At 46.0% G+C, this 288358-nt stretch overlaps 6 protein-coding genes and 1 non-coding gene across 19 annotated transcripts; 3 read left to right on the top strand and 4 right to left on the bottom strand.

Annotated features, from left to right (window-relative positions):
• Positions 1-9830: 9830 nt before the first annotated feature.
• Positions 9831-23107, top strand: LOC118081524 (uncharacterized). The gene is made up of 12 exons (XM_035108018.2): positions 9831-9895; positions 10480-10596; positions 11556-11791; positions 12310-12489; positions 12627-12712; positions 14068-14171; positions 16292-16359; positions 17744-17890; positions 19490-19580; positions 20221-20345; positions 21717-21864; positions 23056-23107. The coding sequence occupies exons 1-12, from the start codon at positions 9831-9833 to the stop codon at positions 23105-23107; spliced, it is 1419 nt and encodes a 472-aa protein (XP_034963909.2).
• A 53243-nt stretch (positions 23108-76350) lies between these two features.
• On the bottom strand, positions 76351-124466 carry CBX5 (chromobox 5). Of its 4 annotated transcripts, none has more exons than XM_035100099.2 (5): positions 124373-124466; positions 97692-97869; positions 94707-94890; positions 86975-87072; positions 76351-81079 (listed from the first exon to the last, which is right to left on the bottom strand). In XM_035100099.2, exons 2-5 carry the CDS (start codon positions 97826-97828, stop codon positions 80929-80931), a joined length of 570 nt encoding a protein of 189 aa, XP_034955990.1. In that variant the 5' UTR covers positions 97829-97869; positions 124373-124466; the 3' UTR covers positions 76351-80928. The 4 variants fall into 4 exon arrangements, with proteins under 4 accessions (XP_034955990.1, XP_034955963.1, XP_034955973.1 ...); XM_035100072.2 differs by lacking the exon at positions 124373-124466 and adding an exon at positions 123958-124075; XM_035100082.2 differs by lacking the exon at positions 124373-124466 and adding an exon at positions 99935-104267.
• A 228-nt stretch (positions 124467-124694) lies between these two features.
• On the top strand, positions 124695-134817 carry HNRNPA1 (heterogeneous nuclear ribonucleoprotein A1). Of its 3 annotated transcripts, XR_004691577.2 has the most exons (13): positions 124695-124828; positions 124920-124958; positions 126166-126282; positions 126618-126764; positions 127547-127757; positions 127860-127952; positions 128033-128125; positions 128723-128812; positions 129138-129248; positions 129999-130127; positions 130453-130515; positions 133914-133997; positions 134664-134817. XR_004691577.2 is itself a non-coding variant. In XM_035100049.2 (12 exons), exons 1-11 carry the CDS (start codon positions 124814-124816, stop codon positions 130506-130508), a joined length of 1101 nt encoding a protein of 366 aa, XP_034955940.1. In that variant the 5' UTR covers positions 124695-124813; the 3' UTR covers positions 130509-130515; positions 130749-131072. The 3 variants fall into 3 exon arrangements, 2 of the variants coding, with proteins under 2 accessions (XP_034955940.1, XP_034955950.1); XM_035100049.2 differs by lacking the exons at positions 133914-133997; positions 134664-134817 and adding an exon at positions 130749-131072; XM_035100059.2 differs by lacking the exons at positions 124920-124958; positions 133914-133997; positions 134664-134817 and adding an exon at positions 130749-131072 and having other exon boundaries at positions 124715-124828.
• Positions 134818-134965: 148 nt separating this feature from the next.
• Positions 134966-167299, bottom strand: NFE2 (nuclear factor, erythroid 2). Its single transcript, XM_035100036.2, has 4 exons — positions 167022-167299; positions 147171-147253; positions 145070-145282; positions 134966-138765 (listed from the first exon to the last, which is right to left on the bottom strand). Exons 2-4 carry the CDS (start codon positions 147219-147221, stop codon positions 137764-137766), a joined length of 1266 nt encoding a protein of 421 aa, XP_034955927.1. The 5' UTR covers positions 147222-147253; positions 167022-167299; the 3' UTR covers positions 134966-137763.
• Positions 146924-146995, bottom strand: TRNAE-UUC (transfer RNA glutamic acid (anticodon UUC)). Its single transcript has one exon. It is a non-coding gene; the product is annotated as a tRNA-Glu (tRNA).
• Positions 167300-176442: 9143 nt separating the features above from the next.
• LOC118077474 (protein mono-ADP-ribosyltransferase TIPARP-like) lies at positions 176443-199466 on the bottom strand. Of its 8 annotated transcripts, XM_060272075.1 has the most exons (11): positions 199409-199466; positions 198095-198206; positions 196326-196392; positions 193221-193365; positions 191399-191526; positions 189591-189719; positions 187105-187523; positions 183748-183919; positions 181483-181670; positions 180589-180843; positions 176443-178178 (listed from the first exon to the last, which is right to left on the bottom strand). In XM_060272075.1, the coding sequence occupies exons 7-11, from the start codon at positions 187437-187439 to the stop codon at positions 177749-177751; spliced, it is 1380 nt and encodes a 459-aa protein (XP_060128058.1). In that variant the 5' UTR covers positions 187440-187523; positions 189591-189719; positions 191399-191526; positions 193221-193365; positions 196326-196392; positions 198095-198206; positions 199409-199466; the 3' UTR covers positions 176443-177748. The 8 variants fall into 8 exon arrangements, with proteins under 8 accessions (XP_060128058.1, XP_060128060.1, XP_060128056.1 ...); XM_060272077.1 differs by lacking the exons at positions 198095-198206; positions 199409-199466 and adding an exon at positions 197933-198015; XM_060272073.1 differs by lacking the exons at positions 198095-198206; positions 199409-199466 and adding an exon at positions 197777-198015.
• A 358-nt stretch (positions 199467-199824) lies between these two features.
• Positions 199825-217701, top strand: COPZ1 (COPI coat complex subunit zeta 1). Its single transcript, XM_035100004.2, has 9 exons — positions 199825-199914; positions 208010-208078; positions 210256-210337; positions 211748-211839; positions 212446-212501; positions 214484-214561; positions 215808-215859; positions 216394-216432; positions 217547-217701. The coding sequence occupies exons 1-9, from the start codon at positions 199846-199848 to the stop codon at positions 217592-217594; spliced, it is 585 nt and encodes a 194-aa protein (XP_034955895.1). The 5' UTR covers positions 199825-199845; the 3' UTR covers positions 217595-217701.
• Positions 217702-288358: the final 70657 nt, after the last annotated feature.

Below are 288358 nucleotides of genomic sequence, written 5' to 3' on the forward strand. Positions count from 1 at the left end.
TTAATGTTTTCCAAACACCCAAACATTCACAACTGGAACATGCAATTCAAAACTCAAACCCGACAACTCTGCATCAAAGCTAGCAGTTGCCTTTACCACACCTAGTGAAAACAAATGGCACCTGGAACTCAAGTGTGGACTTGAAGAATGGCAGGGACTGAGATAAAGCCTGTCTAACAATAGTCTTTTGTTTTACAAGCTTCCTTAATTTAAGAGATCACAGAACCTTTAGGGCTTTAAAGTTCCACAGAATGGCCACAATGCTATTGGAAAGCAGCTATTACAGAAACTGATCTCCCCCCCCCCCTCTCTCTCCCCACTGTCACCATCTTCAAATCCAGGGCATTTTACAAATACCGGTATATTTAATCTCTGGAGAATCCATCTACTGCTGCAGATCTTTACTTTTGCTCTTTGAAGGCAATAGGCTGCTTGTCCTTTAGCCTTTCTGGGCTAGATATGGACCTCTGGGGACCTAGCGGAGTTCCTTTTACATTCCTATGATGTATTGTTTGTTATGGCCCCTGCAGATATGTGTGCTCCATTTAAAAAAATTTAAACCTCACGGAGGCAAGGAGGCTATTTCAGGCATAAAAAGAACGGTTGTGGTCAAAGGCTTGGGGAACGGGAGTGGGAAACATATATGAGGGCCGTGGAAAGGAACCTCGGGAAGGGGCTTAACTCTGCTCCCTGCTAATAGATCACACTTCCAGGTAGGAGCGAAAGCCGCAGTAACCCAGCACCATGTGAATGTCCACATAAATCTGAGCACGGAGGTGGGGAGCTTAGCAGGCACAGTTCAAGAGGCTCAGACTGAGCAGTGACAGATGCTAGGCTCTGGCCTCTGCTTCCCAAGCAAGCCCACCCATGTTCCAGACTAGGGATCAGTGGGGCAGGTGGGCTGTGGGTTTATGAGTCTCCAGCTGCTGCAATATAAATCCCTTTGGCTCTTGCTCCCTTCAGGGTGGGGGGTCCCCATCCTGAAATGCCTATGCACGAGTGGGGGGCAGCAGCTGTTCAAAGCTCTCCCAACCTCAAGAAATCAAACTTCACACCAGCAACGCACACACACACACCCCAAAAAATAATCCAGAAGATGGCATCGGGAAGAAGGATGTGTGCATGTCGGAGAGATAAGTGAGGATGACAGACTAGGGCATTAGGAAAACTATGGAGAAATGAAAGTGGTACCCATCCCAGTTTTGCCATTGTAAGAGGTAATCTCAGGGACCCAGGTGGCGCTGTGGTTAAACCACTGAGCCTAGGGCTTGCTGATCAGAAGGTTGGCGGTTCGAATCCCTGTGACGGGGTGAGCTCCCGTTGCTTGGTCCCAGCTCCTGCCAACCTAGCAGTTCGAAAGCACGTCAAAATGCAAGTAGATAAATAGCAACCGCTACAGCGGGAAGGTAACCGGCGTTCCCATGTGCTGCTCTGGTTTGCCAGAAGCGGCTTTGTCATGCTGGCCACATGACCTGGAAGCTATACGCCGGCTCCCTCGGCCAATAATGCGAGATGAGTGCGCAACGCCAGAGTCAGTCACGACTGGACCTAATGGTCAGGGGTCCCTTTACCTTTACCTTTAAGAGGTAATCTCATTTGTTTGACAGGAAGGTCCATGCAGTTTTGTTCTTTAAAATAAAATGGAAGCGGAAAAAGTGATGAAGGTCACGCTAAATGGGGCTGCCAACTTTTTTTAAAAAAAAAAACTTCACCGCCCTGCTTTTAATAGTCTGCCGTACTACTATTAATATGTTGACATCTGTGCAACAGGCAGGAGTTCAACCGGTGCATCTTTCCTGAATGCTGCATTTCCACGCCAGAGAAAGATTTCCGTGCGTGGAAGCAAATGCACTAACAGGGACTGACTTACGTGAGTCAGGACTTGCTCCTGGAGCATGAGATGAGTGTTTGAGCATATTCAGAGTAAGTTGCATTAATATTTGATTGTTAGAGTTCAACTGCTCTCCCTCTTTAGTAAGGTTGCCAGCTTTTCTGTTTAATCGAGGCTCTCTTGGGCCTCTAATGTATGCTGGCCAGATGCAAAAGAGGGCAGGGACCCCAGCCTGCACCTTTTCCTAACAGTGCTGGAATTTCAGCAGCTGCGGCTGGTGTGAGATGAACGCCATCCGCTGAAATCCAATCCCCTATACAACAATTCAGGGACCCAGGTGGTGCTGTGGGCTAAACCACAGAGCCTAGGGCTTGCTGATCAGAAGGTCGGTGGTTCGAATCCCTGTGATGGGGTGAGCTCCCGTTGCTTGGTCCCAGCTCCTGCCAACCTAGCAGTTCGAAAGCACGTCAAAATGCAAGTAGATAAATAGGAACCGCTACAGTGGGAAGGTAAACGGCGTTTCCATGTGCTGCTCTGGTTTGCCAGAAGCAGCTTTGTCATGCTGGCCACATGACCTGGAAGCTATACGCCGGCTCCCTCGGCCAATAATGCGAGATGAGCGCGCAACCCCAGAGTTGGTCACGACTGGACCTAATGGTCAGGGGTCCCTTTACCTTTATACAGCAATTCAAGGAGTCACGACGAGAAGAAGAACTGTCCTCTTTGCTTTCTTGTGCATTCAAGAAGCCGGATGCTGTGTGCCAGCCTTAGGCATTCACACAGACTATTGGTGAGGCCTGCTGAACCCCACACTTTGTCCTGAGCACACAGCCTCCAACGCAGGACAGCCAGTGTCACCCACCTCCCTCCCGCTGAGCACCGCAGGGAATCTCCTTAGCAGTGGGCAAACACTGGGAAGCTTTTTCCGCCTGTACGGATCTTCTTATCGAGGGCTCCCTGGAACGCAGTTTGATAACCACCATCTTAAGACTGTCTCGCTGCAGAAGTGGCCCTGCTGCCAATCCCGGCCCTCCTCCCTCCTTCTGCCACCCAGGAAAATTGTCTTTAAATTACTCTCCACATGGCAGCTCCTTAACCCTGCGGCTACACAGCAAAGGAAGCCGGGAATTACCTCCCTCATAAATCCAGCCGCCTCTGCCTGCTGAAATATTCCCTCCGCCGCCTCCACCCACTTCCTGCTGCATCTGCTCCATATTAATTAGCGCAATTAGCGGTGCTCTGGGCTCCCCAAACGAACCTGCTAGGCAGCTAGAGGGTAGCAATGCTATGTTACTGCTGTTGCCTCCACGGATGGTGCTGGGTGAGAGGGAGAGGAGGAGGGAAGGGTGCAGTGTGTTTTTGAAGTAACTGGTTAGGCTCCTCAATGAGGCGCCACAGGATTCGGGGGGCTTTGTGTGAGCACCAGAACCTGTGAAGATGCAACACTGCCAGGCAGAAATATCAGACAGAGACAGACAGACAGACAGGCAGACAGACAGACGTGAGGATCCCTCATAGACATGTGACAAGCAAGGGCCTGTTTTGCCTTCTCTGTGGAAATCCAGGCTAGCTCCATCCACCACAAGTTTGGCTGCCAATTGTCTGTGGGCCAGTATCATACCCTCCAATATTTCTCCGATGAAAATAGGGACATCCTATTCCATCATCATCAATTTTATTTTTTATCCCCCGCCCACCTGACCAGGTGCCTCAGCCACTCCTGGTACCTTCCAACATATAAAAACATAATAAAACATTAAACATTATAAACTTCCCTATACAGGGCTGCTTTTAGATGCCTTCTCTAGAGTCATAAACTGTAAGGAAGGTGCTGTTTAAGGGACTTGGGTCCCAAGCCATTTAAGGCTTTTGTTGTCGTTTAGTCGTTTAGTCGTGTCCGACTCTTCATGACCCCATGGACCATAGCACGCCAGGCACTCCTGTCTTCCACTGCCTCCCGCAGTTTGGTCAGACTCATGTTCGTAGTTTCGAGAACACTGTCCAACCATCTCGTCCTCTGTCGTCCCCTTCTCCTAGTGCCCTCAATCTTTCCCAACATCAGGGTCTTTTGCAGGGAGTCTTCTCTTCTCATGAGGTGGCCAAAGTATTGGAGCCTCAGCTTCACGGTCTGTCCTTCCAGTGAGCACTCAGGGCTGATTTAAGGCTTTATATGCCACTATTGCTTATTTAACTTATATGCAGAATTCATCATGCGAAAGGCTGGACTAGATGAATCCCAAGCCGGAATTAAGATTGCCGGAAGAAATATCAACAACCTCAGATATGCAGATGACACAACCTTGATGGCAGAAAGCGAGGAGGAATTAAAGAACCTTTTAATGAGGGTGAAAGAGGAGAGCGCAAATTATGGTCTGAAGCTCAACATCAAAAAAACCAAGATCATGGCCACTGGTCCCATCACCTCCTGGCAAATAGAAGGGGAAGAAATGGAGGCAGTGAGAGATTTTACCTTCTTGGGCTCCTTGATCACTGCAGATGGTGACAGCAGTCACGAAATTAAAAGACGCCTGCTTCTTGGGAGAAAAGCAATGACAAACCTAGACAGCATCATAAAAAGCAGAGACATCACCTTGCCGACAAAGGTCCGTATAGTTAAAGCTATGGTTTTCCCAGTAGTGATGTATGGAAGTGAGAGCTGGACCATAAAGAAGGCTGATCGCCGAAGAATTGATGCTTTTGAATTATGGTGCTGGAGGAGACTCTTGAGAGTCCCATGGACTGCTAGAAGATCAAACCTATCCATTCTTAAGGAAATCAGCCCTGAGTGCTCCCTGGAAGGACAGATCGTGAAGCTGAGGCTCCAATACTTTGGCCACCTCATGAGAAGAGAAGAATCCTTGGAAAAGACCCTGATGTTGGGAAAGATTGAGGGCACTAGGAGAAGGGGATGTCAGAGGACAAGATGGTTGGACAGTGTTCTCGAAGCTACCAACATGAGTTTGACCAAACTGCGGGAGGCAGTGGAAGACAGGAGTGCCTGGCGTGCTATGGTCCATGGGGTCACGAAGAGTCGGACACGACTAAACGACTAAACAACATGCCACTATTACGAACACCTTGCATTGGGCCTAGTAATTCAATGGCGACCAGCGTGACGTTTTCAAGACCTGTGGCAGCACATGGCCCTATCAGGCTGCCTCACTTACCAGCCGCACTCTACCTGCCGAGTCTGGAGTGGACCATCTTCAAGGGCAGCCCCACTTACCATCCATTACAGTAGTCCAGCACCTTGCTAGGCAAGACTCTACAAAGGCTGGGCCTACCGTGAGGCAGAGTGAAGCAGCTGCCTCTGGGTCAGGGAATGGCAGAGAGGTGTTGAGAAGGCATAGGAACCTGCCTGCCCCATGCCGAGTCAGACTACAGGCCTATCTGTCTCAGTATTGTCTACACTGACTGGCAGCAGCCATCCAGGTTTTTAAACAGAAGTGCCTCCCAGCCCAACCTGGAGATGCTGGGGGTTGAACTTGGGGTGCTCTGCATGCAAGGCAAATGCTCTACCAGTTGGATAGCAGGCTGCCTTCAGGTGCAGGGCCAGACACTGTCCCCTTTGTCAGTATTGAAGTCAGATTGAACTGCCAGTCAAGGCAGCTTCTCTACATGAAACTGCATGGGAAAGGGCATCCTAGTCTTAGCCTTAGGCGGTAGCATCTCTTGGGCCTGCCCTGCTCCTCCTTCACCATCACCTCTCTCTTTTTCTCTCTCACACATCAGCACCATTAACTATTTCACCTCAAGAAAATGTCTCGGGTGGAGCACAGCTGCCACCTTTAATGTGCATGATTGTCCCCCAAATAATCCTGAGAACTGCAGTTTGTGAAGAGTGTTGGGTATTGCCACTCAGGGGTAAACTACAGTTCCCAGGATTCCTTGAGGAAAGTCATGTCTGTTAAATGTATGGCATGTACACACAGCCCACCATCTCCCAAATGTCTTCTTCTTCTTTGGCGATCACTCGTAGCCGAGTAAGATTGTCTTTCATAAACACGATTTTAACAATGGGTCCGTAAGTGACTGTGGAGGCCAATTCTGGATCCACACGTCCTTCCACAGTGGGGACATTGGTTTCCAGGCGGGAGTTAATCACGGTGTGGATTTGCCAAGCATGCCTTCCTCTTAGCACGTTTCTCCCTTGCGTCCTGAGATCAAGTTTCTTCAAAGCCCATGACACCCTTGGTAAAGGCTGTTCTCCAACTGGAGCGCTCGCAGGCCAGGGTTTCCCAGTTTATACTACATTTTTTAAAGATTTGCCTTGAGACAGTCCTTAAACCTCTTTTATTGACCACCAGCATTACGCTTTCCATTTTTAAGTTGCTTTGGAAGACGATTATCAGGCATCTGACCAGTCCAACGAAGTTGATGTTGAAGAGTCATTGCTTCAACACTGGTGATCTTTGCTTCTTCCAGTACACTTTGCTTCTTCCAGTACCTGTCTTCTCAAGTGATGTGAAAATTTTTTCGGAGACACAGCTGATGGAATCTTTTGAGGAGTTGGAGATGGCGTTTATAAGTGGTCCATGTTTCACAAGCATATAGTAAGGTAAGCACAGGCTGCACCACAACAGCCACTTTATCTGGAACTGTCTTCCTTTGTTCACACTTGACAACAATGTTGTGGTGGAGATGTAGGGGATTGAAGTTTGTATGCAAACCACATGCTCTGCCACTGAGCTACTGCCTTTCCCTGCTATTTGTGTTCATCTCCTCCGCATGCTTGCCCCAAATTCCCCCCCCCCCTGGTAATCCTACTCAGATACAACAACCACAAATTCCCATTCAGGAATTTCTGGGGATTCCAGTCAGTTCTTTCCTATTAGCCTGTTACATTCATTCATGCCCCCGGCAATTTCCCTGAACTCTGGCACAGACATACCACAAACACACACACACAAACCATGTACTCAGGAAACTGACTTCTTTTAAAGAGCAATCTGCTAGCAAGAAAATGCCTCCCACTTTTGCTGAAGCATGCTTTCCTGTGCCCCAGGCAATGAGCACTAATGAACTCAGCGCTGAATGCGGAATTAACTAATGCATTGTCTCTCCAAATATCTAACCAGTGACCTCAAACCACAAAGCTTGGAAAGGAAAAGGAGCGCATTGCAAATTGTGGAAGAGGTAGCGGTGCAATGACAGAGGAGGGAGGAGAGAGAAGCTGAAAAGCTTCTGCCCTGCAGTCCCAATGGCTGCTTTAAATTAAGGCACTAGTCCATCTAGCACAGTATCGTCTACTCTGACAGGCAGCAGTTCTCCAAAGCCTCTCAGGGAGGGATCCTTCCCCAAATGGCGCCCGGCCTTGGCTCTCCTTCTTCTTGCTTTTGCTGCTTATTTGCCAGCCCTCTCCAAGTGAGCAAGCCATGAGAAGAGCGAGGAGGAGAAGGAAGGGGTGGGAGGAGGAGGTGGAGGATCCCTGCATGCTTTGTTCCCTGGCTGGCAGGTGGTTGTAGATCGGACCCAGAGAGAGAGAGGCAAGTGGGGGGGGGAGTGAGTATCACCAACGGTAAGGAGGAATCGCAGGGTTGGAGGCCAACTCACCCAAACCCTCTCTGTTTTGCCTGCTGCAAAACTAAGAGCGCAATCACCTTTCAACAATGCAGGCTACGTCTTACCACGAGGAAACTTCTCTGGGTGTTTAGCCGAATTCTGCTTCAGTGCTGGTTCTAGTCCTGCCATCCAACCAACAGATTTGCAGTCTGCTCCATCTTCCGCACTGAACTGACATCCTTTTAGGCGCTTGGAAGACCATTAGCACATCTTCCCCTATTATGTCCCCCACCAAGAGGCAGGCAGGCATGTTCTACGTAATCCACTGAGAGCAACTTGACGGACACACCCACACCAAGGAGCTGTACAGTGGTGCCTCGCTTAACGAATGCCCTGCTTAACGAAATTTCCGCTTAACGAAAGGATTTTTCGAGCAGAGGTTGCCTCGCTAGACGAATTCGTTTTATGAAAAATTCGTCTGGCGAATCGTGGTTTCCCATAGGAATGCATTGAAATTCAATCAATGCGTTCCTATGGGCAAAAAAATTTTCAATGCATTCCTATGGGATTCGCTAGACGAATTTTTCGTTATAAGAAAAGACCCGTGGAACGAATTAAATTCGTCTACCGAGGCACCACTGTACAGAAGACCCTCCTTGCTGGCAACAGGCCTTTTTAATGCAATTCTGCGCTGCTTTGGTCATGGGCAAAGGGATAATTTGCTGTGTGTGTGTGTGTGTGTGTGTGTGTGTGTGTGTGTGTGTGTTTTAAACTTGTCCTACCTTAGGCTTGCCCTATAATGAAGAGGCCTGTGGTGTGACAGGCAAAACTTCTCCCGATGTTCACCATAGCAAGCACCTGCTATAAGCATAAGCTGAGCACTGGGGTGACAAACAGGGCAGTTGTGCACATGGGCTCAAGATGACCTGCTAGAATGGCCTATTGTGAACTGAGCAACCGCAGCATAGGCTAAAGCATCACAATCCAGTTGCCCACCTCTCTGAAGCATTGTGAGACTAGTCAGTCAAGGTTGAGCCACTAAAATCTGTGCCACCTTTCCCCTAGATTGGGTATGATGGGGAAGCTTTGGCCCTCCAGATGCTGCTGAACTACAACGCCCAAACACAAGTGAGTGAGAAGATTAAAGATTTTATTCTAAACAGCGAGCAATATATATATATATTACCAAGCAACACTTCAACCTGCCACTGGGAAGCCCTCAAGAAGTGGTGAAGTGACTCCCCCAGGTAGTCTCAGTTTTTGCACAGCCCCACGGCCGACAGTCTGTGCACGAGGTTCTCAGCTCTCTGCCCCAAAACCATCTGATTTATAGATTATTGACAGCTAGCCTGTATGGCTTGCCCAACTGCCTACGTGCAGGTCATTCATAAGTCACCCTCTTCCCAGTGCTTCTACAATAAGAAGGTCAGAAAGTACCCATCACTATCGCTTTTTCCTTCTACCAGATTATATATTAAAGGCTGCGCTCAGCCATCAAAGAACTTGTTAGAGGTAGCCATCTCTTGTTAGAGACAGAGAGGGGAAGTAAACAGAGGCAGGAAGAGATGACCATGCTAGATCAACTAAATCCTCGAAATTACAATTATCTTCCAGAAAGATTGCCCGTACACCATCATCCCATTCCCTGGCCATTGACCATACAGGCTGGAGCTGATGTCGAGTTGGAGGGCCAGAGTTTCCTCACTCATGTCCTACATGCAAAATTAGAATCCCTCTCTCTGTTAGCCAATTCCCAGATCCCTCTTTGTCCCAGCGCACTCCAACCATTCTCACCTCCTCCCTCCGCCTCCTTTTCATCTCCCCTTAAACAAAATAAGGGAGTGGCAAGCGAGAATCCCAGCCAGGCGGCTATGAAACAGGGCAAGTGGAAAGGCAACCGAGGCTGGATCTAGACCAGGCATCCCCAAACTGCGGCCCTCCAGATGTTTTGGCCTACAACTCCCATGATCCCTAGCTAACAGGACCAGTGGTCAGGGATGGTGGGAATTGTAGTCCAAAACATCTGGAGGGCCGAAGTTTGGGGATGCCTGATCTAGACACATCAAATAAATGTTTCCATTAAATGCGTTGCAAACTTTGCATAAGAAATCAGGTTAGCAAAAACGGAACTACACACTGCCATCTGGTGTCACAGCATTAGAATGCATAAACAACGCATATAAAGCGCTTTTTCTTTGCCAATGTAGCTGAGTCCAGAGTCTAGCACAGTGATGGCTACAATTCCCATCACCCCTGACCACTGGTCCTGTTAGCTAGGGATGATGGGAGTTGTAGTCCCAAAACAGCTGGAGGGACAAGTTTGGCCATCACTGGTCTAGCAGCACAAAGAGCCATTATGAGGTCACGGGGGTTCCACAATGCCATCAGCAGGCAGAAGTGCCCAGGCAGGCAGGTAAACAGGCAAGGAGAGGATCCTGGGCCATGTGCACCTGTATCCATGAATAGCCCCCATGCCTATGGCGCCGGGGGGCAGGGGATGAAGGTCGCAGAGCCCAAAGGTCTTGTGTCTCAGCTCCTAGGGAGCTGGTTACGAGCCATCCGGTAAGTTATAATGCCAGAAACTCAGAGTCAGCCTCTGAAACTGACAGATTTAGGGCAGGCAAGAAAGGTAACTTCTCTTTTTTCCCACTCATTGTGCTATTAACTTATGGAACTCAGTGCTACAAGATGTGTTGGCGGCAGCTGGTGGCTACCATCTGCAATGGCTTCAAAAGGGAGGTTGGAGATATTCATGGAAGATAGGGCTTTGCCATAAGAGCATAAGGAAAGCCTGCTGGTTTAGGCCAAGGGGCCATGTCGTCCAGCATCCCATTCTCACTGTGGCCAACTGGTAAGCCTGCAAGCAGATAGCCAGGACGTCTGAGCCACCATCTTCAGGTGCAATGTGCCTTCAACCACCAGTTACTGCTCTAATTACAGGACTCTTGAAAGCGTCTGGCTGGCGACCGTGGGTTACATATAGACCTTTGGTCCAAACTTGCAGGGCTCTATTTATATTCCTATGCTGTCACCTCAAAACTTGCTCTCTGTCATCTAGCTTCCCTCATTCATGAATTGCTCCTCCCACATGTCTCCTTATCCCTGTCTCTGATGACCAGAGCTAACCAAGTGCTTATGCCCCACAGAGAGACCATTGCAATCCTGTTGCAGTTTGCAGAACATCAGACTCAATGGTTACTTCAAACGGCTGCCAGTTATCATGTCCTGAAGTCCCTGTTCCCATGTCTGGAATCCTTTGCAAGGTCAGAGCTTCTGCAAGGAAGAAAATGGGGGGGGGGGAGAGAGAGAAAAGGAGATGGGGAATCGCAGCTGTGATTGTATGGATGGTGTTCATATGGCAGGACACAAAGAGGAGACACTGGGCAAATCCTAAGGCACTTTTGATACAGTTCCAAGAATTTCAGCTTAATTCTTTTAAAATAGGTGACTAGTCCTTGATGAGGCAGGGAGAAAATTTAGAATGTGTTTCAGCAAAAAAAAAAAAAAACACAAATGCATGAGGGCACAAAGTAAGGAGTTTAGTATAAAGAAACTCAACGTCATGGCAGTTTCTTAGGTTCCTATCAAGGTACATGACAATTCAAAGTACAGAAAATAAATATACAGCCGTACCTTGGATCTCGAACGCCTTGGCTCATGAACAAATCAGCTCCTGAACAATCAAAACTCAGAAGTGAGCGTTCCGGTTTTCAAACAATTTTCAGAAGCCGAACATCCGGCACAGCCTACACAGTTTCCGATTGGCTGCAGGAGCTTCCTGCAGCCAATCAGAAGCCGTGCTTTCATTTCCGGATGTTTAGGAAGTCGAATGGACTTCCAGAACGGATTCCGTTTGACTTCCAAGGTACGACTGTATGAGGAATTTTCAAACCTTACTGACTGAAATTTGGTTGCACATCTTCTGATTTATATTTTCCTTTATATATATATATTTTAAAAATCCCCTCTTGTGGGTGCAGTTTGATTTGTGAGCTTTAGAGGCAGAATAAAGTTGTCAGGCACCTCCCACACAACATTACCATTGGAGAAAATATTTAAATGTCACAACATTTCAGTCTGGAGAATGGGCTAGTCAATTTTCAAATTTGCATGATGTTTCAGTTCTTCATTTTGTACTACAGCTAAGTCCATCCTAAGGACCAGCAGAAATAAAGTCTTAAAAAAATCTGATATGTTCTACTTTTCCTTTCCTGGTCTCAAGAAGCCAACACGCAAGTTCTGCTGAGCTCACGGCAAGCCCCAGCAAGAACCAAGAAGAGATAGCAGGCAATAGCCAGAAAGATCCCACTAAGAACCACCGGGACGAAGATGGCACAGCATTTCCTTCCCGCTCCGCAAGAGAGAACACATCGCTGCCCTCTCAGTCAATCTACACCTTATTTGACAAAGATGGGCGGCTGGATGTCTTCCGCATGCGCAAGCTGGTCTACGAGAGAGGTAGCCACGCAATCTACACTGCGGAGATGCCGGTGGGGGCAGGGAGGGGGAAGCCTGTTTCTGGCGGTCAGCCCCAAACCACATTTTCTTCAAACACAATGGCGAATTTTGGGAGGTCATTTGTGCACAGCACTGGGGTGGGAGGACCACATAGAGAATGTGGTGAAAGCTGAACTAAATTCAGCTTCCCGGGTGTTTGATTAGTACTAAAGCCCTGGATTTTTGTGTGGGAAGTGGAGAAGAAAGCAGTTTTGAGCTGAAAAGCAGTAGTGGGGATGAATGCTTAACCCTTTCCCCCTCAGCCACTTTTTTCTGTGCTGCCCGCAAAGCTGCCTCCTCTCCCTTCTCAGGTTTAAACACATGCTTGCAGGATTAACCCCAACTCAGATTCCACCCCACCAGTACTGCAGTGCTATCCTTCAGGCATCTCAACTGGATGGGGACCCGTTTAAAACTGTGGTTTGGTGTTACTACACTGGGGAGGGGATCAATGTAGGGTAATGTGTGTCTGTTCTTAGGCACACATCCCAGCGAGAGAAAGATCACCTGGAAGTTTCTCTTTGGGGTGTACCCGGAGAAATCCACAACTGAAGAGAGGAAGGAGTTGGACCAGCAAATGTCCTCTCAGTATCGGTGGATGAAGCGCTCGTGGAAACAGCGCTTCCCCTGGGCTGCCGTAATGAGGGTTCATTCCGACTGTAAGTACAATCAATGCCTGCTGGCTTTGTATCCTGCTACATCCCTCCCACTGGGTGGAGCAACAGGACTCCGCCTCTTAAAGGGACCACGACGCCTGGTAAATGATGTGTTGTTTACTATTCACTTACTCCTATAGTGGAGCTTTCTTTGGCGATCCTGAGACATGACGAACAATGGAGGGAAGCTGAAACAGCCAGTCCTCCTACAGATATCTTTGATGAGGTGAGAAATGAAATAGAAATTGACTTTCTTGAAGTGGACATTAATTAATGATGTTCAGGCGGGTAGGGTAATGAGCTGGTGAGCAAGGCGTAATTAAACTCAAAGCTTGGCAAAGCTTGGTCCTAAAATCTGTTTTCAGTGCATGACACAACCCTGGGAAGTATGTTTCTTTTTCAGACTACAATTTCTATCATCCCTAGCTAGCAAGACCAGTGATGATGGGAATTGTAGTCCAAAAACAGCTGGAGGCCCAAGTTTGTGAAACACTGAGTTAGAGGCTTCCACATCAGAGGACATTTCTTCCAAGTGGTGTTGAGGCCCATTGTCCCTCCCTCCCTCCATTTCTTTAATGAAATTGTAATGACTTGGAAATCTCTGCCTTTTAACTCTCAACAAAGGGTGGTGTAAAATAAACCACTCCCTGCACATTCAAAGTCAGCAGATCAGAGAAAAGACTTACTCCAAATCTTCTCCCAGACATTGTAATTCTTATACATCTTTGTGGAGAAAAACATTTAAACGCCTGCCTGCAGTTTGAAATGGTGCAGCCCAGCAACGGGGGCTAGATGTGGTGTTCCCCATGCATGCTTTTAACTCTTAGGACCAAACCAGATGACAAGACAGTGTAAGATCCACAGAGTGGATGTCCTGCAGGATTGGTTTTTGTTAGCTAAAAGCAGCTGTAGGGAGAGGTGAACCACTTCAGAGCCATGACACTGGCTGGGGGATGAGTGGAGTTGTCTGTGTTTTTGTCCCTTTACACCAGGCATCCCCAAAACTTCGGCCCTCCAGGTGTTTTGGACTACAATTCCCATCATCCCTGACCACTGGTCCTCTTAGCTAGGGATCATGAGAGTTGTAGGCCAAAACATCTGGAGGGCCGCAGTTTGGGAATGCCTGCTTTACACTCTGTATGTTTCCCACATCTGAAAAATGGTGCCGTGTGGAGGGTGGCAGTTAGATCAGGAAAGCAACAGCAGAAGGAGGAATTAAGCCTCACCTTACCCCAGAGTTCGAGCCCCACCCTGCATGGCTGCTTTTCATTTTCAAGGAAATGGATCTTGACTCTTGAGAAGGGATTTGATGGAAGGAAGAGAGCCATGTCAGAGATCTCCTGATGTCTTATCCTCCTATTTTACAATGGCCATAGGGGCTCCAGCTTGAGAGGGGTTTCAGAAGCACCTACTGGCCACAGAATCCTGGACCAGGCGTAATCCAGCACACAATTACTCTGTTCCCAGACATGGGGTGGAGCTGAGAGAACTCACAAAATATGCTTCCAAGCATCAGTGTGCTAACTAGCCCTTCCTTAACGTCTCCCACTCTAACGTCAATGCAATTCTGTCTTTCGCCAGCATAGCCTGCCCTCCCCGCACATTAACGAGCAACAGTTCCAAAAGGCGGTGCAAGAGATTGATGCCGACGTGCCCCAGACGGACAGACACCGGACATTCTTCCAGTGAGAAGTTGGCCCTCCCCAGCCAAGCCGAAACAAAAAGTTGGGAACTTCCAGCAAATTTTGAAAATTCAGATTCTGAAAATTCAAAGGGGGATTTCCTGAATGATGTACAGGCCTGTGTAAACTATGACCACCGCCTTCCCCCACAAGCTGGAATCAGCTCACCAGGTCCTGTCTTCACACATGCACACATACATTTTTGCAAACCCAGGCAGGCAAGAATCAAACCCCTGGAGGGTTGCCACCCATACCTGGCAGTTTTCATTTAGTTTGGTAGGCACTGTGCAGATCTGAAGTCAAATATTGTAATATCCCAAACAGATTATACCCAAACATGGACAAATCTGCCCTCTCCTTCGGGAAGAAGTGCACAGAACATTTCTTCCTCGGAATATTTGGCGTGTAACCACAGAGGAATTTGACATATAGGACTTCTCCAAAACTCAGATCACATTACGAAGCTTTCAGCATTCATCAAAAGCTGGAATGTGCCTTGCTCCCCACATCTGGGGGGAGGGGGAACCCCACACCTCAAAATGAAAACTTTAGGCCCAGGAAACATTTGATACAGGAGACGGGTGATCATATCTCCTTTTCATTATTCGTTTTAGCTAAAAAGCAGTTCTGATTTTGCTCAGAGAGCAATAGCGCTGGTGGAAGGAGTGTTTGAACCGTCCCACTCCTGTGATGTTTTGCTGATCTAAATCTACCATGACGCTGCTGTTAGTGCCAGTGGGTGGGTGGGATTTAGATCAGGAAAGGAGGGCAGGGCAAAGGGTTTAGCATCGCTCCTCCAGGCAAACTAGAATCCCCTCACACACAGAGAGAGAACTGTTTCGAAGGGTGTTTATTATTATAATAATTATAATTTTAAGTTGAAAAATCCAATCAGAAATTGTCACTCCTGTTTTGGACCTGAGATAATCAGGTTTCAGGTTATCCCCATGCAGAACCTGCTACACCTACATGTACGCAAATTGCCCTGTACAAGCAGACTTGCCAATAATAATAATAATAATAATAATAATAATAATAATAATAATAATTTATTTATACCCTGCCCATCTGGCTGGGGTTCCCCAGCCACTCTGGGAGGCTTCCAACAAAATATTAAAATACAATGGTCTGTTAAACATTTAAAGCTTCCCTAAAGTTTTGTAGTACCTACTGTTAGATTCCTCCCTGCTTCCCATTATCACACACCCAGCCCTTTCCAGTTACATTCTTCTCCTGCCCTCTCTGCTCCTGAATATCTTATTTTGTCATTCCTGCAGAGCTTTGAGGCATCAATTGGGCAATACTCTCTACGCTCCAAACCTCTATCATTTATATACAGGTTTTAACGTAGCCTCCCCCAAAGAATGCTGGGGATTGTTGTTTGGTTAGTGTTGAGAATTCTCCCTTGGAAATCCCTAATTCTCACTGCTACTGTCCACCAAGCCTCCTTGAAGAGCAGGAATACCGTAGTCGTTGACAGTGTAGATACATTCAGTAGTGCAGCAGCAGAGCCAAAAATAATGCCAATATACAGTGGTACCTCTACTTACGAATTTAATGCGTTCCGAATGCACATTCGTAAGTCGAAAAAAATTGCAAGTCGAATCCCATAGGAATGCATTGGGACAAAAAATTTGTAAGTAGGAGCAACCCTATATAAAAATTCGTAAGTAGAAAAAAATCCTATCTAAACCGCATCCAAGATGGCGGGCGGAGCTCCGTTCGTAAGTAGAAACATTCGTAAGTAAGAGTTATTCGTAAGGAGAGGTACCACTGTATTTCACCTCTGGTTTCAGACGGTTTAGTCAGAACCAAGTATACACTTCCAGAATTAACACCAAATACATTACTTCCGGTCAATGAGCCAACTCAACCTCTAGAGCAGGCATAGGCAAACTTGGCCCTCCAGGGCTCTGACTGGGAACATGTGAAGGAATAGCGGGGTATGACTTTCCCTTGCCAGTGAATAATCCCAGCTAAAGGATTTAAGGAACTGGCCACTCAAAGCTGTCCCAGATGCTTTCACCTCTCTTTTTAGAACTAATTTGGGGTACACTTATGATCAGGGCCGCCCCCATAATACCTAGCGTATGGATTTTTTTTCTCTCTCTCTCTCTCCCCAGACGTGAAGGACTAGTGAATCTGCTTTACCTCCGGGAAATTCTCGTCACGTACGTGGCCTTCCACCAAGGTGAGGAAACTGCTATACTCTACCCACTTCCAGGAATCTCAGTTGATGGCATCCGATGTCTGCCTGCCAGCTTCCCTGCTCCATTCACCTCCACCTCTCTATCCATTCCTGACACTTTACAGGCCTGCCATTCATCATTTATATGGTGCTTTTAATTTGCCATGTCCTTTTCAACCCAAACTGTTTCTCAAAGAGGCGTAGGGCTTTTCTCAAGGCAGTTCAGGGGCGGAACAGACCTTCCCCCTCAGGAGGTCTCTGCTAAACATCCCGCAGCCAGCAATGTAGACCGTGCTAGATATGGTGCGTACGTTTTTGCACAATAAGGAATGGGCAAAACTCTGTATGCATCACACTCATGTGTCTAAGCCCACATGTGTGTCCACAGCTCATGTGTATTCATACACACGCTGCCAGGGTTCTTTTTGGGGTGGGGAGCCAGGGCTATTAAAATGGTGCTTTAAATGTATGCCATGGATGTGACCTTAGCATCCTCACATAGTACAGAATCCCATCATAAAAATATAAAACTGCAGACCCAAGGATGACATCCAGACCAATCTTGCCAATCCTATACTTCTGTCATAGATCTAGCGTACCAGAGTCTGTGAATTGTAGAAATCAATAAAGGGTAGTATTTAGACAATATTTGGAATATGAAGGGAGAATACAATAAATTCCTGAGCTAGGCTTATGCGAACCAGCTTGGCTGGGCTAGCTAAGTGCAGAGCCATGAAAAAATTATAGGGAGCCAGGGACAAAACCATGAACAGCCCTTGGCAATGTAAATATAATAATAATAATAATAATAATAATAATAATAATAATAATAATAATAATAAATTTCCCCAGCCACTCTGGGCGGCTTCCAACCGAATATTAAAAACAGTACAGCATCAAACATTAAAAACTTCCCTAAACAGGGCCGCCTTCAGTTGTCTTCTAAAAGTAAAATAATTGCTTATTGTCTTGACATTTGCTGGGAGGGCGTTCCACAGGGCGGGTGCCACTACCGACAAAAAGATAGCCTCCCCCCCTGCTCTGAAGAGTGGACAGCAAAAGGAGATCTGGGAGGTAGCGAAGGTGGCAGGAGCATGTTGTCACAGGAAAAAGTGTCCTTTTTGAAATCTAAAGGTGCAGGAGGAAGTAGACGGGATTCCAGCTACACAAGTATATCTCTCCCCCCGCCCCCGCCCCCGGTGAACAGTAGAGGAACATGCTCTTCTGGATTCATGATTCTATAATATTTTGAGCTGTTGCCACTCCCTTTATTGTATGACACTTTGCACATGCCATGTTTCCCCCCTGCATGGCTGCAAGGTGGGTTGGCAATTCCGGATGCCAACAGCACTTCTGCCCAGCTGCTGGTTTCTTTCCTCCTCTGCAGACATCGGATATTGCCAGGGCATGAATGACTTTGCCAGCCGCTTTCTGGAGACCCTGGAAAATGAAACTGAAGCCTTCTGGTGCTTTGTGGGCTACATGAGACGTTCAGCGTGGAGTTTCACCACCATGGGTGTTCGCCGCAAGACACGTGAGAGAGTGGGGAGGGAGAGGGGAAAGCACACCTCCTCACAGCACCCGATGCAAACATACATTATCCTCTCTGGGTTTAAGCACTAGGGAGGAATGGACTGTTCTGAAAATTTTCAGGGAACGTGGATTCTGGAAAGCGCCAACTGAATGCTGCCTGCGATGTCGCTCCCCAAATTCCCACAGTCCTTTTGCAACTGCCCCCTTTAAATGCTTTAGAATTAACATATGAATTGGTAAACATACATGTGGCATAGGGGAAGAGGCACAACCATTGCTCACCCCGTGTTCAATTTGCTAGAATGCAGATCCGCCATGCAAATTGCAAAATTAGGAAGAAAGCTCACTCACACAGTGTGTGAAGAGCTGGGGCCGCCCTGGATATTTTAACTGTCTTCAGCCAGGGAGAAAGAAATATGGGAGTGGGCAGTTAACTAAGCAGAACAAAGCAGTGGAAAGGGACATTGGGAGAGAGGAGGCAGTGGTGTAGCGTGGGTTGCTGGCATCGCGGGGAAGGCAAGCTGATGCCAACAATGGAGCAACCCCCCACCAGAGCCAAGCAGGACCATGCTGCACTGCCTGCCTGCACGCAAAGGGCAAGCCTGGCCAGCTGACGTGGCCCTTGGTGGATGAATCACCCTGATGCCTGCGGAGAGGAGAGCTGGGCTAGGCCATGCTGAGGTTGCCCCTTCCCTGCCTCCCTCCATTGCGAGCAACTGCCCCTCTCTCACACACACCCCAACGCTATGCCACTGAGAGGACCTATAAGGTCTCCTGGCTTCTTCTTGCTGGACCATGTGTATTAGGTTAGGCATAGGCAAACTCAACCCCAGTGGCAGAGCTTCATGCTCCGGCACCAGGGGGGCGGAGAGCAGGCGGGGGCATGGCTGGTGCACGCCCCGGGTGCAGGATGCGGCACCTGCAGGGGCGTGGCACGCATGGGCTGGGGGGCAGCCGCGATGGCACCCCACCGGGATCGTGCTGCCGGGGGCGGTGCGCTCCCCCCCGCACCCCTCTTCCTCCACCAGTGCTCGCCCTCCAGATGTTTTGGGACTACAACTCCCATGATCCCTAGCTAACAGGACCAGTGGTCAAGAGTGATGGGAATTGTAGTCTCCAAACTTCTAGAGGGCCAAGTTTGCCTATCCCTGTATTAGGTCTTAGATTGAAGGAGAGAGGGTATTGATAGGCAGAGCTGTGCGCAATTTTTTTTAAAAAAAGAATATCCAGTGCTAAGAAAAGCTACCGGTAAATTCTGCAACCTGAATAAGGCCAATTGGCATACATTTGCTAAAGAATCTACTTTGTTCAGCTTTTGCAAGTCATGGGGAAGGAAAAGAAGCTCCACTCCCCACCCCAGCAAAGTCCACCGGCCTTGGACATTTTACCAGGCATTGCTCATGCTGTGCATGTAATGTTTCCTCCAGGTGAGAACACCCCTTTTGACATGTTGGCAACCTTCACAAATCAGGATCTTTGTCACCACCTGTCCCAGTTTTGTCCCTCTCCAGAGAGCAGTTTGTTGAGGGCAAAGATGGCATGGGGAGATGGGGTTGGCTGAGTGCATGATTTGAGGCATTCTTCCCTCCTGCCTGCACAGAAATCTGCGAGGAGCTTCTGAAACACGTGGACCCAGAACTGTATGACCACATCGAGAGCGTGTCCAGTGACAAGCTGCTCTTTTGCCTCAGGTAAAAAAAAAACAACCTCCTCCCTACAAACCCTGGACAAGGAGGAGGGAGCAAACTGCAGAGATCCCCACAGAAGGGATGGCTCTCAGCCAGCATGCAGAGGTGACCAAATTCTGCAACAAGAGCTTGATTTTGTGACCTGCATAAATCATACAAATTAAGCCCATCCTGAATAATTGATTATGCAGACACAAGCTTTGCATAATCAGCATCTATGTCTCTAAGAGAGATATGGAAACTAGCACCCATGCAAAGACCTCTTAAAAATACACAGCTTTATCTCTCTGTGTGTTTCTTTCCTTATCTACAACACTAGGCCTTCCACTCTAGCTGTCAACTTGTCCAATATGTGTTTCTTAATTTCTAGCTCTGATTACTGGGGCTGGTGGAAAAAAAATACACATTGTGCATGCTCAGAGACATCACACATTAAGCGGGACGTAGTATTCCAAGGGTGCTAGTGCTGAAATCCCGGGAGAGCGGTCTTGCGTCAGATTTGACCCAGGCCAAGGAAGGACCTAGAAATGGACTAGAGGGGTCTGTAAAGAAGTGGGCTTTTGTCAGTGTAAGGTGAAAGGCTGAGACCGTCAGCTTTCCTTATCCATCACCTCTTGCAACCCTCTATGCGCCTCTATGTCAGGTGGCTGCTGCTACTTTTCCAGAAGGACTTGGACCACTCTGATGCTGTGAGGGTCCTAGAGATCAGCGCCTTGGAATCGGAGAGGATGAATTTTGGAGCCTGGATCTGGCTGACTCGTAGGGGAGGTGAGCCCTGTGCTCTTGGGAAGCAGGTCCCTGGAGGCACAGCAGTAGCATAAACTGCAATTCCTCCACCTGGGGACAAGAATGTTGCACTTCATTCTGCCATGTGAGCATTCTGCTGCCTCTTTTCACTGTGCATTTATACCAGGCCAGAAATGTCTTAGGGAGAAGGAATTTGGAAAAGGTGTTTCTGGGATCTTCTTCTTCTTCTTTGGCGATCACTCATTGCCGAGTAAGATTGTCTTCCATAAACACAGTTTTAACAATGAGTCCATAAGTGACCGTGGAGGCCAATTCTGGATCCACACATTCTTCCACAGTAGGGATATTGGTTTCCGGGAAGGAGTTGATCACAGTGTGGATTTGCCAAGCATGCCTTCCTCTTAGCCAGGCATCCCCAAACTTCGGCCCTCCAGATTTTTGGACTACAATTCCCATCATCCCTGACCACTGGTCCTCTTAGGTAGGGATCATGGGAATTGTAGGTCAAAACATCTGGAGGGCCGCAGTTTGGGGGTGCCGGATCTAGGCCAACCTATGCAGTTGTCCCACACAGGGATCAAACCTGTAACCTTGGTGTTATTAGCTTCACACTTTAACCAGCTGAGCTATCAAGCTTCTACCATAGGTTTGCTCAGTAATGTGTGTGGCTAAGACAGGCATCCCCAAACTGCGGCCCTCCAGATGTTTTGGCCTACAACTCCCATGATCCCTAGCTAACAGGACCAGTAGTCGGGGAAGATGGGAATTGTAGTCCAAAACATCTGGAGGGCTGAAGTTTGGGGATGCCTGCTCTTAGCACATTTCTCTATTACAACTCTATTAAACTCTATTACAAAGCAGGGAAGCAGGTTTCAGCATACAATTAAAGGGCAGCAGGTGGTCATTTAATTAATGTTTATTTATTTTTGCAAGCCACCGACTCAGACTCACTATAAAAAAAGAAGTGCTGATCTACAGTTTTTATTACTACAAATATCACCATTTTGGCACCATTGAGATTTTCTTGCCTCAGATTGTCTTGGCAAGTGAAATACATCCTCCAGGACAATTTCAGTGGCAACATTAGAAAATGATCAAAATGGGAGTCAACTTCTAAGAGGGAGTCAAATTATAAGGTGCTATGAAATTTGAATCTGTGTGAATCTTTGCTTGTGAATCTAATGGGAGAGCAGCGAGTTGCTGGTTTCCTCAGAGGGGGCTTTATCAAGGAAAAGCCCCTTTATGCAACCTTGCTCCACAACTCATCCCCATCCCCAGGAACTCCCATCACTGAATCCCCCTGGTGCCTCACTCCCAAACAACTCCCTGAATTGGCTTAGGCCCACAATCCAAAATAAGTCTTGGATACAATACAGTATTCTCTGTCAGTAGGTGAGGAGCCCCTGCCAGGCCCTTTCACATCTGTAGATCGGCAGGAAATCACGTTTGAAGTGCTGCTTTGCATTGCTGTCCTGATCAAGAACAGGAGGAAGCTGCTACAGTACCAGGACATCAGTGACTTTTACCTGTTTGCACAGAGGTAAGCAACACAGCTACCTATAAAGCGGAGCTTTAAAGTTCTGGAGATGCATTTTGTACTAGTTAAGGGCAGCGGAGGCTGGTGAGGTATCATTGGTTGGGTAGAAGTCAGGGAGACAGACACTAGGTGGGGCCAGAGCCAGGAAACTAATTCTGCTTATCTCCAGCTGAAGCAAAGAAAAAGCAGGCAGTGCTCCTCTATCCCATTCTTTCCTGGGTCTTCTCCTCACCTGCATACCTGCCAAGTTCTGGCCTGAGAAATAAGGGACTGGACCGGAAGTAGCAAGCCGGAAGTAGCGCTGCCGCCATTTTGGAACTGGGCGGAGCATGCTCAGAAGCGGCTTTTTATGCTGCTCTGCCCTGTTCCAAAATGGCCACCGCACCAGAAGTTGCGCTGCAGCCATTTTGGAACTGGGCAAAGCAGCATCAAAAGTCGCTTCTGAGCATGCTCCGCCCAGTTCCAAAATGGCCGCCATGCCAGAATAAACCGGGGGGAAACAAAAAAATCCGTTTTTTCGGCTGGGGGCAGCTGGAAAAATGGGGGTTTCCCGGGGAATACAGCAGACTTGGCAGCTATGCTCACCTGCTGGGCAGGTCTCCTCACTTGGAGACTATGGAGACACAGTAGGGGCAGACAACACGACAATAGAAGATACTGGTCTTTTATGCCACTTCAGCTGGAGATGTGAAGGGCAATGTCAGATGTCCGAGGAAAGAGATGACAACTTTGATACTGTCTACACCAGGGCTTGTCAACCTGGTCCCTACCGCCCACTAGTAGGCGTTTCAGGATTCTAGGTGGGTGGTAGGGGGTTCTACGGCAGAAGTTGAATCCTCCTTCCATCGAGCACTGGTGGGTGGTAAGGAAAATTTACCATCAAAAAAGATGCATTAGTAGGTGGCAGGTATAAAAAGGTTGACTACCCCTGGTCTACACGGATGCTTCTCTGCTGCTGGATCTGCCTGGCCTTTAAGTGTAAGGACTTGGCTGGATCAGATCACAGGTGCATCTAGGCTAGCAACAGGGTCCAGCCAATGCTTCATTGCCAAATAACTTACTGCTTAGCTAGCTGGCCCAGCACTCCTATGCTTCCCAAAGAGGAGTCTAAGTGTGGTTCCCAGCAAGAGGTGTGATAGGAGTTTGCTATCAAATGTGGGTAGCTGGGCTGATGATTTTGCTACTCCTGCACAGGTTGCAGGGGAGACTTCAGCTGAACACACTGCATGGGGAAGAGCGGCGATAATGAGTGACCTCTTGAGAGCAGGGATCTAAAGAGGACTACTAAGAACACCACCACCACCCCACCCTCCATGGACTTGAGTGGCCCCTGCAGGAAGAAATGAGATCGCCATCTCTTTGGAAACCAATCTCCAATGAAGCTATAAGCAATATCAACCTAGAATTTTGGCACAGCCTCTTAATAAGCAAACATAGAAACTAGGACACTTTCTCCACCTCAAACCTAAATATCCTACAATATTAGTTTCTGCCCATTTCAAACGAGATGTGGCTCCCACTCAAGGGATGCTGTGAGTTTCAGTTCTGTTTAAAGTTGTTGGGCTTTCTAACAAAAGGCACATTTGCAGTACAGACTTAAAACTGATTTAACAGTCATTGCAGCTCCTCAGGACACACGGAACTACAGCTCTCTGTCTGTAGGAATCTCTCAGCACCTTCACCAAAATTACAGCTCCCAGGGTTCTTAGGGAGAAAGCCAGGACAGTTAAAACGGCAATAAAACCAATATACAGGTTTGTAGTGTAGATTTGCCCTAAAACCTATCGGCACATTCGCAAAACAAATGGCAATTACCAGTGTTCATTACCAATGGAAAGCACCCAGGGCTAACCATTTTGCATGACGAACCAAGGAAAATGAGGAACGGTTTGGAGAGCAAAATTGTGCCTTGAACCCAGAGAGATGAAAGACACACTGATATTTCTGCAAAATGTCTGTTTCGAGGCTGCGGGGAGGGTACTCAGGGACCGTACAGATGCTTAGAATTCTAAAGTAAATACCGAAAACTTTTCATAGATAGGGAGGGAAACGTTCCCCTCTTCCTCTTCCCTCGCTTTTCCCCATGATCCATCATAAACTCCATAATCTAGTAGGTAGTTTTACTGCTCTGCCCCTTGGCAGTTGCTGGGCTTGAAAGCACCATATTCGCTTGGTTTCCTTAAACCAGGGGTGAGAAACTTTTGGCCCTCCAGATGTTGCTGAACTACAACTCCTATCAATCCCAGCAAGCATGGGCAAATGGCCAGCAATGGTGGGAGTTGTGGTTCAGCAACATCTGGAGGACCAAAGGTTTTCTACCCCTGCCTTAAACCATTATAACCCCTGAACTGGAGAGGGATGCAGAGAAAAACCCAACGTAAATTGTTTTAAAAGATTTGGGGCACACGGTCTGTGGGGGGAGACACGAGAACCGGAATGTTTCAGAGTTCATTTTACAGTGAACAGGAAGAGAAATATATCAGCAAAAGCAATGGCTTTTTCAGAAAGAAATGTTTCCCCCCCATTCATTTCTGGCCTAAACAAACAGCTCAGTTATCTGTTATTCTGTGCCTGCACTTTACCGCTGTGGGTCAGGGAATCTGCTGGCTGAATGTCTTTCCCATATTAAAAAGCAAAACATCCATGCACATAGAACAGTCCTGTTAGAGAAGACCCCTCCCCCCAAATACACTCACACTGGAAGGTCATTCAAGCCTGCAATCCCCAACCTGTAGTCTCAAGTGGTTTATTGTCCATAAATAGCTTTATCATGTGATCCTGCTGTTTGTCTAGCCTGGACATGAGCCCCAGCGATGGGGGAGGGGATCTGTAGTCCATTCTCACCTTTGGCCAGATTTCATAATGGGCGTATAACAGTGCACAATGCGATAGAAGAATACACACAGAGAGACAACGTGGTGTTTGTTTGTTTTTTAGAATGCTTTGGAAGCAAATTCATTCCGTACAAAGAGACTTATATGCAAGCGAAACCAGGCAACAGAAAGGGAAAGCTGGGAGATGGTTGAAAGTCTGTTCAGAACAGGCTGCGGGAGAAAGGAAATAGCAAGAACTGAGAAAGAAACACTGCATAAGCGTTGTGGGGCAACATGGTGCCAACCTGGTGCAATGACAGCAACACTCAGGCCCGTCGTACCCATAGAGGCTAGTGGCGCAGGGCGCCAAGTTTGGAGGGCGGCAGGCGAGAGTCTGGGGAACAATGAACGAGCGCGCTGAGTGAGCGAGGGTGCGTGCGCCGCTCCCGCTGAGCATCGGCTCTGTTTTTTCCCTTTTAGCCTGCAGGCACCGAATTCTGTGGGGCGCCAGAAGGCTAAAAGGGAAAAAACCGAGCCGACACTTGGCGGGAGCAGCACAACACGCCCTCGCTCACTCAGTGCAGGCCCACTCACTCAGTGTGCTGCCTGCCATGGCCACCACGGCACAAAGCGGCCAGTTGATCCCGCCGGAGGAGCCGCCCTCCAGCCACTGCCCGCCTCCTCCAGCCCTAAAAAAGGTCGACAACTCTGGGAGGGGGGGGGGCGGAGGGATCTTTGCATTCCGGTGCTGGATATGCTTAAGACGGCCCTGGCAACACCCTCCAGAAGTATCTAGGCCAGTGATGGCAAACCTATGACACGCGTGTCAGACGTGACACGCAGAGCACCCACTGTTAGCACATGCCCCATCGGCCCATTCACGTTGTTGTTGTTGTCCCCCCCATTTGTTCTCCCGCTCCTTCTACAGCTTGTCTCAGCTACAGCTTGCCTCCACTGTTAAAACCCAGATCCTTTTGTTGTTGTTGTTGCTGCTGGTAGCCAGAGATCCCCCCCCAAAAAAAGCGCAGCAGCTTTGGAGCATCTCCCCCAAAAAAGCAAAGCAACTTTTGCACCCCCCCAAAAAAACCTCCAAAACTTTGGTCAGCAGCTCCCCCCAAAAAGCTCAACAACTCTGGGCACTTTGTGATAAATAAGGGGTTTTTGGTTTTGTTTGGTTAAATAATTAGTTTTGGGTTTATTAAATACAGTTATATATTACAATTATACATTTTTGTTATTTAAACTATAAATATTGCGAAATTATGGTTTTTTCCCTCGAAGTGACACACCACCCGAGTTATGCTCGGTTTTTTGGCAAATTTTGACACACTAAGCTCAAAAGGTTGCCCATCACTGATCTAGGCAATGCTGCATGGACAGCCACCCTGATTTCCCCAGCAGCACCGCAATGACATCAACTGCTCCTACCCCAGCCACAGTAGCAACGGCACCATTGCATTTAATTTCCTGTAACATTTGGAGCCGCACACAAAGAGAAACTCCTCGCTGATGTTACAGCGCCGTGCGATTTATTCCAGCTCCAGAGATCCCGGCTTCTCTCGAGATCCAGGGGCTGTCCTGGTTACAGGGCAGGAGAGGGAAGCAGTGGGCCCCCACCCCTCCCGTCCCTCCCTTCCACGCCAAGGCAGCATTAGTTACTGAGTGCACAGCAGAGGCAGGGGGGAAATAACAAACGGCTTCATGCCACCCGCTTCCCCCTTTAATGCTGCTTTATTACAGCAGCGAGTTCAGGCGCAGGTGACGGCGCCATAAACCGCGGCTCGGGTGCTGGCAGAGAAGCCATTTATTAAAGAGAGTGAAGGCAAAGAAAACATTAAGAAGGGCAAGGAGATTACGGGCAGAGAACTTTCTCACAAGGATGCAACATGCCGTAATAAGCTGGCCGAGACTCCTTCCTGTAGAGCCTGGCATTGAGGACCACCCCACCCACCCCCATCATAGACCATCTGGTCACTTTCGCTGCCCCTCCACTGACTGCTTGAAGCCCCAGACACGTCAAGAAGCCACCTTCTTTCCCCTTTGTGCTGTCACAGGCACCAAGATCACTCAGAGAGGTGACTCTCTTGACAGCACACCCGCCGTTCCGGAGGCTGCTTGTCATAGGAATAGAAACAGCCCTGCTAAATCAGGTCGTGTGATCTGGGGTTGCCCCCAGACTCAGGATGTTGCAGATGGATTCAAGGGCATATCAGATTTTTAAGTTTGCACATTTACAGTGGGTTAAAGTACTCTGTCATGGGACCCAGGTGGCACTGTGGGTTAAACCACTGAGCCTAGGGCTTGCTGATCAGAAGGTCGGCGGTTTGAATCCCTGTGACGGGGTGAGCTCCCGTTGCTCGGTCCCAGCTCCTGCCAACCTAGCAGTTCGAAAGCACGTCAAAATGCAAGTAGATAAATAGGAACCGCTACAGCAGGAAGGTAAACGACGTTTCCATGTGCTGCTCTGGTTTGCCAGAAGCGGCTTTGTCATGCTGGCCACAGGACCTGGAAGCTATACGCCGGCTCCCTTGGCCAATAATGCGAGATGAGCGCGCAACCCCAGAGTCGGTCACGACTGGACCTAATGGTCAGGGGTCCCTTTACCTTTTAAAGTACTCTGTCGGCCTAGCACAAGAGTATACACAGTTTGGAAATGAATGGCCAAATACATCAGAAAGTGTGGGATGCTTGCGCAATTAACAGGGAGCTGTATAGACACCCTGCTAGCAAATCAGGACAAATGCCCATTGGCATGCAACTGCCCCATAAACAAATGAGAACTTATTTATTATTATTATTATTATTATTATTATTATTATTATTATTATTCCCTGCCCATCTGGCTGGGTTTCCCCAGCCACTCTGGGAGGCTCCCAACAAAACACTAAAAACAGAATAAAACTTCAAACATTAAAAACCTCCCTAAACAGGGCTGCCTGTTTATAGGGCTGCCAGATATAGCCTAACTACCAGCCACGCAAGCTGTGTACAAGCACATCAGGAAGAATGCTGAACAGGCCCTCCGTAGGCACCCTGATCAAGACGGGCCAACTAGGTGCCCTGGGGAGCTCAAAAAGTCTGAGCCTGAATATTCTCTAGAAGAATGGTGCAACTTACCTCTTTGGGATGACAGTCAAAAACCAAGGCGAAGTTAATGTAGAGTGATTGTAATGTTAACTGGGTATTTCCCACTTCTTCTTTTTTACTGCAATTTGCTTTATGTTTATGTTTTAACTTTTTACACACCAGCATAGGAAGACCACTGCTAAGCTCAGTATTGCCTACCCAGGCCTGGCAGGGCCAGCTCAAAACATTTTGATGCCCAAGGCAAGGAACAACATGGCAGCCCTCTCTCCCTGACCAGCTCATTCTACATGCAGAAGCCAACCAGAGTGGAGGTTGAACCTTAGCTTGCTCTGGTGATGAGACTCCGTCCTCCAGCACCCCCGAGGGCAGCCAGCAGGGTAGCTTAGAAGGCAAGGCTACTTGGGGGACACAGCTCTGTGCTTCCAACACCCCACTGCCTCTCCCGGCCTCCCAGAATCAGCCGTCTCACACTGCCAGCCCCACTGGCCCAGAGAAAGTCTCTTGGGGTTAGAGCCTTTTTAGCTCTGCCAGTGGGAGATTTTAGAATCTCAGTGTCATGGGTTTGAGCCCTACTTTGGGCAAGAGATTCCTGCATTGCAGGGGGTTGGACTAGATGACCCTCAGGGTCCCTTCCAGTGCTACAATTCTGTGATTCTAATATTATAAATCCAAAGATGCCTGTGGTTGAACCTGAGCTCTTATACATGCAAAGCATGAGCTCTACCACTGAACGCCACGCCCCCCCCCCGTTACCTCCAGCAAGCCTTTGGGAAGAAGATGGGATAGAAATCAAATGAAACTAGTAAATCACAACATTCAAGAGGTCTTGCTTCACATATCACACACGACAATGTCTTTTGCATCTTTCCTTTCCCCTCCTTGCTTTACATACAGGTGCGCCAGGGTGGGTGTGCTGGCGTACAACCTTCAAAGGGACATACGTTTTATTAATTTTATTTATAACCTGCTCTTCATTCTTCAAGCAAATCCCAGAGGCAACAATAAAAACACGATAAAATAATACGTCATTTAAATACAATTAAATGTAAAAAAAAAACCCCACCACCCACACAATATAACAACAATATACAGTGGTACCTCGGGTTAAGAACTTAATTTGTTCCGGAGGTCTGTTCTTAACCTGAAACTGTTCTTAACCCGAGGTACCACTTTAGTTAATGGGGTCTCCCGCTGCTGCTGCAGCGCTGCCGCCGTGCGATTTCTTTTTCTCATCCTGAAGCAAAGTTCTTAACCCGAGGTACTATTTCTGGGTTAGCGGAGTCTGTAACCTGAAGCGTCTGTAACCCGAGGTACGACTGTAATTACATCAGCCAAGCAAGGAGCAGCACCACATTCAGGGGCGGGGTGAACATCTCACATCTCCCCCTGATGTAGAAACTCCCCTAAGCACACCCAGGGGTGTAGCAAGGGAGTGCAATGGGGGCAGGCCGCCCTGGGTGCCACCCTGGAGGGGGTGACACTTGGCATGTGCCCCCCGCAACTCCCCACAAGCTGAGGCCCGGCGCACGGCGAAAAAGCCTCGCTTGTTCTTTCCTGCTGGGCGGAACCGCGGAGGCGAGGCCTCCCTAGCCCGCCCCTCGCCTCCGCCTCTGCAGGAAGGAACAAGCCGAGCGAGGCTTGTGGCTGGCCAGCGCCAGCCGTGTTTGCTCGCCCCAGAGCCCCAGCAGCAGGAGGCGGTGGATTTTGCTGCTTCCTTTTCTTGGACTCGAACGCAGGATCCCGGCACCATCCGTACGGCGCAGGAGCGGCACCACCGGCAAACGGCAACATAGTGCACATGTGCAGCATCGCTACGTACGTACATAGCGATGCCACATATGCGCACTACGTCGCAATGCCCCGCCCCCGGATGCACATGCCGCTCCGGCACCCGGAGCGGCTTCCTCCGCCAGCGAGCACACCCAAGGCTTTTTTCAGTCGAAACTCAGTTCCGGCACCTCTCAGGTGGGCGCCATTGTCATTATAAGACAACAAGGGAGGCATCCATGGAGAGCTCTAGAAAAATAGCACTGAGCACGCCCCAAGTGAGGGTGCCGCTACTGAGAACACCCTCTCACCGGCCACCACATGCTCAAAGAGCAGAGACACACTGTGAGAAAGGCGTCCCCCGATGACCTCAAAAGTCTGGACAGGTGTGGAAGGGAGAAGACGGTGCTTCAGGTATCTGGCTCCAATGTTCAGGGAGTCTACGAAGGGTCAAGTGCACATCAAGATATCCAGGGCCTTTATGTCAAAATAAGCACTTTATATCTGGCTCGGTAGGGACCCAGGTGGCGCTGTGGGTTAAACCACTGAGCCTAGGGCTTGCTGATCAGAAGGTCGGCGGTTCGAATCCCTGCAACGGGGTGAGCTCCCGTTGCTCGGTCCCAGCTCCTGCCCACCTAGCAGTTCGAAAGCACATCAAAGTGCAAGTAGATAAATAGGGACCACTCCGGCGGGAAGGTATACGGCGTTTCCGTGCGCTGCTCTGGTTCGCCAGAAGCAGCTTTGTCATGCTGGCCACATGACCCGGAAGCTGTCTGCAGACAAACGCCGGCTCCCTCGGCCTATAGAGCGAGATGAGCGCCGCAACCCCAGAGTCGGACACGACTGGACCTGATGGTCAGGGGCCCCTTTACCTTTACCTTTACCTGGCTCGGTAGCATATTGCCTACTGCCGCTGAGCTTCCAACACTGGTATTATATCTTGATGGTGAGCTGCCGCCACCGCTCTGAACTAACAGCAGCTTGCAAATTATGGCCGCATCCATGCTATACATTCAAAGCGCATGACTCCCCACCCCTTCCAAGAATCCTGGGAAATGTGGTTTGCTTAGGTTTCTGGGAGTTATAGTATTATTATTATTATTATTATTATTTAATTTTATCAAAATAATTTCAATTATAAAGAAATAAACGAAGAAAAGAAGGGAAGGTGTGTGAGAGAGAAAACGACGTGTATAAGAAAGAAGAAGAAAATACAATATACAACAATACAATGTAAGTTATAATTCTGTGAGGGGGTAAACTACACTTCCCAGGATTCTTTGGGGGAAGCCATGACTTTTAAAGTGGCATGGATAAAGGGTGTGGATGTGGCCTCGTTCATAGTTGTGTGCAATGTTATGGGGAGGGGCCACAGCTCAGGGATAAGGCACATGCTCTGCATGTAGCAGACCTGGGAGACCTCTGGACATCCAGATGTGGCTTGACTCTGGCTCCCATCAGCCTCTGTCAGCATGGACAATGGGCAAGGATGGTGGGAGTTGGAGTCCAACAACTTCTGGAGGGTCAAAGGTGCCCACAGGTCACCCCACCCTGTCGTAGAAAGCTTCGTGTTCAATCCCTGAAAGGGTGAGGTGAAGACTCTCTGCCCAAGACTCTGGAGAGCTGCTGCCAGTCAGAGTAGACAACACCTATGCAGTTGGAAGAGAGCACCACTGCTTTCAGTGGAGTTTACTCCCATGAAATTATGCGTAGGATTGCAGTCATACCGTCCTAGTCAACTGTGCATCTCTAGTGATGCTCCACCCTATATATTTACAGCTATGGCATGGAAGTAACCGTATGCATAGAGTCTGTTTCAAAGACCGTTAAGTGATAATGTTAGTTACAGGTAGGTAGCCGTGTTGGTCTGAGTCAAAGCAAAATAAAAAAATTCCTTCAGTAGCACCTTAAAGACCAACTAAGTTTTTTATTTTGGAAAGCTCATATCAAAATAAAAACTTAGTTGGTCTTTAAGGTGCTATTGAAGGATTTTTTTTAAGTGATAATGTGTCCATCATCCCTTAAGCTTTGATGTGGGGTTCAGGGGGGCAGCCGTGTTTAATTTCTATAAAAGTGATGGCAGGGCCCTGGTCTGCCTGTGAATATCGCCCATACTCTTTTTGCCTCCTGTGGCTTGTAGCTTCCTCGGTGGGGAGGGGTGATGCACTCTGCACATGTACCATGGCACCATCATCTATTCTGACTTTATACATTCCGGGCTTGGTCAAAAGTGGCCCTGGCTAAGCCCTGAGGCTAATTAATCCATTTGCACATGCATGTATGTATACGGTATATAGGTGCCATTGGACCGTTCACTAAATCACACCCGCATCTTAAAGGGGGACTCATGATCTCGCGCAATCATCTTTTAAAGCACCAAAATCGGCATTGTTCATCACGCTGCGAAGCTGCCACGTTCTCTCTGTCCTTTTGCACTGCTCCTAACAGTGGCTGCCGCCTCCTCCTCCTCCTCCTCCTCCTCCTCCTCCTGTGCAACGGCAGCTCATTACCCGAAAGATATTGATAAACTGGAAGCAGTTGGGAGAGCGGCTACAAAAATGATGAAGGAGGCTGGTGGGACTGAGTTATGGAGGCAGATTAAGGGAGTTAAATATGTAGAGCTCGGCTGCGTGCCGATTAAAAGCGGGGAGCGCGGCTGCAAACACCAGCCGCAGGGGAGGGGGAGCAGGCCCCAGCTGGCAGGAACCGGATGGATGGAACAAAAGTGGGGCGGGGGGGGGGGAGAGAGAAGCGAGAGCAAGAAGAATGTGGCATTGAGAAGAGAGTGGGTGGGTGGGAGGGATGAAGGAAAGGGGCTCTTAATTCCTAAAAATCAGAGGTGCTGTATGGAAGATTAAGGTCGGCACCAGGGAGTGTTGCTAGGCACATCAAAGCCTTGGGACCAAAGGCCTGTGGCACAAAATTGCGTAACATTTGCATAGGCAAATTTGTACGTACAAATGCAAAAATAGGCTGGCTTTCTGAGGTAGGGTGGGTACCTTCCATCAGGGCTTACTCTTAGCTATGGGGATTTTTCTGGGCCCAGGACACTACGTGGATTAGGCCCTCAACAAACGAAGGCATTGGGAGGTTGGGATTTCTCTGGACTGGCCCTGAAAATGAAGTGTGCATCACAGAATTGTAGAGTTGGAAGGGGTTCTGAGGATCATCTAGTCCAACCCCCTGCAATGCAGGAATATGCAACTGTCCCATACGGGGATTGAACTTGCAAACCTTGGTGTTATCAGCACCACACTCTAACCAGCTGAGCTAACCAGGCTGACCCATAATATAGATATGGTATATAGCAATTTTGTTGAAAAGGGAGAAGGGGCAGGAGATCCAGGGACTTATTAAAAAAGACCTGAGGCTCTGATACCCCAGAGCCACCCCAAACAACACCACAGGTTGCCATCCCTGGGTATTTCACTGGCCCAGTCTGTATTTTTTGCTTCAAGTGCTTCATTGCAAAGCCACATAGAAATACAGACAGGGAAGCATCTGCTGACATGCCAATGCTGTGATGTGAAAAGCTTCACTTGTTGGACTTCTGTTTGTTGCAGAAATATTAAATGCATAGGACTCTCTTGGGGGAAAAATCTTAAGCTATGTCTGCCAAGGAGGCAGGGCTGTAACATACCAAAACTGAACTGGATGAGACATTTCCCATCATTTCATCCACGTGAGGAAAAGCGTCCTTTGCTACATTAATGTACCTTAAGCAGCTGCAAGAAGCACAGGTGCAGAACTAGGACTGCTTATTTGTTTTGAAGTGCCAGCTGCGCCCAGGAACTTGGCTGCTCACTCACCACTCTGGTCTTTATAAGCTCTGAAGCAGGACAGCAGTTAGCCATGGCTGCTCACACTCAGATACCCATCCCTGCAGAGTTTGCATTCTCTTCTGCCTTTTTCAAATAACAGAACCCCTTTCCCAGATGAAATATAGGGAAACTACCCCTCTCTAGGGTGGCCAGGATAATTTTGTCTAATGGGTGGACCATAAGAGGGAAAGGTATTTATTTCCAGAATAAAGTTCTCGTCTTGCAGTGGGTAACCCTGATATGCTGTTGTGGCAGGTGAAGGAATAACCCGCCTCTAGGTTTGTTGAAGATGACTTTGGATTGCAGGTGCCTACTAGTTGGGAAAAAACACTGCACCTGATTGGGTAGGGGCTGGACCTTGGAGAGAAACAGCTTGTGACTTGCAAGGTAGCCAGCAGAGGAGACAGAAGTCCGAGTTTGGCAGTTGGCTGGGAAGAGGAAGCTCTTTGTGGGCTTCTGCACATAACTGCACAATTTTTGGAGGAACCAATGTTGCTTTAAAGACTAGCAGCACCAGTCGCACTGCTTGCCCGCTCCCCCATGCTCAACTTGTAAATCCCAAGAGATCCTCCTGCAACAGATTATTGCAAAACCTCCAGAAAAGAAATAAAAAAATTCCTTCAGTAGCACCTTAAAGACCAACTAAGTTTTTATTTTTTTTATTTTTATTTTTTTGTATGAGCTTTAGTGTGCATGCACACTTCTTCAGATACGCTGAAATAGTATCTCTGAAATGTATATCTGAAATGGGGACTCCTATTTCAGTGTATCTGAAGAAGTGTGCATGCACACGAAAGCTCATACAAAAAAATAAAAATAAAAAAAATAAAAACTTAGTTGGTCTTTAAGGTGCTACTGAAGGATTTTTTTTATTTTACTCCAGAAAAGAAAAGACTCTAGCACTCTCTCCTCACAAGGAAACCGACTCTGGAAAAGCTTCAACTTCCTATCTCTCACAAAAAAGGGGAGGGGGGCATCCAGCAATGATCAGCAGACCCTCAATACAGGGGGTCACACGGGGTACTGGGAGAGACTCTAAAACTGGCACATTTCGCCCCACTGCCACCAACCTCCCAGCGCGGCACAGTTTTGCCCGCGTGGCTGGCAGGGCAGCCCAGCCATCAATCCTGGCGTAGTGTAATTAACATAAAGCAGAAGCAATTAATGGATTGCATTCCTAGTCCATTAAACCTGCGATGGATTTGGAGTTCCCCCGATCTGACATTTAGTACCTTTTAGCCAGTTAAATACCAATTGCTTATTAAAAAACTGCTCGCTGATGTTTAGTGCCTTCTGCGATGAATGGCTGGCAAGCAAACCAGGTAGTGGGGCAACAACTGCTTGCAGGCCGTCTGGAGACATGCCAGTGCGGAGTCTGAGATGTTTAGCCAAATGTAATATGTTTTTTAATGTGTGTGTGTGTGTTGGGGGGAGCAAGGGTACACTGGTCCAGAGGTACGGTAGGGAATGATTTCTCTGTGCTGTGTGGTATTTTTGTATTACTCCAGGATGAAGTACAGGATTTCAAGAAGAGAAGAAATCTAGGATACTATGCTTTTATTGCAGGGGATCCCACCCCCACCCCCCATGTGTTTATAAAGTTTATAAATACACTGCGGGGAAGAATCTGCTCAAAATGGCTCCGCAGCATTTTCTATCATCAGTTCTTGCTGGGAAAAGACTGTATTTCTTACCCCTTAGTAATTCAGCATCTCCTTCTGCCACCATCACCATTGTCGGCTTCCCTGCTGGCTTGAGGAAGGGATGTGGCTCGGTGGTAGAACACACACTTTGCATGAAGAATGCCCCAGGTTCAATCCTGCGTAGGGTGGGGATATCCTGCATCTGAAACCTTGCAGAGTCGCTGTCAGTCCATGTAGAAAATGGTGATCAACTGTGTGACTCAGTATATGAGCCGGCTTCAAAGCTGCTACTGCACCCAAAATGCTATATTGGCCAGTCACATTTGACCCACATTATGTGATGTCACACTACCCCAAAGCATCCATACAGAGCGTGATGACACAATGAAGGACTGGCTGTACATCACATTTTGCTGTTTAAAAACACTGACAACCTGCCAGACAGACATCATCCTGCCCCCACTGCAGGATGAACAGTGCAATCCTATGCCTGTCTGCTCAGGCTGAGTTCCAAGGGATTTACTTTCAGGTCAGTGTGTATATAGGATTGCAGTCTTGAACGTTTTTGAGTTGTGTTGCGTTTTGTTTTTAAAACTGAGCTCTTAGAGGGCTTAAAACGGGGGCAGAAAAAACTTGTCCTTCAAACGTAGGATTCCAGTGCCCCTCAACCCCAGCCAGCATGGGGTTTTAACCAGGTCTTTGGTTGATTTGATTGACATCCTATTCCCTTTTAAAAGGTGGGGTTTTTTGGGGGTGTTATTGGGTTGTTGTTTTTATTTTGATTATATATTTTGTGGTTTTATATTTTGATTTTGTTCTTTGAAGACCTCCAGGTATAGGGCAGTATATTAATATTAACAACAACAACAGTTGTAGTTCAGCAACAAATGAAGGGCCAGAAGTTAAAGTAAAGTTTTAAAATGAGGATAAACAAAAAGTTCTTATATATAATTTATTATTTATACCCCGCCCATCTGGCTGGACTTCCCCAGCCACTCTGGGCGGCTTCCAACAGAAAAATAAAACACAGTAATCTATTAAACATTAAAAGCCTCCCTGAACAGGGCTGCCTTCAGATGTCTTCTAAAAGTCTGGCAGTTGTTTTCCTCTTTGACATCTGTTGGGAGGGCGTTCCACAGGGTAGGTGCCACCACCGAGAAGGCCCTCTGCCTAGTTCCCTGCAACTTGGCTTCTCGCAACGAGGGAACCGCCAGAAGGACCTCGGTGCTGGACCTCAGTGTCTGGGCAGAATGATGGAGGTAGAGACGCTCCTTCAGGTATACTGGACCGAGGCCATTTAGGGCTTTAAAGGTCAGCACCAACACTTTGAATTGTGCTCGGAAACGTACTGGGAGCCAATGGTCAGTTTACTAACACACTTGCTTCAGAAGCCAGCAGAGGCCAAGCTGTTAGTGACAGAATGAACAGCAGGGTGATAGGTGCCATTCAACAATTTCAGGCAATAGTATAAGGATGGGGTGCCAGCGCTGATCTTGGGTGCGAGGCGTCCTAAGTATGTGTGAGAGTGTGTCCCTCTTTCCATCTGTGAAATACTGGAGGGCATGTTTTGAGCACCTTGGATGTGAGCACAACAGAATTCTCCAGGGGTTCTGCAAGGTTAACTACCTGCCAGTGGGGAGATGCCCGTGGTTATGAATACAAGCCTCCGGTGCAACATAAAGTAGAGGAAACAGCTCCCTTCTTCAAATTTATTCCTAATTTCAACCCTGATGTGCTCTGGGACACGCAGGCTTGTAAGAGTTAATGATGCAAGCATAAGGATTTGTGGGCACAGCTCCAAAGTAGCAGCCGTTGCCATAGCAACATCTGCCATCCTAAAAGCACAAGGATCTTTGCTAGCGCGCCTCCTCCAAGATGGGTCCTGAGACAGAAACCCTGGCAGTTCCCAGAGACCGCAGCTTCGGGCCTTGCTCTCTCGCCAAACCTAATTGTTGGCAATTTGTGGAAGGTAGATAGGCGGGGGGCTTTTTCTGGAGTGGGGGAGGTAGGAAGAGAGACAGAGAGAGAGGAAGCAGCTGGAATGCAACTGGAATGCAAAACAGGTACACATCACCTACACATGCACTTGCCATTTTAGCATGCCTTTCTTTATTATATATTTAACTTTCTACTGAGACACCTTTAAAATACAAGGCAGGGATTGGGAACCTGTGGCCCATCAGATGTTGTGATGATCCAGCTCCCATCATTCCTTACTACTGACCATGCTTGCTGGGGCTGATGTCACACTATCCTATGACCTCATATATTACAGGAGAGACTGTGTGTTGTAGTGGTTAGAGCAGGCACCCCCAAACTTCGGCCCTCCAGATGTTTTGGGCTACAATTCCCATCTTCCCCGACCACTGGTCCTGTTAGCTAGGGATCATGGGAGTTGTGGGCCAAAACAATCTGGAGGGCCGCAGTTTGGGGATGCCTGGGTTAGAGTGTTGTACTAAGAAGCCCAGGGTTCAAATCCCCATTCAGCCTTGAAACTCACTGGCTGACCTTGGGGCCAGTTACTGTCTCCCAGCCTAACCTACCTCACAGGGTTGTTGTGACAATAAAATGGGGGGGGCATGGATGCCACCTTGAGCTCCTTAGAGAAAAAGATGGGGTATCAATGCAATAGATAAAATAAATATTCCCCATCCCAGCTTTGATACTCTCACGCAAATATTTTAACATTTGCTAATGTAAGCAAAATAACCAAAATACAAATTTAAAAATAATTTTAAAAGTAACCCATGCTGCTAAAAGGGTGCTGGAGCAGAAAATAAATAGTGAACATGTGCTGGGGGGGAAATGATGATAGGACTCATTTGTCCAAAATGTCACTGAACACATCAAAGCTGCTCACTCTTCTTTACAAAGACTGAAAAGCGCCACCAAGGCAATCTGCACAGGTGGAGATTGTGCTGCTGTTTTGTTCCTCCCAGAAATTCAGATGTTGTGAGCTCTCGAAATGAATGACGCTTGGTGCAAGCGAACAATAATTTGCTGATTTGCTGTCAAAGTTGGGCAGACTTCAAGCTCTTCCTCCTCTTCTTGGTAACCAGCAGTGGCATGTGGCATTAGGAAGCCACAAAAACTTCGGGCTAATGACAACTGCTGGGATGGCTTAGTCAGTAGAGCATGAGACTCTTAATCTCAGGGTTGTGGGTTTGAGCCCATAGCTGCCAAGTTTTCCCTTTTCTCACGAGGAAGCCTATTCAGCATAAAGGAAAATCCCTTAAAAAAAGGGATAACTTGGCAGCTATGGTTTGAGCCCCACGTTAAGCAAGATTCCTGCATTGCAGAGGGATGGACTACATGACCCTTGTGGTCCCTTCCAACTACAATTCTGCGATTCTATACCACCTACAACTCCCAAAGGGCTTGTCCACACCAGAGTTTACTGTGTGTTTGCAGCCATTTGCATTCACATATCCCCTTTAAACACTCCTCCTTAAAGAAGAGGGTGATCTTTTCCTAGAAATAAACCAGGCATAGTATGAATGTGCCCGAATAGTCAAGGGGGGGGGTTTGGGCGGATCAGAATTAATGCTCATTAAATAGTCAACTTTGTCTAATGTCTCTGAAAAACAAACAAACTGGGATGTGTACACTCAATAATTAGGTCTAACTGGAAGCTCCCTTCATTTCAGCAGCCTAACTTCAGGGGGAAGCTGTTGCTGCAATGGGGAGTCAGAAATTCTTACTGCTCTATTGCAAATTATTCAAGAAATCTACCAGCAAATCCTAATCTGCATTCAACCTACCCCAGTGCAGATGCTCTGAAAAAAGTGAATGAAGAAGATGTGGAAATTCTTTTTTTATTATTTAATTTTTTAATTTTTATTTATTTATTAAAGGTTTTCCCAGTTTACAAAGACGTGTGCAATGTCTCTCATGACATTTTTACAGATCAGTTTCAATTGTTGAGACATTGGGGAGGAAAAGGGGGAGAGCGGTAGATAAGGGAAGGGGATGGAGGGTGTAACAATGTTTCTGTTTTACTTAGTGTGCGTGGGGGGGTATTCTAAGGTAAAGGTAAAGGGGCCCCTGACCATCAGGTCCAGTCGTGTCCGACTCTGGGGTTGCAGCGCTCATCTAGCTCTATAGGCCGAGGGAGCCGGCGTTTGTCCACAGACAGCTTCTGGGTCATGTGGCCAGCATGACAAAGCTGCTTCTGGCGAAGCAGAGCAGCGCACGGAAACGCTGTTTACCTTCCCGCCGGAGCGGTCCCTATTTATCTACTTGCACTTTGATGTGCTTTCGAACTGCTAGGTGGGCAGGAGCTGGGACCGAGCAACGGGAGCTCACCCCGCTGCAGGGATTCGAACCGCCGACCTTCCGATCAGCAAGCCCTAGACTCTGTGGTTTAACCCACAGCGCCACCTGGGTCCCTGTGGAAATTCTAGAATAATAAGCTTCAAGCTTATTATGGAAGCACCCATCTAGCCTCAAGTGAGCAAACCTCACATTACTGGGGAAGGCAAAAAAAGAAATAAGGGTCAGGCTGACATATCAGCACACTGTGCCCAGTAAGCTGTGGGAAACTTCATTTATCCATTTTCCAAGTTAGGTGAACGTGACCCAGAACTGATATTGGATCAAAGAGATTTATGGGAACGTGACCCAGAACTGATATTAGATCAAAGCGTTGCTTTGGATTTCCATAGGTCAGCCCTGGACGTGTGCAGATTTATCACCTGCTCCACCCCGAAAACTTAGTGAAAGTAACCCAAACAAACCTGCATCCACAATAGATCAGAATGAAATTTAGCGAACTTCATGGGAATTTCCCCATAAAAGCTAGCATGTCTGTGCACAGTGCTGATTGGCCGTCCTTTGTGTCAGTCAGTAAGGAAGCCACCTTGTTTTACAGCAACCTTTTTCAGCCGTGGGCTGGTCCACCATCCCTCAGACCATGTGGTGGGCTGGACTATATTTTGGGAGGCGGAAATGAACGAATTCCTATACCCCACAAATAACCCAGAGAGGCATTTTTAAATAAAAGCACACATTCTACTCATGTAAAAACACACCGATTCCCGGACCGTCCATGGGCCGGATTGAGAAGGCGATTGGGCCGCATCCGGCCCACGGGCCTTAGGTTGCCTACCCCTGTTTTTTACAGGATTTAAACAGGGCTGCTTCTGGCCTGTGCCCACAGCCAGCAGACTGATCGCACAGTCAGCAAAACGTAGGCAGGACTGGTGTGCCCGCCCCACATTTCCATTCTGTGAAATGCCAGCTTCAAACTTCTGCACATCACACAACTGTCAAAAGCACAGCACCTCTGTGGAGTTGACAACTTGAGAGGAAGAAAGCGGCTTCCAACAGCTGCCTGACACATGGAAATTTAGTACCGTAGGCGGAATTTTCCCTTCCAATTTATCTTCATACCAGGAAAATATTCATGGGGTCGATTTATCTGGGTCAGGTAGCTACAGCTGAAGGCACAGGGTTTTTTTTTAAAAAAAGACGGCAACTCAACATTCCAGCTGTTGCCGCCAGCCTCTCTCTCCATGAGTCAGTCGTCCTCACAGTCTGCATCCTTCCATCTGGACTGGTTTCCTCTCTAGGCCCTCCCTCCCATCCCTGAAGGAAACTGCCACTGTGTAAATGGGGGAAGCACCCCATTGCCTTTTAATGTAAATGGCTGTTTGCACAGCAGTGTTGCAAGGGAGGCAATGATTGGTGTAACGGCCTCCCTTGGCACAGCTTTACCCCAGTGACAGATCACTTTGCATCATCCAGTTAAAGCCCTCAAGTGCCTTTGGCCAGCTCCACACGCAGAGAGAGAGACCTAATAATTCTAGTGCTTTAAACAGGCACTTTAAACAGTGGCACATCATAAACAAGGCCAGGGCCATGCCAGCAGCTCTTAGCCAGCTTCTCCAAGCGCTACATGCATAGGACAGAGTCCAGGAGCCTCAGCTGACGGACTGAGATTCCTGACACCTGTTTGCTGCGCCAGCTCTTGGGAACGGAAACCGCTTCACACTGTCATTATAAAACAAAAACTACTAAACAGGTCGACGCCTTTGTGCATTTGCTCTTTTGGATGTTTCGGACCTGTGGCCCTCCAGATATTGCTGAACCCAACAACTGCAGACAGCCTGGCCAATGGGCAGTAGGAGCTACTATTCCAGATTCTGTGGGATGGACCACTGGGGCAGACAAGTCACAACAGTTCCTAGAGTGTCCACTAAGAGGAACTCACCTGGAGGGACACCTGACTAAGCTCAGTTCCTGTTCCTCCAGATATGCAGATGAGATGGATTAGCTGGCAGACAAAAGCCCCTAGCCAGCAGCCATTCTCTCTCTTAGCCATTTCTCCTTCGATGGGAACACATCTCCAGAGAATCTCCAGTTAGGATGGTTCTCCCTCTTGGCCTGCTGCCAAGAGTGAGACCAAATGGAGCCTAACCTTACTAAGTAGTCTCCACGTGTATATACTTGTAACTTTTCTAAGCAAGCCTGCCTTTCTGAGATTATGCTGTTAACTCAGGATGAAACTGTAAGTAAACTCTATCTTATTTTATAAACACTGTGTTGTGTATTTCTTTTAGGAGGGACAAAGGGGACTTTGCCAGGAAGTATAATATTGAAGTATAAAGTATAATATTATTGTACAGGTTTTAGCAAACCTGAACGCACTCGCTTTGCTGCGCACAAAAGGGGAATGCCACTCTGCTGATATTGGAAGCTTGCTAACACAAGCTTGGATAGGATCTATCTAATAATATATCCTAATCCACATCCCTAACATTCCCACAGATTCATCATCCCACTTTAAATGCATGTCCAGGTTGTGGACAGTGTCATACACCTTGCCAGTATTTTAGTATTTTGCTGGCAGGAAACCCAAGTCTTGTCAAGGAACCAATATTGTGGGCTGAAAAGCCAGTAAAATCCAGTTTCTACCAAGCTCTGCCTGCAGCTGTTCCTTTTTCTTACATTTACATTCCAGCCTTCCTTCCTGAAACCCAAGGTAGCGATCCTCCTCCTTATCTCCATTTTATTGGTGCTTTCCCCCCCCAGCTGACGCACAGGTCCGGCACATCTCAGGTAGGTACCATCACACCTGAACAACAGACTGCACAGGGCACTCGGTTGCACTCTTCCTCACTATGGCAAGTTGTAATGTCTATAATGTTTAGTTAAGGCCTGATATTTTGATGGACACAGAGTGTTAAGTCGTGCACCCATGGCAGTGACCAGAGGAGGAACGACCACTGGGAGGAGCGCGGAGTGAAGAAACACCATGGTGCACCTGCAACAGTACAAGCAGACACCTTCACCTGCCCCAGCTGCAACAGAACATGTCTTTCCTATATCGCTTTCTATCGGTCACAGCAGGCACACTCCTCCATTGCCTTCCGAGACAGATGGATGCCAACCAACCAGATATTCTGATGGGTTTTTAATGTTATGATTCTACCTATAGTCAATAAATGTTTTAGGAAGCTGCCTTAAACCAGATCAGACTCTTTGCCCATCTGGTATAGAAATGAGGAATCTCTACTCCAGTGTTTCCCAAACTTGGGTCTCCAGCTGTTTTTGGACTACAGTTCCAATCATCCCTAACCACTGGTCCTGCTAACTAGGGATGATGGGAGTTGTAATCCCAAAACAGCTAGAGACCCAAGTGTGGGAAATCTTGCTCTAGCCCATCGGCCAAGATTAGTCTGTGCGCCCCAGCTTGCAGGGTTATTGGGTTGTTGTTCTTATTTTGATTATGTCTTTTGTGGTTTTATATTTTGAGCAGAGACATCACCTTGCCTACAAAGGTCTGTATAGTTAAAGCTATGGTTTTCCCAGTAGTGATGTATGGAAGTGAGAGCTGGACCATAAAGAAGGCTGATCGCCAAAGAATTGATGCTTTTGAATTATGGTGCTGGAGGAGACTCTTGAGAGTCCCATGGACTGCAAGAAGATCAAACCTAAGGAAATCAGCCCCGAGTGCTCCCTGGAAGGACAGATCCTGAAGCTGAGGCTCCAATACTTTGGCCACCTCATGAGAAGAGAAGAATCCTTGGAAAAGACCCTGATGTTGGGAAAGATTGAGGGCACAAGGAGAAGGGGACGACAAGATGGTTGGACAGTGTTCTCGAAGCTACGAACATGAGTTTGACCAAACTGCGGGAGGCGGTGGAAGACAGGAGTGCCTGGCGTGCTCTGGTCCATGGGGTCACGAAGAGTCGGACGCGACTAAATGACTAAACAACAACAACAAATTTTGAGTTTGTTCTGTGAACTGCCCTGAGACCTCCGGATATAGGGTGGTATATAAATTCAATAAATAATAATAATAAACTGCATCCACTTGCTGTGACCTCTGCTGAAGAGCTAGATGGTGAGGTTCAAGCCTAATAGGGTTTGCCTTGACAGCTCATTCCCTGCAGGGAATGCACTGGCAAAGCAGACTCCTGCAGCCAGTAAAATTAAACCTGCCATTTATCAGCCAATAAGTTCAGTCCTGCTCATTCTGGATGCATATGCCTGTTCCACCTACTGGGAACAAAAACTCACTACCAAAAACAGTGCTATGCAGGGCTGTTTAAAAGCCCTTTTGGAAACATCCCTGTGTTGTTCTTTAACCTTCCAAAACCCAGTGGTTTAAAGAGCACTATGGGGCTGTTTGCAAAAGGGCTTTCAAACAGCCCCACCCTGTGCTTTGATCTCCCAACTGCCAGGCAATTGACAAGCAGGAGGCCCTGCTCACCTGTCAATTTAGCCCTCCTCTGATCCCCACCTCTGATCTAGTACGCTAAGTGGCAGCAGCTCTTGAGGGTCTCAGCTAGAGAAGGGCCTTTCCCATCCAAGGATACTTTTAACTGGAGATGCCGGGAATTAGTTCTGGAGAGAGTCTTCACAGAAAGCATGCACAGAAAGCATGGAGCTATAAGTACTCCAAGCAAATGGAATACTGCAGCTATCAGATCATTGTGCCTGGAGTCCGACCTTACAATGGATACTGCTCCCCAGGCTTAATCATAATTAATAATAATTAATAATAATAGGTCAGACTTGTCTCTAGTGCAGTCTGGTCTGTGCAGCTCTGCACTCTGTTAAATTAATGTCCCCACTGACACCTAATAAATATACTTTGATTAATGTCTCCACTGTTAACTAATAAATATACTTTATTCTATTGGGATTGTTTGGGATGTTACTTACTTTGCCTAAATACCCTAGGATTTCTTTAAATAAAAAAAATACGGCAAGGAGTTGCTCTCAAGCTGCCCTACATCAAGATGATTTTCAGGCTGGGTCAGGATCAGGGCAACATTTCAAAAGGCAGGTTTTTGGTTACAGATTTGGAAGGGATTCTCTTCCACAGAATTCAGGTCTTCAAGGCTTTGCAGATTCAGAGCCAAGCAGACCTTTGTGCCTGAGCAGAGCAAAAAATAAATAAATGGGGGGGGCAGGCCACAGTAGTGAGGAGGCCCCCTCCTGCATTATGCCTCCAGGGAAAGGCAGGTCTCTTACCAGCTTAGGTGCAGTGCAGTTATTTCACATAATTTAAGCAAGACTGCATGTGTATTCCAGAGCCTCCCACCCCCGCAAGTGCACTGCCGCAAGCTAGAAATTTGGCACCAGAATGCCTCCAGAGAAGCTTTGCACTTCTTTTACGAGAAGAGTTTAGATGACCTTGCATCAAAGCAAGTGTTCCCCACCCCCCACTTTCCACTGCATTGTCCCGTCACTTTGCTTATTGCAAGAAGTCCAATTGTTTGGGAGGTCTTGCAGAGCAAACTGCTTCCCCAGCTAACTATAAATGGGCTCCCTGAATTTGCCAGGGTATGACTGAACCCTACCCCCGAAACAGCAAGCAGCCTGGTAGCACCCATTGTCCCCACCCACTCCCAGTACAGTGCAGCCATTCCCACACAGGAGCCGATCAGGCAAAAGGAAAGATCAGGCGCAAGTGACACAAGGGCTGCAATAAGGTTTCTTCTTCCCGTGGCAGCTATACTAAACTCCAGCCACAGTCCCACTCCAGAAGATGCGCTCAGGGAGTTAAGACAAGATAATAAACTCCAACAAAGTACTCACCAAGGTGCAGCACAGTCCAAAACAAAGCAGGCACACTCTTCCACGGTCAAGCGCAGAGAACCAGCTCAGGTCCAAATGCAATCCAAAGGCAAGGCCAGGAAACAGTCCAAGATAAGATATAAGAGGGACATCACATAAAGGTGCATAGCAGCCACTCAGGGTACCTAGCAGTGCCGGAGTAAACCCTGCAGAGGTCCTTAGGCAGTTGAAATCTCAGTGGCAGATATCCCCTCTGGTGGAAATAATTTTCCTTCAAGGTCAAATCAATATTATTTTGATCCGTTGTCACGGGACCCCTAAAGAGCTGGGGGGTGGGCGATAGACTTGATACTCATACCTTGGACACGGGCGGCTCTGTGGTCTAAACCACTAAGCCTCTTGGGCTTGCTGATCAGAAGGTCGGCGGTTCGAATCCCCGTTGTTCTGTCCCAGCTCCTGCCAACCTAGCAGTTCGAAAGCACACCAGTGGAAGTAGATAAATACCGGTAGGTACCGCTGTAATGGCATTTCCATGCACTTTGGTTTCCGTCGCGCCAGAAGAAGTTTAGTCCTGCCAGCCACATGACCCAGAAAGATGTCTGTGGAGAAACGCCGGCTACCTCGGCCTGAAAGCAAGATGAGCGCCACAACCCCATAGTCGCCTTTGACTGGACTTAACCGTCCAGGGGTCCTTTTCGTTTGAGTCAAGAGTCCTATGTTGCTTCCCACGACTAAAAGCCTCAAAAGGGAGGCCTTCTATATATACACACTGGCCTCCCAAACCACAGCTGCTAGCAATGAAGGGGGTGATAGGCCTGGTTTACTCTCAAGAATGCCCCTTACTCCTGAGTAGACCGGCAGCTCTGAGTCTTTAGAGGCATACCACGCTGTTGCTCTCCCACAGGGATGCAAAGCTTTTTTGCTGGTGGTGGTCTCAAGTCGTCTCTTCTGCAGGTTGCAAAGGTTCCTCAAGGGACTTGGTGTGTGGGGAGGGGGCTCCTAGCTGCTTCTCAAAGCCCTCGACCTGTGGGGCGCCCAGTTAGTTCCCTCCGAGTTCCCCATGCCAGGGGGCCAGGCACGCCAGCCGCTGCTTCTGCCTATTTGTCTGGCTTACTGCCAGGCTCTGCCTTGAAGAGTTAGGCCAAGAAAGATGGAGCGGTGCCATGGGTCTCCCTTATTTCTTCCGTCTCTCTGTGTGGGTGGCTACTGTACCCTCAGGAGGCCTGGAAACGATGCCTTATGAGGAACGGCTTAGGGAGCTGGGTATGTTTAGCCTGGAGAAGAGAAGGTTAAGGGCTGATATGATAGCCATGTTCAAATGTATTAAAGGATGTCATATAGAAGAGGGAGAAAGATTGTTTCCTGCTGCTCCACAGAAGCGGACACGGAGCAATGGATTCAAACTACAAGAAAGAAGATTCCACCTAAACATTAGGAAGAACTTCTTGACAGTAAGAGCTGTTCGGCAGTGGAATTTGCTGCCAAGGAGTGTGGTGGAGTCTCCTTCCTTGGAGGTCTTTAAGCACAGGCTTGACAGCCATCTGTCAGGAATGCTTTGATGGTGTTTCCTGCTTGGCAGGGGGTTGGACTGGATGGCCCTTGTGGTCTCTTCCAACTCTAGGATTCTATGATTCTATGAGTCAGCAGGGGAAATGCCAAGATAAACATGGTAGGGGGGAAGGGGGCTAGTGGGTCCCAAGACCCCCTCTTCAGCTTCCGCTACCTGTCTGCCCCAGACCTATGGTAAACGTAAAGGTAAAGGACCCCTGGCAGGTTAGTCCAGTCGCGAACGACTCTGGAGTTGCAGCGCTCATCTCGCATTACTGGCCGAGGGAGCTGACGTTTGTGCGTAGACAGTTTTTCCAGGTCATGTGGCCAGCAGGGTTGCAATATTCCCCAAAGTAAAAATCTGGACAAATTTGGGCTTCTTTTCTTTTCTCAAAGTCGTACAGCTATTTGGGGGGACATCTCCCCCTCCCAAAAAAGATAAGTTTGGGGGCTTTCCCCAATTTTTGAAGGATTCCCCCCCAAAAAATACCCCCCTTGCCATATGTCTGGGTTTCTCCATACATTTCCCCCCAACCTAACGAAATTCCACCCGGACGCAAAATGACTGCCCAATGTGTCCAGGAAAGCCAGGTCGTATGGCAGCCCTATCCTTTTAGGGATCTTGTGACAACAGATCAAAATAATATTGATCTGATCTTGAAATAACATTGGTTTATTAAAATTGGTTGGTTAGTAAAATCAAAAGCATATTATGAGATCATTTGTGAGGCCGCTACCCCCCCCCTGAGATTTCGACTGCCTCCACAGGGTTTAAACCGGCCCTGAGAATTTCTAACAGACAGAGTTTGGGTACAGGTGGCTACTTTTCATTAATGTAACATAAAGGACTCGGCTATACTGTACAAATATAAACGTTTTAAGTGTTTGTTTTAGGTGCATTATACAAATTTGACACTAGGTGGCGATGGTGAGCTTAGGGCAAATTCAACATATTTTTCAAAACTTTTTTTATTATAAAAAAGCATTTTCACAGCGTTTTTTATATATGTCTGGATTCCACCATAGTCAAATTCTTACCATACTGTTGGAGTCCCACTCTGCACATGCCCAGCCTTTCAACCCATCAATAAAATACTATGGGACCTGATTTAAGGTTCTGATTTAGTGTTTAAAAATCTCTTTAGGACCCGGATTCTTGTTGGAGTGCCTCTTCTCAGAAATGGGTGTGTGGATTAAATCCCACCCAAAAAGAGCAACAATCTGGAAGCCCCCGCCCCCCCCAAAAAAATTTTCTCATAATTCTCATTCTATAATTTTGGTTCCCTTTGCCTGGATTGCTTCAACTGAGAGGGACAAACTTGCCTGGATTAGACTACCCCACCTCCAAATGGTCTAGTATTGTGAAGCAAGCAGTTAGCTAACTACTTTGTTTCCATGGCAACATATTTGCCAAGCATCAGGGCTAACAATTGTCTTTTGTCAAGACCTAAGAGGCTTGGCCCAGGTGGCGCTGTGGGTTAAACCACTGAGCCCAGGGCTTGCTGATCAGAAGGTCGGCGGTTCGAATCCCTGTGACGGGGTGAGCTCCCGTTGCTTGGTCCCAGCTCCTGCCAACCTAGCAGTTCGAAAGCATGTAAAAATGCAAGTATATAAATAGGAACTGCTACAGCGGGAAGGTAAACAGCGTTTCCATTTGCTGCTCTGGTTCGCCAGAAGTGGCTTTGTCATGCTGGCCACATGACCTGGAAGCTGTACGCCGGCTCCCTCGGCCATTAATGCGAGATGAGCGCCGCAACCCCAGAGTCGGTCACGACTGGACCTAATGGTCAGGGGTCCCTTTACCCTTTACCTTTTAAGAGGCTTGGCTAGGGACGTGGGTGACACTGTGGGTTAAACCACAGAGCCTAGGGCTTGCTGATCAGAAGGTTGGCGGTTCGAATCCCTGCGACAGGGTGAGCTCCCGTTGCTCGGTCCCAGCTCCTGCCAACCTAGCTGTTCGAAAGCACGTCAAAGTGCAAGTAGATAAATAGGTACCACTACAGTGGGAAGGTAAGCAGTGTTTCTGTGTGCTGCTCTGATTTGCCAGAAGCGGCTTTGTCATGCTGGCCACATGACCTGGAAGCGGTACGCTGACTCCCTCGGCCAATAACACGAGATGAGCGCCGCAACCCCAGAGTCGCCGCAACTCCAGAGACTGGACCTAATGAGACTGGACTGGACCTAATGGTCAGGGGTCCCTTTATCTTTAAGAGGCTTGGCCAAGTCTTGCTGGCGAGGGCTGTTAAGAAAACTCCTCTTCCGCAGGTTTGACCACTTCAGCAGATACTGTACTTGTCCAGCTGCCAGTCTTACAGTCATAGATTCATCAAGTTGCCAGAGGTCTCTCGTGGTCATCTAGACCAACCCCCCATCTGATAACACCAATGCTCAGAGGTAACGTGATTCAGTAGACTAAAAACATAAGGGGTGGGGGAAGTTGACTATCACACTTTGGCTAACTTACACGAATTTTGTGTGACAGAAACACACTGAAATCCTTATAAGAGGCATGCAATACCCCTGAAAGCTGTCACCTTCCAGCCCTGCTAGTTGAGTCCCAGTGATATCTGGCTGGCCACTGCTGAGGACAGGACGTTGAAATAGAAGGTGAAAATGAAATTATACCTTGCCCGCTGCTTTTCAAACCAAAGAACTAAAGCAGCTCCCCATGAAGACAAATAAACAATATAATGACAGAATAATCAAAACCCTACCATTGAAACTACACACAGAAGGCTTTTTTATTATTATTAATCAGGCATCATTAAAAACAAACAACACAAAAATAAAAAGAGCCATCAAATCTCAATAAGGGCCTGATTCCCACCACACCTCCAATATATCTCCAGTCCTGACCCACAAGCAATCATGTTCTGATCTTATGTTCTTAAGTTCAGGCCTCCTGCCACTGTTCTCCAACTTCAGCTCACAGCAGTAATATGGGGACACTGGGGAAGGAATATTTTTTATTTTTTATTTTGTAATCTTTGGCCAGACTTCAGTGTTTGAGGGCAGGTGTTTATTCCTGCTGTTCCTACTAGTAGAAACATACCAGACCTATAGGCTTTTGTCCCAAACCACAAAAAGCATCTTTTCCGTTATTCAGTGGGGAGAGGAATACCGTACATGCTCAGAGGCAATCTGTCCTATACTACATATATCTTTACATGCTCACAGGTTGCACCCAATAAATGAAAATGGGTTCTCAAGTGGGGTCTCACGATCCAGGTATTTATTTGTTTTAAGATATTTATGAATTGCCCATCATCCTAAATCTCTAAGAGATTTACAGCAAAAGTACAGAGTTAACATGCACCACAAAGAAGACAGTGGAGTATGAGGAAAGTGACCAGATAAAATTAACGTACCGGAAATGCTTGCTGAAATAAAAATGTTTTCACAGCATAGCGGCGGAATCCATACAGTGTCAGCATCTACCTCACCTGGAAGAGCATCTGTTTTGCTTAAAGAAGGTCCCAGGTTCAGCCCCTAGCATCACCAGGTAGGGCTGGGAGAGAACTCACTCTGAAATCCTGGGGAGCCTCTGGCAGTCAGTGTTGACCAGGCATCCCCAAACTGCGGCCCTCCAGATGTTTTGGCCTACAACTCCCATGATCCCTAGCTAACAGGACCCGTGGTCAGGGATGGTGGGAATTGTAGTCCAAAGCATCTGGAGGGCCGAAGTTTGGGGATGCCTGGTGATGACTATACTGAGCTAAATGGATGAATGGTCTTTGTATAAGGCAGCTCCCTATGTCCCTATCTTTCTATGTATCGCCACTGGGTGGTCTGTTCTGAGTATAGAGAGACTTGATTTCTGGGACAGAAGGCACCTCCCAGAGCTCAGCCCCTGATCATCTAAGTGGTTCTTGTTATTTTATGAATCGCCTTTTGCATGTGTCTTTAGGTGGGGGGAGAGGGACTTTCTGTCATTCATCAGGCAATGGCTTTTTCCACCTGCCTTGCCCCACCATCCAAGCCTATGAGCCTTTCCCAGACCATGACTTTGAGAACAGCAGAAGCAGCTGGGAAGAGAGAAGCCAAGCTCAGGGATATTAAATGTTATGTATTACGACATAACATTATATATATATATATATATATATATATATATATATATATACGTTGTGTGCCCTTCCCCCCCCCCATTTGCTCCTTTTACATGGTTTTTATTTTTATTGCTTATAGTTTAGTAATTATTTATTGTAGTTCATAAGTGTAAATTGTTTGATTATTATTTGCTGATATTTAATTTTACTATTTACTATTATAAACTAATGGATTGTTGAATATTGCTAATGGATTATTGAATATTGCTAATGGATTATTGAATATTGCTAATGGATTATTGAATATTGCTTTATTGCTTAATAAGCTGTTTATTTTAAAGTTATTGTCACTTGTTTGTATTGGATCAGATTGTTATTACATGTGTGATCTTTGCTGTCTAATTGGTTGTTTCTTCAGCTTGTAAACCACCCTGTGTATAAGGTAGTAATATAGAAAGGCAGTATACAAATTAAAAGTGAAATGAAATGAAAAATTAAAAAACATTCTGTCAAAACAGCTGGAAACACTTTTTCAAATGGGGGGGAAGCAACTAAAGATAGGTTTGAAAACAATACAAAGCAGACACTCACTGACAGAGATCTATTCATCCAACTGGGAAAGGTTGTCGGAATGAAAATGTTTTCAATTGTTTCCAAAAAGTACAGATAATAGGTGCTTATCTCAGCAGGGATGCTGTTCCACAAAACAGAGGCAGCCACATTGAAAGCTCTTTTTGCTTCTAATATTTGAGGGCCTTGAAGGAGAAACTCCCCTGCAGAACTAGGTATGAGGCAGTCTCTCACCTAACATAGTTCTGAGCCGCATAGGGCCTTATATACTAAAACCCACTGGCAGAGGAAGAGGATTGTGGGGGGAGCGCACCGCCCCCGGCAGCGCGATCCCGGCGGGGTGCCATCGTGGCTGTCCCCCCACCCGCGCTGGGCGCCATGCCCCCACAGGCAGTTTGCCACGCCCCCAGGATGTGCGCCACACCCCGAGATGCACGCCAGCCCCACCCCTGCCTGCTCTCCGCCCCCCCCCCCGTGCCGGAGCATGAAGCTCCGCCGCTGCTGACACCTTGAACTTGGCTCAGCAGAAGATGGGTAGCGAGTGCAAATCCTGAAAATCCAAGGTGTTGCATGCTGGTGGTAGTTTGTCCCCACAAACAAACTAGCTGTTGCATTTTGCACTACGTAGCTGTAGCCTCTGGAGCAACCTCAGTGGTAAGTCTCCCATAGATCTCATAGCAGTAATTCAGCCTTGAATGATTGATAAACTGGATCCTTGGTGCCTGAAAGTTCAAAACATTAGCCCCATCTGGATGAAGCAGTATCATACTGCATTCAAAAGTCACGACTTCCTCCAGAGAATCCTGGGAACTATAGTTTAAGGGTGCTGAGAGTGGTGTAACAATCAATCCCTCTTCTCAGCGTGAGAATTATAGCTCTGTGAGGGGAATAGGGCTCTCCTATTGACTCTCAGCAACTATGGTTCCCAGGATTCTTGGGGAGGAATCTATGGCTGTCGAAAGTGATATGATTATGCTTCGAACGTCTAGTGCAGATGGGGCCATTGTCTGAAAGAAATCCACGCTTCTCATTCTTGCTCATTCCCTTAACACAGACAATTGCAGAGATAGCATCCCTTTGTCCTGCCCAAGCTTTCCACTTTAACGAGCAACGCCACCTTCTGGCCACTTGGAAGTCTGCTGGGCAGGTTATTACATCATAGGCATAGAGAGAAAGGAGGGATTGATCCTGCCCGCTTCTTGCAGGCCAGGCCGTTTTGGGCTGGTGATGGTGGTCTGCTGGCCCTCACCCAAATCTGTGGGCCTACAATTGAGTGTCAGATGCACAACCAGCCCATGAGATCTACATTGTTGCACAAGGCTGTGATTGCAAGGGTTGTAGTAGAATCGATGGCTGCATTGTGTTGGAAGGATATTTGTGTTGGTGCTGGATTCGTTGCTTCAAGAGATCACACATGCCTTTAAATGTGAAATGAAACTAAACACTGGCCAGTAACTAAAGGAGGAGGCTGCCCGCTTCCTTATTCACTCCCACATTTTTGTTGCCCCTTGGTATGTACATAAAGAATATATACGTTCCATTTCTCTTCTGATGCTCCCAGTAATTATATTCCAGTGTGCTGAGATTGCAGCCAGAGTAATACACAGATTATAGTAAAATAACTGGATCTAAGAAACTTAGATGCAAACCCTTTTAGCTTTGAAGCCCACCCCTTGACCTGGGGTGAATCATTCCGTGTAAAAACATGCACCACCTTCTGCACATGCAACAGAAATATAATAATAGCCTGTATATAAAGCTGCCTTATACCAAGTCAGACAATTCCTGCACTCTCGCCTATAGTGATTTTCCAGCTTTTTGCAAGTGGTCATCCTTTTAAAATCTTCTGTGTCTACCTTCTCCATACCCCAACCAGTACCGATAATCTGTTCTATAGATAAATATACAGAGATGTGCATAAGGGCAGCTACTGCATGCAAGGATTTGTGGGCTGGAGTAGCAATCTTGCATGGGCAACAGAAGAGGTGGGACCTGCAAGAAAATGTTGCAGCGTAGATTTCCTCCGCTCAGTGCCTGGAAGTTATAAACATGGCATGGCATCCCACAAACTACTGTAATTCAGTTAGTGCAAGGAACTTTGGCTGTGCCCAATCACACATGTTTTTAGAGCATCTTCCAAATTCCTGATTCTTGATGTTTGTGAAAAATGCCACCTTTTATATCAACCTACCGTATACACAATATACGCACAGTAATCCTGCACATTGCACTGATAAACTCACCTTATCTAAATATATAAATCAGCTAAATGATTAACTTCTGGTGACAACGTTGTATGTTACACATTCATTGACCACAGAGAAAGTGTCCTTGGTTGAAAAATGTTTGGTCTTTAGCCTTACTTTTGTTATAAGAAAAAAACTCAGACTTTTGTCAGGAAGGTGATGTCTCTGCTTTTTAAGATGCTGTCTAGCTTTGTCATTGCTTTTCTCCCAAAAAGGAGGTGTCTTTTAATTGCGTGACTGCTGTCACCATCTGCAGTGATCATGGAACCCAAGAAACTAAAACCTCTCACTGCTTCCATTTATTCCCCTTCTATTTGCCAGGAGGTGATGGGACCCGTGGCCATGATCTTAGTTTTTTTGATGTTGAGCTTCAGACCATATTTTGCGCTCTCCTCTTTCACCCTCATTAAAAGGTTCTTTAATTCCTCCTCACTTTCTGCCATCAAGGTTGTGTCATCAGCACAGGACCGGCTCTAGGTAGACCCCTGGCAGGGCGCCATGCAGCAAAGTCGTGTGGAAACCATGCTGCGTCCTGCGAGGGCGGGGGCGCCGGAGCGATCTCCGCCCCTCAGCACCAGGGCGCGCGACCTGCTCAAGACTGCCCTGCATCAGCATATCTGAGGTTGTTTATATTTCTTCCAGCAATCTTAATTCCGGCTTGGGATTCGTCCAGTCCAGCCTTTCACATGATGAATTCTGCAAATAAGTTAAATAAGCAGGGAGACAATATACAGCCTTGTCGTACTCCTTTCCCAATTTTGAACCAATCAATTATTCCATAGCTCGTTCTAACTGTAGCTTCTTGTCCCACATAGAGATTTCTCAGGAGACCGATGAGATGATCAGGCACTCCCATACGATGTTGAAAAGCAGGTATTGCCCAGCCCTAGCACCTGCATACAAAGCCTGTGTGTTACGACTGCCAGTATTCAGTCCCCTTAAGCAGCCCCCGGGTGGAAATCACTGAAATGTCCAGATGTATGGCAGCCTATGTCGGTAGCTTGAAACCCCCCCTTTCCCCCCCTTTAGATTCCACAGAAAAAGCTCAACAACTTTTGTGTCCAGATTTTCACTTTTTGAACTATGGCAACCCTACACTCTGCACATGCTCAGAGGTGGCCTTCATTATTCCCCCCATGCTGAGGCCCTGGCATGGATAAGAAGTTCTGCAACTGGCTTCCTCATGAGCCTTTCCTCCCCAAAGCCAATTTTTATATGTGCCTCAAATGAAGTGCCTGTGTCCATCCCATTTAAATGAGCTTGCCATGCACCTTTGGCCATTGGCATGCCAGAGACTGGCTACTTAGCCTGGAGAAGAGAAGGTTAAGGGGTGATATGATAGCCATGTTCAAATATATGAAAGGATGTCATATAGAGGAGGGAGAAAGATTGTTTTCTGCTGCTCCAGAGAAGCGGACACGGAGCAATGGATTCAAACTTCAAGAAAGAAGATTCCACCTAAACATTAGGAAGAACTTCCTGACAGTAAGAGCTGCTCGGCAGTGGAATTTGCTACCAAGGAGTGTGGTGGAGTCTCCTTCTTTGGAGGTCTTTAAGCAGAGGCTTGACAGGCATATGTCAAGAATGCTTTGATGGTGTTTCCTGCTTGGCAGGGGGTTGGACTGGATGGCCCTTGTGGTCTCTTCCAACTCTAGGATTCTATGATTCTATGACCCAGAAGGGCAGCTCTCTCCCCTCTCAAACTGAGCTGTTGTTATGACCACCAGTGAAACCATGAACCAGAGTGAATGACAGGCAGGTCCATCGTCTCCGCTCTCTCAGATCAATCAGCCCCTGAGCAAAAAAAACCCCCCCTCTCTCTTTCTTTCTCCCCTTCTGACCAACACCTGAGGAATTTGCCTGAAGCCACACGGCTGACAGCTCCCAGATGCCACTCCACCACAGCCGGTGCATTTACTGCGAGCAACCAAGGGTCACGTATCATAAACCCAGGCAGTGCTACAGATGTCTTCATAATATTTTACAAGAGCTGTGTGCAGCGTTACCCATATTTCAACTGGGAGCGTGAGAGTGAGAGAAAGCGATAAGGAAGGGGGCGGCGTGAAGGATCACAAGGTTGCGTGGAGCTCATGGTGGAAACTGGAGAAGGCTTAGAGCAGGGGTGTCAAATTCAAATTCATCGGGGGCCGCATCAGCAGTTTGGTCACCCTCAAAGGGCCGGTTGTATCTGTAGGACTATGTGTCCACTCTTTATTATCATAAATTATTGTCACTGCATTCAATTATTGCTGTTTTTGTAATAATGTAAGTAATAACTAGCTCTGAAAGCAGAAACATAGTCAGAATAATGGCAAGTAGATATTCAAATGTACAATTATTGTACAATTTATTGAAAAATAATTTTTGGTAACTGCACTGGGTGGTGGAGGGTCGCTAGGGTTTCATGCAGGACCTTTGCAGAGCTACTAGTACCTGGAGATGCTGGGGTCCTTCTGCATGCAGGACAGATGTTCTGCCAGTGAGCCACCACCCTTTACCAAAGGGACTGGCTGAGGTTGACTCACTGGAGCTGCTCTCCTGGTTCCAGGGTTTAAGGGCCAGAAGTATAAAGCAGCATCCTATGTTTCTGAGGAGAGGGAGAGGGAGGGGGGGAGGGAGGAAGGAAGGAAGGAAGGAAGAAAAGAGGGAGTGGGAGGGAGAGAGGAAGGAAGGAAAGAGGGGAGAGAAAGAAGAGTAGGAAATAAGGAAGGGAATAAAGAAGGAAAGAAAAAGAAAGAAAGAAAGAGGGAGAGAAGACGGAAAGGGAGAAAGAAGGAAGGAAGTAGAGAGGGAAAGAAAGAATAAGAATGAGGGAGAGGAAGAAAGATGGGAAGGACAGAAGGAAGGAAGGAAGGAAGGAAGGAAGAAAAGAGGGAGCAGGAGGGAGAGAGGAAGGAAAGAGGTGAGAGAAAGAAGAGTAGGAAAGAAGGAATAAAGAAGGAAAGAAAAAGAAAGAGGGAGAGAAGACAGCGATAAAGAAGGAAGGAAGGAGAGAGAAAGAAAGAATAAGAATGAGAGAGGAAGAAAGAAAGGGAAGGGGCAGTCGCCGCCTTGATTCAGCGCCAGAAAAGAGCGCGAAGGGACCCAGGGGCAAAAAGCATTTCCCGTGCAGCGTGAGGCAGCGGGTGTCCGTTTTAGGAGAAGTGCGTAAAGCCTCAGAGTTGCACGTTTGTGAGGCTGAGCCGCTGCTGAGCTCACGTTCATGTGAGGCTGAGCCGCGGCAGGAGGAGGAGGAGGTCAGGCAAGAGGAGGAGGCGGCGGCGGCTTGCCTGGTCGGTGCCCGGCAGCGCCATGCAGAGAGTCCCGAGCCTCTGGGACGCAGCAGTGCCCTGTAGCACTTTGAGTCCTCCTCCTCCTCCACGCGGCGCTGCTGGGTGCTTTGTCTGTGCTTCAGCAGCAGCAGCCATTTCCAGGCGCCGAGCCGTGGCAGGAGGAGGAGGATTCAAAGTGCTACAGAGCACTGCTGCGTCGCAGAGGCTCGGGACTCTCCATGCGGCGCTGCTCCGGCCGCCTTTCTACCCCCCCCCGCCCCCAGCTGTTTGTCGGCGCTTTGTCGGCGTGGCACTTCAGCAGCAAGGTCCCGCTGCTGGGTCCCGCTGGCTGGGGCACTCGGCGGGCCACATGACGAGGTCTGGCGGGCCGGATTTGGCCCCCGGGCCTTGTGTTTGACACCCGTGGCTTAGAGGTTTTAAACGCCTTAACAAAAGTGGGCAGTGGGGGGGGGGAGAAACTCATTCAAAGTCTGCTTCCTGATACTGGATTTAGGGCGGTGCAGGCAGTTCCCCTGAACAGGGGACTGAGCCAAGGAGGTGCAAAATCATAATTAATAAAAAATGGATTTTTGTGAAAATAATAAAAAAGAAATTGGGTGTGTGTGTGTGTGCCCAATTTCGTCCTTGCTCAGGGCGCCATGGGACCAAAGTCCGCCACCAGTTCTTCCTCCCATCTTTGTTGCTGCCCCCTTTTATCTTACTTTTCGTTCCATCAGCTTCCCCCAGAACTATAGTTCAGTGTTTGCAAAAGAAAAACCCTGGCCACCTAGAAAGTTAACCAAAAGTGTATTTGGAAGCAGCGGGAGGTGGTAGCTAAAAGCATGGAATTACGCTTAAATTGCACAGTCTATGCTGGTCTTGCAGTTGCTGCCACCTGTGATGTGTGGCAGCGGCGGACGTTGGACTTTGAAATTTCAGCGGTGCCCTGCACGATACTAAAATCCTCCCCCCTCCACCTCCCAGACTCAGTTCTACAGCACGGCTGCGGCACCCCCTGCAGCGTGGCGCCCAGTGCAGCCAAACCAGTTTCACTACGCTAAAACCGCCTCTGTGTGTGGCTTTGCACGATAAGGTCCCAGGTTCGGTTGCAGAAAGCCGGACTGGATGATACAGGCAGTGGGGTGTAGTGGTTAGAGCAGGTGGTGCCCTCCAGATGTTGTTGAACCACAACTCCCATCATCGCTGAACATTGACCATTTTGAGTAGGGCTGGTGGAGCAGGCATGGTCCAGTAACAGCAGGAGTGCACCAGTTTGGTTACCCCAGGTCAGGGTGTTGGGTTACAGCAGGCATCCCCAAACCTTGGCCCTCCAGATGTTTTGGACTACAATTCCCATCATCCCTGACTACTGGTCCAATTAGCTAGGGATCATGGGAGTTGTAGGCCAAAAATCTGGAGGGCCGCCGGAAATTTTATCTCCAAAACTGTTAGGAGAAAGACATAACTGCTCTAATTGTGCTTTGCGGCTACAAGGGGGAAAGAATTCAAGATAGACATCCCTTTGGTTCCTTAATCTTGAGAGAAGTATGTGCTTAATGTTATCAGGAAAGTTGAAGAATCGGAGCTCAAGGAAGCATTACGATGATATGGAGTTAGATTTGTTGCCTCTGCAGCTGGCTGGCTTGTTGCTGATTTATACTGTAGACTCAGTTGTATATGTACCTTTGGGCTATATGTTTTCCAGCCTGGGGGATGTGCTTCTTTAATTATATTCAAATTAATAAAAAGTTAAATATAATGGAAAGTAAATCTGAGTCACATTTCCCACATAACAAACTCAAAACTTCAGAATCCCTCTCTCTACTACATAAATTTCAGCTCTATAAGCCAGCCTTCTATGACCAATTTCTGCAATAACTCAGCGCAAGACTGCCTCAAGCTATCTTGTTGCCTTGGATGAAAATACTGTAGCTTGTTGCACTGAGATCAGAGGGGTTGTGTGAAGTCATGGTTGCCCTACCAGTGAATTAAGCAAGGCAAAGGGTCTGTGACTGGGGTGATGGGCATAGCTGCCAAGTTATCCCTTTTTTAAAGGGATTTTCCCTTATGCTGAATAGGCTTCCTCGCGAGAAAAGGGAAAACTTGGCAGCTATGGTGATGGGGTGACTGGGAGGGAGCCACTACTGCTGTAACCCTGAGAGTTCTCCAAAGCAGCCGACAAACACCTGGTAAATTTGACAATTCCAAGCAGCTGAATTGATTGGCTTGGATCCAGACTAAGTTAGTAGTTGTTGTTTATTAATTGCCTCCCACAGGTTGAAAGCGTCGGGATGCAACTCAGCTGGTCGGTTTGCATGGGAAAAAGGAGAGACAGAGGTGAAATCTAGGCACATATAAAAAAAAAAGTTGTGAAAACGCCTTTTTATAAAACGTTTTGAAAAATATATTGCATTTGCCATAGCTCACCATCACCATCTAGTGTCACATTTGTATAGTGCTCTTTACAACACACTTAAAACGTTTTATTTGCAGCTGTATAGGTGAGTCCAGAGAGGACAAACTTCCTAAACACTCTTCCTGACCTAACTTGTGCTGGCCTTTCCTAAAGTGTTAGACTCTCACCTAACCCCCATTTGTACTTAGACTCACTTTGGGAGAGAAGATAGGGTTGCCAGACTCAATAGTGGACAGGACTTCTGTGCCTTTAATTGCCCTGCTCTCTTTTGAGTCTGGAAACCTTAAAGAGAAACCAGCAGACCCTTTGTTTAATTTCCAAGCAAAGGGTCTGCTGGTTTCTCTTTAAGGTTTCCAGACTCAAAAGAGAGCAGGGCAATTAAAGGCACAGAAGTCCTGTCCTCTATTGAGTCTGGCAACCCTAATGCCTGCCCTGGATGAAGGGGGGAAAGAAGTGTGCAAGTGTTGCGCAGAAACTAGCCTCTTGTGTACAGAGGGTAAAATTTGCATCTGTAGCTCCACCCACTTTTGCTTCTGGCCCCTCCTACCCCTGGCATGTGGTTCTCAGGAGGTTGCCCATGCTGACAAAGCTTCCGCACCCCTGGCTACCTCGCAGAACCCCTGCAAGGAAGTAAAGGGGGCCGCCAGCTTTAAAAAGGCCACCTCTTCTTCCCCTACCTGTGTAGCCAGGCTGAGGACCTGCTGGACCAGCTCCTGGGTCTCGGTGGGCTTCTTCAGGAAAAGCTTCACAATGGCTGTCAGGAGCTGCAGCTGCACCTGCAATGGACGAAAGCAAAAAGAAAAGACAAAGGGGACTGAACTTAGGATCTTCTGCATGCAAAAGGTGGCATTCTACTACTACCATCCTGGAAGTAATTGGCACAAGCAGTCAGAGCAGGAAGCTGCAAGAGGAAAGGGGGCACCTGCGGGAGGTGAAGTTAATGTGCAACCTGAGAGGTGCATCACCCAAGACAAAACCTCTAGGATTCCTGGATGGTGCAATATCTTCACGGGACCCAGGTCGGCTGGGGGGAAATCCAGAAGGAATCGTAGCAGCCTTTGCTGCCTAATCCTCAACCACCCCACGTGGGAGGCTCTGCCCCATCTCACCTGGGTACTTTCGTCATGGAACCCTTCGAGGAAGCTCTCCAGAAGCTCGTCCGCGTTGTCTATGCGCTCTGCGTATTCGCCCACGATCCAGATCATGGCTGCCCGAGCCTCGGGTTCATCGAGGGAGTCCAGGTTCTCGCACAGGGTGGCAATCACGCTCTTGTACCTGCGTGTTGGGGGGGCGGAGACAGGAGGGGTGGGAGGAGTTAAGAGACAACGGAGAACCAAGTGCGGCGCAGCGGTTAGAGAAGCATCAGATTGCTTTAAGGGTGAACATCAGGTTGCTTTAAGGGTGAGGAGTGCTCAGTCTAAGCAGGGTTTCACAGCTAAGTGCAAACATCTACTGATGCACAGACACTACACACCCACATGTCCCAAAGCAATGTAGGTCGCACTGCTATCAATGGGCCACATTTGTCACAACTTAACAGGAGCCCTGTTAGTTTCAATGCCACCTAAGTCCGGCTAATTTAAAGAGCAATCCAAACACCCAGCTGGGAGCAGCAGGGCTGAACAGAGCGGGGGGGGGGGTGGCACTGCCACATCCAGAGACCTGGTGCGTCTCATTTTGGCCAGGGCTAGAAGTAGGGGATGCCGTGATACTGCTGGATTGAGATCCTATCACCAGATAGTTGAACCAGGCTCAGTCAGGCCCATCTCTAGAAGGGGAACTAAGTTGGGATCCAGGAGATCCCTGACCAGCACAATTCCACTACCTCTTCACCTCTGGAATATCACATCTTGGGAATTTACATTGCCTGCTTCTAGTAGTCATTTCCACCTGCCTGGGTCCCCCACCAATGGAGCCAAGCAGGCATCCTACCCCCCTCCAGCACAGCAGATCAGGGCTGCTGCTTGCTCTGCCCATCTGTATGCAGTCTATTGGTCTGGGCCAGCTCAAAGAAGTGTGTGACATTTCCTGCATATTAATTTTCAGCAGCAACAACATAACAGCACAACAGTGCACAACATAACAGCACAACAGTGATGGCATCTTCCGTGGATCTATTCGCCCTGTATGCAAACTGGTAGTTGTCAAATGTCAATGGAAGACAAGAAATGATGTAACTCCGTACCAGTTTCTCAAAATACTTCATAATAGTCGGAGTAAGTGCAACTGGTCTGTAGTCATTCAGACTACTACGTAATTGTGGATTTTTTTGGCAGAGGAACAATAGTTGACGACTTCAGGCAGGGTGGGATAATAGACTGCTGTAGGGACTTGTTGAAGATCTTGGTGAAGACCCTCGCCAGCTGGTCCGCACAGCCCCTCAACACCCGTCCAGTGATGCCATTAGGGCCAGCAGCCTTCCTCGGATTCACCGACCTCAGTACCTGCCTCACCTCATGCTCTTCTACAGTAAATGAGGGGCCACTCTGGGCTGGTAGCTGTAATACACCCTTCTCTGGTGGCTCTCTCTCAAAGCGAGTGAAGAAGAGATTAAGCTCCTCCGCCGGTGAAGGGTCACCATCGACAACACCAAGGTTCGGTTTGTAATCTGCCAAATCCCCTGCCCCACCTGCCTCATGTTGTTTCTACTGAAGTTATCCTCAATCCTCTGCTTATAGTCCAGCTTTGCCCGTCGAATACCTCTCCTCAAGTTAGCTCTTGCGGTGCTATAAAGCTGCACATCGCCAAGCCTGAAAGCCCTGCTCCTATCCCGCAGCAGGCACTGGACCTCTCTGTTCATCCAGGGTTTCTGATTGGGATAAACCCCGGTGTATTTATTTACTGTGACAGTATCTGTGCAGTGATTGATATAGCCCAGAACTGTCACCCTATGCTCCTCCAGGTCTGGGTGATCAAAAATGTCCCAATTGGTTCTCTTGAAACAATCCTGCAGCTGGTAGAAAGCACCTTCAGGCCAGATTTTAACAGTCCTTGTTGTAATGGGAGCCTGTTTCCTGAGGGTGGTACAAGTATCAGAGACATATTATCGGACTGGCCCAAATGTGGGAGCTGTAAAGCCCTATAACCATGTTTTATATTCGAATAGGCCTTATCCAGGGTCTTATCCCCTCTCGTGGCACATTTCGCATGCTGATAAAACATGGGGAGCACATGAAGAAAGAAGATTCCACCTAAACATTAGGAAGAACTTCCTGTCAGTAAGAGCTGTTCAGCAGTGGAATTTGCTGCCAAGGAGTGCGGTGGAGTCTCCTTCTTTGGAGGTCTTTAAGCAGAGGCTTGACAGCCATCTGTCAGGAATGCTTTGATGGAGTTTCCTGCTTGGCAGGGGGTTGGACTGGATGGCCCTTGTGGTCTCTTCCAACTCTGTGATTCTAAGTTCAGCGTGGTTAAAGTCCCCAGCAATGATGTGCAGAGCTTCAGGATACTTGTCTTGCTGGCTGCTGATAAAGCTATGCAGAGACTCCAAATGGCACAACCTTAATTTGCAGGTACGTGACTGAACCCCACCCCAAAACAGTGACAGTCTGGAAGCACCCCCAATCTAACTTAGACTTGTGATCACTTCAGTCCATTTATTTATCCAGCAAACTCATGTGTGGGGCGACACTTGAACCAGGGACTCCCTGGCATGCAGCTCACAGAGTTTTGCACACGGGAAGCTAACCTTTACTGCAAGGGTGGGCAACGTAAGGCCTGAGAGCTGAAAGCAACCCTTCCTGACTGGTCCTTTTATAACTGGAGGTGCCAGGAGTTTGAATCTGGGAACGTCAGCATGCAAAGCTTCTGCCTGTCTCCCTCTGCTGGCACCCGGTAGACACCAGACAGAGGTCTCAACACTGTCACATGAAAACACTATTTGTTTTGCAGGGGGTTGTGGGGTGTCAGATCAACACAGCCCAGAGAGGATGAATACAGTATTTATTAGAAATATCTTAAGCTCAGGGGTTAATCTCCTAGGCCTCTCAAGAATGGGTGACTTTTGTTCATTCTTGTATTTGCAGAAACGGCCTGCAGTACTAGCTAGGAGCCCCGCTTGACTAACAGCTTCACAATGGCTGTTGGGTGAACAGCCGCTTTTAGCCTGGCCTCTTGCACATATCTGCGGGAATCTCCTGGTTTCCTCCAGGCACAAGTGCCACCTGGTGGCCACTTGGAGAGCAGCAAGCCCAATCTGTTGACAAAGCCACGTCAACTTGATTAATACCTGACAATTAATAAATATGCACGGTAAATTCATAAAGTTTCTGTGTACTATAAAGTCACCATAAATCCCAGGCGTCTATGGTGTAGATTAAAAGCATATAAATACCAAGGATGTAAAATATTACCGATAGTAAAAGAGTTTGTTATATCCCAATTATGTTTCCTACTTTGCTTTTTCATCACATTATATCTGTGTGTGTGTGTGTGTGTGTGTGTGTGTGTGTGTGTGATTCTGCTGTTGTACAGTGTAACTGAATGGCATAAAATATGCCAGGCTTTCAGGCCGTTTGAGACACTTTAAATGGCAGAGCTTTTAATTTACTTGTTGCATTAATGCTAAAGCTTGCTGTAACTTTTATTAATAAAATCGTCGCAGCCACAATGTGCATAAATGGAAACACGCCGTTGTCTTTAGACCACCTACAAAAATAGCAAGCTGCCTTAGACCAAGCCAGGCCATTGGCCCCATGTAGCTCAATACTGCCAACACTGGCAGGCAGCAACTATCTGGGTTTCAGGCAGGGTATTCCCCCCCAGAGTCCTATAGGGAGATGCCAGGGGTTGAACCCGAGACCTTCTGTGTCCTGAAGTGGCAGGACAATGGAAAGGAGGAAGAGGGTCCTGGGGAGGTGAGACATAAGCTGGGGATGCGGAAGCAGAGGTTGGTGTAGGAAGTACTCATGGGGTGATGGAGAATGGCGAGGGGGTGGGGGCAGCGCCGGTGCTAGGGCTTTTTACGCCCTAGGCAAAATCACCTTCTGGCGCCCCCCCCCCGGCACATGCGTCATGACGCGTGCACAGTGCCGCTGACGCCCCTGCGTCCCATCCATATGCGGGAGGGCACTGAGCTCTCATTTTGGCTCACGCGCCTCCTGCCTATGGAGGGGACGCTGTGAGTTCTTCAGCGGCGGGCAGCGAGCGGCGGCGGCGGCAGCAACAGCGCCCGTAGCTGAAGGCTTCAGCTACGGGCGCTGCCACCGCCACCGCTCGCTCATTGCTCCTCCATAGGCGGGAGGAGCGCGAGTGCGCGCCGTGGGAGGGCGGCGGCAGTGCGGGGGTTTTGTGCCCTCTCCATTCATGCGCTCTAGGCAACTGCCTAGTTCGCCTAAATGGATGCACCGGCCCTGGGTGGGGGTCAGTGCCCAGGTACCAGAGCAGCAGGACCCACCACCAGAGACAGAGGGGCCCCTGTCTCCATGAACACGGTGGGCCTCTGAGGTGTAGGAGCAGTAGGAGGGACGCCACGCCCTAGGACAGGCTTCCTCAACCTCGCCCCTCCAGATGTTTTGAGACTACAATTCCCATCATCCCTTCCCACTGGTCCTGCTAGCTAGGGATCATGGGAGTTGTAGGCCCAGGGCCGGCTCTAGGTATAGTCCCGGTGGTGCGGGGCGCCAGGGCGCCGGGCTGGCAGGTGGGGCACTGCGCGGCAAAGCCACGTGGAAGCCATACTGCACGCTGCAAGGGCGGGGGCGCAGGAGCGATCTCTGCGCCTCAGCGCCAGACCTGCTCGAGACTGCCCTGTGTAGGCCAAAAACATCTGGAGGGCCGAGGTTGAGGAAGCCTGCTCTAGGAGGCTGAGGCAGGCAAGGCCCCACAGCCCAGTTTGCTAGCTGGCCACGTGGGGCTCGCTAGCTCTGGGAGGAGGTGTGTGATTCCTCAGCTGGAGTTGGCTCGGAACAGGTGAGGGTCACCTGTCTCATGAAATCCAGATGCTACAATCAACAGGCATAGTATAAAAAAAGGCAGCAGAGCTGAGGAATTGCGTGTCTGCTCGACTGTCCATGTTGATGGACCTCATCTTGGATGCTCCAGGTTCTCTGTGGGACTGTCTGTGCTTTTGACACTTGGATTGACCCTAGACTGGGGGACTTGACATACTGACTTGCCGCCAGGGGTTCAGGTGATTCTGCATGGAAAGCAGGTGTTCTGCTGCTGAGTTAGGGTCTTCCACCAAAAAGTTGTATGGACATTCCCTTGAGAATAACTTCAGTAGTGAATGTGCACGGAGTGAATGTGCAGGTCCATCACCGCAACCTTTCAACATCACCCTCAATGTCGGCAATAACATGCGATGCTCGATACAACTATAGAGAAGCTGAGGACAATGCAAGCAAAGCAGGAGTTCGGGAGGGAAGAAAGATCTGTCACTTTTATGGGTTGCCACCTAGTGCTTTTATTGATTGCTAAGTCTGCTTACATTTGTGTACTGTCCAGCCAAGTATACAAACAGGCAATATACACATTTGTATACTGCCCCGTTTGCATAGGACATACTGGGTGGTCTGAGTAAGCCATAAAATACAAAATACCATTCACAATAAAATAAACCAATTCGCAATAAACCGAAGCAAAATAAATCTCAGCAGCTGCAAAAGGATGCATGCAACCGGAATCGGCATAAAACGCAGCGGCTAGAATAATTTAATCAATTTACAAAACCAGTATAATCCCCAGCAGAGGGACCTTGGTGCAAAAAAATATATATATCCGAAGCACTAGGTGACTTGTGATTAAAAGGCAGAGCAAGATCTTCACCTGGTGCCTAAAAAGACTATAGCATGAGCACCAGGCAAGCCTCTCTGGGGAGGGTATTGCATAACCAGGGTGCCACCACTGAAAAGGCCCTTCTTTTTAGGAGCCACCTTCCATATTCCAATGGGCAGAGGAACCTGGAGAAGGACATCCAAAGGTCATTTCAAGGTCCAGGCAGGTATGTGGCTGGGGCCCATTCCGACTGCTGGAGCAGAAGGTGGGGAGTCCAAAATGAAGGGGCAACCAGAGTCGATGACAGTCAAAGCCCACAAATTCTAGTTTCCCCCACATCTTCCCTGCTGAATTCTACAAGGGTGTTGCTGAGACAGAATAGGAGGACCAAACTGAGTAGCATTGCCACCCCTTGGAAAGCAAGCAGGTGGGGGCTGGCTGAGGTTGGCGGGGCAGTGCCCCATTTGCCTCTGTGGACCAGCCTCCACCAAAGGAAGAAACAGAACAGGCACAACTTTTTTTGGAGGATACAGGAAGCTGTCTGTATTGTCTACTTGACAACTGTGACTTTAAGGTAGAGAGCATGGCTCCCCAAACTAAGGCCCGGGGGCTGGATCTGGCCCAATCGCCTTCTAAATCCAGACGGTCCAGGAATCAGCGTGTTTTTACATGAGTAGAATGTGTCCTTTTATTTAAAATGCATCTCTGGGTTATTTGTGGGGCCTGCCTGGTGGTTTTACACGAGCAGAATATGTGCATTTAAAATAAAAGCACATATTCTGCTCATGTAAAACCACCAGGCAGGCCCCACAAATAACCCAGAGATGCGTAGGAATTCGTTCATTTTAATTCACCCCCAAAATATAATCCGACCCTCCACAAGGTCTGAGGGACAGTGGACTGGCCTCCCGCTGAAAAAGTTTGCTGACCCCTGGTAGAGAGTCTCTCACACCACCAGGGACAGGATTGTTTTTTAGTTAGAACAGTCATGGATTGAATCTGGACCTTCTGCAAGCAAAGCAGAATACCCTCAATCTGAACTAAGGCATGGTCCTCCCTTCCATTTTAAGTGTGCTAGCGGAGGCCACCTCATGAGAAGAGAAGACTCCCTGGAAAAGACCCTGATGCTGGGAAAGATGGAGGGCACAAGGAGAAGGGGGCGACAGAGGACGAGATGGTTGGACAGTGTTCTCAAAGCTATGAACATGAGTTTGACCAAACTGCGGGAGGCAGTGGAAGACAGGAGTACCTGCCGTGCTCTGGTCCATGGGGTCACGAAGAGTCGGGCACGGCTAAACAACAACAAACAACAAGCGGAGGTTGATGGGAGTCATAGTCTGAAACAAGTGGAGGGCTCCACTTGGCTGCTATCCCTGAAGTATGAAGTTCCTGAAGCTATGGTCCTTTGGACTGCCTTTAAGCTGAAGAAAAGCAATGAGATCAGCCCCATCCACTCCACCCTGTTTTTTTAGCAAATGTCTTTTTGTTTCACACTGCTTTTTAGGGTACCATCTAGGTTTCAAATCCACTCCTATCAGATTTTAAGTTTTTCTGCTGCCTGTTTTGATTGTTTGTTTTAAGGTTTGGGGGTGTTGTCTATTTAATTGTTAGATGTTTTACTATGTGTGTGAGTAACACACACACACACACACACACACACATATTCACAATTAAGCAAGGGAGCGTTTTCATGCGAAACTTTTTTTAAAAGAAAAACATGTTGCCTTTCCAGTTCGTTGCTTAACAATGACATACCGTATACATTGTTTCTTTATTTTGCTAACCTTACAATAAGCACAAAAGCACTTTTTAGAATACCTTTAAAAAAAAAGTTCAATCACACAATGGAGCTAAATAAAACTATACATTTAAAGCACTCTGATACCACTTCAACAGTGGCTTCCCCCAAATAATCCTAGGAAGTGCATTTTGTTAAGGGTGCTCACCCCACAGAGCTGCGGGAGGCAGTGCAAGACAGGAGTGCCTGGCGTGCTATGGTCCATGGGGTCACGAAGAGTCGGACACGACTAAACGACTAAACAACAACAACCCCACAGAGCTACGATTCCCAGCACATTCACAAACTACACTTCCCCAAATTCTCTGTGACTGTTGAAGACTGTTGAAGAGGCAGAAGAGTGCTTTAAATATTTGGTGTGGTGTCTTTTCAGTGGTGGCTCCTTGGCAATGAAATGCCCTCCCCAGTGAGGCTTGATTGAGACATATTTTTGATTTAAATTTAAATACCTTTTTAAAATTTTCTCAGCGATTTTAATGTGTTCCGGCTATAATTTACTTTCTGTGCCCCTTTTTTTGATTTCATATTATGTTTCACTACTGATTCTGTTTTTATTGTATGTGTTCTTAATTAGCTTTTGTTTTGGTGGTAAACAGTATGTGAATACTTAAAATAAAATGGGGATTTGACTCAAAACGCACAAGCCAAGTTGGCTTACTAGTGTCACTTATTATCTGTTGATTCTGCTCAAATTTTATTTATAGTCTATTTTAGATAATTTTATAATCTACTTTTAATATTGGTAAAAATTTCTGGAGATTTATTATTATTATTAAAAGATGAAGGGACCCCTGACCATTAGGTCCAGTCATGACCAACTCTGGGGTTGCGGAGCTCATCTCGAGTTACTGGCCGAGGGAGTCGGCGTACAGCTTCCAGGTGATGTGACCAGCATGACTAAGCCGCTTCTGGCGAACCAGAGCAGCGCACGGAAACGCCGTTTACCTTCCTACCGGAGCGGTATCTACTTGCACTTTGACGTGCTTTCGAACTGCTATTATTATTTATTATTAAAGAGCCCTTAATTATTATTTTTGGAGGGGAGATGTTAGAAAATTCTTACACTGCATTTACTCCTTTCTCCCAAACTTACATCCTTGTGCATTTTCCTGAATTTTTCATGACAGAAAGCTAAATGCTGCCCGAAATGCACCAGGCTCCTCCTTTGCATAATGATCCATTGTATATTTGGTTTTGCATCAGAAAGGTTGGGTGCAACCCATTCTTTGCACAAGAGGCTTGACCAGAGAAGCATGGCTACTGAAGCGTTGTCTGCATTGCAGAGTACCACTTTGGACACCAGGTGGCACTAGATGAAAAGCTCAAAGAATCTCTCTTGCTCCCAATGTTCCTTCCAGGAACTAAAGGTGGCAATAGAGTTTATTAGTCCATTGAGCTGAGCATTTAAGCACTACTGATAAAGGGGCATCCTTTAAAGCAGCTCCAGGCCATTGTAAGCCCTCTCTATCCCTCCATAGTTCTGATCCAGGCAGGAAGTCTCTTGTTCTCACCTTTCTTCTGCAGAGCTGAAGGCATGGGGTTTGCAAGTCATTTCCCAACCAGTTAATGATCACAGCAAGACCTGCTTGACTTCAGCAAGATCATCATGTTGCCTTCAAACCACTGAGTTTAGGAAAAGCACTTTCTCACAGGCAGCCTCAATCCCACATCTGTAGCAGGGGCGGGGGGGGGAATAACCGTACTGCCCTACTGCCCGGTTCTGTCGTAAGGATTGCAGAGATAATTTCTGCAAGATGCTTTGAAACTAGAGCTTTAAAAAACAAACAAAAAACCTCTACCATCGATCTTCTCTTTTCTAGCAAAATGCTCCTTTGTAATGGGAGAATGCATGGCAGATTGAGCATGTGTGTGTACAGGCACACAAAATGCTGTGAAAATCCGTGTCAGTGAAGGACGTCTTCTGTCGCCGTCAGGAGTGACGGGGCAGATTGATTCCCCACCTCAACATTGTCCTTACATATATAACACTTACCTACCGCCTGTTCCCTCCGATCTCAGCCATTAGGAGCAAAGTGTGCTTGGATTTGCATAGTCCCACCTTTTCACTCTTCTCATTCTTGGTCACACAGGAATGTGATGGACAGAATCTGATTTGTGTTTGTTTGTTCATTAGATTTCACTTCTACTAGGTTTTTTTGGGGGGGGGAGAAGAAGAAGAAGAGTTTGGATTTGATATCCTGCTTTATCACTACCCGAAGGAGTCTCAAAGCGGCTAACAATCTCCTTTCCCTTCCTCCCCCACAACGAAATTAAAAGTCAGTGGAATTTGCTGCCAAGAAGTGTGGTGGAGTCTCCTTCTTTGGAGGTCTTTAAGCAGAGGCTTGGCAGCCATATGTCAAGAATGCTTTGATGGTGTTTCCTGCTTGGCAGGGGGTTGGACTGGATGGCCCTTGTGGTCTCTTCCAACTCTATGATTCTATGATCTACTTTAAAAAGGGGGGAGAGGGAAGGGACAAACCGCACAGGTATTCAAAGCCAGGCTTTCACATTTTATTTCTTTATTTTAGATGGATGCAGCAATTCTCAGGGTGGCGAACTCTTCACCCAACTCTCATGCTTTTGCTATGCTTGCAAATATTAACTGCGTGCTGATGTCCCTGCTATAGGTTCTATTATTCATTGCTCCAGCTTTGTACTGGAAGCATATGCTGATTCCCCAAAGGAGGCAGGCTCTGGGAGCATGGCACAGCACTGATGCTGAATGCTGGCTCCCCTTCCTTTGCGAGTCAGCTTTGTAGTCTCTCTCTCTTTCTCTCTCTCTCTCTCTCTCACACACACACACACACACACTCCTAAATGGTTTGCTTCCACACCAAGGTCCATTAGCATGGGTGAGCCAATTAATTTCTTCCCACCATCAACCAGAAAGTAGAATTAAAAGAGGGTTTTCTGCACAGTACTCACTATAGTGCTATATTACTAAGGTAAAGGTAAAGGGGCCCCTGACCATCAGGTCCAGTTGTGTCCGACTCTGGGGTTGCGGCGCTCATCTCGCTCTATAGGCCGAGGGAGCCGGCGTTTGTCCGCAGACAGCTTCCAGGTCATGTGGCCAGCATGACAAAGCTGCTTCTGGCGAACCAGAGCAGCACACGGAAACGCCGTTTACCTTCCAGCCGGAGCGGTCTCTATCTAAATACTTGCACTTTGATGTGCTTTTGAACTGCTAGGTTGGCAGGAGCTGGGACCGAACAACGGGAGCTCACCCCGTTGCAGGGATTCAAACCACCGACCTTACCAGCAAGCCCTAGACTCTGTGGATTAACCCACAGAGCAATGCTATTCTTCCACGGCTGAGACTCCTCTGCTTACTCACCAGTTACAGAGTTGGCCCACACGGAGTCCCTGGACTGCAACTCCCATCATCCCTTGCCCTCATTTCCTTTCATAGTGATAGTCACTTTGGCAGTTGTCAGCCAGCCTGGCTCCAGGTCTCATTCCAGATTTAATTCAAAGTACAGCTTCTTCTTTTTTAACCTTTAATGCTTGAATGGGCCAGGAATATACACCTTCCCTAACATGGAAAGCTTCCTCTAAGTTTTGATGCTCCTTGTCTTTTTAAACAAAAAACACACACAAACACCAATCGATCTGTTTTTCAAGTTCTGGAATCAATGCTTATCTGCTTTTATTCTTTGCTACGCTGGAAGTTTTTGTTTTAGATTATCATATGTGCTATTTGTATGTTGGAAGCTGCCTGCAGAGACCAATGTTATAGGGGAGTGTGTGTGACACACCTTAGATACAGAGGCAAGATTCTCTGAATGAGGCTGCATGGCCAATTCACAGCAGTGGACTGCAACCAAGAAGAGGCCCACTTTTCTAGAGGGTTAGCTGTTGTCAGTCTGCTTGCAGTTGTCAGAGCAGGGACTCAGCTTTCCTATAGTAAGCCTAGTGTCTCAAGACAGTGATGGTGAACCTATGACACGCGTGTCAGACGTGACACGCAGAGCCCTCACTGCTGGCACGCGCCCCATCGGCCCATTCACGTTCAAATTTTAACCCGATCGAATTGTAACAGCGTTTGTTTTTTAACCCGTTCTGTGCTGGGTTTTATAGCGCTTTGGCAGACTATGTCGGTGCTGCGTGTTAGTTCCAGTGAATGTATTATTCGTCATTTATTTCTGTTCTCTCCCCCCCCAAAAGCGCAGCAGCTTTGGGGCATCCCCCCCCAAAAAGCAAAGCAACTTTTGCACCCCCCCAAAAAACCCTCCAAAACTTTGGTCAGCAGCTCCCCCAAAAAAGCTCAAAAACTCTGGGCACTTTGTGATAAATAAGGGGTTTTTTGTTTGGTTTGGTTAAATAATTAGTTTTTGGTTTATTAAATACAGATATATATTACAATTATACATTTTTGTTATTTAAACTATAAATATCGTGAAATTATGGTTTTTTCTCTCGAAGTGACACACCACCCAAGTTATGCTCAGTTTTTTGGTGAATTTTGACACACCAAGCTCAAAAGGTTGCCCATCACTGTTCTCAAGAGATGGAACATGCTGTGATTCAGCTGCCTGGGAACAGTCAGATAAAGGAGATAGTTCTCAGTAACACACTTACCCTGTCCTCTCAAAACAAAAAATCCCAGGCCTACTGAAATCTAAACATGTAATTTTTTGAATTTTTTTTTTTAGGAACTGGTTAATTGCTGTGGCATAGGTGATTCTCCCCAATAATGGATGTCTGTGAAAGAGTGCAATGCTATTAGAGCTTTAGTATCTGCATAGTGAAGATGTGAAGGGAGTCAAGAATACCTCCAGAGGGTCCCTTTGTTGGGTCAGCCTGGAGGACTTCTGGAAGACTTGGCCTGCTATGTCAATATTAGACCTTTGCAAACTATCTCAGGGAATCAGTGTTGCTGTTGGATAGTGTGAATTTTGCTCCCAGTGTGACTTCATTGTTCACCTTCACTGGCAACTTTCAATGCACAACTAGGTAGCGTAGCTCTTATCTGCTCTTCCATCAGCCTGTGGAAGGAGTTGCATACAAATCCCCTTTTAGAAGGCAGTTCTCAACATTTGTGGCTCACTCACAACAGTCCCAGTACATTTTACACACAGAAAGACCCTGGCATTCAGCTATGCACATGGGAGCTTTGAATCTTGATGGCTAGGTCACCACCGACTCTATGCATCCCTAAAAAAACCCCAATTCATTAGAAGCCCAACATCAGGGTCTTTTCCAGGGAGTCTTCTCTTCTCATGAGGTGGCCAAAGTATTGGAGCCTCAGCTTCAGGATCTGTCCTTCCAGTGTGCACTCAGGGCTGATTTCCTTCAGAATGGATAGGTTTGATCTTCTTGCAGTCCACGGGACTCTCAAGAGTCTCCTCCAGCACCATAATTCAAAAGCATCAATTCTTCGGCGATCAGCCTTCTTTATGGTTCAGCTCTCACTTCCATACATCGCTACTGGGAAAACCATAGCTTTAACTATACGGACCTTTGTTGGCAAGGCGATGTCTCTGCTTTTTAAGATGCTGTCTAGGTTTGTCATTGCTTTTCTCCCAAGAATCAGGCGTTTTTTAATTTCGTGATTGCTGTCACCATCTGCAGTGATCATGGAACCCAAGAAAGTAAAATCTCTCACTGCCTCCATTTCTTCCCCTTCTGTTTGCCAGGAGGTGATGGGACCAGTGGCCATGATCTTGGTTTTTTTGATGTTGAGCTTCAGACCATATTTTGCGCTCTCCTCTTTCACCCTCATTAAAAGGTTCTTTAATTCCTCCTCGCTTTCTGCCATCAAGGTTGTGTCATCTGCATACCTGAGGTTGTTGATATTTCTTCCGGCAATCTTAATTCCTGCTTGGGATTCATCTAGTCCAGCCTTTCGCATGATGAATTCTGCATATAAGTTAAATAAGCAGGGAGACAATACACAACCTTGTCGTACTCCTTTCCCAATTTTGAACCAGTCAGTTGTTCCATATCCAGTTCTAACTGTAGCTTCTCGTCCCACATAGAGATTTCTCAGGAGACAGATGAGGTGATCAGGCACTCCCATTTCTTTAAGAACTTGCCATAGTTTGCTGTGGTTGACACAGTCAAAGGCTTTTGCATAGTCAATGAAGCAGAAGTAGACGTTTTTCTGGAACTCTCTAGCTTTCTCCACAATCCATTGCATGTTTGCTATTTGGTCTCTGGTTCCTCTGCCCCTTTGAAATCCAGCTTGCACTTCTGGGAGTTCTCGGTCCACATACTGCCTAAGCCTGCCTTGTAGAATTTTAAGCATAACCTTTCCACTTGACAGCTCAAGGAAGATACCTAGCTTTAAAAATCATATAAAATCAACTCCTTTGCTATTTTGCCCTTGGAAAAAGGACTCTTTTCCCTGCCACCTCCCCAAATGTGAATAATAATAATAATAATAATTTATTATTTATACCCCACCCATCTGGCCGGGTTCCCCCAGCCACTCTGGGCGGCTTCCAACAGAACATTAAAATACAGAAGACATTTATACACACCTCCTACCCCAGGAAATGCCCAGAGGTGACAATTGCTAGGCTCATAGTTAGCCAAGGGAAGCCAAATCTCATCACTGGACTTGCCTCAAGCTCCAGACATGAAAAGAAAGTTCTACAGTGGTACCACTGGTTAAGAACTTAACTTGTTCTGGAGGTCCGTTCTTAACCTGAAGCACCACTTTAGCTAATGGGACCTCCTGCTGCTGCCGCGCCGCCGGAGCACGATTTCTGTTCTCATCCTGAAGCAAAGTTCTTAACCTGAGATACTATTTCTGGGTTAGCGGAGTTTGTAACCTGAAGTGTTTGTAACCCGAGGTACCACTGTATTGGGTGGTGGGTACTTAAAACATGTTTGCCTATGCTTATCTTATACTTGGGTGTTGCCCTGACATATCTGTCTATGCTAATCTTGTGTAACCCTCCCCTTTTGTGACATGTTAGTGATGTAGCAATGATGCATTGATGCTGTGCGAACTGTATTCTGGGATATGGTGGGAAGTTTTAAAAGTCAATGTCGCCCCATGCTCTGGGTTCACTGGCCGCTGTTGAGCCTGTTGCCCCAAAGTAAAGGATCCAAGTCTACTGACTGCTGTTTGGCTGGAACTTCCTTTTTTTTACTGACCTCATGGACCCGCGGGGGACTTGTACCCCGACAAGCTGGGCTGTTGAATAGTCTCTCAACCCAGGATTTTCCTTAACAGTAGTGAAAACCCCTTGTTAGGCTGCAAATGAAGCAGAAGCAGAGCCTCAGAGGGAGGGAAAGGTTAAATAAATGCATGTTGAGGTTAAAGAAGAGTTCTAGTTCTCAAAAAGCCCGTGTGCTGGGCTTCTGCTGTTGGGTGGTTTCCTCCACTGCTCTTCCTCTCTAGGATGGCTTCTTGATTGATTGCAGCAACCAGATTCAAAAGCAGACACTGGAGGAGCTAAAGAAAACAACAGTAGCCTGTTCTGAAAAGTAACCATTTATTAGAACCAATACAAGAAGTATGAAAGAGTGGGGATGAGGAACACGGGGCAGAGGAGAAAGGTTTGTTTGTAACGCGTCAAACTGTACGACAAATAGCTCCTCTTAAAAATCAATTTTCACACTTTAAAAAACAGTGTAACATACATTAGTTGAGAATCAAAGAGCTTGGCTAAAACGTCACCAAAAGGGAAGCTCACATGTAACCCCCCCCCCCTGCAAACTTAATCAACATTTTATTGTGGACGGCAGCATATTACTGGGGTGAAAAGGGAAGAGTTGACACATCGCCCCAGTAAGGCCTCCTTCCAGCGTTCACTGGAACTTTTAACACTGATCAAGTTGAACCTTGATATGCTTCACTTCCTTGCCCCACAGAGGTGTCTTAGCAGCAAACTCTCAAGGTCCTTTCACACATCTACTCTGCATGTGGCTGGGCTTGTGTGTTTTTTTCTGCTTGCATCTGGCCAAAGTATTCATGTCGTCTGAACTATTTGCTATAAAGTGAAAGCTACAACTTCACAGCCTCTCTCCAAAAGGCTTCACAACAGGCTTCAGTTTGCTGTGAATGGATTCAGGCAACCTTATCCACCCAAATGATGGCTGCATCCAGGCAAGGTGAAAAAAAGGAGATGCAATGAACCACCAGATTTCTTTTCCTTTGAGAGCTGGCTTTGGATTTTGAAGTGGTGACATAAGGTATCATCATGGATCTCTCTCTTGCACAGCTAAAATTCAATTCTTTGTTAATGTATCTTTGTTTCTGATAAACAAGAAATTCAGATCTGGCACAAGAAGTTTAGGATCTAGCCATGGGCGTAGGCAGGGGGGGCAGGAGGGGGGAATTGCCCCCCCTAGAAGCAAAGGCTGAGGGGCGCAGCAGTGTGGCAGCCCCAGGCTCCCGCTCCCGGCGCGAAGCTCCAGAGTCGCGCAGGGAACGCGAGCCTGTGGCTGCCTCCTCCGCGTCTCCCAGGTCTTCGGAGGAGGCGGCCCCAGGCTCCCGCTCCCAACGCGAGCCTGGGGCCGCCTCCTCCGAAGACCTGGGAGGCGCGGAGGAGGCAGCCACAGGCTCGCGTTCCCGGCGTGACTCTGGAGCTTCGCGCCGGGAGCGGGAGCCTGGGGCCGCCTCCTCTGAAGACCTGGGAGGCGCGGAGGACGCAGCCACAGGCCCGCGTTCCCTGCGCAACTCTGGAGCTTCGCGCCGGGAGCGGGAGCCTGGGGCCGCCTCCTCGGAAGACCTGGGAGGTGCAGGCCACGTGCCCCCGCCCACATTTCCGCTGTGGCCCCTCCCCTCCCGCCCCTTGCCCCCCCAATTTTGATCCTGGCTACGCCCCTGGATCTAGCTCAAAATGGTTAAAATGCTTTTTCCGAAAGGCTTCAGAGAACAGGAATCGACCATATCCAAAACACAGCCTGCTATTCTGCTGTAAAGTTGTTGAAAAAGTTGCAGGTAAAATCTAATGCTCTCGTTCACAAACAGAAGGCCTCTCTAGTTTTGGGGATCCAAGAAAATTAAGATCATACTGGGTGGGATGCCTGGCTTCTCCCCTCCTTCTGCTGCTTTCTTCACTGTTCCCCACTGAGGGGATGAGACGGTGTCCTTACAGTGCACATTGCCAAAGAAAGATTTAGATGCCACCCCAGGTTAAAAATTAGACCGTTAATCAAAAAATTAATGAGTTTAATTAAAAACAAAATTAATTTTCTCTCTCTGAATTTTATTTCATTATTCTAGGCGACTGGGAGAACAATTCACTTCTCGACAGCATGCTAAGAAGAAGATGCGTCAGAAGACTGCACCTGCAAATTGAATGTCTCCCCATGAACTTAATCCATGATGAATACAGAGAGGAAGTACTCAATTTAAAGGGGGGGGATCTTTAGAGTTCTTTAAAGCCCCAAACAGACATGCACACATGCACACCATTTACAAACCTCTAACAAAAGCCCCGATCTAAAATTCAAACCTCCCCCCCCATCAACTCATCACACATACATTTCCCCACAACTTCCAAATGCAAGACACCAAAAAAAGCTAACATCAAAATGCTTTGTTTTGCCACTGAAACATTGAGACCAGGAGCCAAAGAGGAGGTGGGATCATTTCAGGAGCCACTGAAACGCAGCATGAATGGCTTAGAGATCCTAAGATGTTTCGAATCAGCTGGCAAGTTCCATATACCTTGCAGGATGTTCAGTTGACTGGAGGGAGCTGGGGGGGGGGGTTGCATGGCTGGTGTCCAGGAATTCAGCCAGGCTTTTGGGATATATTTTAAATAGCTTTCTCTTTTTTTAAAAAAGAAGTGTCTTTCTGAACAATGCCCAGCATATCATCAGTTCACGTTGTGAAACTTGCCAAGGTCTACTTCCTTACATTTCTGCCTACTGAGAAGATTAAAAAGGATTTTCAGTTTCTCCCTCTTAGCAGGTTAGGCAGCTGACCCATTTTGTGGGTATGTTTAGCTTGGCAAGGGAGATTTAAGTACCACATACAATGTCCAACTGTGACGGGGGTTGTGTGCTACCTCAGACTAAAAGTGCATTTTTTTAAAAGTTGAAAGAGGAAAAACAGGATGGCATTCTAGTTATTTTAACTTTTCTCCTCCCTGGAAAGCTGCATATGGGAGTAGATATTTAAAAACACACATGCAAACCAACAAATGCACCACTGAGAAATTGCACCACAAATACTTGCAAGGAAGAGAAGTGCCAGCGTGTTTTTTTAATACAGCGGTATTATCAAAAAACTACAAATTTCCCCAAGAGATTTCTTTGCTTTTTTTTTTTAGCCTGACACACAAGTGCTTATAATCACCAGAAGTCCTCATTTTCAGCTCTAGATAGAAACATCTATTAGCAGCAGCTGGCAAAAAGGATAGTGTTTGTGCTGCAATGGGGTGGACGATAAAGAAAACATGTGCTTCTAGTGCTCTCAGCATGTTCCCACGAGGTTTACAGGGGTAAGAAGCAGGGGGAGGGGAGCACTATTTGATGTGGTGGAACTGTGGGGGTCTTTTACAGAGAGGATCTGGGAATTATCCTTATGAAGGGAAATCTCTCTTATTTAGCCTGCACCCTACTGGCAGGATGTCCAGCTGTAAGAGGTCAGGGCACCTGCACCTTTGACAGTTGTGTGGAAGAGGGAATTTCAGCAGGTGTAATTTGTCAGTAGATTCACTCTTCTGCACAGGAGCCCAGTTCTGTTTTGCACCTGGCCACCCCTACCTGAACTAAACGCACCGACCTCGGCCCATACCAGGCAATGTTTGCTGCTAGACGCTTGGCCTGGAAAGCTAAAGAAGGTGGCCATAATATGGAAACCCTAAGTTTAGGTATTGCAGATTTTGGTCCACAGAACCAGTGGTATAGTGTGGGGGGAGCTGAAGGGGCCATCGCCCAGACAGTTTTTTTGGACCCTACCCCATCGTGAGCTGCTGCAACAAGCATGTGCCCTGGGCCCTCCCTGCGAGCCCAGCGCTGCTTGCAAAAGCAGCACTGGGCTCACAGGGAGGGCCAGAGCTCACATCTGCTTGTGGTACCCCACAAGCCCCGCCTCATTTTTGTGAGTCTCACAAAGCGATGCTGGGCTTGTGGGGTGCCATGAGTGCGCCCCACTTTGTAGCAGTGGGCAGGGACTGCTCTGGTGGTGCACCCCACCCATGGCTCCACCCCCTACAGTGTGCCCTGCATGTGTGCATGCCCCTGGGTGCAAGCGGGGAACTCTTTGCCGCTGTGCAGAACTGCAGCACAGGAAAGATGTTCCAAACAGCAGGCTGCAGTTCATTCAAAGCTTCTGGCTCTGCGGTGGGCTTAGATGTGGTCCCTTGCTGTGGACTCCAGATACCTCTTTACTTCTTTGCCCACTTCCCCAAACTCCAGACCACATGGAGATAACTAGTGGCAAACAAGAAGGTGCAACAGCCTACTGGAAGAACCAGGGAAGGGCCAGCACACAAGGCAGTGTGACAGGGCTCAGAATACAGAGGCACAAAATGGAACGATGCAGAACTACTTTGACTGCTGTAGGAAAAGAGAAAGCTGAAAACCTTGCAATGCCAAACTGAACGAAGAACTGTCACCAGGCTTGGGACTTGCATTGGTGCAAACACTCCTTACCCTTCTTTCTCCCCTATAAAAAGCAAAACAAAAGTGGTTGGGAGAACAGGTGTGTGTGTGTGTGTGCGGCAGGCAGGGAGCAAAAGAGTCAACCTCTGGACCCTGAAACGAAATTAGCAGGAAATGCAAGGACTCCTGGCTTTCACTTCCACGGTAGAAGGCTAGCCTGATTCTTTTGCACGCTCCCATCAAGTCTGTTACCAAGTTGTATGATGCTTATCTGTCCTCAGCTGGTGAGAAGCCAGCAGCAATCAATGCTAATACTGTCAAGCTTTGCCTTTTATTGCCGGGAGTTACACCAAAATCTGTCTGCAAAGCGGGAAGATGAAGCTATTAGTGAGCGTCAAACTCTAAAGGGCGCTAAAGTCCTACCTATATACTACACAATACAGACATTCCGTGTGAAAAAACATGCATGGGCATTGTCATGAGAGAAGGGCATGAAGGAGGGGAAGACTGCTACCTGCTTTCTGTGACTTGGTCCTCCAACCGCTCACCATATGGAAGAAGAAGGGAAAATCCACTGCCGAAAGGACTTCTAATCCCAACACCCTCAGCGTGGAATAATTATTTAGCCGCCACATTGCTGGTGCAGAGAAATGGGATACTATTCAGGGGGCAGCCCAGGGGAGACAAAAAAAAAAGTCTGTCCAGAAAACTCTTGCATCTAGATCCGTGTGCTACGTATAACCAGGTGCTTGAAAGGAAAGCAGGCTCCTATGAGACATCTGCTCTAAGTGGCCAGTTTCCTTTAAAAAACAAACATACATACCTGGGGTAAATGGTGGAAATAAAAGTGTTTGCCCACATCTCACAGCAGAGATGTCTGCTGCATATGAACAGAGCTATCGGAATGATGAGAGAGCCCAGAAAATAATCCAATTTTGGAACCATGTTTTCCAGCTGTCTTTGGAATAGCCACAACAAAGAAGGCTCTCCAGTATGGCACAAAATTTGGCTGGGCTGCTTGCTAGTCCTATCCATGTACTGCAAGATAAGGAAAGCAAAAGGAAAGGGGTGGTAGGTTACTAGATTTTGATTGCATGAAAGGACTGGTTGAAAAAGGAGGAAATTGTCCTTGCTAGCAAATTAGTTTTTAATGGTTGCCTTCCCAGATTACCTGCTCCTGACCTGCAGCTAGAAAAGTGAGTGTTGACTGAGTGGAGCTGGTGCAAGTGACATTGGCGTTGGGAGTCAGGATGAAAACTGCTACCCAGCATCCTGGAACCCAATTCCAGCAAAACGTCAGCAATTCCTAAAACAACTAGAATGGCCCCAGGATGTCCTGGCTTGATAATTATTTGGGTAATCTCAGAATCCAAAGAGTGTTCTGAGTCAGATAGGTCTTCCCGGTACCCCCTGTCAGTTTTACAGTCTACTTTTAGGCCAATGGGAAACAATGACCCTTCACTCTCAAAATGATGCAAAAGTGAGTAACCCGGGGTGGAGGATGGGGGGGGGACGACAAATGGCCTGGAAACTCAGTGGGATTTCAAAGAGTGAACAGATTTTTTTGGGATTGCGAGATAAGGGGAACAAGGAACACACACACATACATACACACACACACACCATGTCAATCTTTTGGAGTGAAACCAAACATGACTCACACCATTAATGTTATGGCTAACCCAACCAATATCAACATTTCTCCTGTGGAGCACAGTAATAAGCACATTTTCATGGATGCATTTGGGTGGAGGGGAAAGGAGGGTGGATATGTACAACTATGGACGGACAGAGGACCCTGGCCACTTTAGCTTTTCACTGCTTCCCGCTCTTTGTTTTCGGCATCTTCTGGGTACGCGTGCCAGGTCAGTCTCTCTTCATAAAACGCTATCACAATTTGAGGGCACTTGACGTTGGCTTCTTTCGCTAGAACCAGGTCAGCCTCATCCGTATCTTTCCTGAAGAGATAAGCGAGGACAACAAGAGAAGGACTCGTCACTAGTTGATCAAGTAGTCACACCCACCCACCCGTAATTGATTGGTACATTAAAAAAGAGAAGCTGGGCTCATGTAACCTGCCTGAAGGCAGCAGCACCAGAGTAGGAGAAAACATATTTCAGCTGTCAATTAACTGGGAGAAGGAGGAAGGCAGCTACTGCGACCCCAGTGGTGTGTGTGTGTTGCATACATTAATTGTCAATTAAATGACTTTCAGTGAAGAAGCAATTTATAAATAAAATATACATATGCAACACTTATAACAGGCTGCACGTGTTGACAGGCATAATCAATAAATGAATCAACTAAATATTTAGTTGATTAATGGGAGCAATTCTAAATCAATGAGACTGAATTAAAGCCATACTTGTTTTACATTTCAAGGTGATTTGGTCGTGGTATCTTTTACAAAAAGGAAGAAAAGTTGGGGGGGATTGAAAAGTGGCCTTTCCTTTTAAATAGGTTGTTGTTTTTGTTTTTATTATGTATTTTGTGGTTTTATATCTTGCTTTTAGTCTCTGAACCGTCCTGAGACCCCCAGGTATAGGGCAGAATAATAATAATAATAGCTTTTGTTCATAAACAGTTAATTAAACTTAAATTTCCTCCAATATAACAATGAACTGATTGAAGCACAGGTGGTTTTATCAACTTTAAAATAAAATAAAATAAAAAAGTTTGACAATCTCATTATATACTACTTAGTGTCCTGGTCAGCAACTGGATTTCTGGAGGACTCTGAGGAGGGAGCAAGGGATACCTGCCAACAATTTATTTTGCCACAGTTGCCTTTTATCCTCTAGGCTGGTAACTGGAGGGCCAGAGGTTGGCATCTCCGAGGGTACCCAATCTGACACAAGTGCCTCCAGTTGCTGAACCCAATCCTAGTGCAGTAACACTGGTGTCCTAACCAGTGTTTGAGTGTATACTCAAACAGAAATCTCTGCATTTCTCCCTTTTTCCTGCTCTGATTGATGAGGGGGCACAAACACAATTTTCTCTGCTGTACCGCTTCTCCAAGAAGTGACTTTAAGATTAAGGCTGGGTTGCCAAAAGAAAGTGACACTGTAGACTTCTTTTCCCTTTGAAAGTATGAGAAGAGGGGAGAGGAAGCACAGAGCAATGCCTGGCCCTCAACCTTTCTAGGAATTGTACAGTTATGGGCAGGAGTGCAACATTCAATCAATTAATTAGTCAGATCAATCAATTAAAAATACTCCATTTGGTTAAAAATGTGCACATGATTACACACAGCACAACCAAGCACACACTGCAGGCAATACTACTGACTAAAATTGAATGATTCTTTCAAGCCTGATTGCAGCAGATGGAAGGGACCCTGTCTGCTCCAGGGAAGGATTGTCTGGGCACATGTTTGCCCAGGATTGCCATGTTGGAAACCCCTGATTTAAAACAAAAGAAGCATGGTTTTCTTTTTTGTTTTACCCCTATGCAAATGTAATTGATTAATAATCAATCCCTAATTTTATTTTTTTACACCACCCAGAAAACTGTTGCTGTTGAGCAACTGATAAATGGTTGATTAAGGTAAATGACAGCCAGAGTTTGAAATGTTTCCACCTAACATAATAGAGGCTAAATACAGTACAAAATTCTAAAATTCTACAAGGCAGGCTTAGGCAGTATGTGGACCGAGAACTCCCAGAAGTGCAAGCTGGATTTCGAAAGGGCAGAGGAACCAGAGACCAAATAGCAAACATGCGCTGGATTATGGAGAAAGCTAGAGAGTTCCAGAAAAACGTCTACTTCTGCTTCATTGACTATGCAAAAGCCTTTGACTGTGTCGACCACAGCAAACTATGGCAAGTTCTTAAAGAAATAGGAAGTGCCTGATCACCTCATCTGTCTCCTGAGAAATCTCTATGTGGGACAAGAAGCTACAGTTAGAACTGGATATGGAACAACTGATTGGTTCAAAATTGGGAAAGGAGTACGACAAGGTTGTATATTGTCTCCCTGCTTATTTAACTTATATGCAGAATTCATCATGCGAAAGGCTGGACTAGATGAATCCCAAGCCGGAATTAAGATTGCCGGAAGAAATATCAACAACCTCAGATATGCAGATGACACAATCTTGATGGCAGAAAGCGAGGAGGAATTAAAGAACCTTTTAATGAGGATGAAAGAGGAGAGCGCAAAATATGGTCTGAAGCTCAACATCAAAAAAACCAAGATCATGGCCACTGGTCCCATCACCTCCTGGCAAATAGAAGGGGAAGAAATGGAGGCAGTGAGAGATTTTACTTTCTTGGGCTCCTTGATCACTGCAGATGGTGACAGCAGTCACGAAATTAAAAGACGCCTGCTTCTTGGGAGAAAAGCAATGACAAACCTAGACAGCATCTTAAAAAGCAGAGACATCACCTTGCCGACAAAGGTCCGTATAGTTAAAGCTAAGGTTTTCCCAGTAGTGATATAAAGAAGGCTGATCGCCGAAGAATTGATGCTTTTGAATTATGGTGCTGGAGGAGACTCTTGAGAGTCCCATGGACTGCAAGAAGATCAAACCTATCCATTCTGAAGGAAATCAGCCCTGAGTGCTCCCTGGAAGGACAGATCGTGAAGCTGAGGCTCCAATACTTTGGCCACCTCATGAGAAGAGAAGAATCCTTGGAAAAGACCCTGATGTTGGGAAAGATTGAGGGCACTAGGAGAAGGGGACGTCAGAGGACAAGATGGTTGGACAGTGTTCTCAAAGCTACGAACATGAGTTTGACCAAACTGCGGGAGGCAGTGCAAGACAGGAGTGCCTGGCGTGCTATGGTCCATGGGGTCACGAAGAGTCGGACACGACTAAACGACTAAACAACAACAGTACAAAAAGGTGCCCACTTTTCCTGGATCTCTAGAAGCATAGAATTTAGCTCCTGTACTTGTCCACACAATCATTTGATGGCACAGCATATTGAAAACTGCTACTATAAGAAAACTTTTTAGTTATTTTCCCCCCCAGCTTAACTTTGTTTCAATTTGTTTACAATGCTTAAAATGTTGTGCTCCAAAAGGTCAACTCCCAGGATTTCTTTCTTTCTTTACTCTTTTGGCAGGACTGGAGGCTTCTGCTGTGTGTGTGTTATAGAGATTCCTATTTTAAAATGCATTTCCTATTTTAATATCTCAAGGGAACTGCATGCAACCGATGAAGAAATAATATAGTGGAATGTACAACTACACGAGATGAAATGTAAGCTTGCTTTGTAATCTAGCATCTTTTTTTAGAAAATTAGGATAGGCAAAGGCAAAACGGAGGTAAGACAAGGGTATACAAAGAGGACAATTGAGCTTGACCAGTATACTACAATAACAAGAACAAAAATGGGCAATATGGCCTGGATGTCCATCCACTCTCATTTTCTATGCCTTGCTTTGAGCTCAAAAGCTTCTGGTGATACCTGCACCAATTCCTGAGCTTTCTGTAAAGGCATTGCAAAGTTGCTAGTCATAGCGTATCCCATGGCATTTACTGGTAAAGGCTACCTAGCACAGATTAGGGCTACAAACTTTTTAATTAACTGGTGCAATCAACTCAAGACTTCATTACCAGTTAACCTCCACTCCCAACACATACACAATGGTATTTATGAGAGGCTATAGCAACTAAACAGTCTGGGACCAGAACTCTTCAACAGCCTGCCATTATGGAGACTTCACAGCTATGCTGGCTCCATCCTGCACCACATTTGATAAGGTAAATTTGCAGACTGCTTTTCCTTCTGTTTGTGCCCAACATTAACAGTTACACCCTGGGAGGCAAAGGTTTTCACGGCTGTTGTCAGAAACTGAAGCAGGTAAAAGCTCACTTTTACTGACTTTTTATTATTCAGCTGATGAAAAATAAAATATTGACAAATTGCCTTTCCTTAAACAATACATTGTTTATTAATTTACAAGCTACTTCTCTTCGCTTAAAGATCCCCAAAACAAAACACTCATTCTAGTTTTACATTTTGTCAATCTAAATAAATCTACTGATCTATTATACATATTATTGGTGAGCATTTTAGGTTCTTTTTACTCATTTTTAATATTTGCTTTCAAAAGTCACTTTGAGTTTACCTTTCTGAGAAAAGCAATAAATATAATAAGTAATTATGGCAAAATACTTGAGTAGATATAAGGTGCACTGTAAGTCCCAACTGAGTGCAATTCAGTAAATGCAATTCCCAAGTAAATGGGACAGGGTTGCAACCTTAATTCAAAAGAATTCATTTAAATGTCAGATAGCAAACATGTTTCATTAATGACCACTGAATGATGTCAGCTGCAAAGGTAAGATTTAAAAGTGATCCAACGCAGAGTACAGATTAATTAAAATTAGTGTAGTTAAACTTCACAATCTGTTTCTGCAGTATTTTGCAACAGAAATTATTCCCACTGCCTAAAAAGAGATTAGTTCTTTTGAAGTAATTAATTTACCCAATAATAGCAAATGTGATCCAGGGGATGATTTGGTTGTGTACCTATAAGCCCAGGGCTCAAACCAAAGCCTTGGACAAGCTACATTCCCTTAACAACAGCAATCACAGCAAAATAGTTCACAGGGTTGAATGGTGCTGAACACTGTAAATAACCCTTGCACATCATTCAAAACAGTCTACAAAATATCATCGTGTTAATCTGGAAAGCATTTGTCTCATTGAACAGATTTCTTGCTCTACAAAATTCAAGTGAGCTGGAAATTTCAAGCTTGGATGTTCATCAGCTATTAATCATTGCCTTCCTTAGATGCATCACCTGGGACTAGGCTAGCATTGGACCTGGGCCTCATATAAATGACTTTTTAAAAAAACATTTGATTGTTCCACACAGGTGATTTACCAAAGGTGAAGTTCTCCAGATTGGGATTGTAGCCCTTACCGGGTATGGGAGTGTATTTCCCATAGCTGCCAAGTTATCCCTTATTTTAAGGGATTTTCCCTTATGCTGAATAGGCTTCCTCGCAAGAAAAGGGAAAACTTGGCAGCTATGGTATTTCCGCGACCAAGAGGTGCCAGAAAATACCCCTGGATACCCAGGGCGTTTGGTCACGTAGTAGTATGAACCAGGGAGAGGTGAAGCTACCAATTCTTCTCCCTGAGTTCCTTGTCCCTGTGTTCCCTCCAGCCCCCTCCTCCAAGGCGCTGTGTGCAGCTGGCTCCCCTCCCCCACTCTGTCTCAAGAGGAGCAGGCACCATCCATCTCAACCCCGCCAGCTTCAGAGACAGCAAAGCAGGACAAGGGCTTATTATCTCTGCTGCATTGCTACAGGGGAGGAGGTCCCAGTATCGAAATCTTGCGAGGCTGGGAGGCTGGGGGTGGCGGAGGGGAGTTGAGGAGCAAGAGGCAGCTCCCTTGAACACAGCTGTGCTATAACCTCTGCCAGGCAGATAAGCCAGACTCCCAGCTCTTTGTTTCGCCTGCTGGTGGGGGAGGGGCTGCTGCATATGCAGCATGGCCATCTCTCTCTCTCTCTCTCTCTCTCTCTCTCTGCCCAGAGAGGCTTCCAGCTGAGATAAGCCCAGGAGCAAAAACAAGAGGCAAGTCAAAACCTTTCCAGAAGGGTTTCCTGTGCTCTCTACTATTTCTTCTTCTGGGGGGGGGGGCGCAGATGTGGAGGGAAGGGGCTTGTGTATCTTGCAAAGCATGACATACGTACAAGCTCCAGGTGTACAGCATTTTTGCAAAGCAGAGGGAAAACAAAGCCTTAGGAATGAAGTGTCCTTGGGCCATTTCGCCACAGCACATCACCCTAGACTACTCTAGTAATTTATTGGCTGCTTTAAGAAGGGCCGCCAGAGAGCAGAAAAACCAGACAACAGGGTCAATATTTTTTAAAAAAGAAGCACACTCACCATTTCATTAGGAACATTAAATCGCCGCAAGAGTCTGTGGCTCCAATGATCTTTTCCGGCTCCAATCCTCTTTCAAAGCCCCTGGCAATATCGGTGCTCTGGTAGAAAGAAAGACAGAGAAAGAGAAAGGCAGTTACAAAAACAATTCTTTCCTCCTCCCGGTTTTTGGCCATTTGTTAATCTCCCTCAACCATGAGGCAGAGGGGCTTCAAAGGGCACCAAGAATCAGGTGATAAACAGATGTGGTACATGGCTTGATGGTAATTAGCAGATGAGGGAAGAGGCCTTATCATCTTTTTTCTTCTCTTTTCTTTGACATATCTTCTTTATGAAATGTTTGGGGAGAGGGGGAAGGGGGAAAGAAACCTTAAAAGAGTGGGGGAGGGAGAGAGGTAGAGAGAAAGAGAGAGAAGAGAAATAAAGAGTCACCATTAAAATGGGCTAGCAAAGCGAGGGATAGATCTAGGGAATTAAGTCATCTTGCCTTTGCAGCTGCTGCAGCAGCAGTAGCAGCAGCCATTCGTGATTTCCAAGGCTCCCCATCCCTGCTACGCCTCCCCCGCTCCAGAGCGCACCACCTCTACGGGCTCTCACACGGTCCTTGAGGTCTTTGTGCCGGTGCCGTCAATGGGTGTGTCCCATTCATGCAGTTGGGGAGCTTTTTTGGTTTGTTTTTTTGTTTGCAAGGAGAGAGCTTAAACCGCCGGGGCCCCAGACAAGGGTCGGTCAGCTCCCTCTGCACATACCATCTGAAGGCTGGTAACAGCGTTCAGTTGCTGCAAGCCTGGAGCGAGCGTTTTCTCCCTGCTTTGCAGCAGCACCGCCACACGCTATTCTGCGGGAGATCCACACATTTGTTGCCCACATATACTGTCTAGTAGATGCGGCTATGCAGACCAAGCAGTTAACAAAGAGGCAGACGGCTTGACTTTTTTTGAGGAAATAAAAGCAATTGCCAAATGAAGAGGAAGAAGGGATTTTTTTTAAAAAAATCAATCTGTGTGTGGAGGGGGGGGGAGAATACAGACGAAAACTCTAGGGGACCTTGGGGGGAACTAATGAATCCACAAATCATGTAATAAAATACAACACTTCATTTCTCAGCTTCTTCATATTGCATAAGAAATCCAGACCAAACACTTGGTTTAGGAAAGTTTGGGCTAACAATCACCTCTGGCTTTAGTTAAGAACACTTTAAATTGAATTCATAACAGGGCCAGAACAAGATCATGTCTGTGTGGAAAATTGTAACATATGGGGGGGGCTATTTCCACCAAAAAAAATGGATTGGGGGGGGGGGCTTAGTCAAAACTGGCCACTAAGATTACTGAGCCCTTACAACAAATATCTAACTCAACAGGTATGTATATGGGCATTTTTTTAAAAAAAAAACCTTACTCCCCAAAGTGCTGGTGGCCATTATGGATCTATAGCTGTTACAACTCCCAACAGCTGTTAGAAAAGGATAACTGCTTTAAATGAAAGATTTGTTGCGTAAAGAGAATCTCTTGTGTGAACAGTAATTGGATAGTGTGCTAGCCAAAACAAACAAGCAAAAGTGTTCTCTTTTTGAACTATTGAGTCTCCAGTAGCTATTGTTATTTGCTGTGATCTCTAAAAAAGTCAGAGTGTTAGCAAGACCCTAGCAGATGGCTCAATATAAGGGCCAAAGCTACACATGGTTTTAAAAAGAGAAGAATGTGGTGTGTGTGTGTGTGTGTGTGTGTGTGTGTGAGTGAGAGAGAGAGAGAGAGAGAGAGAGAGATTTCACTCCAAAGGACATGTGCATTGAGGAGGTGCTGAGGTCCCCCTTGTACATTCTCCCCATGCCCCCTTTGTGCTTTAAAATCACATGCCCCACCCACCTAACATATGACTGGAGGAGACCCATGAAGGAGACACAGGTTGCATGCCACCATTACACAATCCAAGTTTTGCCTTGGATTACCAACTAAGTTAAAAAGCAATCTGCGCTGGAACTGAGACCAGTGCTCAGTGCTGTCTCACTCTGCCTTACCAAACAGCCTAGCTGCACATGGAGATTTGTTTATTTATGTTTTAATCTAAGTTTTACTTAAGAGAATACATACTGAAATTAATGGACCTAACCTAGCCATGTTCACTAATACCAATGAGTGCACTTCAAGTGAAACTTAGCTGACTACCTACCCATCTCTATTAAATCTCCCTCACCACAGAAAGTTTCATACACTTATTTTATTTATTTAAATATTTTCATGCCTCCCTTCAGTAGAACTCCTAGGGTGGCTTGCAAGAAAATGAGAAAAACAAAAAAACCCCGTTAACAACAAATATAAAAACAATAATCCAATAGCACAACTAATCTTTGAGCACACTGCTGAAAATGTGAGCAGCCAGGAATGCACAACAGTCTTAATCTGAGATACAGGATCTCTTATATGGCACATAGATACAGAACTCATCTTTTTCACAGGCCTCCCTGTGTTCCTCTCCCTTAAAGAGCACCACAGGCTCTAGTGTGGAGACTGGAATCAACGTTGTATAATCAGTGCACTGAGCTTTGGTAACCAAAGCATATACCAAAGAGAGAATAATGCTTGTGCGCTGCAAACTTCCTCTTGAAAATCACAACTTTTGATGTGGTTTCAGTGGCTAGGTCACACGGATATGGGATTTTCACAGGATGCATTTTATATGCGATTATTTAAAACATTTTAAATATCTATGTTTACTTGTCACCCTAAGCTCTGGAATGGGGCTAGATGGATGTTTGAATGCCTTTCCGGCTCCCCGCTTGCGCATCACATTTATATCCTGCAGCTCCTGTTAGGAGTTCAATGCCATCTCACTTTATCCTCACAATTCTGAGGGGTAAGTTAGACTAAGAGAAGCAGAGTAACTTGCTCAAGGTCATCTAGTGAGCCTGTGGTCCAAATCCCATGCTTCATCCACTACTACACCACACTGGCTTTCCAAAGAAGGGAGCACTGTGAATTGAGCTTCTAGCTGGTGCAGACATGACACTTAACCATGATTAAACATAACAAATGGCCTCAGCCTTACTATCTGGGTTCTCATCAGCTGCAAACTAAAATGTGAAAGCATGACTTAAAGCAAGATTGCTAATAGCAGTCACGACATCTATGGTTTCATCCCTGTCTGTGCAGGCCACTACACCAGAGAGATGGGAATGCCGAGTAGACATGTTGCAAGTCAAAAAGCAGGTCTTTTCCAAACTAATATTCACAGTCTTCCTATCTGTGGCTCAGCCTCCACCTGCTACTGTAGGGAGAAATGCAGTGGCAGCTGACAATCTCCATTCTGGAGCAGAAGCCACCTGAAGTGTCCAACAGAATGGGGGAAGGGAAATGAAAGAAGTTACCATTTAGTGCCTGCTTCAAGAGAAGCCACAGGATTCCAGACAAAGGAATAGTACTCTAGCGGGTTCCAACATTTCTCTGACTCATTCCACACCTTCCGAAACAAATCCTGTGCTTTGTTGGGGATGGGAAAGAACAGCACGGGAGGGTTGTCACTAGTAGACTTTGAACATGACAATGACCACTCTCAGCGCTTTGGATTGAATCTGTGTCACTTGAGGTACTGCTGAGGTGGCTAAGATGCCTGGAGCCTCAGATCCTTGATGAAACTTCACCCTGCTCCTAGAATTGCCCAAAAGTTGTCAAGGAGGAATGCCCTTGGCTCATCTGCCTGCCAATGGTACAATGCTAACTTGTATGATGTTGCTTTGCCCTCAGTTAGGCAAAACAGAGCAGGGTCAGAGAGCATCTGGGGCTCCCGAAGAAGGCAGGTGAGACAAAGGACACCACTGAAAGCTGCAGAGGAACAGTCCCTCTTTCCTCTTATGCACACAGTCAGGGCAGCTCAGCACAGCTAACTGCTGTTTGAGTCCAGGCCGGGTACACTGGAGAAAACTTCAGCAGTGTGGGCGAGTGGGAAAGTGAAACCTTGGATGGTGAATCCACGGGGCGGTCACTCCCTCCCTCCCTCTACCTGCCTGCCACCATTCTCCCACCTCCTGGGTGCCATTGTTGCTGATGTTGGTGCTGCCGTGCCCCCAGGCCAATTGCCTCTGTCAGGAGGGTAGCACAGGTCTGGTTTGTACCTTGGAATGTAGTCTGTCCTCTGTTCTGAATAGGGTTGCCCAAGGAAGGCAGACAGGAAGCAATACTGCAAGAGAGCGCGACAGGCAATCACTGTCCTTTATCTCATCACCACACATTCAGTCCCAATGCATTGAAGTGGCAGCCAGTCCTCACTTGAGTAGAGACGATAAGTAAGGACGCAGCACAGCCTCCTCCTACCAGTATCCAATCCACGTTAGCCAGGCTCCTTTGAACATATCCCATGTTTTTCCCCTTTGGGGATGAAAATCATCATCACTGTTCCCCTCTCTTGGCAGAGGAAAAGAATAGCTGCAGTTGACTTGTACACTTAACAAAGATACCACCATTGTGATGCCCACCCCCACTTGCTATTGGCTGTGATAAATGTTACCAGAGCAACAGAACCTCATAATCCCCACATTGGCTACCAAAATGTCACTCACTGCCCATTAACATGAGGTCTACAAAGATGCTGGTCTGATTAGTGGTGGACTCTTTGCTGGCCCATAGGTCCCAGCACCTGAGCATTTTGACTGCTGAGGCAGACCCTGCTCAAAAGCCTAGACTGTCGTTTGACTGTATGCTTTAAATCTTAACTGCTGAAAGGATTCGAAACTGTGGTTACCACTAGCTACGGTTAAGTGTTATGTCTGCAACTGGCCCTAATGGACAAGTCCTAAAAACCTGAGGAACTATGTCCAAGGGGAATCGTGGCATGTTAAAATGCTGGAGGAGACAGGATGTTTCGGCAGGAACCAAACCACTCATTTTCACAGTGGACAGTTTTACTTCTCAAACTTTAAGGAGAATACATAATGGGTTATAAAACTGTAATCCAAACGCACTAAGGATAACCTGCTGGATATGAAATATACGACCTTATTACCCCTTATGATTTCATTAAGGACCGACAGTAGCAGTGCAGGTTTGAATCTCTAGTGACTTAGCCATAATTTTGTACAGACACAGCTGTAAAGGGCAGGGCATTTCTTCAAATAAGGTTATAAAAAAATAACGAACACACAGAACTGCAGAATATTTTTCTCCTCCAGGAAAGGCAAGACAAGACATAAAATGCCACTCAACAGATCCTCATTTATACCAAATTTCATATGTTCACATTCCCCTATAAAGATGTTTTAATAACCCATGTTCTCATGTCTTCTCATGCATTGGCAAGTGAATTTGGCAACTTTTAAAATGAAGGGGAGAAATGCCATTAAGCTTTAACCAACGAAGGTGATACATTTGACCTTCACAGTATTTCCAATACCTGTAAGTTAGTCAGCAAGAGCATTTTCTTTACAACATCATATATAGAGTGGTGTGTGCTTTGTCATTTGAAGGCCCCATTGTGCAAGCATGGAGCAGGGCACAGAAACTAGCAGCCTTAGAACCTCAGATTAATGTAAGACTGCAAAGATAAACCAGAAAGTCATGAACTCTCACAAGTGGTAAGAATGGAGGGAGCAGAATTTCAGTGCCCCACATTGGGTCATTTGCAGAATTAATTATGTGGGAAATATATTGATACTGTGTACACAGGACATAGGTTGTACCCCGAGATACATGAGTGGAAAGCAGCTCACACAGCCAGTCTTTCCCTGCCCTCCTGCATCTTCGAAAAGCATCTCTAGAGAGTCAGGGGAACCTATCAAATATTGTGAGCTGTGTTTTATGCAGTAGGAGGGAAGAACCACAATTCCCTCCTCCCACTACAGCCCCATAAGAGACAGCCCACAACATTTGATACGTCCCTCTGACATTTTGGAGAAGCTTTTCACATCGTACAGATGGCTGCCCAGAGGAAGGAGGGAAAGACCAGTTGCAGAAGCAGAGCTTTGTATGCAACCCATAGAATTTTGATTCCTCTCAGCAGAGAACACACGGGCCTGATCACACCGAGGCAGCTTGCGTTTTCTAAGTGAATTGTAACAATTTATCCTTCAAATTCTTTTTAGCTTGGATGCCTCACGGAAATCATATAAGGGTTTGAAATATGGAGTAATGACTCCTAGTAAAGATATAACAAGGCTTTATCTCGCCTATCTCAAAAAAGGCTTTTCTCTCTGAACATAACTTTGCAACATTCACCTAGAGTTTCATCCAGATCATAGCTACCCACACTCTCTGTACACTAAGCTAGAATTATAGAAGTAGGAGAAAGAAAACGTAGCCTTTTCTCTCTCTATTAAGAGTATCAATAGATTGTCTGGTGCACATTAGCCTTGTATTCATTACAGCCTGCAGTACAAACTGCAGCAATTGACCAGCACAAACTAGAAGGACCAACATGTATGGACTGATGAATGTGGCCAGAAAGCACATCTGTGACCATTCAAAGCCACCATCTAGCCTGCACTTATATCCACAGCATTTACTCTCTTTCTTTGCCAAGATTTTTCAGACACATATACTGCAGCACTCAGAATTTCAACTTTCAGTTGTAAAACCGTGACCCAATCTACTTGTTGCATACGTATTGGGAAAGAACTCTCAGTTGCTTAGAGAGGTGCATTATGTCCTCCCCTCCATAACAGTAATTGAAATATCTAATATTTTTGTAGAAAGCCCAATGCGGCTAACACAAAATTAAAAGCAGTAATAGCAAAAATATCAAAACAATTCCATAAAACTATTAAGATTCTATTAATTCATCACAAGTTAAACAATACTTGATAATATTTCAATAACAAACTACCTAACAAAGTATCAGCATAATAACACCAAGTAATCTTGAAATATTATTCTCCTGTGACCCTCTCAAAGGTAAGGAGGACCTTTGACTGTAAGGACACAGCAGTTGAGAAAGATCCATTCTACCTCACTCAGTGCAGGGTCTCGCTTCAGAACTCATATGAGGCTAACTTCAGAACAAGCCTTCCTTTCCTTACCTGCTGTGGCACATCTGCTCTGAGCACCCTGCTGTTAGAGCAGCAGAGGTTAGCCATTTGGGCAGTACATTCTTAGCAGGTGATTCCTGAACCATGGGTCTTGAAATTGCTTCCCCTCCCTCCCCCCCCCCCCAGTTTCTTTTATGTTAAAGCTACTCCTTCCAAAGAAAAGTGACAGAAAATTCAGCAGAACACAATCACAAAAAATAAGCTGTTCCCATATATACACACACAACTCTCTACTTTGATTTGTGGGCTTGTTTACTGTCACAGTTAGAAGAGTGCATTAAAAAGGATTTTGCTTTAGCCAGGCGTTCAAACAGTAAATTGCATTTCTTCCGATCTTAATCTGCTCTAGATAGTACAGTGAGGCTCCCTGCTTGATTGTTAATCTTTATTATATTTTAAAGGCCATAATTATTTTAGCGATTCTTTTCTTTACAATGAGTGGTGGCAATTAGCTCATCCTGTTTTACAGGGTAGCTTTCCCTGAGAGGGGTATGAAAATTGGCACAATGAAGCACAGCCAACCTGAGGCTTTGCTCTGAGGAGGCACCATCTCAACTCCTTGATTTTTAAACTTAAAATCCTAAGGTTTTTTAGGATGCAATTTTAAACTACCAAGTCGAGTGCCACCAGCATACACACATACATCCAGTGCTGGAAGGTGATTATCACTGAGATGGGGCACACCTCTGGAACTGAAAAATGCCAAGGCAAAAAGCTCACCTCTCTCTTCTTTTTTGCTTTGATGTCCTCAGTATTGTTGGCAAGGCTCGACTTCCGCTTGGCACTCTCTGATTTCTCCCGAGGTTTGTTCTCACCTTCCTTCATTTTTTTGTATTTTTTCATAAACTCAGAAATCAGTTCAGGGCAGTCAAGGTTCTTCTCAGGTTCCCAAGTATTATGCTCCCTGACATAGTAAAAGAAGGACAACAATGGGGGACAAAATAACAAACAGAAAAAAGTTGAAAAAGTTCCCATTTAGTGATCACAGACATCAATTAAGAAGTGAGTGAAGAATTACCCTGCACAAGAAAATCTGTGTACCGTCATACCTCATGTTACGAATGCTGCGGGTTGCGTACGCCACGGGATACGTATGCGCCGAACCCGGAAGTACTGGAACGGGTTACTTCCAGGTTCGGCAGTTCGTGCATGCACAGAGGCGACAAATGACGTCATGTGCAGAAGCTTCATGTCCCATACGCAACATGAGGTACCACTGTATGGAGGAAAAACTATTCCAGGTTTTTAGGGAAGACTGGACATTTAGAAACCAATTCAGTAGACCTGATCCTCATGATGGATTATTCAGAGTAAAATTTGTTTGAATCTCTGAGCGCTTAAACAGAATTCCGTGGCAATTTGGGATTGGTTTCAGCTACAGTGGGAAGAATTCTAAGCACAACATTGCCCTAGTTTCTAAAAATCCAATGCAGCTGCTTAAGAAATTGTCATTCTTCCCTGCCACCTTGATCCTTGCACAGGACTGTTTCCTAAAAAATCAGTTTCTAACCCCTTGCGTTTGAAACATCTTACCAGCCCTGGTTCTAGGAGGTATTTTTGTTTAAAGGGTTACATACTCTATGAGAGATTTCCCCAAATTTACATTAGGAACAACATTAGCAGCATTTAGAGATATTTGTAATAAAGGAATTAATCACACAGTCACTTACGTACAGGGAGGCTTCCTATATACCATAGCTGCAAGAATGCCTACAATGCAAGGGATTTATTCCTGAGAATATAGCCTTGTCTTATATACAAGCTGTTCTAAGAACAGTACCAGAGATACTAAACGAACACAGATTAAATAGGAACAGTTTAATCATATCATTATTAGGTTCAACTAAATAGCACAAGGCACTGAGCAAACATTCACATTTCAAGGAGCCCTCTCTCAGGCTTGATGTTTAAACAAAGGAAAAAGGGGAAAGGTTGGGTGGTAATAGAGGAAAAGGTCACTTTAGACTAACTGCGTTAGTTTGTGTCCAGTATATGAGATTCCAGGTTGCAGCAAAAGCATATTGAAACACAGAAGCAATGGTTACGATTCCACACAATGGTCAACCACAGTTTAGTGCTATGTGGATGACTCTCCACAAGCCCAAAGTGTCAGCCTCTCAAGTCCCCACCTCTTCTTCAGCCAGAAGGAAGACCTTCGGCAAGTTTAGTTTTGCTTTCAAAGGATCTCAGTTTAGTGTTGCATACAAACCAGGGGTCCCAGTTTAAAGCAATTCTTAGTTAAACAAGCCCATACTTTGAAGCTGGCTTTGTTTAGCAACGGACCACTGTGAGCTGCAAGCCAGGATTCCTGGTTCATATGTAATGCTAAGCCAAGGTTCTTTGACAGTGAAGCTAAACTAAACAGAAGTCCTCCTCCCAGCCCCACATAAGGAAAAAGAAGGCAGAAGCACACAAGCAGAACACTTTGCTCAGGTTCAGAGAGTCTCATCCATATAGCACTAAATAACAGTTCAGCATTACGTGTGAACTGGATCTAAGGCTATTTTCCTTGGAAATTATTTACTTTTATATTTTCAAATTGAGCATGGTCTAAGGGACACAGAATCATTTTGAACAACTGAATCACCACAAGCCCAAAGAGTGTTATTTTTTTGATGTGGTGCTGATGAAGAAATACCCTCTCAAATGCTGCACAGTAGGGTAATGTGTCAGTCTCTGCTTGATAACTTGCCTTCCCAGAATCAGGTAGTGTGCATCCATTTAAACACCGTGGCCTCAAATCTGGACTCTTACATAATGAATCACGGCTGTCCTTCATGGAACCATAAAACCGGCTGCCAGAAGCCAGGACAAATGCCCAGGGTACATATACATACAAACACATATATCCACAAAAATCCTTTTTAGAGCAGTTCTTTTGTACTGGGACTGATGAGAAGGGCTGTGCTTTAAAAATATATATGAAATCAATCAAAATGACATACTAAGTTAACTTAAACTCTGCACCCTGTGCAAATTATGCATTTTGCATATATTTGCTTTGTATAAATCTATTTAAATTCTGATAATTGTGGAGAGGGCCTAAGTATGCTGAAGCTACTGATTTGGTTCCTGGAAATTCTTCTCAGCTCATCTCGGTGTTTGAGATTCAACAACCTTTGCTCACAACTTTCAAGCTTATCTTAATAGCCTTAACAGCTAGAAAGTTGTATTTTTGAAAAATCAAAATCAAAAATCAAAGCAGAGATGTTCGGGATACTCAAATTTCACACCCAGCACCAAATTCTGTGCTTGGACAACACAGCCCTGAAGGGAGGGGAAGAGGATTAACGTTCCTTTTCCAAAGCAGCAGTTTAAAGCAATCCACAGAAGGTCCACAAGAGTATTTGATCAAAATGCCCTCCCAAATCAGAAACCTCAAATGAGGAGGAAAACTATTTAGACAATAGTGCTGGTGAATAACTCAAGTGGAACTACCAACTCTGTGAAGTGAAAGAGGGAACGCAGATGCCAGGATTTCCAAAACACGCTTTACGGTCCCAGGCCCTCGCCTCGTGACCCACTCATTTAAATGGATGCACGCCACTCTTGTCTGGAGTGAGGAAAGCAAGCTCCCACCCATGAAGGTTTTTTGTTCTTAAGGAAAGCTTGAATGAGGGCAACGGAAGTTAAATTTGAAGCACTGCCTGGAGCTCTGCTAACAAGAAAGCTCAAAGCCCATGTCAGAAGGAAAGTTGGACTTACTCAGAGAATCCTTTCCACTTGAGAAGATACTCCACTTGACCCTTCACAACACGCCTGTCTAGAACCTTCTCCACAACATATTCCTCCTCCTCTTCAGAGGACGAACTATCTGCTGTCCTCCTGTTTCTCTTTCCCATAGCGCAGAAGTTGCACCTAATGCACAAAGGCTACCCAATTCCTGCAAATCGGAAGGGAAACGTTAATTGGCGATAACTGAAAACGGGCTTCTGTTTCCAGAAATCTCACAGTGCATCACCCACTCTGTAACGGCACATCTCTCAAATGTTTCACTGGCTAACAGTCAAGGCTACAAGGGGGTCTGAGGGCAGAGGAGACTAACAATTACTATACAAATAAGCTAATTTTAAAGGAAGAAGGGAATAAACAAATGAAGCATTAGGTCTTTTCTCACAGGCCATTTTTAAGGTGCATGATACAAATGTAACAATTCCACAGAGCCACATTATATGCCAAACCTACCCGCATTCCCCTGAAATATCAACCATACTGGTACTAGTCATTAAGCATTGCCCCAACTGAACAAATTGTGATGCTAGTAGCAAGAAAGGATGGTGCATTTATCTCAAGATAAATAAACAGGCATAAGATTATTTCACAGGGTCTTAAATACCAGCTCTTAGCATAGCAGGTCAAACTGGAGCTAATTCAAGAAAATCTTTAATAAACATTAGTTATAAAAAAAAGAGAGAGAATTGCTTGGGTGCTCATTATGAATATGAAACTCCTGATGGGTGGGTAAGCTGTATGCTTCAAAACAGAATCCCCCTCAACAGCATACAGTGGTGCCTCGCTAGACGAATTTAATTCGTTCCACGGGTCTTTTCTTATAACGAAAAATTCGTCTAGCGAATTCCATAGGAATGCATTGAATTTTTTTTTGCCCATAGGAACGCATTAATTGAATTTCAATGCATTCCTATGGGAAACCACGATTCGCTAGACGAATTTATCATAAAATGAATTCGTCTAGCGAGGCAACCTCCGCTAGAAAAAACATTTCGTTAAGCGGAAATTTCGTTAAGCAGGGCATTCGTTAAGCGAGGCACCACTGTATAGTAATTTATTCTCTCCTCCTGCAGTAGCCAATCACTTCTAAAAAGGAGCAGAGCTTCCATTTGAGCTACTGTCTACATTTTAATTTTTATCACATATATACAGGTTTTAGCAAGGAAAATGATTTACCACCTTCTTCTCATTTGGACTTTACAGCAGTCTTTCAACTGTTTCATTTTTTGCAGACTGGGATGCAAGGCTAAAAGCTAGAACTAGGCTATGCAGCAAGTACATGCAATGACAGAGTCCAGCCTGGAGCTCAGATTCAGCACTGGACCCACTGTGAAGTGAACCCTAAAAATTACATTTAAAAAATCCTTCCAGTAGCACCTTAGAGACCAACTAACATTTGTCATTGGTATGAGCTTTCGTGTGCATGCACACTTCTTCAGATAAAATCACAAAACAGATGAACACTACAAATGTAGGATACTGTAGAAGTGAGCAGATACCTGCTTCAGCAAGGCTAAAAGCACCTTGGCTCACACCAGGAAGGCACGTTAGGCTTAAAATATTATTTAGGAGGGCAGAAGCTCAGAGAAAACAGGCTTAGAGAAAAATTGGTTTGTATCCCTAGATTTCCCCTAATTTTGTGTGCTATTTCCAAAGAGAAGATTAGATCTATCACTTTGTGGGACAGTAACTTATGGTAGGGACATAGGTGCCTATCAACTGTGGATTTCAGGAATATGAGGGGAGGGAAAGCAGGTACTTCAAAGAGGAAAGATCCAGATTTTTTTTAAAAAAGAAAAAGAGAAAAGAATGAAACTCACTTTTGTTCTGCTGCAACTTCTTGTCACACACATTTTTTAACATTAAAAATAACTTCGAAAAGAAACAAAATAAGCATCATCTTAGCGACCAACTAAGTATGTTATTGGTATAAGCTTTCGTGTGCATGGACACTTCTTCATGCGCACAAAAGCTCATACCAATAACAAACTTAGTTGGTCTCTAAGGTGCTACCGGAAGGAATTTTTTAATTTTGTTTCGACCACGGCAGACAAACACGGCTACTTACCTGTAACTTCGAAAAGAAAGTTAAGATAGTTGGCCTGGCACTTAATTTTGTTTCAATGACAAATTAAAATAATGTAAATGTACATTCCCCCTACCAAAAAAAAGAAAGAAAAAAAAGAACAGGAAAATATATTGGAGTGATGACTAACCTGTGGTCCTCCAGATGTTTTTGGACTACAACTCCCCCCACCTCTGAACACTGGCCATGCTGGCTGCAGCAGATGGAAGTTGGGAGTCCATCATGTGGAGAGCCACATGTGAGCCACCTCTGTGCTGGGGGTGGGGTGGGGGTAACAAATGAGAAATACTCTTGTGGAACAAAAGGATGGATTTTTAAATTTTCCTGCCCCATTTAACATTACTTGTACCCCCACTCAACATTCAAATGTAGCCCCACTTCTGAATTGTTAAAAGCCGATGACATTATCTGAAATTTGGATATTGCCACTGCAAAAATCAAGATATTTATACCCACAGAATAAAAGTCGCAGACACGTTTCTGAGTATGCAGTCTTTAACTGGTGAGTGTGTGGTGCAAGTAACACGCCAATAAAATTACTTAGAAGCCTCGCATTAACAAGAGGAACTCTTCTCAAAAGCAGAGTTGAAATGACGAAAAGCTGAAATGGATTGATTCTTTCAACAGACTAGTGCCTCACTGCTACGACTACAATAAACTGGACTGTGGTCATGCTGGTATTCATGGATCAGTAGTTAAAGTTCTGTCACAGCTAGTTATAAAAAGGCATATTTTTCCAGGGATTTATAACTTGGCTATAAAAATTCACTGCAGCTTGAAATATGGGCTTATGAGGTCTCAGACCCTGAGTGAAGTTTAATACCACCCAAAAAAGGTATGTGTCTGTGGAAGAGAAATCAATTACACCATTTGAGTTACAAGACTGAAAAAAAAGTAGTTACAGTTGCTTTGTGCTCTTATAAATTACACAGCTTCCAATTTTAACAAGTTTGAATTTAGCAGATGATTAGTTCATAAACACTGTGTGGTCCAGCTGTGCTTAGCAGAAATTTTATTTAACTTTCACTTACGGGTTTGCCCTCACAGCCCTACCCCTACTTGCCATTGTGAAACATGCGCACCCCTATCACAATTAATTGCACATTCCATATGCAGACATGAAATTAGGTGTTGCAGTCTTGAACAAAACACAGTAAGAGGGCTTATAAATGGGAGTTCTTAATAATTTTCCAAATGCAGACACATTACAAGTTCCCTGGAAAGTGCATATTTTTATAAGGCTATTAAATGTGTTTTTAAAAGAAATTAACACAACAACAACAGAGAGACTTGTTATGACGGAAACCAGGAAATTCCATGTTGAAGCAGGCTCCCATTTCTTAGCTGGAATTTCCTGACTTGTGTCAGTTTAGGTCAGAAGGCTAACATATTAAACGGTTATTATAACAGATTCTTTGCCCATAGGAGTCTGCCTGGCAGGCCTGTCCCAGAGCAAAAGCAACCTAGTAACCAGTGCAGCCTGAACAAAATACGCTGAATTGTGTCATTTTAAGGAGCCAGTGCTCCTGGACAAGTACACTCCCAAACAGTATGTAATTGTGGGCATGTTGTCATTTACTATACAGATTATGCAAAGCTAGCATCCTATATAGGGAGAAAGATCATATGGAGATAACAGATGAAGACAACATGCAAAAAAGTGTTTGTGCTTTTGTCTAAAAGTAACAGGTAGGTTTCTACTATCTTCCCCATGCAATGGACAGAAATAATGCACTTTATTTCTGCTGGGGCTTCTGAGATTAAAGCTCTACTAGGGGAGCAAAAGAAATGGAAGAGGGGTGGGTTCTGCTACATCTGACAGATCAAGGAAACTGCCAACAATGACTGGGATTATGCTAGCATTTTACACAATGTTAAAAACATGCTGTTAGCCACTTTATCTCTCTACAATGGAAGCATTTGCACTTGGCAGTGGTAATGACCACATTAAAACCAACTGAGTTAACACTTTATGCAACCATAATAGTGTTTTACACTCTGTATAAAACTATAAAGGTAAAGGTAAAGGGACCCCTGACCATTAGGTCCAGTCGTGACAGACTCTGGGGTTGCGGCGCTCATCTCGCGTTATTGGCCGAGGGAGCCAGCGTACAGCTTCCAGGTCATGTGGCCAGCATGACTAAGCCGCTTTGGCAAACCAGAGGAGCACACAGAAACGCTATTTACCTCCCGCCGGAGCGGTAGCTATTTATCTACTTGCACTTTGACGTGCTTTCAAACTGCTAGGTTGGCAGGAGCTGGGGCGGAGCAACGAGAGCTCACCCTGTCGTGGGGATTCGAACCGCCGACCTTCTGATCGGCAAGCCCTAGGCCCAGTGGTTTAACCCACAGTGCCACCCGCATCCCTATGTATATGTATAAAACTATAGTATCTTGCAAAACCTAAGGAGCTAAGTATCTCCCTGTCTGGAGTGGGTACTGAAAAAGAACCATATACAGTGGTACCTCTGGTTACAAACTTAATTCGTTCCAGATGCCTGTTCTTAAGCTGAAACCGTTCTTATCCTGAGGCACGCGTTCGCTAATGGGGCCTCCTGCTGCGCGCGCGTCTCCAGCGCACGATTTCCGTTCACATCCTGGGGCAAAGTTCGCAAGCAGGAGCAGCTACTTCTGGGTTAGCAGAGCTTGTAACCTGAAGCGTTCGTAACCAGAAGTATTTTAGCTGATGAACACTAAGTGACAGGACATGGAGGCCTCTGTCCCCCTTACTACTGGTACATCATCTTGCAGTGCAGGGATAAGACTACTATTGTCAGCAATAATTCACACATTTCTCCTGATAGTCAACAAAGTAGTCGTATTCGTGCAAGGACTTCTGCCTGAACAATGGGACGACTTTCCACTCGTCCCCTGATCTGGAGGGCTGGGGAAAACCCCAAAACAGGTTGAGAGGAAGTCCCATTGTACAAGTAAAAGTCCTTGCACTAATGGGACAACCCATTTTCTTAATGAGGATCAGCAACATGAAGTTTAGCTGCAATAGTGCTAGTATGCCGTCAAGTTCCCTAAGAGACTACTACGTATGACCCAGGGCTGAAATAGGGCTCAAATACTGTCAACTTAAAACATAGAGCATAACCATTCTTTAGCGGAATGAAACACCCTAATCAGTGTTCGTTTATGCATGTCAAACAAGTCTACAGGACCAGCCACTGCTAAATGCCTTCATAATTTAAAGGTAGCTGTGATAAATTGTAAAGTTAGACAAATTAGTGGTGTCCAGTTTTTAGGAGGACTGTTTGAATGATTTGAAACATATATTCCAAGATAAGTATGATAAACTCTCTACTTGGCATTTATTATACTGGAGCTGAAATATTTTATGACACTGTACCACTATGATAATCAATATCTTGCAAATACCTAAAAGAGGAAAATTAATATGCTTGTGAAATCATATGTACGCTTAACACAAAGAGCACACAAAGATGTAACATCTAACATACAATGGTTGAGAGATGGATGCAGGCCAACCCACTGAGGCCGAATGCAATTGTTAACAGGGATAATTATCTTTATAGGGCCAAACCACCCTTGCAATTAAGTTTAAAAGCCTGTATAGTGGTACCTCGACTTACGAAGGCGATCCATTCCGCGGTGCTCTTTGTAAGTCAAAACCTTCGGATGTCGAAGAGTTCATTTTGCGCAGGCGCGAAGCGCGATTCTGCGCTTTGCGCATACTGCGCACGCTGCTTCTGCGCAGAACGCACGCACGCGAAAATACTTCGGGTTTGCCGACTTCGTAAGTCGAAACCTTCGTAAGTCGAGACATTCAGAAATCGAGGTACCACTGTAGATGCTTTTGGATCCTGGAGCCAAAGTGACTTAAGGAAAGATTTCTGGGTGGTATATCTTAGAGCCATTTTTTCTAAATTCTTAAAACAAAAATAAGCTTATAACTCTTGGTATAATAATAGGGATGTTGGGGGGGGGGAGAGTCCTACAGCACATGCTAGCACATTTAATACCATGGCTTATATTTCTTGAATGCTTAAAAATCCTGCTATGGCTTATTTTATGACTACGTCTTAAAATAGGGGAAACAGGGGAGTACATACAGTGGTACCTCGGTTTGCGAACGCAATCCGTTCTGCGGAGGCATTCGCTCGCCGAGGCATTCGCTCACTGAAGGCACGCTTCTGCGCTTGCGCGAAGCGCTGATTGAGCACTTCCGCTTCTGCGCATCCGAGCGCCGTGGAACCTGGATGTAAACACTTCTGGGTCTGCGGCGTTCGTAAACAGAGGCGTTTGTAAATGGAGGTAGGTGTAAACCGAGGTTCCACTGTATATGAACTGCGGCAGACAAAACTACTACTTCCTCAGAACCCCAGCATACGAGATAAAGACATGGGCGTAGCCAGGGGGAGCAGGGAGGGCAGCCCCCCCCCAAGATCAAGTAAAACAATAGAAATACTTAGCTAACTGGCCAATCATGTCAGTTCTGCCCCCCCCACAAAAGCTCTGCCCCCCCCCCACAAAAAAATCCTGGCTATGCCCATGGATGAAGATAAAGGAACATATCCTGAAGGGAGACACAGCATACATACGTAGAATGGCCTTTATGTTTTTATATGCCCTGGGACCTTGTGGTGAACAGCAGGTAAGAAATCTTTAAAGTAAATAAATAATAGGTTCAGTTCACTGAAATGAACCAGATCCAATAACATGCTGCAATCCAACATAAGTTCACCCATTCCTTACAGGTGGAAGCTTCATCTGCATAGATAAACTCTTGTGTTTTTGTCAACATTACAGGGTGCAAATTTTACTTAAAATTTGGAGGAAACTGATGTGGCTGTTGCTAGTCTTTTGGCCCAGTATGAGGGGAGACTAGTGCTAAAATAGCAAGTACAGCATTGAGGCCCAGATAAAGCAAAATCAAGTTTACAAGTAGTTTTTTTACTTGCAATTGAAGGACCATAAACATTAGGCTTTATTCAGCAACACAAACACAACTATTACTAAGTCTTCTATACATCTATGGAAAGTGATAATAATAAGTAGAATTTTGTATGTTTTATATAAGCCCCAGTGCCATCTGTTATTTGCAAGCCGTATGGAGCTGGCACTTACAACATTCTGGTGATACTGTAAAGCAATCTCTATAACAGAGCATTTAAGATTTAAACATTTAGTTACAAAAACATAATCAAGATATGCATTTCCTATAGTAATTCCCAGTCCATAAAGTTTTCTTATGCTTCCAGCAACACTCACATTGTGCTATTTGATGCAAAAACAATCCCTGTGAATGTCTCACACTTAAAATTTTAAACGCTAACATAACCCCCCACCAATGGACTGAAAGAAAAGCTCTGTTAAGTCTGCCCATGTACCAGAAAGTTTATATATTGAAGAAATGCCTAAAGCCCTATTATAGAAGAAGAAGAAGAAGAAATAGTATGGCTAAAAAGCAGTAATTAAATAAGAACCCAAGAAGAGCCCTGATGGATCAGGCCAAAGGCCCATCTAGTTCAAAATCCTGTTCCCACAATGACCAAACTAATTATCATTTTCTATTCAATCACTTACCTGCCCTTCACCATAAGGTCTCATGGTGAGTTATAGCAACTTAAAAATACAAGATTAAAAACATGTCAAAACAAATGTCTATGGGAAGCCTGCCGGCAGGGCACAAGGGCAACAGCATTAAATTAAATATTTTCATTGTAATTAAATATTTTCGTTAAAACTAAGTAGGATAACATTTTGTCACCAGGCCCCAAATTTCCTGTATTTACAAATCTTTTGATCAGTGCGCATTTAATAATGTACCCATAGCACAGGAATTTGGTACCAGGCTGCAGGATCATGTACCCCTACTCATACAAATTCACCGTGTATACCTCTACATTGTACGCTACACATTTACATGATCACATATTTCATTTCATTTCTACACTGTACTGTATTTAGACAACTTTCAGCTATGGTGCATCGGCACACTTAATCCCAAACCGGGTTAGGAGAAGACAGGGAAATTTCAGTACAAGAGGGAAGGGACAGACTAGAGAGATAAGTGATCCCACACCCATTCCCATTTCCTAAGCAATGGTTCTAAGTTATGAATCTTCTAGGTAGATTTTGTTGCTGCAATGACCATGAATTTACAGTGGAATAACAGCTATGCAATAAAGCAGTGTGCTAGTTTCTAGTAACAATTATTCAAGAAAAAAAAGCTTGTTTTATGTTCAATTATTGGGCCCACACCCTGCTAAAGCCCACAAAAACAGTCACATGCCTGACAATGCCTGTAGAAGTACCAAGCAAATATTCAGAAAACTAAGATAATGGCTGAAGTTTAATCTTCTACCAAAAATCTGATGAAGGGTTTGGCAGTGCCTCTTTTAATGCGCAGTATAGTTTTGTACTCCAGTATCACTCCAATGCATTTGTCAAACAAATTACATTTAAGCTATATAGCCTAGAACTTAGACACATAAAACCAAAATAGTATTGAACTTTCATCCACCCCGTGCAAGGGTACCCTTGGCAGCCTCTTAACCATCCATTATAATCCAAAGCAATTTCTCTCTGTAGCAATTTAAAAGCTGTAAAAAATATAATGGCCGATGACAGGAGAAACAAACCACACCAGAAGTTATTGAACCTTGTAGGTTCTCTCAAGTGTCTCTATTGACATTTAAGTGTGAGTTATTGTGCCACAATATCATAAAATGTGCTCAGTGTTGCAGATATATTGTTATTTAAATGGCACCCCCAAAAAAATCAGCTCCAAAGAAGAGGTAGCTACATCTTACAGAAAGAGAAAGCTTTCTTATAACCTTGCTGCTGTGGAATAGGAATTTCAGTTACTTAATTTAGAGAATTGATACAAATGGTTTCCCCCGCTCCACACCCTGCTTATCGCTCACTTGGTTCGCAAACAGAAAAATCCAACAGACTTCAATCTCAGAAGTGTAGTTTATGAACAAATGGTGCAATGTGGACTTAAAAAGATAAATTAATAGAAGAATTCATTTCACAATTTATTAAAAACTATTTCTGCTTCCTGCTAAAACACATGACCGTTCTTCTTCTGCATTTACCACTGCAATAAATGGCTTGGCTACAATCCTGAGATGAAATACCTAAGACTAGTGCTGTGTGCTTTGTAGGACTTCTGTCACAGGTTGACCCTCTTCTGCTCGACCCCAAACACAGACTAGTGTCATAGAAAGAAAACTGCATATGCAGCTTCCTAAGGTTCTGGAGGGAGACCAGATTTTCCCATTCTCTAGCATTATGTTTTATTATCAATGAGGTCTACAATAGCCCACATTTCTGTCAGAAGAAAAAGAAGACCCCCCAAACTTGCATACCAGGTACTTTTGGTCTGATAAAGAATCTAATATATCCATGACTTGGGTCCTAACTAGCCTTCCAACAGGTACGTACCATAGATCAGACGTCTGTGGTAGATCACTGGGTCCACCCTCTAAAAATTGGGCTTCTCCCTAAAAAAAGCTCAACAACTTTGACCTGAACCCCAGAGAAGGGGTAGATCACTGCCAGTTTTTAACTCTGGGAGTAGATTGCAGTCTCTTGGGAGTTGGCCACCCCTGCACTAACTGAAGGACTCCTTCCATTCACAGGCAGGACTGAGAATTCAGCAGAGGAACCTGCCAGCAGAGGAGCAGGGAGAGCATTTTTCACCCATTTCCCACTACCCCTGCAGTAGCCCCACCTCCTGGTGCTCCACCCAAATTGCCAATCCTGTCCCCCTATCGGCTCTGGTAACACTAGAGCACAACCTAATGCTGCCATCGACATCAGGGATTCATTCACCTGATCATCTTTCCAAGGTGATATATGCCATCATCTGCAGCAATGTCTTTCTGCATTCCACATAGGACAAAACAGGCCTGTCTCCACACAAAATAATAAATGGGCATGAATCTGACAGTAGAAATGACACTATTCAAAGCCAGTGGAGGCCCATTTCAAATTCCCAGGACACTCTGTAAGTGATCTTGGAGTAAAAGGAGGATCAAAGGAAAACTGTGACACAAAACCACTGAAGTACAACACTTCAAAGGATTCAACGCTATCCTTTGTGGAAAGGATTTTTAGCACATTGTTTTTGTTAATTGGCTTACCAATGTCAGGATTACAGGTAGGTAGCCATGTTGGACTGCCGTAGTCGAAACAAAATAAATAAAATTCCTTCCAGTAGCACCTTAGAGACCAACTAAGTTTGTCATTGGTATGAGCTTTCGTGTGCATGCACACTTTACTATATATTCTTCTTCAATATATATTATTCAGATGCCCACCCTCTCACTGGTGACTTCTGTTTCAGTGTATCTGAAGAAGTGTGCATGCACACGAAAGCTCATACCAATGACAAACTTAGTTGGTCTCTAAGGTGCTACTGGAAGGAATTTTTTTTATTTTGTTTCAATGTCAGGATGTCTGTGTTAACTGTGTTTTGTGAATTACCACTACTAAGTACTTTGCTGCACTGTCATTTCCCTCTGAACTCAATGTATACAAAACCTCCCCCCTAAAAAAAAAACCATGTATGCATGTGTGTGCGTATCTATCTATATCTATCTATCTATCTATCTATCTATCTATCTATCTATCTATCTATCTGCAATTCAAGATAGTCCACAAAGGCTTATGGGAGGAGTGGATCTTTGTCAGTCCCAAGGACCATGTTGCTTTCTGTACAAATTTTTACCTTTGTATAGTGGGCTAGTTTCTACACATACTCACACATGCCTCTCTATCCTTCAATTCAGTGCTCAAGGGCACATTCCAGCCAGCCAAAGACACTCAAAGAAAGTCTGAAGCAGGGTCACTGAAATGTGGCCTGGGGGGCAGCCAAAGGAAAGCCCCAAGTAAAGATGCAAAATTAAACCCACTCCACCACCACCATCAGGAAGAACAGAAACTTTAAAGGAAAGGGGGAAATATGCAATACTCTCTTTTTTTAGCACCCTTTACTGGAAATGACCTTGTTGCTTTAGGAACGTAAAACGTATTATCTGCAATTTGGTTTCCCATAATATTATCATCTTTGGTTTATTAAAAGTACAGTTTATTAAGGCAATAATTACAAATCGAATTTACTTTTTGTTACAAACGGTGTTACAACCCGCTGAACTATAAGGAACCTAGCATCCCTTTTGCTTCTGCCAGTTTCAGTACGGTAAAACAAATGTCTTCTGAAAAAATACTTCAGCCCTCCTGTGTCAAGCAGACATAAAACACTTACCCGTAATTTCATTTTTAAAAAGCTGAGAAAAAGAGTGGCAGGGAAGAGAGGGCCAAAAGGCAATGAATACGACATGAAATTCAATCGTTATCTTTTTTTCCTCAGCTATCATGATCAGTTGTTCATATTTGTCAATGGATTTATAATGGTCCTGAAAACTGGGGGCATGCCCAAATTGAAACAAGTTTCTCGACCCCAGGTGTGGGGAGCCTTTGTTCCTCCAGCTGTTGCTGAACTACAGCTCCCGTCATGACAATGCTTGCTGGGGCTGATGAGAGTTGTAAGTTCAGCAACACCTGGAGGCCCAAAGGTTCCCCCAGGCTTGCTCTACCCTTTCATGTGTCCGTTTATTTATTGATTTGGTGTAATTTCCAAGCATAGACCACTTTCTTCTACATGCTGCAAAAGATGGAGGGTTATAAAGTAGGCGAGAAGCAAGAGGAGGCAGAGGTTGTGCTGCGCAGAGGCTTGCAACCATGCTGCAGGAGGGATAGGTTTGGCAGAATCCCAGTCTGCATTCCTGCGCTAAGTAACTAAAGATGTCCTGGATTCTGCAACATTTGAAAGCACATCTGGTCCTAAGTGTTCTGCTTGTTTTGTAATCCAGTCAAATGCAGTAGCAGTGCTATCATCACTTACATTTCTGCCTTAGAATCTTGGATCCAACAGATTTGCAGCGGCAACAAATTTCTGTTGCTCTGTACTTTCCCCTACTCCCAGTTCTCTTGAGGCCCAGTCAAGCCAATGGGACAGAGACAGATCCACCAACTATGTTGTTAACAAGATGAAGACACAACTTCTCTTGTGACAATGGCAGTGTGTCCTAGAGGCAGAAATGTATTTTGCACTTGCATTTGAGACTTGGAAGTCTTAGTGTACAACTTGAGATTTGATTGTCCTCAGTGTACAGGAACTGTAATGATCTGATACTGTACATAGACTTACATAGCAATCTTCCTGTTACCCAGGTTTTTTTGTTTTTGTTTTGAAAGAGTAAAAATAATTTTGGGGAGTAAGTACATGGTCACCTGCTCTTAAATATTTTATTCATGTAAAATGAAAATATAATATTTCACACACACCAATTTCCAATTGGGGGGGGGACCGGGGCGGGGAACTAGCTTTGGAGAAACCCCACACCATTTTCTTCCATGTCTTTACATTTTTAGTCTCCAGTCCTGAGCTGATGCCATAAATTGTTCATCTTTAAGGTGTTCGTCTTTGTTGTTTCTAAGATACAATGTTAGCCTGACAGCTTTCCTTTACAAAGACTATACTGTACCAAACTAGGATCTGGGTAGTCTCTCCTTAACTCAAAAGGAGTGTGAGATACTGTACTTCAGACTCAGACCAAAAATTGTGCAAGCCTAGACAGGCCTTTGTTCTATAGAAGAAATTTAAGAACATCAGTAGAATATCACCTTCATGCACATCCTTAGCTTCTACATCTATCAGTTTCAAAAGTTCACAGCAAAGTCTCCACTGGGTGATTTACAGCCACATTCCAGTGACTCAAGATGGGCCACTGTCTTAGAGCATTAGCATTTAAATTGTGACAACTAAGCCTTACCATTAACACTCTATTGAGATAAATAAGGGAAATTTACACACCTCGTTTTGATGCAATTTCCATGCATATGGCTATAAATACCAGACACAAAAGGTGATCTTTTTTCCCAGAAGCTTTGTCTAAACCACCCCTTTCTCTTTCCCACACCATTCCCCTATATTTCACATAATTGCTTGTCTTGCTACTTTTGGTTAATGCAAGCATCAGTTACTTAGAAACAGTCAAAGCCCAAGAAATACTGGAGTTACTGGAGGAATTCTCATTTGAATGTTGTTGCTTTGGGAAAGGAGATATTTGAGAATCTACCCTGATGAATTTAAGAGTTACAAGGAGAGCAAACCATACCTCTATCCATAAAGTGCTCACACAACTAGTAAAACACTTTTGTTCAACAGAAGCATGGGAAAAAAGGCCAGAGGGCCCAGTGCATGAAGCAGTTGGCTCCATAACAATTCATCAAGATCTTCTCTAGGTATTCTTTGAAAGCAGTTGAGAGAATGAGCTGTGGCCAGTGCGTGTTTATGGTTTGGAAGGAAAAAGTATCTGATAGTGTAGACTGGAAGAATAGAGAGGCAGCTGCTGTAGCACAATGACAAAGAGCATGAACAAGAAATCCTAAAGTTCAAGGATCACTTCTAGTAGATAACTTTAGACAAATCAAGTTGTGGTTTATTAAACCATGGCTTAGTATTATGTGCAAACCCTGCCCAGCAGCTTAACTATGGTTTGTCTACTGCCAAAAAAAATTCACAATCTGAAACCTTGGTTTGTTCCTGGCTTATGAGCCTGGCTTGCTGTCATTATTGCTTAATATTACATCTGAACCCAGCATTTCCCTAACCATAGTTTGACTACCTCACCCCAGAAACTACAAAATATCATATTGATTTATAGCATGCCTTTTTTCCCAAACAGGGACACAAGGCAACTTACAACTAAACTAATTAGTGTACTGTATTAAAATGTACTTTAAAAGCAATGTTTGAAAACAATGAAACATTAGCTTTACAACAACTCACACATACATACACACACGATCATATACAAAGGCATGTTGGAGACAAGAACAGCTGGGAAACAAACCAAACCAGTCATAATTTTGTTTGATCACCTGTGGGTTAACTCATTGCTAACTTCTTGTTTGTTAAACAAACCATGGCTATGTCTGAACCAAGATTATTCTCAGCCCTGTATCTGCAATATGTGGATGATAATAAAACTGTATCAGTTATAAGGATTGTTAAAATTTGGAAAGTGAAGTTATTTGAATGCTCAAGAAACACTATATAAATTTGAGGTATGCTTATCATATATTTAAAATGTCATTTTCTGTAAATGCACACTTCTGTTGCTATGATGGACAGGTGGGGAGGGATGAAAATCTAAAACCGATCTAGACCCTACAATTAAGCCACAGGAATCAGAAATGCTATCTAACCATTTGGGTCAATGTGGACCACTGCAACAAAATTACTGCAATGCAGCTACCACGAGATCTTGATTTCACATGCGCATAACTGTATAGGTCTTCCTATCTCCAGCTGAAGTGTTCCTGTGCTTGATTTTAACTGTAAGCAATTTTTCCTGCCTAAACAAAAAGCCCCACTGTTTTATAATATAGGAGAAATATAATTTTTCACCTCACAAGGAAGAGGATGCCATATTTTAATTTGATAAACTGCTGTAGTTTGGAAGGCACGGATCCATAGCCGCCTGTCTGGGGACTAGTGTCTCTGCCTCTTTCTAAATATGCAGTTTTGAGCTACTAACAAAATGTAGGGAAATTACTAGGAATCTATAGAAACTTGACAGCATTTTCTTTGCATAATAGAAAAGAATTTTTGTTAACACCAACGAAGCAATGTGAACACACTTCACATTTAGCATATAGAGGATATGTAGCACAATTACCGTATTTGACTTAGCTTTCACGTTAGCTCATCATTAAGAGAAGGGGTATCCCAATCACTTTTTAAAATGCTTGCGGTGGCGCTGTGATCTAAACCACAGAGCCTAGGGCTTGCCGATCAGAAGGTCAGCGCACAGTTCGAATCCCTGTGATGAGGTTAGCTCCCGTTGTTTGGTCCCTGCTCCTGCCAACCTAGCAGTTTGAAAGCACTCCAAAAACTGCAAGTAGATTAATAGGGAAAGTAAATGGCATTTCCGTGCGCTGCTCTGGTTTTGCCAGAAGCAGCTTAGTCATGCTGGCCACATGACCCGGAATCTGTCTGCAGACAAACGCCCTCGGCCTATAGAGCAAGATGAGCGCCGCAACCCCAGAGTCATCTTCAACTGGACCTAATGGTCAAGGGTACTTTTACCTTTACCTTTAGGACAGCACTTCATGTACCTGATAAAGGACTCTATTCCACAAAAGCTTACCCCATACATTTAGGGTGCTGCAAGACCTTGTCTTCTGCAGAAAAACAAATAACACGGTTCCCTCTCTGAAGATCCTGGGTTTTAGTAGCAGCATCCTGCAAGACAGCACTTGAGTGGCATGAGGTGCTATGGCACCTTCAGGCATGCCTTTTAAAAATGCAGCATGATGGTGTAGTTCCGAGGTTTTCAACCTTTTTGAGTCCACGGCTCCCTTAACCAACTACACTCTTTCTGCGGCATCCCTGTGGGGCTCAGGAGCCCAGCTATGTCACCCCCTGCCTGCAGAGCTGGCAGCCTCTCAATCTTTTTCAAACGCCCTCCCTTGCGGAGTGTTCCCTCAGCCTCCTCTCTTCTCCCCTCTCCTTGGGAGTCCTCCGGGCAGCCACAGCTTCCCCCCCTGGTCTCTAAGTTCCCTCCCCCTGCCCCAAAGAGAGATGGCTCATCACACTGCCCCGCAGGGATCTGTGAAGCACCCCCTGGTCAGACCCAGAGGCACCATTTGCCTGGGGAGCTTGTAGCCAGGGCTGCTGCAACAAACAGCTATGTAAGCCATTGGGAGGCAGAGACACAAGAAGGAATCCAAGGAGGCAGGGAAAGACAGTGGGGCAGAGGCCACTGATGCCGTAGCACCCCTGACCATCTTTCAAGGCACCCCAGGGTGCCACAGCACACTGCTTGAAAACCACTGGTGTAGTTCAACATTTGAAAGATCAGCCACCCAATTTATAAATTTGACATGCTGCTGTCTTATAAAACCACGTGGCCAGCATGACTAAACCACTTCTGCCGCATAGAGAACCATGACAAGTGCTAGAGCGCACAGAAACACAGTTTACCTTCCTGCTGCAGTGGTACCTATTTATTTACTCACACTGGTATGCTTTTGAACTGCTAGGTTGGCAGGAGCTGGGACAGAGCAACGGGTGCTCACCCCGTTGTGTGAATTTGAACTGCTGACCTTGCAATCAGCAAGGCCAAAAGGTTTAGACCACAGCACCACCCATGTCCAAGACCTAAGGTAACAATAGCTCCACGAATAAAGATGGATCCAGGTATACCCAATCCTTGCTGGTTAGTTCTCCATTTGTGTGACATCATATGTGAGTGAATTTTCATCAATTTAGGACATGATTAAAGCCACCAGAAATTTTAGTATTTCACTCTGCCTGTCTCCCACCCACTTTTTTTGAGATGAGAAACACGATGTCGTGGGAGTTTGAGATGCTCATCTGTTCGTTTTTCTGTGTTGTTATTTGTTGTGTCTGATTTGTGTCATTTTTATTATGCAGATATTACTTTGTTCAAAGTAAGCCACAGAATGGTACTGCTGGCAATCAATGACATGCCACTTTGGAGGTGTATGAACTCTTGAATGTGTAGATGATTTTACTCTATTCTGTAATAAATGTTGCCTACTTAAATACAGGGAAAGAATTAGTACCAAGATTAATGTAACAAGAGAGTGAGGCTATGTTTCTGTATGGTGTGTCAGAACATTCGTTAAACTGCAAAGAGTTTTCTATGTGCTACTAAACTTCTAGAATTGAACTTGCTTAACTAGGTTTCCTATACTTCATGGGGGGGAAAGAGACAAGAAGAGCAGATTACAATAAAACCACAATAAAAAAGCGAATAAGTTAGAAGAAAGGGACAAAGCCAAGGACATAAAACTCCAACTGAAACATAAGTGATAAGATTTCTGAAATGTATTTTTTTGCTAGAGAAAAAAGTTAGCATTTATGCCTTGCTACCCACAAAATATAATTTTCAAAAGCATCCTGTTTGACAGCCAAATAATTTTATTAAATGTGTCAGGGGGCTCTCAATGACAACCTCCATTGAACTATTTCAAATCCAAATACTTTCACGAGGAAGCATATTAAATACCAAAATACAAAAGAGTCAATAATGTATTTCCAAAATAAAGCACCGAATACAGTTACATTCAGCAAAATATTTTATTAATACAGGGGACTCGTATACATGTTATAAGTAGATGTAGAGCTTGTTTTGCAAGAAACTCTACAAAACAAAAAAATAAGGCATATTTAACACAACTGAAGGAAGCAACAATTTTAGGACTATTTATGGGTTGGATCCAGAGAAGCACAAGTGTAAAGACACTCACAGAAGAACCTCTAAAAAGTATAGCCAAATCCCCACTCCCCACTACAGTCCCCACACCCCAACCCACACTTTTCTGGAAGACTCAGAAGTTTTTCAGAAGCCACAGGGGCTGCTGAGGAGAGGAAGGGATGGGAAAATCTCTCTGTGCAAGCAAGCATTCTAAGGCGTCCACTATATAGATCCAGCTGGGTTTTACTGTTGTTGTTTAGAGATGTACTGAGCTTTCAGCATAAAGCTCTCAGAGAGAGTTACCAAGATCCTGCCTCTTTAATTGTTATAGTGCCATATAAAAATATCCAGAATGCTGTGAGTTCTTATGAACCAAATATCAGCTTCTAAACTAATGTGAAACAAATACCAACTTCTATACCTCCGGGTATAGGGTGATGTATAAAGTCAATCAATCAATCAATAAAAGTAAATAAAAAACATTTCCTAAAGTTGCTTTGCGCTACAGAATAGTTGTCATCAATGTGCCTGATTAGTGTTCGTCTTGTGATAACATCAGTGTTTCTATTTAAACCTAAAAATTTAAAAATGTAACATTTTGACCTGAGTGAACTTTGTGTATGAAGTGTCAGAATATGACCCAATTGTACACAAATCAACATTATTAGGCACCCCAATTTTCTTTTAGCAAAAAACTACCAACCAGAGCAATCAGCTCTGATGGAGGCTACAAGCAGCCACTTGTGCTCATGATTCCTGCTTCAGTTGGGCATATGGACAGAGACCTTGCTTTTGCAGTTATGCTCTTAGCTGTTATAAATGGGTCAGCCTCTTTAAAGCACACTGCACCTATTTTGGCATCTAGTGATGCTTAAAACCCAGACAACAATATGCCTCTTCACTCCATTTTCAGGTTACCTGATCTTCAGGTGGTTCCGTGTTGCTTTGTAAGATTGGGGTACTTTAGTAGCATGGATTCTCTGAAACAAAGCTGTAGGATAAAAACACAAATGAAAAGATTTTAAAGTTTGGTATAATTGTTTAAGTGTATTAATATATACAAATATATCAAGATATGAAGGGGGGGATACTCACACTCAGATGTGCTCTGAAGTTTCTAATTCAACCAGATATTGCTGTAGTCTTTTCTGATTTGCGAGGCATTTACTTTACCTTGACAAGTTTCCCATCTTATGGAGCACAGGAAACAGAGAAATAGTTTCACTCTAAAATATGAACATGGCCATTTCAGGGATGGTACTAAAGTACTTGCATTAGTACCCTGTTCATCCATACTGGATTAAAAGGAGGTACACTTCCACACAGATTCCAATCAAATAAATATGCAGAATCAATATTCCCATTTCCCCATTGTAAGACACTGAAAGATGCATTAGGCCTCAGGAAACTTCTCAAGACCACAGCATATCCCCACATCATGCAAGAATTGAAACCAAATTAAGTAAGGCATGGTCCAATTCCTTCGGCCGTGGGGCTCAATGGGTAGCTTCAGGGTTTGAAATTAGCAGGGCGCCTGGTGCATTTTGCGCCTAAAGACTCTCCATTTGTGAGCACCTCAAAAAGTCTGGGTGCCATTTTTTGCACCTGGCTGACACTCAAGGATTACCGAAATGTATGTGCTTTGAAGCCTTGAAGTACATGTTAAGGATAGACAACATTCTTTTAAGGGTGAATGGACATCATTCCGGTGAAAGGGAGTGGTATAGGAAAAAAGATGTTAGGATGTCACTATACCGGCGAGATTTTAAGCAGAACATTGTAACTTACATCCAAAGAACAGTAAGCAGCATTCAACTTATACAACTCACTGTCTCTTGTGCCAGCAATAAGCTACTCCATTAGGAGAACATTCTGGACTGGCATACAATTTGGCACCACAGGAAACCAATTGTACACAAAGGAAAGTGCCTTTCACACACCCTAGAGCCTAGGCCATGGCTGCAGTCAAGCCAATGAGTTTCAGTCTTGCTTTTTTGTGAGCACCAAGTTATTCTGTTCTTTAATTATTTTACAGAGCTCCAGAAAGGCACGTTTAAATACTGGAGACAAGATAAAATATAATCTTGAACAAATCTAGAAAGTGATAGAAGAGTGATAGAAGAGGAGATGCTCTCCCACCATTTCCCAATTTACAAGACTGGCATATTTATGCTGGATATGACAGAATGAATTTACATAATGGAGATCCAAGTGACCGGGGAGGACAGAAAAGGATATTTTCAAAATAAAAAGTCAGCTCTAAATTACACCATATTGTGGCCTTTTAAACTCTAGGAATGGCAGAAAGGTTTCAGCGCTGCACACAATCCTTTGATGGAAATCTCAGGTGCTGTTACTTTAGGTCCTAAAACCTGGATTTGAATATTTTGGAGCTTTATGCTGCTGCTTCCTGCAGTACTCAGCAGGTGTTGGTAGTATAACAGAGATTCTTTATTTTTATTGGAGGAAAGAACCCATGAGAGATTTTTCGGCCACTCCCTTCTGTGTGTGCAATATTCTTTTTCAGGGTTGTGGATTAAGCACTAAATAATGTAAATTGTGGATGCCCTCGGTGGATGCAAAACTCACCAAATTCATTCACTTATCAGTAGCTGAAAGTTTACTGATCAGGCTCCAGTGATAGGACACTCTATATTGTAGTCACATCATTGCCCCACATTTCTTCTTCCTCTCATTCTCTCTTGGCCTACTTCAATCAACAGTGTGTGTGGGCCAAGACATTCAAACTGCGTGTTGCTAAGCACGTCAGTGACTTCCTAAGACAAGTACAGCTGTACCTTGGAAGTCGAACGGAATCGGTTCCAGAAGTCCGTTCAACTTCCAAAACATTTCGAAACCAAAGCTGCGGAAGCCACACTGGACATTCGGCTTCCGGAAATTGTTCGAAAACCGGAACACTCGGTTCCGGGTTTCAATCTTTCAGGAGCCAAGGCTTTTGAGATCCAAGGTATGACTGTACAGCATTCATACACACACCTGTATTGAAGTCACCGAAGGATTCATACACAATACTGCAACCTGGGCTGCAAGAAGCACACATACACCAAGTCAGTAGACTACAACTACCGGTAATGACAAAAGCTAAGAATCTGGTTAAAAGCAACAGCATATTGTGGGATTGTGGGAGAAAGAACATGCCCAATACAAACAAGAGAGCAACTTTTCTATGTGTATTTTGGATACAATATAAAAAATACACTGAACTAATATCCAATGGATTTTTTAAAAAAATATTCTAGTCCAATATCAGCACATCAAAAGCCATACTTGATACAAGTTATTTTTACCACTGTATTACTGTAGTTATGTGTACTACATAGTTTTTAATAGGATATTTTTCTGAACTTATACTGAACAGAATATATAGATGTTTCATGCATGTACCCAAACTTTTGCAACCCCTTGTCCACCACCTACAGTTGCTTCAAAGTAGGATTCAATGTAGTATTAATATCTGCCAATGAAAGGAAACCCCAAAAAGACAACTCCTTTTCCAACAAATGGAAAGCTATCTACTTGCACACAGTGGTATTTAGATCCAGGCCATTATGTCTTGTTTAGCGCAAAACAACACTTGAGTTTGAAAAGTATTTGACAATATCCTTCAAATTTATTGGATGTGTGCTTTGTTTAAACATTACATGATTGCATTACACAACTGATCCAAAATTATGATTGATTTCTCCCTGATCATACCAACTTTGTGGGTAGGTTACCAAATTTTCCAGGTTCTCTTCAAAGTGAACTGAATAAAATGGATGTTTTAAGAAATACAGTAGTGGGCCTTTTACCACACAGCTACATAGTGGCGTGTAGAATAGGATGGTGTTGATTTTTAAGAGATTTGCATATACTAAACGCTTCAGGAAAAGCTACAGGAACAAAGAATGTTTTCTTCTACATACAGCTCTCTTCTGGTTTTTACTTGCATGATTTTTCATACTGTAATGTCCTGAAGCAATTTATTTTGCCTTTTTGCAAGAGCAAAAGCACATATACAAATATTTTTATCCCAAAACACAGTTTAACTTTGATGTTTGATGCTCTCAACACCTTTACCAACAACTCTGTATGCCACAAAAAATATTAACAGTGACCATTTCTGATCCCCAAACTAGCAGCAGCCAACTTGCTAAGAAGCAACACAGATGTGAACCAGACTGCAAAAGAATTGAGAGCTCAAGTTCTTAAACATTTATTTATTATTTTGACAGGTGCAGTAATTTAAATTAAAAATATCAATAGTCATTTGCAGTTCAACTACTTAAATTACTGAATTACTTCTCTAGTAGGATATGAAAATGGTTTTATTAGTACAGCAAATCAGGAATACAGATGTTTGGTTGCATATTTCAAGTTGCTCTGGACAGTTAATAAGCAGATCTGTCTGTTTGTTCAGGAAGTGCTCAGACAGCATGCTGGGGAAGACAATATACAATAACTAGAAAAAAAATTATATTGTAAAAGAAAATACAAGGGTAAATGATAGTAGACAATTTGCCTGTTGTAACTTAATTGGCTTCTATTTTAACATGTGGGGGGGGGGGAATTCATTAAGAAATAAAAGTCTATGTTGTAGCAAAACATTTCATCATTTTCACAACAGTTACTGTGCAAACAGAGAAGGCGCAGAATTTGAAAAAGGAATCAGGTTGCTGAGTTTTGGAGATTGTTCTTGTTAGTATCAGGGCAAAAATTCCACTTTTGTATCCATGTGTTCCATTTTGTATCCATGTGTATCCATGTCCACTTTTGTATCCATGTGTTGATATACAATTGTGTAATAAACCCACATACAGCATCAGTTACAAAAGATGCCTGCATCTTTTTGAAGGGGTAAATGCCAACTTCCACACACACAGCAGGACTTTCCTTTCCTCTGCTCCCCAAATATGTTTTGGAGTGTTGAGAAAACTTCTGGAGGAAATCAGGGCTAAGGAAGGCTTAAGGGGGAAGGAGAGGAAAAAGAAAACCAATTGTGTCTACTGACAGGATGAAGCTGCCACAATCCTCTCTGCCACTAGAACCAGGCAGTATTCTCATGCCATAGAGGTAGATGCAGCCCATGGTGCAACTTTAAAAATTAAGTGAAAACCTTCCCAAGAGCATTTAATGTTTAAATTCTTCTACTGTTTTGTTATTTTAAGGTACTTTAAATTTAGCTTTTATATTACACACAAGCATGCATATGTGTGTATCACCTTGTATACAAGTAATGCAATTCATAACTGGGGACAACAGAAAAGAACAGATTTAACAAATAATTTACAATCTGCATGTTTGGCTTAATGTTTTTCAAGTCTTTTTAGTATTACCCGTGTTTCTCCAAAAATAAGACACCGGCTTATATTTATTTTTCCTCAAAACACACACACTATGGCATATTTTCAGGGGATGTCTTATTTTTTACCTCCTCCTGCCGCGGCCTGCATTGCTGCTGTGCCTATCACTATGTCTTATTTTCGGGGTATGGCTTATATTCCTTGAATGCTTTAAAAAAAAATCCTGCTATGGCTTGTTTTATGACTACGTCTTAAAATAGGGGAAACAGGGTAGAAGTCAAACAAAATATAAGGTCTGCAAAAAGATCATGGGGCAAGTTGGACAAAGGTGGAGTTGCTAATCACTATTCTGCTATCTGGCTAAAAATGAGTTCATCCCCCAAACTAGAAGAATTTTTTAAAAATGATTTCACTTTTTAAAGATCAAAGTGTCTTGTATAATCTAGTTAAAAAAGAAATCTAAACATTTACTAGAAGCACATTAAACTTACTAAAAACAGTATCACAGCTACCTATCAAATAGAATGAGTTAAAGATTTCCTTTTTTTAGTAAAGTAAACCATAAGGGAAAGAAATGATGTATATTTTTGAAAATACAGTCGTACCTTGGAAGTCAAACGGAATCCGTTCTGGAAGTCCGTTCAAGTTCGGAAGTTCATTCAACTTCCAAAACGTTCAGAAACCAAAGCGTGGCTTCTGATTGGCTGCAGGAAGCTCCTGCAGCCAATCGGAAGCTGCGGAAGCCCTGTTGGGCGTTTGGGTTCCAAAGAACATTTGCAAACCAGAACACTCACTTCTGGGTTTGGGGCATTCGGGAGCCAAAATGTCCAAGTACCAAGGTGTTTGGGATCCAAGATACGAGCATACTGCAAATGACACAGCCAGGAGTAGTGTTTTTTAAATAAACCAGATCAAGTCAGCACAACAAGCCAATATTCAGGCTAAGTGCAATTGCTCAAATCCTCCTTCTGGCCCTGCGGGAAGAGACAAGTGTGCAAGCCTGAGGCTCACAGCAGCTCTTTCCTGTTCATGCACATAATTCTAGAACTCTGGTTTAGTATAAGGTGTGAATCAGTTCAATGTGTTCAGTTTCAAGTTATGAATGAAATGCAATTACTTTCTATCTCAGGAAGAAATACTATTTTGCAAAGTAACTAACCCCTGCATCATGGAAAGCTATGAAAACTTGCAGTTAATCCTATACGGTACATATTTACTCACCCACTTTGTTCAATGGGATTTACTTCTCAATATGTGTACATAGGTTTCGCCACTTTGGTCAAGGAAATGGATTTTGCTTAATAGACTTACATGTGTACAGCAAGAAAGCTATTTTGTCTTATCTCTAAGCAGGAAAAAATGCACTGCAAAAAGTACATGGGATGATTCTGTATAAAGGCATTATTTAGCTGCAAACCAACATATTTTATTTGTTATAGTATCTATTGGTATGAAAGCTTTTTCAGGAAGGAAATGAATTTCAGTAAGTGGGCAGTTTTGATTTCTAATCTATTTTTAAAGCCTAGAGCCTTCTCTACCAACCTTTCTCAGGGACTAGCAACCCACGGCAACTAGATACCTGACAAGACACTGAAAAAAGTCACTTCTCTTCAGGTCTCCATACTACTCTGGTTATTGTTTATCTACCAATTTGTAGCAGATATAGCTGCTTTCATCTTCACCTTACTCAGTTTTTTAAAAAACAAGATGCCGAGATTGCAAAAATTTCTACCTATGCTGAGGGTCACCCCTATACGTGCAGCATTTGTGTGTGGCTGAGAGCCAACTACAAGCTCCTCGGCAGCTGCCATTTCAAGTTCTAGATGCCCATAATTCAATGTATATTCTACATGTCTGTACTTGGGATCCACACATAATGAATTCATCATCTGCACAAATCACTAATGACCTTTGTGTAGACTCAGCCCTCAGTGAAGAAAACTAAACCTGATTTCCCTTGCTCTTCCCAGCAGTAGGAAGGTGACTCGGTGATCTGCTGAGGTTGTATTTAAAACTATAATTCTTCTTCACACTAGAACATTGCAGCCCTACAATGTGCAGCAAGATTTTCATTTTCTTTCTTCATTGGTAAGCCGCTTTTCAAACCTTACTGTTGACAGTAATCCAAAGCATTAAGTACCATTACACCTACAGATACTCCAGCTCTCTGGATTGAATAACAATGATATGATTTTATTTTAGAAAACTGCAACATTTGGACTTGACATTTCTTTATCAATTGTTATGCACAATAAGATATTCTCTATGGCTTGCAGCCAACAAATCCAAGTATGCACTCTCATTCTCTCATGGTAGGATCAATCATACTGTAGTAACTTAACATGGAATTGCTGTGAGGACCAACAGAAATCTTGTGTAAATAAATTATTATTTTAGGACTCTTTTCAGTCCAACCAGCTATCAGAATTAGCAAAGCAACCACAATAGCAACACCAGAACTTGCTGAAGTGTGAACATGAGTTTGTGGACTATGTCCTTCCTCTGCAGATTTCCCACTCAACGTCCAATTCTCAACGTTTACTGTATTTTATTTTTTAAATGACTGTCGTCGTCCCCCGTCCCCCCCCCCAACTGTGTTTTCAGCGGTTCTTATCTTTAGCTGTAAACTGCCTTGAGTCCAGTCAGGGGGAAAAGGTGGAGCATGAATAAGTGCATGTTAATAATCCAATACTGTACAATGATATCCGAATATTCCCCAAACTTGCCTGTGCTACATATACGTAGGGAACTATCTACCATTTGGGGGGGTTATACTTCATGCAAAGTTTCTGGGATTTCGGGCTTTGGAAACTCGAGTAGAGGGGAACGTGCAAGGCCGGCGGATTCGCCTGGTTGGCTTGGTCTGTCTGCGGGGACGAGAGTGAAGGTGCGTGTGAATCAGCGAACTCCCGGGAGACGGCGGGAGAAAAACACGGAAACCGAAACTCCAGCTCTTCACAGCCACTTATCCTCGAGCGACTAAGGGACGACGACTTTCTCCGGCGTGACTCGGCTGAACGTGGACTGCAGACTAAAAGAGCCTTCGCTAGAAAGTCCGCGGGGGTGTTACAGCTTTGAAAATTACGGATCAATCACATGCGATTGGGACAAACTACTGCAAGGCCATATGTAGTCAAAAGCGTGTACTGGGGTGGGTGAGACCGAGGGAAAGCTCACGGCGGGAAAGCATTACGCGCCCTCGCGCGCCTCCCACTCCTAAAGAAAAGCGCCATAGTACCGAGGCCCCTTGCCATTGGCCATCCTCCGCGCCAATCAAACAGTTACACTAAACCACCCGCCCCACAAGCAAATACGGTTTCCCCGTTGGTTAAATCGGCTGCCACTCCACCCTCCGACCCTCAATGGTCTAACCCTCCCAACTGCCTCAACCCTTCGACCTATGAGGCTGTCACTCAGATTCCAGCGCCCCGCCCCCAGAGCGCAAGCCCCGCCCCCTTTCCAACGGTATCTCACAGCACGGACAGGCTCCCAATCATGCCAAAACCACGCCCCCTCCCTCGGAACCACTGGCTCCCGGTAACGCGCCTCCGCCAAGATTGTTTCCCGTGGTCGCTCACCTGGGGAAAGTAACGGGCTCGGAGCGGAAGCAACTTCCCCCTCCCTGGTTTGTAACCCCTCACAGCCGCCGCTTCTGCGCAACGCCCGCCAAAAACCCCGTCCAGTGCGCACGCGTCAGCCCCTCCGCCCCCTTCCCAACCTCACTGCGCCGGCGTGAGGCGCGCGCACTTCTCCTGTCTCCCTTCCTCCCCTCCCCGTTATTCGTCAGAAGCAACACTTTGTGACGCATGCGCAAGGTGTGCAGCGCGCTTCAGCATAGGCTTGCCTCAGAAGCAAGTTGCACATATTAAACTCTCCTCCCGCACCCCAATCCGGCTCGCGCCTTCATCATATCAACCACCAACACAAAAACGCTCAGGAATACCAACTTAATTCCCGCCTCTATTAGAATGAATGAATAAAAAGCTAACCAACCCCCAAAAAGGGTATCCGTTGGTCCCAGCCAATCGCAAGAAACCTGCGTTCCGAACTGCCCAATAAAAGAGAAACTATGCGGTGGAGAAGGACGTCGCCTTGCGACTGGGTATTTGAGGAGTACAGGGCGGGGAATTCCGTCGGAGTCGAAGAGTGACAAAAAATCCAACCAACGGGAAGCCAACAGGGTTAGGGATAACGGAGTAAAAAGGGCGGGGTCACTACAAGAACTTCCAATGGAAGGAGAGCAATCTGGCCATTGTCCAGTGAGAGGCGACGTACCCGAGAAGCCTGCCCAATGAAATGGGGCCAGTGTGGGCGTTGCTAGTGAGGCGGCGGCGCACTCAGTGACTCTGCCCCTTTTCGTCTCGACTTCAGCCAGAGGCAGCGTCGCTTTGTGGGAAAGCCGGGCTAGGCCTTGCCTGTAATTACGCCGCCACCATGTCGAAGTCTGAGGTAAGAGCCCTGATCACGGGCGGTTTAGTTCCATTCTTTCGACCCTCAACCTGTGGCTTTTTTTGTGGAATTATGTTTCCTTTGCCTTTAGGGATCGTCCGATTACGGGTGCGATATGTCTCCTCACGAAGTAAGTCTTAAAAAAATGTATATATTCCCTACCCCCATCCCGGAATTGTTTTATTTCTTTCCCCGTCATTTGCCTCGTCTTCTGCTTCAAGGCCTAATGGTCTCCGGTCGGCCTTCCTTCCTTTGCCGCCTGGCCTCTTCTTCCACTTCTCTTCGGGCTACGCATGCGTGCTAGCTTTCCAGGGCAGGCGCCATGTTTCACAGTGCGTGGCGGTCACCGCTGCTCTTCCCCGACGCTTGGAATGGCTGCGCCTGCGCTCTGCGGGCAAGAGGATTTGCGCGCGCCTGCGCACTTGCCTCGGTTTCTCCCTCCTTGAGTTGCGTGGGGGATGGGAACGTGCGCACACCGCGTGCTCTCCTGCTTTGTCCGCAGTCTCTCCGCCCCCCCCCCCGCAAATGTCGCCAACTTTCCCTTGCAACCGTGGATGTCTTTTACGCTTTCGCCCCTGTATCTTGGGTGATAATTTTCTTGGGATTCGTCTACATAATGCATGTTTATAATTCAGTAGGGAGGCCTGCCGTACGTAAGCACGTTACTCCCAAATAGGTACGTAGAACTTGGGGCGCTACTATTAGCGAACAGCTTGAAAATCTTGGCCATTTTAGGGCTACAAAGTTTCTGGCTCTGTCAAGAGACCTAAAATACTACAGTGTTGCCATCCTATAGCTGAAAATAGACTTGCTGCTTTTCTGCCCCCTTTAGGTCCCCCCCTTTTTCTTAGAAATGGATTCGGGTAGGTAGCTTGTATTCTTCGTTAGTAGTGTGTTTATTTGTAGAAGGGCAGATTTAAGTGAAGGAGGAGCAATATTCTCAACAAGACTTTGAAAGCATACTTGTGTGTTATAAAATTAAGCAGAAAAATACATAGCTGATGCATTTCCTATTGCTTTAATACATCATAATGGGTAACTGTAGTATCAGAACAAGAGCAAAATGCAGTCTTTTGTTATTTGGGATATAGTGATTATGTGAAAAATTGACAAATGCAGGGTTGGAGTGTGCCCCTACTCTTGTTGAGAAGCTTTGCTGGCATGTTGATACCAGTTAGGGTGCTAGCAGGGAAATAGATAACAAGTGTGCTAACTCCTCAAGGGATTATTGTGCATTAGTTGTAGGCCTGCTTATCTACATGAAGCTGTAGTTCGATGGGAGAGCCCTGCAGTGCCACCTTCCTTGTTCTATATTTCCCTACTCTTCTCTTTTTCAGTCCCCCAAGGAACCTGAACAGCTACGCAAACTGTTCATTGGCGGCCTAAGTTTCGAGACGACAGATGAAAGCCTTCGCAATCATTTTGAACAATGGGGCACACTTACAGACTGTGTGGTAGGTGTTCATATGGGGATTGGTTTTTAAATTGGGTGGGGACATTTGTTACTTGGTGCTGCAGATGGCATTACCCAAGAAATATGAATGTTTTTGAGCAGGCATCCCCAACTTCGGCCCTCCAGATGTTTTGGGCTACAGTTCCCATCTTCCCCGACTACTGGTCCTGTTAGCTAGGGATCATGGGAGTTGTAGGCCAAAACATGTGGAGGGCCGCAGTTTGGGGGTGCCTGTTTTTGAGTCCTGTAAGAATCATGCATTCCATGACATGCTATGATGTGTATTGTATCCTTAGAACAAAGTGAAGTAATCTGACTTGGCTTCTTTTAACCTAGGTGATGCGAGACCCAAACACTAAGCGCTCCAGGGGCTTTGGATTTGTCACTTACTCAACAGTAGAAGAGGTTGATGCTGCCATGAATGCCAGGCCCCACAAAGTTGATGGGAGAGTTGTTGAACCAAAAAGAGCTGTATCCAGAGAGGTGAGAGCTGCTGTTTGCTGAGCCAAAATGCAGTATTAGTTGCTTGTAGCTGAAGACCATAAACATCGTGCTCTTGTATCTGGTTATCCAGAGCTACAGTTAAAGCAGCTATGATGATACCATTCTCAGTTCACTGATGACCTTTTTTAGTGCAGTGTTTGGTTTATTGGATTTAAATCAGCTTACAGTAGGGAAGGTATGATGTAATTAAAATAATACTTTCAGTACCAGTAGGTCATGGAATATTTAACCTGTTGCATCCTTTTGTTTATTTCAACAATTAAAGTTAATCATGAAAGTCTCTTGGGTGGTGTACAGGTTCCCTGTGTACAGGGTCCCTGTGCATTGCTATATTTTACCTGGCCCTAAGAGCAACTATTCTGTGCTTATTTTGGGTTGGTATTCATGTAATGCTGTAATCCAGTATGTGCTCTGGCCAGTGAGACTTATTTTCCTGGTTCTGAATAAACACAGGATTTGTTTAGTGTGGAACAATTCATGTTTATTTAGAAGTGTCCTCACCCACCCACCCCAAATTCAGTGGTGCATACTTGTGGTGTGCTCCAGCTGGAACTCATGGGAATTGTAGTCTCACAACCTCTAAAGAACACCTCTTGGCTGTCTCTGAAATACTGCACGTAGCCTTGGTGTAAAATACACACCAGTATCATCTTAACCTAAACATGCAGTTGCAGAGCAGTGATTGGGAGAATAAAATGGTAGCTACTGGCTCACAATTGATAATACAAGCCTAACATTGCATTTACCCTGTCTTATTCTAGGACTCTCAAAGGCCTGGAGCCCACTTGACAGTAAAAAAAATCTTTGTTGGGGGAATTAAAGAAGATACAGAAGAGCACCACTTAAGGGACTACTTTGAACAGTATGGCAAAATTGAAGTAATTGAGATAATGACTGACCGTGGCAGTGGCAAGAAGAGGGGGTTTGCCTTTGTTACTTTTGATGACCATGACTCTGTGGACAAAATTGTCAGTAAGTGTATTACTTGAGTTGGTTTGAGTTCCAGTTTTAGAGTTGCAAGGGAAATACTGACAGGAAGGAAAATACTGACAACACTTTGTCTTCTTTATATAGTTCAGAAATACCATACTGTGAATGGGCATAACTGTGAAGTCAGGAAAGCCTTGTCAAAGCAGGAAATGGCCAGTGCCTCATCCAGCCAAAGAGGTAAGTTTTGTGGCTTTGAATGAAATGAACCTAGACTTCTAGTGCCTCTCTGTAGTGCTGAACGTTCTTCTTGTTGTTAGGTCGTAGTAGCTCAGGCAGCTTTGGGAGTGGTCGTGGAGGTGGATTTGGCGGTGGTGAGAACTTCAACCGTGGCAGCAGCTTTGGTGGCCGTGGTAAGGACAATTTTACTGGTTACTTTCAAGATTTAATGTTGACACAAGGGCTTCAACTACTTTAAACCCTTACTTACTCCAAAGACTGCCCAGGGCTCATGTTTTATAACTCTTCCCTAATGGGAAAAGAAACCTTATTTCAGTGTCTAGTCATCGATTCAAATAGATGGAAGTTGCATGTTCATATTTACCTATCTCTCGTGCAGGAGGGGTGTACCAGCCAGAGCATTGGTCTTCAGCTGGTTGGTCAGGAATCCCTACTAGGTTTTAGCTTGGTTTGAGGTGGGCTGTAACATCAGCTTAACTACCATGCCACAAGAAATAAAGGAGCAATGCCCCAGTGCAGCTTGGTGGTGGTGGTTGTTTTTAAGGTATAAGAACTCACAGAGAAGACATATTCTTGGACCTCTTTTTTCTGGTTGAGGATTTGCAGGCATAACTTGCTTAACTTATCTAGAAAGATAGCAAGAGAAATGGTTGAAATTAAGCTTTCTTCATCGACTGCTTTGAATGTGTTTATAATAGCTATATTTTAATAAATCACCCAAGTCATCTTAATGACCTGATCCCGGTGCTAACAGTAGTGCTCTTTCTCAGGAGGGTTTGGCAGTCGCAGTGGCGGAGGTGGTGGTGGTGGCGGCGGCTATGGAGGCAGCGGAGATGGCTACAATGGGTTTGGCAACGATGGTAAGTTTGCATCAACTGTGCTTTGAGGATGGAAATATTTCCAAAGTGGCTTACAAATTAAACTGAAAGGCACTTAACATCAAAAGACTATTATCAAAACCCAGCAGCCTAACTGGACCCCCCCCCCCCAATGACAGCTGGCAATGGATAAACCTGTGGTTGGGGGGCAGGTAGTCTTTGATAGCTTTCCCAGCTTCCCTTCCTCTTCTGTTTCTTTACCGTAATGTGGAATAAGGAAATTGGCCACATCACTGTTTGCTTTTCAAGTTCTTAAAGATACTTTCCCCACACGTGCTATGAACAAGAACATTTCCTCTTCTTAAAGGCTATGGCGGTAGTGGCCCCGGATACTCTGGAGGAAGCAGAGGTTATGGCAGCAGTGGCAGCTACGACGGCTATAACAATGGAGGTGGCGGCTTTGGTGGCGGCAGTGGTGGTAAGTGTTACGTTTGGGTGGTAAAATAATCAGCTGCATGCACAGTGCGGAACCTTACTTTGGTTTTGACAAATTCCCAGTGTGGTCTTGGCATTAAATTTCAGATTTGCTTCAGTACCTGTTGCCATATGGAAAATCCTCTACATTTTCACTTAATTAAAATAGTAGCAACTAGAATAATAGACGCAGAATTGTAAAGTTGGAAGGCACCCAGAAGGCCATGTAATCAACCCCCTGCAATGCAGGAATATGCAGGTGGCCACTAAGGGGATCGAACATGTGATCTTGGTATTATCAGCATCAAACTAACCAACTGAGCTAACTGGCATGCTTCAAGGCAAAGAGACATAAAGATGATCCTGTCAAAAGGACTAAATAAAAAATATCTATTAGTGTCAATCCTTGTATAGTTCAATATTGCCTTTTATGACTGCAGTGAGTATAAGCTTTAAAAGTCTTGATGCACGCATCAGACTGCTTTGCTTAACTGAACTTTTTGTGTTGGTAGCAGGGGATCTTTATGCTTTGATTTTTATTTTTTTAAATAAGGCACTTTTTGAATGCAGTAGCTTAAATAAAAAAGACCACCTAGGGTAAACAATGTAATTCTGCATTTTGCAAAACTGTCTCTGGAGAAAATAAGCAGTATGTATATCTTCATGTGATGCTGGGTATAAAATAGACAGGAGTGGCAAATTGTTCCTAGTTTGGTAGATGCAAGTAACTTGTTGAAATCATTGCTTCTTACAGGAAGCAGCTTTGGAGGCGGTGGAAGCTACAATGACTTTGGCAGTTACAACAACCAGTCTTCAAACTTTGGGCCCATGAAAGGAGGAAACTTTGGAGGCAGGAGCTCTGGGCCATATGGTGGAAGTGGGGGTAGGCTTCTTTAAACTGCAGTAAAGTTGAACCGCATGAACTTCTGTTTTGTTCCTTGATCACAGGGATTGGGGGGGGGGGGAGTCTACCTAGTAGGACACTAGAGGCTAATTCCTACCTTGCTGCTCCTGTTCTTGACCATATGCACCTCTCCTAGTTTTTGCTACTCAATCTCTTTTACTAATTTATAGTGATTACTCATCCCTTCCAAGCAATATATTCCCTGTTTCCTTTGGTAACTCCAACTTCAGAGGCCAAATTTTTTTTTCTTATTCCTCTGAGCCACCATTTGCTATTTCTGAAAATGCAACTTTGATTATTTCAGGTGGCTACGGTGGCTCTGGTAGTGGCAGTAGCTATGGCGGCGGAAGGCGGTTTTAATTCCTAGGTAAGAATCTTCCTTTTAACCATTGTAGAAATATGCAGTGCTGATGAAATTTAATTGTAACTCTTAATTTAGCTGAGCAAAGCTATTGTAGTTTAAGCTTACTTGGACTAAAATACAGATGTTAAAAGCTAATATATGGATTGGCAGTCGGTGGGAAGAAGCTTGCTATTGGATTGTAGCTTTGAGTCTCAAATGTGTTTAGATTAACAACTTTATTCCATATTATTCAACAGGAAACAAAGCTTAGCAGGAGAGGAGAGCCAGAGAAGTGACAGGGAAGCTACAGGTTACCACAGTTGTGAACTCAGCCAAACACAGTTGTGGCAGGGTAGAACTGCCTCATGAAGACATGTGTTAGACAAGCGCTTGTTTGCAAACATCAGGACTGTATTTGTGACTATCTGTAACAGGATATTTTAGTTTTTGTGTTCTGTGGAAAGTGCAAAGCATTCCAACAAGGGTTTTATGTAGATTATTATTTTTTCCCACACCCATGCTGTTGATTGCTAACTGTAATAGACTGATCATGACGCTGAATAAATGTGTCTTTTTTCAAATGTGCCGTGTATAAGTTAAGTTTCACTGTAAGCCAATATGTACTGGTTTTAGCTGCATAGTTGCTGTGCAGGCTTAGTTTAAAAGGTGTCAGTGCCTGTTGACAGGTGCCCTATAATGCTGTGTCAAAGACCAAATAGCAGTGCTGCCCACAATTGCAATGGCAGTATGAGCACCTGCCATCGAACCCTTGAAATGGCACTTTGGACTCAATAGTAATATACTGGGATATGCAGTTCGAAAGCACTTCAAAGTGCAAGTAGATAAATAGGTACCGCTACAGCGGGAAGGTAAACGGCATTTCTGTGTGCTGCTCTTGTTCGCCAGAAGCGGCTTTGTCATGCTGGCCACATGATCTGGAAGCTGTACGCCGGGTCCCTTGGCCAATAACGCGAGATGAGCGCCGCAACCCCAGAGTCGGTCACGACTGGACCTAATGGTCAGGGGTACCTTTACCTTTATCTTGCTGTGATACTTGTGAAATCCAGCTGGTTCTGGATTGCCACAGATACGCTACCAGTACCAACCCTGCTAAATGTTTGGGGTTGGTCTGTGAAATACTACGATTATTAAGAAGGTATTGAGCATCCAAGTTGAGTTCTTTATTAAATAGCTAGACAACAGAATTACCGTATATTAGTTTGTGTATGTTGGGCAAAAGCTTTTAAAAGCCGTAGATCTGGGTAAAGACTCCACAGTTGTGTGGTCTCTGTCTTTATGGTTGATTAGAATTTTTGACTGGAAGCAGTTGTGTTTAAAATAGTGCTGTGAAAGTGAACCAACAGTACAAGGATTTCCACATGTAACAACTCTCTTCTCCCCTTCCCCTACCCAAATCTGCTCAAAAACCCTTGAACAGATGAGGATTACTGTTGTGAAATGGAAATACTTGTGCTGATGGGATGCAACATTGCAGCATATAAAAGAAATGAGTCTGAACGTTCTTGCTGGGTTAATAAACAAACCTTTCCTGATTAGAATGCAGGAAAACTCCATAGGGCCATTGGTTAATGCTGGTGCCTAAGAAAAGCAGTGCATATGTGAAACTGGTATACTAGGCAGCTCCCCAACAAGGCTCCTCCAGTTTCCTGGCCTTGTCTAGGAAGAGCAGCTCTTTTCTGTCAGTTTTAATGCTTTTAAATTCTTTGGATTAATAAAGTAAAGCTAAATTAGGCTCTATCAGCATTAAACGTTTAAAGCAGCATCATGCCACTTTAATAGTCATGGCTTCCCCCAAATCATCCTGGGTCTGTAGTTGGTTAGGGGATTGCACCCCTAACAAATGGCAGTTCCTATGATTCTTCGGGGGAAATAATGACGTAAAGTGGGATGGTACTGCTTTACATGGTATAGTGCAGATGGGGCCTTAGTCTTGTGGGTATTGGAGACACTACTTGTCTGCTTAAAGCACTTTGGTAGCTTCATTATTCCTACATCTCCTAATCTGAGTGGGACAGCCAATAAGTTCTGTCTGTCATAGTGGCTTAGATGCACTGGAACTCTGCAGCCCATTTTTGGGATAGTCTGTATTTTGTTTTTTGAAGAAACAGTTCCAGGCATTTCTCCCTCCCCAGTGCAGATGACAGAATATTGGCCTCTTGGCTGTAATGATTTAAACTGCTTTCTGGTCTACCTTTCCATTCTGTGAGGTGGAGCTAAAACTGCACTTAAAAGTGGACGGTGGGAGGGTTTGTATAGAGCAGGTTTTCCCAATATTGGTTTCCAGCTGTTTTTTTATTACAACTATCAACCTTAGCTAGCAGGACCAGTGGCCAACGATGATGGGCATTGTAGTCCACAAACAGCTGGAGACCTGTTTGGGAAACCCTAGTATATTGGTCCAATTAATCTTCACTGAGACATGAGCACACCTTAAGGATTTCCATCCTAGCCTCTTGTTGAAATAAGACCAATTTTAACTTGTGCTTAAACTTTTTCTAAAGCTGCAATGGTGTTTGTATATATATCATTTTGTGTGACTGGTGAATGGCTTAATTTAGAATGCAAAACTGATATAGTCCTGATGGGTTTTTACGTGGCTGAGTTTGCAATAGCAGGAGGATCCTTATTCTGTTGAGGGAGACAAGACCTCAGGATTCACGAAGTAATGCTCGGTTTTGGCATGATAGCATAACCACAACAGAGGAGAGCACGCCAGGATCCGAAAACTAAGTAGCTTTACAAAATCCGGGAGGCTTGCAGATGGTTGAGCTACTAGGAACGGCTAGCAAGCATAGCTCCGAATGGCTTCCAGCTCAGACGCTACTACAGCTGAGAGTAGACACGTGTTGAGTCGAGTGGAAAGATAAGCCAGGTGCAGGCTTCTGCTGACTAGAAAAGAGTGCTCAGTGACCACCGGAAGGAGGCAGACGAGAGTAAGGATCCTTGCTCTTAGGACTAGCAGTCAGACGCAGAAGGAAGGAAAGGTTATATTACTGTACTGGTAGGTAAGAACAGATTTTACTTATGTCCTATACAGTTTTGTTATCCTGCTAAACTTTTCTCAGAGGCTGAGTTTACCTTGTAAATACTAGTTCAGCTACTTAAATTTTCCCAGTGCTGTAAAATAAGCATTAGATGGGTAGAACATATTGACTTGCATATTTTTTATATAAAAAAAATTAGTCACAACGTGGGTGATGAAATGTATTTAATGAAAGCACTGCCTCTTATCTCGTCCTTGGGTAGCCTTGTGGACTTATAAAAGCATAGTACCACAATGCACTGGCTATACTGCTGTAAATGCAGACTACTTTGGGGGGGGAGGGGACTCTCATGCAAAGTACCTGTTAAATGTAATAGGGTGACGTATTGAGTATTTTAACACAACTTCCTTTTTATAGGAGAAGAGCTGTCCAGTGCTAAAACACACCTGCTCCAATAGAAATGGACTAGGATGTCCCTGGATCTCCTCTTCTGTTTAAAAGGTAAAACCAGCCAATCCTAAGAAGGTGGGTGAGGCAGGATGTGGTGAAGTGACTGGGCACAATAAAGTACTGTACAAGAAGCACTTGATAATTAGCTGTAGGATAGAATCATAGAATTGTTGGAAGGGACCCAAGGATCATCTAGTCCAGGCATAGGCAAACTCGGCCCTTCAGATGTTTTGAGACTACAATACCCATCATCCCTAGCTAACAGGACCAGTGGTCAGGGATGATGGGAATTGTAGTCCAAAAACATCTGGAGGGCCAAATTTGCCTATGCCTGATCTAGTCCAACCCCCTGCAATGAAGGAATATGCCAGGTAGCTGCTATGAGGAATGAACCTATAACCTTGACATTATGAGCACCACACAAAGAGGGCCAGATTTGATAAAGCGAAGGGTCGTGAGGTTGTTGAGGTGTTTTTTTTTAGGATTTTGCCCCAGGAAATAAACTGCCACGGGCCGGATTAAACCGACCGGCGGGCCAGATTAGGCCCACAAAAACATGCCTGCTCTTAATCAACTGGGCTAACTTTCAATGGACTCCAGTATTTTGTTTTGTTTCTAGATTGATAGGCAGGTACTAGGCTGCATCTAGGAATGAAGAGAAATACTAATGTGTGTTCGAATGTTACCTGTGTTTCATCCTTGGTTCTTTTCTTGCAGGACTCTTCAACTTCACATACCACAAAGCTTTCCAAGAAAGTTTAAATGGCTACTGGGTAGCTGTATACATAAACTATTCATGTGAATAGCCGTTAAGTCAGGCATGTCAAACATGCGGCCCTCCAGATGTTTTGGCCTACAACTCCCATGATCCCTAGCTAGCAGGACCAGTGGTTGGGGAAGATGGGAATTGTAGTCCAAAACATCTGGAGGGCCGCAAGTTTGACATGCCTGCGTTAAGTAATTATTGTTGTAGCAACTGGGTTGCATTTTCAGAGTTGTCAACATCTAAGGCACTAGTGAATTCCATAATATTCTGTCACAGCCTTCTTGGCCTTCATAGAAAAAGAGGGTTGAGCTCCACTTCATCGTGCACTTTTCATTGCAGAATTTATTGAAGTAGACCTACAATTATGTCTTCAGATTTCAACTGCTCAACACCTACAATTTCTCCCATAAATAAAATGATTGGAGCCAAAAAAAAACCATCTCAATAAAATGGGCAATATTTGTATTTAACGTTGTTGTTTTTCCAGCAAGGACAGACACAGATAACTCAGTTAAGGCACTCTGCTCCTTACACAGCACACAAATAGCTTTGTTGAGATCATCCTGCTTCCCTGAAATACATTGGGTGTCTGTATTTGCTCTAGCGGCTAGTTGCTCTGGGTTTGTCAAACACAACCGCCCCACAAACCTTTCATGCACAAAACCAAAATGACTTAAAATACTGATGCTGCAATGCAAAGGGAAATGCAACATGAGGCACGATTTAACCAAACGAGTTTATTCTGTAGAAAGATTTAAGTGCAACTTATGTACACATTGTGAGTGGCCCTGCTGCTTTGCAGGCCAGATGTATTTTGATGCCACAGTCCTCTCTTGCACAAGTGTGTTCTGCCCAACACCCTGGTACACTTATTCTGAGGGATGCAGGTGGCCTGCATTTCTGGAAAGCAGCATGCATTTTAAGAGACCACATTATGCTGTCGATTTCCATGGGTAAAGAGCAAGGGATTGATGATCTGTCAGAGCTAGTGCAAGCCTGTCCCACATGCTGGTGTAGCTTTTACAGAGGCTTAGAACTTATTGAGACACAAGCTAGCCTCCCTGTTAAAACTCAGGTTTGTAATAGTTGGCTAAAACAATTTTGTACCGCGCCTCAACAATCTGGAAGCAACAGTAAGATCCCAGGGCAGCATCTGGGTCTTAAAAGCCTCTGCTCTTTCCTGAGCCTTACTTAGTCAAGTATGCTTGCATAATTTATTCTAGCAGAACATAGGTCATAGAACCAGTTTTGGTTCCTTCATGCAGTTTTTTGTGGAAGGGTTCACTAACTTCCTTTTGTCTTATGATTTCTATACACAGGTCTGAGGGTTTTTTGGGGGGGGGGGTCTTTACACTTTCTGCAGGAAAACCTGCTGTTCACCACTGAATCGGAACAAGTATCAATTGGATTTTCTGTGGATTGATGTTTGTTCTGATTCAGCAGTAAACAGTGGGTTTCCTGAGGAAAGTGGCAGAGCAAACGGAAAACATTGGATTTGTATAAGGACAAGTGGGAAAAATTGTGGGAGGGGGGGCACTGTGGATGAGCCCTCGGCCTTCAAACGCCTGAAGTGGTGCTTATAGCCAACAGCAAGCATAGTTCCACAAAATGTGGGGGAAACGGGAATCTCTGTGCTCTTAATGGAGCACCACTATGGCTAATTCTGAAAAGATTGCAAGCTGCCTCATTTTTTATTGAATGTTCAGATAGGTTGAAATTTTGTGACTTTTTTTTTTTACTTACCTCCCCTACCCCCGATCTTAGTATTCTGCACTGGAGGGTATGCCAACCCCCTTTGAGAAACACTGGATTCAACTCCAGAGCCAATAAGTAAATTTAAGAAACACACCCTCTGCTAGACTCTCAATTCCCAACACCTGTGGCCATTGGGCATGCTTCCTGAGCTTAGTGTGAGCTGAAGTCCATCATCTGGAATACCTTATGTTTCCCATCACGTTTCTAAAGACCTTGTAGTTTCAGAAGACCAGGAAGGCAGGCTGGGTGGAGAAATCTGTAGGTATTGTTGATCGGCCTTGTGCAAGCACTAATGTCTAGCAAGCACTAATCCTGCCCATAATGTCCCCTTTTACAGAAATACCTGAGAACATGCAGTGTTCATTTACCTTGCCACAAATACAATTCTGATCAGAATTCAATCTAACGCCACCATACAGATCTTTTTTCAGTCTTTGTGCTGCATGCCAGCGGGTGGATGGAGGCAGGGGCAAAAGTAGGAGGAACAGTGAATGCAAGTTTGCTTTTGCACGGTAGAATCGGGACACAGGGGTCATCTAGTCCAACGCCCTTGCCAGTAGGCAAATTTCACACACAATGCAACCTTTCCACTGAGGTAAGCAATAATTCTTGGGCATGTTTCATTGAGGCAACACTTGAGGTATAAAGCATGAGGCTGTGCGTGAGGAGTTCAGAAGGCCATATAAAGAGGCTTGGAGAAGAATTTGGTTGGTCCTTGGCTTGAGGTTCCCCACTCCCTGCCACAATGGTCTGGGAATACAGTCGTAGCCTGGTTGCCAAACAGAATGTGTTTCGGGAGTCTGGCAGCCGATTTTGCTTCCGAAAACTGGAACACACACACACACACCCGGTTCTCGATTGTTTGGTTGCCGAAACTGCAGCTAAGCCGTTTGAGATCCAAGGTACGACTGTACTGCCTTCAGTAAACAATCTCTGGGAAAGACTAACCTTAGAAATGGTGTGTGGATTAAGCAAATAATGTCAAGCTAACAAAAATGATTACCACAGTTTGGCTAGACCTGTTTCCCTCTTCCCCATTCTGTAACTCGGTTGTGTGTTTAAAGAATGGCTTAGATACAGTCATAAGCACTTTTAAGTTCAGAAGCAATGGGATTTGTTCGGTTACAAATATGTATATGCGTCCATTTGCCATGTGGCTTGCAATAGACTGTGTTCCTCTATTGGTAGTCTCAAAGCCTGAGGTGGAGGCTCCTTGAAAACAGTAGAGGGTTGCTTATTTTGGGTCAAGTGGGTCTATTCAATCCCTGCACTTTCTCCCACCAGAATCTGCTCTGTTCAGTCAGTGGGGTTGTCTGGGTGGTTGCTTTGCGGTACCAGGAAGACTCCGCCATCTGCAGCGAGCTGCAGCACATACTCTTCAGGGGAGTAAGTGTTGCCAGCTTCATCACGCAACATGCAAAAGACCTGGTGGTAGAGAGCTCCCAGCTTCTGCTTGGTGAGCGCCAGGGTCCTGTTAAACTCTCCTCGGTCCCGTAGCAGCCGCTGCCGCTCGCAGCTCAGCTCCTCCAGCTCCCGCTCTAAGTGAACCAGTGTCTCTAGCTTGCGCTTGCGGCAATTCTGAGCTGCCACTTTGTTCTTGCCGCGCCGGCGGATGTCTCTGATCAGAGCCAGCTGAGGCTCGCTCAGCGGGAAGCGTGTCACCAGCTCGTTGAAGTCGTCCACGGGCAGGTTGATGATCTTCTCGACTGGGAAGGGGATATTCATGGCAAGGGCCCGCCGCTCGTCCCGGCTGCCAACAAGCTCCCCACGTGGGCTCCGCCCTTTCTCCAGAGAATGTTCCAGGGGTGGGTTGGCGCAGGGCACCTCTGGCACAGGAGGCAACATTGGGTAGGGTAGTGCGTGGTCCATGGGGTACAGTGGCGCATACTCTGCCCTCTCCAGCCCCTCTGCCTCTAGGGACTCTGCATCGCTGTAGTTAAGGGACAAGCCAGAGTCTGATTCCAAGTCCTCTTGGGGCTTGCAAGGGCCTTGTGGCCCATAACAACTGGCCAAGTCCCTCTCCAACACCATCCCTGGCGCCCCTTTACATTCGCCCAGAATGGCAGGTCCGGGAGGCTCAAGGGAGGAGGAGATCAGCATGCCGGTGTAGCTGTAGACAGTGCAAGGGCCTGGCAGAGTTTCTGGGAAGGGGCGCTCGTATGGTGGAGCAGGATGGCTGTAGGAAATCGAACCGTCCCCCATCTCTGTGCACGGCCCATAGCTGGGCGGTGGCACCATTGGTTGTGCATGACCGCATAAGGCAGGGTCATAGCAGCTTTCAGCTGGCATCTCAAGGCCCTGCAGGGATGAGAGAGAGAGAGGTGCTGAGCACAGGCTTAAAAGTTCACACAGATTTCCCTGCATACAAGGGTGTAGAGCAGGGGTCAGCAAACATTTTCAGCAGGGGGCCGGTCCACTGTCCCTCAGACCTTGTGGGGGCCGGACTATCTTTTGGAAAAAAATATGAACGAATTCCTATGCCCCACAAATAACCCAGAGATGCATTATAAATAAAAGGACACATTCTACTCATGTAAAAACACCAGGCAGGCCCCACAAATAACCCAGAGATGTATTTTAAATAAAAGGACACATTCTACTCATGTAAAAAAATACTGATTCCCGGACTGTCCGTGGGCCTGATTTAGAAGGCGATTGGGCCACATCCGGCCCCCAGGCCTTAGTTTGGGGACCCCTGGTGTAGAGTCACACCTGAGGCTTAGGAGGAGGGAGACACCAATCAAGATCCAGGACAGGGGTCAGCAAACATTTTCAGCAGGGGGCCGGTCCACTGTCCCTCAGACCATGTGGGGGAGGCGGACTATTATTGGGGGGGGGGGAATTGATGAATTCCTATGCCCCACAAATAACCCAGAGATGCATTTTAAATAAAAGCACACATTCTACTCATGTAAAAACACACTGATTCCTGGACTGTCTGTGGGCTGGATTTAGAAGGTGGTTGGGCCAGATCCGGCCCCTGGGCCTTAGTTTGCCTACCTATGATCCAGAGATTCAGAAAGCAGAACTTAGAACCCAGGAATTCTGGCTCTTGTTCTAAGCTGTTTCCTGACTGCTGATCCAACTTCCATGCAAATGAACTCCTGTTCCCCCTCTCGGTGTAACTCCTTCGATTCCACACACCTTCCCGTTCCTTTTCCAATAGAGGCCTCAGTAGGTAGCAGCTTTCTCTTAACAATTTGCTCTCCCTAGCCATCTGTTTGCCCAGCACGTTGCTCTTTGATGACTAAATAGGTGGTGTTCCAGTCTGAGCATCCCTCAGTCACAACCCTCACCTACTCATTGGCACGGCCTTCTGCTGCATAGCATGCTATGCAGGGGCGGAAGAGGAGCGAAGGAGCCCCTGCACAGGTGCCTACCTGGCAGAGATGGATGGGTTGATAGCATTCCCCCTAAGAACAAAAGGGTGATTCATCTCATCAGACAGATCCCGCATTGTGCACCGTTCCTCCCCACCTTGCATCTCCCTGGGGGTCAGGTGCTGAATGGGGCAGTGTTGGGAGAGTCACCGTGAAGGAGGCAACTGTGTGCAATGGATACCTGCCACTCTGCAACTGACTTGGTCCACGCCTCTGTGGAGGACCTAAACCCCCATGCAGAGCTGCAACGCTGTCTAGGGTGATATATGCTCCTCCTTCCTCTCCCTAACAGCTCCTTCTTTTGCATGTTAGCTCCCAAGGAAACTCCACGTAGGTCAACGGGACCTGCTCCCAGGCAAATGCGGAGAGGACTGCCATCTTTGCTTCAGCAAAAAGTTTTCTTAGCAATTTTAAAAAAAGGAATGACAAAGTTGGACATGCTGTTGATTTTCTCCCTGGACACAGTGTTTAGGAGCTGGGCTGTCAGGCTCATGCAAGACATGGGAGGATTTCAATCTTGCATTTGTTATAAGAAAAAAAAACTGCTCTTTTTCCTTATGGGGTACCCAAGAGCCCATATAGAGTCCTCATTTTAGGTTCTCTATCGGTAGGAGAAAATAACAGGCCAACCAGAGAATAATGAGAAGCTAGGCAGCTAGTAAGCCTGATCTTTATTAAAGCTGTTGTAACAGGGTGCTCCACACACACAGAGGGGGGGGGAGAGACCTTGAGCACTGGCGGGCAAGCAGCCTTTCTCAACCTTGGGTCCCCAGATGTTTTTGGCCTACAACTCCCATCATCCCTGACCACTGGTCCTGTGAGCTAGAGATCATGGGAGTTGTAGGCCAGAAACATCTGGGGACCCAAGGTTGAGAAACACTGCTAGACTTTTTAAATTAAACATCATACATACATCACAGAAGGGGTGTAGCCCAAGACCACCACCACCCCAAATACATCATACATACATCACAGAAGGGGTGGTCTAAAACAGAATCCAGAGTGTGTTGTTTATCTCCTGTCTGGCAAGTTACCTGAATGCATTATCTGGGTTTTGGCCACTCTTGTTATTATAACTACTTAATTCCTGAATCTAGGTCACAGGTGACAGCCAGGCTCACACCCTGTTCCTATCTTGAATGTGCCCTTAAGACAGGATTTGTGAGGACAGGATTTGTGAGGAAAGAGACAATGGGGAGGTTTCCCACTTTGACCTTGCAGAGAAATATTTGAGGTCAATTTGTTCAGGACCTTTTCTGTGGGGTTTCAGACATGTGGTTTATATATACAGTTATTAACTTGTGTGTGTGAGAGAGAGAGAGACCTTAAAATTATTATAACACATTCTTCTGAGGTTTTGCAAAAGTAAAAATGATGATAAAAGGAAGGCAGCTTCCCCCACCTCGAAGCAGCAGGGATGAGTGATGGAAAAGGAGGAGGGGGAGTAGAGTGGAATGCCCTCCTTGAAGGGAATGGCTGGAGTCCTTTTAGGGGGCAAGGAAACACTGCAGATATTCCTTGGTGGTTTAACTTGCTAGTTTTAATCTCTAATACTAAAGCTGTGTATGACAGTGCTTCCATCTCCTCCCAAAGCTCTTTGCTAGCCTGTGCAGAAGAAAGACAAACAGGAAACAGAGAGGGATGGGGAGGAGCCCTGTGGCCTTTCCCCTGGGGGTGGAGGGCTGCCCCTGCCCAAACGCCACAACCTCCTAGGATAAGGTTACCAGACGTCCCCGTTTCCCAGGGACAGTCCCCGGATTTACAAACCAGTCCCCATACAAAATCCATTGAAATTGAAAAGTGTCCCCGGATTCATTGAAAAATAATAATCTGGTAACCTTAAAACTAAGGGACCCAGGTGGCGCTGTGGTTAAACCACTGAGCCTAGGGCTTGCTGATCAGAAGGTCGGCGGTTCGAATCCCTGTGATGGGGTGAGCTCCCGTTGCTTGGTCCCAGCTCCTGCCAACCTAGCAGTTCGAAAGCACGTCAAAATGCAAGTAGATAAAGGTAAACGGCGTTTCCATGTGCTGCTCTGGTTTGCCAGAAGCGGCTTTGTCATGCTGGCCACATGACCTGGAAGCTATACGCCGGCTCCCTCGGCCAATAATGCGAGATGAGTGCGCAACCCCAGAGTCGGTCATGACTGGACCTAATGGTCAGGGGTCCCTTTACCCTTTACCTAACCTTAAAACTGCAGCAAAGGAAAAGCATCTCTCAATGCGTAACTGTTAAGGGCTATTGTGACACCAGCAGCCAATCCCATCTCTGCCCTCTCTGTTATGTCACAGAACTTGAACACTGGTGGGGGGGCTTGCAAAATGTTCACAGTACTTTCCATACTGTCTCTCAAGTAGCACTACCGCCCTCTTAAGGTAAGCCAGTATGATCATCCCCCTATTGTAGGCGAGTTGTGCACATATCTCCTTTGGTGTCTCTGAAATAATATAAATGAGCTGCACAGCATCCAGAGTGCAGAGGAAAAGCCTGAACGTCACCCCACGTCACCTGTTGGAACCTTGAAGAGCTGCATCTGACTATGATTGATTGCTGCAGGATCTAGGAAATCTGGTTGCCCTGCCTTGCATCTTGGAGGAACTGCCTATACGAACCCAGTGACTCCAAATTTTGACTAATTCTAACCTATTTACTGGGACGCAGGTGGCGCTGTGGTGTAAACCACTGAGCCTTGGGTTTGCTGATCGGAAGGTTGGCGGTTTGAATCCCTGTGATGGGGTGAGCTCCCCTTGTTCGGTCCCAGGTCCTGCCCACCTAGCAGTTCGAAAGCACGTCAAAAGTGCAAGTAGATAAATAGGTACCGCTCCAGCGGGAAGGCAAACGTCTTTTCCGTGCGCTACTCTGGTTTTGCCAGAAGTGGCTTAGTCATGCCTGTGGACAAACGCCTGTGGACAAACGTCAGCTCACTCAGCCAGTAAAGCGAGATGAGCGCCGCAACCCAGAGTTGTTTGCGACTGGAGAATCGGGGATCCTTTACCATTTTTTACTCTGGTGCATATACTTTAGCATAAGTAATAGCAATTTATGTGTGTTGTATCTGTCAAGAAATCCTTGCTTGCTTGTCATGTATCTCTTGCCAGTTATTCCAATTCATAGGATAACATTTAAGGTGTCTAGCAATGAAAGGTATTGGGGGGGACTCAAGGTTTGATTTCCATTGGAGATGGCCCATCTCTCTGTGTGCCAGTGAATGTCTGTCACCTTTCCAAGTCTTCTGAAAGGGGTCCCCTGTTCAGCTGAGAAATGTGACATTGGCTCTCATTGGTCAGAAGGACCCAGGTGCCACCAAATCCAATTCGGGCTCAGAGAGTCCTTTAAAAACTACTTCTGGCCCAGAGATGGAAGGAAGACAAAGTCACAACCAGAGAAGAATGGCTGATAAAGATGATGGATTACGTCGAAATGGGGAAAGTGACCAGGAAGATCAGAAATCAAGAAGAAAGAAATTTTACTAAGGAATGGGGGGAAATTATAATTTATCTTGGAGAACACTGTAAACAACTAAAAACTTTGGCAGGACTGTAACAAAACTTGTAAGAAAACAAGAACTGTGGGAAAACAGGGATTTTTAAGAAAAAGGAGAATTTGATAAGATGCAGTTGAAAAAAGGAATGTTGACGGAACTCATGGAGGAGCGGAGGTAAGTCCAAGAGAATCCTTTGTATGTATTATTATGATTATTATTTGAATATAAATATAAACTGTAAAAACCAATAAAAAATTGGAAAAAGAGAGTCGTTTTAAAAAAGGCTGCCCTGTGCAGCATTGTCCCATCCCATCATGAGGGGTACAGACCTTGACCACTCATTGGGAAACCGACCATCCTTACTGCTTACTCATAAGTAGACTGAGAACACTGTGGTCTTAGTAAATAGGTTAAAGGTAAAGGGACCCCTGACCATTAGGTCCAGTCGTGACCGACTCTGGGGTTTGGGGCACTCATCTCGCTTTATTGGCCGAGGGAGCTGGCATACAGCTTCCAGGTCATGTGGCCAGCATGACTAAGCCGCTTCTGGCGAACCAGAGCAGCACACGGAAATGCCATTTACCTTCCCACTGGAGCGGTACCTATTTATCTACTTGCATTTTGATGTGCTTTCGAACTGCTAGGTTGGCAGGAGCTGGGACCGAGCAACAGGAGCTCACCCTGCCATGGAGATCAGCAAGCCCTAGGCTCTGTGGTTTAGACCACAGCGCCACCCGCATCCCAGTAAATAGGTTAGAATTAGTCAAAATTTTGAGTCACTGGGTTCTTTTTGTTTTTTGGTATTCTGTTTGAACATCTGCCTTACTCTCTTATTTGGGTAAAAATGTTAAGAGAGGCAAACAACAGTATCTTCAGTCTGGAAGTCTGCTATAAACCTCCAAAGCCAGACAAAACTTCGGATGATATCTTACTTTAGCAGATTACCAAACATTCAGAGATATAGTAGTCATGGGAGACCTCAGCTCGCCTGGTATCCATCGGTTCTCGAACTCTGCCAAAAATGTAAGGTCCAACAAATTTCACAATTGCCTTGCTGAAAATTTCATTTCCCAGAAGGTGGAAAAAGCAACAAGAGGATCGACTATCTTGGACCTGATCCACACCAACGCAGTGAGAAGCTTGGGTGGAAGTGACCTCCTGGGATCCATTATGCAAAGGAAGGGGAAAGCTGAGTGTAGTCAGATGCACAAACTCTGAAGAAAACAGATTTTAAAAATCTTAAGGAACTACTGGGTGAGATCACCTAGTCAGAAATACTCAAAGAGAGAGATTGAGATGGATGGGAGTTTCTTAAAAGGTGAGATATTGAAGGTACAATTGCAAACAATGAAATTGAAGAAGGCGGCAGCTAAAGAAAGCAGTGGGGCTACATAGGGAGCTTTCCGATGGGCTGGTGGGCTCTAGATGTTTTGACTACAATCCCTATCAGCATTGGGACTGATAGGAGTTGCAGACAAAACATCAGCATGGTGAAGGCTGAGATCCAGCATTTGTTCTTCAGCTGGAGAGATAATGACCTTCTGGGAAAAGCAGTGAGACAGAGAGTTCTTCATGCAGTAATTGACATGCCCTCTCTTCATCTCCCCTCTTGGCCGGTTCCAGTCTCCACCAGTTGCTAATTGCAGCGAAAACCTCTTAGCTGCTGCCTTGGCCTGTTTAACTCAATGCTCTCATCTCCATAAAGTTGTCCCTGATCTCCATTGCAACCTGCCTGCTTACCTGCAGTTCTGAGATGGAGAGGATTTCTTGCCAGGTGAGCTCCATCTCTCCCTGGGGGCCAGGTTCCCCCCCTGCCAAGGGATTGTACAACGGGAGGAAGGTTCCCCGAGCCCATCCTTGCTGGGGTGGGAAAGGGGGCATTTTGTCAGGCCGGGCCCTGCCCAGCCTCTGCTCCAGCTGGGTCCCCCCAAAATTAGCCGTGGCAGCAAAGTTCTGTAATGCAAAAAGAAAAAACGGGGTCAGACTGAACTCAACCATTGTGAATCTTTCATAGGATGCAGCCTTGTATTCAATCAGACCTTTGGTCTATCGAGCTCTGTACTGTCTACACAGACTGGCAGCAGCTCTCCAGGGTTTCAGACAAGGGTCTCTCCCAGCCCTAACTACAGACTGACCTTGGACCTTCTGCATGTGAGGCCAATGCTTTTCCACTGGGCTCCAACAGTGTCATGTCATCCCACAATAAACAGCTGTTTGGAAGCAGCCAAAATAAAACACGACCTTCCAAAAAGGGGAGCAGGGGTAAGAGACCATGAAGTCCACACCTAAAATAACCTAACTGCACATCAGGGCAATGTGAACCGAGTGCATGGCTCAGCACACTTCCCAGAATCCTTTGCAACTATTTAAGGATTTTGCAGCAGATGTTCCTTGGCAGGTACATTGATGTGGCAACAGTAGCTGAAAGTAAGTAAGTAAGTAAAACTTTATTTATTTGCGTGGCCTACAGGCCATTGCAACAAAGGATTCATATTACATAACCTGGTAAAAAGGAAAGAAAAAAGAAAAATGCTATATTTAACAATAAAATGTGCTGTCTCGGGATTCAGCATAACACAATTAAAATGGAACAGATGAGATCTTAGTTATATGTCCACACAGGAGGCGCTATTGTCCTTCAGCTGGCGGCCCTCAGTCTCATGGCCCTCTCAGTAAATCTGGCTACCTTCTTTGTTGTCTGGGCAGTCTGGTCTGCCAGGAGGAAAAACAGTATATCCTCAGATGGGCGGCCCGAAATGGCGGATATCAGAGGTGTGATGATCTCATCCCTGAGGTCTTTATATAGGGGACAGGACAGGAGTACATGTGATACAGTCTCCACGCTGCCAACTCCGCAGGGACATAGTTGATTCTGGTATGGTGTTTTTGAGAATCGACCTTCAAGGACAGCGGAGGGTAGCATCTATTTACAGCATTTACAGTAGCTGAAAGGTGAACATTGGAGAACTGCTCGTTTGGGCATCAAATCTATTCCAGTGTACATAACTACAACAGGTAAACATAATAATCAGCGCTTGTTTCGGAGATGGAGGGGGGACCTGAAATAAAACCTCAACCTACACCTCCCACCCAGAAGAAAAATGCCACTATATGGGAAACATGCAATGAACCAGGCAATGAAAATGGCAGATGAAAATGGACCGAATTAGATGTGAACACAGCTCTAGAGTTTTTGGAAGCACCAACATTTTCCGGGGACGCGGGGTAAAGGTAAAGGTAAAGGGACCCCTGACCATTAGGTCCAGTCGTGACCGACTCTGGGGTTGCGTGCTCATCTCGCATTATTGGCCGAGGGAGCCGGCGTACAGCTTCCAGGTCATGTGGCCAACATGACAAAGCCGCTTCTGGCGAACCAGAGCAGCACACGGAAACGCTGTTTACCTTCCCGCTGTAGCGGTCCCTATTTATCTACTTGCACTTTGACATGTTTTCAAAATGCTAGGTTGGCAGGAGCTGGGACCGAGCAACGGGAGCTCACCCCGTCGCAGGGATTCGAACCGCCGACCTTCTGATCAGCAAGCCCTAGGCTCTGTTGTTTAACCCACAGCGCCATCTGCGTCCCAAAAACACAACTTCCCTTACCGGGAATCGAACCCGGGCCGTGGCGGTGAAAGCGCCGAATCCTAACCACTAGACCACCAGGGATAATGGGGTAGCAGCCAGCAAAGTTAGTGGTAGACAGCAACCTGTGTTTGGGGGGTTGATTTCCTAGAAACCTTCCCCCCCCCCTGCGCTCTATGTCTTATTCCCAGCTTGGCATGGGTGGGACTGTGCATCTGGTCCTTGATAAAACTTCCCCCTGCTCCCCACAGGTTCTTACCTCAGAGCTGGCTCTCTGAATCTGCAGCGTGCAGCTGCCTGGATCAGACATTCATGAAGCCACGAGGGTGCCCGACTCTGTTTCTGCAAGGGAAAGATAAGCAGCCTTCTTACAAGCCACAGAGTGCTTGCCCTGGAGAGAAGGGTTGGGGTTTGGGGGCTCTGTGGACTGGTAAGGCAGCAGGCCAAAAAGAGAGCGCACAGAGATCAATACAGGGAGGCAGAGCCATAGCTATGGGCAGTGGGGGGGGTAGCTGAGTTTTTTTGCCCTGGGTGAAGCCTCCAGAGGGGTGCCATTGAGGCTCTCCTTCCCTCCCCACCTCTCTCTGTGTGTGTACACAACTGTGTTTGTGTGTGTGGCTTTTCTGTTTTTGCTTTTGCCAAACTGGGTCTTTGACTTAGGTGAAATAAAGCCTAGTTTCACCCCTGCAGGGAGGTTAAAGAGAGAATGTTTCTGGGAATTTGGTGGGATAGGGCAGGGCAAGATTGGTCTTCCCACTGCTTTTTCTTTTCTTTTCTTTTTTCTTTTCGCCTAGAAGACTGGATTTTTCATGTTAGTTTTTTAATTTGTATACAGTATTGCCTTTCTACATTACGGTACTCAGGGCAGCTGACAAGCCTATTATGCAACAATAACCAAATACATCACTGTGTACCTAAGAATGCTGTTGAAACAGACCCAAATTCTGCCTGGCCCTGCCGTCCTCTTTAAGAGTGCTGGACTTTGGTTGGCGAAGACCTGGGTTCAATCCCTTGCTTGGGCTGGTCCCTCAACTTGCCTATTCTTGTGCCTTGAATTTAATTTTAGCTGCATTTGATGTTGTGGTTTAAATTGTTGAAACCCGTCGAAGGACCTGATGTTGAAGGGCAGGTAAAAAATCGGAACAGCGGCCAGTCCATGCAACTTAGAGAAGTCCACAAGCAGGGCAGGAGAACGAAAGCCCCCCACCCACCACCCACCCACCACTCTTATTGGGCCCCAGCACCAGGTGTTCAGAGGCATCGAAACTGGATTTTTGCAACAGGGAAGTGTGGAAAGTCAGGTAAACACACCACAAGCAAATCTGGGTGAATGCAGGATGAATGCTCATTTTGTTGTGATCACCATGCAAACAAATCAGGATAAATGCTCAGCGAAGGCCGGATATAATAATCCACATAAGCTTTGTGCAAGCAAATCAGGATGAACGCTTGAGAAAACAGACTGTCTGGGGTAGTCCTGAGGCCACTTTCCTATGTCCCTGTGAGACATAGAAAGCAGCCCCAAAGACGCCACCCCATAAAGTGTTAAGATTCCCAGCCCACACTGCTCTGCTCCTGCAGAGGCTGAATAAAAAGGGCTTCCAAGATGACAAAGTACCCGCATGCTCATTGCGCACGTGCCCACGATGCTGTCCTAGTTGATTTATGACCCTGCAAAGGCAATCCGGAGAAGCAGATTGGTTGTGTCTGGATTGCACCACCAGCAGCCCCTCTGACTGGGTGCCAGCCCTGAATGAAAGAGCATCATTGGGAGTTCTTGCTTCTTCCATGATTATCATCAGAGGCTGATAACAATGGAATGCAGCTGTTTCTGGGGTATGGCGAGGCAACCGCCACAGAAGAAGAATCTTTCTTTAAGCACAGGGGTCCCCAGCTGAACCATATTCTCCGTCAGGTCTATGTATATTCTGTGATTCCAGGCACACCGAGAAAGCCCAGGAGTGCTTCATTGGCTACTGGATTCTTGAGAATCTCAGTACCAAGTTTTCCCCCCCTCCAAAAAAGCAAGTTACTAGATCTTATGGTTGCAAAAGTATGCTTAAAAATAAGTGGGCGAAATTTCATAAGAAGCCTGAGGAGCTGTTGAATAAGATTTCCTGTGGTTGAGGGTGGAAATGTACCACTCCCCTTGATTAGCAAAAGAATGAATTTTGCAACATTCGTCCCTGTGTTTGCACATGGAATACTCACAGCCCTGGGCTCCTAGTCCTCTTCTCCCCTTTTGATCCATAAAAACACAACCCCAGCTACAATATATCACACCATAGTGGGCAAGGCTGTGACCAGCTGGCTTTTGCACATGTTCTCTCTGCTCCCCAAGCACAAAGACTGCGTACACCAGGCATCCCCAAACTTCAGCCCTCCAGATGTTTTGGACTACAATTCCCATCTTCCCCGACTACTGGTCCTGTTAGCTAGGGATGATGGGAGTTGTAGTCCCAAAACATCTGGAGGGCCGAAGTTTGGGGATGCCTGGCGTACACATTACCAGCTTGAAATGCAGCTAGGTCGTTCTTTTTCCCCATTCGGTTCGAAGTTGGTTTGGGGAGAGATCCAGTATTATCTAAGAAATGAGAAGATAGATATAATTTGTGGCTAGCACCATGTGGACTATCGTTTCCCATAGCAGTGGGGGAAGTGTGCTGAATGTAAATGAGAGTGTGCACAACCTTTGATGTGCAATTTCAAGGCCCCTCTCCTCTCCTTTCTTGATCTTCAAACCGGACTTGGGCAGGACAGCTCTTCAAACCAGCCTCAAATGGATTCAATGGATTCCCCTTGTGGATTGCACAAATTAGTAGCCTGCTTGGAAATTGCCATTCCAGGAAGAAATTAAAATTTGGTGGAGGTGGGGATGGGAGTGAGAATCAGGCGTGTTGGCTCCTTTTCAGCACTTTTTCAGCTGTGGGCCGGTCCACTGTCCCTCAGACCTTGTGGGGGGGTTGGACAATATTTTTTGTGGATGAAGCTCCAAGCCGGAGGCAGAGAGCGCTGAATTCTTCCAAAGAATAAGTCGGGGAGGGGGGGGGAGAGACTGTAAGTAACGATTGGAATACTTTATTAATTTGGAATTGGGAGAGAGAGAGAAAAAAAATGGAAGCCATCTCCTCCCACTGATTAACTTAAGAAGCAGTTAAGAAAAACAAGAGACCCTTGCCGGTGTTAAGAAATATATTATTTGAACTTTGCCAAAGGACATTTTAAAGAATCTCCCCCAGAGGCAGGGTAAAGGAGGAGAATTGTCAAGATTGAGAGAATCCCTGCAATTAAAACCATTTGAAGAAGGGAAAGCTTCTCCCTGCCCGGAAATCGGCAGCCCGATCAGAACAGTGAGTCGAAGGTGATAATGAATGGAAGCAAAGAATTGACTTTTAATTTGTGACTGTGACTGTTTGAAACAATTTTAAAGTGGATGTTACAAAATATGAAATGGATATACAGTATCCAGTTGGTGTTACATGGAATAGCTGCAATTTGTAGCCACCCCCTAGTTCCCAAGCCTGGCTCTCCCCTTGACAAGCCAGAAAAATGACAACAAAAGATTATGCACCTGCGTTCAAGGACAAAGTCTTAAGACTCTTGTGGGAAATGAGAATTGGGATGTATAAGAGTCAGCAACAATTGGAGGAAATAAATCAAGATTTAAAAGAGGTCTTGCCCAAAGTACAGGATTTCCCCAAAGAAAGGGAGCAAGATGATAAAAAGACATATGAACTGAGTTATGATATAATTGAAAGTGAAGAAAATGAGGATGGATTACAGGGACAGCAAGATGATGAAGATCAACATGAGATCAGGAATACCTCTCTGATGGAGGGGGGAAAACAAGAATCATCGGAAGAACAGAAAACCCAGACAAAAAATAGAGAGCAAAGAAGAAGAGAACATTGGGGGGGGGGGACAGAGGGGTTGGGATCTTGAAGCAGGCTAGGAAGGGGGTGGGATGGAGGAAGAATGAATATTTTGTTTATTTAGGATGGACAAAAAAGGACTGAAAACTGGACTGTTGACTTTGGAACTTACTGGACTGGAAGGGAATGGCTGAAATCGGGGGAGGGAGGGGAAAATGTAGGATAATTGGAAAAATTTAAAATTGGGAATGTTAAAATGGATTTTAAAAATATGGAGGTTCTTGGGAAAGAAATTACGGCAAGGGAAGAAAAGGAGTGTTATTCAATCTAGAAGTGGGGAAAATAGAATGGGGAATTTGATAAGAAAACTGCTTAAATGAGCTGTACTGAAAATCTGTGAAGGGGGAGGTAGGGGAAGCCCATAATAATAACAATGTTAAAAAAAAGTAAGGAATAGTTATTTTTAGTTTTTCTTTTTATATTTTTGTGCCTCATTTTTTCTTTTTTCTCTAAGGAAAGATAGCTGGCTGGACACCCTTCTCTGTCTTCCCTCGTATCCGAGGGCCCACTGGTGGCAGAAGTGGGCTCTGGGGGGGGGGAAGGGGATAAAGCCAGCTATAAAATGGAATACCTTCGATTATTCGCCCTGCATGGGACTCTCTCGTGGCAGGAGGAGGCTTGTGAGGGGGTGGTGGAAGAGGGTGGTTGAATATGATATGTATGTTTTGTCTTTTATTGCAAAATTAATAAAAAATTACTTTAAAAAAAATAAAAAGAATGATATTGACAAGCTGGAACATGTGCAGAGGAGGGTGACAAAGATGATAAAGGGTCTGGAAACCAAGCTTTACAAGGAACGGTTGTGGGAGTTGTGTATGTTTAGCCTGGAGAAGTCTGAGAGGACAGCAATCTTCAAATATCTCAAAGGCTGTCACATGGAAGGTGGAGCAAGCTAGTGTTCTGCTGTTCCAGAGGGTAGGACCCAACCGATGGATTCAAATCACAAGAAATGAGATTCCAACTATAAACATCAAGAATAACTTTCTGATGCTCAAAGCTGTGGAGCAGACTCCCTTGGGAGGTGGTGGACACTTCTTCATCATTGGAAGCATTTAAGCAGAGGTGAGATGGCCTTCTGTCATGCATACTTTAGCTGAGATTCCTGCATTGCAGGGGGTTGGACTAGATGGTGCTCTACAGTTCTATGCTTCTATGAAAGTGCACATATTATCTGAACACACAGAATATGCGCAGCCTCACTTGTACCTGAAAAGTGGAACTTCTCTCACAGCCCAAGCTACAGCAAAACTTATCACTCCATTCAAAAGGAGGGATTTCCAATCACAGAATTACCCCTTCCGTTATCGGAAGACGTCTTCTCAGAACAGAAAGCCCCTCTGCAAATGGGGCAGTACATTTGGATCCACTTGTATGGCCTGCGCACTTGCTGTGACTTGCAGATAACTGTGGCACCTGGACACAGGTAAATAGATTACTGCAAAGGAAATGGAAGCCTCCAGTGCAGGCATCCCCAAACTTCTGCCCTCCAGAAGTTTTGGACTACAACTCCCATCTTTCCCGACCACTGGTCCTGTTAGCTAGGGATCATGGGAGTTGAAGGCCAAAACATCTGGAGGGCCGCAGTTTGGGGATGCCTGCTCCAGCGTTTTCACTTGCAACCTAGCAAAGGGTCAACACTAAATTTCTGACATCTTCAAAAAAAAAGTGGAATGCAAAGCATTAAAACCCTTCTCACCTGCTTGTGTGAGAGGGGAAGCTGAAATCAAGAGTGGTAGTCAATGTTTCTGCTACACCACCCACATGTGCAGGCATATACCAGGGATCACATTGGTGGCTCATGCACAGTGGAGCATGTTTTACATACTGTGTCCTCCTGCCATTTGCCCAGTTCTCAGTTTTTTGGCTCTTCCTGCCTAAAGCACGAAATCGGAAAATGGAAGCTGCCTTTCAGTCCAAGCTGCCAGAAAGGAAATCCCAAGAGGGAAACGCACTAAAAGGAAAATGAATGCTTGCATGCCACTAGATGTGAAAAGTCCTTTTGGTTTGTCCTCCAAGCCCAGAGAAATGGCTTGAGACAGAAAGTGAACAGGAAGCTTCAAAGTGATGAAAATTTGGCCTCACAAGAAGACAGCCTTTCCTCGTCCAGTTCTACTTTTAAAAATCTTATTCTTGGATGTGGTACCAGACATCTGAACTCAGTGTCCAGAAGGAGAAGACTAGCCTGGCCCCAAGCCCCTGGCCAGAGAAGAGGCAGCTCTTAGATCTTGCTTCTCCCTGCCTCTCCCTTTCAGAAAGAACATTCTGCACCAACCCACTTGTTGTTTTGGGGACTGGAGAGCAAGAGGGAAGTGTGATTGGCCTCTTCGATCAACCAGGGGTGCAAGGGGCAGTCTTGCCTCCCAGGAAGAACGTCGTTGCAAGGAGAAGACCAGCATGTCCCCATCCAATGGGCAGAGATGGAATAGCTGAAGGGAGCTTCCTCTCCCCCTCTCTCCCCACATCAACATACACACTGCTTATCAGTCAGGCTCAATGCCAGGGACAGGGAGCCTGTGGGCCTCTTGTTTTGTTGGACTACAACTCCCATCATTCCCAGCTGGTTGGGGTTGGTGGGATTTGGAGTCCATCAGATCCAGATTCCACTTTGACTTGAGTTCCTTGGAGGGAAGGTGGGATATGAATGTAACAAAACCAACCAACAAACACATGGGGGCCATGCATGCCACATATGATTAAAAACAATAGTTTTGAAGCTCCATCTGGTACGCAGCTCCATCTGGTACCTGCCTGCAGACTGTCTTGCCAGAGTGGTGCATGCTCTGGTTATCTCCCGCTTGGACTACTGCAATGCGCTCCACGTGGGGATGCCTTTGAAGGTGACCTGGAAATTACAACTAATCCAGAATGCGGCAGCTAGACTGGTGATTGGGAGCGGCCGCCGAGACCACATAACACCGGTCTTGAAAGATCTACACTGGCTCCCAGTACGTTTCCGAGCACAGTTCAAAGTGTTGGTGCTGACCTTTAAAGCCCTAAATGGCCTTGGTCCAGTATACCTGAAGGAGCGTCTCCACCCTCATTGTTCTGCCCGGACACTGAGGTCCAGTACCGAGGGCCTTCTGGCAGTTCCCTCGTTGCGAGAAGCCAAGTTGCAGGGAACCAGGCAGAGGGCCTTCTCGGTGGTGGCACCCGCCCTGTGGAACGCCCTCCCACCAGATGTCAAAGAGAAAAACAGCTACCAGATTTTTAGAAGACATCTGAAGGCAGCCCTGTTTAGGGAGGCTTTTAATGTTTAATAGATTATTTTATTTCATTTTTCTGTCGTAAGCCGCCCAGAGTGGCTGGGGAAACCCAGCCAGATGGGCGGGGTATAAATAATAAATTATTATTATTATTATTATTATTATTATTATTATTATTATTATTGCCATCTTTTTGCCTGTGGAGAGGGAATTCCACAGTGTCAGGGCTGCCACAGGGAATGCCACTGAATGACAAAGAGGTTTACAAAATATAAATAGACAACTGCACAATATTATTTGTAAAATGCACCATAGTTAAAACACACCTCAATTAAAATATGCAATAATACTATCCCATTAAAACAGGTGTCAAGGGATTAAGCGAATGCCTGCCAGACTGTTTATCCATTTCTGTGTCATCCATATACAGTAATTGGCATAACAAATGCCTGCCCGTATGACCTGTTTGCAAATTAATCCCCTGTCTGGGTGCGCCCAAATACCCAGCTCATTGCTTTCAACTGGCGAAGGGCAGCTCCCCAGTGAGAGCTGCCAATCCAATCTGATTGACAACCCCACTGAAGGCTGAGAAAGACTCCTGTCTGCATAACTAAAGAGCTGCTGCCAGTCAGAGTAGACAATACAGACTGAGATGGATCAAGGGTCTGACTATAAGGTAGTTTCCAATATTTCTGTGACACAGGGACCACCCCTATGTCGGCTAAGTTTTACTCAGAGTATACCCAATAACACTTTTGACCGATAAAGCCTTAAACGGCTCAGGACTGAAATACCTCAAGGACTTCCTCTTTCCATATGAACATATCCGGACCCTGAGATCATCTTCTGAGGCCCTTCTTCATGTGTCTCCTCCATGTGAGGTCCGGAGGGTGGCAACACGAGAACAGGGCCTTTTCTGCAGTGGCTCCCCGTTTGTGGAATGCTCCCCCCAGGGAGGTTTGGCTGGCGCCTTCATTAGGACACTTTTTAGGCACCAGGCAAAAATGTTCCTCTTTAACTTTGGCTGATTGACATCCAATGCCCTTTTAAAATGTGTTGGGAAGGGGGAAATTATTGGGTTGTTTTTGGTTTTATTGTCAATTTTGTGTTTTTATATTGCTATTTTGTTGTTGTGAACTGCCCTGAGACCTGCAGGCATAGGATGGTATACAAATTTTAATCATCTTCATCAACATCTTAGTCAAAAAGCCACTCTTAGGCATTTGCTTGACTAACTTTTGCCCACTCCAGAGCCTGGTGGATTACAAACCTATCTATATTTCTGCAGGAAGCTGGGAGAGGAAGCATATGCCAAGAAAGATAATATGCAGAGTGGGATCATGTCAGTACTCGCTGCTCATCCAAGGATTTGAAATTGCTCCTCTGAGGAAGGCACACGCAGGGACAACAGAAACCTCTTAGTTTCTTAGATGCTATGCTCGCTTCTGCTTGCCAGGTGGCTGAACTGAGCATTGTCTAGCTGGCTGGCATCCTTGAGAGGACTGCGAAAACCTGTGTGCTAAAGCAGGGATGGGAAACCTCAGACCTGGGAGCCATACGTGGCCCTCTAGTCCTAGCTCTCTGGCCCTTGGGACTCTCCACAGGCCACACCCTCCAACCAGTGTTGCTTTGCATGTTTTTGCCTGGCTGGAATGGTCCTTGAACCCTGGCAATGCTTCTTGCCTAGAGAGGGGCGTGTGAGCATGCATAAAAAGTAGCCTACTGCATAAAATTCACATTAATTGCTCTCCCCACTTTCCCGCTCTGACGTGTGGCCCCTAGCTGGTTAATAATAATAATAATAATAATAATAATAATAATAATAATAATAATAATTTATTATTTATACCCCACCCATCTGGCCGGGTTCCCCCAGCCACTCTGGGCGGCTTCCAACAAAACACTAAAATACAGAAATCCATCAAATATTAAAAGCTTCCCTAAACAGGGCTGCCTTAAGATGCCTTCTAAAGGTCTGGTAATTGTTTTTTTCTTTGACATCTGATGGGAGGGCGTTCCACAGGGCGGGTGCCACTACCAAGAAGGCCCTCTGCCTGGTTCCCTGTAACTTAGCTTCTCATAGCGAGGGAACCGTCAGAAGGCCCTCGGCACTGGACCTCAGTGTCCGGGCAGAACGATGGGAGAGGAGACGCTCCTTCAGGTATACTGGACCGAGGCCGTTTAGGTCTTTAAAGGTCAGCACCAACACAGTGCGGCCATTAAACCCATCCACTGTCAAGAAGACAGTGCGGCCATTAAACCCATCCACTGTCAAGATGGAAGATTATCATCATCGTTATTTATTTTTATGCCGCCTATCTGACTGGGTTCCCCCAGCCACTCTGGGCGGCTTCCAACAAATTAAAACACAATATGACATCAAACATTAAAATCCTCCCTGAACCTTCAGATGTCTTATAAAAGTCAAATGGTTGTTTATCTGCTTGACATCTGATGGGAGGGCGTTCCACAGGGCAGCCACCACTACCGAGAAGGCCCTCTGCCTGGTGCCCTGTAACCTCACTTCTCGCAGTGAGGGGACCACCAGAAGGCCCTCAGAGCTGAATCTCAGTGTACGAGCTGAACAATGGGGGGTGAAGGGCCAAAGCTGTTTCAGGCTTTAAAGGTCAGCACCAACACTTTGAATTATGCTCGGAAATGTACTGGGAGCCAGTGAAGATCTTTTAGGACCGGTGTTATATGGTCCCGGCGGCTGCTTCCAGTCACTAGTCTGGCAGCCATGTTCTGAATTAGATGTAGTTTCCGAGTCATCTTCAAAGGTAGCCCTACGTAGAGCGTGTTGCAGTACTCCAAGCAGGAGATAACCAGCCCATGAACCACTCTGGCGAGACAGTGCGTGGGCAGGTAGGGTCTCAGCTGGCATAACGAATGGAGCTGGTAGACTGGCGTAGCCACAACTTTCATGTTACTATTGTGGCAAATTGCAGAGGAATAGCTATGTAGTCTGTTGTAAGAAAAAAAACCCGGAGCCTTCATTATAAAGGACTCCCGGACAGCTCAGTCAGGAGAGCACGGGACTCTTAATATCAGGGTTAATATCAGGGTTGTGGGTTTGAGCCCCACATGGGAAGAAAGATTCCTGCATTGCAGGCATTGATGGCCCTTGTGGTCCCTTCCAACTCTACAATTCTACAATTCTACGAAAAGATTACTGTGGCCCTTTTAAGTCTTCCACCTATATTGTGGCATAAAAAGCTTCTATGAGTGCTGGCTCACAAACACGAATTCCACCGCAATAAAATTCCCAAGGCTTTCTTAAGAGCCCTGCCACAGGACATTTTGTTGTTTTGTTTTGGCAACCATTGTACCAACAACCACCAGTCTTAGCCTCCAAAGGGTCTTGGGAGTCGAAGTTTTCTGCACATTTTTTGTTAGAGATCGCCAACAACTACAATACTCCCAGCATTCTCTGGGGAGAAAGAATGACTGTTAAACCAGGCCTTTGAGGGCCCCTCCAGACTGTTTTTTTAAAAAAATTGCGGATGCATTCTGCAACATGTTCTTGATGCCATAATAGTGCATTGACCATAGATTTGTTCTGCTTTAGTTTGCTCTGTGATGATTCCCCAATGCTACAACGTTAGTGCTGTCCAAGGGGGGCAAATACACAGCAAAAGCGGGACAAAAATAAACCAGAGTGTATGTGGTAGAAGAAGTGATGGGATTTCAGCAGGAAGTTTTGGGATATACATGCATTGCAAGTGAAGCAGTGTGACATCCCCAAAACGTTTGCAGGCACAAACTGTATTGAAAGCAAGATTGTGTCAGGGACCACGCTGAGGAGGGCTGCACTGAGGAAGAATGGTGGGAGCCTCCCTCTCCCCCTGCTCTGGATCCTGAATCTTCCCAGGAGCAAGAGGACAGTATAGATTTGGAACAGTGGTTTGCAGAAGGACATAGTTCAGAAGGCAGAAGCTGGGAAATACTGGGTGGGGAACAGCTAAGAGAAGAAACACTGTAAGAGAGAGGGTTAACAGATTCACAGTCTCTGGACAGCATTCACCCCCCTTCTCCAGAATCACAGAGAGCTCAGAAAGTGGCAGAACAGAAAGCACAGAGGGTACAAACTCAGACTACAAGACGTAGAAGTGTCATAGATTAATAGGGACAGAAGGGGGTGGAATCCTTAATTGGGAGCACCGCCATTCTATGAGATGTGTCTTTGTTCTCTCGCTGTGATTATTGAAGTTTCTAACTGGTAAGAAGACTCCTTTCCCTTTGTTCTGCTTATCTACTGCCACGGGGAAGGAAGCCGATTCCCTGAAGCCTGACAGATTGCATGTGACTGCTCCAATAGCATCATGAGAACAAATCATCATGAATGCGCAGGGGAAAAAATAGGTCCGGGGAGGGGCTGTGAGAGAAGCTCCGTGAAAAGAAGTTTGGGGAGGGGAGGTAGTCCAAAGCAGTGTTGCATGATGTAGCCCACCAGATGCTGCTGGATTACAACAATTCCTATAATCTTTGCCATTGGCTAGGATGAGTGCTGCTGCTGCTGGGCTCAAGGCTGAAGAACACAGAGCATGTGCTTTACATGCAGAAAATTCCAAGTTCAACTGCTGGCGTTGAGAAACAACAGCAGCAGCAGTAGCAGGTGATGGTGAAGACAGAACAGAAGAACAGAGTAGAAAATAGCCCAAGGGTCCCCTTCAGACTGCAACATGCTGCTGACACAATAATAGCTCATCATCGGTGGAGTCATACTGGACTGCCTACAAATCCTTCTCCTTTATTAGATGTCAGGTGATGATTTTCCATTGTTACCACATTATTGCCATTTGGAGGAGCAGCCATGCGCTATAGCACAACGAAAGTGGGGCAATACCCATCATCTTATGTGTAGGCCGCCTTTCCATAGTTAAAACCATGCTCAAGGCGGCTTACAATGCGAAAATATTGACATAATTACAAAGCAAATGTAGTCAAAACCATGAAATAAAACACATCAGAAAGTACACAACCAAACTGAACCATCTCCACATAAATCATAATATCTGAAAATAAAGATACAAAAAAGTATAAATAGCAGCAGCACAACCCCCTAAACAATATCCCAGCTCAAGAGAGTGTTCAGCAGCTTCGGCATTCGTAGCTAGAGTCAGTCAGTCAAAAACGGAAATTTAGCCTAGTTTGGGACTGCCAATTGCACTGTAGTAAAATCGCACCAGATGACTGCAATCAGCTAATAATAATTTAATGATAATTTCATTATTTCCACCTCGCCCATCCGGCTAATGCACCTTATGCTATGTAAGGCTTTTAAAAATTCCATTTCCTTGCCAACAGCAGGAGGGAGAGTGATTAGGCAGAACTATTAAAAACCACAGTCTACTCATGTGATTGGAGTGCAGGGATTTGGGTATCTTTTTCAAAGCAATTGTGATCTGAAATGGTATTGCTCTTCCAACACCCCCCCCCACTGCCCATAATATTTGTGGTATGAAAAGTTCCAAGATTTCAGGAGGACGTCATGGGATTGCACTGATTGGAGGTGAAGCAATGCGCTCGCCCCGAAACACGTGTAAATAGTATTGGAAGTGGGGTCAATGCTAGCCACCCCAGCACCATCATAAGTACAAATCTTCATGAAAGCACAATGGAAAAGACATCTGTGCTGGTCCACTACACATCTCAGGCTTGAGTCTTCAAGCCCAGTAGCCTCTGTATGTGTGTGTGTTGCATTTGTGATGCCCCCACCTTCCGTTGATTTGAGCCATCAATCCCTCTGGCCATGCTCTCCAATGTAACTGTTGTGTGCTCCTTCTCCCTGGGGACATTTCTGGTGCGTGATGCTCTCACAGGCAAAGTTCTGTTATTGTGGGAGGCCCCAAGGATCTGAAACTGCTCTGCTCTCTTCCTCCCGCCCACCCCACCCCACCCCACCCCACCCCGGATCCTCTCTCTGTGGTCTGCTATCGCCTCTCGCCCTTTGCTTTTCCCGTGCGCATTTCGACAGAGGCTGGCCCTGCAATTTCCGATCCTCTGCTGGGATGTTGCATAAGAAGAAGAAGTGGGGGGAAAACCCACACCCAGAGCTCCTGAGACAGACACCTCAAGTCTTCTGAGGCCAATGGTGGTGATGGGGAAGAGAGAATGCATTAAAATGAGCAAGGCTTCAGTGGGATTCCTGAACTACAAATTCCCCACCTCGTTTCTCCCATCCCAAGAATAGGTAATTTGGCAAGTTAGGAAACCAAAGAGGCGATGGAGGACGCAAAAACTGCCAGCATTATGGGTGCAAAATGGAATCACCAAGTGCAGATGCAGTATACCTCTGAACGGCAGATCCTGGGCCCAAACAACAGGGGATGAGCATTTGTGTTATGTGACTACCAGAATCTTTTGACAATGATGTGAGGCTAGACTCAGTAAGGTGGTTCTTAGTTCTTGTTGACTTGTGCCATTCATTAACACATGATGTGCTGGGTGTTCCCTACATTACGGTTGGTTTTTAAAAGGGTTTGTATTAAACCCCGTGTGAGGAAACTTTGGTCTAAGGTTCAGATGTAGCCCTTAAAGTCTCTTTCTTCAACTCACAGGACTCTCCCCAGTCTACTACCCCTCTCCCCAAGCCCCTAGGCCACACGCCTCTGCTTCACACCCCGTGTATTTCTGCCTGGCTGGAATGTGTTACTGAACGGCGATCATGCCTCTCACTTGCCTGGAAGGAAGACAGAGGGGTGTGGGTGTATGTTGAAACCTCTGGCTTTTGCATGGCTGAAAATCAGCCAGTAAAAAGATGAGGTGCACTAATTGCTCTACCCATTTTTGCTTCTGACCGATCACTGGCTTTACCCAGGACAGAATGTGGCCCTCAGGCTAAGCAAGGTTCCTCCACTCTAAACAAACTCATCTCTGGCCCAACCAAAGACCCCCCCCCCCAAATGGGGCAATCCTTCTCTTCCCACTTCTCAGAAGGTGCTGCACCAGCCACACCAGGCGTTTGGAAAATGGCCCCACACTGCCAGATTCAATCCCCAATGTCTGCAGTTTAAACAGGCTGGGGGGGGGGGCTGTGGTCCTTCCAAATGCTGCTGAACTACAACTCCCATCATCTCTGACCACTGCACATGACAGCTGAGGCTGGTGGGAATTGGAGAGAGTCCAGCAACAACCAGAGTCGTGTTAGCAGGGCCTGGTTATAGGTGATGGGGAAAACCTCTCCTGGCTTGAGACCCTGGAGAGACAATACTGAGGGCCACATTCCCTTCTGGGAAACCTTCCAGGGACCACATCATTCCAGAACAGTGGGTGGAGCCAGAGGCAAAACTGGGTGGAGCTGTGAATGTAATTTTTACCTTTTTAAAGTAGACTACCGGTACTTTGTAGGGACGCGGGTGGCACTGTGGGTTAAACCACAGAGCCTAGGGCTTGCCGATCAGAAGGTCGGCAGTTTGAATCCCCGCGACGGGGTGAGCTCCTGTTGCTCAGTCCCTGCTCCTGCCCACCTAGCAGTTCGAAAGCATGTCAAAGTGCAAGTAGATAAATAGGTACCGCTCTGGTGGTAAGGTAAACGGCGTTTCCATGCGCTGCTTTGGTTCGCCAGAAGCATACCTTCCAACTCCCGGTTAGAAAAATCCGGGATCAGCAGCGCCGGCACCGGACGTCGCTTCCAGACATGCGTAGAAGCAACTTCTGGTGCCGGCGCTGCCCGATTTCTGGTGCCCAGACATGGGCAGAGCGGCACCAAAAGTCGCTTCTACACATGTCCAGACATGCTCAGAAGCGACTTCTGGTGCCGCTCTGCCCGATTTCCGGTGCCCAGACATGGGCAGAGAACCCGAAATCAGTTCTGCGCATGTCCAGACATGCGCAGAAGGAGCCTCCCTGGCAGGTACTGAAATCCAGGGGATTTACGGGATTTTTTTCCAATCCGGGCTGCCAGCGGGAAATGGTTTAAAATACGGGGGTTTCCCGTGAAAAACGGGAGACTTGGTAGCTATGGCCAGAAGTGGCTTAGTCATGCTGTCCATATGACCTGGAAGCTGTATGCCAGCTCCCTCGGCCAATAAAGTGAGATGAGCGCCACAATCCCAGAGTTGTCTGCGACTGGACCTAATGGTCAGGGGTCCCTTTACCTTTACCTAGTTTGTACATACACACTCAAACACCACTCTCTATCTTCCATCTGGACAAGCAAAAGGCACCACCAGAGTTCAAGGACCCTTTCCAGCCAGGCCGAAACACCTGCGGTGCAAAGCTGTGGCAGTGAGTGGCGCAGAGAGTGGACTTGTGACCTGAGAAGAGTTCTGAGATCTGCACCACTGTCCTAGACCAGGCATCCCCAAACTGCGGCCCTCCAGATGTTTTGGCCTACAACTCCCACGATCCCTAGCTAACAGGACCAGTGGTTGGGGAAGATGGGAATTGTAGTCCAAAACATCTGGAGGGCCGAAGTTTGGGGATGCCTGCCCTAGACACACATGCAGAGCCTTTATTCAGGTGGAACCTGCTTATAATGGGCCCAGGTGTGTAAGATCTGAATGACATGTGTGTGCTTTGTGCACACGTACCCACAGTTACATATAGGACCCACACATTAATAGGAGGGAATGACTCCAACTCTGCTGCCAGGGCAGAAAGCGAAGCAGCGCAGAGAGTTCTGTAGCCCAGAAAGCAGATATAACACTGGCTAAAATGTGTAGAACAAAAAATGAATGTTGGAAATGTAAGGAAAAGGAAGGTACTTTTTACCACATCTGGTGAACATGTAAAGAGGTAAAAGCTTTCTGGGAAATGATATATAATGAGTTAAAGAAAATGTTTAAAAACACTTTTGTTAAAAAAACCCAGAAGCTTTCTTATTGGGTATAGTGGGTAGAGAGATACTGAGACAAGATAAAAAATTGTTCTAATATGCAACAACTGTGGCAAGAATTTTGTTAGCCCAAAGATGGAAACAACAGGAGTTATCGACAAAAGAAGAGTGGCAGTTGAAATGGATGGACTTTGCAGAAATGGCGAAACTGACGGGAAGAATCCGGAACCAGCGAGACCAAGCATTCTAAAAGAACTGGAACAAATTTATATTATATTTGAAAGACAACTGTAAGCAATTAACATCATTAGTAGGGTTATCTGAAGATTTGTAAGATGAAATTGCTACCGGTACCTGCTCAGGTTGAGTAATATAATATTTTAGGTAATGATATAACAAGGATAGGAAACGAAGCAAAATGTAAAGTTTAATTTTGTAAACCAACAGACGGGAGGGAGGGAAGTCGTTAGCCTCAGTTGAGCCAAAAAAATATAAGAGGGTACGATGTTACGTAATGTGATTATATGTAAAAACAATAAAAATCATTTACAACAGAAAGCAGATATAACGCAATGACTTCTGGCTCTATCCGGGAGAGGGCAGTAGATTGAGAACACGTGTGCATGCATACATGAACACACAGGTGTATTATCCATATTTCTATCTGGAATATACTGTACACGCACAGAGAAACACACACACATATTTTGGAATGTTCCCATAACACCCAGGTAACAGTGGCCCTAAAGGAAGAGTGTGTGTGTGCTGCCCATCTCCACCACACACACACACACACACACACACACACACACACACACACACACATTCCTATTACACAATGACACCTCCGGCAAGCAGGTTGACTAGACAGTTTGGATCATGGAGATTAATGCACCACCACAAACCATAAAGGGGAAATAAACAAGGTGCAACACCCCCTCCCCTGTACACTTAACATGCAAAATAGGAGCTGCCAGAGCTAAAAGCAAAATGCAACACATCCTGAAAAAGTCCCTTTGCTCTGGAAGGCCTTATCCCAAACTGCAAATGAGGGGATGGGAGATCCTTGAAGGCACTCTCAACATGCTCAAAAGACACTCCTTTTTATCTTTTCATTCCTGCCGTCTTCCAAGGAACTTAGGGTGGCCTTTTAGCATAACATCAACACATCTGCAGCCTGAGGAAGAAGGGTACTGGTAAAATCCTCCTTATGACTTGCCAGGACCATACTGCCAGGAGGCAAGCGACAATTTTTAGGAGGGTTGAAAGCGGTTTGAGAGAGGTTTTGCTGAATGCAATGCACACAAATGTTCCTTTTGGCCTGCTGCCACCTCTGGATAATTAAGTTTTGCAGGTTTCTGAAATATGAAATAACTTCTTTAGCAGAGGCAAAAGTGCAATGATGCAAACCAAACAGTTTAATATATATTTATGTATATAAGCAGTGTTTTTTTTCTGGGGGGGACGCAGGGGTATGCATACCCCTCAACATTTTGTGAATCTTTGTACTTTTGTCCATTTACTGTATTCATTTTCCCCGATTTGTACTATAAAGTGGTGATTTTCTTGAGTCAAAATGAAAGTACCCCCTAAACATTTTTTGTAGAAAAAAGAGCACTATATATGTCTCTCTCATTCTTTCTTTCTCTCCCTCTCTCCCTCTTTTTCTGTGTGTCTTTGTCTCAGCCATGCAAACAAACACTACCATCTCTCTCTCTCTCTCTCTCTCTCTCTCTCTCTCTCTCTCTCTCTCTCTCTCTCTCTCTCTCTCTCTCGTTACTGTATTCAAAATAACTTTGTTAAGGTAACCCACGGGACTTCATAGCTAAGCAAGGCTTTGAATCTCACACGCAAATCCAGTGCTCCACTACATTGCTCTGGCTCATGTACCTCACGCATTCCCAGACTCATGAGACATATTTTCTATTGGGCGTTCGTGATTATTTGTGTTTGTGCTGCTGTCAGGGCTGTCAGACACAACTCCGCCGTCAATACTATTTGCTCCTGCAAAAGTGTTCGGGCAGTTATACTGCTTCATTTCCCGCCAGTACATGTGCTGAAATCCCATAACTTTTCATACCACAAAAGCTTGAGGGATCGGGTTGTCTCACTTTTATTGCACGATAGCCCCTCCAGACAGCAATAGCACCGGAGAAGCACCATACTTGTGATAAATGGATCTCCCAGTGGCAGCACCCACGATGTGAAACTCCTTTCCTATTTACAGGTAGGTTAACACATGTCAAAACAAAATAAAAAAATCCTTCCAGTAGCGCCTTAGAGACCAACTAAGTTTGTCATAGGTATGAGCTTTCCTATTGACATCAGGTAGCAGCCTCCACTGTATTCTTTGCTGAAAATGTTTTTGTTCAGAAAAGGCTAGCTGGCACGTGTTTGAATTGTGGGGTTTTTTAGCTTGTTGATTTCTATTATTTTTGAGTGGTTTAAATAGTTGCTTTTAACTGGTTTTCCCACTTATTTTTAAATTTATTCTTTTTTTCTAAACTGCTTTGATGCTTTATGGCAATCAAGCGGTAAATATTGTGAAATAAAGAAGGAAATTACAGCTGATAAAGCAGAATAAGGCCACCACCAACACACCTGTTAGTGTGTCAAGAGCATGCTGCAAGAAGACACCTGAAATAAAACATCAGTCTGGAGCGACCGTGAGCCGCAAGACCCAAATCCAATACTTGCACGTCAGCCCTGGATTCAAATTAACCCCGGGTGGCTCATACTAGAGAGAGCTGGCTGGCTGGCTACACACCTCCCTAAGCAACTTCCACCTATCGTAGACCCAAAAGTTGTGTTTACTCTAAGATTCCCACAGGTCACCTTGCATCATAATATGGGGGAAAAATGCCTTCACAAGCATGCATGAAGCAATTGCATACCCCGGTTCAATGTTTCCTTTTGCAAATGCCCAACTCTTCCCCACCTCTGCTGTTATAATGGCTGTGACAGCCACTTTCTTTCATCCGCACACAGGTTGGTTGTGTTGGTTTGCAACACAAATGTACACGCACAAGGCTTGGATTAGGTGAAGGATGTTTCTCTTCAACTGTGTGGTTCTGTATTGCCGAGTTGCGTTTGTGTACAAGGCTGCTTGTTGCTGGCCTGTTTGCAAGTGAACCTGCGCACTTCAAAAATGCCCATACAGAATGACCGGGTGCAGGGTGTGTGTGTGTGTGTGTGTGTGTGTGTGTGTGTGTGTGTGTGAACAACTGCAGCAAGCAAAGGCTAGTTTACAAATATTTTGCAGCAAGCAAAGTACAGTAATATACACACGGCCATTTAACATCATAACCAAGAGTCTAAAATTACCTCTTTGCCCCACAGGAGAATGCTGCAGCCTAATTCCACATTCAGACCATATATTCAAAGTCACGGGGAATACTGGGAACTGTAGTTTCTTAAGGTTGCTGGGAACAGTAGCTCTGTGAGATCAGAACCCTAAACAAACTACAGTTCCCAGGATTCTGTGCAACCATTAAAGAGGCGCAATAGTGCTTTTAAGAGCATGGTGCAAATGTGACCTTGGTGTGCGTCCTTTGTATGTATACATGTTCTGCTCCCTTCCACCCCCGGGGTTCAGGAAATAATTATACATTTTCCCTTGCAAAATGAGACACAGTTGCTCAGAAAAAAAAGAGACTCAACAGGAACAAGCCATTAAGGTTCCTGATCAAAACACCCCATAAACGCATCTGCAACTTCAACACTGGATAAGGGAAAGAAACTTCTTTGCTCCTCATCATGAGATGCAAACACAAAACGGTCCCCGGAGCCCCCGTTGCATGAGTTAAGTCCTTCTGAAAAAGCTACCTGCCCTAAATAAAGAAGGACCTGAGATGGAGGAGGCAGAGAGCCCGAGGGACTTCTGTCAGGAACCAGTGTTTTCTGGGGGGGGGGTGGATTTGAAGGTGATGCCTATCTACCCCATAGGCCAGGGAAATGACTAGCCCTAAAATTTCTAACATTCATTTGGGAAAGGGGGGGGGGGAGAGAGAGAGCTCCTGGCTCCTGTAGGAAGAGCGGCTCGGTTTGAGATCCTGCCCCCTCTTCTTGCTCCTGCTACAGCCTTCACCCCTCTCTCTCACCTGGCCACGCAACCAAGGAGACAAATAGCCCCCGCCTTGCTAGAGAGGGCTGGAAACAATGGTACCCTTTGAGGCACTGGCGGCATGGCCCCTTACCTGCTGGAATTCCTAGCTGCCTGGGCCAGGTGTGCAGCCGAAGAGGGTGGACGAGGAAGAAGAAGAAGAAAAAAAGAGGTTCTCCTCTGGGATGTGCAGGAGAAAGGACCCCCCCAGTTTTCCAAGCGGTGAGTGCCGTTTTCCCTTGACGGGCTAGGGTTGCTCAAAAGGGGCCTTCAAGGAGCTTCCATCGCTGCAGCAGTCAGTCCCACAGAGTCCAGGTGGGCAGAGCTGCACAGTGCGTGTCCCGCCTCGCCTCGCTGGGGGCTGCTGATATTACATAACAGGAGCCGCCCCTGTGCAAGGGGCAGGGAAACCACGGCGATGGCCCAAGGGTTTTCTTCCCTCCCACAAAGCCTTGTGTTGCACCCTGCCTTTCCAAGAAAGGCCACACAGCCAGCTCCTATCTGCACTTACAGAGCTCGAAGGAAGAGAGTCCACAGAACACCACACACACACACACACACACACACACACACACACACCAAGAAGGAAGAAAACTAGAGAGAGGGTATCTGCCGCTCCGAGGCTACCCAGGCACAAATATACACTGCAAATTCATATAAACGAACAGGGATGCCAGAGAACGGAATAAAACTAAATGAGGGAAGACAAGCAGAGTACATGCAATACTGCACTTCAATACACAGCACAGGACTGTGCACAGGGCCGGCTCTATCGTTAGGTGGGGTTAGGCAGCTGCCTCAGGCGGCAGATGATGAGGGGCTGGGAGAAGATGGAGTGGCGTGTGTCACACGGCCTGCCCTGCGCCCCCTAAACTAGCCTGCTGCACCCAAGTATAGTGGCGGGTGATCTCTGCCGCCTCTTGTCGGTTTCTGTTTATGGAATTGGTGGAGGTGGTGAGGCGCCATCTTCTCCTTTTCCTCAGGCGACGGAATGTCTTCCACTGGTCCCGAATGTGCAGGTCACACTCAGGCTGTGTGACACAACCTAAGTATTCCCACCTGCAAGGAGTAACTGTACGCAGCGTGACAATGCTTGTCGAGGCTCGTGACAAACGCTCCACACTGCAAGATGGTGCTGGGCAAGAGGAGAGGTTACATTTCACATACAAGGCCGCCATTTAAGAAACATACAAAGAGAACCAGAGGTTGTAGCTATACCACAAACCTGAGTAATTTTTATTTTTTTTAATGTTTTACGTGTTCTTGGGGTTTCTTGAGAATGGTCGTTTTGTGGCAATGCTAAGCATTCCTGGGTGAGCATCTTAATCCTGTCATGGGGTTATGGTTCCCAGGGTTTCTTAAAGGAAACCATGACAGGGCACTAGATTACAGTAATAGTGGAGACATACCCACCCAGTTCCATGACATTCTCACTGTCTTGCACATACCTTTCTCTCTCTCGCTCACTATGTTCCATGCGCTCATAAACTTGAAAAAAGAGACAATGCACATATTTTTGTAAACTAAGAAATCTTTAATAAAAATATATAAAAACTCAAAAAAATAAAAGTAAATGAACACCCCTCTCAAGAGTTCCATACAAAATATGCTCCTGACCTCCTCCTGTCAAATTAATTCTCATTCTCTCTCTCTCTCTCTCTCTCTCTCTCTCTCTCTCTCTCTCTCTCTCTCTCTCTCTCTCCCTCTCCCTCTCTCTCTCCCTCTCCCTCTCCCTCTCCCTCTCCCCCTCCCTCCATTAGGGATTAGTTTTGATATTAATTAGCGTCTCCTTTGGGAAAGCTCTGGAGGATAGCAACATGAGAACCGGCCTTTTCTGCAGTGGCTCCCCATTTATGGAATGCTCTCCCCAGGGAGGTTCAGCTGGCGCCTTCATTAGATGCCAGCAGAGGACTCTGTTTGGGGGTTTGGGGGGGAGTACTTTAAAACATTTTTTTTCAATTCATTATAGATCATTTCCCAATACTCTTTTACCCTTTTACATGTCCACCACAGATGAAAGAATGTTCCCTCTGCCTCTGTACATCTTATCAAGCCTACCGTCTGTGAATCATTTTCAGGTAGTTCTCCTTCAAAGAATAGGTAAAGGGACCCCTAACTATTAGGTCCAGTCGTGACTGACTCTAGGGTTGCGGCGCTCATCTCACGTTATTGACCGAGGGAGCTGGCGTACAGCTTCCAGGTCACGTGCCCAGCATGACAAAGCCGCTTCTGGCGAACCAGAGCAGTGCACGGAAATGCCGTTTACCTATTTATCTACTTCCACTTTGACGTGCTTTCGAACTGCTAGGTTGGCAGGAGCAGGGACCAAACAACGGGAGCTCACCCCGTTGCGGGGATTCGAACCGCCGACCTTCTGACCGGCAAGCCCTAAGCTCTGTGGTTTAACCCACAGCGCCACCCACGTCCCCTTCAAAGAATAACATGCTGTAAATTTCAAGTCACTTTTCCAGAGTTTGTCCCAGAGGTTAAAATCTATATTGTGTCCTATATCTATTGCTCAGTATGTCATTAAGGCTTTAACAAGCTCGTCTTCTTTCCCCCATTCTAATAACAGATTATACATTTTAGACAAAAGTTTCTCTTTGTTTTGTAGAAGTTCTTTTTCAAATTGTTATTGTTGTTGTTTAGTCGTGTCCGACTCTTCGTGACCCTAATTGGAAGGTGCCCAGAGTGCTGGGGCAACCCAATAAGATGTGTGGGGTATAAATAGTAAAATTATCATTATGGAATGGGACGTCCCTATTTTCATTGGAGGAATGTTGGAGGGTATGCACCAGGCGAAAACATTCCTCTTCAACCAAGCATTTGGCTGATTGACATCTGATGCCCTTTTAAATGTGTTGTTGGAGGGGAGATTATTGGTTCGTTGCTGTTTTTATTTTTACTATGTATTTTGACATTTTCATATTGTAATTCTATGTTGTGAACCACCTTGAGATGAAAGGCAGTGTACAAATTAAATACAGTAAATAAATAAAATTACAATTCCTGCAAGACTGGATCCTCTGCCTTTTCATAGCATCCCGACAGGCAGAAATCAAACAGGCGCAGCCCTCCCGAGCTCTTACCTCCAGCTGCATAAAAGCTTCACCTGCTTCATTCCGGCCTGTCCAGCTGTCATTCAAGGCTGAAGAGCAGAGCTAGTAGAATGGACCAGTCAGTGCCTCTCGGTCTAACCTACCTGCCAGGGTTGTTGCGGGAAGAAACCGAGGAGGACGAGAATGGCCTACACCATCTGGAGCAACTTGGAGGAAAATATGTTCTATCAATGCAATAAACAAAATTATAGCAAAAAATAAAAATAAAATCAAATGCAATGATGCCCTGAAACATGATCCAGCTGTGGACATCTACTGTAAGACTTGTGGTTTCTTGCCTTGATGCTTGTTGCCAATACATGTGGCCTTCTGTGCATGTGTCCTGGCGGAGAAAGGACTCTGCCTGTACTTCTGCTCATTGATGTATTGGAAACCTCTGGGGCATGGGAAAGATGCCTGTGCCTTTAATAGGCCCGTGCCTGAAAACATCCGGAATGTTTGCTGGGGGCATAGCTGTCAAGTTTTCCCTTTTCTCGCGAGGAAGCCTATTCAGCATAAGGGAATTTCCCTTTAAAAAAGGGAGAACTTGACAGCTATGACTGGGGGTGATAAAAGAGGCCTTTGTTTCCCCTCTCAGGAGTGGGATGGGCCCATGGGGAGGGAGCCCCTCTTGTGGCAGGTGGATGCTTGGATGGCCAGACGATGTGCTTCCAACCCATTCATGCCTCTCCTTCCGACATCTGCTGCCCACTTTCTGTTCTACTTGTTTAACATTATTATTTTAAAAGTCGGCTAAGAGTTCCACCTGCAGTTGTCCCACCTCCTTTTGCCCACCACGGAAACCCAGAAGGTTGTCCATAAGGAAACATGGCCCTCTCTGGCTAATAAAGGTTCCCCGCTTCTGCTATAGGGCAATTCTCATGGCAACCACTCAGACGGATTAAACCCATTCCGTAAGCTGCCTTCTTTCGTCGGGTTGCATGTTTACGAAGCAGGATGCCATCACAATGTAGGGAAATTGTATGACCTGGGCAGAATCGCTGCAGTAAAATGTCTGCAGCTTGCCATGAATGGGGAACAGAAGGTGACCGAGTGTGTGTGTTGGGGGTCGGGGTGGGAATGGGTAGCCGAAATAAAACCTAGGATGGGGGCATTGCTCCTGCTCAGGGTCCTTTTCCCACCCTGTGCTGCCAACCACAGTCACATGTTAAATTCATTAAGATATTGTACATCTGTATCGATTTCTGGCTTAGGTTATAAGCATATTTTGGGGGGTGGCAAGTTTGTCACATGAGCGGTGATGTTTTGCTGGGTGGTCCGCGCATCAGCACACATTGACTTCCATTTGCTCCTCACTTGAGCGCAACCTATTTTTGTTCCTGGAAGCCCAAATGACAGGAGTGTGCCTTTTTCCAGTTGCACATCGGAATTTCAACAAACAACAGTTTGGAGGACAAGTCGTTCTCTCGATGTCTCGCGCCATGCAGAGGATTTCTTAATTGCAGTACATATACGGGGACTTTGAAGAGCTTTTGCAAGACCTCTTTTTCAGGATTTTGGTAGAGCTAAATGCTAGTCTTGTGCAACACCACCCTATATGTACTCCCCCCCCCAAGAAACAACAAATGGAGATAGATGTTGCTCCCGTCCGAAAAGCACAAGACTCCCTTTAGCCCACAGTGAACAGAAACAAACGTTATTTCAACAACCTCTTTGCAACATAAAGACCCCATCTGGAACCACCCTTATACAAAACTATAAAGTATTGTGTTCAATGGTACCATCTCCCTGGTAAGCGTGTCCAGAATTGTGGGCACTTCTGACTGTGTGGCTATAGCTTAATATCTGACCCACTTCCCAAACACCTACAAATGATGTGTGCAATCCAATCCAGTGAAGATGGCTTATAAAAACCCACAGTATTAAAGCATGGTTTGCTTGGATTGATCACTTTATGCCACATAATATAAAGAGGCAGGGGGAGAGAATCTCAGGCCTGGGGGTTGAAGGCAGTTCTCTCCAAGCTCTAGAATTTTGGGTGACAACACTCTCTAAAGCTCACACCATCCCCTGGCCCGACTCCACAACCTCCTCAAGCTTCTGGCCTGGCTGAAATGTACCCTTTAACTGCGGCAAAGGCTCTCGCTTGCCTGGATTGAGAATGGAGACGTGAATGGGTGTCTGCAGAATCCTCTGACTTTTGCATGGCTGAAGTGCAGCCACATCCGAAGGGAAGAGTCACCTCCATATTGTCCCACCTGCTTTTGCAACCGGTCCTGCCCATCAATGGAACATGGCCCTCAGAGCCAGTGTGGTGTAGTGGTTAAGAGCGGTACACTCCTAATCTGGGGAACCGGGTTCGCGTCTCCGCTCCTCCACATGCGGCTGCTGGGTGACCTTGGGCTAGTCACACTTCTCTGAAGTCTCTCAGCCTCACTCACCTCACAGAGTGTTTGTTGTGGGGGAGGAAGGGAAAGGAGATTGTTAGCCGCTTTGAGACTCCTTCGGGTAGCGATAAAGCGGGATATCAAACCCAAACTCTTCTTCTTCTTCTTCAGAAGGAAATATGACCCTCTCTGGCTAATAAAGGTTCTCCACTCCTGCTATAGGGCAACTTTGACGGAAGCCACCCAGACGGATAAAACCCATTCCATAAGCTGCCCCCTTTCGTCGGGTTGCACGTTTATGAAGCAGGATGCCATCACAATGTGGGGGAATTGTATGACCTTGGGCAGAATTGCTGCAGTAAAATGCCTGCAGCTTGCCATGAATAGGGAACAGAAGCTGGCTGAGTGTGTCTGGGGTGGGTGGGGAATGGATAGCCAAAACAAGACCTAGGAAGGGATGCATTTATCCTGCTCGAGGTCCTTTTCCCACCCTGCACTGGCAACCACAGTCACATCCCTCAACACTGCCCAACACAGGAAGGTCGTTACTGTGGTTTCTGTGGCTCCTCCTGTCTCTTTCTGCCATATGGACAACTTTAAAAAAAAAGAAAGAAAAAAAGCTCCCCAGGGGCTGGATCTATTTCTGGATATTCCCTGTAGGCGTCTTTGCATGCAACACAGGAATTTGGGCAGAGAGAGAGAGAGAGAGAGATGGATGTCACTGTCACGAGAGCTGTGCGTATTGCAATCCTGTTGCACTTCATAGGGAAATTCCAGAGGTGATATTATTTTGGCTGCCCATTGATTTTGAGGGCAGCAAGAAGTTGGCATTTGAAAGGATATTGTAGGCATGGCTATCAAGTGGATGCCACCTATGTAGGCTTGCTTGCAATCCTTTCCCTGTAAGATTCAATCCAGTGCCTTAAAGCAGCTGAATGAAGGGAGAGACTTGGCTTTCTGGTGTGGACATTCCGGGTACGTTCGCATTAACACTCCCACTGTTAGTTTTTGACGTCATCATCATGTGACGTTAGCCACAATCTCTATTGATCTCTGTCTCTATTGATCCTGCAGCTTCTTTACAAATACTGCTGTTGGATGCACCCCCCTCAAAGCAGCTTCAGCCCAAGCAAACTTAAGCAACATTCACTTCATACTTCAGAATGGAGTGAACATTTGAGACAGCCGTTGCACATGTGCAGATAAGTGCGTATGCGAAGAGAGCTTCGTGAACAGGAGTTCTGGGCGGCTTGTAAGGGGCAGGGGACCCGAAAAGGCCATGTGAGTTGGGTGACGAGATCTCTGCCCCCTCCTCTGGTGTGAACAACGTTGTGCAACAGTGGCTTGAAACACAGTGGGGACTGTATCCCTCAAAATTAGACGCTGCATGTTATGTGTGTTGAGCAGCACACATGTTGAATGTAATGTGCGAACAGCCTTAAGTGAACAGGGCCTTAAGGGGGACACAGAAGTCCAGAATGGCAATTGGAAGGGCCCCCAATCTAACCCTCTCTGAAGCCTCTATCTGCTGAGGCCACTGCCCACAGCCTGTGGGATATTATGAAACCAGGAGGGGAGGAGGGGAGGAGGCAGCAGCTGGCAGGGCCAGGAAGGAGCCTTGTGTTGAGTTATCAGCTCCTCACAAGGCATCCGCCTTCCTAACTTCCTGTGCAACTGGTAGACAGGCTTCTGCGGCAGTTATTCCTAAGCCAGACGCTTCCCCCCACCAACAGTCAGGATCCCCCAGAGACCCAGCTGAATATCCTCACCGCATCATGATGCTCGGGGGGGGGGGAGCAGAGGTGCCAGGAGGTGCTGGGGATAGAGACCCTTACCCATCATCATGTATACATGTCCTTGCAGCAAAAACAGAAAGAAATCCTTAGGGCTACATACTTAACTTGGGAGCAATTCCACAAAACAATGAATAAATGAGACTAACCTCTGAGTAGATATGGTTATGAGTGGCCAGCTCCTAATTCTTTCCTAGGATTGGCAGCTCTGGTCCTGAAATATGGCCATTGTCGCTTTCCGAACCACACGGAAAGGAGGACAGATGGGGTAGCTTCTGCCACCACTGCATTAAGCACGATAGCAGAAGCCATACTAAAACGACAAGAAGAAATCCCTTCTGTTCAACTTGCAAAGTTGTACAAACCCACTTAGGATCTGGAGCTGACAATCCTGCTCCTTGGTTTTTTGCTAAGTGCTAGAATTCATTGGCTTTTTCTGCTACCTTTGGCTCAGAATCCAACAGAGCAGAGTCCATGAGAAAATACGCAAATCCCTCCCCCTGCATTCAGTTCCTCACCCTTGCCCTAAGACCCCAGACACCTACACAATCCTTTAAAGACTTTTCGTCTAGCACCGCCAACTTTGTTGTCGGTCTCTGCCCCTGTGCTTTTAACAGCAGTGGGTTCTGCAGATATATTGGCAGAGGCTGGTGCTTTATTCACACCATGTGGTGCTCTCAAGTGCCCCATCTCAGCAGGGCAACCAGGAGGGAGCCCCTCTAAACACAGCAGAGTTGGCACACCACATTTTGATGCACCGTAATTGAAGCACTGCATCTTGCCAGCCAAAGAATGGCCCCTCTGTAAGACTGTCGTCTCCCTCGTCTAAAATTACCAAACTTTCCTTGTCGTTTAAAAAGTTACTTGGGCTGATTACTGCAGAGAACGCCGTTGTTGAAAGATCAAGAGCACACTAGGCTCTTATATGTTTTTCCTCCTCCTCCCTGGGAGGTTCCCAGGCTGGAATGCTGTGACCTGGCAATCTTATCAGCAAACCCAAAGCAAAATGAGCCAGGATGAGTGGGTGCGCAGAGCTCAGACTGTCCCCCAAGACCTACTAGACATTTACAAGGCTAAAATACTACCTATTCCTTGCTGGTTACACCAGTTACCAGGGTGATTCTGTGCCATATTTAAAGAATTGGTGATCATCTTTAAAGCCTAAACATTAGCAGGTTAGCTGAAGAACAACCTACATCAGGTGTGGAGAAGCTTTGGCACTCCAAATGTTGCTGAACTAGAATTCCCATCATCCCTGGCCAATACGCTTGCTGGGAGTTGTAGTATCTGGAGCAGTGGCAGAGCTTGTGCTCCCCTTAATCTGCCTCTGATCTGGAGAGTCAAAGGTTCTCCACACCTAGTTTAAACCTATACAAAAGTGCCCAGGCTCCGACATTGGCCACAGAAGCCTTGCTTGCAGGCCCATCGATAAGCTCCACCAGACAGGCTAGTCTAAGAAACAGGGTCTTTTCAATGGTGGCCCCATCACTGTGGAACTCTCTCCAACAAGACATGCATCTAGCTCCCTTGCTGGTCCTGTTCCAACAGGTCTTAAAGACTTTGCCACTTCAATTTGCTTTAACTGGATGGAGTTGGTGGTCTGTAATTGGCACTCCTGGTATCTATGGTGTGCGGGTATTTTTGGATGGTTTAATTGCTTTATGTCTTACATTTTATTTTTTATGATTTTAACTGTGAACTAACCTGAGGGGGCCCTGGCCCTGAAAGGAAGTATTATGATACCTAAATAAATATAGAATACTAAGGAACTTGCAACTTAGAACGGGGGGGGCGGGGGCAGGGAAGGTGCCTCCTGACTGTCACAGTTTTGTAGGATGGTTTCAAATGCATACCAGGAACTTGAGGCTTGCACAGTTAAAGTGGATTAAAGGCTCTCTTGACCTAATGCAACAAATCCATTTTTTTCAAAGATAACTGACTTTTTGCTGTTAGGAAAGTGAAAGGTAAACGCACTAAAAAGTGTGGAATTAGTGGATTATTAATAGAAAGACATTAATAGAAAGAATGAATGCTCATTGTTGTATAATCTCTCTGCAAAGAAAATAAATAAAAAAATAAAAAAATCAGTCCCACTGCTTAACAAAGAAGGGATATAATCTAACCTCCTGTGTAAGCTTTGTTCATGCAAATCAGGATGGATGCTGAATAAACAGGTTGTGTGGAGGAGCCTGAGAGGACATCAATAGCAGCAGGGAGATTTAGGGAAGTGGGCTGGTGGTAGTGCGATAAAAAGATAATACTGATCAATACATGATTTGTGTCTGTATTTTCAAGATACAAAAATATAAACATTGGACAAATTCCACATTTAAAACATTGGCATCTTTGGCTCATTTCAAGTTATCTTTGGTACAAAAAACTTGAATGACATTGGAAAAAAAGGCACAAGAGAAGATACAAATATATCAGTGTTCAAATTCCACATTTTACACATTGGCATCTCGGGCTCGCCTCAAGTCCAAACGGAGTGAATGGGCCATAAAATGGCAAATGCAATTCAGTTTAAACAAGTGTAAAGTGCATCAGATTGCTGGGACAAATAATAATAAAAATAAAAATAATTATTAAAAAAGTGCTTTAAGAAAAAGTTGTGCTGGCACTCACCATGATGTGACACTCACAGGTGTCGGCACTGCGTACTCTTGAGTACCCCCAGAAAAAAAAAAAGTACTGATAATAACAACAATAATTTTACATTAAGGCTCATGGGGTCTGAACAGGCAATGCCTAGCAGAGTCATCAGTCATTTAGATACGATCAGTCCTTCAAACACAATTTCCCTAATGGTGAAGGAAAGAAGAAGAAGAAGAAAACCCGGCATGGAGTTGGCTGTGCAAACTCAAGCAAGGTCTTACTGTGAGCCTCCTGATGTTGTTGGGACTCCAGCTCCCATCAACCCTGACCATTAGCCATGCTGCCTGAGGCTGATGGGACTTGAAGTCCAGGAACACCTGCGAGGCCACTTGTTCCCCAACCCAGTTTTTTTGTATCCTCTCCAAGAGCTAAGGCACATGTTATGGTCAGTCACATCATGCGTTACCACCTGCTGGGGAGGCATGCCTGATCAAAGATACACTGGAGGTCAAGGGTTTAAAGCAGGGGTCCCCAAACTAAGGCCTGGGGGCCGAATGCTGCCCAATCACCTTCTAAATCCGGCCCGTGGATGGCCCAGGAATCAGCATGTTTTTATATGAGTAGAATGTGTCCTTTTATTTAAAATGCATCTCTGGGCTATTAGTGGGGCTGCCTGGTGTTTTCACATGAGAAGAATGTGTCCTTTTATTTAAAATGCATCACTGGGTTATTTGTGGGGCATAGGAATTCGTTCATTTTTTCCCCTCCAAAATATAGTCCGGCCCTCCATAAGGTCTGAGGGACAGTGGACCGGCCCCCTGCTGAAAAAGGTTTGCTGACCCCTGGTTTAAAGACTCCCTCACCCACCCACCCACCGAGCTGCACATTGTAAATAAAGAAAAAACTAGTCTTACTGAGTCATGTACTTTGGACCCCAAGTACAGACTGTCACAGCAGAAGAGATGTAGAGGAGGAGAGAGGCTCTTCTCACATATCCACAGCTACAGGTGTCCTCACTTCCTTGTAGCGAATCAGGAAGTAGGGGTAGCACTGGCAGCTTCTGAAGATAACAAAGATGTGTGGGTCACGGATACAATCTGTGCAGGAATCAAACCTGGGGGGAGTTCGCCTTAACCTTGAGCTGCCTTTCCACCAGCGACCAGTCAGCACTTTGGCCAGGAACATGTGACGCACATTGTTCTTGGCTGCTACGGCGTAGTGGTTTGAGTAGGAGGCATCCCTAGCAAAGTAAACGCCCTGGCCAAAAACTGCGCCGTTAACTGATCCTGCCAGGCCGGGGTTAAAGTTGCCTGTGCAAATAGGCTTTATCCGAGATGCCGCTGTGCCATGAAAGAGGTGTCTTTCCACGGAGGGATGGTCCTCTTCTGAGCGTACCTGGAACATGAGCCTCTTCTGTCTGATGGGAAAGAGAGAGAAGAAGAAAAGTGGATCATTTTATTTTATTTTAATTATTTATTAATAAAAATGATCTATACATCACGGTGTCATAAAAATACATCACAGTGGAATGGATGCCAGGCCAAGACCAGTCAGCCTCCATGGAAGGAAAAAGCCTCGTCCAAAGAAGATAAAGAAGAAGATTTGCAAAAAAAAAAAATTTGAACTATGCAGGACAAATTATTACAAAAAGGGCAACTGTTTAATGCATATTTTTAAAGCTTCGTGTATAGGTTTTTTTTACATTAGTATAACTTTTAAAAGTCACTTGTAATAAGATGAAGGTTTTAAAATTGGATTGTTAAGTATATAAGGTTTCATGGACGTGCATGAATATCGGTAAGTATATTATAATGGAACCAAGAGGGGGAGTGGAGGGAAGTTGACCAAAAAATTATGATTTAAAAAGTTGCTTATGATTTTTTTCTTTTTTTCTTGTTCTGTTATTTTTGGAAAATCAATAAAATGGTATATATCGATCGATATATCTCTCCATATATATATATATATATATATATATATATATATATATATATATATATATATATATATCACAGTGGTTCAGAACAATATAAAAACATAAATTCATACTATAACATCATAAATAGCTAAAAACAATTTAAAAACAAAAAGAAATGTGCTCTTAATTGCCTGCTTTGGCCTGGCAGAAGAGAACATTTTTCAGCAGGTGTTTAAAAGTTGGTACAGAAGGCACCTGCTGAGCCTCTATTGGCAGGGAGTTCCACAGGACTGGGCCAATGACTTTCTCAACACCAGTCCTAAAGGATCTACACTGGCTCCCAGTACAGTGGACGCTCGGGTTGTGAATGTAATCCGTGGGGGAGGCACGTTCTCAACCTGCAGCGTTCGCAACCCGCAGTGCCGCGTCTGCGCACACGCGGGTCACGATTCGGTGTTTCTGTGCATGTGCAAAGCGCCGAAACCCGAAAGCAACCCATTCCAGTACTTCCGGGTTCGGCGTGGTGTGCAACCTGAAAACGCGCAACCTGAAGCGTCTGTAACCTGAGGTATGACTGTACATGTCTGAGCACAATTCAAAGTGTTGGTGCTGATCTTTGAAGCCCTAAATGGCCTTCGTCCTGTATAAATGAAAGAGCATCTCCACCCTCATTGTTCAGCCCAGACACTGAGGTCCACCTTCAAGGGCCTTCTGGTGATTCCCTCAAGTTACAAGGAACCAGACAGAGGGCCTTCTCAGCAGTGGTGCCCGTTCTGTGGAATACCCTCCCAACAGATGTTAAGGAGATAAAGAACTGCACATCTTTTAGAAGACACCTGAAGGCAGCCCTGTATCGGGAAATCTTTGATGTTTGATTATGTTTTTTTATGTGTTGGAAGCCGCCTAGTTTGGCTGGGGCAACCCAGCCAGATAGGTGGGGTATAAACAAAAAAATTGTAGGGTTGGAAGGGATCCCGAGGGTCATCTAATGCAATCCCCTGCAATGCAGGGACATGCAGGTGGCCCATAAGGGGCTCAAACATGAGACCTTGGTGTTACCAACACCACGTTCTAACCAACTGAGCTGAGAGAAGCTGCAGATGATCTCAGCGACTGAGCTGGAATATAAGGCTTCAGGCGATCCCCGAGATATCTTGGACTCAAGATGTTTAGGGTTTTGCAAATCACAACAAGAGCCTTAAACCTGGCTGGGTAGCAGATGGGCAGCCAATGCAGCTGTTTTGACCATTTCCAGGAGGTCAAGTGGAAGATGGCCTCCTAACTGAATGTGTGAATCACAGTACCCCAACAAATACGTGGCTGAATGGACATGGAAATCTTACACTGCATAGCTGAGGCAGAGCGATGAGAGTGTATAGGGCAGGCATCCCCAAACTGCGGCCCTCCAGATGTTTTGGCCTACAACTCCCATGATCCCTAGCTAACAGGACCAGTGGTCGGGGAAGATGGGAATTGTAGTCCAAAACATCTGGAGGGCCGCAGTTTGGGGATGCCTGGTATAGGGTGTTGGGCTTAAGAGAAGCAGGTCTGAGCTCATAACACTGGGCTTTGTGGATGGATTCAGGATGCATCTCTCAGCATCATACCATCCATATATGGTCAACCTAAGCTTCACGGCGTAACACCTGGGTGTGGAACCTGAGGTCTGGGGGCCAAATGCAGGCCTCTGGGCTTCTCTATCTGGCCCTAGAAATTTTTCTAGGCCCCCTTCCCTTCTTCTTGACCAAGGGGTGAGGGAGGGGGCTCAGAGGCTTTGTGGGTTCTAAGGGAAGACTTCAAGGGGACCATTGTACCATATTAGCAACTCCTGCTATATGAGGCAAACCAAACCCGCTGGCTAGCACTAGGAAAGCGTTACTGTATGTCGTGTGTATACTAGGCTCCTCACCTCATATACTTTTTCCAGAGTTGGTCATTGCGTATGCGGTAGATAGCCAGCACCAGCGCCTCGTCCTCGGGCAACTTGGCATGGAACAGCTTCTTCACCATCTGATAGGCTACTTCCGACAGAGTCACTTCTGCCATTGTGAAAGAAGAGCCTCTTTGAGGTGGCGGGACGCAGGCTGCAGGATAAGGCCCACAGAACAAATCTAGAGGATCTTCTCCTGCGAAAGCCGCAGTGGTCAGGGGTGAAGCAAGTGACCTGGAAGGGAAAAAGGACACAGGAACAGGATCAACTGGCTGTGGTTCTGCCTTGTCTGCAGGCAGACCCCTATATTTTAATGGGGGGGGGGAGAGAGAGAGAGAGAGAGAGAGAGAGACTGTGCAAACCTATTATTGACCAGCTGATCTCACTCACACAAACACTCTCTCATTCAATGTCATGAATTGCACTAACTCAGTGGTTCCCAATTGGGGGTCCTTGTAACCCACACAAGAGGGCCTGTGGCAGCATTCATGTAACAAAAACTACCATAGAGATATCATGGCTTGGCTTTTGAAAAACAATGGGGTCCATAGTATTTAGCTAACTGGGAACCTCTGCACCGATTAAGTCACCCCAAACATTTGATTGGTTTTTAAGCAATGAACTGGGGAACTTCCTCAAAGGTCAAGAAATCTTGGCCGTGTGCATTTCTCTCATCTCTGCCCATTCTCTCTCCCAGTTTGCCACTCGCTTAGCGTTTTCCTGAACCAACTCCCTGTTCCAACCGCTTACACATCGGCAACATCGTTACACAAAAATATACAGTACAGTGTTCTGCAATTCATGGGTTGAAGGATTAGACATGTGCTCTCTGGTCCAGAAACTCTGAGGAGGAGGATGTGGGTCCAAACTCACCGCAAGCAGCGCATGGTAATGTAAGCTGAGCGCCAGATGGGTCGAATCGTGATCTCACGAGTGAAGCCTGTCTTTACGTTGCGCTGGATAAACTGTTTGAGGTCTACATTGTAAATTCGATCTTGCAGACAGAAGGCATGGTTCCACATGCCCCGCTCGTAAGCAGCAACGAGTTCCTGTGCGATAGGCTATGGAGAGAAAACACCAGAATTCCTCCCATCCTCTAGAACAGGTGTTGTTGTTTTTTCAAACTTTCTACGCTCGGGGCCCACCTGAGGTGGCTGAAAATAACCGAGGCCCACCAGACACAAAATCGTGGCACAGAGGAAAAGCCACAGAGGCAGAGTTTTGCATAATCAGCTGGCACTTACTAACTTCACTTTCTACTGAAGCCCTACACAAATCTGGAGCGCAGTTCCTAAGACCTTGTACGCCTTCTTTCCGGCAACTCCTGCAGTCAAACTGGTGCCAAACGTCTTGCTCAGCTTTCCTTTGGACTGCATCAGCGAGGCCAAGAGAGGGGGCTTGTCATCAAGGCAGCCCAGGACCTCCACACACACACTTTCCAGTCTTGAGCCTTGAGGATGTCTTTTCTGTGCTGCTAACCTAGTGGTTTGACTTCACTCTCCATTGTCTCTTGAGACAGACGGATGAGAACAACAACAACAAAATTGGAAATTGCTAAGTTCTTTTGCCACAGCATTTTCCTTGCAGCAAGGAGTTCCATCGCTTAGTTTTCCCCAGGCCAAGTACAGACATTTGCTCCGGAGGCAAATGTGAATCAGCCTCCCTTTCACAGGTGGAATTTGCTGATCCAGAGCAGCTCTAATTGGAGAAGACTTTTTTCTTTTATATTTCCCTCCTTCCCATGCCTCTTAACGTATTTTCGCCCATCTCCTGTAACGTCTTCTCCCGTTCTCCTCTCACAAACAACTTGTATCCTGTCCACAGACCTTCCCACTGGTTTCTTTCATCCCTCCTCCCTGATCCTTTCAGGCATCTCTTCCTCCTAGACAACATTCCTCTCTTATTCCTTTCTCTTTCCAATTAATGTAATGGTAATAAATATTAACCTTTTATCTCGCTTTGCAATTTCTTTCGATACCTCCTCTGGCTCTTTTCCCCTCAGGAGAGGGAACTCTCCAGAACTGCTCTGTCTCCTGGCCACTTTTACTCAGCATGCAAGGATCTGCCGGTGCTGACGTTGGCCCAACCAAAATGTTATGACACGGCTAGGGGACAAGGCGGGTTGTAGCACTGAGGCTCACCTGAGGTCCTCCTGCTCTGACCCACCATTTGAGAAACACTATCCAGGGACACCAGAGCACATTCAAAGGTTCTTATTAGCATGACTATGCTAGACCCTGAGGTCAACTCTTGGGGTTTTCTCAAAACACATTAATGTAATGCACACGATTCTAAGAAAAATCATAGGAAACCCCTTTATGAAACACACCTGCGCAACTTGTTGACTTTCCTCCCAGCTAGGCACAATACAGTGGAGCTTGCATAGCCCCATTTGAAGCCATCGTTTTGAAAACGATTTTTCTAGGTATGTCATGAAATTGCACAGCATTCCATTACTGGACACAGACACCCTCTAAGTGGCTAAAGGGCCTGCCAGTAAATGGTCGGACATTTGTACGCAATGGATGCAATAATTGAAGTACCCCAAGTCTGACGGATTTCATAAGTGTGCCTGTTTCCCTCCCAGTCAATTTTAGAAGGCGATAGAAGGAAACTGTCAGAGGGTCGTCGTGGCTACACTAGAGTAACTCCGCCTGAGTCCAGTTTGTCTTCAAAGACGTTTATTGTGCCATTTATTTACAGTGTAGAGACAGCTTAAAACATGACCTCTCATCCCGAATCAGAATCCGGCAATGGCGTACGTCTGTTCCTACGCCAGCAAAGTAGTCTGGGCACCCCAAAACGCCGCCCCCTTGACCTGTGTTGCGCCGCTCTCCTTACTTCTTGCGCCGGAAGGAGTGATGCCCTTTCAGCTTCCTCCCTGAGCAGTCGGTGCCCTGGCTCTGCAACATACCTGAGCATCTGCCTGCATCCCTCTGCCCCCCCCCCCCGAGCTTTCCCATTGTTCGTCCCTCTGATTTCTCTCCTCCTCCGAGTCTCTCCCTCCCCCTCTGGCTGCTTCAGAACCACTGGTGGTCTCTGTACGTAACAAGGTGGACGTCAGGATGATGGGGGCTGGAACCAAACAATGAGATGGCTCCATAATCAATTTTTTTTGGTAGCTCTGTGTCCTCTTACCTCATCATATTCCTTCCAATCACCGCTTTCATTCCAGTAAGCCTTCCACTCTGTAAAGAGGTAGGGACTGCAATCAGGGCTGCTGCTGTTGGACAGTCGCCTTACTTGGTCATACAGCCGCATCGGTGAGAGAACCATGGTGTTAAAGTTTAAGAAATACACGTTGCCCATCCTGCAAGGCAAGGAAGATAACCATCACCAGAGGGCGAGGATCTACGGAATACCTGTGTCCAGTTCTGGGCACCACAGTTCAAGAAGGATACTGACAAGCTGGAACGTGTCCAGAGGAGGGCAACCAAAATGGTCAAAGGCCTGGAAAAGATGCCTTATGAGGAACGGCTTAGGGAGCTGGGTATGTTTAGCCTGGAGAAGAGAAGGTTAAGGGGTGATATGATAGCCATGTTCAAATATATAAAAGGATGTCATATAGAAGAGGGTGAAAGGTTGTTTTCTGCTGCTCCAGACACGGAGCAATGGATTCAAGCTACAAGAAAGAAGATTCCACCTAAACATTAGGAAGAACTTCCTGACAGTAAGAGCTGTTCGACAGTGGAATTTGCTGCCAAGGAGTGTGGTGGAGTCTCCTTCTTTGGAGGTCTTTAAGCAGAGGCTTGACGGCCATCTGTCAGGAATGCTTTGATGGTGTTTCCTGCTTGGCAGGGGGTTGGACTGGATGGCCCTTGCAGTCTCTTCCAACTCTATGATTCTATGAATGCCTGGCTTTGCTTTCTCGCCTTTAACTTGATTTACTGAAAACAGCTGGAGAAGTTTTTCACCGCATGGGTAATGGTATTTTTTTTTTATACAAGTATCTTCATCTAGTTTTAAAAAATAACACCTTCATACCAAACTGCTGTAAAAGCTAGAAGAGTTGCTAAAAAGTTATTAACCCTTACCTACAAGCTCAGTCAGAGCACCACTTCTAACTTGGAAAATACTCACCTAAATATACATTCCTGTTGGTGATTCTTAGCAAGAGTGAATTCTGTGGTGTGAGATAATGCCACGGTACTGTGCTCTACGCATTGTCTTCAGTCGCCCTGACGGATGCCCAAAAGTCTGCACTATAGTACATGTGCAACATGTACCTTGCCTTGGCGTAGCTTCACCTCTTTGCTGAAAGCCATTCTGTACCACATACTCAGTGAGAGCAAAGTTGTCTATTAGGATCTTTCCTACCCTGTTTCTCCGAAAATAAGACGTAGCCATAAAATAAGACGTAGCAGGATTTTTAAGCATTCAAGGAATATAAGCCATACCCCGAAAATAAGGCATAGTGATAGGCACAGCAGCAATGCCGCCCGCGGCAGGAGGAGGAGGAAAAAAAATAGGACACCCCCTGAAAATAAGCCATAGTGGGTTTTTTTGAGGAAAAATAAATATAAGACGGTTATTTTTGGAGAAACACGGTATTTCTTCTATGATCTGTCCATGCAAGACTCATACAGTGCAGATGTCCCTACCTTTTCGATGCATATTATAAAGTCAACAGCTTTGGGGGCTATAAATAGTTATCTGGCTCTGACCTCTACCAAAAAAGAAAAGAAAAGAAGTTCCTCTTATCTAGTCCAGTTGTCTATATTTCCACAGGAGATGCATTTCTCACGCCAGTCTGTTTGGAAGCTGTCCCAAACTTAATGCCATGTGCTGCCTCTTGAACCTTTATGACTGATTCACACTGGCACTGCTAACACAGCAGATGAGATTAAACAAGGTTATTAAAACAAAATACAAATTAAAAAGCAGCAGTTAAAGGGAGAATCAAAACACACAAATTCAATTGAGAGCTAACTGTTCTGTAAAGGGCCTGGAGAAACTGTAAATCAGGGGTTCCCAACAAAATTTTCTCGAGGACCCCTCATCGAGCCTCTATTGTGACAAGGACCCTCATTAATTCCTAATCCTAAAATTAAAAAGTGAGAGCCAAATTAAGAGTCTTTTTATATTTTATATTTATACGTTTTTTACAGTTACAACAGAGTACTCCATCAGTATACAGTTAGTTTTAATTTTCAGTTCTTAATGAGATAAACCACTTTTTAACCAACGGTCCATTTTTAACTACGCGAACTGTAGCTTCCGCGAAAAACAACGCTTTGTTTACAAACACTACTGTTTTGCAAAGAGGCAGCACGCGCCAGGGAGGAGGGAGGGGAATGGAGAAGACAGGGTACCTGCGCAGTAGCGCACAAATGAAGCCGACGCGCGCAAAGCATCTTGGGGAGGTGAGCGTTAGTAGAATGTGCGCGCTGCCTCTTTGCAAAACAGTAGTGTTTGTAAAGCGCCACCTAACGGCATACAGCAGAACTACTGCCTCTATCTAATTCTAGTTTTGCGCTAGAATCTGCTCATGCAGGAAGCGGCCAAAACAAAAAATCTGTTATCATACGAAATATATTTAATATATTTTTTAGCATCTTGCGGACCCCTCTGGCATAGGGGTCCGCGGACCACCTGTTGGGAACCACTGCTGTAAATGGTCTTTGGCTTACAGGAAAAAATCTAGAAACTTCAGCATCAGGTGAACCTCCCTAGGGAGAGGATGTCACTATTAGTGTCACTAGGGAAGCGTAGACATTATATCTTTGAAGCACATTCAAAGCTCAATCTTTTCTGCAAGGAATTCTGGGCACTGTAGTTTACCACTCACTGTAGTTTACCACTCAGAGTTACAATTCCCAACAGCCTTTAAAAAACTACAGCACCCAGAGTTCTTTGAGAGGGAAGGTGTGCTTCAAAGGTGTAGGGGCCCCCTCTCTACCTACCATATCTAGGTGCACTCGAAGAACAGACTCTGATGTAATGGCAGGCTGATATGGAGGTAAGCGATCCTTTCAGGGATTCTGGACGGCTAAATTGTCTAAATCAGGCACCCCCAAACTGCGGCCCTCCAGATGTTTTGGCCTACAACTCCCATGATCCCTAGCTAACAGGACCAGTGGCCAGGGAAGATGGGAATTGTAGTCCAAAACATCTGGAGGGCCAAAGTTTGGGGATGCTTGGTCTAAATTGTGTCCAGAAGGCACAATAATGGTAGTGATAGGCAACTTTCCTTTTTCAAGAAACCACTGAAAAGAGTTTGAAGTGCTGGAACACACTTTGAAAACCACCGAGACACCTCAATTTTACAAGTATGGATGTCAGGATTTCAACCATAATCCCTGTCCCATAATGACGGATGTGAAGGAAGCAAAGCTAATTTCTTAGCAAACACTGAAGGACAGGCATTCTCTTTTATCAACTGCTTCACAAGTTCTGGGGCAGAACCCAGGGATCGCAAGTACGTTCCAGAGTTGAACCTGGCTCTGGGGCTCTTTCCTCCCGAAAGCTGAAAGGAGAAAGATGTATGGTCCTTACCTGTCCTTCAGCTGCGCCGTGGGGACTTCCTGTTCACAGTAGAGCTTCTCCAGATGCTGCTGAGCTGAGAAACTGAAACTGAGCCACACTTTGTCTTTCTGGCGGCGCCACTGCCAGTGGTAGGGAAACGGGGTATGATGATAAGGGCACTGCTGCCGAAAGGAACAGCATCCTAGCAGAAAGTTGTCGCAGATCGGCACGCTGCTCTTCTGATGGACGTGGTATAGCGGGACGTCGTCTGTGCCAGGTAGCTTCAGGATTGTAATGCCCAGCAACTCATCCTGCAAGGAGGTGTGGCCCAGCTCAGACACAGAGGACTCTGCATTTTCTGCCATCTGGGTGCAATTGAAATGCAGGATCCAAACTGCACACAGGCTAACGCCAGGCAGGCCCCCAGGAGAAGGGTCTTGCTTCTATCTCTAATATAAAATATAAAATATCTCATCACCGCTCATTGTACATACCAATCCCGTTTTTAAAAACCAGGCAAATCCAGTGACTTAACGAAACATGCCTGCACTCTAGAAGTAAGTTTTACTTTCACTTTCTCATTCAGCTATTTGAAAGCAGCTTGTATCTTTCCAAGCAAGGCACTTAGAGAGGCTACCGGGTTACTCGCTCTGCTGTTCCTGTGCCCGGCGCACAGAAACTTAGCAGGTGAGGCTTAAAAATAGAGAGAAAGAGATGGAGATGATAATAATATAATCACCATTGTCATCAGTTCCCTCATTCACGTCACTGTAAATTGTATGGGGGTGGGAATCCAATGTAGGATTTGGATTTTATGGGTTTGTCCATTTTTGAGCATTATTTAGCTGTTAATCCACTCCCCAACCCTATATTCAAATTAGACCAGAGTAATCCACTCCAACACATATTTGAATTTGGATATGAGGAGCAAGCCAGGTCTTTCCTGTTCCTATCAGTAGGTGTTTCCACTTTTTTGTCTCTGCCTCATTTGTTGATTTTATTATATCAATAAAGTCCTGTATGCAGATAGCTTTGCGGGTATGTTGATTTTTTTTCCTCTGCCCAAGAAGTGTGCCAAAGCACACTTTGGGCAACTGTAAATATGCTTGTACAGTTTTACCTTGCAAGTCGAATGGAATCTGTTCCGGAAGTCCGTTTCAACTTCCAAAACATTTGGAAACCAAAGTACAGCTTCTGATTGGCTGCAGGAAGTTCCAACCGGAAGCTGCGGAAGCCCCATCGGCCGTTTGGGTTCCAAAGAATGTTCGCAAACTAGAACACTCACTTCCAGGTTTGCGGCATTCGGGAGCCAAAACGTCCGAGTACCAAGGCGTTTGGGATTCAAGGTACAATGGTATGTTTTCTTTGGGTGAGTGCAAACCAGAGGGATCAAAAGAAAACATTTTATAAAAGGCTAAGCTCCTGAGTAGCATGTTGGGCGGGGGGGGGGGGATGAAAGCAATCGTAAATTCTCAGTACATATTTGGTGTATGAAGTTTTAGGTGTTTTCCAGGAGGAGCCCGTTGTGTGTTCACTGAGCATCTTCAGTCCTCAATGAGCTCTCTCTCTCTCTCTCTCTCTGTGTGTGTGTGAAGTGCACAGAAGCAAGAGCCCATCCACTCCCCCCATGTGCTATGGAAGAATGACTCCACAGCAGAGAAGGTATGAGATCATCATTCCCCCAATTTCATGCTGGGCCCCTTTAGTACCAAGAGATTAAAGGTAAAGGTAAAGGGGCCCCTGACCATCAGGTCCAGTCGTGTCCGACTCTGGGGTTGCGGCGCTCATCTCGCTCTATAGGCCGAGGGAGCCAGCGTTTGTCCGCAGACAGCTTCCGGGTCATGTGGCCAGCATGACAAAGCTGCTTCTGGCGAACCAGAGCAGCGCACGGAAATGCCGTTTACCTTCCCGCCGGAGCAGTCCCTATTTATCTACTTGCACTTTGATGTGCTTTCGAACTGCTAGGTTGGCAGGAGCTGGGACCGAGCAACGGGAGCTCACCCCATTGCAGGGATTCGAACCGCCGACCTTCTGATCAGCAAGCCCTACCCTGTTTCTCATATTTTAAGACATACCCATAAAATAAGCCATAGCAGGATTTTTAAGCATTCAAGGAATATAAGCCATACCCCGAAAATAAGACATAGTGATAGGCACAGCAGCAATGCCGGCCGCGGCAGGAGGAGGAGGAAAAAAATAAGACATCCCTTGAAAATAAGCCATAGTGTGTTTTTTTGAGGAAAAAATAAATATAAGACGTGTCTTATAATATGAGAAACACGGTAGACTCTGTGGTTTAACCCACAGCGCCACCTGGGTCCCTACCAAGAGATTTGTTGTTTAGTCATTTAGTCGTGTCCGACTCTTCGTGACACCAAGAGGTTAATTCCCCATAATCAGCTGGCATTTTGAGAGTTGCTCCACACGGCAGTATAATACAGTGCTAACTTATTTATTTATTTATTTATTTATTTATTTATTTATTTATTTATTTATTTATTATAGTTATGTACCACCTTTATCTTCCAATGATCTCAAGGCAGTGTGCATGGTTCTCCTCCCCATTTGATCCTCACAACAACCCTGTGAGATAGGTTAGGTTAAGAGATGGTGGCTGGCCCAAGGTCATCCAGTGAGCTTCATGGCTGAGTGGGGAAAAAGAAAGGGAAATCAGTAATAAAACTGGGGAATTTATTCACCATAGTATCAGCTATGCAGACAACTGAGTTATTTTCAATGGGACCACTGTGTAGGTAGGGAAAGGGTTAAGTACATTGCATGATTCCTCCCACCACTGCAATTTAACCAGGGCGGGAGAAACTGATATAATGCTATTTGGAAAGGGAAGATTTAGGAATTATTGCTAGACATGAACCAGAGAGAAGAATATCTAGAACAATCTGTACAGGCCAGAATTAGTGAGAATAGCAACAAGAAAAGCTATCTACACCTGACAAAATTGCACAACTATTCTATTGACCGTAACAGATTAGAGAACTGGGCCAAAGCAAACAAGATGAATTTTAACAGGGAGAAATGTACTACACTTGGGCAAAAAAAAAAAAAAATGAAAGGCACAAATACAGGATGGGTGACACCTGGCTTGAGAGCAGTACACGTGAAAAGGATTTAGGAGTCTTGGTAGGCCACAAACTTGACATGAGTCAACAGAGTGATGTAGCAGCTAAAAAGCCTATGCAATTCTGGGCTGCATCAATAGGAGTATAGCATCTACCCTGTTTCTCATATTTTAAGGCATCCCCATAAAATAAGCCATAGCAGGATTTTTAAGCATTCAAGGAATATAAGCCATACCCCGAAAATAAGACATAGTGATAGGAGCAGCAGCAATGCCGGCCGCGGCAGGAGGAGGAGGAAAAAAATAAGACACCCCTTGAAAATAAGCCATAGTGTGTTTTTTTGAGGAAAAAATAAATATAAGACGTGTCTTATAATATGAGAAACACGGTAGATCAAGGGAAGTAATAGTACCACTGCTCTGGTCAGACCTCACCTGGAGTACTGTGTCCAGTTCTGGGCACCACAGTTCAAGAAGGATACTGACAAGCTGGAACGTGTCCAGAGGAGGGCAACCAAAATGGTCAAAGGCCTGGAAACGATGCCTTATGAGGAACGGCTTAGGGAGCTGGGCATGTTTAGCCTGGAGAAAAGAAGGTTAAGGGGTGATATGATAGCCATGTTCAAATATATTAAAGGATGCCATATAGAGGAGGGAGAAAGGTTGTTTTCTGCTTATCCAGAGATGCGGAAACGGAGCAATGGATTCAAACTACAAGAAAGAAGATTCCACCTAAACATTAGGAAGAACTTCCTGACAGTAAGAGCTGTTCGACAGTGGAATTTGCTGCCAAGGAGTGTGATGGAGTCTCCTTCTTTGGAGGTCTTTAAGCGGAGGCTTGACGGCCATATGTCAGGAATGCTTTGATGGTTTTTCCTGCTTGGCAGGGGGGTGGACTGGATGGCCCTTGAGGTCTCTTCCAACTCTATGATCCTATGATTCTATTCTATTGAGCTTAAAAACAAAAGGTTGGATCTGTTGATATCTTGGGGTGGAGGAGGGGCTGGAAGCTGAAGAAGGAAAACATGAGAAGGGGATGTTTCGTTCGTGGTATCATGCAGATATCCTATAAAAAGTCAGAGAATAAAATGCAGCTATTCCACAGTAAATGACCAGAGTGGAAGCAGCCCTTTCATGGATATTCAAGGAGGAAAAGTCATTCCCGCCCCCCCCCCCACAATAGATTGCAACCCCCCAGCTTCCCAGCTTTCATTTTTTTAAAAAAGAATAAGGGTTCATTCATACTGTTGTTTCACATAGCTAGTCTTGCATCTCCATTGATTCTCAGTTGACCATATGATGTTCACGTCCAAATCACTGCTTTCCCACACTTTTCCTTTCCTCGGTCTGGATTTTCTTATACCAGAGATACTCTGAAAATGAGAGTTTTTGAGAAAATCAGGATTGAGTGTGGAGAAAGTGAGGGAAGGCAGCGATTTGGAGCAGAATGCCATATGGACAATGGAGAATTAATGCACAGGAAGCTCACTACCCGCAATAAACAAGTATGGATGAGTCCCAAGTTTCTAGGATTTGTAGAACTAAAGATATGTGGCAAAATGTACAGAGACTATTCTCTGTGCGATAAACTAGCCTGCTCCCCACCTTTGTTGTTTTACTTTGCAATTTCCCCTGGAAAAGTTCTTCCAGACATCCATGCTCCCTTTGTTAATGTTTTTTTTTGTATACTTGGAATTACCCTGGGATCTTCCAGTTGAGGTTATGTTTTTTGAGTGTGTGCTAAAATCTAAGCATGGCCAGATGCTAGAGCAACACTTTCCAGAAGCGTGGGTATTTCCTCTCTGTAAAAAGCATGGGAAACACCAGCAGCCACATCATTCTTGGTTGTTAAGTGGGAGCAACAGCCTTATTTTTCTAACTCATTGTGCAATCGACCCCACCGAACTTCTTCCATTTTGCAATCTAGTGGCACTATTGGCAAAGCTGCTTGTCCTGGCTTGCACTTGGCCCAGTGGCTCCTCCCCTCCCCACAACATCCTCTTTCAGTGAAGATGAAACCAATTCCGCAGGTGCCTCGACCATATGCAGTACATTTTTTTGTCAAGTATTATCCTCATTTGCAAACTCAATTATTTCTAAAAAGCTCGACTAAGTTTCTCCCAAACCATAGCACTAGTCCTGTTCTTTTTCAGATGGCTGCACTGTGTGAGGTTTCTAAATGCTGGTTTGTAGAAATCTCGAGAGTTTCCATTGTACACATGCAAGCTAACGTAGTGCTACTGTCTCACCAAACAATATCCTGAAGATTGACTGATTGGGGAAAATCTTCTGAGGAGTAGAGCACAATGAATGACATGGGCTTTCATCCATGGAGGTTTATGCCATAGTAAATCTGCTGACTTTTAAGTTAACATGCAAGTCTGTTATTGCTTTTCCTGCAACTGCTTGGCTAGGTAAAGGTAAAGGGACCCTTGACCATTAGGTCCAATCGTGACCGACTCTGGGGTTGCGGCGCTCATCTCGCATTATTGGCCGAGGGAGCCGGCGTACAGCTTCCAGGTCATGTGGCCAGCATGACTAAGCTGCTTCTGGTGAACCAGAGCAGCACACAGAAATGCTGTTTACCTTCCCGCTGTAGCGGTTCCTATTTATCTACTTGCACTTTGAGGTGCTTTCGAACTGCTAGGTTGGCAGGAGCTGGGACCGAGCAACAGGAGCTCACCCCATCACAGGGATTCGAACCGCCGACCTTCTGATCAGCAAGCCCTAGGCTCAGTGGTTTAACCCACAGCGCCACTTGGGTACACACCATTAATTTAAAGTACATTTCCCACATCTCAAAGAATCCTGAGAATTATAGTTTACTCCTCACAGAGCCACAATTCCTAGCACTCTCAACAAACCACAGTTCCCAATATGCTTTGGGAGAAGTCATATACTTTAAATGTAGAGTGTGTGTGCATCCCGTGTCATGCCTATCTCAATGGAACTCATTGGAAAGCTGCTTTGCATTGAGTCGGACTACCGTTACTTTCAGCCTGGGACTGTCCACAAGGGCTGGCAACAAGTTCCCAGGGTTTCAGGCAGGAGACATTCCAAACACTACCTGCAGATTGACTCTGGGACCTTCTGAATCCAAAGCAGATGCTCTTATGCTCAGTTATGGCCCATCTGCAACTTGAATTAAAGCTTATGATGCTCTTGTTGTTGTTGTTGTTTAGTCGTTTAGTCATGCCTGACTCTTCGTGACCCTGTTGTAAGAATTTTAAGGTTATATATATATATATATAAAATAACTAGTGTCATTCAGCCCTTTAAGTAAACGGGCGCTAGCCGGGCGGGAATGGAGGGGAAGCCCTGGGACCGCGCAGGCGTCACCTCCGTCGCCGCCTCCACCGGCGGGGATGTGCATCGAGGGCCCCAGGCTCCCCCTTGGGTGGTTTGCTGTGGTGGCGGGCGGGCAGTTTGTGTGTGTATGTGTGCGAGAGAGAGAGAGGGGGGGGGGAAGCAAGCGGGGCTTCTCCGGGACACGCTGCCTGCGCGAGCTAAGGGAAAAAGAAGCAGCCATGAGAGGGGAAAGTTGCGGCTGCGCTTCCCTCCAGTCGAGCGGGGAGTGGCGGCCGCCAGAGCTTGAAGGGCGGGAGGGCGAGGGAGGGAAGGAGGCAGGCAGGAGGTCCGACATGCGGCAACTTCCCCTTCCCCTCAGAGTCGGACTCTCCCCCCCCTCCCCAAACCGTCCCTCACAATTTTGTCTCCTTTCCTCTTCGGACACTACCCCCCCTTCTCATAACTCCACCTTTCTTTACTTTTTCTTGAGGGGGGAATCCCCAATGGTGCCTTCCATTATGTCCTCTCAACACCATTCAGGGGGGTGGGGAGAGCGTGTGTGTGTCCAGTCTCTGCGTCCAATCCCTGTGTCCGTGGGGCACATGTGCAGTAGTGCAAACCCAGGGACACAGGGACTGGACACAGAGACACTTGCACTTTATTATATAGGATTGTTCATAAACATGTACATGAATGTACAGGCACATGTCTGAAGCAGCACAGGAAGACAGGCCTGACTGACACCATTTTGACTCTCTCTGACCAGAATCACACACACACACACACACATTTCCACATGACTATCAACTTGGGAGCCATAATCCTGTAAGCCGGAGGCTCTGCCAACTGGACATTTCCCCATCAATGGTGCCAAACTGCTAGCTATCTCATTCACAATGGAAGACTCCTCCGAACAAAAGATAGTGATCAACTTTTAGGAAACTGTTAATTTCTCTTTGTGTTTAGGAATTCACACCTGGGAGGGGTGAGAGGAGGACTAGGAGAGGTGTCAAAGCTGCTCAGATTTCTACCTTGAACCCTCCCTTTTTGTGAGGTATTGATTATGTAGCTGTGATGTAGGAATGATGTATTCTGGGGGTGTTGCTGGGTGATGGGAAAACTGATAAAAGTGGAGGTTCTCTCTTGTTCTGGGTTCCTTCCTTGTTCTCCTGCGTGAGGGGAAGGACCCTGTTGCAACAGCAAAAATAAAGGCTTTGCTTCTCAAAATTCTCTGGTTGGCCTCTGTTATATTCTCCGACCGATGGAGAACCCAATAAGGGCTCTTGTGTACCCCATAAGGGAATAAGGGCAGATTTTTGCTTATAACAACCCCATGGACCAGAGCACGCCAGGCACTTAGTGCTGGTATATAATCTCACCTCCCTCCATTACCTGGCTGCCACTCTCACCATTAGCTCTTTAAAAAGGGAGCTCCTAGCACAGAAATGGTAGTGAGCTCTTAAGGCTCCAATCCTAACCTCACCCCAGTTACCTGGGACTAAATTTCATTTAATTCAAAAATACTTCTGAGTAGACCTGGTTAGAATTTTGCTGTTAAAATGTAAAGGCAGAAATTAAATCAGAATTTAGTAAAATTGACATGCAATCTCTCATTGCTCCTGACCTTTGGTTTGCCTTCAAACTGTAGCAGGACTTCAGAGGTGAGGGGAAGAAAAGCCATCAATGTAACCAAAATAAGAAATTGGTAAGTATTTCCTTCCCACATCCCTGTAATAGCTTTACAGTTTTTGTGCAAAACTGGGGTAAAATTGCTGAGCCTTTCACAAGTTTTTATTGCCTTCTCTTTCTATGAGCAGTGACAACAATGGGATGCAGGTCTTATAGGAAAAGGGAGAAGTCAGTCAGAATGGCCTCAACACTGGTGTTTTGTTTTGTTTTGTTTTTACAGGGAAAGGGTTGCCCGATTGAAGTGCCCATAAACAGCAGCAGGGGTGAAAGGAGGGGTTGAGTTTCTCCAGCTTATTTCTCTCTTCTGAAGAATTCTGGTGAGTGCATGGAGACTAAAATTAAGCTCTGAATCAGGCTAGCGCTAAAAATCCCTTTTTATTGCTGTTGTTGCAATAGCATTTCCAGGAATCCAGGGATAGCTCACGGGGCTTTCTCTCTGAAGTTAAAGCCGCCTGCCCTCTGGTGGTTGATTTCCAGGTGAACTCTTGCAGTGGCTCCTGTGGAGACATCTGCTAAGCTTTGGAGTTGCGGGGTAAGAAAGGTTTAGCCTGTTTGGTATTTGGACTAAAGTCCTTTAAAAAGTGGCAGGAGGTGGCGGTGGCAGCAGGGAGCAGAATGCCCAGCTCAGGTTTTAGGGTATTTTCACACATGGCAGGAGATGTACAGTACGTCCAAGCCCATCTCTTACTATTTCCATGTGTGAATGAATGCTGTCAGTGCTGTTCAGAAGACAAAATGGATAATGCACATTTTAGCCAATGAACATTTTACAGAAAGCAGAAATGTGACATGCTTTGGTATCGTGTGTACCGTGTTTCTCATATTATAAGACATGTCTTATATTTATTTTTTCCTCCAAAAAACACACTGTGGCTTATTTTCAAGGGATGTCTTATTTTTTTCCTCCTCCTCCTGGCGCGGCCGGCATTGCTGCTGCGCCTATCACTATGTCTTATTTTCGGGGTATGGCTTATATTCCTTGAATGCTTAAAAATCCTGCTATGGCTTATTTTATGGGTATGTCTTAAAATATGAGAAACAGGGTAAGCATTGGTGGTTGGTGCCCACTGGACTGGCAGGGCTGCTGGGAAGTCACAGGATGTGGCTAGTGAGGTCCCAGGGGCATGGCAAGTTCTGATTTTCTCTCCATGCTCTTCCCTTGTGAAGGACCCAACTCAACTGAAATATGTCTTACTTTGGTTTAGAAGGGGTCCCTGCTGTCATAGCTGCTTCTCTGCTGCTTCTCTCCTTATCCTCCTCCTCTGCAAAGAAACAGTGGCTTTATTATTATTATTATTATTAATTATAATAAAAATTATTAATAATAATAATAATAAAATTTTATTTATACCCCGCCCTCCCCAGTCAAAACCGGGCTCAGGGCGGCTCACACCCATAAAATTACAATAAAACATAAAAAGCAATTAATTAAAATACAGATTAAAATACAATATTAAAATTTAAAATGCAGCCTCATTTTAAGTAGTCCATAAATCCAAGGCATGAGGGAGGAAAACACAGGGGTCAGACTAAGTCTAACCCAAAGGCCAGGTGGAACAGCTCTGTCTTGCAGGGCCCTGGTCTCCTGTGAAAGAGCGTTCCACCAAGTTGGGGCCAATACTGAAAAGGCTCTGGCCCTAGCAGAGGCCAATCTAGCCACCTTATGGCTCGGGATCTCCAGAATATTGTTGTTTGTGGACCTTAAGGTCCTCCACAGGGCATACCAGGAGAGGCGGTCCCGTAGGTACGAGGGTCCCAAGCCGCATAGGGCTTTAAAGGTCAAAACCAGCACCTTAAACCTGATCCTGTACTCCACCGGGAGCCAGTGCAGCTGGTAAAGCACTAAATGAATGTGATTTCGCAGCCGGGACCCCGTAAGGAGCCTCGCCGCGGCATTCTGCACCCGCTGGAGTTTCTGGGTCAGCTTCAAGGGCAGCCCCGCGTAGAGCGAGTTACAATAATCAAGCCTGGAGGTGACCCTCGCATGGATCACTGTGGCCAGATCAGGGCGAGAGATGTAAGGGACCAACTGCTTGATACGGCGGAGATGGAAAAATGCCACCTTTGCTGGGGATGCAACCTGCGCCTCCATGGAAAGGGAGGTATCAAAGGTTACACCCAAACTCTTGACAGAAGGCGCTGGCACTAATTGAGCCCCTGCAAGAGATGGGAGTTGGCCCCCCATCTCCATGTCGTCCCGACCCAGCCAGAGGACCTCTGTCTTCGAAGGATTTAGCTTCAACCGGCTCCCACGTAGCCATCCAGCCACAGCTTCCAAGCACTTGGTCAGTGTGTCTGGGGCCGAGGCAGGGCGGCCGCCCATCAACAGATAGATCTGGGTGTCATCAGCATATTGATGACAACCCAGCCCCAAACTCCGGACATTCTGGGCAAGGGGGCACATAAACATATTAAAAAGCATCAGGGAAAGGATTGCGCCTTGCGGGACTCCACACACCAAGGAGTGCCACGGCGACAACTCCCTCCCTAGCGCCACCCTCTGTCCCCGACCTGAGATAAAGGAACACACCCACTGTTGGACTGTGCCCTGAATCCCCACATCGGCATGGCGGTGGTCTAAAAGTTCGTGATTGACCACATTGAAGGCTGCTGACAAATCTAAAAGAATCAGCAGTCCCGACCCACCTCGATCCAGCTGTCTACGGAGATCATCTGTTAAGGCGACCAGAGCCGTCTTGGTCCCATGACCAGGGCGAAAGCCGGACTGAAATGGATCTAGAGCCAATGTTTCATCCAGAAACCTACCAAGCTGTTTGGCAACCGCTCTCTCAATTATCTTACCCAGGTATGGAAGATTCGAAACCGGGCAATAATTGGATAGCGCACCACCGCTTCCTTGAACTCCTCTGGGAAAGTCCCTGTGCCAAGGGACAATTGATGATCCCACAAGTTGATGATTAACACTTTGCAGTTTTATTACTGCTTAACACCCAAGTCAGTTACCTTGGTTCAGAAGGGATTCCTGCTGTCACCATTTCTAGTGTGGATTCATTGCACAATAACTGTTCGTTGCTCACGGGTAAGCCCCTGTTCGCATCAACTTGAGAAGTGTTTCCTAGCAAGAGAACAGTTATGCAACATGGTGGGTGTTTGCGTAGAAGTAAGTCACACTGTGTTAAATGGGGCTTATTCCTATGCGAATGCACACAAAATTGCAGTCTTTACCCCATACCCACTTTTACTAATTTGGACATTCAAACAACAGGGAGGATTCTGCAGCCCTAAAAATCATTTGCTCACTATTAAAAATGTGGGGAAGCGCAACATGTGGATGTATTAATATTGGTGAGAGGTGGTGATTTTGTTCTTGGAGAAAACACAGGGTGCCTAACACATCACTTCATGCACAGCAACAACATTTCTTTCTCTGGGTTCTTTTTGCTTAACTCCCTGCCAGCCAGATCTTCCAAATGTGCCTATTTTCCAGGGACAGTCCCAGATTTACAGAAGCCATCCAAGTTTCTGATTCCTGAATCTCCCACTTTTCCTTAGGGCATCCCTATATTAATGACTGGGAGCAGCTGCTGAGACCATATAACACCGGTCCTGAAAGACCTACATTGGCTCCCAGTACGTTTCCGAGCACAATTCAAAGTGTTGGTGCTGACCTTTAAAGCCCTAAACAGCCTCAGCCCAGTATACCTGAAGGAGCATCTCCACCCCCATCATTCAGCCCGGACACTGAGGTCCAGCTCCGAGGGCCTTCTGGTGGTTCCCTCACTGCAAGGTTACAGGGAACCAGGTACAGGGCCTTCTTGGTAGTGGTTCCTGCCCTGTGGAACGTCCTCCCATCAGATGTCAAGGCAATAAACAACTATCTGACTTTTAGAAGACATCTGAAGGCAGCCCTTTTTAGGGAATGTTTTAATGTTTGATGCTTTCTTGTGTTTTTAATATTCTGTTGGGAGCAGCCCAGAGTGGGCAGGGTATAAATTAACTAATTATTATTTTTATTATCTGAAGGCAGCCCTGTATAGGGAAGTTATTTAATGTTCTATTATGTTTTTATATATACTGGAAGCCATTCAGGGTGGCTGGAACAACCCAGTCAGATGGGTGGGGTATAATAATAAGCCGTCCCTATTTTCATTGGAGAAATGTTGGAGGGTATGCCCTGAAGAAGCCTGATTGCTTGATCACTGTTTTTGACCTCCCCACACCACCCCCAGATAAATATCATGGATGCCACAGTTAGGATGTCAGGGACTCCCACAGCCTGCAGTCACCATGGCAACAAATGTCCCATCAATCACTCACGCTCCGCGTTAGCCAATACCCGGAAAGAACCGTAATCGAATCTAATTTTCAGGAAACAATCGTATTTTATCCGGTCACGTGATGATTGCTGGAAACAACCGTACTTTATCCGGTCACGTGATGATGGCTGCTCAGCAACGGAGCACTCCAGCCGCTTCCTTGTTCACCATGGGAACTGTCCCATTCTTCCGGTCCTCCCCTTCCTCGAAAGCAGGCTTCGGCAAGTGACCGACAGCCCCTTTATCGAATCACGGGAAGAGGGGGGGTTTCAAGGTGAGCCACGCCCTCTCCCTGGAAACTCGCCGACTCGCTGAACATGAAAAAGGTAGGGAGGCGGGACGGGCAGGTTAGCCGAGGAAAGCGAGCACAAGCCAATGAGCAGCCGAGTTGGAGGGAGGGGGCGGGTTCTTGGTAAAAGATTGGCGCGGGGCCAGCCAATGCCGTTGCAGCCGCGGCTGATGCTCCACGTCGGCACCGGGGCGACCAAGATGGAGGCGCTGATCCTGGTAGGAGCCGGAGGGGCGAGGGGGAATTGCTGGGGTGCGCGCCCGTTACCATGGAGACGGGCAGGTGGACGAGACGCAGCTGGCAGGTTTCTGCTGGGGCCTCCTGAGGCTCGGGCTCGATCCTCCGGGCGGGGCCCAGGCCCAGCTACCTGGCGGGGGCCTCTGAGAGCCTAGGACGGCCCATATGGCAGACAGCAGAGTTGCCCCTGCGGGAAGAGGGGCTCTAGGGGCCGCTCGAGAGGTGCCCGGGCGAGCTGCTCCTCGTGGGAAATCCAGGGGAGCCCCCACCCCCGCCCTCTCTAGCCTGCCCAAGCGGGGGCTCTCCGTCTCCTGAAGCGTGTAGGAGGGATGTAAAACAAACGGATTTAACTGCAGGCAAATGAATATTTAGTCCATTTTATTGTCAAATCCTACTTATGGGGATTGATAGGAAAGGCGGGGGTAAAACGCTCATTCCCATTCTGTGCCCTAGTAAAAGAAAAAAGAACTTACTTCCTGTGTGTGTGTGTGTAGGAAACGAAATGATGCAAAGTTTAATTTTGTAAACCATTAGAAGGGAAGGAGGGAAGTCGCTAGGCTCAGTTGAGCCAAAGAGATAAAATAAGAGGATATGATGTTACGTAATGTATGTAATGTGATTATATGTAAAACCAATAAAAAATATTTATAAATGTGTGTGTGCGCGCACACACTGGGCTGCTTTCCTATTCCTGCAGGGGTTCCTCATTGATCTGTAATGGTGGATGCATTTCCCTATAAGACAGGTTGCTGACCACTCCTGAACTTGACATGCAATGTGCAGCTGAAGAGTTCTGTATTTTCCGATGCACTTTAAGTTTCCGCAGGGCTGCCGTGAGGCCCATCAGGATGGTTGGTGCCCTCTGTGAATCAAGTCCATGATTAACCCTTTTCCAAATGCCTCAGGGAGCAGAGGAAGGAGCCATCTAATGAGTCAGACAGAGTGTTGATCCATCTAACTTATAATGATGATGAAGATGGTTATAACTGAGCACTCTATACTGACTGGCAGCAGGTCTTCATGGTTTAAGGCAAGGGAGATGCCAGAGATTGAATCTAGGATTTCTGCAGGAATGCAGATACTCCTCCACAGAGCTGCGGCACGGGCTGCTTGGCAGGGAAGTCAGTTGTGGAGAAGGTAGGTAGAAATTTTGAGAATCCCTGGGGGACGTGGTTGTAGATAGGGTACTGTGCCCTGCAGCTATACAGTCTTTGTGCTATTCTGAAGAAGCACATGTATGTTCTATTATGTTTGTCAATAAAGCAAGCTTTAAATACATGCCAAGCTACCATCATAAATGCCCATTTTTTCTGCAGGATCGGCAAATAATAATAATAATAATAATAATAATAATAATAATAATACCCTGATACTTTTTGATGCTTTGGTGAATTCAGGGAAGGGTTTCTAATGTCTGCTGCAGGGCTATCCTCAGATGTTTTGGAATCTACGTGATGCATGGTAAAATAAATAACATCACTTATAATTTGCAGCACTTCAATGGTAACCTGGCCACCCCTAGCCTATTGTACTTAGTTTAAACTTTCATTTTAATATTCTAGACAGGGGTGAGGAACCTCAGACCTTGAGGCAAAATGCAGCCCTCCTAACTTTTCTGACTTGCCCTTTGGAGTCTCACTAGGCCACAGCCCCTCTCCTCAAGCCACACCCCTCACCCGCACTGCTTCACATCCTCCTTGAGAGTTTTTGCCTGGCTGGAATGTGCCCTTGAACTCTGATAATGCCTCTTCCTTGCCTGGATGGAAAATAGAGAGGTTGTGTGGTGTGTGTCTCTGTGTGTGTCTGTGTGAACTAGCCTACTGTACCCAGATAAAATTAACATTTATTGCTCTACCTACTTTTGCTTCTGACCCCACTGATCAGTGGCTTGTGGCCCTTGGAAGGGTGCCCACAAGGAAATGCATCCCTCTGGCCATAGCATGGTTCTGCACTTCTAACTTACAGGAATGGGGGCCTTAGCAGGTGCTGGCCCTGCTTTTCGGAAAATGTGGCACCCAAATGGGCACATATTGTCAGTAATTTGTAAATGCAGTTTTTTCTCCAGGTTGCCTTATTTACTGACTTGTCTTAGCTCTAAATAGAGGTTGTGTGGTATAGTGAATAGAGTCCTGAATTTGGACTCGGGAAACTTGGGTTCAACTGTTTGCTTAACTGTGAATCCACTATGTGTCTTGATGATTGTTTTATTAGATTTATGTTTTGCCTTTTCAATGAATAGCTGTAGACTGTGAACAAAACAAAATGGTAAGAATTAAGAGTACTGAAGCAATGCAAAATAAGAAGAAAGAAAAATACCTTTATTGTATCGGGTCATAACAGTGATACAAGTAAACAGAGGTCAAATGTGCTACTGGCAGTTGTTGAGTTTCCTTAGCAGGGACCTTGGGTGAGCCACTCACAGCCTAACCTATCTTGCTGGGAGGAAAAAATGGGGAAAACTTCATGTATTGTTAATTAAGCTCCTTGGAGGAAAGGCAAAGCACCTAGTGCAGTCTTCCCCAACTGTACCCTCCAGAGGTTCTTGAACTCCAATTTCCAAAATCCCTAGTCAGTGTGGCCCAATGGTCAGGGGGGATGGGAGTTGTAGTCCTGAATGTTGGATGACTGAGCTGAATTAATGCAACAAACAGAAATGAAGCACAAATAAACAACATTTGCCCCCGTGAGAATCTGTTTCCTACTGCTGTTTAGCTGAGGGCCGCCATCCAAATTTATCATTTTTATTAATTTCTGTTTCTGCTCATCCTTGCCTGCCACAATCCTTAAGAGCATAATTCAAAGTGTTGGTGCTGACCTTTAAAGCCCTAAACGGCCTCGGTCCAGTATACCTGAAGGAGCGTCTCCACCCCCATCGTTCTGCCCGCACACTGAGATCCAGCGCCGAGGGCCTTCTGGCGGTTCCCTCACTACAAGAAGCCAAGTTACAGGGAGAGGGCCTTCTCGGTAGTGGCACCCACCCTGTGGAATGCCCTCTCACCAGAGGTCAAAGAGAACAACAATTACCAGACCTTTAGAAGGCATCTTAAGGCAGCCCTGTTTAGGGAAGCTTTTAATGTTTGATGGATTTCTGTATTTTAATATTTTGTTGGAAGCCGCCCAGAGTGGCTGGGGGAACCCGGCTAGAAGCGTGGGGTATAAATAATAAATAATAATAATAATAATTATTATTCTGGTTCATCCTCACAAAAATCTGTGAAGAGGATTGAGGATCGTTATAGCTGATTCCAGTTTAACAGGGCTGTGGAATCTCAGACATAATGCTGAGACATTGTTGTAGAGTGGTCCGAGAGCTAGTTGTATTTATACTGAAGTTTAGATTGGACCTGCAAAAAGCCTTGGCCTAGTTCTCACTGAGGTAGTTAGTGAGTGGAGTGTTCCACTTCAGACTGCACACAAAAGCTTCCTCATGAAAGAAAGGTCCTTGCCAATAGGAAATTAGTATGGTGGAAAACCAGAACTAGCATTGTTCAGGTGCCACATAGTACTTGTTCTGCAGTGGTGAGAAATTGGCCAATATAGGCAGCACCTACACTTTGGAACTCCCTGCCTATTGACCTCCCCTGCACTTTTTTCAGCACCTAGAACATTTTTCTTTAGAACAAAATAATAAAGTCCTTCCAGTAGCACACGAAAGCTCATACCTATTACAAACTTAGTTGGTCTCTAAGGTGCTACTGGAAGGATTTTTTTTATCTTGTTTTGACTGCGTCAGACCAACATGCCTACCTACCTGTAACTATTTTTCTTTAGGTCAGCCTATCCAGACATGTAGCTGTTGACATGCTTTAAACTTTTGCTGCTATAGATTGTTTTTATTGATCATTTTAATTTTTTTGGTAAATTGCTTCGAGGTTTTATTACAATCAAGTGATATATACATTTTGTTAAATAAAATCATAATAATAATAATAATAATAATAATAGATGTTGGGGGTAAAGGCTTTGTTATACAACTATTCACCTGGTCATCTCGGCTTTATTAGGAGGAAGGAACTTTTGTGTGGCTGTAGGAATATTTAGTCAGGTGGGGTCTGGACCTTTGGTATGAAACTACAGCACAGACAAAGGTTTGACACTTTAGTGAAAATAGGCCAGAATCTGAAGAACGTGGCCCATTTTAAAAGGACTGCCCATAGAGTTTTGTGTTGCACATGAGGAAACTTGACTAACTTTACATGGGCTTTTAAAATTTTTTAAAGTGCAGTAGAGGAGGCTTTAATAGCAGGCTCATACGGTGTCTCTGTGTTGCTAGTTGGGGCCATTGTGAATCTATGTGATGATAGCTGTCCACTTATAGGAAGCGCTGCATTTTGTAGCATGTGCAATGCACACTTACTGTATTTTGAAGAAAGCCTTTTGAACTCAATGGGGCTGACGTCTGAGTAAATCAGTGTTTCTCAACCTTTTTTGGGCCAAGGCACACTTGTTCCATGAAAAAAATCACGAGGCACACCACCATTAAAAATGTTTAAAAATTAACTGTGCCGCCCTATATTGACTATATAATTATGACTGTAAGAAACACTTGCCAATTGCTGTGTTGGTTGCAATCTCCTGTAATAAGGCTTCACAAGCCGCTGATTTCTCTGCCAGCACAATCCTTTGCTCAGCAAGTTTCAGGTTGAGCTCATCCAGCCAGCTTCTTTAAGTTTGTCTAAAACCACCCTCCCGTGGTGGTGGCTGTTGAGAGCTGCGCTCGCCCCGCGTCGTGACCCGGCCGGCTTCCTTTCCGGCGGGTCAGTGTTGTATATTGGCGGCCGCCAGGCACGTGACAATGCAAATCGCCCTTCTCGTCGTCGCACATCGCGGCACACCAGCCAGCGTCTCGCGGCACACTAGTGTGCCACGGAACAGCGGTTGAGAAACGCTGGAGTAAATACATGGGACTGAGCTGCAAGGCACAGTACATCAAATTGCCTTTTGAACATTGGCTTAAATAGTTTTCTTCCCTGCCCAGCCCGCTCTTCCCTTCAGATAAAAACTACACAGAAGACCAGAGTCAATTGGGAGAAAACTCCTCATTCCTGATCGATTAGATCCTGAATGTGACGCAAACTCCATCCTCAGTCTTTTGGGGGACGGGACGGGTGGAGGAGTCATTTATTTGTGATGCTCTTGGAGGAGTGGGAGATATGCTGACGCTGGGTTGAGGAACCTCTGGCCCTATCTTGTTAGACTCCAATTCCCATCAGAGTGTGGTCAGGGGTGATGGGAGTTGGGAGTTCCACAGCTTCTGGAAGGTGAAAAGCAAAACCTTTTCTGACTCCAGTGAACTGCAACTGGGATATCCAGTTTTTAAAAAACTGCCAGTGCCAGCGCCTGCTAAGGAGAGGATTTGGGATTTGAATTTCTTTTTAAGTTCAGCAGCACAACTGCATTGGCAAAGACACCGGATGCCATTTTGCTGCGCAGCACGTGACTATTGCTAGGTTTGGTGTGGTGTGATTTGGGGTAGCAGGACCCTTGCAATATGCTCTCTCTCTTTGGAGGAAATGCCTTGGCTTGGCTTGAGAGCTGTGCATTCCCTAGGCCGCCCGATAGGAATAGCCCTGTCTCCTCCGCGTGGCTCTCCCAATTGCCTCTTGCAGATAAAACCCAGCACGGACATATTTCTTGCCGTCTCCTCTCCCTCGCCAAATGCTCCCCTTCCGCGAGGTCCTGGCAGCTGTAAAATCTTTATGGCAATGCTGCTGCTATCGTGCTGACCATCTGGGCCGTTGCACACCTAGTTTAATTGATTGAAGTTTAATTTATTGAAACTTCAGAATTAAATGATCAGAATAAACTGTGCCGTAACTCTTAACGTCTTGTTTTAATGGTTGATTGCTCGAGGCAGCCCTTGGCTTGAACTGGAAGCCTCCAGAGAGGAATTTATGCCGCTTCTGGCCTTCCAGTCAGCGCTCATTATAGATTTAAAATGTGTGTTTATTAGCTGCCTCTCCAGTAGAAGCTTGTCTCTCTGGCAGAGAGATGTATAAATTCTCCTCCGATGCTTGTATGGTAAGCATCTATTCTTACTCTCTTCGGAAGCAAGGCAGGAAGGAGATGTGTGGCTTTTGCCCGTCTCATTCAATCTAGGTCAGGGATGGGGTATTCCTCTGACAGTATTTGTATAGCAAATTGTCTGCTTAGCTTTGGGGCATTGACATGTTGCACTTACAATTTTCACAGGCCTTCATTGGGGGGGGGAGAGTTTTGACCCCCTATTCTTACTGCAAAGCAAGGATTTGTGCTGTAAAACGCATTGCCCAGGGGACTGGTGAAATATGATAGGAAATTTCCCTCTGCACATCTGCCTGCCTGCAAAGTTTGCCAGGCAAATTTATGTATGTGTGTATGTGGATAAGGACGAAGGCAACAGAAGGAGATTCTAAATTTGTCTACATTATCGTCCACATGATAATGGATGAGCCATTCTCTGTCAGAGACAGAGGAAGACCTGGTCTGTTTTCTTCTCTTCCTTTGTACGGTGTGAAGCATGCAATTTCTGTTGGAACAGTGAGACCCCCTTTGTAAAATGGAGGCCTTGAGAGCAGTGGTTTTCATGCTGTCTAGCTTCACAGATCCCTCTTTGAATGGACTCACCTGGTGGGCAACGTGCTTCAGTATTGGTCACCAAAGAGCTCTTGCTTCTTGCAAATGATTCTGGGAAGAGTTTCAAGGTGTGCACTCAATTCCGTGCAGAGTGCTGGCCAGTCCTGTTGGGCCTCACCATTGCATGAACTGAGAGTGCACCCTAGAGCAGGTCTGAATGGCAGGAGATAATTTAGGTAGTGGTGGGTGAGCTGTCATTCAGGGATGCTTGGCTGCCATTACTGATCTCTGAGGAATCCCTGGATCCTTCAGACTGTTGTATGAAAAGCTCTGCATTAGACCCAGGTAGAATGATGGCTGGCTGCTCTTACGATGGGTCCTGTCTATGTGATCCAGAGATAAGAGTACCTTCTGTTCCTATGGCTGTTAAACACACCCGTCTCAAAATTTGAGAAAAGTCATGTGTAGTGCTGTCTCAGTGGGTCAGTGGTTTGGAAGGGGGTGGCCAGATGTAGAGTTTCTGTGGAGTGGTGGATCCGCCTGCCAGAGTCTACTCCATAGATGAGCCTGCAGCTCCTGTTGCAGCACTTGAGGTGAAGTTCTGTTATACACTCCGACTGTGGCTATGTGGAAGTCAGTGCATCACAGAACTTTGTCTCGAGAGCTTTCAAGCATCCAGCACAAAGGAGCCGCATCTCTTTCTGCTCCTTTCTCTTGCCCCAAGGGGCTACTGAAGCATGCCCTCTATGTAAGCACTAGGCCGCAGAATCTCATTCAGCCGCAGACATGGCAGGGAGGTGGCCCCCATTTTCTCCTGCAGTGTGGCCCTTTTACAAACAACACATTCTTAATCACTCCTTTACCTTGGGATAGGGATGCGACATTTGCTCTGCATTTTGGGCCATCTAGCTCCTAGACCTAGACTATTGTCCTAGTTCTGACAAGCTGATACCTGATCTGGAGCTCATTGTGGGCTGCTGTTGGGTGTAGTGGGGTTGCCTTCAGTATTTTCAGACATGGGAACCACTGAGTGTGGCACAAGCTCTGCAGTGTTAGAAATTCAGGTATATAAGCTAGGCGCCAAATGGCACCTTGAATCTAGGTTGCGGACGCCACAATAGAACATCTGTTCACCAAGGGGTTGGATTTAATGGCCCTTGGGATCTCGTCCAACACTACAATTCTATGATCTCAATTAAATTGCTTGACTGTAGCTTGCTCTTACAACAATTCACTTGTTTCAGTATGCAAGAAGGAAGAACACACACAGTGGAAATGAAAATGGTATTAACTATGGAGCAAAGCAGAAGTTTTTAAACTGCAGTCGCCAGCTTGGCACACAGAAATCTCCACGTAGTCGCAATTGGACCTGCACCAGTAGCAAAACAAGCCTGGCGCCTGCCTAATTTCAAACACTGCTACCAGCCTGGAGTAATTGGTATCAGCAGTCAGGCTGCGGTTGGAGGAAGCAGCACATGGTGTTGTTTAAATGGACCTGTGACGTTGTGCTTTCCTTTGCAGGAGCCATCTCTCTACACTGTGAAAGCCATCCTGATCTTGGACAACGATGGAGACCGTCTGTTTGCCAAGGTAAGTTTTCAGGGGATCTGGAAGGAGCGGGAAGGTACAAGGCTCTAAGAGGCCCAAGCAAAGCAGCCTGGCAGAGTTGTCATTGAGAGCTGGGGAGCTCTTATGGACCATTAACTGAGCCCCTGCTTTCCGAGCAAGAAGGACATTAGTCCAGTCACCCGTGCTCATTGAGACAGCATGTGATCTATTTTAACTCTTGCTAGTAGATGCCTATCCGGTGAGTTCTGATACTTTGCACTCCTTTACGTGAGAGTGTGGAGAACCTGTGACCCTCCGGAGGTCCAGCTTCATCTCTTCTTGTCCATTGGCCCTGCTGGAGTAGTCCAACAACATCTGGAGGCCCCATTTATTTGGGCAAAATCTTCCTTGCAGGAAGGCAGCCCTGTTTAGGGAAGGTTTTAATGTTTAATAGACTATTGTATTTTAATATTTTGTTGGAAGCCACCCAGAGTGGCTAGGGAAACCCAGCCAGATGGGTGGGGTATAAACAATTTATTATTGTTATTGTTATTATTTTTCTATGCAATCCTTGAGGTAGCTTTGTAAGTGCAGGATCATTTGCTTGCAATGTTGCCCTACTTGCAAAAGGAGTGTCTACTGAAAAAGTCCCAGTGTATTTATTTATTTAATACCATTTAGATGCCACCTAATTGTTTTTTTAAAAACCAGTTTACAAAAAAGTGTAAAAGTTTTACTTTTTTTCTTCACTATGGTGCCACCTGCTGTCTTGGCAGAGGATGGATTTGTGTTTCCTTTGCCAGCCTGGTGCCCCCCCCCAAGGTGCTTTGGACTACAACTCCCATCAGCTCCAGACAGCACATCTGTGTTACGTTGTGCTGACAGAGGCTGCAGTCTAAAGCAACTGGATGGATCTAGGTTGGTGAAGGCTGTTCTAACCCACAGCCCACACTAATGTAGTAGTAGTAGTAGTAGTAATAATAATAATAATAATAATAATAATAATAATAATAATAATTTATTATTTATACCCGACCCATCTGCCTGGGTTTCCCCAGCCACTCTGGGCAGCTTCCAACAAAATATTAAAATACAGTAGTCGGTCAAACATTAAAAGCTTCCCTAAACAGGGCTGCCTTCAGATGTCTTCTAAAAGTCTGGTAATTGTTGTTCTCCTTGACATCTGGTAGGAGGGCGTTCCAGAGGGCAGGTGCCACTACCGAGAAGGCCCTCTGCCTGGTTCCCTGTAGCCTGCCTTCTCGCAGTGAGGGAACTTCCAGAAGGCCCTCGGTGTTGGACCTCAGTGTCTGGGCAGAACGATGGGGGTGGAGACGCTCCTTCAGGTGACATTATTCACTTTTTTGGGGGGGGAGGCTGTGGGACCTGGGTTACAATCCCCACTGAGCAACACACACTTTGCTTCTGCCTCTGCCGCTGTGTATAATAGGAAAGTGTCCTGCATTTTAGCCTTTTCTGTGAGAGTTGTTATGATGGAAAACAAACACTATTACCTGTTCTAAAAGTTGTGTGTGTGTGGCAGACTAGCAGCCTTGTGCTCAGTGCTGCTCAGGAATTCTAAGAAGCGCCCAGAACCCAGTGCAATTTTGAAAGGTTCATTATGCCATTTTTATTCGAAACAGTGTCCAGTTGTATCCAAACATAGACAAAAACCTGCTCCTTGATCTCAAGAACCATCATGCAAAATTTGGTTACTATATGTATTTTTTATATTTTATATAGCTAAGAAAGAGCCTCTGGTTTGTCACTTATGTCGTCACATTGGATTGCCTCATGATAGCATTTTCCTGTGCTTTTAAGAGCTTAAGTTAAGTGGAAGGATAAAGAATTAGATTTTTGAATGCTTTCGCAAAAATGAGGTGATAAGAGCAAAAGATCATATTGGTGAAAAAGAATAGTGGTATCTGGTCATTATTTTATTCCCTCTAAAGGGAGATAAAATTTATATAAATATGGCCTTTTTGTTGCTTATTGCTCTTCTTTCATAGGTTAGTTTTGCCACGAAAAAGATTTCCCAAATTTTCCTTAGCCGTTCTTGTATTGTATCTCTTAGGAGTTGTTCAAAGGCACAGACAACTTTACAAGATATAAAGCTCAATAAATAAATGTTTGAGTGTTATGTTTGTGCAGCATTTGACCCTGACAAGTGGTTTGGATTGCGTGCTACTCATGTAACAAGCATACTTTCTTTCCCCCTGCAGTACTATGATGACACCTACCCCACTGTCAAGGAGCAGAAGGCCTTTGAGAAGAATATTTTCAACAAAACTCACCGGACAGATAGTAGGTTCTGCTGGGGAGCGTGATGGGAGAAGGCATATGGGACTGAAATATATACATGTATATACAGTATATGGATATTTAAACAGGGCTCCCCCTGGAATCCTTCACCCAGAAGAGTCAGACACATCTACATGACTTTCTTTGTCTATCTGGTTTTTTTAAAAAAACTTCCCACTCTACCCAGAGGTTCATCATCAGTGGGTGGGTATGGATGCGAGTCATCCTCCAGGGGTGGTCCAGCAGTTCTCCTCTCTTGCAAAGACAGCAGCAGCAAATGCAGAGCAGGGAGGTGGCAAAAGTTTTACCTGCTCTGCAGCTGTTTGGCTGCTCCTTGAGTGTATCACCATGAGTATAGTGGCTTTGCTTCAATTGGAGGGCAGTATCTACACTAGTAGATTAGGGACCCAGGTGGCGCTGTGGGTTAAACCACTGAGCCTAGGGCTTGCTGATCAGAAGGCCGGCGGTTCGAATCCCTGTGATGGGGTGAGCTCCCGTTGCTCGGTCCCAGCTCCTGCCAACCTAGCAGTTCGAAAGCACCTCAAAATGCAAATAGATAAATAGGAACCGCTACAACGGGAAGGTAAACAGCGTTTCTGTGTGCTCCTCTGGTTCACCAGAAGCAGCTTAGTCATGCTGGCCACATGACCTGGAAGCTGTACGCCGACTCCCTCGGCCAATAATGCGAGATGAGTGCGCAACCCCAGAGTCGGTCACGACTGGACCTAATGGTCAGGGGTCCCTTTACCTTTACCTTATCTACACTAGTATGTGAGGAAATGTCAAAATGACAGGTGCAAGAAAGATTGATAAAGAAGCAGGTCTTTTACATACCCCAATGTATTTTGAATATAAATGTTCTTCATCAGGGGAAAACTGACTCTATTCTAAATTAAGAAACGACATTCCATTTGAATTCAGTCTCCTCCAGCCTATTCCAGAGTGCATGGAGGACATAAGGAGCAGCGATAACACTTGAAAGAAGACATTTCATTCAGTTTTCCTTCTCATAAAGAAGCTGTTCTATTTGTGCTTGTGCAGCTGAGCTAGCGCAATTCAGTCAGTGGATTCTGCACTTGGATGTTTGGCAGAGTGCACCTAACTTGTGTAAATGTATGCTGCATGTGGGCATGATTGCTGGCAATGTCTGCACTCTGTAGCAAGTGGTGCCAGTTCAAGATTGCAGTCCAATTTAAACAGCAACCCCCCCCCCCCGGAATTGGATAGATCTTCTTGCAGCAGTGCAAACTCGCCCAAAGATTTTGTGATGATTCTGGGTGTTACTTTCTTGCTTAGCAGCTATTGAGGAAAAAAGGGAAGCGTGCTGCTTTTCTTGTAGTCCTCATGTTCTCTTCTAGCTCTTCACTTTATTATTTTTGTTATTTTATCCCTTTTCTCTCTCCCTCCACCCAGGTGAGATTGCTCTCCTAGAGGGACTGACAGTTGTTTACAAGAGCAGCATTGACCTGTATTTCTACGTCATCGGCAGCTCCTATGAAAATGAGGTGTGCATATCCTTAGGTGGCAAAGAGGCTTTTCTGCAGAAATGATGCATGCAAGGTTTCGACTACCCTGGCTTCCCGGCTGACGGTTATGTTGGTCATGATCTTTGTGCTGCGGGAGATCCTTGGCTTTTTCCTCTGGCACAAAGCATGCTTGCAACACTGATTGCCACTGCGGTGCTGAGGTGAGGGAGATTTGTTGAACTCCTCCACCCTCCCTGAAAATAGTTGACCAGTCCCACAGGATTCTTTAAGGCAGAGGTGGTCCTGACTCCACCTAACATCAGCCACAGCCAGCATGGCCAATATCGAGAGGTTGATGGGAGTTGTAGTCTAAGGGAATCTTGAGGGCATAGATTTAGAATTTATAGCCCTGCTTTAAGAGGGATGACTTCAACAGATCAAGAAGAGCCTGGATTTCTATGTCCTTGGGGTGGGTGGGGGTGCTGGCAATCAATGCCATGCTATTGCCCTCTAGGAATTACCCCCCCCCCCAAATTGCTCCAAAGCCAGCTTTGCCTTGAGCCACTTGTGTATGCGATCGCATGGATTGTGTGCATGTGTGTGTGTGGTTCCTTTGCTCTGAAACTTTTGTCTTCTCCTTTGCAGCTAATGCTAATGGCCGTGCTGAACTGTCTCTTCGACTCGCTCAGTCAGATGCTGCGGTAAGAATCTGCTTTCTGGTCGTGGCTGAGCTGGTTGCACAGGGTGAAATGCGGGAATTGTTTTTGTGCCTCAAATGCATGCATTTTGGGTTTGGGTACACCACTGAGAACAAAAACACTTTTTAATTTTTTAATGTGTTGGAAGTGCAAAAATAAAATAAAAAATGTACGCCATTGTTTGGATTCCACCCCCAACCCCCTGGATGTTTTAAGTCACAATAAAATCAATTGAAAGACTGCTTTCAGCCTCCTATCTCAAAAATGGACCCCTAGTGCTATCCTGTGCATGTTTACCCAGAAATAAAGGCTGGCACCAGCACTTAAAGATCAAGACATTTTCCCTGGGCAATTTAATTTGGGCAACACATTTAACTGCTGCCTCATAGTATCATCTCATCATGTTTTATGATGTAGTTTTTTTTATAATTGGACTTGGATTGCAACCTCAGTTATAGGGAATTCAGGAAGGTGTGTAAGCCGGGATAAGGAGCAGATAAAAGGGTCCAGCTGGCAGCCACATGTGAGTAGAGAGAGAAGGTGTCCTTGGCCGAAGCAGATGTGCAGGATATGGATCCTGTTGTGCCTTTTCCCTTTTTCAGCTGTCCGTGTGCCTCCTGGACCAATAAAGCAATAATAAAGATGATGTGTTTGGCGTGCCCGTTGTGGCACAGCAAAGGCACAGAATCAAGACTCTCCAAATTGTGGCTTTTGTTCCTTAGAAGGGAAATATTGGGATGGTTAGAAGCTGCTAGAGGCTAACTAAAGCCTTATATACACATCACATCTTCTGGCTTCCTAACCCACGTCTAGCAGAAGCGGAATATATTCTTGGCAACGAATAGATGATTGCGCTGCTTGCCTTAACTATATTATATATTTATTTGTTGAAGATATTTAATTGACGACGTCTCGTAAGTGGTGCACATAAAAATTACTAAAAGCATACGATGGATAAAATCAATTACAATTACAGCGGTGCCTCGACTTACGGATTTAATCCGTTCCGAAGGCACCTTCGTAAGTCGAAAAATTCGTAAGTCGAAAAACGCCATTGGAAACACGATTTCCCATAGGAATGCATTGGAAACGGAAAAATTCGTAAGTCGAAGCAAACCCATCTAAAAATTTGTAAGTCGAAAAACCCCTATCTAAAACCGCCGCGGTTTCCGTTCGGATGTCGAGAAATTCGTAAGCGTGCGGCCATTTGCCCCATTCGTAAGTCAAAAAATTCGGTTGTCGAGTCGTTCGTAAGTCGAGGTACCACTGTAGTCTTAAAAACAGAAAAATCCCTTACAATGTCTGCTGAAAAGGAAAGGTCTTGGTCAGGTGCCTGAAGCTCAAGAGGGGAGAGGGCCATTCTAATCTGGGAGGGAGCTCCAACTTCCATACTTCTGTATTAAATACATATTTGTCCATATTTATTTAGGTTATGGAATATGGCTTTTATTAATGTAGAACGCCAATTTCTTTGTGTGGGTAGTGGTGCATACTACATGTGTATGCTTATGCCCCATTTAAAGGAAGCCCTTTGTGTATGGTTTTGTGTGTCCCATGGTTCAGGGTACAAGCCCTGGTATCCAGGGCAAAATTAAAGAATCCTGAGATTCTCATCAAGTTGCTAGTCATTAGAGTCCAAAATCCCATCTAGTTCAGCATCCTGTTCTCACAGCCAGGTGTGCAACCAGGGGGAACCTGGGGGGCACCTTCAAGCAACACATGAGTGTAACAGCAATCTCCCCACTTGTGGTTCCTTATCCTCCAGGAATTTGCCCAAATCCCTTTTAAAGCCTCACTGCATCTCACCCAGCCCCTTCATCATCCTTGTGATTGCACAGTAAAGCTTTTAAATGTGGGGCACATCTGAGTACGGTCTGTGCTTAAGGCTCTGACAATGAACTAGGTTGTGAGATGCCCCGGGTGGTAAGATGAGACCTAGATCCTCAGCTTCTCAACTGAGCAGAATCTGGTTTTTCCTTCTGTAGGAAGAATGTGGAGAAGCGAGCACTTATGGAAAACATGGAGGGCCTTTTCCTGGCAGTGGATGAAATTGTGGATGGCGGGTAAGTCCAGCCACTACCCTAAACTTCTAGACTTCTCGCAGCTGTATTCAGCATCTGTTACCGTGTTTCCCACATTTTAAGACACCGTCTTATATTTATTGGTGTCTTGGCTGGATCATAACAGGGAAATGATTTTTGATATGAATTTTACAGATGCTGTACAATTGGCTGTGTTTATTTCTCTATTTAGAAATCACGTTTCTCTCTCTCTGCTGCATTAGCCAGATGCTGCCTGAGATCACAATTGGCTTTACCAAATAGCTGTTAAGTACTTTCCTTTGATGCCCAGATCTCATGGCTACCATAAGGTTTCTACTTTTCAGGACTAAGGCAAGGTGATAATAGGAAGTTGTGTTTATCTATCTCCTTAATCTCCTCTTTCATATGCATAACCTTTGAAGCCTAGGAATGCAAGTGGTCTGCAAACGAGACGGGAGGGGATGTCAGTTTTCTGCGAGAGCTCTGCACTTAGCTCTTTCCTCGCTGCAGTTTTAATTTCAGTTTGCCTGCCTCACTCTCTGTCTTGGCCATCAAGAGGAAATCAATAGGCAACTCATGGCTGGGCACATAGAATGGAAGGGGGAAAAGGTGGGGGGAAGCGAGAGGTGGGCTGTGTGTGTGTGTGTGAGAGAGAGAGAGAGAGAGGCGCACACGGAGGTCTCTCCCTAAAAGGGAAAACAGCCTTTGCATTCACGAGGCAGCGTCTTCAATCGCCCCTCTTTTCTTCCTCGTGCCTTCATCTCCTCCCCACCGGTCCGCAAATGTCACTTTTGTCCTCTTCACCAAGTAGAGCTCACATAGCTTGGCTAAAAAATATATTTTTGAATCCTTTTATTTTTTTAAAAAAAATGCTCTCAGAAATGGGGAGGGAAAATCACGAGGCTTCGGCAGCCAGCAGCTACAGCTCTTCGGTGCATTTTTACAAGCTTTTCTGTGGAGCGACAGCAAAATCGGGGGAGATTTTTAAGGGGGGGAGTTGGCTGGTGGAAGGGGGGTTATTGCTACCGGTAGTGGATGAAGGGTCTTTCACTATGTCTTATTTTTGGGGTATGACTTATATCACGCAATTCCCTAGAAATCCTGCTATGGCTTATATTATGGCTACGTCTTAAAATAAGGGAAACACGGTATGTGTGTGCGTTGCCAGAATGGTGGCCCTTGCATTTGCATGACTCTTCTATCGCTCCTGCCCTGCCCTTGGAGCGTAGCCCAGCTGAGTGAATGATTGCTTCTTCATCTCTTACAGGGTGATTCTTGAGAGTGACCCCCAGCAGGTACTACATAGAGTTGCTGTGCGGGTAAGTGAAAACCATCTCTCTCATTCTTCCTTGAATGCCTCTTCAGTAGGCATGACCTCTCTGCTGACCTCTGTCCCAGCTGAAGGACACAGGAACCTGACAGAAGAAATCAACCAATTGCAGTGTTGGGGAGAGGGGTATGGGTTTTTTTGTATATGTCCCCTCCCCCCCTTAACATATTTGAAATCTATTTAAAATATATTTTTAAAGCCAAATTGCATAGGTTGATGAGGGGGGGGGGAGAGAGGAGGCTGCTGCTGGTAATCTGATTAGTGGTTAGACTAAATGGCATTGGGTGGTCGTCTGAGCAATCCATAACTCCTGGGTAGGAGCTGGGAACTCAAGAGTAGGGAGGAGTGTGTGTGTGTGGGGGGGGGGGTCTTTTAGGAATCAGAAGAAGAGCCTTGCTGTATTAGACTAAAGGTCTAAATAGTCCAGCATCCTGTTCTCGCAGTGGCCAGTCAGGCCTGTTTTCAATTGCTTTATTTTTTCTGAGCACCATTGAATTTGTGGTTCCCCCCCTTTGTATTTCAGGGAGAGGATGTCCCTCTTACAGAGCAGACAGTGTCACAGGTATGTCTTCTGCCTAGATCTAGCTGGGTACCTTTCATTAAATGCTGCTTGGTGCCACTTTTTCTGCATGTCTCCTCCCTCTCCCCTTTTCCCTGAAGCTTCTGGGATATTGCACCAACTTTGTTTAACTTGTTGTGCCAGCCAAAAACATTTCTGTTTACCCATGCATTTAGATCTTGATTTGATCATAATGTAGTATGATTCTGGCCTATTTTGGTGTTCATCTTTTTATCCTTGTTGCCAGGTGAACACTAATAATCACCTTGAGGTTTTTATAATCAAACGGTATATAACTTTTATGAAGTAAAATAAATAATAATCGAGGAGGCATGCTAGGAGTATATGTCTGCCTATCGCATCCCACAAATATGTTTTTGGCGTCTGATGTAGAATTTAATATGCTGATAATCTTGACTGCCAAAAAAAAGAAAGAACAGCAACCCAATCTTCTTAGTCGTTATGGCTATAGAAATAAGTATGGAAACCTGCTGATTAAATCTTACAAGCCAAAGGGAGCCTAAGCAGAATCTTGGCTGGTGAAAGGGCTGAGCTTAAGTGCAGTGCATAGGAAATTCCCCTAGTGCTTTTAGATACCAGACATTGCATTTTGGGGGAAGTAAGCCACTCAGCCCCTTTCCATTGGTTTCACAGGGGAATATGCATTTTTAGGGATGTGCAGCTGTGGCTGGTGGTGGCAATGCCAGGGGAGCACTGCTTGGAGACCATAGGCTCCAGCTGTTGCCCCAAGTTTGTACAGTGGTACCTCTACTTACGAATGTTTCTACTTATGAATGGAGCTCCGTCCGCCATCTTGGATGCGGTTTAGATAGGATTTTTTCTGCTTACGAATTCTTTCTCCCAATGCATTCCTATGGGATTCGACTTACAAATTGTTTCGACTTACGAATGTGCGTTCGGAATGCATTAAATTCGTAAGTAGAGGTACCACTGTATGTGTGCATGCAGTATGAATCCTTTTCCAGATAGCATTTAAGGCGTTTTCCACCAAGGTGTTTCCTGTTATCCACAAAAGGGTTGGGTTCGTGGAGAGTGTGTTTCAACTGAATCCTGCAGGCTGGAAAAAAAATCTGAATCCTCCAACTTCCGTCTGCAGGTGCTGCAGTCAGCAAAGGAACAGATCAAGTGGTCACTACTGCGATGAGGAGCCACGTGGGATCTCCCCCATTAACCTACTGTGTCCCCAGCTGTCCCCTCTTCCTGTCTGTTTCGCACTGACCAAAATGCAACATGACCACAGTTTTTGATGTATCCGGTATCCAGCTCTTACTGAGTCTCGTCACTGTTTCAATGGTGGTGGGGGCTAGTGAGTGGGAAACCAGGGAGCAGGGATATCTTTGGAAGAAAAAAGCCTCTTTTTCCTGGCATCCTCCCTCCACCCTAGACACCCCTTGTTGGCCGGAGATGCAGATGCTTCACCCTGTTCTAAGAGCTTTCTGGTCCTCTTCAGATTCTTTTGTTTTGTCGCTAGGTCAGATCATGGTTGGTGGCTGCTTCCAAAGAGTTGTCGTCTTAATAATAGTCCCTTTAATGGACATGGTGAATGGGAATTCTCCTTCCTGACACCCAGCTGTCTAAACCCATGTTATGGGTGGCATTTCCTACCAAAGTACACAGCCTAAGCCAAGCTTAGTGCTGGTGCATTTTTATTGTCTTATTTTGCATGGCTACTTGCAGCCATACGGGATGCGGGTGGCGCTGTGGTGTAAACCACTGAGCCTTGGGCTTGCCAATCGGAAGGTCGGCGGTTCGAATCCCCATGATGGGGTGAGCTCCCGTTGTCCGGTCCCAGCTCCTGCCCACCTAGCAGTTCAAAAGCATGTCAAAGTGCAAGTAGATAAATAGGTTCCACTCCAGCGGGAAGGTAAACAGCCTTTCCGTGCGCTGCTCTGGTTCGCCAGAAGTGGCTTAGTCATGCTGTCCACATGACCCGGAAAAAACTGTCTGCGGACAAACGTCGGCTCCCTCGGTCAGTAAAGCGAGATGAGCACCGCAACCCCAGAGTCGTTTGCGACTGGACTTAACTGTCAGGGGTCCTTTACCTTTAATTGCAGCCATTATCTCTATCTCTTACTGCACTGTTTTCTGCTACTTGAACAGGAGTGTTCAGGACCCAAAACAGTTGCTAGTGCCCCCCCCCCTTTTAAATGATTTATTAACTGCTTCCCTAGCATAGTACCAACAGATCAGCTGCTGCAATAACCGAAGACAAGCGCCAAAGCAAAACTTCTTTTTGGGTGCCTTGATAATGACATCTTAGGCAGGGCTTGGTGTTGGTTGTGATTGAAGTGCCTTTTTTAGCCCAAGGTCACATCCCCTCCTGCATAATTGGCTGGGGGGTGCACACCAGTTTTGGGAAGGCCAGAGGCAAAAGGGGGCAGGAAAATGGGTGTGACTCTCTTAATCTTTCATAGGCTACATTCCGCCCATGCAAAAGTTAGAGATTTACACACACACACACACACACACACACCATCCAGCAAGCAAGAGGCATTGAGGAGAGTAGGCTGATGAAGAACCCCAAGGGCTATGCAGAGATACCTGGACAGACAACCACATTTCACTTCTTGGGCAGAAGTTCCCTACCCCAGTTCTAGAGGAAAAGTACATAATTGTGTTCAGAATTCAGATTCGGGGGAACAGGGGACGGGACGGGACACAACAGCTGTCCATCCCATGGAGCTGGGAGCTATGTATGAAATACCTGCAGAAATCAGAGAAGAGGTAGAATGACAGTTCCAGGACTTGGGGCATTTGGGTTCTATGCCTTTTGCGCAAGTACCAAAACCAGAAATAGGCTTCCTTACCTACTTAACCTGGGAGTAAAGTCTGTTGAACTTTATGGAACTCACTTCTGAGTACACAGACATAGGCTTGCTGTTATAATTACGCCAAGGGAACCATTCCACTTTGCTTGGTGCAGCAGAATTTGAATTTTGTGGACCCAGAACTGACAGCACAAAAACAGGATTACCAGGAGATGCTAAACTGTTGGTTTCTAACACTGTCACATTTTGTCCAGGTCATTTAAACAAACCACATTCCTAGGTAGGGCTGCAAAAAGTGGAGGGGTTGTTTTTAATGGGTGAGTAAAATAAGAAACTCAGAAGTAGGAATTCTCTGGAACCTTTGACAACCTATTCTGTGTGTGACTTGCAATTTGTTTCTCCCTTCTGGTTCAGAGATGACACAATCAAATAGATCAACTTACCTGTTTAAGGCATCTGCCATTCCGTTAATGGCGTCTGCCTGGTCAGGGATCACTCCTCCCATCTGACTGGCACACACTTTGATTTCCTTCCCAGTTCTGGAAGCCTCCCTTCGGTTTTTCTTGTCTCTCGAGTCCACGTGGTCTTGGAGGAACTGCTGAAATTCTTCCAGATTTCTACTACAGCGTGGGAATACTTTGGAAAGTTGTTTAATTAATCAATACATTCCGACTCTTCCACTGGAACGTGGGGTTCACAGAACTCTTCTCGCTGTAGGAATAAAGAACACTATATCCCATGTGCTTCATGTTTTAGGGTTAGAGCTTGCACAATCCTGTTCAGTTGGATCTGTGGCTGGTTATCTGCCACAGTCACCGGGCACCTCCACACTGCAGTTAGTTGCAAACTCTGGATAATATCTGATCAAACTGCTGCATGCCTATACTATTACTACAGGCGGCAACCCTTTCATGCATGTTCAATTGACACAGGGCCGCTGATGTGCGGGTCATTTTAGACCTTGAAGAGAGAGTAATGGGGGGGCAGAGTGGGGTGGGCTTATGCGCACACATGGGACAAACGCAATCCCAGCACAAATCGGGGGTTGCCTGTACAACAGCACAACAGCACCACAACCAGACATCTTCATTCTGCCCCAGCTGCAACAAAACATGTCTCTCCCATGTCAGTCTCTGCAGGCACTGTAACTCTCCAACGGTTTGACTTCACCCGCAAAGGCACACTCCTCCACGGTCTCCCAAAACAAACAGAGGACAACAACTAATTACATTTATTTCCCACCTTTCCACAAAGGAGCGAGGCTGGGGTGTACATGGACGGCACTACCCTCCTTTATTCTTGCAACAACCCTATGAGATTGGTTAGGCTGAGAGAGCATGATTGACTCAAATTCGCCAATTGCGCTGTTCTAGAAAAAAACCAGCTCCTTTTCCCTCATAGGATATCCAAGAGTCCTAAAGTGAGTTCCCTATCGGTAGGAGAAAACAACAGAGGCCAACCAGAGAATACTGAGAAGCAAAGCAGCTAGTAAGCCTGATCTTTATTAAACTGTTGCAACAGGGTGCTCACTCACCACACGCAGGAGGCAGGAGCACAAGCCCTTATATAGACTTTCGAAGTTGCCCACCCTGTAGCTCAAGACCACTCCTTAAAGCATCATACATACATCACAGAAGGAGGTGGGTCTACAGCAGAAATACATCACAGGAGGCTGTCTACAGCAGAAATCCTGTTTGGCAGGGTATCTGTTAATGGTCACTGATTGCTTTACCTGGCCATTCTTTTGTGATAGTAAATACTTTAACACAGACTCACCCTATCCATACACAAATACGTCCTTAAGACAGGTAAGCAAAATACAATGGAGAGGCTTTCCCATTTTCTTCCTCCTTGCAGAGAATTATTTGAGGTCACTGGCCTGGGGAAGTCAAAATGGTTTCAGGATTGCTCTCCTGTACTATTTCAGACACGTAGTTTATATACTTAGGCATGTGTTTGCCTCGTACATTTATGAACGCTTATTTTCTATTTGGGACCTTGGAATTCTTATAACAGCGCTTTATGGCTGAAGCTGGAATTTGAATCCAGGTAGGTAAACGGGAATTTTTGCTTTTCTTCTTTTTCTTGGTCAAGAAAGGAGCGAGGCTCTCTCCCCACAATGCTTACCATTCTGCTCAGTCCTGGAGCATTCAAAGATTATTTCTCATCATATGTAAGGTTTCTCATCCTTGAGGAAACAGAGCTTAACACCCAAAAACCTTTGTCTGGGCTGAGGCAAGACTTCTCTATCAGATAACCTGATTTCCAGGATATCTGATTTTCTTTAATTTCTTTTTTTATTAAAAACTGGTACTTAAGGCAAAACTAAATAAGCATGTGAAGTCTAAGGCCTAGTTAGTTCTCAGACTGCCTGGGGCCAAGACTGTACCCCTTCAGACTGCAAGAAGTGGCTGACCTGACTGAATTCTATGTTTTAGGAAAAACCCACGTAAGAAAATGTCAGGTAGGATGGAACTCCAGTGCTCTGTGTTAAGGGCTTTTAACAAATGTTTGTAAGAAGAAACATTCTTTCTTCTTTATGTGAAACCACATTTATGTGGTTATGTGAAACCACACCCGCCTTCTGAATTAATATAGCCCAGTCAAGGGTTGACCACCTCAGTGAACACTAGGCCATATCATTTTCCACCCCCACTGTTTGCAATCTCTATTTAGCTTGTTCAGTTATTTATCCAAAATATTTATTAGCCACCTTTAAGGTTTTTTTTATAAAAAAAATCCCACCCTCCCATGGCAGCTTCTATATTAAAAGAATGAAACACATTACCAGAAATCATCCAGACGCTGATTAAAAACAGCCCCCAAATTAAAATACAAAAACCATTATTTTTAGTTTATTAAAATGCTGCACGTTACGCTTGGCATTCTCCAAAGCAAAACGGCAATCCCTGCCCACGGCTGGCAATCTTAACAATATTTTAAATATGTATATCACACATCCCACCGCACTGCTTGCAAACAAGCTCTCGGCTGCAAGCGGAGCCATGCCTTCCCTATGGGTCTTTAATTTTTCTTTCCCTGACTGAAGTGTATCTGGCATTCTCTCCCTTTGGCAGGGGCTGTTTATTTGTCACACGTTGTTAAGGCAGAGCATATTATTTCAGTTGACGAGTGACTCCCTCCAGTCTAGACGGGTTTGTTTCCCCAGGCGTCAAGGCTGTCTGTGGCCAGTTGCCGGAGAAGGACAAACGAACAGACAGACAAGGAACCATTTGCGAAAGCCTCTGGGAGACCGAGGCGCAAATTTTCACCTTGGGATGTTCTCACTAGCCAACATATGAATTCAGTTAGCTCTGTTTCCTGGAACTCTTGACTGCGTAGTTGTGATGCTATTATTATTATTATTATTATTTATTTATTTATTTATTTATTAAATGTATGCACTGCCCTTCATGCGAAGTTCTCTGGGCAGTTCATAACACGATAAGTTGGTGGGATGATGGGGCAAAGAGGTGACGGCTTGGTCATTGATCAATGATGCACCCCTTTGCCTGAACTGAAATAAAGAGGGGAACCAATGGGGATTCCTTTGCATCCTTGCAATGCAGTGCTGGGGCTGTCAAAGCATCCCAATGGATCCTTACGGTAGCTACTTCCCTCACTGTGATGTCATTGTCACTGTGGTGTCATTGGCATGGTTGCAGGAGGCTGGGGCGATGAAAGGAGAAAGAGATCGTTGCTACTGCATGGGATGGTTGTGCATCTAATGGGGGGACTTAATTTTGTCCAAAGCACACTTTGGTGTGTGTGTGTGTCTCTAACTGGAGTTTGAGTATCGGTGGACTAGATGGAGGTGACTTATTTCTGTCCTAAAAACAAACAAACCACCTTCCTACTTTCAGCTCTGAGCTCACCCACCACTAGCAAGCAGCTTCCAGAAGATTATCCCCATGGAATGTGACAGGGTGGGGTGGAGTGGGGGGGAAGGTTCCCTACCCCTCCATAAGGGAAATGCCGCCTGACCCCAGGGGAAAAGGGGCACTCGGGTGCAGTTCAGTTCTATCCATGTGGTCAGTAGGGCTCGCTCACTAGTAATTGTCTTTAATATTGCAGTCATAATGTAAAACCAGCAAGCCCTGTGTGTGTGTGTGTGGGGGGGTTATAATACAACAACAACAATCTTTATTACGGTCCATAGACCCATCAATTCGTTACCAAGCGATACACAGCTGGGACACCCCGCCCTCAAACCACTCAGACATCTTACTCAAATTCGGAATAGGAAACATTAGTTCTTGTGACCACCGATAAAAACTTTGCCACTGCTAGTGTTCTGGCATTTGACCGGTCTTCCAATAGGAACCTGATATAGAAATCCTCTGATTTTCCTGGGAGCAAGGCTAGCAGGGGTGAAATCACTTCAGCCCTAGCTTGCTCAAACTTCCCACAGTGCAGCACAATGTGTTTTATAGAATCTACATCATGGGTGCACGAGCACAGTCTTTCCTGGTAGGGTACTCCTCTCATCCTGCCCTCCAGCACTGCAGAGGGGAAAACATTCAGTCTTGCTTTTGTGAACAGCCTTCGGTAGTTTGGCACTGTCAAGTTTTGAATATAGGCTGCTGGCTTAAAGACGTGCCGATATTGTACTCCTACTGCCAATGGACTGCAGATCGCAAGTGATTGATGTCGTAGATCACTGTGTGAATTATCCCAAAGTCTTTGCTTTAAGGTCTTTAGGGCACCTTCATATCCCAGGCAAAAGAGTTGGGTGGGTGACAGACCTAAAGCAGTGGCTTTTCTCGCCATGGTTTTCTGCCATTGGCTGATGTATTCCTCATTGTTCAGGTATTTATACAGTCCCTCCCCAAGTTCAAATACTACAATCTTGAGCCAATGTTTTAGTGCAGCCCACCATGCCTTTGTTGAAATTGGGCATTCACCCGTTTCTAGCAGGAGTATGGAATTTCGCACACAATTGGGCACCTGAAGCAAGGATCGAATAAATTGTGCTTGGAAGCCATCTAGCTTAGGCAGGTCCCCATTCTGCCAGACATTTGCTGCGTACAGGATTTGGGGGACAGTTTTTGCATTGAATACTTTTAGAGCTGCCGGTACATACTTGCCGCCCTTTGTATGGAAGAATCGGAGTATGGCTAGTTTTGTAATCTCCGCCTTTTGAAGGGAGGTTTGCCAGTGGTACTTCCATGATCTTGTATGGTGGAATGTTAGTCCTAAATAGCTGAAATGTTTAATCTGTTCAAGTTCATGGCCATCCAGCGACCAGTTTAACCGGGAAAAGCTTCTTTCAAATACTAGGATTTTTTATTTTTCATAATTTATTGTTAAGCCATTTCCAAGACAATATTCAGAAAATTTCATCAACAGGTGTTTCAAACCCGGTCTGGTGCGTGAAATTATGGCCGCGTCATCAGCATAAAGCAGCAAGGGGGTCCTTCTTATACCTATTTTTGGAAGGTGACCATCTGCGTCCATTAGGCACTCTTCTAGATCATTTAGGAATAAGCAAAACAATGTTGGGGCCAGGACACAACCCTGTCGAACCCCCCTACTCATTTCGATATTATTTGATAGCTGTCCCTGCTGACCGCATCGGACCTGCAGTTTGGTTCCGTTATATAGGGCTTTTATAAGAAAGAGGAGACGCTTGTCCTGTATTATCTGATCTAACTTGGTCCACAAATGGGATCTGGGGACAGAATCGAATGCTGACTTCAGATCCATAAATGCCACAAAGAGCTTGCCCTGAAGCGGCCTGGTATATTTTTCGGCTAGGAAAGACAGCATTAGGCAGTGGTCTGTGGTTGAGTGATTCTCTCGATAGGCTGCCTGGGCTTCAGATAGGATGTTATATTCATTAAGAAAAGTTGTCAGTTTATTACTTAGGAAGCAGGCATACAACTTCCCAATTACTGATAGCAGGCTAATTGGCCTGTAATTTGAGGGTTCTTTAGGGTCACCTTTCTTGAATATTGGGACGACTATAGCATGCTTCCAGCTTTGTGGTACTTTGCCTGAGCTGTTTACCACTGTGAAAAGGGCCGCCAAAAGCGGAGCCCACCAGAGCTGGTTGGATGTTATAAGTTCCGCTGGTATAAAGTCTTTTCCCGGGGCCTTGCCATTCTTCAGTTTCTCCATTAATGTATAAATTTCCTCCACTGTAACTGGTCTCCAAAGAGGTAACAGTGCCAGTTCTGCACTGTCAGCTTCCTGAGAACCGATGGTAAGGTTTGAATTTTCCATAAATATATTTCTGAAAATGTGCTGGAACACAAGCTCTTAATGTAGAAACCCCTTTCTCCCAGTTCAGACAGAACATCCCCACCACACACACACACCCTTTGTGCGGCTAAAGGAAGGAAAGAGGGACCACACCTGTAAACCTTTGACCCTGACCCACACCCACACCAAAAAACCCCGCAATAGGTTTCCATAAAATTCTATCCTTCGCTTTGGGGCTGGCAAATAATTTTTAAAAAATGAAACTCAACTAATTAGAATAGCTGTCATCAATCAAGATAACCCAAACCCTGAGTTGCTTATCCTGTATTAGGGATCAGAGGAGGAGGCAAGTTTCTTAAACTTTCCATTGAAAAATCACCAAGATCCCACATCGTTTCTTCATTAGCTCTTTTCTAATCCTCCCATTTCTCCACCCCCTTGTCTTCTTCTCCAAGTGCCCATCTAGCGCTTTTTAAAGCTCTATTACTCAGCATTTCAACAACTAGTTAAGTCAGGGGTCCCCAGACTTACCGAGCGGCGGGCCGGTGCCCGCCGCGCCGACCGCGCGGTGGGCCGGACTGCAGGGGAGTGCGCGCGCAGCGGGCCGGAGGGCGGGGGAGTGCGCGCCCGTGCGCATGCGCACACGCACACGGGCGGAAAAAAAATCGGCGAAAATCGCTTGTGCGCATGCGTATGGGCCTCCCCCGACCCGGAAGTGCACCAGAAATGACCTCTTCCGGGTCGGGAGAGGCCCGTACGCATGCGCACAAAGGATTTTCGGCGATTTTTTGCCGATTTTTCAGATCGCCGCTGCGCCGCGCGCCGTGAGAGCGGGCGGCGGCAGCGGGCGGCGGGGGTCGTCGCGGGCCGGATTGGAAGGCCGATTGGGCCGCATCCGGCCCGGGGGCCGTAGTTTGGGGACCCCTGAGTTAAGTGAATAGATTGGATTCTAATGGTTACAAAGAAAAAGACCATTAGATTCAAAGGATTGAAAAAAAGGCAAAGAAATCTGAGAAAGTCTGCATGTTTTGTTAAGCAGCAGCATCTCCTCCTCCTTCAGATCCCTCCTCACATTTCATCTTTTCCATTGAACCTTTGATTTTAGCCCTAATCCTCATCTCCAGCTGCAGCCAAGTTTCAGTGCATCATATACACAGTAATGGCATCTGCTCACTTTCATTCACTGCTTGCCTTATCTTTCCCCTTCGAGTCTCACCCACTGCCAACATTTGTATTGTAAGCTCCTTGAGGGCAGGGACTCTTCTTTTTGTACTGAACACATTAAGGCAGGGGGCAACAAACTTTTTCAGCAGAGGGCCGGTTCACTGTCCCTCAGACCTTGTGGGGGGGCTGGACTAAATTTTGAAAATAAAATAAAATGAATGAGTTCCTATGCCCCACAAATAACCCAGAGATGCATTTTAAATAAAAGGACACATTCTACTCATGTAAAAACACACTGATTCCCGGACCGTCCGCGGGTCAGATTTAGAAGGCGATTGGGCCGGATCTGGCTCCCAAGCCTTAGTTTGCCTACCCATGCAATAAGGCTGTCTGTACAAATTAGTGAAGCTTTTTGCAGCATGGAGAGGTAATGTGTGTGTGGGGGGGGAGATGAGCTTTATCTGCTGAATATCTGCCTGTCACACAGCTGTATTTGTCATGTATTTGTACTCAATAAGCTGCATAATGCAGCAAAGCCCACAGAATAGGGTAGACAATCATAAATAACTTTAACACATAAGAGGGTTATTATGGAGTAAAAGACCACCTCAGACTGCAGCTTGCAATGCAGAACTGAAAGCACAGTACCCAAGACCTAACATTCTGATATGGCAAGCCAGAAGGGCCAATACACCACACAATCCAAGCTGCTTGGAATTTCTCCTGTCCTTTATGGCTGAAAAGAGATTTTAATTTGTTTTTGTGGCTGGGAGGCTAAAGTAGAAATTGTTCTGGCTTAATTAATTCCAAAGATAAGGATGCTTTCTGCTCCTATGCTATGCTTCTATACACATAAAAGCATTCACTCATTTGCATAAAAATAGCATCCTAGTATAGTTGTCACTTAGAATCATTGCCCACCTCTACTCTTGATGATGGGAGGTGGGGAGGTTTGTTCTTTCAAGTAGCTCTTTAGCTACTCTTCCCCAACTTGGTGCTCTTGGATTGTTGTTGTTTAGTCGTGTCTGACTCTTCATGACCCCATGGACCAGAGCACGCCAGGCACTCCTGTCTTCCACTGCCTCCCGCAGTTTGGTCAGACTCATGTTTGTAGCTTCGAGAACACTGTCCAACCATCTCGTCCTCTGTCGTCCTCTTCTCCTTGTGCCCTCAATCTTTCCCAGCATCAGGGTCTTTTCTAGGGAGTCTTCTCTTCTCATGAGGTGGCCAAAGTATTGGAGCCTCAGCTTCACGATCTGTCCTTCCAGTGAGCACTCAGGGCTGATTTCCTTCAGAATGGATAGGTTTGATCTTCTTGCAGTCCATGGGACTCTCAAGAGTCTCCTCCAGCATCAAAAGCATCAATTCTTCAGCAATCAGCCTTCTTTATGGTCCAGCTCTCACTTCCATACATCACTGAGAGCCAGTGTGGTGTAATGGTTAAGAGTGGTAGACTCATAATCTGGTGAACCGGGTTCACGTCTCTGCTCCTCCACATGCAGTTGCTGGTTGACCTTGGGCTAGTCTCACTTCTTTGAAGTCTCTCAGCCCCACTCACCTCACAGAGTGTTTGTTGTGGGAGAGGAAGGGAAAGGAGAATGTTAGCCGCTTTCAGACACCTTCGGGTAGTGATAAAGCAGGATATCAAATCCAAACTCTTCTTCTTCTACTACTACTACTGGGAAAATCATAGCTTTAACTATACGGACCTTTGTCAGCAAGGTGATGTCTCTGCTTTTTAAGATGCTGTCTAGATTTGCCATCGCTTTTCTCCCAAGAAGCAGGCGTCTTTTAATTTCGTGACTGCTGTCACCATCTGCAGTGATCAAGGAGCCCAAGAAAGTAAAATCTCTCACTGCCTCCATTTCTTCCCCTTCTATTTGCCAGGAGGTGATGGGACCAGTGGGCATGATCTTGGTTTTTTTGATGTTGAGCTTCAGATGTTGGGGTGTTGCTGGACTACAATTCTCATCAGCCCCACAGTCAGGGATGATGACAGCTGTAGTCCAAAACCTCCAGAGGGTGCCAGGTTAGCACAACTATAGTAGAGTTTCCAAACAACCGGGGGGGGGGGGGCAAGCCTGTCTGGCACATGATACTTCTTTTTTGCATCCATGAATATAATATTTAGCCACATGCTAAAGATAACATTTCATGTTTCCAATAACACAGGCTCTTGTCTGCAAAAGCTTATGCCATAAATAAATTTGTTAATCTTTAAGATACCACATGACCAGCTGTTGTTTAAGCTTGATCTCCAGAAATCAACAGGGCATCGCTTTTTGCAGCATGCAAATAAGCATTGTCATCTACTTATGCCTATACTTGGCAGGCACAGAGCAGGGTGTTGTTAAAAAAAATGAAAGGTTGGCTAATCGGGGGGGGGGGGAGGTTGCTCAATTTCAAGCTCTTCTCTTTAGCTGGACTTGTAACAAGCAGCTTGATCTGTAGGAATTCATGCCACGAAAAGCTTCTCCATCTGCTAATTCCTGCACATTAATGTGCTGATTCCTGCACATTAAGCCACTGTTAAAAGCAGAGCGGCAGAATTCAGTTGAAAAGCTGGCAACCCCATCTTCCAACTCTACAGTTCTATGATTCTATGACTCTGTTTGGTTCCCAGTTTCTCTATTCTGAACCACTTCCACCATGATGTTAGGTGCTGAGATTCAAGCCTGTTAAGCTTCACCAACTCCCCACCCCCACTGCCCTCCATCGCCTTTATTTTTTTATTTTTTATTTTAACAAAATGTATATTTAATGTAGAAGATCAGTCTACATCCCAATCCCAAAGAAGGGCAGTGCCAAAGAATGCTCCAACTACCGCACAATTGCACTCATTTCATACGCTAGCAAGGTTATGCTTAAAATTCTACAAAGCAGGCTTAGGCAGTATGTGGACCGAGAACTCCCAGAAGTGCAAGCTGGATTTCGAAGGGGCAGAGGAACTAGAGACTGTGGGGAGCACGGGATAAAGAACACAGCGGGAGACAGAATGTGGATCCGAAAGGTCGCCCAGAATGAAAGCAGGCGCCCCCTTTTATTGAAAATTTTAGGAACTGTCAATGTTTAACCAGAGGTGCATCCTTCATCCAATGACAATTGGTCAAGCCCCAAAGAGGTGGTGTTCTTGCATAGGTCACATCCTGCCCACACCCCAAAAACCCACCATAAGGGAAGTCCCTGTTTCTCACGTTCACCATGATCATGCCTCTGTCACTTGCCCACTCCTCAAACATCCCCCTCCTCTCTAACTTGTGACTCTTGGGGTTTTTCCACCACTCTGCCATTTTCCCATTGTCTTCCTCCTCACCTGGGTCTGACCCTTCAGGCTTGGACTAGCCTCCCCTGTTCTAACCTGCTCTAACTGGTTCCATCAGGATCCTCCCAAACTCTGGCCAGTCCAGTAGTGACCTGCTGCCCTCTAATGTCCCCCTGACCCAACTTGTGGATGTGTGTTTGTGCATACTGACGTACAGGAAGGTTTGCCAGCACTGTACGTTGTGTTTGATAGCTGAGGGTTTTGATAGCTAGCTTTTATCTGATGCGGTTTGCCAGCATCAATCTAAAATCACTGCTACAAGAGACCAAATTGCAAACATGCGCTGGATTATGGAGAAAGCTAGAGAGTTCCAGAAAAACATCTACTTCTGCTTCATTGACTACGCAAAAGCATTTGACTGTGTTGACCACTGCAAACTATGGCAAGTTCTTAAAGAAATGGGAGTCACCTCATCTGTCTCCTGAGAAATCTATGTGGGACAAGAAGCTACAGTTAGAACTGGATATGGAATAACTGACTGGTTCAAAATTGGGAAAGGAGTACGACAAGACTGCATATTGTCTCCCTGCTTATTTAACTTATATGCAGAATTCATCATGTGAAAGGCTGGACTGGATGAATCCCAAGCCGGAATTATAAAAGCCACTTAACAGGTGGGAAGAGTAGCAAGTAGAGCTTTTCCAGTCATCACGCCAAGAAAAGCATCGCCTGATGAATTTCTGCTTTTTAAAAGACACAGGAGCTTTGCCAGAGCTGAGGAGTAGAAGGAGGGGATGGGAATGCTTAGCCCTGTACTCCTTCCATGTCCTTGATGTAAGAGAGAGAACCGGCTAAGCAGTGGGGGTGTGTGTGCACTCTGCATGCTCTCAGCTGCATGCTTTATTGCACTTATTCAAGGGCTCAGTCTTAGTATTCCAAAACCACAAACCTGGCACTTCACAGGGTGCCTCCCCTTGCTCCATCATAGTCAGCATGTAAGGAGCAATCCCAAGGCTTCTGTGACACCCACATCCCTTTTCCCCTCACCCACCCAGAATGCTCTGAAGCATCCCAACCAGAGCATGTTGGTCCACATTGGTGGAGCAGCAGTGCCACCTTCTGTTCACTGGTATAACTGCAGATCATCTTTTGGCATGTTCACCATATAGCACGTTCACTGTGCCTGCCCTTGAGGTTGAAACATGTATTCTTTGTCCATCCTGAAAAGCAGTGCGCTATATCTCTCTCTGTCTCTCTCTGTCTCTCTGTCTCTCTCTCTCCCTCTCAAAATCTGGCATGTTGAACCAGAAGTAAATTGCATTTTGTTCTGTGGGGTTAACTCTCAACTAAACATGCACAGGACTGTAACAATGGGAACAAGTTGGCGGTTTTTTTTTTTTTACAAACTGGAGGGAGAAGATGAGTGAATCTTAGCATCCTAGTGAGTGAGAAAGCATATTTTGCTTTGTTCTACAAATTATAGGACAGATTGAAGGAATAGTCTGTCCCCTGCCTTCTTAAATACCCCCAGACGCCATGCCATGCTCAGCTTATTGGATACCTGTAGTTACCTGGGTTTTCATAATCTTTCTCAACTCCTGGATAACAACAGCTTTTAGGGAGGATTTTTCTTCAATGCACTAACTGGACAGTTGTTGCAGCAGAGGATCTAAATGTATTTCCTCTTGACATCACTTCTGATAAGGAGATACAGTGGTACCTCGCAAGACGAATGCCCTGCAAGACGAATTTTTCGCAAGACGAATGCATCTTGCGATCTGATGGTGACTCGCAAGACAAATTCGTTTTGCGAAAAATTCATCTTGCGAATCGTGGTTTCCCATAGGAATGCATTGAAATTTAATTAATGCGTTCCTATGGGCAAAAAGGGGACCCAGGTGGCGCTGTGGTTAAACCACTGAGCCTAGGGCTTGCTGATCAGAAGGTCGGCGGTTCGAATCCCTGTGACGGGGTGAGCTCCCGTTGCTTGGTCCCAGCTCCTGCCAACCTAGCAGTTCGAAAGCACGTCAAAATGCAAGTAGATAAATAGGAACCGCTACAGCGGGAAGGTAAACGGCGTTTCCATGTGCTGCTCTGGTTTGCCAGAAGCGGCTTTGTCATGCTGGCCACATCACCTGGAAGCTATACACCAGCTCCCTCGGCCAATAATGCGAGATGAGCGTGCAACCCCAGAGTCGGTCACGACTGGACCTAATGGTCAGGGGTCCCTTTACCTTTACCTTTATGGGCAAAAAAAGAAATTTCAATGCATTCCTATGGGAAACCGTGATTCGCAAGATGAATTTTTCACAAAACGAATTGACTTGTGGAACGAATTAAATTCGTCTTGCGAGGCACCACTGTAATGGAATTTCTCCAACACTCAATATGGGCAATATTTTTGGGGTGATGCAGATGGGTAGGTTGGGAAAAGAAATGATCTCCCAGCTAGCATGTTGGTTACTGTGAGCATATGCCAGGATGCATATTTGGAAACTGTTGTGTGTACCAAAAAATACCCATTTCACAGAAGTGTGCAAAGCCCTTGCGCACTCCTCCCAAAATAAAAATAAAACACAGACCCTCCCACCACAAACAGACAAACCTTCCAACCAGAAAAAGTGTTTAAAATATTTTAAAATATGAGGGAACTGAGGGCACCATGGTGCCACACTGGGTCCCCATTATTATATCTGATGTATGTACCCATTCTCTGAGTGCTTGTCCTTTCCTTATGAAATTACAATGGCATCATTTACTCAGAAGAGGAAGGTATCAGCAGACTATTTTGCTGGTGGGACCATCCAGTTGCTTACTGGCAAATTCAGCATGCGTAATTAAAGTGGATTTGATATACTTTTGCAGCAACACCCCAATAGAGAACTTTGTGATAGGGAAAGTGATAAGAAAATGCACTGGAAGTCAAACAATATGCAGCCAGAAAGTTGTAAAATGGGATGGAGAACCTGTTGGCCATCCTGGTATGGTTGAACTCCACCTCCTGACATCTCTAACCACTGGTCATGCTGGCTGAGGCTGATGAGAGTTGGAGTCCAATAACAACTGGAGGTCACATATCCCCCCCCATTCCACCCCTGTTGTTTAATCTTCCTGCAAACTTTGTGCAAACAAATCAAGATGACTGTTCTTTAAAGAGCTTGCCTTGAATCAACTTTTGCAGCTACAACATTGTTAATGTCTCCCCACTCCCCACCCCATAACACATTTGTTTAATATCTAGCCTGAAGAAGAGTTCTGGAGAACTCAAAATATTGCTCACTGTTTTGTAAGGGGGAGGGGAGAAGGAGAGTTGAAACCCCACATATGTGTAAAAATAATACTTTAATGTGCTAACGCTTTTGGAAGACATTCTTCTTTAAGGGCACTTAGCTGGGGAATGTCTTATTACAATGTCTTCTGTTACGAAATGAATCAGAGCATGACACAACCCAAGTTTGCAGTCCAAAGCACAATTACTAGAGAGTAAGCCCCATTGAACTCAGTGGGACTAACATCTGTGAATATACAAGTCTAGTAGGGTTGCACTGTAAGTGCCTAACTTTGCAAGATTATCTGGTCCATTAACGGTGCAATCCTATACCCGCCCATTGAGATTATCTGATATAGGACAGCACTCTGAATGCTTATTTTTATGTACCTTTGAGATTCCATCTCTCCTCTTTCTCTATTCTATGACCTTTGGATTGGTACTAATAAAAGTATTGACTAACTGTCATTTTTTTCTAATGGAGCAATGTAAGTTCTAGCGTTTCTTCTTCTTCTTCTTTTTACAGATGCTCCAACAGTCCTTATATTTACTAGGTTTGTTCCCTAATTCTAGGTCTTAAATCTCCAGTAAGCCACTGCACATACCCCATTTCTTTTTGTCCACTGGCTATGTCTTGTTAAAATGTTGTTAGTGTGAACTCCGAAAGTTGTCACTCCTCAACATTTTTCTCCCCAGCGGTCTGTAGAAGTTAACATATGCCTGAATGGATAGCAGATGTCTCTTTCTGGCATGCATAGCCATATAAATGCATGCACATTAACAGTAAGGTGCAATGTGGACACTTACACATGATCAAAGAGCTGTGGCTCAATGACAGAGCATGCTGCACAAGGTCCCTGGCATCTCCAAGGTTTCAGGAAGGTGTTTCTTCCAGCCATATCTGGAAATGCTGTTGATTGAACCTGGAGCCTTCTGCATGCTAAGCTCAAGCACAGATTTATGGCCCTCTCCCTAAACAAGTGGGATCAGGATTGCCACACAGGAGATGAGAAGGAATTAGACAATGGGTGGGGAGCAGGCTGCAAAAGCCAGGAGCTTTCCTGCCTTGTATCCCACCAGTCCAGCAGCAGATTTAAAAAGAAAGCAGGGTAGGGTGGGAGTTTTATTTTATTGCATTTCTATTCCACCTTTCATCCTAGGCAGAGCCGTCTTTCCCATAGGGCTTAGTGGTTCATTGCGCCAGGGCGCCGGCCTATATGGCTGGCGGGTGCGCAGCTTCCCTCCCAAGCCTCTGCGGGGATCGCTCTCCTCCCGAGGAGGTTTGGGAGGGAAGCTGTATGGTTGGTGGGGCGCAGCTTCCCTTCCAAGCCTCTGCGGGGATTGCTCTCTCACAGTGGCATGAGAGAGAGTTGCAAACCCCCCCCCCCACTATCTGTGGTAATTTGGGGGTGCTGGGCAGACATTTGCACCCCGGCGCTGCATCTGCTAAAGACGGCCCTGATCCTAGGAGCTTGAAGCAATTAAAACTGCAGAGTGGATCCCCATTCTCCCACTTGATCCCCTTTCTCCCACCTGATCCTCACAAGGTGAGACCAGGCAGTGCTAATGCATTAGACTTGCTCTCTCATCCATAGGGTCTGGGACCATCATCTGGGACAAGGGTGACAGCTCAGAAACCACACAACTCCTAAGGAGTTCAGTTTTCAGGACTGATCAGTTGCTCAAGATATCATGGATGCTTTAGCCGAGATTCCTGCATTGCAGGGGGTTGGACTACATGACCCTTTGGGTCCCTTCCAACCAGTGTTTGAAACTCCCATTGTTCTAAGTGCATTTTGCTACAGGGGATTTCATGAGCGTGAGCAGTTTCTGAGCTCTGGGAGCAGTAGTGCGCCTAAGATTTGAGATTAAAACTACAGAGTGGAAGGAAAGGAAGACCGTTTTCTGCCTCCCCACTTCCAGCTACTCTCTGAAGACTGGAGAAGAGACCCTCTTAAGAATATTAGGGGGGTGGGCAGGGGAAGGACTAGACCATGTGAATAATGAACATAATATTTTTGCTGCAGTTCATTCATTTTCAGCTTTGTATTATTGTTATAAAAAGGGGCGCCTAGACATTCTGTTGTTGCGCCCATAACCTAGGTTTTAAGGTGACATTTAGCTCCTACGGTAGCTTTCATATCTCAGTTTCTAACCCTGCTTCCAACTTTACAGTTCTACGATTCTAGATCGCAAATGTACGCCATCCAGCTGCCTCCTTTTTCCCAGGTCCATATTTCTGACTTTCTCCTATCCTATCAGTCTAAAGCTTTCAAATTCTCCCTACCTTACCCTGAAGGTCAAGTTTGCTTTTCCTTTAACATCATCCTGACAAGGAGAAATCTGTTAGATGAAGCTTCTGTTGACATTGGGGAACCGTGCTTCCTTTGTGAACATCAGGCTGCTTTTAAAGGCACAGGGGCAGGGGCAGTGACAAAAAAGAAGTTGGCAAGCGTGCTTAAGAAATAGAAATTTGGTTGGTAAGTTTCTCCCCAACTTTACTGCCAATTTCCCTCCACATCTTGTTTTAAAGGCACAGGAACCCTAACAGAGGTCGGGGGGGGGGGGGGGGAGAGAGCTCAGGCAGCAACTACAGTCCAGCAGGATATCTCACGACTGCCCCAGGAAATTTAGACCCTGTGCACATTACTGACTTCGTGGATTTTTATTGCTGCTTTTGCTGCTGCATTCCCCCCCCCCCCCGGCGAAGTGAATTGGTTTATGTACAAAATGTTTGCATTTTTTAAATATCAATAAATAAAACATCAACAGGGTAATACCTTAATTAGGACCAAAACAAGTTGTCAACAAGCTTTGTGGACCTCTTATTCTGGCTGGATGTTATGGTTTTTTATTTTTATTTAAAAAAAATATTTTTTATTAAAGATTTCTTGGTTTGCAAAAGTATGTGCAACGGCCTCGGTCCTATATACCTGAAGGATCGTCTCCACCCTCATTGTTCAGCCCGGACACTGAGATCCAGCGCCGAGGGCCTTCTGGCAGTTCCCTCACTGCAGAAGCAAAGCTACAGGGAACCAGGCAGAGGGCCTTCTCGGTAGTGGCGCCCACCCTGTGGCACGCCCTTCGATCGGAGGTCAAGGAGATAAACAAATACCTGACATTTAGAAAACACCTAACGGCAGCCCTGTTTAGGGAACTTTTTAATTGAGATTTTTTTAATTTTGGTATTTGTTGGAAGCCGCCCAGAGTGTGCAGAGATGCAACAGGGAAGACTCTTCTGTAGGTGGCTAGTTTGGGGCACACAGACCATAAGGAAGGCTGATCGCCGAAGAATTGATGCTTCTAAATCATGTGCTGGAGGAGACTCTTGAGAGTCCCATGGACTGCAAGAAGATCAAACCTATCCATTCTGAAGGAAATCAGCCCTGAGTGCTCACTGGAAGGACAGATCCTGAAGCTGAGGCTCCAATACTTTGGCCACCTCATGAGAAGAGAAGAATCCTTGGAAAAGACCTTGATGTTGGGAAAGATGGAGGGCACTAGGAGAAGGGGACGACAGAGGATGAGATGGTTGGACAGTGTTCTCGAAGCTACCAACATGAGTTTGACCAAACTGCGGGAGGCAGTGCAAGACAGGAGTGCCTGGTGTGCTATGGTCCATGGGGTCACGAAGAGTCGGACACGACTAAACGACTTAACAACAACAAAGGGATGGGCCTGTTGCTGCAGCAGCATGACTGCCATAAAATTAGCCTGGAAAGGAGGAGACTGAGAGGAGATACGATAGCCATCTTCAAATATCTCAAGGATCACTGTATGGAAGAGGGAACAAGCTTGTTTTCTTCTGCTCTGGAGGCTAGGGCTCGAACCCATGGCTTCAAGTACAAGAAAGGAGATTCAGACTAAACGTACAGAAAAACTTTCTGACATTAAGAGCTGTTTGGCAGTGGAACAGTCTTCCTTGGGAGGCTGTGGACTCCTCTTCCTTGGATGTATTTAAGCAGAGGTTGGATGGCCATCTGTCCATGGATGCCTTAGCTGAGATTTCTGCATTGCAGGAGGTTGGACTAGATGACCCTTGATGTCCCTTCCAACTCTACAGTTCTGTAATGAAATAGTCATAGGGTGGTCACACAAAAGAAGGAAAAATCTTCTTTGCCCCACAGAACAGGATTAAATCTTGAGTGTTTCTAGATGGGTGTCAGTTGTGGGATAGATATTCCTTATGCTGCTATTATTATTATTGAAAAGAAACAGCACCCACACATTGCTACTGGCATCTAAATGCCAGCCTGTACTCCCCTAATTTAATCTAATCCAATAAATCAAAACATGCACACACCATTGCCAAATTAAGCCCCCATCAGGAAGCACCATCCATGGTCTTTAAGTGATAGGAGGGCAGACTTCAGCTGCACATTAGGAGCAAAAACTTCATGGTATATGCAGTTAAATAAGGGAAGCAGTTACTTTGAGGGACTGTGGGTCAATGCTGAATAGAACGTCATTACATGCCACACCAGGTTACAACAATCCACAGGGGAGATCCTTGACAGGTGCCATAAGAAAAGCTCTATGGAATCAGTCCAAGGGATGCGTGTAGCGCTTGGGTCTAAACCACAGAGCCTCTTGGGCTTGCCGATCAGAAGGTTGGTGGTTTGAATCCCCACGATGGGGTGAGCTCCTGTTGTTCTGTACCGGCTCCTGCCAACCTAGCAGTTTGAAAGCACACCAGTGCAAGTAGATAAATAGGTACCGCCGTGGCAGGAAGATAAACAGTGTTTCTGTGCGCTCTGGCTTCCGTCACAGTTGCCCCATTGCACCAAAAGCGGTTTAGTCATGTTGGCCACATGACCCAGAAAGCTGTCTGTGGACAAATGCCAGCTCCCTCGGCATGAAAGTGAGATGAGTGCCGTAACCCCATAGTCACCTTTGACTGGACTTAACCGTCCAGGGGTCCTTTACCTTTTACCTATGGGGGGGTCCATCTAGTCCAGCATTCTGTTCTCATAGTGGCCAGTCAGATGTTTCTATGGGAAACCCAAAATTAGGACCAGAGCAAAGCAACACTCCCCCCCCCACTTTTGATTCCCAGCAAGTGCTACTCAGAGGTGTACTATTGCTCCCATGTGTTTCTGCCTCTCCAAAGGTGAATCCTTACAGGTATAGAGAAATGTGTCCCGGACCAAAGGTCTGACTCAGTCTGTCTGCCACTGACTGATGGCCGTACTCCAGAGTTTCAAATGGGGACATCCCCAGTCGTACCTGAAGATTCCAGGGACTGAACTTGGGAACTCCTGCAGTAAGGCCAACTTAATTCATGGAGACTCATTTTCCAAGGAGGTTTGCATGGGGCTACAGCACCAGCCATCACTGTGTGGTCCACAGCTGTATAATGTTAACAAACTAAACACGCCGGGGTGCCCTTCTTTTTACAAGCTGGTTGCTACTCTTCCTTTCACCAGGAGATGGCAGCCTAATATGCCAAAACAGGTACAGTACTGGCCAGCCTTAATTTATCATAAGGCAGAGATCCCCCTTTCCTGCTGAAATCCCCAGCCCTTTGATACTATAAATGCTTCCTGGGACTCCCTGTATTGTCCAGTTTCTCTCCTCCTTTCAGACTTAGTCCCAAAAGCACATCAGAGCCATAAGGTATCAACAGGCTACCCAGAGATAAGTGGAGTACGGTCATACCTCTGTTTAAGTACGCTTCGGTTTGAGTACTTTCAGTTTAAGTACTCTGCGGACCCGTCTGGAACGGATTAATCCACTTTCCATTACGTTCAATGGGAAAGTTTGCTTCAGGTTAAGTACGCTTCAGGTTAAGTACAGAGGTCCGGAACCAATTGTGTACTTAAACCGAGGTACCACTGTACTAGTTTCTATTAGCAGAGAGCAAGCAAAAAAATAATGTAGTAGCTTTCTCTACTCCCGAAAACAGGTAGAAAGGAAAGAGGCAGGTCAGTTTTCATGGATTACCAGCTCACTATGGCAGCAGGGCTCCTGCACAACAGGCAGAAATTCAACAGGAACAGCTTCCTGATCACTGCTTCCCCTCGTTGCCTCGTTGGAAAATATTTGCCTGCAAATTTCAGTGGTAGAGCATCTACCCTCTGAACGCCCTTGATTCTGGGTGCAAAAATGGCATTGGGGTGTGGAGTTTGTTTCCCCAAAAAAGCTCAACAACTTTGCGGGTGTCAGAAATACAGTATGGCAACCCTAATCACTCTGTGATAAAGGGGCAAAGGTAGAAGAGAGGGGGGGAGGGAGAGAGAAAGAGAGAGAGAGAGAGAGAGAGAGAGAGAGAGAGAGAGAGAGAGAGAGAGAGAGAGAGAGAGAACCTTTCTCACTTTCTTGTGCATTCCCTAGAAGGATCAAGCAGTGAATGTGATCAGGCAGAAATTCAACAGGAAGCTTCATTGGTGAATTCCTGCCTGGCAGCGTATGAGCACTGAAGGAAAATGAAAGAAAGTGCCTGTTTATAACAAGGCACAATTAACTTGCGGACTTCTCTGCCACGGATTGTGCTGGAGGGTTTTTAAAAGGGATTCAATGCATCCAGTAGCTGGAGGAGAGGTGTGCGCAGCGGAGGGGGTTGCTGCCTCTGTACTATGTTCATTAGTTTTCCAGGAGCATCTGGAAGCTGCTGCTGGAAACAGTCTATATGGGCCCATCTACCCAGCAGGGCTGGTCATTCGTTTGTTCTTCCATGCCAGCCTGCTCATCTTTATCCTTCACCCCCACTTACCACCCGGATTCCGTGGTAACTTGCCCGCACCTCATTGGGTAGAGATGCTGCCAGTGGCATGCTTGCAACCTTTACTGCCTTGCAGCTGTGGCTGCCTGCAGGGCTGTGACAGGTACCAGGTGGGTTCACGGAGAAAGCAGGGATCCAGTGCTTTGTTCCTTGCCGCACGACAACCATTCAGAGCAGTCGGAAGTGCTTTATTGCGGCTGAGCACAGGAAGATGAGCCAATACCTGGACAGGAAACAGGGAAAGATGCCTGCCTTTGCCATACAGCAGCTGTTTTGCCAGAGGCCAGGGAGGTTATGGGGCCCATCAGATAGCAGCAGGGGCTGTGGAAGGTGGGCAAGAAAGACACGTCCCACTGCCAGGCTCCCACAGCCGGCAGCTCGCTTCCAGAAAAGAGAAGTAGTGTTGATAATGCCAGACTGGAGGTTGGAAGAGGGTCAAAAGGAAGCACTTCTTTGCATAGCAGCAAATAGTTAAAATGATGGTATGCCCCCCAACATTTCTCTGATGAAAATAGGGAAATTCTATAATAATAATAATAATAATAATAATAATAATAATAATAATAATACCCCACCCATCTGACTGGGTTGCCACAGCCACTCTGAGCAGCTTCCAACAAATATAAAAACACAATAAAACATTAAAAAGCTTCCCTATACAGGGCTGCCTTCAGATTTCTTTTAAACATGGCAATATTCCTGGCTGCAATATTCCTACAGCCTTACACACTCCAGCTGCAATTTTCTTATAACCCTATGATTTTTTTGATTCGTAAAAGCATTTTCCTCTTCTGCAGGAGCAAACTGAAAATACAACATATACATTTCTCACACTATCTTACCCGGAAGTCTTCCTCCCCAGTCTTGGGTGAATCTGGGTGGGTTGTGATGAGGGGGCACTCTGCACATTCTCAGAAGCAGTACCCTCCCTAAACTAACCACCTTTTCTTTAATGGCACAATGAATCTGCAGTTACAGAACAGGGCAGGAGAGGGTGGAGCTCTGATGACCAGGCAAGGGCTTTTCCCACCTGCCTTGCCTCACCCTCCAGAGCTTGAAGCCCTCAGAGCTTTCAGAAGGAAGTTGCTTCCACGACCATTATGTGAATGATTTCTTTTTTTTTAACAAAAATGAAATGAGTGGAAGACTATGAGTCGTGGGGTCGGGGAGAGTGTGTGTGAATTCAGCAGTTTGCTTTTGGTTGTTAGTTTGTTAGTGTTGTTAAAGCTGTTTTGTGGATTGCTGTAAGGCACGGGTCCTCAAACTAAGGCCCGGGGGCCAGATCTGGCCCAATTGTTTTCTCAATCTGGCCCGTGGATGGTCCGGGAATCAGCATGTTTTTACATGAGTAGAATGTGTCCTTTAATTTAAAATGCATCTCTGGGTTATTTGTGGGGCATAGGAATTCGTTTTTATTTTTTTCCAAAATATAGTCCGGCCCCCCACAAGGTCTGAGGGACAGGGGACCGGCCCCCTGCTGAAAAAGTTTGCTGACCCCTGCTGTAAGGGTTTCTGAATTTTATAAGATGACTTTTCGTGTGGTTGTTGTGCTGTTTAATCTATTTTTAAGTTGTTTTGTTAATAGCGCTTTATAGGAGGTGGTTGTTTTAATGATGATTTATTAATTGTTTGCCGACAAAGGTCCGTATAGTTAAAGCTATGGTTTTCCCAGTAGTGATGTATGGAAGTGAGAGCTGGACCATAAAGAAGGCTGATCGCCGAAGAATTGATGCTTTTGAATTATGGTGCTGGAGGAGACTCTTCAGAGTCCCATGGACTGCAAGAAGATCAAACCTATCCATTCTTAAGGAAATCAGCCCTGAGTGCTCCCTGGAAGGACAGATCGTGAAGCTCAGGCTCCAATACTTTGGCCACCTCATGAGAAGAGAAGAATCCTTGGAAAAGACCCTGATGTTGGGAAAGATTGAGGGCACTAGGAGAAGGGGACGACAGAGGACGAGATGGTTGGACAGTGTTCTCGAAGCTACGAACATGAGTTTGACCAAATTGCGGGAGGCAGTGCAAGACAGGAGTGCCTGGCGTTCTATGGTCCATGGGGTCACGAAGAGTCGGACACGACTAAACGACTAAACAACAACAATTAATTGTTTTATATCATTGATGTCGCAACTGTGATGTTCTAGACAATGGTATCATTTATTGCATGTAAGCCGCTTTGAGTGAAAAGCGGCATAAAAACACAAGACGTTGTGACTGAGCTACTAATGGGCAACCAGCTTCATATTACCTACATGACAGGGGCATTCTTTGCCCCAGCAGCCCAGAAATGGTGTGCGCATTTAAAAGCAACAACGGCAAACAAATTCTGCTATTGATTGAGCTGAATAAGATTCATGCACGCAGCAATTATGACCTGATAACGGACGTTTAATTATGAGGTTCTAACTTTGGTTTTAATCACGGTCGATTTTATGAATATCGTTAACGTACGCTGTAATGCTTGATAGCTTATTTATGTAGCGTATCTACAGAGAGGCTGCTAAGGCCTTTGGCTACGTGCAATAAAGCCATGTCCGTGCTCTTGTAGTAATGATTCATCAAATAAGCCACAGGAAGGTCAGCTAGGAGGAACTTCTGGGTTGCCCAGAACCTGGGTCGGCCCTTGACATGTTGAAGAACAGGCTCCTACGGCACACCTGAGGGCAGGAGGCCATTTTAGGGGTCACATGGCCAGGGCCGTCTTAAGCATGCCCGCGCCCTGGCGCCGGGGTGCGGTGTATCCCTCCGCCCCCCCGCCCCGTTTCCCAGCGTGGCGGGTGGGCGCAGCTGCACTGCGCCACCCAGCCTGTTGTAGGGCCAGCCCTGGGCCAGGGGGCGCTGCCCGCCCCCTGTTGCGACACCCCTGCGTGGCCTGAAGCCGCTGAACAGTGGAGGCGCGCCTGGGGCAGCCTCAGCCGCACCTCTCAGCGGGTGCAGCGACGCCCCTGGCACCCTGGCGCCCTGCGCCACTGGGGGCGGGCCTAGAGCCGGCCCTGCACATGGCACACAACAGCTCCGTCTTCCCACCCCTTAGCATTTGCCACCTAAGGTGCCTGCTTCCTTCTGCCTAATAGTGGGGCCAGCTCTCTCTAGAACAGGCATCCCCAAACTCGGCCCTCCAGATGTTTTGGGACTACAACTCCCATCATCCCTGACCACTGGTCCTGCTAGCTGGGGATCATGGGAGTTGTAGTCCCAAAACATCTGGAGGGCCGAGTTTGGGGATGCCTGATCTCGAACAATAAGCCCTTTGAGCTTCTTCAGTTCATCATTCCCCAAGAGTGGCAAGGCTGTTCCGAAGCTGAGACTCACTATGACTATGAAACCACACAGGAAGCTGCCTTATACTGAGTCAAACCATTGGCGCATCTAGCTCAGTAATGTCTCCTCTGAATGGCAGCAGCCCTGCAGGCATGGGTGCAGCCAAGTGGGGACAGCTGCCCCCCCCCTCGGATCAATCACGTCAGTTCTGCCCCCTCCTAACAAAGTCCTGCCCACCTCAACAAAAATCCTGGTTACGCCCATGCCTGCAGGGTTTGAGGCAGAGTATTGTTATAAGAAACAAACTGTTCCTTTCCCCTTATGGGGTATCCAAGACCCCCTATAGATTCCTTAAGTGGGTTCCTTATCAGTAAGAGAAAATAACAGAGAATATTGAGAAGCAAAGCAGCTAGTAAACCTGATCTTTATTACAGTCATACCTCGGGTTGCAAACGCTGCCGGTTATGTGTTTTCGGGTTGCGCTCTGCGCCGAACCCAGAAGTACTGGAACGGCTTACTTCCAGGTTTGGGCGCATGCACAGAAGCGCAAAATGACACCGCATGCATGCGCAGAAGTGCCGAATTGCGTCACGCGCGTGCTCAGATGCGGCACTGCGGGTTGCGAACGTGCCTCCTGCACGGATCACATTTGCGACCCGAGGTATGACTGTAAACTGTTGCAACAGGGTCCTCACTCCCCACATGCAGGAGGGAGGAGGTACCCAGAACAATGGTGCACAAGACCTTATATAGACTTTTGAATTTGCCCACCCTGTAGCTCAAGACCACTCCCTAAAGCATCATACATACATCACAGAAGGAGGTGGGGCTACAGCAGAAATGCATCACAGGAGGCGGTCTACAGCAGAAATCCTGTTTGCCAGGATATCTGTTGATGGTCACTGATTGCTTTACCTGGATAGCCTGGCCATTCTTATGTGATGGTAAATACTTTAATTCCTGAATCCAGGTCACAGGCTCACCCTATTCAGACACAAATACACCCTTAAGACAGGTAAGCAAAATACAATGGAGAGGCCTTCCCATTTTCTTCCTCCTTGCAGAGAATTATTTGAGGTCAATTTGGGAGAGTCAAAATGGTTTGGGAGAGTCAAAATGACTTCCGGCTTGCTCTCCTGTACTATTTCAGACACGTGGTTTACACTATATACTTATGTATGTGTTTGCCTTGTACATTTATGAACGTTCATTTTATATTTGGGACCTTAGAATTCTTATAACAGCATCTTCGCAGCTCTACCTGGAAATGCCAGGAATTGAACCTCCTAGAATTATCATGACTTCCCCCTCTGGTGGCACTGCGGCTCCTTATCATTAGAAGTGCTTGTGCTAGTACACCCTTTCCCAACTTATGCCCTCCAGGTGTACCTGGCTTTCCTTTGATTTTTTTTCTGACTTTTTTTTTTAATAGCCCTTCTTGCCATACATCTGGGTTTTCGCCTGGACGTTATTTTGCTTAGCAATTCCTGGACATGGTTCTGCTCTTTGCCCTTGTTATGGAAATTACAGGGGGGTGGGGGCGGCACATCTTTAAAGTTGTTAAATGTTACAAATATTATGCCTGAATGTATCCTTTCGACTTGACAACCCAGGGAAGATACCTAGCTTTATGAATCATATAAAAATCAACCCCTTTGCCAAGTTCCTCCATTCCAACGCCGTTTTGCCTCCCCAAGCTTGAAGACATGTATACACACCTCCTACCCCAGGAAATGCCCAGAGGTGACAATTGCTGGGCTCGTTGTTCTCCAAGGAAAGCCAAGTCTCTTCACCAGACTTGTCTCAAGCTCCAGACATGCAAAGGCAGTTCTATTTAGGGAAGCTTTTAATGTTTAATAGATTATTTTATTTTAATATTCTGTTGGAAGCCGTCCAGAGTGGCTGGGAAAACCCAGCCAGATGGGCAGGGTATAAATAATATACCCTGTGGTTTGCTTGGAAATTAAACAAAGGGTCTGCTGGTTTCTCTTTAAGGTTTCCAGACTCAAAAGAGAGCAGGGCAATTAAAGGCACAGAAGTCCTGTCCTCTATTGAGTTTGGCAACCCTACGTCCGGGTGTGAAGTCAAACCGCTGTGTTAGCAGTACTGGAGTGACCTCCCTGGGGCACAAGCCTGGGCGGTATCTGTTATAAGAATTTTAAGGTCATATATATATAAAATTAAATGTTCTTAAGTTCATAACTGTATATATAAGACACCCCCATGTATAAGATGCCCCCTATTTTGGGGGACTCAGATTTAAGAAAATGGGGGGCGTGCATCACTATCTGTGTATAAAGGTAAAGGTAAAGGGACCCCTGACCATTAGGTCCAGTCGTGACCGACTCTGGGGTTGCGCGCTCATCTCGCATTATTGGCCAAGGGAGCCGGCGTATAGCTTCCAGGTCATGTGGCCAGCATGACAAAGCCGCTTCTGGCAAACCAGAGCAGCACATGGAAACGCCGTTTACCTTCCCGCTGTAGTGGTTCCTATTTATCTACTTGCATTTTGACGTGCTTTCGAGCTGCTAGGTTGGCAGGAGCTGGGACCGAGCAACGGGAGCTCACCCCATTGCAGGGATTCGAACCACCGACCTTCTGATCAGCAAGCCCTAGGCTCAGTGGTTTAACCACAGCGCCACCTGGGTCCCCTATCTGTGTATAAGAGGCCCCATAATTTTTGACATTATTTTAAGGGGAAAACCTAGTCTTATACACAGAAAAATACATATTTCGGGGGGTGGGTGAGTGAGAGCGGGGTATTTAAATGGTGGCAAGGAGAACTATGGTTGGTATCTTGAGTTACTTGCAGGTAAGTTGAATTCACCACTCCACTGTTGTATAACTACTGTAAGAAAATGCTTATCTAGATTTTTTTTCTGCTTCTCAGTAGTGAACACTACTATGGACTCTGCCTCTGCCTCCTCCTAATCTTCTTTTGTGAACCTTTGTTCCCCTCCAATGTCAATACTTGGAAGGCTGCGTGCTCCTTCTTTCCTATGTAAGATTGTCAGCTTCAGAACTGGCCACTGTTACGGTAGATGGACGTTTTAACAAAGGCTTGATCTGCAGCAATTAGCCGGTGATAAAGTTTATCTCCCGTGCAGTTAAAAAGCCTCGCCTGTTACTTTCGGCAAATCAAGCTGCTATTCAAGGCACAGCGACAGTGAAAGTTGGCAGCCCCATTCTAGTGCCGGAGCACATATTTAATCAATTCAAGCTTGTGGAGAGGGACAAATCACAGTGCTCGTGTCCCTTGCAGCAAGGCTACCTCTCCACCGCCACTGCCCCGTCCACCAATCTTTACATGGGAATGGGATATTGCCTTATTGTGATTGAAAGAGACTTGTGGGAGTTTCTTGTGCAGAAAAAAAAATGCAGTTGTGGCTTGCTTTGATGGATTTATTATTTATTAAACATTTTACGCTGCCCTTCAACAACCGCACTTAGGACAGTTTACAAATTAAAGCAGTGCAGTAAAACAATCATAAAATCTCTGCAATAAAAACCACAAAGGGGAAAAATGTATACAAAGGAAATGGATTGTGCAAACAGTCCTTATTGTATACAGCTCGCAGTCTGGTGTAGCCCATTGAAGCTGCCAGCTTTCCCCTTCTAGTATGGCTTCTCTGAATAATGAGCAGAAATTCTCCAGGAGAGGTTTTCCCCAGGTGTGATAGAAAAGCTTTTTTGCTGGTTGGCTGTCACTCTGCAGATAAAAGGCAGAGGAGCTCTGACAGGGGGGAAAGTTGGCAGCCTTTTGATGTAGCCAAGTTGAAAGAACCTCATCCAGAACAGCTCACTATTAAATCCTCACTCCAAACATCCTCACCACCACCACATGGGGTTCTTAGGGTGCTTTCAAATGACCTGGTTATTAGCCCTTATACAGGGCTGCTTTCAGGCATCTTCTAAAAGTCAGATAGGTAAAGGGACCCCTGACCATTAGGTCCAGTCATGACCTACTCTGGGGTTGCGGTGCTCATCTCGCGTTATTGGCCGAGGGAGCCGGCGTACAGCTTCCAGGTCATATGACCAGCATGACAAAGCCGCTTCTGCCGAACCAGAGCAGCACACGGAAACACCGTTTATCTTCCCACTGTAGTGGTACCTATTTATCTACTTGCATTTTGACGTGCTTTCGAACTGCTAGGTTGGCAGGAGCTGGGACCGAGCGACGGGAGCTCACCCCGTCGCGGGGATTCGAACCGCCGACCTTCTGATCGGCAAGCCCTAGGCTCTGTGGTTTAACCCACAGCGCCACCTGCATCCCATAAAAGTCAGATAGTTGTCTCTTTAAGAGAAGCTTGATTTGCAGAAGTGGCCAAGACCATCCAGCTACATTTGATAATCTGCTAATTGCCAATTACTGCTGGAGGCTGCAATCAGGAGCAGTGGATGATGGGCAGGTGCCAACTTGCTGAAGCTGTCTGGCCAGTGCTTGCATGGGAACCCTGTGTGTGTTGGCCTTGAGTTCCATGATGGGAGAATGGTGGGATATAAAATGCAGATAAGTAAGTAATTGCATGCAACTCCATGTTAATGCCTAGATCCATAAATGACTGCAGACTCACAAGCCGCTGGGTTGTTGCTGGTTTTGTATTTCCAGAGGGATCACATATTGTTCTTTTACTGCTTCGCTCCTTGTAACTGAATGCCTTATCATTGTGGTCTATTTGGTAATCTAATTATCCAGCCTTGCTCATTTATCTTTCTGCTGAAAATCCATAGACCTGACCGGAACGGCAGAAACAACATGACCTGTCTCCTTTTCTTTCTGCCTGTCTTCCTTTCTTAAAAAAATATTATTATTTGTTCGCTGTCCTCTCCCCTCCCAGAACAAAGTCTGCTTGGAATCATGCATAAAGTCAAAGTGAAATTCCAGTTGTGAGGCAAATAGGTCAAGGGCGCTGGAACCCTTTCTGCCCATTGCTTATATGTCTATCTCTGCAACCTACACCGTGAGCTTTTTCTCAGCTGGGCTTATTGGTGTTGTTGCAGCCCTTTTGAGGGGCTTGCTGAGTAAAAGCAAGCCATAGATGAATGTTGGCGTCATCTTTATATCCCACTGTACCTCAAGAAACTCAAGGTTATGTACATGGTTCCCCCTTCTTCATTTTATCCCCACAATACCCCAATGAGGTATGTTAGGCTGAGAGACTGGCCCAAGGTCTCCGACTGAGCTTCATGGCTGAGTCAGAATTCGAACCCAAGTCTCCCAGGCCCGACACTCTTAATCACTAAACACAATACTACCCACATGTTTCTTTTGGTTTTAAAATCAGACCACTCCCCCCCCCATTTCCTTAATGCATGATTTGAGGAAGATTTGGATGAAACATATACCGTAGGACTGACATGGTCACCTGTTTTTTTTTGAGCCAAAATGATCAAGATTGAAAAGCTTGCATCCAACATTTTTGATGTGACTAGGAGGTATATACTTAGAAGGTAAATGTGGCACAGCCACTCTGCAGATTTAAATGGATGATGGTGATGAGTTATTGTATTCCCCAATTGCTTTACTATTATCAATAACAGAACAACAGAACTAATTGGGATGGGGGAAGCATCAAGTGAAGTCAAGGTGCCAACTTATGGGAGCTGCCTTCTTCTCTAATCAGCTTTTTGTGACAACTTGAACAAACATTTATTCTGGGGACTTCCAGACTCTCACTATTTTCAGGTGGGATTCAATCAAATACTGGCAAATTCAGGCTGCACAGTTATAGCAGATTTAGAGCTCTTGCACAACAAACCAGTGTACACCCCCCCCAATCATATTTTTTGTGGCAAGGGAAGTAACAGGAAAATGCACTGGAAAGTATGGGGTAACATTTGCTTAACAAAACATTGTCTAACCTCCCTGCAAACAAATCGGAATAAATGCTTGGTAAATAGCTGACCAATAGCTTTGCAAACTTTGTGCAAACAAATCAGGATGAATGCTCAATAAACAGGTCGTCTGGAAGCGACCTCAATCAATGAGAGGGTTGTGTTGAAGTCATCTGTTATTTTAATAGTTTATTCTTGGGCTGCCTCATTGATTTCTTCCTCCAGCTCACATTTGTCATCAGTGTTTTGATCAGGTGACAAATACCATATTACCTTTTTGGGCTTGGATATTTTCAGCCACAGTGGTTCTTCTTGAACTCCCTCTGATCTCTGGCAGCCAGGGCAATGCCATCTCATTACATCCTTTTGCCTGCAGATTTCATTTCCAGGTATAACTGTACCACATAGATTTTCACTCTTCCTCTGGGCATCTAATACGGCTGCAATATCTAAGCTCTCTTTTAGTAAGAAGCACTTCCAATACCCCCATCTGGCATTCACCTTCTTATTAGCTTCTTGGACCAAATGTCATCTTCATGCCCAGCTTCATTTGTTACTCTCAATAAAACAGCTGCCATCGCTTGCTTCATTCTGCCACTTGCCAAGTTCTACCACCTGATCTGCACTGTGAGGGTCTGAAAGATTGACACCATCTGTCCCTAAGGGATGAGTCTTCCTGAACTGTATGCTCCTCAGCTTTCTACCAGGACTCATCTTAAATGCTGCTCTGTGTGCTTTTGCAAGTTATGTGCCAGCAAATAGTTCAGAAGGAACCCATCTGGTTTTGTACAGGCTCAGGTTGTCCCGAAATACCCTCTAGTGTTTAGCCAAGGTCTGGTCTGTGCATGCAACAGAATGAGGTTGTACAGTGGACTGTGCTATATCAGACTGCAGATGGGGAGGGGGGGTGCCTTTAGGAATGCTCCCCCCTGTTAAAAACCTTCCAGAAACAGAAAACCACAAGCAGATTAGCAGTAAATTTAGACATGGGACTGGTCTTCTGCCTCTGCCCGTAAGGGATGGGGGACCTGTGGCTTCCACAAGTCCCTCTCATTGTCCTGAACCACTGGTCATACTAGCCAGCCAGGGGCTGATGGGATCTGGGGTCCAAGAAGATCTAGAGCAGTGTTGGCCAAACTTGGCCCTCCAGCTGTTTTGGGACAACAATTCTAATCACCCCTGACCACTGGTTCCATTAGCTAGGGATGATGGGAGTTGAAGTCCAAAAACAGCTGGAGGGCCAAGTTTGGTCAGCACTGATCTAGAGCAGGCACCCCCAAACTGCGGCCCTCCAGATGTTTTGGCCTACAACTCCCATGATCCCTAGCTAACAGGACCAGTGGTTGGGGAAGATGGAAATTGTAGTCCAAAACATCTGGAGGGCCAAAGTTTGGGGATGCCTGATCTAGAGGGTCAGAGTCCCTCCCACCCCTTTAGATAGTTTGAACTAAGGCAAACAATGTTCATTACTAAGATGGTCAGATGAGATGCAAAAGTTGAAAGAGCTCCTGTGCCTTTAGCAGCTGAGCAGAAGAGGGCCTTTCATCATCCAATGAGAAGCTTCAGCTGTTGCTGTTTTTGCACCAGACCACCATCCTTCAAAACAGGGTGAGCTATCCCTGTTGTGTTTATTAGTCCTCCTGCTCACTCTGCTGAGTGGGGCCCCTGGAACTACTGCCCCAAAGTCCTGTCCTAAGTGCAGCGCTGCAGAGTAGCAGACAAACTTTCTCTCCATTGTAGGTGCCCATTTATCTTTGCAGGTAATGTGTGTGTGTGGCGGGGGTATTAAGGTATGTGATTTCTCACCCACCCCACACAGCCTGATGTGGCACTGGCTACTTTTAACACCTTTGCATTCTGAACATCTATGCCAGGGGTCAGCAAGCTTTTTCAGCAGGGGGCTGGTCCACTGTCCCTCAGACCTTGTAGGGGGCCGGACTGTATTTTTTTGGGGGGGGGAATGAACGAATTCCTATGCCCCACAAATAACTCAGAGATGCATTTTAAATAAAAACACACATTCTACTCATGTAAAAAAACGCTGATTCCTGGACCGTTCGCGGGCTGGATTTAGAAGGCGATTGGGCCGGATCCGGCCCCTGAATTTCAGTTTGCCTACCCATGATCTAGAGACCCAGCCTGTTAAATGTGAATCCACTCAGCACACATACAACTGGCCCTTTTCTGCCCAGTCTCTTTCCCTCTTCTTGGAAGCTGGTCAATTGCTGTCAGCATAACCTAGTAGGGGTGGGGAGCACGGAAGGAAAAAGATTGCAGTTAATGCAATGAGTTTCTGCATTGCCCTCTCTCCTTAGGCTCACACTGATGCTGCTGGGTCTGAGTCTGTCCTTTGGATTAGCAGGGATCAGCTGAACAAGCATACCTGACATCCTTCTCCCAACCCCCACATGCCTCTGGAATTAAGTTAAATCTTCCCTTGCCAGACTAGTTTAGCGTTTTGCTTAAGGTAGCCAAACGCCTAAGCCTGCCTTTGTGTGAACCCACAGCCAAGTAGCTTAAAGCCAGGTCATCCAGACTTCAAGCCCTCCCTGCCACTCAATCCCATGACTTCAACTGATTTTTTTATTTAATTTACCTTATGTTTTCCAGATGTCCCTTGTTTCCAAGAGCTCACCACAATAAAGCAGTGAATCTCTGAAGGCCCATCCAGACAGCAGCTTCCTGTGCTGAGTGTAGGATATGGGCAGTTTCCTGTGCTGAGTGTGGGATGCGCCCAACAAAAGCAAGGTATCTTTCTTCACTTTCCTCCTCCCACCCCCACCCGCCCATCCCCACATAGTACAATCTTTGTAGTGCAACCCATAGTGTCCTGTGCTGACAACTTATGAATTGTGCGGACTGAAACCCCTGGACCTGGGGTATTGGGTGTGCTGGTGTGCTAAATCACCCCTGTTTAAGATGATAGTTCTGAAAAATCGAAAGCATTTTGGAAAAAGGATTGCTTCCTATTGTTGGTATATGATGACCACTTGTATGCAGTACGCTGTTTATTGTGTTGTTGCAAAAACTGCTTGATAGACGGCTGCAGCAGGTCACAGAAAATGTGGGTGCTGCATGGAAAACATGCTTCTCTCAAATCACCTTCTGCTCTCTTGGAAAGACTATTGTTTGTCTCTGGTAGTAGCCTTAAAAACCATAACACTTCTTATATTTTTTTCCAGAGATTTTTTTATCTGTGCTTCTTGCATCTATGCAATTTTCTCAGGGCCATCTTAAGCACCTCTGGTGCCCTGGCGCTGTGGTGCGACGGATCCCTCCGGCTCCCCCCGCTGCCCCGTTTTCCAGCGTGGCGGGCGGGCGGGTTCAGCACGCAGCGCGGCTGCCAAGGGTGCTGCTGCGCGGCGGGCGGGCTCAGCTGCGCGGCGCCCCCCCTGGCGGGGCGCCGCCGTAGCACCCTGTGACACCCAGCCTGGCCATAGGGCCAGCCCTGAATTCTTTCTTTCTTTCTTTTTCCCATAATAGGTTAACACTGTAGGGTAGGGAACATAGTGTCCTCTGGACATTGTTGGACTCTTAACTCAGACCCAGCTAGCATAGCCAATGGTTAGGGATGATGGGAGTTGGAGTCCAGCAATGGCTAGAGCACCATTTCCCACCCCTGCTCTAGACCACCATTGAATGAGTTAATCTTTAGGCTGAACACAGATGACCATTTGGCCAAGTGATAACTTAGCCCTGAGGGGTGGGGGATACAGCAGTCCAGAGATCCTAGGGCATGAACTGAAAGCACTTGGTAAAGCTAAGCAGGTCTAGATCTGGTCAGTGCCTGGATGGGAGGCTGCTTGTGTACACTGCCTTCAGTTCAAAGAAAAAAAAAAGGATGGGACATAAATGAAGCAAAATGAACAATATCTACGTTCCACTCACACGTTTAGGAGAATTTTATCTTACCACTGGCTGGGTGCAGCTGTGTAGTAAAATGAAATTCTCCACAGCACATACCCTGTTTCTCCGAAAATAAGACATAGCCATAAAATAAGCCGTAGCAGGATTTTTAAGCATTCAAGGAATATAAGCCATACCCCGAAAATAAGACATGGTGATAGGTGCAGCAGCAATGCCTGCCGCGGCAGGAGGAGGAGGAGGGAAAAAATAAGACAACCCCTGAAAATAAGCCATAGTGTGGTTTTTTTGAGGAAAAATAAATATAAGACGGTGTCTTATTTTTGGAGAAACATGGTATTAGCTCCACATGTCGCTGTATGTCCTTCAAGGTATGTTTTCACTTGGTAAATATTTAGTTACAGGTAGGTAGCCACATACACCGGTAGTACTTGTTCTGCAGTGGTGAGAAATTGGCCAATATAGGCAGCACCTAAACTTTGGAACTCCCTGCCCATTGACCTCCCCTGCACTTTTTTCAGCACCTAGAACATTTTTCTTTAGAACAAAATAAAAAAGTCCTTCCAGTAGCACCTTAGAGACCAACTAAGTTTGTCATTGGTATGAGCTTTCGTGTGCATGCACACTTCTTCAGATGGTAAATATTTGTTTTTATTCATTCTTAGCAACCCGTCTATGGAGCTAGGATATTCATTAGTCCAGAATTTTCCTGCACCTTTGAAATGATTGACCTGGTTAAGTCATCAGTTATTTGCCCCTTCTCAACTTCGATCAAAACCAGTCACCCTCTTGCTTGGGGTAGAGGAGGAAGTGATAGATTGTGGTCCAGCACTGGATCACAGGCCAGTTTCTAGTGACCCACGTAGTATGGTCAGGTGAAAAGAGGATGCGGCTCCTGTATCTTAAACACTTGTCTAAAAGTAAGAATTTTAGCAGGTGCCCTTCACAGAGTTGTGAGGGAAAAAAGATGTGCACATTTTATTGGAGGGGAGAAATTGTTTATGTTGCCTTGAGGTCTTTGGAGGAACAGTGGGACACAAACTTGGCAACAATATAATAAAAGACAGAATCATTTTTTAAAAAATTAAGCTTAAAGGCTAGATGGCTATTATCTGCAATGTGCCTATGGCATGCCCATGTTCAGTTTGCTGTCATTTTGGTGGCAACTGTGAAGATGTGCCTGTTTGCTCAGCCTTTTAATGTTTTCAATGTGTGGCCCTGCACTTTTGAGCTGTTGTTCCTTTGCCTGCTGCTGGTGTTTTAAAGAATTGTGGCTACAACCCTGATGGTTGTGCACAACCTGTCGGAGGCAGTTTACTTCTGAATAACAGTTGCTGGAAACCACATGAGAGGAGGGTGCTGTTGCACCCAGGTCCTGTGCTTCCAACAGACCTCTGGTTGGCCAAATTATAATGATGTAAATAACTATGGACTGAGGGGAGAGAAAATAACTACAGATTCAGACCCTGATTTTTGTTTGTGCGTCTGTGTTGCTGATACCAGAGGCACACTTTCAGCAACCACTATTAAGCTAATGAGGGTGCTGCGTCGGGGGACTCTTAAGCTCGCGCTGCATGTGCATGATGATGTAACAGGATTTGCAAGGAGAGCCTAGAGATGACTTAATGGGTGCTGGGTAATTATTAGGTTCATTACTAGGAACGCTATTTCCATTTGCCACTTAATGGGACAGGTGCATAATCTACCTCCTCTTTTGATCCTCCCGGTCAAAACCATTTATTTTCAAATGGTATGAAGGGAACTGCATTATTTTCAGTAACTGCCCACCCCTACCCCCCAGCCACAAAAAAACCTAGGTAGAGCTGGGAAAGGCTCCCCATCTGAAATCCTGGAGTCAATCATAGCCAACTCCTAGGGGCAGAGGTCCCTTGCCCCCCCCTCAATAAAATATTTGAGGCGGTCAGCCCCCCCTAAGGTTGATGGGTATTGCCATTCAAATGGTGTGTGTGTGTGTGTGTGTGTGTGTGTGTGTGTGTGTGCGTGCCACGTCATGCAATCGATTATGCAGGGCAGGGCTTATATGACCCCCCCCCCAAATATTTTATTCAAGTTGGCACCCCTGCACTCAATATAGACCGGACTTCGCCACATGGGCACTAAGCTGGTACTGCAATTCCCATCAGGCTCACGCAGCATTGGGGCGGTGTGTGCAGGGGAAGCTGTGCCGGCTGGGACTGATGGGAGTTGTAGCGCCAAGCACCTGGAGGCCGCACCCAGCCTGGCGAAGGGTGGCATAGACCACAGAGCATTAAGTAGACCTCTAGGACCGTCGGATGCGGCACATTGCGCAAGGTACAGCGCCGGCCCAAATCATTTTAGCACCGGGATTTGCAGTCCCTGAGCATCTCGCTGCCTGAGGTCCTCTTATCAGGCCAGCCCTGATAAGGTATGCCGTGCACCCCTAGTAGCACCCTCTCCCGGTATATTGGGAGAATGGGGGTGTCCTTTCCCCCACCTCATTCTCATAGCTGCCAAGTTTTCCCTTTTCTCGCGAGGAAGCCTATTCAGCATAAGGGAAAATCCCTGTAAAAAAGGGATAACTTGGCAGCTATGCATTCTTTGCTTAAAGCCCGCTCGCTCGCTCCTTCCTCCTTTTTTCGCACACTTTCCCCCCCCCCTCAAAAAAAAATTCCAGAGGTCTTAGCGCAAATCGATTCTTGGCTCTCTCTCTCCCCCCGCCTTCCCCGTCTCTTTCCCTTCTTTTAACAGATTTACGGCTCGGCTGCTCCTATTGGCTGGCTAGGCTGACAGCTCTGATTTAGGGCCCCCGCTCATTGGCTGGCTCTTGACAGGGTTATTGATGGACGCCGCGCTATTGGCCGGTTCCTGCGTTTCGCAGGGAGGACGGGCGGGGGAGGGGGAAAGTAATTTATGGCCCGGGCTGGGCGGAGGGAGCGCCGGGCTGCAGCTGCAGCGTGGAATGTCTCCCCAGGGGCTCAGGCGGTGGCTCCTCCTCGCATCGGCTTTCTCTTTCTTTCACTTTCCCTCGCTGCTGCACTTTTCCTTTCTGTTGCCCCGTTCTGGAGAAAGTGGTGTCATTCTGGGGTGGGGGAGTCTACTTCCCCCCCTGCCCCCCACGTTCCGAAGCCCCCAAACCTGCCCACTGCCCCCAGCAGCGCTGCTTTAACAAAAGAAAAGACCTGCCGCCTCCTCGCTTTCCCTCCCACCCACCCACCCACCCACCCACCCAGAAGGGTTGCTGGCCGCCGAACCGGTGGAGTCAAGCAGTGGATTCCTCCACAGTGGATTCCATTTCAGCACGATGTCAAAATCCGCTGCGTAGTTTAAGGTGTTGGTAATTAGAATCATATAGAGTTGGAAGAGACCACAAGGGCCATCCAGTCCAACCCCCTGCCAAGCAGGAAACACCATCAAAGCATTCTTGACATATGCCTGTCAAGCCTCTGCTTAAAGACCTCCAAAGAAGGAGACTCCACCACACTCCTTGGTAGCAAATTCCACTGCCGAACAGCTCTTACTGTCAGGAAGTTCTTCCTAATGTTTAGGTGGAATCTTCTTTCTTGAAGTTTGAATCCATTGCTCCGTGTCCGCTTCTCTGGAGCAGTAGAAAACAATCTTTCTGCCTCCTCCATATGACATGCTTTCATATATTTGAACATGGCTATCATATCACCCCTTAACCTTCTCTTCTCCAGGCTAAACAATTGTATTGTAGCTCCTCGAGGGGTAAACTACAGTTCCCAGGATTCTGGGCGGAGGCAGTGAGTAAGGTATACTTTTAAATGTCTGGTGTGTGAACAGACGAAGAAGGCACTCGCCTTCTGTGGGTTCTCTTCCTCTCACACATTCGAAGATTTGATCCGTGACATTTTGACATCACTCATTGCCAGCAGGGTGCTAGGCAGCCACCCAGGGCGCAGGCCTCAAGGGGGGGCTGCGTTATTGACCTTTGAGGGGCACGGTTTTATACTGATTAAGTTTTTGTTGTATCCTATACATTTCTGATAATATGTTCATTTTATATTTTGAAGAATTTTAGCATTTCTACAAACCCTTGTTTTTTGAGAATTGAAGTTAGCAATTGGGGGTGGGGGGCTGAAGCAAGTACAGTAGTTACTTCTGCCTAGGGCACTAAATAGCCTGGCACCGGTTCTGGTACAGTGGTGCAGCAATAGCCCAAGCCATGCTGTCTGGTGAAGGCTGCACCCCTGTGTAGCTGTGAATTGCCCAATGAGATACATATGTGTGGGAATCAGTTCTTGATTCTGGGAGTAGTTTTCAGAGCATTTCCTTGTGCTCCTGCTTGAACAAGGAAGCTGGAAATGTTGCAAGCAGCTGGGCCCCTTCATTACCCATCCATATAAAGAACACCATCTATGGGGTGACCCCCCCCCCCCATGCGACAGGTCAGGAATGGTCCAGGGTTAAGGCAAACATATGAGCTTTTCTTATGCAATCCATGCAGTGGCAGACCTTGGGGCCTCACATTTTAGCGCTGCCCTGTGTGTGACGCCAAAATCTGGCGCCCCTCATGCCTATTGTTTTCCATTCTGCATCATAGCTGTGTCGCCCTATCGGCTCAGCACCCAGTGCCTCTGATCTGTGGCACAGGTGAATGCCTTAAGAGTGGAATCCTATTCCCTTTGAACACCGTGGGGTGGGAGTTACTTCTAAACAGTTGCTTCTGTGTAGACCTTATAGGATTGTTTTACTACAGAATATTCCCCATTTAGATTAGTGGATGTTCCTTCTGAGTAAACAAGGCTCAGATTGCACTATTAATGTGAGAGGGGTCCCTTCCAGACGGCCTGTTTACCATGTATTCATTCTGATTTGCTTGCACAAAGCTTTTGCAGAGGTTAGATAAAGTCCAGTCCTTATTGAGCATTTGTTCTTATTTGTTTCTTGAGGGTTATACAACAATCAGCATTCATCCTGATTTGCTTGAAGGGTGTTATTCGGCTTCCTGTTAATCATTTGTTCATTCCATACTTTAAAATGCATTTCCCTGTCACTTTCCTAACCACAACAAGTCAATTTCTTTTTAAAAAGTGGATATATTTTCTACGGCAACAGAATAGTTCAATCCACTTCAGTTAGGCAAACCTAAAGACCATCTGGAGGGGCCTGGACAGCTCATTGGGAATTCATTTATATATGTTCTCCAATGTATTCAATTTGGATTATAAGTTTGGGTAAGCCAAAAACCCTGAGTCTGTTTCCATATTTAAATTAGCTTTAGAGTTTAATACCCATCTTGCCCAGATAATCAGGCTGGGAAAGGTGGTATAATATCTGAAACTGTATAAGGCATGTTGTTGTTTAGTCGTTTAGTTGTGTCCGACTCTTTGTGACCCCATGGACCAGAGCACGCCAGGCACTCCTGTCTTGCACTGCCTCCCGCAGTTTGGTCAAACTCATGTTCGTAGCTTCGAGAACACTGTCCAACCATCTCGTCCTCTGTCGTCCCCTTCTCCTTGTGCCCTCCATCTTTCCCAACAGCAGGGTCTTTTCCAGGGAGTCTTCTCTTCTCATGAGGTGGCCAAAGTATTGGAGCCTCAGCTTCACAATTTGTCCTTCCAGTGAGCACTCAGGGCTGATTTCCTTCAGAATGGATAGGTTTGATCTTCTTGCAGTATAAGGCATAGCCACTATGTATTCATCACCCATCTCTGAAATGGGCATGAAAAATTTGCATTGGCTACAGTGCATGTTCCATTTTGCAACGACTCCTTTCCACTTCTGCTCTGCATCAGCAAAGCTCATGTGATGCAATCCAGACCAATGGTGCACATGGCAATTTTGAAGCACATCCCTCTTTGAGTTCAATATGGCTTACTCCCACCCAGGTAAATATGAAGGAAGCCCCATTGATTTCATTGGACTCAGGTTGTGTTCACAATTCCCACACGTTATCCGAAACCAGCTTCACACCCAGTGGGGTCCTTAAGCCGTTTCTAATTTGTGTCTAGCTGAGGCGTGAACACCTGTTAGGGCAAAGGAATGGGAGCCCTGCTGACGTGAACAGCTTGCTAGCAGATAAAGAGCTGTGCGGCCTCCCTCCCCGCAATCTCCCAACTTCACTGTGCAGCAACGATGTTAACACACCCTTACTTCCATGTGGGTGGGCTTCAGATTGCAGCTTTAAGCTACAACGCTTGACACCCAAGTGGAGAACTTCTCTATGCCTGAGAACTGCATCTGCTTATGAACAGCCTTCTAGGGTGTGGCCAGCAGCAAAAGAGGGTGGAGTTCCAGTGCTGGATTACCCAGCAAGCAGATGAAGCACATGATTAGGGCACCAGCAAAGCAGGGGCACCAAAAAGGGTGAGATTTCTTTTTTAAAAATTGGCCTTTGATTATTCTTTTTCTACAGGCCCTGGTGGAGCAATAGACTGGACTCTTACCTTTGTATGGTAGGCTAGGGGTGTAGCGTGGGTTGCCTGAGCCCGGGACAGGGCAAGTGTTGTGTTTCCCTGGTGGACTGGGCAAGAGTCATTCCCTTTGCCGGCAAGTGTCTAATCAAGGGAGCCTCTCCTTGCAAACTAGCCCCAACCTGAGAGCAGAGAAAAGGCAGAGAAACACAAAGCCAGGGGCACTGCTGTGTTGCCTTTTCCTCCTCTTCTTGCAGCGAGGTGCTCTGGGTAATGCAAGTGGCTCCAGCAGTGCTTTCCTGCCTTTGTCTTCCTCCCTCCTTGGTGGGCAATGCCGCCATTGCTGCAGCCCTGAATGTCCACCCAGGTGTGGATTGCCTCCCCACGGCTCTGCCCTCGATGAGGGTACCTGTCATGGGGGCACCTAGTTGTGCCCTCTCAGAAATTTGCACCCGAGGTCACGGTCCTCTTGTTCCCCCACGCTATGCCACTATGGTAGACTACATTCCAGCCAGTCGTTAAGTTTCTAAACACACACAGGGACACATTCTAGCTGGGCAAAGCAACTCAAGGAGAGCTGGGAGCCAGGTATGGCCTGGGCAGAGACCTGAGGGCCAGAAATAGATGCCCAGAAGGCCACACACAGCTCCAGGGCCTGAGGTTTCCTGGCTCTGCTTTTCACAGCTATTGGTAGAGTTGCAAGCTTCAGTCAACGTAATTGGTAGGTTAAGCAACTAGAGCTTTAGTTGACTAATTGCTGGGGGCTAACATTAATCATGAGTGCAGATTTCTAATCATGATGATGCTGAGAGTTAAGGGCACGGCTGCTTATTCTGAGAGGCCATTTTAGCGCGCTGGTGTATGTATTACTTTAACAGAGAATGACAACTAAAATTATAAATGATGGTTCCGTCTCTGATAATGAGTAGCAACTTCTGTACATTAAATCTTACCCTTCCTTCAGTATTCTCGAAAAAGCACCAGTAGGGAGGTTTCGGTAATATGCAAGTTTATTTAATCAGGTACAAGGCAGATGATTAATCAACAAAAAATTACTTACCAATCAGCTTCCAACCCTAGTTATTTTAGGCAATTACTGCTAACTGATCGTTCTTGGATTTGTAATTCATTAAACATGCTCAGTGTTTATAAATTACATTTCATGTGTTGCAAACGCTTCTCATATGTTACTTGACTGACACTTAACAATAGCTATGTATGGTAGGCCAGTTTTAATATCCCTGTATTGCAGGTGTGGGGTGGAGGCTGGAATAAAGGCTACCTGTAGGGTATCTTTATGTTTCTTCCACAGGGCAAGTAGCAGCTTTGGGGGATGAGTGGGTTTGGATTTTCACTTGGGGGGGGGTAGGACTGACACAAGGGCTGAAGTATTACCCCTCTCCCAACTGCTATTGAGCTGTTGCCCTAAACCAGGCATAGGCAAAGTCCGGCCCTCTAGATGTTTGGGGCTACAATTCCCATCATCCCTGACCACTGGTCCTGTTAGCTAGGGATGATGGGAATTGTAGTCCCAAACATCTGGAGGGCCAGAGTTTGCCTATGCCTGCCCTACGCAGCCTTGGCCCTGTATACCTGAAGGAGTGTCTCCACCCCCATCGTTCAGACCAGACATGGAGGTCCAGCTCTGAGGACCTTCTGGTGGTTCCCTCACTGTGAAAAGTGAAGCTACAGGAAACCAGGCAGAGGGTCTTTTTGGTAGTGGCACCCACTGTGGGAATGTTGTGGGTAACAGGAGAGGATATATTGATTAATGTAATCCTTCCTAATCCTTTCTTTATACAGCAGAGTACATTTACACAGCAGAAAGCTGGTTGCAGACTCGTGTGAGTCTCTTAAGATAATAAGCAATGGAATCTGGCTTGCCCAGATTGAGGTGCTCCTGGTAAGACCTCTTGAATCCCTCCTAAAAGAATAAAGACACATCAGTCTTATTCATAAGTAACAAAAATAGTTTTACTCACGATCAGGCAGAGAAGTGTCATTCCTGAAGGCAGACTTTAGGCTTAAAGTTTCAAATATGTACAAAACAGGTTTACGCCATATGGGAGATAATCTGGGGACTGCTAGCTGTGCAGTCCAGGTGAAGCAGGAAGCAGTCAGGACGAAAAAGAAGGGAGGTGGCTACGTGACTTGGTCTTTTACCAGGTCTGGAAAGGTCATACCTGCCTACTAGACACATGCCAAAGAAGGATGCTCCAGCCAGGTGTAACAGGAAGTTCAACTGGCTGGTCCAACATTCCCTGCATGACCACTCTAGCAAAACAGGTAATGTTATACTTGACTGCTCCAGTGGTTTATATCCCACACCCACCCTGTGGAACACCCTCCCATCAGATGTCAAGGAGATGAATAACTATATAACCTTTAGGAGACATCTGCAGGCAGCCCTGTGCAGGGAAGCCTTTTAATGTGTAATGTTTTATTGTGCTTTTATATATGTTGTAAGCCACCCACTGTGGCTGCGGCAACCCAGTCAGAATGATGGGGTGCAAATAATAAAATTATTATTAGTAGTAGTAGTATGGGCACTTTTTACACCAGCTCTCTGGGTCAACAGATAGCAGTTGCCATTTCAGATTATGGAATCACGCCAAGGAGTATACAATTGCAAACTGCTATGTATAAAAGAGGGACGCGGGTGGCGCTGTGGGTTAAACCACAGAGCCTAGAGCTTGCCGATCAGAAGGTCGGCGGTTTGAATCCCTGCGATGGGGTGAGCTCCCGTTGCTCGGTCCCTGCTCCTGCCAACCTAGTAGTTCGAAAGCATGTCAAAATGCAAGTAGATAAATAGGTACCGCTCTGGCGGGAAGGTAAACGGCGTTTACGTGTGCTGCTCTGGTTCTCCAGAAGCGGCTTTGTCATGCTGGCCACATGACCTGGAAGCTGTACGCCGGCTCCCTCGGCCAATAATGCGAGATGAGCGCGCAACCCCAGAGTCGGTCATGACTGGACCTAATGGACAGGGGTCCTTTATGTATAAAAGTGCACTGGGTGGGTGGGGGGAAAAACCCCTGTTTGTTTCAAAGGTTGCACATGTACACACCCTTCATGTTTAATTGCACCCCTCGAAAAAGAAAGGATTGCTCCAAAGTTGCCTGGCTGAGATGCGGTTCGAACAGCATTTACATGGCTTGCAGCTCTCACATCCTTCGCTGCTCCCCTATGCCAGCAATTTCAAAATTCATTCAATATTTAGATGAAACTGGACTCCAGAAATCTGGGGCTTTATTTGTTCATTTTTAGTATCCTGTATATACAGGCACAATTTTATTGGCTTTTGAAAAGCCTCATGGTAACGTTTCCAAACCATTCTGTTATGTTCTGATGCCAGATTGAATCTTGATGCCTGAATTTCAGTTCTGTCTTGAAGTAAGATACCTGAATGGGTCTTTCACTGGGTGTGTGTGAGTGAATAAAAAACAATATTCTAGCTAGATGGAATCTATCTATCCTGTAGCCTTTTTGCATCCAAGGGGAAGCGTAAGAAGCTTCTGCAGTTAAGCTGATGTGGCCAGATCAATTTCATCTGGGCAATGCCAAGAAGACACACCTCCAGCCATCCTCCAGCTTCAATGCTTATTGAATCCAGCATGGTTTTCTTGCCCTCAACTGGACATTATTTTGTTTTGTGTACCGTGCAGAAGCTGTGATTGTCACGTTGTGAACACATTTTCTCCCCCATCCGTCTCTAGTACTAAGTGAATTTCCACCACACCCCTGCATAGCATGCCCAGATGCCACACATCTGTTTGTAAGGCTTCTGAATCACTAGCTGTTCTCCCCAGATGTGCTTAAGCCACAGTCCTCCTATTACAAAATAACTCACGGCTTAGCCCCGGAGTGCCCTTTTAAGAAGGGCAGAATCCAGCTCCTCAGAGGCACTCCCTATATGTGAATGGATTGGCAATACTTTTTTGGTTGGGGGTGGCGGCATTGTGAGTCCTATAATTCTAAAGGTAAAGGTAAAGGACCCCTGGTCCAGTCGTGAATGACTCTGGGGTTGCGGCGCTCATCTCGCTTTACAGGCCAAGGGAGCCGGCGTACAGCTTCCAGGTCATGTGGCTGCTTCTGGCGAACCAGAGCAGCGCACGGAAACACTGTTTACCTTCCCGCTTTGAGCGGTACCTATTTATCTACTTGCACTTTGACGTGCTTTCAAACTGCTAGGTTGGCAGGAGCTGGGACCGAGCAATGGGAGCTCACCCCGTCGCGGGGATTCAAACCACCAACCTTCCGATTGGCAAGCCCTAGGCTCTGTGGTTTAGACCACAGCACCACCCCCGTCCCTATGATTCTAGTTAGCTGAGATTCCTGAGTTCCAGGGGGCTGGAATAATGACCCTTGGGGTCCTTTCCAGCTCCATGATTCTATGAAAGCATGTGACAAAACGTTGCTTGCCATTTCTAAAGAAAATCAGCTGCTGAAATGGTTAAAAAATTGTCCTGTAGCACCTTAGAGACCAACTAAGTTTGTTCTGGGCATAAGCTTTTGTGTGCATGCACACTTCTTCAGATACACTGAAACAAAAGAAGTGTGCATGCACATAAAAGCTTATACCCAGAAGAAACTTAGTTGGTCTCTAAGGTGCTACTGGACATATTTTTTAAAAAAAATTATTTATTTCATCTGCGTCAGACCAACACAGCTACCTACCTAAATCTAAATTCTGAAATGGTGGGACTCTTGCCAGGCTGCATACACTGCATATATCTAACGCTTTTCTCACAGTTCTGGGAGCTGTAGCTTAAGGATGCTGGGAATTGTAGCTTTGTGAGGGGCTAAAAACTGTTTCCAAGATTGTTGGGCGGGGGGGGGGGGAGTCACGTGCTTTAAATTTATGGCATGTATGCATTGCTGGCCTGGCACTTTTAGCCACACATACCACCTGATCTTTGCCATACAGTAGATTGGCAATACTTTGGTGTTTGTGTGTGTAGGGTCCCATTGTCAGGGATAGATCACTCCTTGTGGTTTGGACTGAATGCAGCTGCTCCACTCTGCATGGGTCGGGGCCCCACCAGAGGCACTGAGTTGCCCCCAACATGGGGGGGGACCTGTCATACATGCATGATGTGATTTAGTTGCCCTGGTTGATGACATTTGCTAGGAGCTAGACAGTAGGACTGTGTTTATTCTCCTTGACCTCTTGTTGACTTTCAATACCCCTGGCCATGATATCCTTTGGGAATGGCTCAGGAGGTTGGGGGCACTGTACTTCAGTGCTTTTGCTCCTCCTCCCATGGTAGGGTAGTTATGCGGTAGAGCATGGCTTGGTGCCGTGGTAGTTATCCTGTAGCATCCCATGCTGTTTAACATCTGGTCATCAGGAGAGTGGAGTGCAGTGCCACCAATAAGCAGATGATTCCCTGTTCTTGCATCTCTGTTCCATCTCAATTGGGGAGCAGCGTGTTGAAGGGCTAGATCGGTGCTTGGAGGTTGTGATGTGTTGGATGTGGTCCAATAAATTGAAGCTGAATCTTAAAAAGACAGTTATGTGTTCTGAGCTCTTGAGATGGTCAGATGGCCTACACATTCCTAGAAGGAGCAGGTCTGGATCCAGGGTACTAGGAGAATTGTCACTGCAAGTTCTGGTGGCTAGAAGTATTTTTTTCCAGCTATGGCTGGTTAGCCATAACCCTTTGGGGCAGAGATGACTTGACCACTTTACTCCACACTTCGGTAACTTTCAGGCTGGATTACGGCAATGTGCTTTACATGGGGCTGCCCTTGAAGACTATTTGGAAACATCAACTGGTCCAAAATGCAGCAGCAAAATTAGTGGCTGGGCTTCCATTCAGAACTCAAAGCAACCCGTTTTAAACAGCTCAGTTGGTTAGAGTGTGGTGCTGATAACACGCCAAGGTTGCAGGTTTGATCCCTGTATTGGCTGGCTGCATATTCCGGCATTGCAGGGGGTTGGACTTAGATGATCCTCAGGACCCCTTCCAACTTCTATGGTTCTGTGATTTCTGGGCCCAATTCAAGGTGCTCTAAATGGCCTGGGAGCCAAATACGTAGAATATTGCCTTCTTCTCCGCAGACCCTCTCAGGTGTTAAGAAGACCTGTAGAGAGGACCCTCTTTCTAGTTCTGTCATCCTTAGCTGTGGGATTCAGATTGTTTCCATCTTCCAGGAAGGAAACGGCGAGCAAATCCATTGTGGTATGCAATGAATGAGTGTGCAGACTACAGGCTCTTCCTTATGCACTGCACCTGTTTCTGCTTCCTCCGCCAGCCATATGAGAGAGCTGAGCCTGGGTTTAGGTGTAGGGAGATGAGTCCTGATCTAATGGGGAGGCTGGTTCCTTGCAGCTGGGCGGAGTGGGTGATTTACGAACAGGATGGCAAGGCTGTTATGATGACGGATTCACCATGTCATTGCCCTCTGGGCTGCGCTGAGCGCCAGCCACTTAGTGAAACACTTCCATTAACATCCATCCCCATCAGGGTGACTCTTTAATCTTCTTACATCAGCACCTCCATACCAGGGGCTGCTCTTAAAGAGACAGGGACCTCGAGGACCTCTGCATTATGCGGAACTGAATTGTCCTGAGCCCAGTTTCCCAATCCCCACTCAAGACAGGCCGAGACAAGCATGGAACGCACTAGATTTTAGAAGGACATTTAGTTGTCCCAGCAATTGGGACACACGTTGTACCACGGATACGATAAGGACAAGATAAGTAAGGGAGATACCAAAGGATGGGGAATGGGGTCGCCCCACCCAGGAGTCAGCTCAGAGGCGGTCAGAGGCTGACTTGTCTGTGATTGATCGTGTGGAGCATAGACACAATCCTGCTGAAGCTGAGCACATTAATAAAAACCCATTAATTTCACTGTAAGAATCTTAAGCATTTATTGCAGAACCCAAGGTGCACACACATAGATTATTATTGGTGCTATGCGTGTTTCTTTCCAACAAGCACTGTCACAATTTGCAGGCCTCTTTGACATCAGTCAGCTGAAACACGTGTTAAGAAGGGGATCACAAATGCTGCACTAGTCAAGGCCTCGGAGATAACAAGGTTTTGTTTGCTTAATATATATGCAATGTTTGCTCAACTGCTTTAGAAACTCAAAAATGTATCTTCCCCAAACAGCACTTTTCCTGACATTACTATATATTGTTGACAGGACCATTTCTCCTTGCCTCTCACTGCTCCTTTTGCCCAGTCAGTGCACCACAGAGTAATATGTCTCCAAAAGTATCTTCATCACCTACTAGTTTGTTCCCTGTCAAAACAATGGTTAGAGCTATGCCAAAGTGCAGTTGACATTTTATTCGTAAGAATACACACACATCCATCTATCTTTCTATAAATCAAACTAAGGGACAGATTCAACTAAGTTGTTCTGCTAGCCAAAGCCAGTGTAAGGAGTCACGCTAGTGCAGGCATCCCCAAACTTCGGCCCTCCAGATGTTTTGGACTACAATTCCCATCATCCCCGACCACTGGTCCTGTTAGCTAGGGATCATGGGAGTTGTAGGCCAAAACATCTGGAAGGCTGCAGTTTGGGGATGCCTGCCTTAGTGCAACTTGAAATTCCATCCTAACTCCACTTACCTGGGAATAAGCCTCATAGAATTCGACTTAATTCTGAGTAGGCATAGGGGAACTTCTGAACAGTCAATATTTTCGGGATTCAATTCAGTCACACCCTGGCAAATTCAAGTTGGACGGTTAGAGCTGATTGGAAGGTATTGCACAAAAGATTGGATTGTTTTGTGTGTGTGTTAATCGGAAAGTGATAAGCTCACCTTTCCTTCAAGGACTTGAAAGTGGCGTGGGATGGTCATGATTATGCCTCTTAAATGAGTTTCTTAGAATTCATCCAGGACCCTACTGTGCAGTGCAGCACAGTAAGGTCAAGAACAAGCCAAGGGGTAGCATTCAACTAAACAATTGTGCTAGCGCAATGGGACTTCCAACCTCTCATCGCCCTGTGCATGCCCCACACTGTTCCCAAATCTCCAGAGGGTGAGAGGAACCCCCAGAACAGATTTTTTGTGTGGTGGGGGCAGGGGACACAGGGAACCATTTGCTTTAGCACTCAGTTGAATTACAACCCAAGCTGTCGTTTGCCTTACACCAATTAATACCATTGGTACATCTAACTCAGTATCACTGGCGGGCAGTGACTCTCCAGAATTTCAGGAAGGGATTCTTTCGCAGCCCTACCTGGGGATGCCAGGGATTGAACCTGGCACTTTCTGGATGCAAGGCACTCACTCTACCACTAAGCTATGGACCTTCCCTACAGCCCTTCCCCTTCTTATGCACATGTGATGCTTAAAACAAACAATGCACGTATGGAACAGAAAGATAGAAGCAGGGGTCCTCAAACTTTTTAAACGGGGGCGCGGTTCACTGTCCCTCTAACACTGTCGGGGGCCAGATCATAGTTTTTTTAAAAATGCGTATTTATGCGGAAGTCGCTCCCCTGTTTTTTTACTCAAGAGTAGATCCGTTGACATGAGTGGCCATGCCTAACCCGGGTCCATTCATTCCAGCAGGCCTGCCCTCTGCATAAAAGTTAAGTTGACATCACATCACACCAGAGCACAACAACTCCTGGGTAAGTGTGCACCATGCAACGGTCACAACAATATTGTGGCAAGGCCTCTGTGTGCGTGCGTAATCGCCGGCTCCGTGCAAGCGCCACACAAATCTTGCAACGATCATCCCCTCTGCTTTGTGTGCAAAGGGAGACAGAGAGCAGCCCCCCAGCTGAGGCCCAAGCCCGGTTACCTGCAACGGCTGCGGTGCCTCATTCTTCCTCATATCCTGCCTGCCTGGAAAGGGGCCGTGGCTTGTGTAGCGGTGTTGGGGAGGAGGAGAAGCAGCAGTAGCAGCAATGGCAGAGGAGGAGGAAGAGGCGTCGGAGGAGGAGGCCAAGGGGAAACTAGGGTCCCTTGCCAAGCGCACACCGTTGCCAGGGGAAAGCCCCGTTCAGGTGCTAGGAGCAGCAGCACCACTTCTGCTTTGCTCCATGCTGTCGCCTCCGCTGCGTGCAAGTCCAAACGTCGCGGCTTCGGATTGGCTGCAGGAGCTTCCTGCAACCAATCCGAAGCTGCGCCAGCGTCGCCGTCCACCCAAAAGCCATGCCAGCATCGTGGAAGTCAGTCCCCGCATGGTGAGGCGTCACTGCAGTGCATGGGGACTGACTGAGCAGGCGGCAGGGTCCGCGGGCTGGATTTGCGAGCCTGGGGCCCGCATCCGGCCCCTGGGCCGTAGTTTGCCAACCCCTGGGTAGAAGGATAACACTAAGCTATCCTAGGGTTGCAAGATGCATACATGCCAAAGGCAGGTTACAAAGCTGAGGTCACAATGTACATGAAGAACCCATTATGATCTCTGTTAGGAATGTTGAGTTTGTCCATCTGTTCTTTAGTTTTGGCATGTGAATTGGTCTGACCACACATGCCTGCCTTTTTCAGTGTTTGAGATGAAAATGGAGAGATCCATTCCCTCCTACTTTAGACAATCTATGAGAATTCTTAATCACCCTCCTAGTTAGAAACGTGAGTTTGTCCAGCTCTGAATCCGAGGTGCCGGGAGGTATGGAGCTGTGTTTGTGCTCCATTATAAAAGACTTTGGCATCTATTGCATTCTCCCCGTAAAGATAAATTACACACTGCAATCATGTCATCCCTTTGACAAGTTGAAAGGATTGCAGTCCTGAGGTCCAATCGCAGCCTGGCATCTCTAAAGCCTCAAATCATCTTTCCAACACCTCCCTACATGTACTTCAGTTTCCCCCGACATCCATTTCAAAGAAAGCATGGGTGCCAGAGTGTTCACACAGTGGCCAACAATGTTTCACCAATGCTATAATATTTCCCTGTGCTTTTCTCACCACCTTCCTGTAAATCCATCCAAGATTCACATATTAAGCACCACAAATGCAGTGGGATCTCTTTAAGTGCTTAAAACTTTGAGCCTGCTATTCTCAGATTGCTTGCTGTTTCCAAACAAATGAGGCGACTTCCCAGTTAAGGGAGAACCTACAGTTTCTTTCTAAATGCTATTTTATACCCACTAGCCCCAAACTGGTGGGTAGTGGGACAGTATCCCCAAGTAATGCATGGAAGCATCAGGGCAAATAGGGCACTGTTCCACCAAGCTTAGTCTGCCTTCGGCCAGCCCCTACCTTAGACTCAGTCTCCTTAGGCTCAATGTTGTAGAAGTCAGCTATGAGCAGAATGAGGACAAAAACAGTAGACTCTGCCTGTAATTGACTCTCTGGCTCTACCTACTGTTGGTCTCCCTGCCTTCTGCTCCATCAGTTCAAATGGGCACTAGCAGCCACCTACTGCATGGAAGTAGGGACCCAGGTGGCGCTGTGGGTTAAACCACAGAGTCTAGGGCTTGCTGATCAGAAGGTCGGCAGTTCGAATCCCTGCAATGGGGTGAGCTCCTGTTGCTCGGTCCCAGCTCCTGCCCACCTAGCAGTTCGAAAGCACATCAAAGTGCAAGTAGATAAATAGGAACCGCTCCGGCGGGAAGGTAAACGGTGTTTCCGTGTGCTGCTCTGGTTCGCCAGAAGCAGCTTTGTCATGCTGGCCACATGAGCCGGAAGCTGTCTGCGGACAAACGCCGGCTCCCTCGGCCTATAGAGCGAGATGAGCGCCGCAACCCCAGAGTCGGACACGACTGGACATGATGGTCAGGGGCCCCTTTACCTTTACTGAATGGAAGGGGAGTTTTCCTGGGTCATGGAGAGGTTTAAAGGAGGAGGAGCTCCTGAGAGTTGTCAACTTTTTACTGACCCTGCTTTTGTGTCTTTAATAGCAGCTTGACACACAGAAGCTAACAAGGCATCATTTTCTTGTAATGGGGACAAGCAAGGGCTTAATACTGCAAATAAACACATATCTGGCAGCATCCAAAGTGAGAGAGAAAGCTCCCAACTATTTACATTTGGCATCTGGTTGACCCAGCCTCATTTGTGGGGTTAAACCACTGAGCCTAGGGCTTGTTGATCAGAAGGTCGGCAGTTCGAATCCCCGCGACGGGGTGAGCTCCTGTTGCTCGGTCCCTGCTCCTGCCAACCTAGCAGTTCGAAAGCATGTCGAAGTGCAAGTAGATAAATAGGTACCGCTCCGGTGGGAAGGTAAACAGCATTTCTGTGCGCTGCTCTGGTTTGCCAGAAAGCGGCTTAGTCATGCTGGCCAAATGACCCGGAAGCTGTATGCTGGCTCCCTCGCAGGGCTGGCCCTAAGGCAAGGCTGGGTGGCGCAATGCGCCAGGGCGCTGGGCCACCAGGGGGCGCTGCTGCGCCCGCCAGACAGCCACGCTGGGAAACGGGGGGGGGGCACCAGAGGGATCTTCGCGCCAGGGCGCCAGATATGCTTAAGACGGCCCTGCTCCCTCGGCCAGTAAAGTGAGATGAGCGCCACAACCCCAGAGTCATCCGCAACTGGATCTAACAGTCAGGGGTCCCTTTACCTTTACCTTATATGTATCACATACGGTAGGAGCTGGGCCAGTACAAATGCTGGTAACCCTAACTGGGCAGTGCACTATATGTGTGTTGGGGGGCATCCCTTCTTCTTTCTCAATAGTATTTTCAAAGGGGTCAAGGGCAACAATGTTCTAAACATCCATTCCTTGATCATTTTATTTGTATGCTGCTTTTCTACAAACAGAATTGTGCTCAAAGCAGCTCGCGACAAAGAAAAGAGGATCGAGCAATTTCATTGTAGTATAATGAAACGACGACACAATAGCAATTTGAAAACAATAATATTTCGACACCATAAATATAATAAGGTTGTGCTCCACCTCCTAGCAATAGCAAAAACAACAAGGGAGCTTAGTTTCACCTTGGTCCTAGAAACAACAAGATGTTGCTCACAGCCTGGCTCCTGCAGCAGCTTTTTGTACGGTTTCCAAATCCAAGGGGTGGGGGCACTGGAAGTTGTTGGAAGCAGACACTGTGCTTTGAATGGAAAGGCAATAAAGGCCTGTGATGGTGATTTCTTTCCAGGGTTTGAAAATCTCCCCTTGCTGACAAAGGAAAGATACAGGCAAACAGTTAGACAGAGAACAGCACTCCTGAACCTTTAATACTTATATAGATTTCTGCAGGTGAAGTTTGCATGCCAAGCTCCCATCTGCTGAAATCCTTTCTTTCATACAGCTGTTAAAGGTGCAGATGCCCTGTTCTTTTTTTTGTTGGTGGTGAGGCATCTAGAGCAGGGGTAGGCAACGCGGATGGTCCGGGAATCAGTGTGTTTTTACATGAGTAGAATGTGTCCTTTTATTTAAAATGCATATCTGGGTTATTTGTGGGGCATAGGAATTCGTTCATTCCCCCCCCCTCAAAATATAGTCCGACCCACCACATGGTCTGCTAAAAAAGGTTGCTGACCCCTGATCTAGAGCATGCTGCACACATCCTTCCAAACAGAATAATCCTTTTTTATTTTTATTTTATTGATTAAAAATACAAACAATACATTACATTAACATGTGTGGCATACATTCTCCTTTTATCCCTCCACCAAAACCCACCACCCACCTGACTTCGCTCCGTCACTATTACGACTTCTGTTATAAGATATTACTTCAATATTGTGTATCTGTTACTCTATATATTTCTAGAAATATCTTTAATCCTTCGCATAATTATAATCTTAAATTCCTTCATATCTCTTAAACAAAATTCCTGAATCCAGGTAACAGGTCACAGGCTCACACCCTATTCATATCTTAAATGTGCCATTAAGACAGGATTTGTGAAAGAGACAATGGGGAGATTTCCCATTTCCTTGGACCATGCAGAAAAATATTTGAGGTCATTTTGGCAGAGAGAAAATGGTTTCAGGACTTTTCCGTGGGTTTCAGACATGTGGTTTATGCATTTGTATGTGTTTGCTTGATACATTTATGAACATCTATTTTATATAATATGTAAGACCTTAAAATTCTTATAACAGAAGCATCACAGAACAAACTGATAAAGCAGAACGATGTGTGGAAAGTCCAGTATAAATCCACAATTGTTGCATCATTGACAGGCTGCAGAATACGCCAGCAAAAGCCCCCCCCCCAACACCACCAGTCTCAGGGTGCGGTGGGGGCTAGCCTAAGTTTGAACGCGAGCCCCGCTTCCCCCAGTCACCCCCTCACATTAAGCCTGGTTCCAGCTATCCTCCCCCTTTCACACATGGGCTCTATGCTTGGGCATAGCTGAGTTGAGCTGCTGCTGCCGCCGCCCAGGGCTGTGATCTCCGAATTAGTTTTATATATATAGATATTTTCCCTTTCCCCCGACATCCAATGTGCGGCTGGTTTATGGGCACATGGAGGAAAATCAATACTCTATCAAAGTAATCCTGCTTTTATGGTGGGCTTTCTGGCCGCAGCCGCTATTCATTTGAGACTCTAAACACTAACTAAATCTAGTGGGCACCGTACGCCAGCCCTTTCGGGGGGTCACTTTGCTCCAGCAGAATTGATTGGGCTCTCAAGCATGTTGCTTTTTTTATTATTGCATTGTATTTTGTTTTATTGCAATTATTTATTTATTTTCCTTTGCGGGCTGCCATTGTGGGGGTGGGGGGGTTTCGGTGGGGGTGGGGAGCCAGAAATATACACACAGCTTATTTATCATCCACTTACCATATTCTTTATGTACGGCTGCTGCTGATAGCAGCAGAGTGTCAATACTGGAACTATTGAGGCTATAGTCGTACATAGCACCTAGTAAAGGTAAAGGGTAAAGGGGACCCCTGAGCATTAGGTCCAGTCGTGATCGACTCTGGGGTTGCGTGCTCATCTCGCATTATTGGCCAAGGGAGCCGGTGTATAGCTTCCAGGTCATGTGGCCAGCATGACAAAGCCGCTTCTGGTGAACCAGACCAGCACTCAGAAATGCCGTTTACCTTCCCGCTGTAGCGGTTCCTATTTATCTACTTGCATTTTTGACGTGCTTTCGAACTGCTAGGTTGGCAGGAGCTGGGACCGAGCAATGGGAGCTCACCCCGCCACAGGGATTCGAACCGCTGACCTTCTGATCAGCAAGCCCTAGGCTCAGTGGTTTAACCCACAGCGCCACCTGGGTCCCTTATAGCACCTAGTAGTATAATAATATTATTACAATATAGAGGGAGATTTTGAAACTGTGTTCCAGGAAGCTTTGGTGTTCCTTGGAAGAAGGTTATCAGGAGTTCCTCAGTGACCAAGGCAGTGGATGCTTCCAGACAGTCACTGTTTTCAAGTGGGATTCAACCACATACCGGCAAAGTCAAGCTCCACAATTACAGCTGGTTGGGAGATCTTGCCTAGGCAGCCCAGTTCCCCAAAACATTGGACCTTTTGTACTATAAAGGAAGTGGCAGGAGAATGTACCAGAGGCCATGGGATAGCCCTGGCTTTCATTCAACATCATCTAACCTCATGGCAAACAAATGGGGGGCGGGAAATAAATGCTCATTATATACTGCCAATGTCAGACACTTTCAGATGAACTGCTCATTGAGCATTCATCCTGATTTGTTTGCAGAGAGAGAAAACAACCTTGGTGGTTTTTTTTTTTATAAAAAACTTATTTATTAATTTTTCACAAAGAAAAATAAACTTTACAAATGTTAACATAAACCATGAGTTACTTTATCCATTGACTTTCTGTCCTCCCCTTCCATGGTTTCCATATTTACCCTTAAAAGCTGCATATTTCGCCTACCGTGTTTCTCATATTATAAGACATGTCTTATATTTATTTTTTCCTCAAAAAAACACACTATGGCTTATTTTCAGGGGATGTCTTATATTTTTCCTCCTCCTCCTGCCATGGCCGGTATTGCTGCTGTGCCTATCACTATGTCTTATTTTCGGGGTATGGCTTATATTCCTTGAATGCTTAAAAATCCTGCTATGGCTTATTTTATGGGTATGTCTTAAAATATGAGAAACAGGGTATGCTGTACTATTAAATACCGTATTTTTCAGTGTATAGCACGCCCCTGTGTATAAGATGACACCTATTTTGGGGGACTCTAGATTAAGAAAATGGGGGGAGATTGCCCAGAGTTGTTGAGCTTTTTGGGGGGAAGATTGCCCAGAGTAGTTGAGTTTTTTTGGGGGGGGTGTGACGGGACGACTGCACAGAAGATAGCTCACCCGCCTCATCAACGCGACGCCAAAGCCACCAATTGTCAGAGCACTTGCCAACAGCCACTGCCAATTGCCCGCGGCAGCCAATCAAAAACAAGCCTTGCCATAGCCACCAGTCACCCGGCCAATTGCCACAGCAGCAGCCCTTGTAGTAGCCACCAATCGCCCCTGACAATCTCCTGCTTGTGACGACAACCAACCGCAAGTCCCCACTCTGCACTATCTGTGTACAAGACAACCCCCAGTTTTTAACATTCTTTTATAATAAAAAACTTTGTCTTCTACACAGAAAAATATGGTACATTACATTTAACCTATTTTTCTTAATAATTAATGCTGTTGCTTATATTTCAAATTCTACTCGCGATTTCATCTTGCTATAATAGTTCTGTAAATACTCAATAAAAAGTTTCCAGTCCTCAATGAATTTTTGTTGGTCATTTTGGTCTCTAATCTTTGCTGTTAATCTTGCCACTTCTGCATACTCATTTTCACAAGCCAATCTCCCTTTTGTTGGAACCTCTCCTTCTTCCCATCTTTGGGCATACAGTATTTGTGCTGCTGTCTTTGTGTACCTAAATAAGTTAACCAAATAATCAACTATTGTTTTCTCAGCCTGGATTTACTGGGATGTGACCCAACCAAAAAAGAGGGGCAGTTTTTTTTTTTGTCTAACCTCTGTGCAAACAAATCAGGATGAATGCTCAATAAACATGTTATCTGGAAGCACACAGTCATGACAGACAAACTTCTCTGGAAGGCAGCGTGACTGCCAGCATCATGCTTCTTCTGTGAGGCCTGCCCAAAACATTTTTCTATCAGAGACAAGATAGAGCACATCCACCCACTCAAGCCATTCAACATCCAGAAGTCAACTGTCCTGGCAGCTGAATCTGCCTTCATCACTTGGTGACAGATCAGCAGGCTAGCATAGGGGACCTGTAGACTGCCAGGGATTCGCTAGCTTTCCACAATTAAAGTGGATTAAGGTGCCCTGGCACAACAAACCCACTTTTTTTAAAAAAGGAAACTTGATTTCTTGTGGGTAGGAAAGTGACAGGGAAATGCCCTGGAAAAGTATGGGATGATTAGCGGGAAGGCATGTGTACACCCCACAAGCAAATCAGGATGAATGGAGAATGAATGTCCATTGCCATATATCTGTCCCACAAACAGATCAGAACAAATGCTTGATAAAGACCGGACACAGAGCACTCATTAAATTGTCAGTGTCGTCTAATCTCTTCATGAACAAATCAGGCTGAATGCTCATTAAGCAGGTCATCTGGAAGTGACCACAGCCTAATCTACTTGTAAAATATGTGTGAACAAATGAGGATGAATACAGAAGAAACCATTGTCTGGGTGAGCCATTAGAGGACAAATATCACTGCCCCCCCAGCAGCTGCTGCCCGAAGCAGCTGCCTCACTCTGCCAGATAGTAGGGCCTGCCCAAGAACCCTGATTATTCTGTCGTTCACTTCCCCCATGCCTGAGCTACAACTCCCAGCACCCTTTGTTGTTGTTTAGACGTTTAGTCATGTCCGACTCTTCGTGACCCCATGGACCATAGCACGCCAGGCACTCCTGTCTTCCAATGCCTCCCGCAGTTTGGTCAAACTCATGTTCGTAGCTTCGAGAACACTGTCCAACCATCTCGTCCTCTGTCGTCCTCTTCTCCTAGTGCCCTCAATCTTTCCCAACATCAAGGTCTTTTCCAAGGATTCTTCTCTTCTCATGAGGTGGCCAAAGTATTGGAGCCTCAGCTTCACGATCTGTCCTTCCAGTGAGCACTCAGGGCTGATTTCCTTCAGAATGGATAGGTTTGATCTTCTTGCAGTCCATGGGACTCTCAAGAATCTCCTCCAGCACCATAATTCAAAAGCATCAATTCTTCGGCGATCAGCCTTCTTGATGGTCCAGCTCTCACTTTCATACATCACTACTGGGAAAACCATAGCTTTAACTATACGGACCTTTGTAGGCAAGGTGATATCTCTGCTTTTTAAGATGCTGTCTAGGTTTGTCATTGCTTTTCTCCCAATAAGCAGGCGTCTTTTAATTTCGTGACTGCTGTCACCATCTGCAGTGATCAAGGAGCCCAAGAAATCTCTCACTGCCTCCATTTCTTCCCCTTCTATTTGCCAGGAGGTGATGGGACCAGTGGCCATGATCTTGGTTTTTTTGATATTGAGCTTCAGACCATATTTTGCGCTCTCCTCTTTCACCCTCATTAAAAGGTTCTTTAATTCCTCCTCACTTTCTGCCATCAAGGTTGTGTCATCTGCATATCTGAGGTTGTTGATATTTCTTCCGCCAATCTTAATTCCGGCTTGGGATTCATCTAGTCCAGCCTTTCGCATGATGAATTCTGCATATAAGTTAAATAAGCAGGGAGACAATATACAACCTTGTATATTGCAGCCACTATGAAGTATGGAAGTGCCTTCCCCATTGTGCAACCCCACGCGGCTGGGGAGTGTTTAGGAATGTGATCCCTCATCAGACTCTTGTTTTGTCTGGGCCAGATACAAGGAGTGAAGCTGGGGACCTAAGGTGTGCACCATGTGCTCAGCCACTCAGCTATGGTTGCTTCCTGTAGCCACATGAGTGGTGCCTATCAGATGAGAAAACCCCGCCTGATTGGCCCCACCCACAAGCTTGGGCCCCATGCACATCCTTGTCCTAGACATATACATATACATTCCCCAGTAGTTTGGAATTTTACCATGTGGAAGTGGCTTCCAGTCTCATGGACACGTACAAGAGGGAATCTCTGTGGATTCCATGCATCTAGGATTTTACTGCCCTTGTGAAGAACTTACTCAGCATCTTGGAACTCATCCAGGCATTCCGTTGAAAGAATCACATTTTACCCTTTGTGGGATAATCCTGCACCCCCCTAGGTCTCTGTAGATAATATATCCAGCCCACGTACAGTGGATGGAAGCAGCCAAGCTGCAGGCAAAATAGCCCTGCTAAGTATAGTGTGGGTTGCTGCGATGGCTGCTATACTGTGCCTCCCCTAGTCCCCTCCCCTGTCATCGCTTAAGGAGCGCTCCACTGCGGGAGAGGAGGAGAGAGCTCAGCTTGCAAAGGGGGACATGGACTGGGGGGGCCAAACTGAACAGGCTCAGAGCAGAGTTTGGAGAAGCCTTTTTGTCAGCCTTCCCTTGACAAGGGATCCAGCTAAATTGCTAGTTAGCCAGTCCCACTAGGGTCACATTCCCACCATACATTCTCCAAAAAGAATAACGACAACTGTAGTTTACACCTCACCGAGCTACAGTTCCCAGCACCCTTAGCAGAGTACAGTTCTCAGGATTCTTAGGGGAAAGCTACATCCTTTTAATGTACACAATGGATGTGACCTAGGGCTGCAATCTTATTATACAACTTTGCCTGAAAGTAAGTCCCATTGAAGTCAATGAACTTTATTACCGAGTACACAGCCATAGGATTGTACTGTAATGCATACCTGGGGATGTATACTGAAATGAACAAGACTCATTAGGTCAGTAAGTTTGACTCCTACACTTAAGTCATTCCTTCCCTCTTATAGGCCTAGGTCTCTTTCACTCCCCACCTCCGTAACAATCCGAACAGCAGCAGAAGCTCTGTCAAGAGTTCCCCACTTGTGCGGCTTACCTTCTCCACACTGTTTGCCTGTTGGATCCCACAGGGGAAATACACACCCGAACCCCATTGCTGTTGAGGAGGTTAAGGTGGCATGCTGTTATCTGAGTGATGAGACTGCTTTGTGCATAGTACTGATTGGCTGGCATCTGTGACATCACAATCCCATTTGTTTCCCTCCCTTAGAAAACCCAGAGCAGTTTTATAACTCTTGCTAGATTTTGCCATTTAAAAATTTAATTGATCTAAAAATTTTTTTAAATGAATGTTTAAATTAGTAGATGGATTTTATTAAATGAAACTAAAAGGTAGACAGCCTACCTGAAGCATGGGGGGAAGGGAAAGGCTGATGACTGAACCAGCCTTCTCTGGTATATACATCTGCTGTTTACATTGTGAAGCCGGAAGGAAGCCGAGCTCATGTGATGGAAGAAAAATTGGCTGCAAGTAGTACTTTAATGTCACATCTGTGCACACCCTTAGAGTGCCCTTCGCTTCAGTGTCAAGTGGGAGTACAAGCTGAAGTACATAATGTGGATAGGGGGAATCCTTAGAATTAGGATCTCTGCTGACAACCAGATGTGAAGTTCCAGTTGCCAATTACTAAGCTAAAATCTCCAGGCAGAGGGAATCAAAGCAGACAGAGGTACATCTCTAGACTCCAGTGAAGACATCAAAATGCAAAATGAATTGGTTTGAATTTAATAGTTTCGTAAGTCACATTTAATACTTCCTTAATTCTTTAGTTCATTATGAGCCTGGATTTGGATCCAATTACCAAAGTAAACATTTTCATAATTCAAACCAAGATCAATTAGAAGGCAATTTTCTGTCGCCTTTGCAATCTGCATGGTTTGCAGGACCATGCAGCCAAACTCGTGTCATTTGTTTGTGGGCATAACCCTTTATTTTCCAAAGAAAATGAAGAAGTCATGTTTGCAATGTACAAACATACGGAATCAACACCTAGTCAGAGAAGGAGGCATGAAGTGTTGATGCAAAGTTGCATAAAGGACACCGTATTATGGGTGCCTTTTGCACTGGTGATGCACAAGTATTTTCCTTTTAAAAAAAATCCATTTGGTACCATTGCTTTCATGCTGCTTGCAGTTTTAGGGTTGCCCTTTTGCACCCGCTAGTCCATTGGGTTGCTGTGCCTTTTCTTCCTCCTCGGATTAATCACATGGGTCCCAATCAAGAACCACATGGCGACAGAGGTAGAACTGCAAGCAATGCTATGTAGCCCAAGTCCATACGTTTTGTTCTGCCATGACATTGCCAAGAGTTAGGTGGAGTGAGGACAATTTCAAATAAACAAGTGGACATTTTCACAAGAAAAAAAGGGGGATCAGTAGGAAAGGGCAGTGTTATTTTGAACCTCTCAAAATGTTCACCAAAGAAGGTAGAGCGAGAATGAGGGAGGGAGCTGTTTGGAATAAAGTATATAACATTTATATATATTGTTATAGGTTAGAGGGCTAGGTCTCTTTGATACCCTGGGACCCTTACAAACCTGTGATCCTGTGCATGTGGGATCTGTAAGTGGAAGCCAGCTAAACAAGTTCCTTTGTTAATGGGTTTGGCTGGGCTGTTAAGTACTTCCACTTGCATGTCTAAAGTGATTGCCATGGAGACAAATGGGTTTGGCCTCTCCCCACCTCACCTGATTGGAAGAATAATAGCAGGTCTCGCTAGTGGTGGCGGCTGTGTACGGTATATGAGAGTTTTGTGAGTGAGTGGGGCTGATGCTGCAAGCTGGAGACGCAGAAACATGTATGCTGTATGCTGGATTTTGGGACTCCCCTGGAAACCCAATGGGCAAGCAAGAACTGCTGGAGTGTTAATGCTGTGAGCCCTTCCATCCTATCCTATATGTCATAAAAACATCACAGTCTCCATTGACCTTCATTCCAAGTAAACCGAACCCTGGGTAAGCGCTGGAACTCCTGTCGCTGCTTGGAGTTCAGGGTTGTGCAAACAGGTGGCGCTGTGGGTTAAACCACAGAGCCTAGGGCTTGCTGATCAGAAGGTCGGCAGTTCGAATCCCCGCAACAGGGTGAGCTCCCATTGCTCGGTCCCAGCTCCTGCCAACCTAGCAGTTCGAAAGCACGTCAAAGTGAAAGTAGATAAATAGGTACCACTACAGCGGGAAGGTAAACGGCGTTTCCATGTGCTGCTCTGGTTTGCCAAAAGTGGCTTTGTCATGCTGGCCACATGACCTGGAAGCTGTACGGCAGCTCCCTCGGCCAATAACGCGAGATGAGCGCCGCAACCCCAGCGTCAGACATGACTGGACCTAATGGTCAGGGGTCCCTTTACCTTTACCTTTTTGCCCAATGAGCAGTGGCAGCAGGAGCAGGTGCCTGTGTGGTAGGGCAATGCAGCAGAGTTGCCCTCCAGAGAGTAGCACTCCTCCCATGTTATTGGAGGGGCAGGGCAGGGCAATCGAGATGCTGGGGTAGGTGCCTGGCAGAGCACTTTTTCAGTGTGAGAGTGAGGTGCAGGTCACATGACTCACCCGAGAGCGCATCCCAGAAGATGTGTGTGCTGGTTTTGGGTTGGAAAAAGTTGGATGGAATGCATTTACTAGTCATTTCTCTTTCTTAAGAAATAAACCACAGGCCTTTAACGCCAGTCATTTGAAGCAATAGTCTACGATTCCAGTTTTTAGTTTCTCTCTGTGATTTTGTTTTGGATTTGTATGGCAGCTGTTCTAAAAAAAAGAGTTAGTTGGTTTTAAAAATGCTATCAGGTCCGGTATAAGGAAACCAGCCCAGCACACCTCAGAAGAAGAGATTCCTTCCCACAAACCCGTATTTAGACCCAGCCTTGCAAGAATGAACACATTCTTTCCTATGCTCCCAGCAGCTCCTGCCGCAACCTAATCCAAGCAGCCTATAAATTAAGCTGGACAAAGGCACATTCCTGGCCTGCTTGCCCCCCATCCCCGCCACCACCACAGTTGCATGCCCCCCTGGCTCCGCAGAGTCGCCTGCGCCAACCGTAGCAGGAGAGAAGGGATGTTTTTCTCCCTAGCGCTGGCATCCTGAGAGATTTCCCCCCCCCCCCCCGCCTCTCGGCCGCCCCCATAAATCTCCCTCGCTTTGTTGTATCCCTCTCACACAAGCTGTTTCCATTCATCTTAACCTGGTAATTTCATCTTCATGCGCAGTGTTGGGAAGAGGGTGAAGTGGGGGGTGGGGAGGGAAGCCCAGGAGAGGGAGAAAAATGAAAAATCTGGAGGAGATAAAGCTGAGTTGGCTTCTTCTTCCCCTCTCCTCTCCTGGCCCCATCTCTCTCTCTCTCTCTCTCTCTCTCTCTCTCTCTCTCTCTCTCTCTCTCTCTCTCTCTCTCTCTCTCTCTCTCTGGAGCTGCTTTCAGAATAATAATCAAGAGCCTGGATCACACTGCGGCTTCAAGGACATGCCCTGCCATGCTCTGACTCTCAGCTGAACCTTCTTTTTCATCCTCTACCAAGAACTGCATTCACCATTTCAACCAGGGAAAAGGATGCCAGCTTAGCCTAGTGGTTCCTTGGCATCCCAGTCAAATGTACAGTTACTTGGCCCTCTTGGTTTGAGTCCCATGGGTGCTGCCTGGCCTTTATTTAAAAAAAGAAAAGAAGGGGGAGACTGGGGGAGGATGGAAAAGAGAAGGCAACAGATGAAGACCTGAAGATCTGGAAGCAAACAAAATAAGATCCATACCCTCCAACAGGCACGTCCAACAGGTAGATTGTGATCTACCAGTGGATCACTGGACGTCTGTGGTAGATCACTGGCTCCCTCCAAAGAAGCTCAACAACTTTGGCTCCCCTAAAAATGCTCAACATTTTAGCCCTTCACCCCCCCCCCAAAAAACAGGGCTTTCTTCCCACCTCAGAAAAGCTCAACAACTCTGACCTGAACCCCTAAAAAATGGGCCTTCCTCCTTCCTAAAAAATCTCAACAACTTTGACCTGAACCCCTACAAAACAGGGCTTTCCTCCTCCCTAAACAACTTTGACCTGAACACCCCAAAAGGGGGTAGATCACTGCCAGTTTTTAACTCTGTGAGTAGATCGCAGTCTCTTCGGAGTTGGCCACCCCTGCGGTGCCTCCAACATTTCTCCAATAAAAACAGGGACATCCTGAGGAAAAGCGGGACATTTGAGGACCAAATCAGAGACCGGCCCTGCTTCTGTCAATCCAGGACTGTCCCTGGAAAATAGAGACACTTGGAAGGGTCAAACTTAATGTTACCATAGGAACAGAGGACACTGCCTCAGGGTGCCTCCAGTCAGAGGCTTAGTATTGCAAACAGGTCATTCAGACGATGCAAATGAGGCATTGGCAACAGGTTAAAAATCAAGAAAGGTTAGGGTATTGGGTTTTTTCTCCCCAGAAAGGGCAAATTGGGATAAAAGGGGAGGGGGAATGCAGGCTGGCATGTTAATGCCAAGAGCATTGTGTGGCTTCTATGGGCTTCACGTTTCAACCTCAGCACAGGACTTGATTTGCTGGTTCGGCCTGCGAAAGAGAGGCTACCTTTGCTTATCGGTTCCTTTGCACAGAGTCACAATTAGGTGTCCCAGAGAGTCCTGCAGTGGCTGCCTGGCTCCATTTAAAAAAGGGGGGAGGGGGGGAAGGAAACTAGACAACATAAAGTAGCCTTGGTGAGCTATGTGATCTGACTCAAGAGGACCAAACTAGCTGAGATGACAAGAGCTCGTTGGTTGGATCCCCCGTTGCTATATTGGCCAACAGCAGTCATGGGGCAAGGTGGGAAAGGAGGCGGAGATGCATGGTTTGGATCAGGCCCATAGCCACCACATTGCACCCACATCCCATGTAGCTCAGGCTATAGGGGCAGCTATTAACTGTTCTTCCTGCCAACCTAGCAGTTTGAAAGCATGTCAAAATGCAAGCAGATAAATAGGTTCTGCTCCAGCGGGAAGGTAAACGGTGTTTCCATGCACTGCTCTGATTTCACCAGAAGCGGTTTAGTCATGCTGGCCACATGGCCCGGAAGCTGTCTGCTGGCTCACTCGGCCAGTAAAGCGAGATGAGCGCCGCAACCCCAGAGTCGTCCGCGACCGGACTTGATGGTCAGGGGTCCCTTTAGCTTTATTAACTGTTCTGGCCGATCAATTATTGAAATTCATTGCTGCAGATGTGTTGAGGTAGTTATTAGCCATTGTGTGCCAAGGCCCCATGACCCCACAGTTCCCTAGGGAGATGAATAACCACATAGGACAACAGCATATTGGGTTTGGGCTTGAATGTGGCCACAACTTTATTGGTTACAGTGGAGAATGGTTTGGCGTAGGCATTGGGTAAAACTGTTGCTATACCACTCCAGCCCGTCTGCTGGGAGTGCATCTAAGGGTAAACCACAACTTGGTGTGTGTGTGTGTGCGCCCTGTGACATACATCAAATTGGGATACCCCCCACGGGGTCCCTATTGGAGGAGTGGTATGGCCCTAGCCTCTACCTGGGCATTGGACAGAAGCCACTTCCCCCAGGTCCTTTTTACAGGATACTCTTTGCCCAGGAGGGGCAGGCGGAAGCTACAACCTCTCCTTGGCTTACCCAATGCCTAACCACCTTACAAAGTTATGACGATTGTTACGAGTTAGGCGAAAACTAGATGGCTGGTGCCATTTTGCCAAATGAAAAACGGCAGCTGGGCTTGGTCCATAGCAAGGTCAAAGCACCAGTAAAAGCAATCACATTAAGGAAGGCTAGGTGGGAGATCCGACAAAAGAGCACAGGGACGACTGCTGGGCAGGCTGCAATTTAACAACCCCTGGGAGTGGGCCCGACTGTCTCCATAAGTTGGTTGGACCTGCCACCAGGAGAATGCCCATCCTAGGTCGGCCAACATTGTCCAATAGCCAGCAGCCGGGCAATCCAGCCTGCCATCCGCTGGATCACTTGGACGAGCAGACTTACTGCACTCCTAAGCATTAACACATTCACAGAGAATAAGGTCTATGGGTGAAAGTTAGAAATACAGCATATTCGGAGCATAATACACCCGATATCTGGATTCTGAGGACAAATGGAACGGGATTGCTATCACTCTTCATTATTTGTTCATTAGACCATGACTTAGCTGCTCAAGGGCTCAGATTTACATAGCCTGTCAGAGCAGAGAGATAAGTAGTGAATGAAAGATATGCAGCATTTGATTCAGAAGAGAGAGAAAGGCATCTCCCCGTCTCATGGAACCCACTGAGTTTATTGGGGTTTACACCCCAGTAAGTGAGTATAGGATTTCACCCATGGTTTTTCAAAATGTACACGAACATTTACTGAAATCTGCATTACTTGAATCAGAACTGTTTGTTCATCTAAGAAGTGCTCACTTCCTGGGAAGACAAGCAAACCATGATGCAGTGCGACCTACCTAGCGTGGGCTATACATTCGTGAGCATGCCATTGCCAGTGGTGGCTACCACTATCTACAGGATAGAGGGTTGTATTATTGTGAACCTAAGGCACATGTATGTAAAACAAACTGCTGATGTAGCATAAGCAGACCACAAAGCCGGTCATGCAGTGTGCTCAGTGTAAAAGGACAAGTACGTTTTAAGAAATGACCAGGGCATGTCGTTCAAGCAAGCAGTTGGCAACATGGAACATTTATGGCACCAGCCAAAATTCACAAGAAACACTGGATTTTCCAAAGTGAGGATTAAGGGCTCATCCACACTTACGCTTCTTCTGTGCCTAAAAAGCCTGTGTGCTAGTGGTTTTCTGCTTGAGCTCCACGTTCTAGGCACAGGTCCAAGCTGTTTCCAGGGAAACTCAGTTGCTGTTTGCTCCAATTGAGTGCTAAAGAGCAGTTTTCTCTGGGAAAGGGGCAGGCCAAGGGAGAGTGTGGATAAGCCCTTAGTGAAAAAGGTACAATCCCCCCCCCTGGTTCTATGTACTGCCACTCAACACTATACAGAATATGATCTCGTACAGAGAGCTTTAAGCCAGTCCTGAAAGCATGGGATTCATAGTCACAGATGGATTGCATTGTAGTGTTGCGACTGATGAAAATTAGGAAGCTTGTACAAATGCAGAGAAGGGGACAGAATCCTGGGTTCATATTACCAGTGAGGCTGCACTAGAGCTCAAGTTAATTTGGAGGAAAGCTTTCTCTAGCAAATCAGGATAGCTCAGTCGGTAGAACATGAGACTCTTAATTTCAGGGTTGTGGGTTTGAGCCCCACATTGGGCAAAATGCATTACAGAGGGTTAGACTGGATGACCTTCATGGTCCCTCGTGGTTTACAATTCTATGCTTCGCCTAACTTGAATTTCCTTGATGGTAACCAAATTCTCAACCAGCCCCATATATCTCTTTACAGTGGAACCTCGGTTTTCGAACGTAATCCATTCCAGAAGACCGTTTGATTTCTGAAAATGTTCAAAAACAAAAAACTGAAAGTGGAAGCCTCAGTACAATAGGGCAGGCACAGGCAAACTCAGCCCTCCAGATGTTTTGGGACTACAACTCCCATCATCCCTAGCTAACAGGACCAGTGGTCAGGGATGATGGGAGCTGTAGTCCCAAAACATCTGGAGAGCCGAGTTTGCCTATGCCTGCAATAGGGAAACTAAAAACGGAAGCGGCGTAGCATGTTCGGCTTCCAAAAATCATTCGAAAACCAAAGCAGTTACTTCCGGGTTTTCGGCATCTGGGAGCTGAAACGTACGACAACAGAGGCGTCCAGGAACCAAGGTTTGATTGTACTGAGTGCACTTAGTGGGCAGCCCTCATGGAAATGGATAAAAATGAGCATCAGAACACATTCTATTCTGGACATGCATAGAGTGCTTCTTTGGTCTGGTGGTCAGCATAAGGTGAAATCCCACATGGTGGCAACAGCCTCACAGTGACCCACATGGCGTGGTCTCAGGATCCCGATCCACTGGTGGAAGACCTATGCCCAATGTCTCTCACTGCTCAGAGACTGGGGGGCATGCAATAATCTAAATTCCATGCAAATACCGTGCAAATAAATCAGGATGAACGCTCAATAAACAGGTCACCCTAAGAACCCAGAGATTATAAAGACAGGTCCTACCACGAGGCAGGGTGAAACAGTTTGCGTCAGGTAGGAAATTCTGGGGTCTTATTAAAGGGCCGTAAATAGCAATTTTTCAATGAGAGACACATTTTTCTGGCCAATCACATGCTTGTGCTGTTTTCTTGCCATATTGCAAAGTACTGGTTTTTATTTAGTAGTACAGTAATGCTAAAGTAGCTCCTATGTATATTGCTCTGTGAATTGCCATTTTAGGATTTATGGCATGCATGATCAGCGCTATTAAGTATAAATGAAAAGCAGAAATGTGAAAGTGGGTCCCATGTTGCAGATTGGGAGTCAGAGGTGGGTCTTCTTCGGTCTGGACTGGCTGAAGACTACCACTCTGTGGTTTCAGTGCTTACCCAGGGTGTGTGTGTGTGTGCCTGTTTGTTGCTTGAGCATCAAATACATTTAACTGCACAGCCTACCCATGGAATAGTGGCAGTTTTGGAAGTAGCCTTTGTGCCTTTTGTTCATTGGTTTGTTTAAAATAATGCTAGTGTGTCCCCAAGAAGGGAAAAGTATAAGCTGGTGGCCCCTTCTCACTTATAGGACTGGGCTGGAGGTTTTCGTTGACCTTCCGGCCCACTGGGGAGTGAAGGATAAACAATGGAATCCATTCTGAGATTCTTTCTTTCCTGTTCCTTTCAACTGAGATGGAGCGAGTCTCGTTCAAGGCAAGCCTGGGTTTGCATCCTAATGTGAATTCTGCAAGGCAGGCTGTGCTCACCTTGATATTGAAAACCGAGAAATTTTGCATCATTCATCCCCCGTTACAGCCGGCCCAAGGTTAACGACAGCAAAGATCGCTGGAAGGAAGCCATCAAGTGCAGCTCCCCGTTCCAAGGCAGGGTTATCCATACATCACCCCCTTTCTCCCACCTCCCAGCCAACAAACACACAATGCAAAGCCACAGAACACTACAAATCAAGGCAGGTGGGAAAACGACACGGTGTGTATGCAAAACTGACCCCAATGGCAAAAACTCATCCATACGAAGTAGGCAAATTCGCTTCAAAATTTAACAGCCAAACTGTCCTGGGGCATGGCTGGCTCAAGCTATTTAGCTGCCCCGTCTCCTTTTCATTGTATGTGAGAAGGGCACAAGATGAATTGTAACACAGCCCATGGTGACTGGTGTCCATTGGGAGGAAGGCAGGGAGACCACTAGTAGGTGGACCCAGAGAACCAATGGCAGAGCCCAGTTTTTGTCTCTGTCCACCTCCTTACTGAGTTCTACAGGGAGCATCACTGAGACTAAGGAGGAGGAAGCTGATAGGCCTTGCTGTCACCTGGATTGGCTGTAAGTAAGGAGGCAGGCAGGTGGAGGCTAGCTGAGGGCAGAGTGAGGTTGATGGGGCAGTACCCCATTTGTCCTAACAAAGCAGCCTCTGCTGCCATTCCCTTAAAATATATTCAATCCCATTTTGAATTTTGGTGCCCCAAACAGCCTGTTGGTTTGGCTTTGGCGAGGGAAGAACAACCTAATGGTAATCAAAATTTAAAAAATCCTTCAGTAGCACCTTGAAGACCAACTAAGTTTTTATTTTGGTATGAGCTTTCGTGTGCATGTACACTTCAATGAACAAAGACATAGGATTCTTATATCTCATTATACATGATCAAGCTTTCCTTAGCACCTCAGCCCTTGCTTCCCCCCCCCCCCGCAAGACCAATTGCAGTCATTAACAGTCATTAACAGTCATCAACAGGTTTACCACTCCTATCAGCCCATCACCCATTCCCATCACCCCCACCCCCACCCTCTGAATATACATAAGGGTCTGGTGGATTCTGTTTCAGTGTATCTGACGAAGTGTGCATGCACACGAAAGCTCATACCAAAAATAAAAACTTAGTTGGTCTTTAAGGTGCTACTGAAGGAATTTTTTTTATTTTGTTTCGACTCAGACCAACACGGCTAACTACCTGTAACTAGAATCATGGTAATCAGTTAGGCCAGGCATGGATAACCTAAGTCCCTCCAGATATTGTTGGACAACAGCTCTTATCATCATAGCTGCCAAGTTCTCCCTTTTTTAAAGGGAAATTCCCTTATGCTGAATAGGCTTCCTCGCGAGAAAAGGGAAGACTTGGCAGCTATGCTTATCATCCCACACTGACCATGGTCCATACTGGCTGGAGCAGATAGGAATTGAGGTCCAGCAGCATCTCAAGGTCACCAGGTCAGCCACCTCTGGGTTAGGCCATAAGGTCATATTGACACGGTCTTCCATATGTGGTTATTGTATGGGGTAAGGATAATGAAAAAAATAATAATAAATTTTATTTATACCCTGCCCTCTCCAGCCAAGACCGGGCTCAGGGCGGTTAACACCAGATATAAAACAATTAATTA

This window comes from Zootoca vivipara, chromosome 2 (genome assembly GCF_963506605.1).
Source record: "Zootoca vivipara chromosome 2, rZooViv1.1, whole genome shotgun sequence".
In the NCBI taxonomy this organism is placed as follows: domain Eukaryota; kingdom Metazoa; phylum Chordata; class Lepidosauria; order Squamata; family Lacertidae; genus Zootoca; species Zootoca vivipara.

Excerpts from the sequence above, each read along its gene's own strand:
- COPZ1 (XM_035100004.2), top strand. The coding sequence starts at position 199,846 with ATGCCGTTGCAGCCGCGGCTGATGCTCCACGTCGGCACCGGGGCGACC. Across the intron at positions 210,338-211,747 it reads CAAAACTCACCGGACAGATA|GTGAGATTGCTCTCCTAGAG; the intron begins GTAGGTTCTGCT and ends CCCTCCACCCAG. Across the intron at positions 214,562-215,807 it reads GATGAAATTGTGGATGGCGG|GGTGATTCTTGAGAGTGACC; the intron begins GTAAGTCCAGCC and ends CATCTCTTACAG.
- LOC118081524 (XM_035108018.2), top strand. The coding sequence starts at position 9,831 with ATGAAGGTCGCAGAGCCCAAAGGTCTTGTGTCTCAGCTCCTAGGGAGC. Across the intron at positions 9,896-10,479 it reads AGCTGGTTACGAGCCATCCG|AGAGACCATTGCAATCCTGT; the intron begins GTAAGTTATAAT and ends TATGCCCCACAG. Across the intron at positions 12,490-12,626 it reads AATGAGGGTTCATTCCGACT|TGGAGCTTTCTTTGGCGATC; the intron begins GTAAGTACAATC and ends TTACTCCTATAG.
- HNRNPA1 (XM_035100049.2), top strand. Across the intron at positions 126,283-126,617 it reads GCACACTTACAGACTGTGTG|GTGATGCGAGACCCAAACAC; the intron begins GTAGGTGTTCAT and ends CTTTTAACCTAG. Across the intron at positions 128,813-129,137 it reads CAATGGGTTTGGCAACGATG|GCTATGGCGGTAGTGGCCCC; the intron begins GTAAGTTTGCAT and ends CTCTTCTTAAAG.
- NFE2 (XM_035100036.2), bottom strand. The coding sequence starts at position 147,221 with ATGTCTGATCCAGGCAGCTGCACGCTGCAGATTCAGAGAGCCAGCTCT. Across the intron at positions 145,283-147,170 it reads TTCAGAGAGCCAGCTCTGAG|AACTTTGCTGCCACGGCTAA; the intron begins GTAAGAACCTGT and ends TTTGCATTACAG. Across the intron at positions 138,766-145,069 it reads TCTCCATCTCAGAACTGCAG|GGCCTTGAGATGCCAGCTGA; the intron begins GTAAGCAGGCAG and ends TCATCCCTGCAG.
- LOC118077474 (XM_060272075.1), bottom strand. The coding sequence starts at position 187,439 with ATGGCAGAAAATGCAGAGTCCTCTGTGTCTGAGCTGGGCCACACCTCC. Across the intron at positions 183,920-187,104 it reads ACGGCGCAGCTGAAGGACAG|GATGGGCAACGTGTATTTCT; the intron begins GTAAGGACCATA and ends CTTGCCTTGCAG. Across the intron at positions 178,179-180,588 it reads CTCTGGAAAAAGTATATGAG|ACAGAAGAGGCTCATGTTCC; the intron begins GTGAGGAGCCTA and ends CTTTCCCATCAG.
- CBX5 (XM_035100099.2), bottom strand. The coding sequence starts at position 97,828 with ATGGGAAAGAGAAACAGGAGGACAGCAGATAGTTCGTCCTCTGAAGAG. Across the intron at positions 94,891-97,691 it reads AAGTGGAAAGGATTCTCTGA|GGAGCATAATACTTGGGAAC; the intron begins GTAAGTCCAACT and ends TTACTATGTCAG. Across the intron at positions 81,080-86,974 it reads TTAATGTTCCTAATGAAATG|GAAAGATACGGATGAGGCTG; the intron begins GTGAGTGTGCTT and ends TTATCTCTTCAG.